Source organism: Loxodonta africana, chromosome X, assembly GCF_030014295.1.
Source record: "Loxodonta africana isolate mLoxAfr1 chromosome X, mLoxAfr1.hap2, whole genome shotgun sequence".
Lineage (NCBI taxonomy): Eukaryota > Metazoa > Chordata > Mammalia > Proboscidea > Elephantidae > Loxodonta > Loxodonta africana.
The window spans coordinates 99,296,540-99,540,332 of record NC_087369.1 but is presented as its reverse complement, the minus strand read 5'-3'; the positions used below and the strand labels follow the sequence as shown (position 1 = coordinate 99,540,332).

Genomic DNA, 243,793 nt, shown 5'->3' with positions numbered 1-243,793 from the left:
GAGTGGATTTTGACTCACAGCGACCCTACAGGACAGAGTGGAACTGCCCAATAGAGTTTCCAAGGCTGCAGTCTTTGTGGAAACAGACTGCCACATCTTTCTCCTGCAGAGCAGCTAGCGGATGGAACCTCAGACTTTCCGGTTTGCAGCTAAGTCCTTTAACCACTGTGCCACCAGGGCTCCTGGTGAAACTAAGGCGAAGGGTTTATGGGGGGGGGGTGTGGTGGGGAGGCTTATTGGGGAACGAGCCCTTGGTGCTGCAGTGGTTAAGCGCTTCGCTGGGCTACTAACGGAAAGATTAGCAGCTGTCGGACACACTAGCTGGGCGCGGGAGAAAGATATGGCAATGTGCTTCGGTAAAGACTGCAGCCTTGGAAACACTATGGGACAGTTCTACTCTGTCCTATAGTGTCACAATGCGTGGGAATAGACTTCACAACGATTTTTTTTTAAATAGGTTTCAATGGGGAGACATAAGAGACCAAAAAGATTGGCAATAGGAGACTCATCCCAGCTAACAACATCGGTGTGAAAAATTATGCCACGAGAGCCAAAACGAAAGCACAGACACACTGGGGAAACAGTTTTCCAGGCTGGAATGATAACCTCTCTTGTTCACAGAACAATTCCCTCGCAACTTCATTCTGCCTTTTGGGTCTCCTAACAATTCTTTCTTTATCTTAGTTAAGGAGTACCCAGGTCTTCTCACATTCATCCTAGCCATCGGAATACAAATCTGCATCTCTTTCCTACCCCAAGCCTCCAGCCTAAATGCACTGCTTCATAAAGCCTGGAAAGTAAATCGAGCTTGCAACATTCGCGTAAAAATCGCAAATATAACGCTGTAGCCGTCTACCTGGGCCTTCACTCAAGAACTACAATACCCAGAATGCACAGTTTTCCCTTCCGCCTTCCACCGTGGGAACGCTTAACTTGATTTCATTTCCACAAGCAGTAGTCACATGACACGTTTCCTGTAAAGATGGCGAATAATCTCCCTTCGGAATTTGATGTGATCGTAATAGGGACGGGTATGTGTGGCCCTAGTACTCCACGGACTAAATGTGGGATGCCTGTCTCATTCCTGCCTTCTTTGTCAGTGACGAGAGTTAGCGAGAAACGCGGGGGGTCGAGTTTGGGAGGGCGGACGGGAAGGAAGTGAGGTATTCTGGAGTCAGCGCGGGACTTGGCAAGCTCCAGGGAGGGGCTTGGACCCGCGGTGCTTAGCGACATCTGAGTAGGGGTATATCTGGTCGATGCCGATTGTTGAGGTTGGTTGCTGCGGCTGATTCCTGTAATTTCCTTAAAGGGAGGTGGGTTTGCAGTGTCATGAGGACGGAGGGTCGGGATTTTATCCATGCATACGCCTTTGACATGACATTATGATTCACTCCTTGTTGAGTTCAACGTGATATTCCTCATTCCTTTTGTTTCGTCGTTTCATAGGACTTTTTTCGTATCTTTATATGATTATAGGGTGTCGTGCAGTTAAAAATTGCTCGGTTACAGCTTAATCCTCAGTTTTGCAAGAAAGATGCTCAGTTGTTGCCCAAGTACGTATTAATTTATTAGGGCAGGGAAACGGATTTTTTTTTCTCTATTGTGTTGAGCAGCCTAGGAAATTGTATTTTGTTGAGGCAGCCATTATTCCTGCTTTACGGTACTGAAAGAAACCATTCTGCTTTCTATCATCCACCTATCCACGCACAACCAGATATGCTGAGAACAAGCTTTTGTGAATTCCAGTTCAGGTCTGTGACCTTATTGTCCCCTTGCTAATCATTCATTTGTTCTCCATGTTTTGGGTGGAGCCAGAAACCCCCCTGCAATTTCTAGTTGGCAAATTCAACATACAACATGTGGCAGCGGACGTGTGGAATCAATTGACATTTTGTTTTTCTTAACTGGTTAGAGGGTGGGTTTTAGATGGGATGAAAGAGGTTGTTGGGTGGGGTTTACTCCCGTCTGCGGAATGTAGTAGGCTCTGGGGTATTGGGCCCATTGTGTTGATGAATTCCGTTCGTTGTCTTTTCAAACTGTAGGAGCAGCCATGTTTTTAGGGTGGGAGTAAAAATTACAGCTACTTTTTTTTGTGTGAATGATTATTATTTGCTAGTCGATGTGCCAGCTAAGCACTTGACAAACCTTATGTAATTCTGACAGCAACCCTGTTAGAGTAGGTATTCTCTACATTTTACAGAAGAGGAAAAGGAGGATTAGAAAGGCTATAATTTGCTCATGATCACGCAGCTGGTAAATTTCCAAAGGCCCATGTCATAGCAGAAGGAGAATCAGTGGTTCTGATCCTCAGAGTTAACCCAGATTAGTAGAGGTCATTGGAAAAACTTGGTTCTAGAATTTGCTTGGCTTTTACCTTGCTGTGTGACTTTGAGGGAGGTTCAAGCACTTTAATCTCTCTGAGCCTGATTTTTCATATTTGTGAGTGTAGGGAGGGTAAACTAGTAGCTTTTAATGTGTTGTCTAACCAGAAAGCCTTTTATACTCGTTGTACCTAGGTAATTGTTCTCAGAACAACAGGGACATGTTATTCCCAACTTGAAAACAACTGCAGGTGCAGATAACCCAGCTGTGAGCAGACGTTGGATGAAAGCTGGAAGGAGCCAATTGAATATTCATTTATTCCCTCCATTCTCTTCTAAAACTGAGAAAAAAATCCGTTTTAGAATAGCTGTTATTACCACACTTGCCTTTCTTTTTGGTTGTCTAGGAATCCATCCATTTTGGTCTTTTCTTTCTTTCCTGTCTTTTTAGTGACCTTTTGCTTTCTTCATGTATAATGTCCTCCCACAAGTAGTCTGGTCTTCGGCCATTAGCATCCAATGTATCAAATCTAATCTTGAGATGATCTCTAAATTCAGGTGGGATATACTCAAGGTTGTATTTTGGCTCTCATAGACTTGCTCTAATTTTCTTCAGCTTCAACTTGAACTCGCATATGAGCAGTTGATGGCCTGTTCTGCAGTCCACCCCTGGCCTTGTTCTGACTGATGATATTGAGCTTCTCCATAGTCTCTTTCCACAGATGTAGTTGATTTGATTCCTGTGTATTCCATCTGGCAAGGTCCATGTGTATAGCTGGCCTTTCTGTTGCTGAAAAATGTATTTTCAATGAAGAAGTCATTCATCTTGCAAAATTCACTACACTAAATAATCCCAGGCTGTTATGGATTGAATTGTCCCCCCCACCCCCCAAAAAATATGTGTTGTACATCATAACCTCTATGCCTGCGGTTAATCTGGTTAGAATTTTGCAAGACTAACCATAGGCATAGAGGTAATGATGCACAACATATATTTTTTGGGGACACTATTCAATCCATAACAGCCTGGGATTATTTAGGCTAGTGACAACCACTCATTTCTCAGGATATTCAAACCATGTTTATTGAGAACCTAGTCCCTGCCCTTGTGAAGGTTACTGTATTGTCAATATTCAGGAATTGTTTGGACTTCCTGACAGTCACACCCCCAAAGCTGTTCTTAAGCCTATGTGAGCTTTTCATCACGTCCTTCTTGCTTTCTGCAGGCCATTTAGAGATCTAGTCTGCATCGTTTTCCTTTTTAAAGCACATCAGTCACTTTATCTTCTGGAGTTCTTCCCCTAAAATGGGCTGTGGAGTAAGCTAGCTTAATTTTTTTCTTGCAGAGGGTGAACACATAGATCCTAGTTGATTTAAGAGTTTTACTACTAAGGATTATAAGGTTGCTATGAGCTAGAATCGACTCAATGGCATACAGCAACAACAACAATACTAAAGATATGGGTAAAGAGATGAGATAAAAAATAACAAACATGGGGAAGCTTACAAGGGTTACTGCCCCTAAATCTTGACTGCCTTGCTAGATGGTGCTCAGTATAGTATAATAATAGATGTGGCAACATGGTTTAATGGTAATTGCTTGACCTTCCCCCTGTGTAACCTCGGGAAAATTGCATAACCTCTTGGGATTTCAGCTCATACATAAAGTGGGAGATTTGAATTAGGGGATTTCTAAGGTAGGGTTCTACCAGCTCGAAAATTTACCATTGTGTGTGCATAATTATGACGCTGTGTCATCAAGAAAAGGCTGATTTTATTAAAATTGTGCTTCAGATGAAAGTTTTCAGAGTAAATTAATTTCTCATTAAACAATTAATACCCATTGTTTTGTGACATTGATTGCCAACCACACGACATGTCAACACTCTCCCTTCTGGACCTTGGGTTCCCCTTTACCAGCTTTCCTGTCCCCTCCTGTCTTCTAGTCCTTTGCCCTAGGTTGGTGTGCCCATTTAGTCTCATTTTGTTTTATGGGCCTGTCTAATCTTTGACTGAAGCGTGAACCTCAGGAGTAACTTTAGTACTGAGTTATAAGGGGGTCTGGGGGCCATACTCTCGGGGTTTCTCCTCTCAGTCAGACCAGTAAGTCTGGTCTTTTTTGTGTGAGTTAGAATTTCATTCTACATTTATCTCTTGCCCTGTCCAGGACCCTCTGTTGTGATCACTGTCAGGGCAGTTGGTGGTGGTAGCCAGGCACCATCTAGTTGTGGAAAAGGCTGGATTCTGTTCTGTATAGTCTTTTTAAGAAGTCAGTGTTGAATATATTTGAAAAAATTTCTATCAAAATGGATGCTTAAAAAAACTTTTTTTTTTTTTTTTTGAAAATGATAAGCTTCATTTATCAGGAAGAGTCACATAGGTCATATAGCTCCATTCCTTGATGTTGGTGGAGAATTGAAACATTAAGGTAGTTAACCTTGGCCAGCAGCTCATTGACTATAGTGTTTATTGTGATGGTGGTGGAGTAACCTCACTTCTATAAACCTTGGTAGATAGAAATGCTGTAGGAGGGATCATGGAAACTGATATTTACTAAATACTCATTTGTGTCAGACCCTATGCCAAGTGATTTCTCCTGTATTCATCTTATTTAATCCCCTTTCAGGATGCTTGTATGTGGTTCAGACAAGATGTATTTCCTCTGCCTGTATTTCCAAATATCCATGCCCCTACGGTCTAGAAGGAGCCCTGGTGGTGCAGTGGTTAAGAGCTCAGCTGCTAACCAAAAGTTCGGCAGTTCAAATCTACCAGCCGCCTACTTGGAAACCCTATGAGGCAGCTCTGCTCTCCTGTAGGGTCGCTGAGTCAGAATCATCTCGACAGCAATGGGTTTGTTTGTTTGTTTTTGGTTATTGCCTGATTTACTTCCCAGAGAAGGCTCATGATTTCCATGAAAGGGGTGTCAATTTTATCTTCTTCCTCTTCTCATTGGCTACTTGATAGGAAAGACGTTTGTGTGTCTATTACCAGTAATCCTATCAGGTTTCTCATCTGGTGGTTTATAGGTTTTCTTCTTTATCTTTTTTACTCCCGAGCTTGCATTATTGATCATTTGTTTTGCCTGCAGGTTTTGAACAGATTTACTGTTTGTCTTATTTGGGGGCATAGTTGAAATTCTTCCTTGTCAGTGTAGGAAATGGTGAAGGAGCTAAAGAAAGCATGTGTATTTTGCTGTTCTGAAAAAATCTTTGCAATTCTTCAGGCATTTATTGATGGAAAAGTATGTCTTTTCTACTCTCAGTACCTAGAAAAGCAAAGATAGTTATGTAGCTCTGGAGAAGACTCTCAGAGATGCTTATCCTTCCCTGTAAGTCATAATAAGTTTGCGTCATTCCCTCAGAGAGAGTCACATCTGTTCCCAGAATTCCCTCTGCAGCATCATTTTGATCTCCCACATCTTGTGTCATTTTCTCATATTCTCTAGAGTTCTCATGATGTTTCAAATAACTCAGGCTATAAAAAAAAAAAAATCAGGCTATAGCAGTTAAAATCCAGTACGGCTGCTAACCATCACTTTCTCATGTTTAACCTAAAATCCCAATGCTCGGAAAAACAATTATAATTCCATATAATTGACCTGCTGCTTTTGCTAAATCATTTGCTCTTCAATTTCAGTGCAAAGTCTTTTAACTGAAAAGTTAGGTTGTGCCTGCCATGCATATAAATGGATTTAAAAGTAAAATAGACTAGTAATCATTTAGTGCTCAGTTTGGAATATATAGAACAGAGAGATTAGAAACATTCTGAGGGATTATTTAGCTATGATCAACAAAACAGGGATACTTTGAAAGGCTGGTTTATTGGGTTTTTTTTTTTGCTTTTCTAATTTCATTAAAGGGCAGTATGAAAGAATGATAATTTATCACAGATACTGATTTCTTTAAGCGTGGTTATGAGAACTATCATGTTATGTTATCATATTGAGGCTTTTTTTTTTTTTTAAAGAACCAGTTCGCAAATGGACTGGAGAATAGAACAGAGGCAGCTTGGCCAGTGTGGTGTTTAGCATAAGGGTTTCATCTCAGATTTTACAAAGAGCTTAAGTTGGTAATATATTACTTGACTGACTTGCATTTTATCACATTTATAAAAGTACAAACATCTCACTAACACTTTTGTGCATGTAGCACTCTTTGTGTGTATAGAAATATGTATACTTTATTTATAAAAATAATCTTATTATAGGTGTTATTTTCAAACCTGCTGTTTTTTTCACTTCACAGTATGTCATGAGCATCATTCCATGTCAATGAAATATTATTCCTCACTGTCTTTCTTTTGAGCTTTTTGAGATAATTGTCAATTCACATGCAATTTAAGAAATACTACAGGAAGATGCAGCATACCCTCCACCCAGTTTCCTCCAGTGATAAAATCTTGCATAATTGTAGCACAATATCACAATCAGGAAACTGACCTTATCTACCAGTCTTATTCAGATTTCACCAGTTTTATATGCACTTGCATGTGTATGTTTTATGTGTGTGTATTATTTAGTTCTGTGCAATATTGTCACATGTTCAGCTGCCCCAGTCAAGATATAAAACAATTCCATTATAAGAATTTCTACCTTCTTGTGGACATGGACCCTTATTTCCTTCCCTCTCCCTAAACCTTGGTTAACCACTAATCTGTACTCCATCTCTATCATTTTTCATTTTAAGAGTGTTATATAAAATGTCATTTATTTAAACAGTCAACTTTTTGGGGACACTTTAGGTTGTTTTCAGTTTTTCACTTTTATAAACTTAATGCCGTGAATAATAGTTCATACCTAAATCTTTTGTACACGATTAATTATTTCCTTGGAATAAATACTAGAACTGTAATTGTTGGCTCACGATTTTGGGCGTGGTTCAGTAATGTTTCTGGTTTGTATTGATGAATTGCCCTATAGAAAGTTCACCAATCTATAATCTTACCAGCAGAGTATCCGAACGCTTATTTTACTGTGTTCTTCCAACATTGGCTATGAATGTCTTATAGTTACTGTCAACTTGATAGGCAGATAATGCTATTCCCTTGTTTGAAGTATTTTCAGATCATAAGTGAGGCTGAATATTTAATACATACATATATCTGTATATATATACAGATATATATATGCCACTTAATTTTTCTTGGTAAATTGATTTTATGTATTTTTCTATTGGATCATTTTTATTTTTTTCCTACCAATGTATAATCTTTATATACTAAAGACATTAATTTTTTTATTATGTGTATTATAACTATTTTTCTAAGTTTGCCTTCTATTTTTTTTATGGTGGTTTTTGTTGTGTGAAAATTTATAAATTTTATATTGTCAGATCTATCAAACTTTTTTTTCTTTTATGTTTGCTGCCTTTGTAGATAAGCATAGAAAGTACTCCCCCTCTAAGATTAAGTACATATTAACTCTTATTTGCTTTTAGAACTTTCCATATTTCATACTTTACATTTAATTTTTAATTCATCTGAGATTTATTTTGTTGTAGAGTATTAGATTATTTTATTTTCCTGAATCATTAGACAGTTATTCCAGTACCATTGACCTAATAAGCTGTTCTTACTTCACTGAGTTGAAATGCCTCTTTTATGTTTTTACTATAAGATCTCTTTTTGGATTTTTCTCTTCTGTCATTAATCTGAGTGTCTCTTTCATTGTATTGAAGTGGTAACTATAAAGTAGAAATAGGCTGGATCATCATATCTGTAGAGAAATGGTAATTTTTCTTTTTTAAAACTAGAAATCACAAAAACAAAAGGTAGTATTTGAATCGGTGTAAAATTATAGCATTTACTCTGAAAAATAGCAAACTAAGAGAAAAAGGGACATAGAGGGGAAATATTTGAAACTCATAACAAAGGACTAATTGCATAAAAATTGTTCCCTTCAAATTTATATGAAAAGCATCTAGGCCTCTAGAGATAAATGGATCAAGAATGTAAATAGGCACTTCATAAAAGAAAATACAAATATTCAGCAAACTGTTGGGAAAATATTTTTTCTCATTACTCGTCAAATGCAAAATAACCTCATACTTAAAAACATTAAATTAAGAGTAATAACCAATTGCTGATGAAGTTGTATTTAGTTGGTGTGTTGATGATACTATGAAATGGTATAATACTTTGGTAAAGTAGTATTACAGTTTGTACTAAGAGTTGTAAATATGTTCATTCTCTTAGACACAGTGACTTCAGATCTGGGTACCTATTGTAAGGAAATCATTCAAGTAAGGTAAAAACCTACAAGGATGATGACATCCATTTTAAAGCTATTCATAGTAAAATTAGAAAATGTAAATGTTGTATATTAAAGAGACTAGATATCTTAAAGGAGCCAGGCTGACCGGAGGAATAGGCAATCTTACAGTGTGGCCCAGGATCTGGCCCACAGCTTTCTTTTTGTTATAGAATATCATACATATAGATGAAATCTATGTATTTCAAAGAACAATAATAAAATGAATGCCCATATTTGTATGACTGAGCTTAAGAAAATTAACATTACCAGTGTTTTAGAAACTCTTTGTGTGCCCATCATCATTGTATTCCCTCTTCCTTTCCCATAGGTGTAACCATTATGGTGAATTATATTAATTGTGCCCTTGGTATTTTTTTAAATTGGTTTTACCAGTTGTGTATATATTCCTAAATAATGTATTGTTGGTTTTACTTGCTTTTGACCCTTGTCTGACTTTTGGAATTCTACTCTATGTATTCTTTCTGAAACTTGATCAATGTTATGGTTGTGAGATTTACCCACATAGATGCATATAGCTCTAGTCCCCTCCGCGCACTTCTCTCATATAGTATTCTAGGTTTGCAAATCTTCAGTTTCACTAGGTTATGCCCATTTTCCAAAGGGTTCTATTTATTCACCTCTTGGCTCCTGGCTTTCCAACTACCCACCCTGCTCAGTGAAATTTATGATATAAATACACACATTCACATCAAAATAAGATCATACTGTACATACTGTTTTGCAACTTTTTTGTCAGTAACCCTCACCTTTCCGTCTATTCCAGTAAGTTTTTATCTCATATACATGGACCATATTTAAATTTCCCCAGTCCCCCTCCCTCCAAATTGTTTTTATAGTTGATATACAAACTTGCATCCAATTCAGTATCATGCATTGCTTCTGATTGTTATGTCCTGTAAGTCTCTTTTATGTTAGCATAGTTTGTTGTTGTTGTTGCTGATTTTAAATGATAATGATATGTTGAAGAGACTGGGCCAGTGAGCCTGCAGAATGTTTTGCCTTTTGAATTTGGCTGCTTTTGTGGTGGTGGTATATTGTTCCTATTTCCTGTGGTTTTCCTGTAAACTGAAAGTTGTATCTAAATGCTTTGATGGATTCAAGTTTAACGTTTTTGGCTAGAATACATCTTAGGTATGTATTCTCATGTTGGACCATACTAGAAGACATATAATATCTGGTTGATCCACCATGAGTGTGCTGAGATCGATCCTGGATTGGGATGATGACAGTCTGATGCCTCCATTCTATGGGTGTTTTTTTCCCCTGGTGTTTAGAGAATAATGTGTATGCTGTTAATTTGGCACTATATAAATGTTGAGTTTGATGCTAACTATTAATGTAATTGTCTTAACGTCAGTTGGTAATCCTTGGAGAAATATTTTCACTAAAAACCCATTGCTGTCGAATAAAGTCCAACTTACAGCGACCCTATAGGAAAGAGCAGAACTGCCCTGTAGAGTTTCCAAGGAGCACCTGGTGGATTTGAGCTGCCGACCTTTTGATTAGCAGCCATAGCACTCAACCACTACGCCGCCAGGGTTTCCAGTATTTTCACTAGGGATTGCAGATTGTTTTTTTTTAAATTCTTTGACTCCTATATTTAGTAGTTCCCACTGAACGCCAGTTTCTTAATTTATAAAGGGTAGCATACCTTTCTAGCATTATTGGTGTCTACCAGTTAGAGTACCCACTTCTTAGAATCCAGACATTTGGGAAACAAAATTAATTGTACAGCTGCTTGGTGGGGATGGAAAAGAGATTTAGATATCCTGAAGCAATATAGTACTTTAGAGCACAGACTGTAGAACCAGTCTGTCTGGTCTCTAATCTTAACTTTGCCATTTACTGGGTATGTGATTTGGGGCAAATTCCTTACCCCTCTGTGTTTCAGTTTCCTCATGCCTTACAGCCATATTTATATATGTGGACAAAGACTGGAAAGCAATGGAAAAATGAAAAATTGTTTTGTTAGGGGTTGGATATGGGCGATTCACAGTTTTCCTTAGGATTACATCATGTTTATAATGTAAGAGAGAAAATGAAAAAGAAAAAATATCTGTCATGTTAAGTTTTAGGTATTTTTAATATGCATTTTAAAGTACAAACACACCAAAAAGTGACTTGTGAGCTTTTTACATTTTGATTTATCCTTCTTGAAAGTGTTTAAGAAATCCTTAATGCAATGAAACTGTAGTTTTCATTACACAGATTTTTTTTCCTTAAGCTGTTTTATTTTAATAAACCAAATATAAATAACTGTTCAAGTTTTTAATTTGCAGGATGAAATAATTATCCTTAGTGTTTTCTCAATGATATTTAGCTAACCTTCTCTTAAATACATAATGAGACTAATTTTAAAGCTTCATTTATAGTGTTTATACTTTAAGGAATGTTAAGTATAAGTTAAAAAAAACATATTCCTAGGTCCTTTGAAATTTAGTTTATAAGGTTCATGGTTTTTTTTTTTTTTTTTCTACTTTTTAAAAAATGGATTTCATGCGAGGGGGATCATTTTATATTTGGGGGAAAAGTTACTTTTTGTGTAATTTTTATAGCATTCTTGGAATGAGCACCCAGTCTCTTTTTATCATGTATTATTGCCTTTTTAGTGTTATAAGTGGAAACCCTAGTGGCGTAGCGGTTAAGTGCTACGGCTGCTAACCAAAAGGTCGACAGTTCAAATCCACCAGGCACTCCTTGGAAACTCTATGGGGCAGTTCTACTCTGTCCTACGGGGTCGCTATGAGTCGGAGTCGACTTGATGGCAACGGGTTCGGTTTTTTTTTTTTAGTGTTATAAGTATTAATAATACATAGAACTACATGTTTTTTCCTGTGGCACATAAGTAAAATATGCTCTGAACAAAGAAACTATATTTTCCTCTTTACAAGATAAATATTGTTACTGTGTTAAATTTGAAGAGAGCTGGGCTAAGGTATCATTTACTATGAAAAGATTTTGGTCATTTAAATTGATAAAACAAATACTAGTGTTAAGAAAATCAGGTAAAAATTAATTGTGGCGGAAACTACTTATTTCATCTCCTGGCATGGGATAGGTCTCTGGCCAGCATTTATTTCACTTAATAAAACATTCATTAAGAGAATTTTGAGTTGATCTGGTTTTCTCGATTTAGGTAAAAAACAGGATGCTAATTTCCTGTTTCCCAAAGGATTCTTTTATTTGGTAGGTCCAATCTTTCATTTGCTCTTTGAAATTTGGTATTATATTTTATTTAATATTTTAAACTTTTTGTAATTGAAAAATCAAACCTCTTCTTTGCTTTTGCTCTATTTTCCCTGTTCTGTTCAATTTGTACTAGGTTCCTAACAGTTACTTCCCAATGCAGGGATTTGCCTAAAGGGACACTTTGGGTTGTTAGTTTTCTGAATTCTTAGGGCCCATGCCCATGACCACTCTAGTACTTCTAGGGGTCCCTTTGCACTTATTCTTAAGTTGGAGCCTGCAAAGCCCCCTCCCAGTTTCTGCTACTGTTCATGTTCTCAGAATGCCCTGCCAAGCTTTTCAGTGAATGCCTGATAGCAATTTTGGGGTTCTCTGGCTTTCAGGACTGCCACTTCACATTGCCTTCCATTCATTTCCTCTTGTACATTTTTGATACCAGCATTATGGCCGTTGGTGGTTTATACCAGCTATTTTGGGGTTCATGGTAACACCTTGTCACCTAACTTTTTTATTGTAGGTGTTGTCCCTGAGTGTGTTGTTTTAGGGTTCTGGTTTTACTCTCTGTTTTTTATGCGGGTATTGAGGAAGATTCAAAAACTTTGTTGTTGCTGCCATCTTCCTAGAATCTTATTTTTATTTTTAACTTAAGTCATTTTCCCAAGAATAGAGGCCTGGTTGTTGCTTTAGTATTAACATTCTGAAATAAACCCTATGGGTCACTTAGTTCAAACCCTTCATTTTATCTGTAAGGATGCTGAATTCTGGAGAGGTTAAGTGACTTTCCCTGCAAGAATAGAGGCCTGGTTGTTGCTTTAGTATTAACATTCTGAAATAAACCCTATGGGTCACTTAGTTCAAACCCTTCATTTTATCTGTAAGGATGCTGAATTCTGGAGAGGTTAAGTGACTTTCCCTGGGTCACAGCTATTAGCGATAAACCTGAAAATAAGAAGACATGGTTCCTGACTCTTGGTTCAGTATTTTCGAATACTGACACAATGTTCTTGTTATTAAAAAACTGAAACTCGTTGTTGTCGAGTTGATTCCGACTCATAGCAACCCTATAGGACAGAGCAGAACTGCTTTATAGGGTTTCAAGGAGCACTTGGTGGATTTGAACCACTGACCTTTTGGTTAGCAGCCATAGCTCTTAACCACTATGCCACCAGGGTTTCTGTTGTTAACTAGCCACTCCTAAAAGCTCACACTATATTGAATTAAAAAAAAAAGAAATAAAAGCAATTTCGTAAGTTAAAATTTTAATGGACAGTACATTTTTTCGAAAGTTCCACAAATTACATAGATGCTCATAATATTTTCTCCCGTAAGGAAGAAATCCAGAGATTTTAAATTGCTGCAATTACTAATATGTTCTTTATTTTGTGGGAGCCAAAGCGAATTAAAAACAATATTTTTATCTGTAAGGCTTGGTAGTTCTTTTGGCTACTTTACTGGCAGTTTTTTTTTCTTTTTAAGGTAACCACGTAAAAGTAAATTGAAGATACAAATTGTCAATTTAAAATTTAAGATAGGAATCAACGAAACTACTTGAACTTGGGTTCCAATTCAGTTTCTGCCTAATATTGTGGTGGCATTTCATTTTAGTGGCTGCACTGTGAATTATATCGTCTTTCCTTTGCATTACCTTTGTATCCTCAGTCTAGGCAGTTCTGTACCTAATGTTCATGCCTGTACTTAGGGTTGTTTAAGTAGGAAAATAAAGGATGTGACTCTCTAAAAGCTTGTTGTAATCACAAGTTTTTCCTTGACAGTAATTCTATTTATTTTTCCTAAATAAGGAGTTATTCTTTATAAAAGCAGTCACAGTAAATTTTCTAGTTCTATGTAATTTTCTTTCCATTATGGTCTTCACTAGTTATAAATAACACATGAAATGACTTTCAAGGTAGAAAGCAGGAATCCATTTTGAAACGTTCCATAAAATAAGGAGTGATTTATGGTTTCGTATGATTTGGGCTGAAAGCACTCGGACTTTGCCAGGTCATCAAAGTCCTGTCAGAGGAATCTATTATTTATTGTTCGATATGCTGGGAGTGGTGTAAGTACTTTATTTTATATTTATCTTATGTAAGTATAAAAAAATATGTACAGTGTTAGGAAGAGTCAATTCCAGATAGTAATACAGTTTTAAGAATATATCATGGAGAACTAACCTAAAATATTATAGTTGCAAGTGATGAGGTTGAACATTGAGAATTTGGTTTTAAAAAGGATTTTGAAAAGTGAATGAATGATAGTTTCATTCCTATAAAATATTCTTAGATAAGATTCCTAAAAATATGAATTTTATACCTTTTTGGTCCTGATTTTAGCCTAGCTCCTGCATTTGTTAATGAAACATCTCTTTCTTAGCTAGGCAGGTTTTGGAAAGTTACAGAAAACTAGGACTTTGCATGTTTGGTATATGATCATATAATATTCCACAAGCTTCTGATATATTTTTCTAGCTGAAAACTTTATAACAAAACCTCAACTGAGAAGGACGTGATGTAACAAACTGCAGTTTCACCTATTATGAACTATTCCAAAATAGTAACTTTAATACCTAATATTTACCTGTGTTTAATAAAAATGACTTGCCAGTAAACATTGTTAATCTTGTATCAAAATTATACATTTTCCTATAATACATTGGCAGAGTAAGTTCTCTAATGAATTTAATAATATGAAATGTTTAAATAATATTAGATGTTTGGTGAACTTCTGTAATGTGCATATAGAAAAGGATATTGGACTTAAAAAAGACTACTTTAAATTGTTAGATCTTCGAGGATAACATAAGTAAATTATAAACAAGTAAGAGGCATAGTTTTTCTCCAAATACCTTAACGAAGTGGTAGGAGAAGGAAAGAGAATCAATATTTATTGGATGTTGGTGACATGTTAGGTAGGAGACAGTATAAGGTGTTTTATGTAGTTTTGTATCTATTCCTCACTACACCCCTATGGAATGTATTATTAACCCCGTTTTACAGGTGAAAACATTGCACTTGTATATTTGCAACCACACATTTTAAAAAGTGTTGCCAGAGTAAGGCTGTGCGATTTAATCCTGATCTAGGAATCTGTTTCTGACTCATGTCTGGCTTTTCCTTGGGGGAGAGACTGTATAATTCATTGTAAACCTGTAATATGCTTCATATAAATGTCTCAAAAGGATGTTGAGTAAATTTGAGTAATTCAGGCATAATTTTCTGGTGCCAATGTTATAAAAGGTTTAAATTTTGAAACTCATCAAGTGTTTTAAGTGATGTTAAGATCGAGTGTATGAATAATTAATTTAAACAGAATAAGCAGTCATTTTACTTATTTTGCTAAATTATCATTATGACCAAAAAATTCAGGTATGTTAACTTATCTTAAACAAGAATTAACAAAATCTTAAAAATCCAGTTTTATATAAGTTCATCCCCTATGCTGTGACTAGAATTATTTTTCTGAAACACTCATCTAAGCATGCTTTTTTGTTTGCTAAAAGTTTTTTTAGACTCACTGTTGCCTACACATTTAAGTTCAGATTCCATAATTTGGTCCCAGTTACTCTTTTTTAAACACGTTTAGGTTCTCCTTTCCTTCACCTAGAAACCCTGGTGGAGCAGTGGTTAAGTGCTATGTCTGCTAACCAAAAGGTTGGCAGTTCAGATCCACCAGGCGCTCCTTGGAAACTCTATGGGGCATTTCTGCTCTGTCCTATAGGGTCACTATGAGTCGGAATCAACTCAACAGCAAAGGGTTTTTTGGGTTCTTTCAGCTTTTGCTCCTTCCCACTTTTTTCTTTCCCTCCTCCTACACTCTTCAACTGGGTTGTTAAAGATCTTAAAAGACCCAGATAATGTCCCCACCTCTTTGGAGCCTTCTACTATTCCCTGTACAGAGGGAATTTTTTTTCCTTTTTTACCAGTTTTAAGTATATTTATTATTTAAATCTCTTTAGATCTTGATCTTTAGACTCTGAGCTCTTTCAGACTAGGGATTGCCTTAATTTTCTCTTTTTCCCTACCACCTAGGATCAAAAATAAATAAATAAATAAGCAAACAGAACAAAACCCTTTGCCATCTAGTCAATTCAGACTCATGGCAACCCCATGTGTGTAAGAGTAGAACTGCTCCATAGAGTTTTCTTGGCTGTAATCTTAACGGAAGCAGATTGCCAGCCTTTTTTTCCGTGGTGCTACTGGGTGGGTTTGAACTTCCAACCTTTAGGTTGGTAAATGAGCACAAACCACTTGTGCTACCCAAGGAGCACCTAGCACAGTCTACTCTGTCCCTCCCTCCCTCTCCCTTTTCTCTTTCTCCTTTTTGTTCAGCATTTATAGAGAATCCTGTGTTTAAGGAACTACCAACTCATTTTTAAATGACTGGGAGCAAATGTGAAACCTCACTAGCTGTGTTTCTAGTCTATTATTATAATCATTCTAAGCATGAAGATTATAAGCCCTTGCCATTTAACATAGAAACAGCCTATCAATTTCACAATCTTATGGCGATGTCTGAATGGAAATATTAAGAAAAAACACAAATGATAGTCATTTTGGTTTTATGTATTTGAATTCAAATCATGTTCAGTATTGAAATCCTTTCTTGGCTTCGCTTTATCAGTAGAGACTTAAGTTCAACAACAGTATTGATCACAGCTGTAGAAATAACCACATGCATTATGTGCTTACCCAAAATAACAGCCAATCTGGGTCATATAAAGGAGGGCAATTTTATTAATTATTGTTCCCCTTTTTTAATCTTGTAAAGATTGATATATTTTGGGACTGGTATTTAGAGGAAAAGGTGGTGCTTTCAAAATATCTTTATGAAGAATAATAAGAGTAGATAGTGTTGGGCAAATACCCTTTGCTAAGAACTGAACTAAGAAGCATTTTATATACTTGTCTTGTTTAATCCTCAAAATAATCCTTATGAAGTAGATGATGACATACCCATTGATAGGTGAGTAAACAAAGGCTCAGAGAAGTCAAGCGACTTGTCTGCGGTCTCAGGGCTTGTTAAGCAGCAAAACTAAGATCCAGGCTTAGATCTGTCTGATTGAGACCATGCCCATTTCGTGTTGCTCTTAAATCCATTGCCATCGAGTCGATTTCCACTCGTAGCGACCCCATAGGGTTTCCAAGGCTATAAATCTCTATGGAAGCTGACTGCCACATCTCTACTGCCTTCAAATCTTCAGTCTTAAACTTGGGTCCACGTTGGAGATACTGGATGTCCATGGTAATTCAAATTGGAGATGCCAAATTACTTGATCTTTGGCAAGTTATTTAACCTTTATGAATCTATTTCCTCACATGGATAATACTGCCTGCCTTTTAGGATTATTGTGAGAAATAAGTAAGATGACATATGTGAAAATATGTTGTGAACAATAAAGCTTGATACTAATGTTTGGTGGCATTATTAATGCTGTCATTAATACACATAGCACATTGATCTTTAATGTGCTAATTTGGCATTCTGAGTATTTCTTTGCTCTTGTTCTTTTTATGTAAGCTGCTTGTCAGCTTTTAAAGTACCATAGTGACTGTATTTGATTAATAAGAAAAGCTATTTCTCATTTAAAAAAAAAAACACCCAACCTGTTGCCATCGAGTCGATTTCCACTCATAGCGACCCTGTAGAATGGAGTAGAACTGCCCCATAGGGTTTCGAAGGGACTGCTGGTGGATTGGAACTGCCAACCTATTGGTTAGCAGCCAAGCTCTTAACCACGGTAGTCTAAGATAAAAGACGTTAGAGTAATGCAGTTTTAACTTTTTGAAGAACAAAATGTATTTAACTTTAAAAATTTTTCTTTTTCTTATTTCTCTCTACTCCAAAGGTTCTCATCCCACGCTCCCCCTGAATTACATCTGAATTTAAGGTTGAAATTTTATGATGGCTTATCTTCAGTAGGAAACCCTGGTGACGTAGTGGTTAGGTGTCATGGCTGCTAACCAAAAGGTCAGCAGTTCAGATCCACCAGGCGCTCCTCGGAAACTCTGTGGGGCACTTCTACTCTGATCTGTAGGGCCGCTATGAGTCGGAATCGACTCGATGGCAATGGGTATGGGTATCTTCAATAGTTTATTTTTAATGGTTATATTAAGAATAATTGGTTGGAACTTTTTTTTTTTTTTTTTTGAAACAAACATTATATGCCCACAAAGTTTTTACCACTGGGAAACTGGATCCTCAGTGAAGATGGATGGAGCTTGTGTTTAATGTAGTTTTAAACTAGAGATTGACCGTGTCAATTGCTTGCATATAAAAATTTTTTTTTTGCATATGCATACTTAAAAAAGAGAAAGATGATAACTTATCCTTTTCTTGAAATCCTTGATTCTTAGTGTGTAGTTTAAATCTTGCCAAAAGAATAGAGCTGTTTCTTCCCTACTAGGTAAAAATTCAAGAGGATCAGGATGTTTTGTAGTAGTAAAAGAGTAGTAACACTACTGAATTGCACTAAACTTTCAAAACATGTCTTATTCGTCTTGCTAATATAAAAGATTTATGGTAATAGCCCTATCGGGTCGCTATGAGTCAGAATTGACTTGATGGCAATGGTTTTTCTTTTATTGAAATGTTAGAGTTTATGATGAAATGTTATGTATGTAGCGAAACAGCTGGGTTTTTTAAAATTATAAAAGCATTATCTTTGGTAATTTTTTATTTCTGTTGGTACTGGTAGTAGTATATATACATTTCCCTTTTTGTTAACAAACTTTATGGTATAAATTACTTTGATTTGAAAAAAAGGAATGTTTTCTAACTGTTTTATTAACCAAAAGGCAAAATAATAAATTTTATAAATGGCCCAATTTCTTTTGAAACTAACATATTGCCTAAACTGAAAAATGTGTACTAATTCCCCTTGGAGACATTGTTGCTTTAGAGTTAGATCTGATTTTAACTTTCCAACTCTTTTTTTTTTCTTTTTAATAATTAGGCAACAAGTTAGCACATTTTTTTTTATTTCTAAAATATGCATTGTTGTTGGGTATCATCCAGTCGCTTTCCACTCATAGTGACCCCATGTGACAGAAGAGAATAGCCCCATAGGGTTTTCTTGGCTGTAATCTTTGCAGAAGTAGATCGCCAGGCCTTTCTACCACAGAGCTGCTGGGTGTGTTCCTAGTGCTAAACGGTTTGGGCCCCCAGGGCTCCTTAAAAGATGCATACTGATGCTTACATCTCATTGAAATTGGGAGGATCAGATGAGCTAGTACATGAACGTGGTTCCTAAATAACAAAGTACTATATAAACAATATTTTGACAGCTGCTCCATTAGGGCAATTTGCAGATACAAAGAATTTAAGTGTTTCTTTTCTTTTTTTTAATATCTGTTCCTCCTAAAGAGGTTTTCGGTATCGCTTCTGTATATTTGAGAAACATCTAACAGTATAATGATACAGACTTTTTTATTTTGAATGCAAGGATGAGCCTTTTTGGTTAAACTGTTCTACACAGTAATGGCATAAATTGAGCGTTTGTATAATAAATATATTTCTACATTCTAAATGATATAGGTGTGTGTTTTCATAGGTTTGCCTGAATCCGTCATTGCAGCTGCATGTTCAAGAAGTGGCCAGAGGGTTCTGCATGTTGATTCGTAAGTTTATCCATGGTAGCATTTAATACTTCCTGAATATCAGTCTACAAAAGTAAAATTGAAATACACACACATATATATGTGTCTTGTATATTTTTTTTATACATACTTTATGTAAAATTTTAAGTTAGATAAAGGGTTGAAATTCTTGAATCTGTACCAGAAATACGTGAAATATATAGCATACAAGTTTTTGTTCTTTTTAACAGAAAATTTAATTGTGGTAAAATATATATAACATAAAATTTGCCATTTTAACCATTTATAAGTGTATAACTCAGTGGCATTTATTATATTCATTGTTGTGCAACCATCATCATCTATTTATAAAACTTTTTCATCACCCCAAACAGAATCTGTGTACCCATTAAGGAATACCTGCTCCTTCTTTTCTCTCCTCAGCCCCTGGTAACCTCTAATCTACGTTCTGTCTCTATGAATCTGCCTATTCTAGATATTTTATATAAGTGGAATCATACCATATTTGTCCTTTTGTGTCTGACTTATTTCCCTTAGCATGTTTTCAAGGTTCATCTGTGTTGTAATATGTATTAGAATTTCATTCCTTTTTATGACTGAATAATATTTCATTGTAGGTATGTACCACATTTTATTTATCCATTCATCGGTTGATAGACACTTGGGTTGTTTCCACTTTTTGGCTATTGCGAATAATGCTGCAGTGAACATGGCGCATAGGTAACTGTTGAGTCCCTACTTTCAGTTATTTTGGGTATATACCTAGGAGTAGAATTGCTGGGTCCTATGAGTCGGAATTGACTCAATGGCAACAGGTTTGGTTTTTTAATGGTAGTTTTAGGAGCCCTGGTGGCTCAACGGTTAAGTGCTTGGCTGTTAACTGAAAGGTCAGCAGTTCAAGCCTACCAGCTGCTCTGCAGGAAAAAGATGTGACAGTCTGCCCCCGTAAACATTACAGCCTTGGAAACCCTGTGGGACAGTTTTACTCTGTTCTATAGGGCCACTGTGAATCGGAATTGACTCGATGGCAATGTTTTTTTTTTTTAATGGTAGTTTTATGTTGAATTTTTTGAGGAACTGCCAAACTGTTTTCCATAGTAGCTATATCTTCTTACATTCCTACTAGCAATGGGCAATGATTCCAGTTCCCCCATGTCTTCACCACTACTTTTTCTTTTCTTTTTTATAATAGCCATCCTAGTGGGAGTGAAGTGATATTGTGGTTTTGATTTGCATTTCCCTAATGGCTAATGATGTTGAGTATCTTTTCATGTGCTTATTGGCCATTTGTTTATCTTCTTTGGAGAAATGTTTATTCAAGTCCATTGCCCATTTTTTAATGAGATTGTCATTTTGTTGTTGATTTGTAGGAATTCTTTATATATTCTGGATATAAACCTTGTCGGATATGATTTCCAAGTATTTTCTTCTAGTCTGTATAGTCTACAAGTTTTGATATTGGATATTATATTCTATGAAACAGTGATCTGCTTTCTTTGAGAATAAACCAAATGCATCATAATTTTTCACATGTGTGATTTTTAAAAAAATATAGCTTTATTACATTCTTCCAGTTGTGTAACCATTCTTACCATCATTTTCTGAGTTGTTCCTCCCCCATTAACATAAATTCACTGCCCCCTAAGGTTCCTATCTAATCTTCCGAGCTGCTGTTGTCAGTTTGATCCCATATAGATAGTTCTTAAAGGAATATAATACTCAAGGCAGATGTTTTTAATTAGTTACGCTAAAGTATTTTTAGGTTTTAAGAAGATTTCAGGGGATATTTTTGTTTTAAGGTTTAAAGATAATCTCAGGGCAGTATTTTCTGGAGTTCTTCCAACCTTCATGGCTCCAGGAAGTCTGGAGTCCATGAGAATTTGAAATTCTGTTCTGTAGTTTCCCCATTTTGATCAGAATTCTTTTATGGAATCTTTGATCAAAACGTTCAGTAATGGTAGCTGGGCACTATCCAGTTGTTCTGGGCTCATGGCAAAGGACGTAGTTGTTCCTGGAGGCAATTAGCCACATATTTCATATCCTCCTTGTATTCCTGGATCTCCTGTGTCCTGTCTTGTTCCTGGTGAATAGAGACCAATTGTTGGACCTGGGATGACTGCTTGCAAGCTTTTAAGACCCCAGGTACTAGTATAGAACTAGGAGGTAGAACAGAGGCAACAACTATGTTATTAGGCCAGTTTAACTGGGATGTCCCGTGAAACTATGACCCTAAACCTACAAGCTAAACCAAATTCTGTGAGGTTTTTGGTTGTACATAATCAGAATCAGCAGCTATTCTTTCTTTTTGTTTTTGTTGTAAATATATCTATCACACAACTTTTGTTAATTCAAATTTTTGTTGTTGTTGTTGGTAGGTGCCAGCGGGTCGGTTCTGACTCATAGCGACCCCATGCACGACAGAACAAAACACTGCCCGGTCCTGCGCCATCCTTAAAATCGTTGCTATGCTTGAGCCCATTGTTGTAGCCACTGTGTCAATCCACCTCGTTGAGGGTCTTCCTCTTTTCCGCTGACCCTGTACTTTGCCAAGCATGATGTCCTTCTCCAGAGGCAGATCCCTCCTGACAACATGTCCAAAGTGTATAAGCACAGTCTTGCCATCGTTGCTTCTAAGGAGCATTCTGGTTGTAGTTCTTCCAAGACAGATTTATTTGTTCTTTTGGCAGTCCATGGTATATTCAATATTCATTATTCAAATTTTTACAGATATTCAATTTGTTGCCAGCAATTATAATAATTGGCTACACAACCCTACCCTTAATCAACCTGATATTTCCATCACTGTTTATCCCCCACCTTCTACCCCTGGTAACCATGGATAAACTTTGTTGTCTGTACATTTGTCTTTTTTTATCTTTTTATATAAGTGAAGTCATATAAAATATTTGTCTTTTTGTAATTGATATTTTCACTTAGCGTGTCTTCCAGCTCCATCCATATCGTAGCATGTATCAAGACTTCATTTCTCCTCCTGCTGAGTAGTATGCCATTGTATGTGTATGCCATATTTTGTTTATCCATTTATCTGTTGATGAGCACTTAGGTTGTTTCTACCTTTTGGCTATTGTGAATAGTGCTATAGTGAACATTGGTGTACAAGTGTCTGTCTGAGTCTCTGCTTTCAAGTCTTTCGCGTGTATACTTAGGAGTGGAATTCTTTCAAGTCTTTTGGGTATATACCTAGGAGTGGAATTGCTGGGTCATGTGGTAGTTCTATTTTTAGTTTTTTGAGGAACTACTATACTATACTGTTTTCATAACAACTGTACCATTTTGCATTCCCACGAACAATGAGTAAGGGTTCAAATTTCCCTACGATCTTGCCAACATTTATTATTTTCTTTTTTTTTAAATCTTAGCCGTCCTAGCGAGAATGAAGTGTTATCTCATTGTAGTTGTGATTTGCATCTCTCTGATAGCTAATGATGTTGAGCATCTTTTCATGTGTTTGGTGCCCATTTCGATGTCTTCTTTGGTAAAATGTCTATTCCAGTCCTTTGCCCATTTTATGATTTATTTGTCTTTTTGTTGTTGAAGTTTTATATATATTTCAGTTATTAGGTTCTTGTTGGATATATGGTTTCTGAAGACATTCTCTGAGTTGGTAGCTTGTCTTTTCACTTTTTTGGTAAAGTCTTTGGATGAACAAAAGTTTTTAATTTTTATGAGGTACCATTTATTTAGCCTCCTGTTTTTTGTGCTTTTGCTATTGTATTAGGTAATCAATTTTTAGAAGCTAGGTAGTGAAAAAGTCTACCTTGAGCATTATGCTCTTTTAAGAATTATCTGTATGGGATCAAATTGACAACAGCAACTCGAAAGATTACATAGGAACCTTAGGGGGCAGGAGTTTATGTTAATGAGGGAGGAACAACTCAGAAAAGGAGGGTGAGAATGGTTGCACAACTCAAGGAATATAATTGTTGTCACTAAACTGTACATACAGAAACTGTTGAATTGGTGTTTGCTGTGTATGTTCTCAAAAACAAAAAAAGAAAATTTAGAAAAAAATAAAAGTATAGGCCTGACAGTGTTGTCTCTGCTTTTTCTTCTAAAAAATTTATGGTTTTAGCTTGCACGTTTAGGTCCTTATTCCATACTGACTTTGTTCTTGTGTGTGGTGTGAAGCATGGATCCTGTTTCATTTTTCTGCATGTTAAAGTGCGATTTTCCCAGCACTATATTTATTGAAGAGACTCTTCTTTTCGCATTGGATGGACTTAGCATCCTTGTTAAAAATCAGTTGACCATAGATGTGTGGGTTTATTTCTGGACTCTCAATTCTATTCTGTTGGTCTATGTGTCTATTGTTATACCAGTACCAACCAATTTTGATTACTATATCTGTATAGTGTGTTTTAAGATCAGAACTTGTATATCTTTCTACTTTGTTCTTCTTTCAGCCTTGCTTTAGTTATTCGTGGCCTCTTGCCATACCATATAAAGCTGAGGATTGTTTTTTCTATTTCTGTAAAGAAAGCTATTGGAATTTAGATTGAGATCGCACTCAATCTTTGGATCTCTTTGGGTAGTATTGACATCTTGATAATATTAACTCTTTCAGTCCATGAACATGGAACATCTGTCCATTTATTTAAGTCTTCTTTAATCTCTTTCAGCAGTGTTTTATAGTTTTTATTGTATAAGTCCTTCATGTCCCTGGTTAGACTTATTCCATTATTGCTGTTAAGTGCTGTTGAGTCGGTTCCAACTCATAGCGACCCTATGTACAAAAGAACAAAATGCTGTCTAGTCCTGTGCCATCCTCAAAATTTTTGTTACGCTTGAATGCATTGTTGCAGCCACTGTGTCAATTCATCTCATTGAGGGTCTTCATCTTTTTTGCTGACCCTCTACTTTACAAAGCATGATGTCTTTCTTCTGGGATTGGCCCCTCCTGATAATATGTCCAAAGTATGTGAGATGAAGTCTCCATCTTGGCTTCTAATGAGCATTCTGGCTGTACTTCTTCCAAGACAGATTCGTTCGTTCTTCTGACAGTCCATAGTATATGCAATATTCTTTGCCAACACTGTAATTCAGAGGTATCAGTTCTTCTTTGGTCTTCCTTATTCATTGTCCAGCTTTCATATGGGGATTCTTTGGAATTTTCTATATCTAGAATCATGCCATCCATGAATAGAAATACTTTAACTTCTTTTCCAATCTGGATACCTTTCATTTCTTTCTCTTATCTTATTGCTAGGACTTCTAATACAATATTGAATAGAAGTAGTGAGCGAGGGCACCCTTGTTCCCTATATCAAGATGTCCTAGTCATCTAGTGCTGCTATAACAGAAACACCACAAGTGGATGGCTTTAACAAAGAGAAGTTTATTCTCTCACAGTTCAATAGGCTAGAAGTCCAAATTCAGGGCATCTCTAGGGGAAGGCTTTCTCTTTCTGTCGGCTCTGAAGGAAGGTCCTTGTCATCAGTCTTCCCTTGGTCTGGGAGCATCTCAGCACAGGAACCTCAGGTCTAAAATATGCATTCTGCTCCGGCACTGTTTCCTTGGTGGTATGAAGTCCCCATGTCTCTCTGTTCGCTTCTCTCTTTTATATCTCAAGAGAGATTGGCTTAAGACACTATCTAATCTTGTGGATCTCATCAATATAACTGCCTCTAATCCATCTCATTACATCACAGTGATAGGATTTACAACACATAGAGAAATCACATCAGATGCCAAAATGGTAGACAATTATACAATACTGGGAATCATGACCTGGCCAAGTTGACAGATATTTTGTGGGGGCACAATTCAATCCATGACACAAGGGGAAAACTCTAAGTCTTTCTCCGCTAAGTATAATGTTGGCTGTTGGCTTTTCATATATGCCCTGAGTTATATTGAGGAATTTCCCTTCTAGTCCAATGTTCTTTAGGGTTTTTATCAAGAAAGGGTGTTGGGTTTTATCAAATGCTTTTTCTGCATCCATAGAGATGATAATGTGGTTCTTTTTTTTTGTTGTTGTTCTTTTGATGTGGTATATTATGTTGATTGATTTTCTAGTATTGGACCATTCCTGTATTCTTGGAATAATTCACACTTGGTCATTGCGTATAACTCTTTTAATATGCTGTTGGGTTCTGTTCACTAGTATTTTGTGGAGGATTTTTGCATCTAGATTCATAAAAGATATTGGCCTGTATTTTTCTTTTTTTGTGTCTTTTTCTGGTTTTGGTACCATGGTTTTGTTTGCCTCATAGAATGAATCAGGGAGCAGTCCTTTGATCTTTATTGAGTATCTCCTTTGTGCAAGGAAGATGTTAAGGATAAAACAATGAATAATAAAATACTGCCTCACCGTCTAGTAGAGGAAACAAATAACTAAGGAGACAGTTATAATGTGCTATGTTATTTGATGGAGGTATATATAATGTGCTATGGGGGACACTTAACTTTGGGAGAGGTCTTCCCATAGGAGGTGGCACCTTAGCTCAGTGTTAGAGGACATGTAGGAGTTCGTTGGATGGGGTAGAATAGTAGAAGTTGGAGCTGGGAAGGGTATTTTAGACAGATGGAGCAAGATGTGCAAAGATTTAGGAAATAAAATATGACATGTTTGGGAAACTGCAAGCAGTTTAGTAACACTGGCACAGAGTATATGTGATTATTTGGTTAAGGGACATTGAGGGGAGTGGGGTAGTAAGATGAGGTTACAGGGTTAGTTTGGGCTCAGATCAAGGAATCATTTTATCCTATATGTATTAGGGAGCTATTGTCTTAAGTAAGGGAATGAAATGATAAGATGTGTGTTTTTGGATGACCTTAGCTGCATTGTGGAGAATTGGTTGAAGAAGGATAAGCAGATCAGCTAGGTGGCTGTTGCAGTGATCTGGTTGGGAGATAATGACCTGAACTAAGGTGGTGGCAGTCAGGGTGAATAAATGATAGAAGGATGTGTGGTTATATCAAGCGTTTTTGGTGATGAATCAGATATAGTAGGTGAGGGAATGTAAGAAGTTACAGATGACACCCAGGATTGTGGCTTGAGCAGTTTGATGGATGGTGGTGGTACCATTCCATTTACTGGGATGGGGAATCCAGGAGGATGTACAGGCTTAGCAGTAGAGCTGGGGGAAGGGAAGATAATGTGTTCAGAATTAGAGGTGGTGAGTTTGAGGTGCCTGTGGGACATCTGGGTGAAGAGCTCCATTGGATATGTGTATCAGGAGCCGGAGTGGGAGATCCAGAACTGGAGATAAGGACACTATCTGTGAATAGATGGTAGTTGAAGCCAAAGAACTAAATAAAATCCCCCTGAAAGAGGGTATAGTGAAGCACAAAATAGATAAGGATAAAAATCTGGGCAAGGGCATCTTTTAAGGCATAGGAAGATGAAAAGTTGCAATCAAAGGAGGTTGAGAAGAAACAGTCAGAGATTCAGGAGAAAAGCAGAATAGTGTGGAATTTCATAAATCTAGTGAATTCACTGCTTGAAAGCCTTAACGTCTCTCTACATCTCAGAGGAGAAAGTCTGAAGGAAAGGATGTTTTTCTGCTATGAGTCAAATTTAAATATTTTCTCATTTAATATTCATGCTAGCATTTAAGACTCTGCAAGTTCAATCCACTTCCCCAGCGCTATCTTTTGTTTCTGCTTTACATGTACACTGGCACTGTATATCTGTGCTCTGTGCACAAGTTTTCTCATGCTTTTGCTCTGCTGAGAAAGCGTGTGTGGGCTTATTTGAAGCCTGGGTTCACTCCTGGCTTCTCCACTTACTAGATGTGTAACCTTTAGCAAGTTACTTAATCTTTCTGTGCCTCCTTTTCTTTATAATAAAAAAAAAGACACGGGGAGGGGGCCAAGATGGCGGACTAGGTAGACGCTATCTCGGATCCCTCTTGCAACAAAGACTCGGAAAAACAAGTGAATCGATCACATACATAACAATCTACGAACCCTGAACAACAAACACAGATTTAGAGACGGAGAACGAACAAATACGGGGAAGCAGCGAATGTTTTCAGAGCCTGGAGCCAGCGTACCAGTCAGGTAACCTTCGGCGCCCGATTTAGGGCAGAGCCCAGGGGAGCAGACGGCACAAACAAGGGGCCCAGCCCTAGCCCCCAAACTCACTCCGGGAGGGGGCTCAGCCAGTTCGTGAGGGCGGCGTGGCGACGCAGCCGGTGGGAGAAGTCCCCGGGAGGCAGCGACTGGTCTTGGAGCAGGGAGAGCAGCGTCCCAGCCGGGACACGCGGTCACAGCACAAGCACGGGGAACTGCTCCACTCACCTGAACTAACCCCGGGAGGGGGCCCAGTCGGTTCTCGGTGGCGGCACGGTGACGCGGCTGGCGGGACGAGAAGTCCCCGGGAGGCAGCGACTGATTTTGGAGTCGAGAGTGCACCATCCCAGCACGGGAACCTTGACGTTGGGCGTGGGGCTGGCAGCGGAGGATCTGACCGTGACTTCAGCGGGCCAGACCCCCTGGGGGCAATCTCCACACAGCCAGCACACATAGGCGACGCACCCCGCAGGAATCTCAGATATAATAGTCATTCCAAGCAAGACAAGCAACTCTGGCTATATTCTGAGGTGCTACTCTCCTATCTCTCTGATCCCTCCCCCACCCTCCCCAGGCGGCTTCATTAACATCCGAATTGCCTGAGCCAGAGGGAGAACTCTGATAGGGATCTGACTGCATTTTTCTTTTTAGCGGATTTTCTGGAAAAACTAGTTTCCCAGTGATGGCTCAGAGACAGCAGTCCATATCAAACCACATAAAGAAGCAGACCATGACGGCTTCTCCAACCCCCCAAACAAAAGAGTCAAAATCTTTCCCAAATGAAGATACAATCCTGGAATTATCAGATACAGAATATAAAAAACTAATTTACAGAATGCTTCAAGACATCACAAACGAAATAAGGCAAACTGCAGAAAAAGCCAAGGAACACACTGATAAAACTGTTGAAGAACTCAAAAATATTATTCAAGAACATAGTGGAAAAATTAATAGTTGCAAGAATCCATAGAGAGACAGCATGTAGAAATCCAAAAGATTAACAATAAAATTACAGAATTAGACAACGCAGCAGGAAGTCAGAGGAACAGACTCGAGCAATTAGAATGCAGACTGGGAAATCTGGAGGACTAGGGAATTAACACCAACATTGCTGGAAAAAAATCAGATAAAAGAATTAAAAAAAATGAAGAAACCCTAAGAATCAGGTGGGACTCTATCAAAGAAGAATAACTTGCGTGTGATTGGAGTCCCAGAACAGGGAGAGAGAACAGAAAGCACAGAGAGAGTAGTGGAAGATCTGTTGGTAGAAAACTTCCCTGACATCATGAAAGACGAAGGGATATCTATCCAAGATGCTCATCGAACCCCATTTAAGATTGATCCAAAAAGAAAAACACCAAGATATATTATCATCAAATTTGCCAAAACCAAAGATAAAGAGAAAATTTTAAAAGCAGCTAGGGAGAAAAGAAAGGTCTCCTACAATCGAGAATCAATAACTTCAGACGACTCAGTAGAAACCATGCAGGCAAGAAGGCAATGGGATGACATATACAGAGCACTGAAGGAGAAAAACTGCCAGCCAAGGATCATATATCCAGCAAAACTCTCTCTGAAATATGAAGGTGAAATTAAGATATTTACAGATAAACACAAGTTCAGAGAATTTGCAAAAACCAAACCAAAGCTACAAGAAATACTTAAGGATATTGTCTGGTCAGAAAACCAATAATATCAGATACCAGCACAACACAAGGTCACAAAACAGAACGTCCTGATATCAACTCAAAGAGGGAAATCACAAAAACAAACAAATTAAGATTAATTAAAAAAAATACACATAACAGGGAATCATGGCAGTCAATAGGTAAAAGATCACAATAATCAAAAAGAGGGACTAAATACAGGAGGCATTGAACTGCCATATGGAGAGGGATACAAGGTGATATAGAACAATACAAGTTAGGTTTTTACTTAGCAAAATAGGGGTAAATAATAAGGTAACCACAAAAAGGTATAACAACTCCATAACTCAAGATAAAAGCCAAGAAAAACGTAACGACCCAACTAACATAAAGTCAAACACTGTGAAAAAGAGGATCTCACAATTGACTAAGAAAAACGTCTCAGCACAAAAAAGTATGTGGAAAAATGAAATTGTCAACAACACACATAAAAAGGCATCAAAATGACAGCACTAAAGACTTATTTATCTATAATTACGCTGAATGTAAATGGACTAAATGCACCCATAAAGAGACAGAGAGTCACGGACTGGATAAAGAAACACGATCCATCTATATGCTGCCTACAAGAGACACACCTTAGACTTAGAGACACAAACAAACTAAAACTCAAAGGATGGAAAAAATATATCAAGCAAACAATAAGCAAAAAAGAAGAGGAGTAGCAATATTAATTTCTGACAAAATAGACTTTAGACTTAAATCCACCACAAAGGATAAAGAAGGACACTCTATAATGATAAAAGGGACAATTGATCAGGAAGACATAACCATATTAAATATTTATGCACCCAATGACAGGGCTGCAAGATACATAAATCAAATTTTAAGAGAATTGAAAAGTGAGATAGACACCTCCACAATTATAGTAGGAGACTTCAACACACCACTTTCGGAGAAGGACAGGACATCCAGTAAGAAGCTCAATAGAGACACGGAAGACCTACTTACAACAATCAACCAACTTGACCTCATTGACTTATACAGAACTCTCCACCCAACTGCTGCAAAGTATACTTTTTTTCCTAGCACACATGGAACATTCTCTAGAATAGACCACATATTAGGCCATAAAACAAACCTTTGCAGAGTCCAAAACATTGAAATATTACAAAGCATCTTCTCAGACCACAAGGCAATAAAACTAGAAATCAATAACAGAAAAACTAGGGAAAAGAAAGCAAATACTTGGAAAATGAACAATACCCTCCTGAAAAAAGACTGGGTTATAGAAGACATCAAGGAGGGAATAAGGAAATTCATAGAATGCAACGAGAATGAAAATACTTCCTATCAAAACCTCTGGGACACAGCAAAAGCAGTGCTCAGAGGCCAATTTATATCGATAAATGCACACATACAAAAAGAAGAAAGAGCCAAAATCAGAGAACTGTCCCTACAACTTGAACAAATAGAAAGTGAGCAACAAAAGAATCCATCAGGCACCAGAAGAAAACAAATAATAAAAATTAGAGCTGAACTAAATGAATTAACAAAACAACTGAAAGAATTAACAAAGCCAAAAGCTGGTTCTTTGAAAAAATTAACAAAATTGATAAACCATTGGCTAGACTGACTAAAGAAAAACAGGAAAGGAAACAAATAACCCGAATAAGAAATGAGAAGGACCACATCACAACAGAACCAAATGAAATTAAAAGAATCATTTCTGATTACTACGTAAAATTGTACTCTAACAAATTTGAAAACCTAGAAGAAATGGATGACTTCCTAGAAAAACACTACCTACCTAAACTAACACATTCAGAAGTAGAACAACTAAATAGACCCATAACAAAAAAAGAGATTGAAACGGTAATCAAAAAACTCCCAACAAAAAAAAGTCCTGGCCCAGACGGCTTCACCGCAGAGTTCTGCCAAACTTTCAGAGAAGAGTTAACACCACTACTACTGAAGGTATTTCAAAGCATAGAAAGTGACGGAACACTATCCAACTCATTCTATGAAGCCACCATCTCCCTGATACCAAAACCAGGTAAAGACATTACAAAAAAAGAAAATTATAGACCTATATCCCTCATGAACATAGATGCGAAAATCCTCAACAAAATTCTAGCCAATAGAATCCAACAGCACATCAAAAAAATAATTCACCCTGATCAAGTGGGATTTATACCAGGTATGCAAGGCTGGTTTAATATCAGAAAAACTCTTAATGTAATCCATCACATAAATAAAACAAAAGACAAAAACCACATGATCTTATCAATTGACGCAGAAGAGGCATTTGACAAAGTCCAACACCCATTTATGATAAAAACTGTTACCAAAATAGGAATAGAAGGAAAATTCCTCAACATAATAAAGGGCATCTATGCAAAGCCAACAGCCAATATCACTCTAAATGGAGAGAACCTGAAAGCACTTCCCTTGAGAATAGGAACCAGACAAGGATGCCCTTTATCACTGCTCTTATTCAACATCGTACTTGAAGTCCTAGCCAGGGCAATTAGGCTAGACAAAGAAATAAAGGGTATACGGATTGGCAAGGAGGAAGTAAAGTTATCACTATTTGCAGATGACATGATCTTATACACAGATAACCCTAAGGAATCCTCCAGAAAACTACTGAAACTAATAGAAGAGTTTGGCAGAGTCTCAGGTTATAAAATAAAGATACAAAAATCACTTGGATTCCTCTACATCAAGAAAAAGAACACCGAAGAGGAAATAGCCAAATCAATACCATTCACAGTAGCCCCCAAGAAGATAAAATACTTAGGAATAAATCTTACCAAGGATGTAAATGACCTGTACAAAGAAAACTACAAAGCTCTACTACAAGAAATTCAAAAGGACATACTTAAGTGGAAAAACATACCTTGCTCATGGATAGGAAGACTTAACATAGTAAAAATGTCTATTCTACCAAAAGCCATCTATACATATAACACACTTCCGATCCAAATTCCAATGTCATATTTTAAGGGGATAGAGAAACAAATCACCAATTTCATATGGAAGGGAAAGAAGCCCCGGATAAGCAAAGCATTACTGAAAAAGAAGAAGATAGTGGGAGGCCTCATTCTACCTGATTTCAGAACCTATTATACAGCTACAGTAGTCAAAACAGCCTGGTACTGGTACAACAACAGGCACATGGACCAATGGAACAGAATTGAGAACCCAGATATAAATCCATCCATGTATGAGCAGCTGATATTTGACAAAGGACCAGTGTCAGTTAATTGGGGAAAAGACAGTCTTTTTAACAAATGGTGCTGGCATGACTGGATATCCATTTGCAAAAGAATGAAACAGGACCCATACCTCACACCATGCACAAAAACTAACTCCAAGTGGATCAAAGACCTAAACATAAAGACTAAAACGATAAAGATCATGGAAGAGAAAATAGGGACAACCCTAGGAGCGCTAATACAAGGCGTAAACAGAATACAAAACATTACCAAAAATGATGAAGAGAAACCCGATAACTGGGAGCTCCTAAAAATCAAACACCTATGCTCATCTAAAGACTTCACCAAAAGAGTAAAAAGACCACCTACAGACTGGGAAAGAATATTCAGCTATGACATCTCAGACCAGCGCCTGATCTCTAAAATCTACATGATTATGTGAAAACTCAACCACAAAAAGACAAACGACCCAATCAAGAAGTGGGCAAAGGATATGAACACACATTTCACTAAAGAAGATATTCAGGCAGCCAAAAGATACATGAGAAAATGCTCTTGATCATTAGGCATTAGAGAAATGCAAATTAAAACTACGATGAGATTCCATCTCACACCAACAAGGCTGGCATTAATCCAAAAAACACAAAATAATAAATGTTGGAGAGGCTGCGGAGAGATTGGAACTCTTATACACTGCTGGTGGGAATGTCAAATGGTACAACCACTTTGGAAATCCATCTGGCGTTATCTTAAACAGTTAGAAATAGAACTACCATACAACCCAGAAATCGCACTCCTTGGAATATACCCTAGAGATACAAGAGCCTTCACACAAACAGATATATGCACACCCATGTTTATTGCAGCTCTGTTTAGAATAGCAAAAAGCTGGAAGCAACCAAGGTGTCCATCAACGGATGAATGGGTAAATAAATTGTGGTATATTCACACAATGGAATACTACACATCGATAAAGAACAGTGATGAATCTGTGAAACATTTCATAACATGGAGGAACCTGGAAGGCATTATGCTGAGCGAAATGAGTCAGAGGCAAAAGGACAAATATTGTATAAGACCACTATTATAAGATCTTGAGAAATAGTAAAAACTGAGAAGAACACGTACTTTTGTGGTTACGAAGGGGGGAGGGAGGGAGGGAGGGAGAGGGTTTTTTATTGATTAATCAGTAGATAAGAACTGCTTTAGGTGAAGGGAAAGACAACACTCAATACGTGGAAGGTCAGCTCAATTGGACTGGACCAAAAGCAAAGAAGTTTCTGGGATAAAATGAATGCTTCAAAGGTCAGCGGAGCAAGGGCAGGGGTCTGGGGACCATGGTTTGAGGGGACTTCTAAGTCAATTGGCAAAATAATTCTCTTATGAGAACATTCTGCATCCCACTTTGAAATGTGGCATCTGGGGTCTTAAATGCTAACAAGCAGCCATCTAAGATGCATCAATTGGTTTCAGCCCACCTGGAGCAAAGGAAAATGAAGAACACCAAGGTCACACGGCAACTAAGAGCCCAAGAGACAGAAAGGGCCACATGAACCAGAGACCTGCATCATCCTGAGACCAGAAGAACTAGTTGGTGCCCGGCCACAATCCATGACTGCCCTGACAGGGAGCACAACAGAGAACTCCTGAGGGAGCAGGAGATCAGTCGGATGCAGACCCCACATTCTCATAAAAAGACCATACTTAATGGTCTGACTGAGACTAGAGGAATCCTGGCGGCCATGGTCCCCAGACCTTCTGCCAGCACAGGACAGGAACCACCCCCGAAGACAACTCATCAGATATGAAAGGGACTGGTCAGTGGGTGGGAGAGAGATGCTGATGAAGAGTGAGCTAATTATATCAGGTGGACAGTTGAGAGTGTGTTGGCATCTCTTGTCTCGAGGGGGGATGGGAGGATAGAGAGGGAAGCTGGCAAAATTGTCACGAAAGGAGAGACTGAAAGGGCTGACTTAATAGGGGGAGAGCAAGTGGGAGTATGGAGTAAGATGTATGTAAACTTATATGTGACAGACTGGATTTGTAAACGTTCACTTGAAGCTTAATAAAAGTTAATAAAAAAAAAGGAAAAAAAAAGACACGGTAATAGTATTTACAGGATTAATGATTGGATTAAATGCAGTTCGCGTAGTGGGTTTATAACAGTGCCTGGAACATAGTAAGCATTCAGTAAATGTTAGCTTCTACTACTCTTACTACTACTACTATTTGATAGGAAGAGTGGAAAGCCAGAGAAAGGAGTGACTAATTATGCCTGGGAGATTTGTGGAAAGCTTTATGTGGGTGACATTTGAGCTGAGTTTCGAAAGATGGGTAGGGGTTTAATGAGGAGTTGGAGCTTTCCAGAAGTAGGAAACAGATTGAAAATGCATGGCATGACGGGCAATGGTGAGAAAATTAGTATGAGTGGAGGGTAAGTTAAGTGAATTGGATTAATGAGAGTTGAAACTAGACTGGGGCCATGTTGTGAAGGCCTTGTATGTTAAAGTAAAGCAAAAAACCAAACTCGTTATCATCAAATTGATTCCCACTCATAGTGACCCTATAGGTTTTTCTAGGAGCGTCTGGTAGGTTTGAACTGCCAACTTTTTGTTTAAGAGCCACATGCTTAACCGCTGCACCAAGGTAGGAAGCATTAATTTATCCTTAACTTCACGTCTTTTCCTCAATCCCGTATTCAATCCGTCGTCATATCCTGTCATCTCTACCTCCATCTTTTCTTCATCTCCACTCTTCCAGTTTGTTTCACCATCATTTACCACTGGACTACTCCAAATAACCTCTTAATTATTTGTTCTGCTTCCAGTACTGCCCCCAGTATTTGTTCTCTTTCTCCTTTCTTACCAGGTCATGTTTGACTCTCCTGCTTGTTCATTATGCTCTGCTTTATAGCTGTATGCACTTTTTCATTCTTAATATTATTCATGCCTTTTTCTTTTCTTCCCCTTGATCTTTCTTGCAAGATATTCATCTATTTTAATAGTTTTTTTTAAAGAGCCAGCTTTTGTTTTGTTGACTCCTTCTGTAATATTTTTGTTTTTTTATCTAATTAATATCTACATTTATCTTATATCCTGCCTTCTATTTTCCTTTGGCTTGGAATCGCTCTCGTTCTTTTTCCAACTTTGTGAATTTAATTCCTTGCTCTTTATTTTTTAAGCTATCCTTTTTTCCTTAATATAATCATTAATTACTATGTAGTTACCTCTCAGGAACACTTTAGTTACCTTCTATGAGTCCTAAGTAGTTTCTAATATCTATTATGATTTCTTCTTTGATCCATTGGTTATTAATGAAATATGTTTTTGAAAAATTTCTAAATATATGTATTTTTTCAATGTCTTTATTTGGTTTATAATCCCAAACACTCATGACCAAGAGATGCAAATGATACAAAGTAGAGAAAGTAAAAAAATTCAAGTGTGCTGCTCCCTTCCTGTCCCCACCCCACCCCCTCTATTCCCAGTCTCACATCCCAGGAACAGCTACTGTTAAGTTTTGTATGTCCCATAGCGTATTGTTCAGAGAAAGAAGTAAATTATGGAAATATATATAAATATATATAATGTATAAGTTAAGATTCTGTATAGACCCCGAGACTGTGGCCCTAAGACACCCTTCTGACCTGGAAGTGAAGCCATTTCTGGAGACCACCTTTCAGCCAAACCACAGACAGGCCCGTAAGATAAACAGTAACACCCGAGAGGAATGTGCTCCTTAGAACAATCAATTATATGTGATCAAAAGGACAGCATTTGCCCAAAAGCAAAGATCAGAAGGCAGGAAGGGGTAGAAAATCCAGACGAATGGAAACAGGGAACCCAGGGCAGAAATGAGGAGCATACTGACACACTGAGGGGAATGCAACCAAGGTCATGGTATACTTTATGTGCAAGCTATTGATTGGGCAGCTAATTTGCTCTGTTAACTTTTACGTAAAGCACAATAAAAAATTAAAAAAAGATTCTGTATAGTAAAAGGTGCAAGATGCTGAGCAGTTCCAACATCACAAGGATCCCTCGTGTTGAGTTTTTGTAACTATACCTACCTCTCTCTTGCCTCTCCCTCCATCTGTCTCAAACTGCTGGCAACCACTAAATCTGTTCTCCATTTCTAGAATTTTATCATTCAAAATGCTGTATAAATGGAATCATATAGTATGTAACCTTTGGGGATTGGCTTTTTTCCCTCAGCATAATTTCCTGGAGATTCATCTAAGTTGTTGCATGCATCAATAGCTCATTTGTTTTTATTGCTGAGTAGTATTTTATGGTATCGATGTACCACGGCTAATTTAGCCATTCACCTGTTGAAGGGCATCTGGACTGATTTCAGTTTTTAGTATTAAAAAAAAATTGCTTCATAGCAATTTCATACACATTCATGTACATGTTTTGTGTGTGTGTGTGTGTACGTAAGTTTTTACTTCTCTGGGATAAATGCCCAGGAGTGCAATTGCTGGATCAGATGGTAATTGCATATTTAGTTCCTTAAGCAGCTGCCAAACTAATTTCCAGAGTAGCTGTACCATTTTACGTTTCCACCAACATTGTATGAGTGATTCAGTTTCTTTGCATCTTTGTCAGCGTTTTGGTGTTGTCATTGTTTTTTTTCCAGTCATTTTTATAGGTGTATAGTGATATCTCATTGTTGCTTTAATTCACATTTCCTTATTGGCTAATGATGTGGTACATTTCTCATGTGCTTATTTATTATCTCTGTATCCTCTTTGATTAAACATCTTCATGTTGTATCTTTTGCCCATTTTCCAATTGGATTTTTCTTTACCTGTCAAAGTTCGAGAGTTCTTTATAAGTCCTAGCCAAATATATTTTTTAACTTGTTTTTTGGGGGTGGGTATTATTTTCTAATTTACATTATTGTCAGAGAATGGGCTCTATGATATCAATTATTTGGTATTTTTGAGAATTGCTTTATGATTTGTAGCCATATGGCTCCATGTGGCTTGAAAACAATGTGTTTTCTCTGATTTTTAGATTATTATCGTTCAGTGCCATTGAGTTGTCCATCCTGACTCATATCAGCCCCATGTGACAGAGTAGAACTGCCCCATAGGGTTTTCTTGGCTGTCATCTTAACGGAAGCAGTTCACCAGGTCTTTCTTGCGTGGAGCCGCTGGGTAGCTTCCAACTGCCAACCTTTCATTTAGCAACTGAGTGCTTAACTCTTGTACCACCAGGGCTCCTTTAATCCTGATGTAGTTACCCTTTTGTCCCTGATAATGTATTTTGCCTTTACATGTATTTTGTATGAAATTAACATAGTGACATTCAGTTTCTTTGGTTATATTTTCCTGATGTATTTTTTCTGCAATTTCATTTTCAACCTTTATGCGTCTTTGTTATAGGTGTACCTCTGTAAAAACAGCATGGGGGAGGCATTTTCTGACCTCCTCCAACTTCATAAGAGGGAAGAAGAATCAAGATCAACAGCCCAAGGCTGATTCCTATGAGGTGGAGGTCGGACATGCCACCTCTCTCTGTCGCCTTTACCAGTTCTAATGCTAAGTGTACATCCCACATCACCCTCTACTTCTCTGCTGGGTTTGATAATTCATTGCAATGGCAACACAGAAACTGACAGACTGTACTCATGACTATGGGGTTTATTAGGGAACTAACAGGTTACAATTCAGGTTCAGGAACACTGAGGATACAGTTCTTCCATCAGGATAGCCTCTTCTCAGCCATGCCGCAGGCAGGCGTGCCCCTGGCCCTTGGCCTCTACCCTGCTTGGGCCAGTGTTACAAAGGTCTTTTAGCTCTGCCAATAAGTACCCAGAGACACCCCACTCTGCCAGTAAGCGTCAGCCCAAAGGCTGTCAGCTTTAGGTCCATGGGTCGGCAAACCTAGCCCCACCAAGTGCTTGGAGGCACTTGACTCCACCAGCAAGCCTCCTGGCTGAAGGCACTGACCTTTCTTGTTCTGTGGGCTGGGGAGCCCACCACGTCTGCTGGTCTCTCCTGCTGCCATTTCTCTGATGCAGCTTTTTGCTATCTTCTGTGTTACAGCTCTGTCTCTCTTGGTCTCCTGGTACCAGGAGCTTCTCAGTGCAGGGATCTCAAATCCAAAGGACGTGCTAAGATTTTGGCTCTTCTTCGTTAGTGGTGGTGAAATCCTCTCTTTCTCTCCTCTGGGATGGCTCATTTTAAACCTAGTGGGATGGCAAAATTGACCAATCCCTCATTAGGGTTCCATAGACCTTATTTGCATGGTCCCACCCCCACATAGGTTCCATGAACTTTATTTGCATTATTAACAAGCTATCCACTCTGCTTGGTGGGTCACAATTACTTTATTGTCCCACCCAATCACTTGGGTGGGAGTTACAAGATCACGGCGAGAAAGGCCATATAAAAGCTATCTATCGTACTGCACTCTTGCAAACAGCGTATAACCAAATTTTATTTTTATTTTTAATTGTGCTGTAAGTGAAGGTTTACAAATCAAGTCAGTCTCTTGTACAAAAATTTATATACATCTTGCTATATACTCCTAGTTGCTCTCCCCACAATGAGACAACAGTCTCTTACTCTCCACCCTCTATTTTTGTGTCCTTTCAGCCAGCGTCAGACCCCCTCTGCCCTCTCATCTCCCCTCCAGACAGGAGCTGCCCACATAGTCTCATATGTCTACTTAATCCAAGAAGCTCACTCTTCACCAGTATCATTTTCTATCTCATAGTCCAGTCCAATCCCTGTCTGAAGAGTTCACTTTAGGAATGGTTCCTGTCTTGGGCTAACAGAAGGTCTGGGGACCAGGCCCTCCGGGGTCCTTCTAGTCTCAGTCAGACCATTAAGCCTGGTCTTTTTATGAGAATTCGAGGTCTGCATCCCACTGCTCTCCTGCTCCCTCAGGGGTTCTCTATTATGTTCCCTGTCAGGGCAGTCATCGGTTATAGCCAGGCACCATCTAGTTCTTCTGGTCTCAGGCTGATCAAATTTTATTTTCTTAATGCGATCTGGCAACCTGTCTTTTCACTGAATTTAGTCCATTTACATTTATTGTTATACCAATATATTGAAACCATCTTATTTTATGCTTTTCTTCTCTCCTTTCTGCCTTTTTTTTTTTTTTTAATAGATATAGCCAAGTTTATACTCTTTTCCCTCCCTACAGCTGGTTTGGAGTTATATGAAATTTTAAGAGTACCTTAAATTTTTCACATGTATAAGAAAAAAAAAATTTTTTTCTTATATTAAATTAAACACTCAATTTAAAGTGTTTATTTTTCTCAATACAAGGACCACCCCCTCTTGTGTTTATCGTTATTTAACACTTTGATGACACTTTTATTTTATGCTCTTTATATGGAAATCCTGGTGGCATAGTGGTTAAGTGCTATGGCTGCTAACCAAAGGGCTAGCAGTTCGAATCCGCCAGGCTCTCCTTGGAAACTCTGTGGGGGCAGTTCTACTCTGTCCTATAGGGTCGCTATGAGTCGGAATCGACTCGAGGGCACTGGGTTTGGGTGGTTTATTAGTTATTGTGTTTGTTGTTATTATTTTGCTTTTTAGCAGTCAATGCTAATCTAGATTTGCTTACATGTTTATCAGTTTCTTGGCTTATTTTTTATTCTGGGGTCAATATCCTCCTTCCTGAAGTGCTTACAACCTCAGTTTGTTATTTGTAAACTGTTCATGTCCTTATTTCACCCTCAATGTGAAATGATAGTTTAACTCTTTCTATAATTCTACATTGATAGTGGTTCCCTCTCACACTTTGTCCGCTGACTTTCTTTGTTGATGTTGAGATATGTCATTAGTCTAATATCATTTTTATGTGGATGACTCTCTTTTCTTTCTGATTGCTTTCACATTTTTCCGTTCTGCCATTGTTTGCATTTACATACCATTTAAGTGATGATGGAAACCCTCCTGGTTTAGTGGTTAAGAGCTAAGGCTGTTAACCAAAAGGTCAGCAATTTGAATCTGCCAGGAGCTCCTTGGAAAGCCTATGGGGCAGTTCTACCCTGTCCTGTAGGGTTGCTGTGAGTCGGAATTGACTTGACGGCAGTGGGTTTGTTTTTTTTTTTTTTTCATGTGATGATGGTTGATGTTTCTGAAGTGGTCCCATATAAAATACTAAATATGACCTCTGTTGATTTGTAAACAATATTCTAGCCATCACTATCCACAGTAGCTAATCTTGTTCAAAATAGTGACTTCCTTGCTGTGTTGTCATAAATTCCTCTAGACAGATTTAAACTAAAGTTAGCTTCTGCCAAGTTGTAATTGAAGGAGCTCTATTTTTGTGTGCCAGCTATATGTCTCAACAAATATAAAGTCTGTGTTTTTTTTTAGGGAGTACAGTTACTGTAGATATTAATGAGCTGTTGACATGTGAAATTTCAGGAAGAGATGTGATTTAGAAAAGTAATTTGTAATTCAAAATGTAGAGATTGACATTTCGCTTAGTATGCTAAAGAGAGATGCAACAGGACCATCAGTTTATACTTGAACAAAATCTGGTTCTATCAATAATTGTTCATCTGCTGAGCCTGCATCTTCTTTTCCTAATCATATATATCATTATTTGGTTTTATTTTGTTTCCTATCAGTCTTCACTTTCTACTATAACTGCTTCAGATAAAGAGAGAAAATAAACTAAATCAATTGAAAACAATGATGTTATTTTACTGAATTCATTAATTTTTCTTAGATTCTTTGTTAAAAAGAGAGTATTCAATGTTTGGGATCTTTAAATCTCATTATATTATGTATTTAGTGGATTCGTGATGTGGGTGCAAATGAGTGTCATAAATACAGCTGTGATTTTTTAAAACCTTGTATAATAGCAATATTATTATTATGAAAAGTTGAAAACATTGTTCTACTTTAAAAGTTTGATCAGAAAAACATTTTTATCTAAGTAATATTATCTTGTGGGATTAAGACCTAATGTCACTATTACTTGTCTGTCAGTTTCTGGGGTAGGTATCTCTTTACACTGACAAAGGAATTTTCTTCCTTTGTAGTTAGGAATTGTTTAGGAATTGGGATTATAAGAAATAACCATTTCTCTTTGTTTCTGGAGTAGTTTTTTGTTTGTTTGAAAGAAATCTTTTTTTTCCTAATCATAAGGATATACATATGTTTGTCATAAAATTTGGAAACCCTGGTGGCATAATGGTTAAGTACTACAGCTGCTAACCAAGAGGTCAGCAGTTCGAATCCACCAGGTGTGCCTTGGAAACTCTATGGGGCAGTTCTACTCTGTCCTATAGGGTTTGGTTTGGCTTTGTCATAAAATTCGAGCAGTATATTTTTTTATATGTGTATATACACATACAAACATATATATGTATGAAAAATACAAATTGTTATTCCTCCCACATACTACTCCAGAGACCACTAATATTTTGGCATATTCCTTTCGAAGGACTTAAGTGATAAAGTTTCATGATAGAAGAATGAAGGTGTTAGCGAAGGGATAAAATGAATTGAACTGATGAGGTGAAAATATGCCATAATAAGCCCTGGTGATCGGCAGTTTGAATCCACCAGCCACCCTTTGGAAACCCAATGGAGCAGTTCTACTCTGTCCTGTAGGGTTGCTATGAGTCAGAATCGACTCATTGGCAATGGGTTATCACCTCTATGGCTTTGCTCATTCTTTCCACAGTTAAGAATACTTTTTAGTAATAATAAATTTTTATATTGTGGCACTAATAGGGAAAGGACAATAACATAAAAAAAACTTTTTTTTTTTAACAAATAAAAAGCTGACAAAAATACGAAATTATGTGAGATCATATAGGAATGTATTGAGGAGTCCGTAGGTTGCACAAATGGTTAAGCCCTCGACTACTCGCCAAAAAGTTGTCAGTTTGAACCCATCCAAAGGTGCCTTGGAAGACAGGCCTGGTTTGGAAGGTCACACCTTGAAAACTCAACAGAGCAGTCCTGCTCTGCACGCATAGGGTCACCATGAGTCGGGATCAACCGGGCGGCAACTAATAACAACAACAACAGGAATGTATCAGGAAAATCTAGCCCAATATATTTCTTGAGGTATAGAGCTATGGCTGACAATCATTTCAAAGTGTAGCTTGCCTCCCCACTGTACCTGAAGACAATATAATATTAGGATTTCTGGTAATTTCTTCACATTTTAGGGAGAGTTAGAAATTCTTCCTCCAGGGCTCTCTGTGGTAGGGCTGGTGGTAGTGGTCGTGGGCTTTCTGTGTTGTTTCTTTACCATAGACTTGACATGGTAGTGTATCCCCTTTTCCTCTATGTCTTTGTTCATTATTATGTTGTGCCACTGAGGTGGGAGACCCTGAAATTTCTAAAATTGTCACTTCTTTAGAAATATACACATTATAATCAGAAACCTGTTGTAAAACTAAATGAGATTATGTGCTTTGCTAGTCCCTGAATATAGAGAGGTGAACAGAACAGTCTATTATTCCTGCCCTTGTGATGTATCTTGGCCCATAGAAGGAGAGATACACATTAAACATGAACAAATTTTGTATTATAAATTGTGCTATGAAGGACAAAAAGGGGGAGTGCTACAAGAGCATAATAGGGACATCCTTTAGATTTAGCAGTAGGAGGCAGGGGTGGTGGGAGTGGCTACTGTATAGTTCCTTATTGACTTCATACTGTGGGTTTGGGATTTCTATGAGGATCCTTGAGAGCTAGCATCATTTTCTTCCTTAATTGTTTTATAGACAGAATTACTTGATCTCTTACTGAAGACAAATTTTCTTGGCTTAATGAGCACTACCTCATTGATTCATCTCAGAAATTTCTTCTGTAGTTGTCTGTCAAATCAATTTTATGGCCTTTTTCTGCTCTGAAAATTAACCATACGTGTGTAGTGTTGGAAACGCTGGTGGCGTAGTGGTTAAGTGCTATGGCCGCTAACCAAAAGGTTGGCAGTTTGAATCTACCAGGTGCTCCTTGGAAACTCAATGGGGGCAGTTCTACTCTGTCCTGTAGGGTCACTATGAACCAGAATCGACTCAGCCGCAATGGGTTTGGTTGTGTTCTTATGTAGTGTTAGGTGAAAATTTAGGTCTGATGCCCTGCTACGGTAATGAAAGGACAAAAATGTTCAATGTAAATGTTCAATGATTGTTAGCTTTAAAAAAAAAAAAAGAAATGAGTATCGATTGAACCATTTCTCCTACCATTACATTTCCTTTCAGAGGCTTTTAGTTTGTAGAAAGTGAGGTCTGCTTGTTTATGTCTTCTTTAAGGCAAAAATAAAATAACATAACCCTTTCTGTTCTATGAAAATACTCACATGTATCTGTGAATAGTTATAAGGTAGCTCAAAGATAAGTATTTGAAAACTTTTAGATCAAGATTACAGTAGAGGGATACAAAAAAAAAATAGGATATAGGGACAGGGAAATAAAAGAAAATGTGACCTCACTTAGAAGAAAAATTTTTCTTATCCTTTATTATTTAGATAAAGAAAGAAAACAGTGTTCTCTTATGAGAGAGAAAAATGTATAGAACTATCAAGGAATTGAGTGTCACCCTAGTTTTCTTCTCTTCTTTTCCCGTGTTGAAAACAGGTTTAATAGTGTCAGCGGCACTAATTTATGAGTGAAAATAGTTTTCATTTGCCTAACCTAATTTAGTACTCAAGACACTGTATGCTATTAGAGACAATGTGATGTAATAATAATAGCTGCTGTTTACTGAGTATTTTTTTTTTTAACATTGGCCAGGAATCGAACAAGCCCCAGGGGCTGACTCAGTGGCAAGTAACAACAACTGAATATTTTTTGACACAGTGATATGTAGTACACAAATATTAATTCTTACTAAAAATTAATTAATTCTTACTACATTCCTCTAAAGGAGATATTATTTCCTTCCTTTTACAGATGAGGAAACAAACTCAGAGAAAGAAAGAACTTGTCCAATGTCACATGTCTGTTGAGAGGAACAATCAGGATTTAAACTCATATCCATTGGACTGCAAAGCCTATGCTCTTATCCCTAAAATAAGCTGTAGGATTGGAAAGCAAACAGGCAAGCCAGCAAAGGAAAAAACACTGGGCTTTGGTGGCCAAGGGACCTGGTTCAAGTCATGACTCTGTGACTAGTTGATGTGACTTGTGTCTTTTTGATCAACTGTAAAATGGGTGTAGTTTACAAACTACTTTGAGGAGTCACTGTGAGGGTCCAGTTGAGATACACATAAAAAGATGATGTGTAGCCAGCAAGGTCTGACAATAAAATGTAGCAGGTGTGTCAAAGGTTTTTTATTTGGAATCATCAGGAGTATATTTGGCCTCTGTTTTGGAGGGCAAAGCAGAAAAAAAATGCTTCGAAGCGGTTTTTGAATTTTTATGGTTTTGAAACAGAAACATTCTATCTTCAGGTCACTGAAATTCATGTGACAGGCGCTTCATTTGCAAATAACAGTTTTTGCATACGGATTTTTTTTTCCCCATAGAGATCAAACAGAGGCTAGATTGACTGAGACAGCACTTTGGAGAAATCATGAAACATCAGCAGCTTCTCTCTAGATAATACTAACTGACTTGTTTTTTCTTCAGTGGCTTTGAATTAGGGTAGCTTTCACAGGAACTATCCATTTAACTAGAACACTACATGCAAAGATTCACTGAATCTACATATGCATTTTTCTCTCCCTCGGCCTTCCTCCATCCCATTCCACTTGAGCAATTTTTCTTCATAGATTTTCCTGCCTTTTTAGTCTGTTGGTTGGTTTGTTTTTACTTTGAAATGGCAACTGTGGTGACCAGCTTCTTAGGTCTTTGAAGAATATCAATCAACTTCACAGCTGGAAGAAGAATGATTTAGGTCATAAAGCTTAAACTGTTCCTTGTCACTCTATAAATTCCCCTTTTTTCCATTAAGGAAAAAGGAGTTTCATTTGCCTTTCCATAAAAAACAAAGGGTTAAATTTAAGTGGTTTGAGTACTCTGAAGTAGAATATAAAAAACCAAAACAAACCCAATGCCAGTAGGACACAGTGGAACTGCCCCACAGGGCTTCCAAGGCTGTAAATCTTACAGAAGCAGACTGCCACATCTTTCTCCCATGGAGCAGCTGGTAGGCTTGAACGGGCAACCTTCTGGTTAGCAACCAAGTGCTTAACCACTGCACCACCAAGGCCCCAAAGTAGAAAGTAGGGAAAATAAACAGGAGAGAGAATCAGCAGTCCTTAACTCTTTGGTCTTTCAGTTATGTTCTTCTCTCAGCTCTGTCTCCATTCTCATCTCTGTCTCTCTTCCTTCTCAGGGTTGAGAACCTAGCAATGCCTTGTTGGCATTGGACTGTGGTAATTGCCAGCGAAAGGGCATTGGGGACTGCTGTTCTCCTAGTTCTGTACTTTGCGAGGAGAGGATGATGATATAACTTACTATGTGCTAGGCATTGCTTTAAGTGCTTTCTTTCATCCCTGTTTTTTTACAGATAAACTGAGGCTTTAAAGAGTAAACCTCTGAACTTGGAGGTCATGCAGATAGTAAGAGGCAAAGCTGGGATTGGAACCCAGATCTGTCTGATTCTAAAACCTCCATTAATAGCAATTCGTTACTTCCCTTGTTGTTGCTAGGTGCTGTCGAGTCGGTTCCGACTCATAATGACCCTGGGTACAACTGAACAAAACACTGCCCGGTCCTGCGCCATCCTCACAATCATCGTTACACTTGAGTCCATTGTTTCGGCCACTGCGTCAGTCCATCTCATAGAGGGTCTTCCTCTTTTCCGCTGACCCTGTACTTTGCCAAGCATGATGTCCTTTTCTGGGAACTGATCCCTCCTGACAACATGTCCAAAGTGTGTGACATGTAGGCTCGTATCCTTGCTTCTAAGGAGCATTCTGGCTGTACTTTTTCCAAGACAGATTTGTTCTTTCTTTTGGCAGTCCATGGTATATTCAATATTCTTCGCCAACGCCACAATTCCAAGGCATCAATTCTTCTTCACCCTTCCTTACTCATCATCCAGCTTTTGCATGCCTATAAGGTGATTGAAGACACCATGGCTTGGGTCAGGTGCACCTTAGTCTTGAAGGTGACGTCTTTGCTTTTCAACACTTTAAAGAGGTCTTTTGCAGCAGATTTGCCCAGTGCAATGAGTCTTTTGATTTCTCGACGGCTGCTTCCATGGGTGTTCATTGTGGATCCAAGTAAAACGAAATCCTTGACAACGTCAATCTTTTCTCTGTTTATCGTGATGTTGCTTATTGGTCCAGTTGTGAGGATTTTTTTTTTTTTATGTTTACCTGCGTTTTATTGACTATGCAAAGGCATTCGACTGTGTGGGTTGTAACAAATTATGGATAATGTTGCAAACAATGGGAATTCCAGAGCACTTAATTGTACTCATGAGAATCCTGTACATAGACCGAGAGGCAGTCATTTGAACAGAACAAGGGGATACTGCGTGGTTTAAAGTCAGGAAAGGTGTGCGTCAGCGTTGTATCCTTTCACCATACAATCCATATGTTGTGGTGGTTAGGTGCCATTGAATCAGTTCTGACTCATAGCGACCTTATATACAGTAGATCGAAACAGTGCCCGGTCTTGCACCTTCCTCACAATTGTTGCTATGTTTGAGCCCACTGTTGCAGCCACTGTGTCAGTCCATCTCTTGAGTGTCTTCCTCTTTTTTTCTAACCCTGTATCTGTCTTACAAAGTGTAACGTACTGGTTCAGTCTGCCTTGTTTATTGTCCAGTTTTGCATACAATGAGGCAATTAAAATTATCATGGCTTGGCTCAGGTGCACCTTAGTCCTCAAAGTGACATCTTTGCTTTTTAACCCTTTAAAGAGGTCTTTTGCAGAGGGTTTGTCCAATGCAGTAAGTCATATGATTTCTTTTTTATTGTACTTTATTATTATTATTATTTAAATTTTTTATTTTGCTTTAAGTGAAAGTTTACAAATCAAGTCAGTCTCTCATACAAAACCTTATGTACACCTTGCTATATTCTCCTAGTTGCTCTCCCCATAATAAGACAGCATATTCTTTCCCTCCACCCTGTGTTTCCATGTCAATTCAGTCAGCTTCTGTCCCCCTCGGCCTTCACATCTCCACTCCAGGCAGGAGCTGCCCAGATAGTCTCATGTGTCTACTTGACCTAAGAAGCACATTCCTCACCAGTATCATTTTATGTCTTATAGTCCAGTCTGATCATTGTCTGAAGAGTTGGCTTTGGGAATGGTTTTAGTTTTAGGCTAACAGGTCTGGAGACCATGACCTCCGTGGTCCCTCCGGTCTCAGTCAGACCATTAAGTCTGATCTTTTTACTAGAATTTCAGGTCTGCATCCTGCTGCTTTCTTGCTCCTTCGGTGATTCTCTGTTTTGCTCCCTGTCACGGCAGTCATCGATTGTAGCTGGGCACCATCTAGTTCTTCTGGTCTCAGGCTGATGTAGTCTTTGATTTATGTGGCCCATTCTGACTCTTGGGTTCATACTTACCTTCTGTCTTTGGTGTTCTTCATTCTCCTTTGCTCTGGGTGGGTTGAGACCAATAGTTGCATCTTAGATGGCCGCTTGCTAGTGCTTAAAACTCCAGACTCCACTCTCCAAAATGGGATGTAGAATGTTTTCTTAATAGTCTTTATTATACCAGTTGACCTAGATATCCCCTGAAACCATGGTCCCCAAACCTCCGCCCCTCCTACTCTGGCCTTCGAAGCATTCGGTTTATCCACGAAACGTCTTTGCTTTTGGTATAGTCCAGTTGTGCTGACCTCTCCTGTACTGTGTGTTGTCTATCCCTTCACCTAAATTAGTTCTTGTCTACTATCTAATCAGCGAATCCCACTCTCCCTCCCTCTCTTCCTCCCTCCTCTCATAACCATCAAAGAATATTTTCTGCTCTGATTAGACTATTTCTTGAGTTCTTATGATAGTGGTCTCATACAATATTTGTCCTTTTGCAACTAATTTCATTCAGCATAATGCCTTCCAGGTTCCTCCATGTTATGAAATGTTTTACAGATTCACCATTGTTCTTTATCGAGGCATAGTATTCCATTGTGTGAATGTACCATAATTTATTTACCCATTCATCTGTTGATGGGCACCTTGGTTGCTTCGGTCTTTTTGCTATTGTAAACAGTGCCAATTTGGTTGCCCTTTATTTCTTTATGTAGCGTTATAGCTCTGGCTTGGACCTCTAGCACAATGTTGAATTAAAAAAAAATGTTGAATAAGAGTGGTGATAAAGGGCATCCTTGTCTGGTTCCTGTTCTCAGTGGGAATGGTTTCAATCTCTCTCCCTTTAGGATGATGTTGGCTCTTGGCTTTGTGTAAATGCCCTTTATATTGTTTAAGAATTTTCCTTCTATTCCTATTTTGCTGAGAGTTTTTATCATGAATGGGTGTTGGGCTTTGTTAAATGCCGTTTCTGCATCAATTGATAAGATCATATGGTTCTTGTCTTTTATTTATGTGATGGATTATATTGATTGTTTTTCTAATGTTGAACCATCCCTTCATACCTGGTATGAATCCCACATGGTTGTGGTGAACTACTTTTTTTTGATATTTTGTTGAATTCTCTTGGCTAGAATTTTGTTGAGGATTTTTTGCATCTAAGTTCATGAGGGATATAGGTCTGTAATTTTCTTTCTTTTTGTGGAGTCTTTACCTGGTTTTGGTATCAGGGTTATGCTGGCCTCATAGAATGAGTTTGGGAGTATTCCATCCTATTCTATGCTCTGAAATACCTTTAGCAGTAGTGGTGTTAACTCTTCTCTGAGAGTTTGGTAGAACTCTGCAGTAAAGCCATCTGGGCCAGGGCTTTTTTTTGTTGGGAGTTTTTTGATTACGGTTCCAATCTCTTTTTTTGTTATGGGTCTATTTAGTTGTTCTACTTCTGATTGTGTTAGTTTAGGTAGGTAGTGTGTTTCTAGGAATTCATCCATTTCTTCTAGGTTTGCAAATTTGTTAGAGTACAATTTTTCATAATAATCTGATATGATTCTTTTAATTTCAGTTGGGTCTGTTGTGATGTGGCCCTTCTCGTTTCTTATTCGGATTGTTTCCTTTCCTGTATTTCTTTAGTCAGTCTGGCCAATGGTTTATCAATTTTGTTAATTGTTTCAAAGAACCAGCTTTTTTGGCTTTGTTAATTCTTTCAATTGTTTTTCTGTCTCTAATTCATTTAGTTCAGCTCTAATTTTTATTATTTGTTTTCTTCTGGTGCCTGATGGATTCTTTTGTTGCTCACTTTCTATTTGTTGAAGTTGTAGGGACAGTTCTCTGATTTTGGCTCTTTCTTCTTTTTGTATGTGTGCATTTATCGATATAAATTTATCTCTGAGCACTGCTTTTGCTGTGTCCCAGAGGTTTTGATAGGAAGTGCTTTCATCCTCATTGCGTTCTATGAATTTCCTTATTCCCTCCTTAATGTCTTCTATAACCCAGTCTTTTTTCAGGAGGGTATTGTTCATTTTCCAAGTATTTGATTTCTTTTCCCTAATTTTTCTGTTAGTGATTTCTAGTTTTATTGCCTTATGGTCTGAGAAGATGCTTTGTAATATTTCGATGTTTTAGATTCTGCAAAGGTTTATTTTATGACCTAATATGTGGTCTATTCTAGAGAATGTTCCATGTGTGCTAGAAAAAAAAGTATACTTTGCAGCAGTTGGGTGGAGAGTTCTGTATAAGTCAATGAGGTCAAGTTGGTTGATTGTGGTAATTAGGTCTTCCGTGTCTCTATTGAGCTTCTCACTAGATGTCCCGTCCTCCGAAAGTGGTGTGTTGAAGTCTCCTAGTATAATTGTGGAGGTGTCTATCTCACTTTTCAGTTCTGTTAAAGTTTGTTTTATGTATCTTGCAGCCCTGTCATTGGGTGCATAAATATTTAATATGGTTATATCTTCCTGGTCAATTGTCCCTTTAATCATTATGTAGTGTCCTTTATCCTTTGTGGTGGATTTAACTTTAAAGTCTGTTTTGTTAGAAATTAATATTGCCACTCCTGCTCTTTTTTGCTTATCGTTTGCTTGATATATTTTTTTCCATCCTTTGAGTTTTAGTTTGTTTGTGTCTCTAAGTCTAAGGTGTTTCTCTTGTAGGCAGCATATAGACCGATCGTGTTTCTTTATTCAGTCTGAGACTCTCTGTCTCTTTACTGGTGCGTTTAGTCCATTTACATTTAGCATAATTATAGATAAGTATGTGTTTAGTGCTGTCATTTTGAAGCCTTTTTACGTGTGTTGTTGACAATTTCATTTTTCCACTTAGTTTTTTGTGCTGAGACGTTTTTCTTTGTAAATTGTGTGTTCCTCATTTTCATAGTATTTGACTTTGTTTGCTGAGTCGTTACGTTTTTCTTGGTTTTTGTTTTGAGTTTGGAGTTGTTATACCTCTTTGTGGTTACCTTAATATTTACCCCTATTTTTCTAAGTAAAAACCTAACTTGTATTGTTCTATATCGCCTTGTATCCCTCTCCATATGGCAGTTCTATGCCACCTGTATTTAGTCCCTCTTTTTGATTATTGTCATCTTTCACATATTGACTCCAATGATTCCCTGTTTTGAGCGTTTTTTTTTTTAATTAATCTTAATTTATTTTCGTGATTTCCCTATTTGAGTTGATACCAGGATGCTCTGTTCTGTGACCTTGTGTTGTGCTGGTATCTGATATTATTGGTTTTCTGACCAATTTCCTTTAGTATTTCTTGTAGCTTTGGTTTGGTTTTTGCAAATTCTCTAAGCTTGTGTTTATCTGTAAATGTTTTAATTTCGCCTTCATATTTGAGAGAGAGTTTTGCTGGATATATGATCCTTGGCTGGCAGTTTTTCTCCTTCAGTGCTCTGTATATGTCATCCCATTGCCTTCTTGCCTGCATGGTTTCTGCTGAGTAGTCTGAACTTACTGATTCTCCATTGTAGGAGCCCTTTCTTTTCTCCCTGGCTGCTTTTAAAATTTTCTCTTTATCTTTGGTTTTGGCAAGTTTGATGATAATATGTCTTGGTGATTTTCTTTTTGGATCAATCTTAAATGGGGTTCGATGAGCATCTTGGATAGATATCCCTTCGTCTTTCATGATGTCAGGGAAGTTTTCTACCAACAGATCTTCCATTACTCTCTCTGTGTTTTCTGTTCTCTCTCCCTGTTCTGGGACTCCAATCACACGCAAGTTATTCTTCTTGATAGAGTCCCACCTGATTCTTAGGGTTTCTTCATTTTTTTGAATTATTTTATCTGATTTTTTTTCAGCTATATTGGTGTTAATTCCCTGGTCCTCCAAATTTCCCAGTCTGCATTCTAATTGCTCGAGTCTGCTCCTCTGACTTCCTATTGCGTTGTCTAATTCTGTAATTTTGTTGTTAATCTTTTGGATTTCTGAATGCTCTCTATGGATTCTTGCAACTTATTAATTTTTCCACTATGTTCTTGAATAATCTTTTTGAGTTCTTCAACTGCTTTATCAGTGTGTTCCTTGGCTTTTTCTGTAGATTGCCTTATTTCATTTCTGAGGTCATCCCTGATGTCTTGAAGCATTCTGTAAATTAGTTTTTTATATTCTGTATCTGGCAATTCCAGGATTGTATCTTCATTTGGTAAAGATTTTGATTCTTTAGTTTGGGGAGTCGTAGATGCAGTCATGGTCTGCTTCTTTATGTGGTTTGATATCGACTGCTGTCTCCAAGCCATCACTAAGATATTGTAGTGATTTATTCTATATTTGCTCACTGAGTCTCATCTCGTTTTGTTTTCTTTCAATATACATAGATGGGCTACTAGATTGAGCTGTCTTGATTGTTGTAGCCCTTGACTCACTTATGTCCTATTACCAGCTGGTTTGGGGTGTTACCAGGTATATAAGCCTGAGTCCATTCACTATTCTTGAGTAGAATCTGATTTTGGGTCCACCTAGAGAAGTAGTGGTGATAGTTGTGTGCACCAAACCTTAGGCCCCCAATGCAAGTACCTCTACAGATTGGTAGGTGTCACCCTCCTTAGACCCCTAAGGCAGGAGGCTAGGTGGTCTGGGGGAGCTTCAGCCCTCAGTTCCCTGTTGTGGGTCAGTGAGGGCTCCGTTGAATATGCAGAGGTATCAGACCTGGGAAACTTGTCTTTCCAGTAAATCCACTAAAACAATTGCAGTCAGATCCCTATCAGAAAAGCCTTTGCATTATAATAGCCACCTCGTTCCCTGTAGGGATGAAAGCCCAAGACTGTGGATCACATATGCTTGGCTGTGTTTTTCTGTGTTTTTAGTCCAATTAGGGAAGGATTTTTGGTCCCTGGGTTTTTTGTAGTTGCTTCTCTCAGGCCGGAAGAATGGGTTAGGAAAAGACCAAAAAAAAAGGAAAAGAAAAACCGCAGAGCAGTTCTCCCTCTGGCTCAGGAAATTCCAATGTTAATGAAGCTGCCTGGGAAGGGGAGGGGAGGGTTCAGATAAACAGGAGAGAGTAGCACCCCAGAATATAGACAAGTTACTTATCTTGCTTGGGATGACTGTTTTATCTGAGATTCCCAAGGGGCGCGTCGCCTGTGTGCGCTGGCTGGGTGGAGATTGTCCCTGATGATCAGGCCCGCTTCCTGTGCTTGCGCTGTCTCAGAAGCTGCGGTTAGTTCCTCTGCTCCCAGTCCAAAGCCCAGCGCCAAGGTTCCCCGGCAGGGATGCTGCCCTCCCAGCTCCAAAACCAGTCGCTGCCTCCCGGTGACTTCTCCTCCTGTCAGCCGCGTCGCTGTGCTGCCTGCGTGCACTGGCTGGGCTTCCCCCGAGGTCAGTTCAGGGAAGTAGCGCTGTTCCCCGTTTTTGTGCTGTCTGAGGATGCCCTGCTCAGCTCCCCGGCGCCCAGTCCAAAGCCTAGCGCCAAGGTTTCCTGACTCGGACGCTGGCTCCAGGCTCCGAAAACAGTCGCTGCTTCCCCATGGTTGTTCGTTCTCAGTCTCTGTCACTCAGGTCAACTCTTTAAATCTGTGTTTGTTGGTCAGGGTTCATAGATTGTCGTGTATGTGATCGATTCACTTGTTTTTCCGAGTCTTTGTTGCAAGAGGGATCCGAGGTAGCGTCTACCTCGTCAGCCATCTTGGCCCCACCTCCTTGTTCAGAATAGACATTTTTACAATGTTAAGTCTTCCTATCCGTGAGCGAGGTATGTTTTCCCACTTATGTAGGCCTCTTTTGGTTTCTTGCAGTAGTGTCCTGTACTTTTCTTTGTATAGGTCTTTTACATCTCTGGCAAGATTTATTCCTAAGTATTTTATCTTTCCTGGGGCTACTGTAAATGATATTGATTTGATGATTTGCTCCTCGATGTTCTTTTTGTTGGTGTAGAGGAATCCAACTGATTTTTGTATGTTTATCTTGTATCCTGATACTCTGCTGAACTCTTCTACTTCAGTAGTTTTCTTGAGGATTCTATAGGGTTTTCTGTGTATAAGATCATGTTATCTCCAAATAGAGATCCTTTTACTTCTTCCTTACCAATCTGGATGCCCTCTATTTCTTCATGTAGCCTAATTGCTCTGGCTAGGGCCTCCAGCACAGTGTTGAATAAGGGCGGTGATAAAGGACATCCTTGTCTGGTTTCCAATCTTAAGCGGAATGCTTTCAGACTCCCTCCATTTTGGATGATGTTGGCTATTGGCTTTTTATAAGTGCCCTTTATTATGTTGAGGAATTTTACTTCTATTCCTATTTTGCTGAGGGTTTTTATTATGAATGGGTGTTGAACTTTGTCACATGCCTTTTCTGCATCAATTGATAAAATCATGTGGTTCTTGTCTTTTGTTTTATTTATATGATGGATTCCAATAATTGTTTTTCTAATATTGAACCATCCCTGCATACCTGGTATGAATCCCACTTGGTCATGGTGCATTATTTTTTTTGATATGTTGTTGAATTTGATTAGCTGGGATTTTGTTGAGGATTTTTGTATCTGTGTTCCTGAGGGATATAGGTCTGTAATTTTCTTTTTTTGTGGTGTCTTTACCTGGTTTTGGTATCAGGGATATGGTGGCTTCATAGAATGAGTTTGGTAGTATTCCGTCCTTTTGTATGCTCTGAAATTTAGTGGTGTTAACTCTTCTCTGAAAGATTGGTAGAACTCTGCAGTGAAGCTTCTGGGCCAGGGCTTTTTTTTGTTGGGAGTTTTTTGATTGCCTTTTCAATCTCCTCTTTCATTAAGGATCTATTTTGTTGTTCTACCACTGTTTGTGGTAGTTGAGGTGTAGGTAGTGTGTTTCTAGGAATTCATCCATTTCTTCTAGGTTTTCAGATTTGTTAGAGTACAGTTTTTCGTAGTAATCTGATATGATTGTTTTAATTTCAGTTGGGTCTGTTGTCATATCACCCATCTCATTTCTTATTGGGGTTATTTGCTTCCTCTCCTCTTTTTCTTTTGTCAGTTTGGCCAATGGTTTATCAAGTTTGTTGATTTTTTTCAAAGAACCAGCTTTTGGTCTTGTTAATTCTTTTAATTGTTTTTCTGTTTTCTTTAGTTTTGCTCTAATTTTTATTATTTGTTTTCTTCTGGTGCCTGTGGGTTTCTTTTGTTGTTCTCTTTCTATTTCTTCAAGTTGTAGGGATAATTCTTTGATTTTGGCCCTTTCTTCTTTTTGGATGTGTGCATTCATTTATATAAATTGACCTCTGAGTACTACTTTCGCTGTGTCCCAAAGGTTCTGATAGGAAGTGTTGTTATTCTCAATGGATTTTATGAATTTCTTTATTCCATCCTTAATGTCTTCTATAATCCAGTCTTTTTTGACCAGGGTATTGTTTAGTTTCCAAGTGTTTGATTTCTTTTCCCTGTTTTTTCTGTTATTGATTTCCACTTTTATGGCCTTATGGTCAGAGTAGATGCTTTGTAATATTTCAATGTTTTGGATTCTGCTAAGGCTTGCTTTATGACCTAATATGTGGTGTATTCTAGAGAATGTTCCATGTACACTAGAAAATAAGGTGTACTTGTTTGCTGTTGGGTGGAGTGTTCTGTATATGTCTGTGAAGTCAGTTTGGTTTATTGTGGCACTTAGATCTTTTGTGTGTCTTTATTGAGCGTCTTTCTGGATGTCCTGTCGTTCACCAAAAGTGGTGTGCTGATGTCTCCTACTATTATTGTGGAGCTGTCTATCTCACTTTTCAATGCTGATAGTTTTTTTTTATATGTATCTTCCAGCCCTGTAACTGGTTGCATAAATTTTTAATATGGTTATATCTTCTTGTTATATTGTCCCTTTAATCATTATATAGTGTCCTTCCTTATCCTTTGTGGTGGATTGAACTTCAAAGTCTATTTTGTCAGAAATTAATATTGCCACTCCTGCCCTTTTTTGATGTTGTTTGCTTGATACATATTTTTTCCATCCTTTGAGTTTTAGTTTGTTTGTGTCTCTAAGTCTAAGGTGTATCTCTTGTAGGCAGCATATAGACGGATCTTGTTTTTTAATCCATTCTGCCACTCTCTTTCTCTTTATTGATGCATTTAGTCCATTTACATTCAGGGTAGTTATGGATAGGTATGAATTCAGTGGTATCATTTTGATGTCTTTTTTGTGTATTGTTGACAGTTTCTTTTTCCCACTTAATTTTATGTGCTGAGCAGATTACATATTGTCCCTTCCTCATATTTGTTGTTATTTTGTTTCTGCTGAGTCTGTATTTTTCCCATGTATTTTATTTTGATGAGTAGGATAGTTTGTCTCCTTTGTGATTACCCTATTATTTACCCCATTTTTCGAAATTTAAACCTAACTTTAATTTCTTTGTATCGCCTTATCTTCCTCTCCATATGGAAGATCTCTGATTATATTTCTTATTCCCTCTTTATTGTTTTAATGTTGTCTTCTGTTACTTAACAACATCGCTGTTGCCCTGTTTTCAGCTTTTTTTTTAATCTTGATTTATTTTTTTGATTTCCCTTTCTGGGTTGACTTCTTATTGCTCCGCCCAGTGTTCTAGTCTTGGGTTGATACCTGGTATTGTTGATATTGTAACGAAAGAACTCCCTTTTGTATTTCTTGTAGTTTTGGTTGGGTGTTTACGAATTCCCTAAACTTCAGGTTATCTGGAAATATCCTCATTTCACCTTCATATTTGAGAGATGTGCTGGATATATGGTTCTTGGTTGGCAATTTTTTTTCCTTCAATTTTTTAAGTAAGTCATCCCATTGCCTTCTTGCCTGCATGGTTTCTGCCGAGTAGTTCAAGCTTATTCTTATTGGCTTTCCTTTGTAGGTGACTTCGTTTATCCCTAGCTGCTCTTTAAATTCTCTTTATCTTTGGTTTTTGGCAAGTTTGATTGTAATACGTCTTGGTCACTTTCTTTTAACATCTACCTTATGTGGAGTCCGATGAGCATCTTGGATGGATATCTTCTCATTTTTCATGATATCAGGGAAGTTTTCTGCCAACAAATCTTCCACAATTCTCTTTGTATTTTCTGTTATCCTTCCCCGTTCTGTTATTTCCATCACTTGTAGGTTGTTTCTCTTGATAGAGTGGCACATGATTCTTAAGGTTTCTTCGTTTTTTTTTTTAATTCTCGTTTCTGATTTTTCTTCAGATATATTAGTGCCAAATGCTTTATCTTCAAGTTCAGAAATTCTGTCTTCCACTTGCTCAGATCTGCTTCTCTGACTTTCTGGTGAGTTGTCTACTTCTGTAATCTTATTGTTAATCTTCTGAATTTCTGATTGGTGTGTATCTATGGATTTTTCCAGCTTATTAAATTTTTCATTATGTTCCTGAATAATCTTTTTAATTTCTTTAATTGCTTTATCTGTGTGTTCCTTGGCTTGTTTTGCATATAGCCTCATTTCCTTCCTGATGTCTTGAAGTGTTCTGTTTATTAATGTTTTGTATTCTGCCTCTGGTAATTATTGGAAGGCACTTTCATCTAGAAGATCCCTGGATTCCCTGAGAGCTTGTTGAGGCAATCATGGTCTGTTTCTTTATGTGACTTTAGACTGTCGTCTCTGAGCCATCTATAAGTTGTTTTATTAGTTTATGTTTGCTTACTGCGTCGTAGGTTCTTGCTTTGTTTTGTTTTGATGTGCCCAAATGGGTTGCTTGAGTGAGCTAACTTGATTATTTTCGCTTTTGGAGATCTCTCGTTCTGTCCCCAGATGGCTAGAGTTTTTATCAGGTATATGAGTCTAGGAGTCCATTCACTTTTCTTGTGTGAATTCAGCTCAGGCGTCTAGGTAGCTGATCATCAAGTGCGTGGTACAGGCTCTGTCCTACAGTCTTCAAGGGGCAGGGGTGATTGGTGTAGGCATCGGTGTCTGGTTGCAGCAGTGATCACACCCTGAATTAGGCAGGGGCTGAGAATCATCCCCCTCGTTTCTCTGAGGAAAGTGTGTCCCTGTTTCCTACAGTGTACAGGTGGGTGGGTTCTGTAGACGGACCATGGGCACCCCGTGTTTTTGGTTGTAAGGACTGGGAGATAGCAGTTATCCTTGGACTCCTTTCGTGGGTGGCCAGGTGACCTGAGTGGAGCTACCAGTCTTTAGGCCCCTGGTATGGGTAGGTGAGGACCCTGTTTAATAGGCAATGCAATGTCAAACATCAAACACCCACCTCTTTGCCGCACAGGTGAAATGATTGGAGTCTGCCAACAAGGGCATATCCTCCTGAAATAGGCCTGCACAGGTCCATGCAGAGGAAACGGTACTCAAAAGTGCACGGACCGTTTATGCCCAGACAGGAGTTGCTTCTGTCCTGAACTCCCCTGGTTAGTGGAGCTGACAAATTATCTTTTCCCTTAATTGCAAATTTATTCGTTCTCCAGGGTCAGAAGGATGGGTCTAGGCGCTCAACAGGGCCTGAGGCCCAGGGCAGTCAGCCGCTGAAACCGGCTTAGGAGTGGGGGCGGAGCGCGGTAAAATATATGCAAGTACTTAGCTTTTGCCGAGAGCGCCGTTTTTCTCTGGTTCCGGAGATGTGAGTAGGCTGTGTGGTTAACTGGTTATCCCTGAGGAAACTGCGCCCTATCACTAGTACCACCCTGCCGCCGCCGCTCTGGGATTGGTGCCTGAGGGCTCCTTGTTATTCAGTTCCGGTACCTCCTCTCCGCTTCTGAACTGTCTCTTCTGCCTGCCCCTCAGTTTGTTTTCTAAGTTTGCCTTTGATGTTCTGGGCTCCTAGTTTGTCATAAATATACTTGTTTCACTGGGTCTTTGTTGTAAAGAGGGCCCGCTGGAAGTGTCCATCTATTCCGCTATATTGGCTCTGCCTCCCTTGTTTTACTTTAGATGAAGGTTTACAGAATAAACTAGTTTCTCATTAAACAGTTAGTACACACATTGTTTTATGACATTGATGAACAACCCCACAACGTGTCAACACTCTCCCTTTCCAACCTTAGGTTCCCTGTTACCAGCTTTCCTGTCCCCTCCTGCCTTTTAGTCCTTGCCCCAGGGCTGGTGTGGTCCTTATAGCCTTGTTTTGTTTTATGGGCCTGTCCAATCCTTGGCTGAAGTGTGGACCTGAGGAGTGACTTCATTACTCACTTGGCCAAGTGCCTTTTCTGTATCAATTGATAAGATCATGTGGTTCTTGTCTTTTGTTTTATTTTTGTGATGTATTACATTGATTGTTTTTCTAACAGTTGAACCATCCCTGCATACCTGATATGAATCCCACTTGGTTATGAATTATTTTTTTGATATGTTGTTGAATTCTATCAACTAGAATTTTGTTGAGGATTTTTACGTTTGTGTTCATGAGGGATATTGGTTTGTAATTTATGTGGTGTCTTTATCTGGTTTTGGTATTAGGGTTATTCTGGCTTCATAGAATGAGTTTGGGAGTATTCCACTCTTTCCTATGCTCTGAAATACCTTTAGTAGTAATGGTGTTAACTCTTTTCTGAATGTGTGGTAGAATTCTCCAGTGAAGCCATCAGGGCAAGGTTTGTTGTTGTTGGAAGTTCTTTTTATTACCTTTTCAATCTCTTTTCCTGTTATGGGTCTGTTCAGATTTTCAAAAAAAAAATTTTGTTAGTTTAGGTAGGTATTGTGTTTCTAGAAATTTGTCCATTTCCTCTAGGTTTTCAAATTTGTTGAAATACAGTTTTTCATAGTGCTCTGTTATGATCCTTTTTATTTCAGTTGGGTCTGTTGTAACATCCCACATTTCATTTCTTATTTATTTATTTTGCATCCTGTCCTGTTTTTCTTTTGTCAGTTTGGCCAGTCATTTGTTGATCCTTTCATAGAACCAACTTTTGGGGTTTTTGAATCTTTCTATTGTTTTTATATTCTTTATTTCATTTATTTCTTCTTTGATCTTTATTATTTCCTTTCTTCTGGTGGCTGTGGGTCTCTTGCTGTTCTCTTTTTATTTGTTCAAGTTGTGTAGTGAATGTTTTGATTTTGTCCCTTTCCTGTTTTTTGATGTATGCATGTATTGGCATACATTGATCTCTGAGAGCTGGCTTTTTTTCCCCCAAAGGTTTTGGTGTGATGTGTTTTCATTCTTGTTTGATTCCAGTCATTTTTTGATTCCATCTTTGATTTCTTTTCTTACCCAGTGGTTTTGAAGCAGGGTGTTATTCAGTTTCCATGTAATTGATTTTTTTTCCTTGCTCTTCCTATTGTTAATTTCTACTTTGATGGCATTGTGATCAGAGAGATTACTTTGTATTATCTCAGTGTTTTGGATTTTGTTGAGAGTTGCTTTGTAGCCGAAGATGTTGTCTGTTTTGTAGAACAGTCTGTGTGCATAGGAAAAAAATGTGTACTTTGCAACTGTTGGGTGGAGTGTTCTGCATATGTCTATGAGGTGAAGTTGGCTGATGATGCCCTTTAGATCGTTTGTATCTTTGTCGAGTTTCTTTCGAGATGTTCTGTCCTTTAGTGTGAATGGTGTGTTGTCATCTCCTACTAGTATTGTGGAACTGTCAATTTCTCTTCAGTGCTGTTAGAGTTTGTTTTATGTATTTTGGAACTCTTTTATTGGGTACATAGATATTTATTATGTTTATGTCTTCATGATGGATCATCCCTTTAATCTTCATATAATGCCCTTTGTCTTTTATGGTGGATTTATTTTATCTGAGATTAGTATTGCCACTTTCGCTCTTTTTTGTAGCTGTTTGCTTGATACTTTTTTTTGTCCTTTGATTTTTAATAAATTTACATCTTTGTTTCTATCTGTTTTATTTTTCTACCCATTCTGTTGCTTTCTGTGTCTTTATGACTGCATTTAGTCCATTTACATTCAGTGTAATTATTGATACGTGTTCGTTTATAACTGTCATTTTGTAGGGCTTTTTTTTGTGGTGCTGACTTTTTCTTTGTTCCTCTTACTCTCCTGTGCTGTATTCTTTTTGTTTGTGGATTTTTTTTCATTTCTTTTGTTTTTGTAGATTTTGTTTACTGAGACTTTACGTTTTTTTTTTTTTGATGAGTAAGTTTGTTAACTTTCTTTGTGGTTACCTTGAAATTTACCCGTAACTTCCTAGGGTTGAACCAGTCTATTATTACTTGGTATCACCTTGCTTTCCTCTCCATTAGAAGGTTCTATACCTGCACTGTTTATTCCCTCTTTTATTGTTCTGATGTTGTTGCCATTTACAGATTAACCTCCCTGGTTCCCTGTTGCAATTCTTTTGATTTTGGATAGTCCTTGAGAGTTCATTTCCTAGGTTGGTATCTGGCTGATACAATGTTGCATCCTATATTCAGGGCGTGTTCTGATGTTTTTGTTCTCAAACCAAAGGACTCTCTTTAACACTTCTTGTTAAGTTTGGTTTCATTTTTATATATTCCCTTAATTTCTGTTTATCTGGAAATATCCTAATTTCACCATCATATTGGAGCAAGAGTTTTACATGATATATTATTCTTGATTGGCAATTTTTTTCCTTTAAGGTTTTATATATGTCATACCATTGCCTTCTTGCCTGCATGGTTTCTGTCGAGTAATACAAATGTAGTCTTATTGTTTCTCCTCTGTATGTGACTTCATTTTTCTCGAGCTGCTTTCAGGATTCTTTATTTGTCTTTGGTTTTAGCGAGTGTGATTATGATATACCTTGGTGATTTTCTTTTGGGATCTGTCATATACGGAGTTTCTTGAGCTTCTTGGATGGTCAGCTTCTCATCTTGCATGATATTAGGGAAGTTTTCCATCAGCAATTCTTAAGTGACCCTCTTTGTGTTTTTCATTTTCTCCCTCTTCTGGAACCCCGATCCCTCGCTCATTTTTGCTTTTCATTTTATCCCACATTATTCTCAGGATTTCTTTATTTTTCCTTGCCCTTTTTTCTGATTTTTCCTCAAGCAAAGTTGTATGCAAGTATTTGTCTTCAACTGAGCTGATCCTGTCTTCCATTGTTTGTAACCTGTTCCTTAGAACTTGTCTGACTGTCCATTTCTGAAATCTTGTGGTTTATTTTTTGGATTTCTAATTGCTGTTTTTGTATAATTTCTAGCTGTGAATTTATTTTGACATTTTGTTCTGTATTATTTTCCTGAATTCTTCCATTGTTTTGTCTGTCTTTTCTATGATTTTCTCAACTTTTACTCATATTTTGTCTGATTTTTGCTTCAACTCTTGGATAGCTCTGAATGTTAAAGATCTGACTTCCCTCTCAGGCAATTCCAGTGCCTTCTTTTCTACTGGAAGGTTATCTGCTGTTTTATTTTGAACGCTTCTGGAACCATCCTGTTCATATATATATATATATATTTTGTGTTGTCTTCAGGACATTCAGTAGTGATTTTCTTTATTTGTTGATTGTAGATTTGTTTGTTTAATCCTGCTTTTTTGTTTTATTTGGTTATGTCTGAGCAGGCAGGCTGTGTGCTCTTTGTTTTTTTCTTGTTGGTGGCCAGTGTTTCTCACCATCTTGTCCAATGGACAGGGCCAGTTGCTGAGCTGTAGTGCAGCAGGGCAGATCCAGTAGAAGCGGAGGCCTGGGATGGGTCGTTTGTGGTATGTACTGGGGCCAACAGGGTGGGACCCGTGCTTGGTGCAGGGCAGGTTCTTGAAGACCATACATGTGCTGCTCGGGGATGTTATGTTCAGTGCACGGTCCAGATAGGCAGGAGGGAGGGGGGAAGTTGTGGTGTATGGAGGTGTGTGTGGGATAAAAGTGAAAGAGGAGAAACAGGAGCCCAAAAAAGTGCTGAGGGAGCTTGCTGTTGGAGTGATGCAGACCCAGGGATGCTGTGTGCTGGTGGCTTTCTAGCGCTGTGTGGTGAGGTACAGCCTGTCAAGAAGGGACAGATATGGCACATGCTGCTAGATGGGCAGTAGAAAGGAAAGGAAGGAAGGGAGAGATAGATAAAAAACTGGATTAAAAAAGGAGAAGAAAGGCACATGTGGCTAGTTGATTGGGAGAAAGGAATGGAAGCAATGTGGAGAGAGATAATAAACCAAGAAAAAAAGATGCAGGTGGTTTGGAAGAAGGACAGGAAGGGAGGTAGAGAGAGACAAGAAACCAAGAGAAAAAAAAAAGAGAAGAAAAATGCCCCAAGGGAGCCTGCCAGAAGTGTGTCCCCAGCTAACAGCACTGCACAGCCCGTCAGGAAGGAGCAGAGATGGCACTCGGCACCAGGTGTTCATGAGAAGAATAAGGAAGGAATGTAGAGATAGACAAGAAACTGTGGGAAAAAAGAAAGATGGTAAGGAAAAAAATGCCCTAAGGGAAGCGGGTCCCCAGCCTACTGACACTGCATAGCCTGTCAAGAAGGAGTGGAGATGACACATGGCACCAGCTATTCAGGAGAAGGGTAAGGAAAGAGGGTAGAGGGAGACAAGGAATTGAGGGAAGAAGAAAAAAAATCCCCAAGGGATTCCACTGGCTTGGCTGTGTGGACCAGGGAAGTGGGTCCCAAGTCACTAGACTGCATAGCCCATCTAGAAGGGGCGTAGATGGCACCCAGTGCCAGGTATTCAGGAGACAGGAAAAGAAGGAAAGTAGACAGAGATGGGAAACCAAAAAATGAAGAAAAACAAAGAAAAAAGAAAAATAAAAAAAAAAGAGATGCCCCCAGGGATCCCACCAGTGTGTCATCACAGACTGGGGAAGTGGCTCCCCAGCAGTGTGGCACTGCACAGCCCATCTAGAAGGAGCAGAGATGGCACATGTTGCCAGGTGTTCAGGAGAAAAGAAGGGAAGGATGGTAGAGATAGTAGAAATTGAGCAAAGAAGAAAAATCCTCCAGGGATCCGACCAATGTGGCGGTGCCAACCAGGGATGCGGCTCCCCAGTCAAGCGGCACTTTGTAGCCTGTCAAGAAGTAGCAGAGATGGCACAGGGAGCCAGGTGTTCAAGAGAAAGGAAGGGAAGAAGGTGAGAGAGAGAGAGAGAGAGAGAAGAAACCAAAAAGAAGCCAAAAAAAAAAAAAAGGAACAGCAGCAACAAAAAGTGGCACCAGTGGAGCTGGCTGGTATGGGCGTGGCGAATCCAAGCTGCATGGCTGGTGCTTCCTTGGCTGCGACCCCAGCTTGCTGGGAAGGAGTGGAGGCTGAACAGGGGAGAGAAGGGTGTGGGGTGGGAAAGCATGTATCGCTGGCTACTGGGTGCTGTGTGTCCTGCTGGGAGCTCTGTGAAGCTGCCTCCCTGTCCTCCCTGTCCGTTGATCGCAGTGGCTGAGGAGTCCAAGATGGTGAACTCATACCATGTTTGCTGGTAGGGCCTTATTCCATTTGGTGCTTGGTTGAGTCCTTTATCTCTTCATATGATGCTTAGGGTTCTAGAATTAACTTGTCTATGTTTTACTTAGTTTTTTGGGTCTTTGCTATGGAGGGATGGCGTGATGCTTCTTTCTATAGTGTGATGTTGGCTCTGCCCCATCTAATTTATCAATATTTTTTATTGCTGTGTGTGTCCTAAGAACCCTTTGCTTTCCCCAATGTTAGATTTCTGATACAGATTTATTACTTATAAATTGGTGTATCTACTTATAAAAGTTTACTTAGATCTTGATACTTTTCACCCGTTTGTCAGTTCTACTCACTTATGACATGACGGTGGAGTAAAATAAATCTAAATGTCTCAACAGAAAATAAATATATACAGAGACAGTGGTTTCAGACTTTCAAGCACCCAAGATATTTTCTAGTTTCAAAGAGTGTTATATTTAGAGAATGGGAAGGAGTAGCAGAAATGTATTATTCTCAGTCAAAGGAGAAGAGCGTGTAAGATGCTATGGACAAACCGTAGTTTTAACGTCTCTTTTCTCTGTCTTCTTCATGTCTGTCGTTGCCCATCTTTTCCTTCCACAGTTCTCTCTGATCCTAGAGATCACAGCTTTCCATGCCTGAGTCCAACATGTTAGTAAGGGGTGTCTATCTAGAATTGCTAGTATAGCTGAAATTCTATCTAAATTTAAAAACCCATTGTAGCTTCTCACAGTGCATGAATATACTGTCCCTGAAAGAGCACTCAGGTTATAAGTAAAATAGTGTTCTATATTGATAAATCTGCTTTTACAGGTGTTTGATTTAACTATTTTCCCTGTAGAGAAAAGCAGTGATTATTGGTAAAGTACTTGAACCTAAAATCTTACTATGCCTCGGGCCTACATCAACAGTTGATTTATGTGAGATATATTAGAGTTTTGAGAGGCTGTCCAGTAGCATTTTGGGTGGGTAATTATGGATATCATATTAAAGGTTTTATTTTTTATTTCATTTTAAAAAGAGTTTTTATACTCGTCCAAATTTCATTAGAGGAAGATATAGAGAAGCAAAATAAAACCAAAACCAAAGCAAGAATTTCTCCTCATCCCAGAGTGGATGTTGTAGGTGGGATTGGGTGTACTTTGGGGTCCATCTTGCAGAGTCAATAAATGCGAATAATTTTGCAAAATTGGATGCCTATTATGCAGTACATGATTGAGAGAGTTCTGGCTGCCAAAGATCTCCTGCTTAATCAGATATCCAAATTCTACAAGGTTTATCTGATTCTAGTTAGGAAACCTCTGAGTTTTCTAAAACAGAGTGATCTTTTCAGGACTGTGGAATGAACAACAGCTCACCCAGTAATCAGTAGCATTTTGTTCCTGTTGTCACAAAAATCTTAATGTGAACAACTCTGTCCCAAAATCTACATTTATTTTTGGTCCTGAAGCCTAAGAATGGCACAGGACATTCCACTAAATCTAGAGTAGCCAATTATGTATGTGTACATATATTTTTTTTTCATGGGGGATGGGTTTTCTGCTGGTGGTGGTAGATTTTTTAACTGCTTATAGAAAAGTTAGCTGTTTTCAGTGGTTTTCTCTGAGACCTATCAACGGATTCATCTAAGTCATTTTCGTTAACCCAAGAGTCAGATACATTCATGTTATAACTCAATGCTCATATCAGGGTGTTCACAATCACATGATCAGTGGAGAAAGCTCTGTGGAGGCCAAAGTGATTTTTAAACTCCGCATATAAAGTGACTCCTTATAAAAAGTGACTTGGGATCTGAGAGGCCCTTTTTGATTTCAGTCTACTACTTTCCCCAACCTCTACATCCTATTATGTGTGCTTTTGGACTCTGAAGCAACAAGTTTAGAAAAAGAAATGAGTTTGATCATGGATGGTTTGTTGATGAGGATTGGTGACTTTGTTTTATACCCTTTTCTTTTTTATTGTTGCAGACGAAGCTACTATGGAGGAAACTGGGCCAGTTTTAGCTTTTCAGGGCTGTTGTCCTGGCTAAAGGAACACCAGGTAAAGTTTTTCTCTGATCTTTTAATTTGCTAGGTTGTATTTTGTATCACATAATAACTCTGTATTGAAGAAAGTGCTGTATTATACAGTTGCATATAGTTAAATACCTAGTTACTCTGTATGCCCAAATATAAGACAAAAATTCTTCATTAAAATAGTTTCTCAGAAAAGATATTCCAGTCTGTATAAAGTCTCACACATATTACTAATTGCTCTTTCTGTTAGTATACTTTGAACAAAAAACAACGATTTGGGGAAGACACATTAATTTGAAGTGATCTCAGTCAGTGGTGGTCTTGCATGTTTATAGAGGTCACTTGATAAAATCAGTACAAAGAAAAAGCAAGGAAAGAAATTTAATATAAATTTTGTAATTTTTTGAGAATAGAATCTCCCTATTGCAGCTGTTGGAGAGCATTGTAAAGAAGCTTTTTAGAGATCACTTGGAACATAATGTGTGAAGTGGTCTGTGTTACGAGTTTGCCAGTTTTTATGAGACACATTAAAAAAAGTCCTAATTTTACAGAAATGGTATTCGTGGCTTGAACTGAAATTCCTACTAAGAGCATATTACATGGAATCAGAAAATGCTGTATCTCAAACAGTTTAGACACGTGGGAAAGGAAGTAATATACTCTAGAAAATTATAGTCTTTTAACTAAGAATAATAATAAACAAAAAAAAAACCCAAACCACTTGCCGTCGAGTCAATGCCAACTCATGGCAACCCCATGTGTGCCAGGGTAGAACTGTGCTCCAAAGCGTTTTCAGTGGCTGATTTTTCAGAAGTGGATCGCCAGACCTTTCTTCCACTGTCTCTTTGGGTGGAGTCAAACCTCTGATCTTTTGGTTAGCAGCGAAGAGCTTAAGAATAATAATATCTAAGAGTTATTAAGCACTTCTACGTGCCAAGCACCATACCGGGCGTTGCAGTTGTACTAATTAATTTAATGGTATACGTGACTCAGAAAGCATCTCTATTGATGACAAAGACATTGATGTTGAAGAGGTATTGAAGATTCAGTTTAAGTATTACAGGTGCATGAAATGAGAGCATGGAGAAATAAGCAATATTTCTAAAGTGGCATTTCATATAATAATTCAAACTATATATAAGAAAATAAATGTTATAGACATTTGACTGTTTTATCTGTATCTCTAAAATATTAATATATTTAAGTTGATTGGAAATCCTTTTTTGAATCTTATCCTCGGGAAGTATGTGTTAGGGTCAGCTTATATTTGAGCATATTTGTACTTTCCTGAGAAAATTTAGTCTGCGTTCTCAGAAGAAAAAAATATCCCAGTTATCTGAATAGAAAACTTTTGGTGAATGAAGATTTTTTTTTTATATGTTGTTAATGGGTTACATGTTTTTAAACTAAAGTTTTAGTACTTCCTTCATTCTCTTTTTCATTTTAATACTCTTTTTACTCCAGGATTTTGACTCTGTCATATCCTTTTCCTCTTCACTTTCTCTCCGTGATACACAGTTATTTTTCTTAGCCTAGTCATTCCATGTCTACACATTCAAAGTTTCTGTACGCCATCTCCCCTTATAGTTTTCTTGAAATGTTTAATAGTATATAATACTATACTTGCTAATAAGAGCTGTCTGCCACTACTTTTCTCCAGCTTAAAATGTTAAATTCAAGACAGTAGAGACTTAAAAAAAAATTGTTGCCTTACTTTATGAAATCTGTATGTTTAGAAATTTTCCAAGATGAACTTACTTAATACAAATGATATTGCAGTTGTATTTCACGAGTAATTCCTTGAGTATATTTAATACATTTAATATATCTTGACATCTTCAAAATCTTCTATGTTCAAATACTGCCATAAAACCAAAAAAGCCAAACCCGTTGCTGTTGAGTCGATTCCAACTCCTAGCAACCCTATAGGACAGAGCAGAACTGCCCCGTAGGGTTTCTAAGGAGCGGCTGATGGATTCGAACTGCCAGCATTTTGGTTAGTAGCCATAGCTCTTAACCACTGCGCCACCAGGGCTGTAGCATATAATTTTCTCCATAAAATGTAGTTAGGAATGACTCAAAAATTTATTGGGCCACTTTCAGCCCTTAGTGAGAATTTTTTCATTCTCTGTGATTAAGGAAAAAAAAAAATTAACGTCGAGAACACAGTCAAAATCACAAATGATAAACTACTATGCTAAGTGGTTAAAAAAAAAAGTGGTTGTATACTTTTATATATTATTGCTTTTATTGTCTTTCAGAATATAAAACATTCAGGGACTGATGATTATAAAGCCCTTAGTTTTATTGTGCTGAGCACTTTTCACAGTACTTTTTACATATAATCATAATTTAATATGACCAGTGACCAACATTCAGAAATCTGACAGTAAGTAGAATGAAAAAAGTCACTTTGACCTTGCTGTTTTGACAACAAAATATAAAATAAAAAAATTATTACAACAGATACCTTTGATTCTCAGCAGATACAGGTTGTCGGTTGTGCACATTGTTTTAAGAAAAAAGTTTCTTAAGCCATATCAAAACAGCCATGGCCATGTAACTGTATCAAAATGTCCTATATCCTGATAGAAATCTGCAAACCAGAGCTAGTTTTTGATAGGATAGATTTATACACATTGTTTTTCTCTCCTTCCTTTGAAGCTGGCATTCTATGCTGGAGTTGCTTCAATGACTATGAAGTGATATCCTTCATTGAATGTTGATGGAGTTAAAAAGAAAAAAACTTGAATTTTGGCAGTATAAAATTTTTCTCTGAAAAGTACAGTTTCAAATCACTCTATTTAAGAAATTAAAACGTCTCATCTGTGTTTCGTTTAGGAAAGCAGCGACGCTGTGAATGAAAGCCCGACATGGCAAGAGCAGATTCTTGAAAATGAAGAAGCCATTGCTCTTAGCAAGAAGGACAGAACCATTCAACATGTGGAAGTGTTTTGTTATGCCAGGTATGAAAAGTATTTATTTAGGATAAACTAAGTTAATGGCTTCTTAGTCGTACTTTTTTAGAAGAAGCCAATTATAAGGATTTATATGACATTGGTTGCTATGAGTCATATTAGCATGCTGGTTTTACCTTTTTTTAAATGAAACTTTCAGTTTTCTCTGTTTAGGTAATACTATCATTATTACAACATCTTACATTCAATCCTTGCAATTTACTAAGTTCTTTGAAATACATTGTCTCATTTGATTTTTACAACAATCTTACACTATGGCAGGGCAGATAGTATTACTTTTTTACAGATAGGGCAATGGAGCTCAGACAGATTAAGTAATTTGCTGCAGGTCACGTGGCTTGATAAGTGGCAGGGCCATACCTAAACTATAGGGTGATGAAACCCAAGATTAAAACCTAGGACTTTTTACTCCTAGTCCAGTGTTCTTTCAGCTATACATCCTTCATAGGTAATACGCAATATAGCAATATGAAAGATTATAATTTTTAATGTAAAACATGAAGAAATTTTTTAAAATTAATTTATTTATTGTGCTTTAAGTGAAAGTTTACGAATCAAGTCAGTCTCTCATATATTAAGTTGTACACACCTTGCTATGTACTCCTAGCTGCTCTCCTCCTAATGAGACAGCACATTCCTCCTCTCCCCCCGTCCTCCCTGTGTCCATTCAGCCAGCTCCTGTCCCCCTCTGCCTTCTCATCTCCCCTCCAGGCAGGAGTTGCCCACATAGTCTCATGTGTCTACCTGAGCCAAGAAGCTCACTCCTCACGAGTATCATTATCTACCTTATAGTCCAGTCAAATCCCTATCTGAAGAGTTGTCTTTAGGAATGGTTTCAATCTTGGGCTAACAAAGGGTTTGGGGACCATGACCTCAAGGGTCCCTCCACTCGCAGTCAGACCATTAAGCCTGGTCTTTTTATAAGAATTTGAGATCTGCATCTCAATGTTCTCCTACTCCATCAGGGATTCTCTGTTGTGTCTGTCTCTTGGCCTCATCTTTACCATATGTCTTTGGTGTTCCCACTTTCTCCTTTGCTCCAGGTGGGTTGAGACCCATTGATGCATTTTAGATGGCCACTTGCTAGCATTTAAGACCCCAGACGCCACTCACCAAAGTGGGATGCAGAAGGTTTTCTCAGTACGTTTTGTTATGCCAATTGACCTAGATGTCTTTCAACAAAATTTTGCAATTTTCAGCATACAGCTCCTATACAGGTTTTGTTACTTGTATATTTAAGTATTTCATTTTGAGGGGAAGTAATTGTAGATGGTATTGTGTTTTTTCCTTTCGGTTTTCATACCTTCATTGTTAGTACATAGAAATACAATTGACTTTCGCTTGTTGATCTTGTATCCTGAAATCTTACTAAACTCACTAGTTCCTGGAGCTTGTTGAGGTTTTTTGGGTAGATTACTTAGGATTTTCTACATATATTATCATGTTATCTCCAAAAAGGAATTGTTTTTTTTCTTCCCATTGCTGTATTATTATTTTTTTACGCTCTACTCTGTTGAGTCATGTGTTTTCTGTTCACAGCCACACACCGCAAATTAATTGAATTTTCTAGTTATCATTAGGCTCACTTAATATGCATTTTTTTCAAAAAGGAGGTTATCTTTTTCCTGAGGATTTTCAAAATTAGACACTAAGCTGGGTGTAAGAACAGTTTGGGGGTGGTGTCTGACCTCCTCTAATATCACAAGGGGAAAGGAGAACCAAGTTTAACAGCCCAAGGCTGACTCCTTTGAGGCGGAGGTCAGACCTGGCTCCTTTCTCGGCCATCTTTACCGACTGTGACACTAACCGTCCCTCCCACAGCAGTCTCTACATCTCTGCTGGATTTGATAATTCATTGCAATGGCCACACAGAACTTACAGACCATACTTACAATTATGGGGTTTATCAGGGAAATAAAACTTGCGATTCCAGCTCAAGAACACTCAGGATACAGTTCTTTTATTAGGATAACCTCTCCCCAGCTGTGCTCACAGGCATACCACTCCCTGTCCCTCAGTCTCTGCCCGAAGGCGCTCAGCTTTCTTCCTCCGTGGGCCGGGAAGCCCACTGCACTGTCTCCTGCTGTCGGGTCTCTGCTGTGGGGTCTCTCCTGCTAGGCTATTCCTCCTTGGTGGTGGTGGGCTCACCTTGTCTGCTCAGGAATTGGCTCTCTTTTAAGGCAAAACTGACCAGTCCCCTTGGTGGGCCACAATTACGCTATCACACAGTCCTGCCCAATCACCTGGGTGGGAGTTTCAAGACCATGACTAGAAAGGCCATACGAAAGTAATCAATCAGTAATCACTTGCACCGCACTTGGCAATCGTTTAGGGTCTTTCACTTGCTACATACCTTGCTCTTGCATACCACTCTGTCAGCATGTGCAGTTCAAATCCACAATCTGGCCAAATGACAAATTACCAAAATTCTTCCACCTTAATGGTCATTCATGCCAAGAGTCCATTATATTTAGTTGCAGCAAGCAAATAGGTAGAAGTCAAACTTAAATCCTTGTTGCATTACATATGTGAAATATTGTTTTTTTTTTTAATTTCTAAATATTGTCTGAAGACAACTTTATAATGATATGAATCTGGAATACTATGACTTGTCTTCCCATTTTAGATCAGATGAGTTAGCTTATTTTATAGAGTTGGTGTTCATGAAGCCAAAATCTATTATTTGATTCTTATATATTTGATAATGAAGAATAAAATATGTATCTCTTGACCCTAAGCAAAATTCGAGCCATAGTCAGTAGCCTCCTGAGTGTTTATGTTTGATTGAAAGGAGGACTGGGCACGAATACACGTGGATAAGTGCACATCCATCACTACTGCCTGAAAATACCTTAAAGAACATGGTCAGTCAGTAACAGCATACTCCACTGTAAAGGTATAGGGTAGCACATTTAAAAAATTGCTATTTTTTTTCAAAACTACTCTGAAATGTTCAAGTTAAAGGTTTTGTGTGATCATTTGGGCATTAAATCGAATACTTTTGGTTATTGCAAAATTAGACTAAATACTAAATTACAGTGATTCATGTATTGTCATATGTTAAAGTACAAGTATCACAGACTCTAATGAACTATCCAGATTATTTTGTTATATCAGAGCTTTTTTTTACCATAGTGCTGCGTGAAATAAGTGGGCCAATTTCTAGGTTGGACCTAGAAATATTTTTGTCATACAAAATGATATTTATGACTTTACAATTTATTGATTTGCAGAAGGGAAGTGAAAAAGGACTAGCATTTTTTGGATATTGTCATTCTGCCCTGGTGACACAGTGGTTAAGAGCTTGATTGCCAACCAAAAGGTCACAGTTCAAATCCACCAGTCACTCCTTGGAAACCCTACGGGGCAGTTCAACTCTGTGAGTCGAAATTGACTAGACAACAATGGGTTTGTTTTTGTTTATTTTTCTGCCAAGTGCTGTAACCATATGCTTTACATATTTCATTTAATCTTTTTTTTATAGCTATGTGTTGAGCCCTGGAGGTACAATCGTTAAGAGCTTGGCTGCTAACCAAAAGATTGGCAGTTCGAATCCTCCAGCCACTCCTTGGAAACCCTATGGGACACTTCTCCTGTGTCCTATATGGTCACTATGAGTTGAAATTGACTCGATGACAGTGGGTTTGGTTTTGGTTTTATAGCTGTGTGTTTAGGCTATAGGTGTATTTCAGGGAGAGCCTGAGTAAATAGCTGAGTCAGAAATTGAACCCACATCTATCTAACTCAAAAGCGTATATTGTTTCCGTTTCAGCAAGCAGATCAACATGGATAGTGCTTATCATGTGAGCCATTCCACCAAGTGAATAAATTATTTCCTTTGTGAAGACTAGCACTAAAGAAGTGCATTCACTTCTTTAATTTACTATATTACTATTTAGTATAGTAAACTAGTCCTCTCTGTAACGGGGAATTAAAGTGCCTAACTCCCACTGTTAGGAAAACAAGAGATTAGTCCAGTATCCTTTAGTTATTGTGAATGTACATTATAAGCCACAGAATGTTTCTGTAGCTTTGTTGTTGTTAGGTGCCGTCGAGTTCGTTCTGACTCGTAGCAACGCTGTGTACAATGGAACAAAACCCTGCCTGGTCCTGCGCCATTCTCATAATCCTTGCTGTTTGAGAACAGTGTTACAGCCACTGTGTCAATCCTTTTCGTTGAGTTTTCCTTTTTTTCTGACCGCCCATGTATTATAGCTTATATGGGGAATAAAAGTAGCTACTATTTACAGTTTTAAATTATAAACCAACTATGAAGAGGCAAAATGCATTAATCCACACTCAAATCAGACAAACCCAAGTAATTCTTAGGTAAAATATTATTGCCTGTTGATTGAATAATGTAATGTAGATTCTTCACTGAGAAGAAATTTTATCTTTCTAAAATACTGACAATAATTTGTGCAATTTCTGTTCTTTTTATTTTTTATTATATTGAACATTATTTCCCCTTTTCTGGTATGCTTCTTAGATTTGCAAGTGAACCAGTTCTCTCTAGTGGCTTGATATCTAAATAAAGATATTATTGTAGTAGGAATCTAAAAATTCTTCTTATTTTTGATTTTAAAATTTTAAATTAAAAATTCTACAAGTCAGGCTCTGACAGGCATCACAGTAGAGGGTTCTGGACTGAGAGGGAGAAAAATGTAGAACAAAATTCAAATTCACAAAAAAGACCAGACTTACTGGTTTGACAGAGACTGAAAGAACTCCCGAAACTGTGGCCCCGGACACCCTGCTAACTCAGAACTGAAGCCACCCCCAAAGTCTGCCTTTCAGCCAAAGACTAGATAGCGCTTTAAAACGAGCAATAACACATGTGAGGAACATGCTTCTTGGTTCAGTCAAGCATACCAGACCAAACGGGTGACACCTGCCCAAAAGCAAAGATAGGAAGACAGGAAGGGACAGGAAACCTGGACAAATTGACATGGGGAACCTGGGGTATAAAGGGAAAGGAGGAGAGTGCTGACACATTGCAGGGATTACAGCCAATATTGCAAAACAATTTGTCTATGACTTTTTGAATGAGAAACTAATTTGCCCTGTTAAAAAGACACACACACAGCTTCAAAGCAAATCCCCTACTCCTCCACTCCTTCTAATCAGAATTCTAGATCTAAAAAAAAAAAAAAAGTCCCTTCCATTTGGCAACTCCTCAAATGAGGAAAAACATATGTATAAACAGATTTGGAAATAACATGCAGCGATGATGGAGTTCTGATAAAAGACAAATTTATGTGAAAACAGAAAAAAAATTAAAGTCTTAGGAATAAATCTAGCAAAATTATGATTAGAAATTTATGTTGAAAATTTTAGACCATTAATGAGAGAAATCAAAGACCAAATAAGTGGAAAGACATAGTATTTAAAAAATTATGTAAGTTACATGAACTTTTTTTTTTTTTTAAGCTAAAACATGCCTTGGTCAAGTTGTTCTGACTTTGTTAGTATTGTTCACTGCCCTACCCTTCAGTGAAGTTACCATTTACTATCTAGATAGTGTTTCCCTCTCTACCGCTCCCCTCCCTTGTAACCATCAAAGATTGTTTCTGTGTGTAAACCTTTTCATGGGTTCGTATAACAGTGGTCTCATATAGTATTTGTCTTTTTGTGATTGGCTTATTTCACTCAGCACAGTATTCTCCAGATTCATTCATGTTTTGAGAGGTTTTGCAGATTCATCATTGTTGTTTATCATTGCATAGTACTCCATTGTGTGTATGTACCATAGTTTGTTTATCCATTCATCTGTTGATGGGCGTTTAAGTTGTTTCCATCTTTTTGTTACTGTGAATATGATGTGCTACAGTGAACATGGGTGTGTATATATCTATTCCTGTGACAGCTCTTACTTCTCTAGGATATATTCCTAGGAGTGGGATTGCTGGATCCTGTGGTATTTCTATGTCTGGCTTTTTAAGGAGGCGCCATATTGTTTTGCATTCCCACCAGCAGTATAATTCACCAAAGTAGAACATAGAATATTTTCTTCATAAACTATATTATACCAACAGAGCTAGATGTTCCCCAAGACCATGGTCCCCACAGCCCTCAGCCGAGTAATTCGGTCTCTTAGGCAGTTTGGATGTGTCTATGGAGTGTCCATGATCTTGCCTTGGACAAATTGTGCTGACTTCCCCAGTATTGTATACTGTCTTATCCTTCACCAAAGTTACCACTTATGTATTGTCTGTTGAGTGTTCCTCCCCACCCCTCGTAAACATCAAAGATAGTTTCTTTTTGTGTGTAAGCCTTTCATGAGTTTTTATAGTAGTGGTCTCATACAATATTTGTCCTTTTGTGATTGACTTATTTCACTCAGCATAGTGCCCTCCAGATTCATCCATGTTATGAGATGCTTCGCATATTTATCATTGTTCTTTATTGTTGCATAATACTCTGTTGTGTGTATGTACTATAGTTTGTTTATCCAGTCATCTGTTGATGGGCATCTAGGTTGTTTCCATCTTGTTGCTATCGTGAACAGTGCTGCAGCGAATATGGGTATGCATACATCTATTCATGTGACGGCTCTTATTTCTCTAGGATGTATTCCTAGGAGTGGGATTGCTGGATTATATGGTATTTCTGTCTAGCTTTCTAAGGAAGCAGCATATTGTTTCCCAAAGTGGTTATACCATTTTGCATTCCCACCAGCAGTGCATAAGAGTTCCAGTCTCCCTGAAGCTGCTCCAACATTTGTTATTTTCTGTTTTTTTTTTGATTCGTGCCAGTAATGTCGGAGTGAGACAGTATCTCATTGTGGTTTTGATTGGTATTTCTCTAATGGCTAGTGATCACGAGCGTTTCTTCAAGTGTCCGTTAGCCTCTTGAATGCCTTCTTTGGTGAAGTGTCTGTTCAATTCTTTGCCCATTTTTTAATTGGATTATTTGCCTTTTCGTTATAGAGGTGTTGGATTTTTCTGTAGATTTTAGAGATTAGACCTTTGCCGGATTTGTCATAGCCCAAAATTTTTCCCCAGTTTGCAGGTTCTCTATTTACTCTTTTGGTGAAGCGTTTTGATGAGCATGAGTGTTTAAGTTTTAAAAGATCCCAGTTACCTAGCTTATCTTCCGGAGTTTTTGTGTTGTTATTTATGGTTTGTATCCTGTTAATGCCACGTGTTAGGGCCTCTAGCATCGATCCTATTTTTTCTTCTATGATCTTTATGGTTTTATATTCAGAGCTTTCATCCATTTTGAATTAGTTTTTGTGTATGGTGTGAGGTATGGGTCCTGTTTCATTTTTTGCAGATGGACATCCAGTTTTGCCAGCACACTTTGTTAAAAAGACTGTCTTTTCCCCATTTGATGGATTTTAGGCCCTTGTCAGAGATCAGGTGAGCGTAGGTGGATGGATTTACATCTGAGTTGTCAATTCTGTTCCATTGGTCAACGGATCTTTTGGTGTACCAGTACCAGGCTGTTTTGACTACCGTACCTGTATAGTAGATTCTGAGATCAGGTAGTGCGAGTCCTCCTACTTTATTCCTCTTCAATAATGCTTTACTTATGCAGGACCTCTTCCTTTCCATATAAAGTTAATGATTAGTTTTTTTTTTTTTGTCTCTTTAAAGAATGCTATTGGTACTTGGATTGATATTGCATTGTATTTGTAGACTGCTTTGGGTAGAATTGACATTTTCACAATGTTGAGTCTACCTGTTCGTGAACAGGGTATGTTTTTCCATTTATGTAGATCTCTTTTGGTTTCTTGCAGTAGTGTTTTTGTAGATTTTTATTTGTGTAGGTCTTTTACATCCCTAGTTAGATTTATTCCTACGTATTTTATTTTTTTAGGGGATATTATAAATGGTATTGTTTTCCTGATTTTCTTTTTGTGGTTTTCTTTATTGGTGTATAGGAATCCAACTGATTTTTCTATGTTTATCTTGTATCCTGCCACTCTACTGACTCTCTTAGTTTTGGGTTTTATATGTTAGCATCATATCATCTGCAAATAGGGTCAGTTGTACTACATCATTACCAATTTGGATGTCCTTTGTTTCTTTTTCTTGCCTTATTGCTCTAGGTAGGACTTCCAGCACAATGTTAAATAAGAGTGGTAAGAAAGGACAGCCTTGTCTTATTCCTGTTCTCAAGGGGAATGTTTTTAGCTTCTCTCCATTAAGAATAATGTTGAGGAATTTTCCTTCTATACCTGTTTTATTGAGAGTTTTTATCAGGAATGGGTGTTGGACTTTATCGAATGCTTTTTCTGTGTCTATTGAGGCAATCATGTGATTCTTTTATTTATGTGCCGGATTACCTTGATTGGTTTTCTAATGTTGAACCATCCTTGCATACCTGGTATGAATCCCACTTGGTTGTGGTGTATTATTTTTTTGATATGATGGTGAATTCTATTGTCTAGAATTTTGTTGAGAATTTTTGCATTTGCGTTCATGGGACGTATTGGTTTGTAATTTCCTTTTTTTGTGGTGTCTTTACCTGGTTTTGGTATCAGGGTTATGCTGGCTTCATAGAATCAATTTGGAAGTATCCCTTCTTTTTCTATGTTCTAAAATAATCTGAGTGGTTCCATTGTGAGCTCTTGTCTGAGTATTTGGTAGAATTCTGTGAAGTCATCTGGGCCAGGGCCTTTTTTTGTTGTTGTTGTTGGGAGTTTTCAATGTCTTCTCTTGTTATGGGTCTGTTCAGGTTTTCAACATCATTTTGTGTTAGTTTGGGTAGGTTTTGTGTTTATAGAAATTTGTCCATTTCCTTTTTTATAGGTTTTCAAATTTGTTGGAGTATAGATTTTCATAGTTCGCTGCTATGATCCTTTCATTTCAGTTAGGTCTGTTGTAATGTCTCCCATTTCATTTCCTATTTGGGTTATTTGTGTTGTCTCGCGTTTTTCTTTTGTCAGTATTGTCAGTGGTTTATTGATCCTTTCATAGAACCAACTTTTGGTTTTGCTAATTCTTTCTGTTGTTTTTCTGTTCTCTCTTTCATTTATTTACGTTCTGATCTTTATTATTTCCTTTCTTCTGGTGGCTGTGGGCTTCTTTTTCTGTTCTCTTTCTATTTGTTCAAGTTGTGTAGCTAATGTTTTGATTTTGTCCCTTTCTTCTTTTTTGATTTCTGCATCTATTGCTATAATTTGTCCTCTGAGCACTGCCTTAGCTGTGTTCCAAAGGTTTTAGTATGATGTGTTTTTATTCTCATTTGATTCTAGGAATTTTGTTCTTCCATCTTTGACTTTTTTGTATTATGCAGTGGTTTTTAAGCAAGCTGTTGTTCAGTTTCTATGTTTTTTATTTTTTTCTTCGCTCTTCCTGTTATTAATTTCTACTTTTATGGCTTTGTAATCAGAGAAGATGCTTTGTATAATCTCAGTGTTGTGGATTTTGTTGAGGGTTGCTTTGTGACCTAAGATGTGATCTGTTCCGGATAATGTTCCATGTGCGTTGGAAAACAGTGTATACTTTGCTGCCGTTCAGTGGAGTGTTCTGTATATGTTTGCAAGGTCAAGTTGGTTGATCGTGGCCTTAAGAGCTTCTGAATGTTTGCTGAGTTTGTTCCTAGATGTTGTATATGCTTTGCTGAGAGTGATGTGTTGAAGTCTCCTATTTTATTGTGAAACTTTCAATTTCTATGTTCAGTGCTGTTACAGTTTGTTTTACATATTTTGGAGCCCTGTTGTTGGGTGCAAAGGTATTTAATATGGCTATGTCATCATGGTGGTCAGTACTTTTAATAATTATATAATGTCCTTGTCTTTTATTATGGATTTTGCCATCTTTGCTCTTTTTTGATATGCTGTTTGCTTAATACATTTTTTGCGTCCTTCAATTTTTAATATATTTATGTCTTTGTGTCTAAGGTGTGTCTCTGTAGCATATTGATGGGCCCTGCTTTTTTATCCACTGTGTTACTCTATGTCTCTTTATGGGTGCATTTAAGCCATTTATATTCAGTGTGATTATCAATAGATTGAGTTTATTGCTGTCATTATGTAGTTTTTTATTTATTTTTTTATGCTGCTGACATTTTGTTCCTCTTAGTCTCCTGTGCTGAGTTCCTTCTGTTTGTGAAATTTCTTTTTGTTTCTTTTGTTATTGTAGATTTTGTGTTTAATGAGACTTTGTTTTGCTTTATTTTGATGAGTAGGTTTTATTACCTTTCTTTGTGGTTACTTTGAAATTTACCCTTATCTTCCTAAGTTTGAATCAGTCTTTTATTACTTGATATCACCGTGAAGTACTTTCCATTTTAAAGTTCTGTATCTACACTGCGTATTCCCCCTTTTATTGTTCTTACATAGTCATTTACAGATTGATGTCTTCAGTTCCCTGTTTTGAATCTTATAGCTTTGTGTTATTCTTGAGACTTCATTACCTAGGTCAGTATTTCGATAATACTGACCTGTATCCTCTATTCAGGTTGTCTGATGTTGTTGTTTCTCTAATTGAAGGAGTCCCTTTAATGGTTCTTATATGTTTGTTTGGTTTCTACAAATTCCTTTAATTTCCTGTTGAAAATTCTGTGCAGGTGTCTTTCTGCATGCAGGTTTGTTGACTTTATTTCAAGATTGCAACACTGAGTTACGCCATTTGGTCAGGAATCTCCACACTGCATCTCTATTCCTTCCCCTCCTTTTTTTTTTTTTTTCAGTTTCTTCTTCTCAGTTACTTTCCATCCAATACTTTGTCCTTTCTTTTAACGTTCAGGGTTCTATGATTGGTTTTTCTGATCTTTGTTGCAGATGCCTTAGTGTGTCTGAATAGTCCACTCTCCTGGCTCTGCCTCAAGTCGCGTGAACTTTTTGTGCATATATTGAATAATAGCAATAAGGAGAAAGGAGTAAAAAATAAAGGAATTGAAAAATCACCTATATTCTTTAAATTTAGAGGCAGCCATGGTTTAAATAGTAGATACCTAGATATAGATGGGTGGGTGATAGATAAGTAGTTATGAAGTAGTAAGTCAATCAAAGATTAGTTAATTGGACAGTTTCATTATATCAGAACTCTGGGTCAGATCCTCTGGACTTCTCTTAGCTTTCTACGCAGGGTTACAAGATGGATGCTATAGTTCTAAACACGTTCTCACACAGCAAAAGATCTCTAAACAGGAAATAAAGTTAGGAGACTTTTTCCCTAACACGAGTATACTTTTTTCTATTTTACTGAAAATCTTTATCAATAGTCCCCAGCAGTCTGTTCCTCCTTGGCTATAACTGGGTAACATGGACACCCCTAATTGAGTCACTTAGGAGAGGGGAGTGAAATTACCAAAATTGATTTTGATCAGTTATGATCCATACCATAACACTGAGCAACTTCTGCCTGATACTGGAACAAAATATGGGTTCTTGTAGCAAGGAGGAAGAGGGTAGTGGTTGTTGAGTAAGCAACCAACACTACCTGTTGAACACTGCCTTAGGGAATTTTGTTCTTGGAGAAATGTGATGGAGGTTGATATTTCAGCTGCATTCTCTAGTATGTGTTAGCATTTAAGTTGGTACCAAACAGGGGACTATATCTACCAATATATTATAACAATTCAAAATTGATTACAGTGCTTTTTTTTTATATTACTACTTTCTGAAACCACAATTTTTGGTTAGTCTAATTTTTGTAACTCTTATGAGAACCATTAAACATTTATTTGCAGGAATAAACAGCTGTGTACCAGTATAACATATACTGTGCACATCAGGAATGAATAGCCTTAGAACAAAGTACATGCATCAGAGTAAAAGAATACTTTTTTTGCAACAAGCAATATTAGGAAAATGGTGCAAATGGCTGAAAAATATGAAAACCTGTGCTGAATAAATTAACCAGCTGGTTGGCAATTTTTCATTTGACTCATCTGAAAGGGTGACTGTTATAGGGTTTTAATAAAACACATTCATTTTGAAGTGTTCCTTTGTTACTACAACTGATTGATAAGTAATACTAGATAATGTCATAATTTATAGCCCATAGTTCCAAGGATTGCCTTGTCAATTCGGAATCAACTCGACGGCAGTGGGTTTTAGTTCCAAGGATATATACAGATCTTGACAATTTGTGCAAAAAATGCATTTGCGCAAAGCGGTATTCAATAGTTGTGGTTAGGTAAAATTATTTTAAAAATATGGTACTATATTGTAAATGGCCTTTGATGTTCAAATTAGCAATATAAATGATATTAGATTTAATTTTTGAAATCCATTTTGATAAATTTTTTTAAATTTTGATTTTGGTGACAACATACACAGCAGAACATGTACTCATTCAACAATTTCCACATGTACAATTCAGTAACATTGGCTATGTTCTTCACGTTGTGTCACCCTTCTTGGTATCTCTATGCATGTTGTGTCAACACCATTGACATAGACTCAGTACCCCCTAAACTTCTCATCTGTACTTTAGAGTTACTGTTGTTAATTTGATCTGATACAGATAATTCTTTAAAAGAGCACAGTCCTCATAGCGAACATTCTTTACTAATTTAACTAAACTGTTGTTTAGTTTAAAGATGCCTTCAGGGGATAACTTCGGTTCATGGTTTGAAGATTTCCTGAGAGCGATGAATTTGTGGGTTCCTCCAATCTCGATAGATCCAGTGAGTCTGGATTCCGAAATAATTTGAAATTCTGTTCCACATTTTTCCATTTTTGATCAGCATTCATCTATTAATTCCTTGATAAAAACATTCAGTAATGGTAGCCAGGCACTATCGTGTTCTCCTGGTCTCATGGCAAAGGAGGCAACAGTTCATAGAGGTGGTTAGATCTGTAGTCTACTTCCTTCTCTGATGCCTGGTTCTCCCTCTTCCTCTGTCTCTCCATGTGAATAGAGACCCATTATTATATCTCGGGTGGCCGCTCACAAGCTTTTAAGACCATAGGTACTACTCATCAAACCAGGGAGTGGAACATAAATTCTCAAAACCGTATTAGGCCAGTTGATCAGACAGTCCCACGAAGTCATGATCCTGAAATTCAAACCAACAGAACTAATTCCATGAGGCGTTTGGATGTACCTAAGTAGTGTCAGCAGTGTTAGCCTCTTTGTTGTTGTTGTTGTTGTTGCTGTTAAGTTTTATATAACACCTTATTTGCCATTTGGCCCTTTTTGTGGTGTACAGCTTCGTGATACCAATTATACTCGTCAAGTTGTGCAATTATTACCCTTAATGGATGCCAATTTTCTCATCACCATAAACATGAACCCGCTGCTTTCTAGAGAATGATTCCCTCTCTCCCCGCACCCCAAACCAAAAAACCAAACCCATTACCATTGAGTCAATTTCATCTCATAGTGATTCTATAGGACAGCGTAGAACTGCCCCATAGGGTTTCCGAGGAGCAGCTGGTGGTTTCGAACCACTGACCTTTAGGTTAGCAGCCAAGCTCTTAACCACTGTACCACCAGGGCCTCTGCCCACCCTAGGTAATACTAATATATATATTGGTCTCTATACATGTGATACAGTATTTGCCCTTTTGTGATTGACTTATTTCACTAAGCATAATGTCTTCGAGGTCCATACATGTCGTAGCATGTATTAGGACTTCATTTCTCTTGTGGCTGAGTAGTACTCCATTGTATGTATGTACTACATTTTGTTTATCCATTCATCTGCTGATGGGCACTTAGGTTCTTTCCACCTTTTTTGTTATTGGGAATAGTGCTGCAGTGAACATAGGTGTGCATATGTCTGTTTGGGTTGCTACTTTTAGGTCCCTAGGGTATATACCTAGGAGTGGAATTGCTGGGTCAGCTCTGTTGGCGCAGTGGTTAATAGCTCGGCTGCTTACCAAAAGGTGGGCAGTTTAAATCCACCAGCCACTCCTTGGAAACCTTATGGGGCAGTTCTTTTCTGTCCTATGGGGTCACTATGAGTTGGAACTGACTCGATGGCACCTAACAACAACATGGTAGTTCTAACTTTAATTTTTTAAGTTTGTACATGCATGTTTAATGTCTCTAGTTATCTGGTTTCCCAAGTACACAGCCTGGAGTTCTCGTTGATAGTTTGTTGTTGTTAGCTGTCATCAAATTGGTCCCCAACTCATGGCAACCCCATGCACAATGGAAGCAAAACAACGGTCCCATGGCATCCCTGTGATCAGTTATGGATCAGACCATTGTGATCTATATATAGGATGTTCACTGGCTGATTTTTGGAAGTAGATCAGAATTTTAATTTTTTGAGCAATTGTAGTACTGTTTTCCACAATGGTTGTACCATTTCAACATTCCCATCTCCAATGAATAAGGGTTCTGATCTCCCACATCCTCAGCCACATTTGTTATTTTCTGTTTTTTTTTTTCACTGCAGTTCTAGCCGGGGTGAGGTGATATCTCAGAGTCAGCAGTTTGAAAACACCAGCTGCTCCTTGGAAACCCTATGGGGCAGTTCTACCCTGCCCCATAGGGTCACTGTCAGAATCGACAAAACAACAATGGATTTTATTGGCTATATGGTTCCTGGAGATTTTTCCGCAGTCTGTAGGTTGCCTGTTTAATCTTTTGATAAAGTTCTTTGATGAACATAAGTATTTAATTTTTATGAGGTCTCAATTATATATTTTGTCTTCTGCTGCTCATGCATTTTTTGTTGTATTTGGTAGTCTAACATGACAAAAAAAAAAAAAGGCCAATAACTTCACCTCCATATTTTTTTCCCAAGAACTTTATGGTTTTAGGATTAATGTTTTGGTTCTTGATCCATTTTGAATTAGTTCTTTTGTGTGTGATGTGAGATATGGATCTTGCTTCAGTCTTCTACGTGTGGAAATTCAGTTTTCTCAGAACCATTTATTGAAGACTGTTCCTTCCCTGTTGAATAAACTTAGCACCCTTCTCAAATCATTGAACATAGATGTATGGATTTATTATTGGGCTCTCAGTTCTTTTCCACTAGCCTATGTGCTATCATTAAACTAGTACCAGGCTGTTTTGATCATTGTAGCTGTATAGTATGGGGTGTGAGGCTTTGTACTTTGTTCTTTTTCTTAAAAATTGCTTTGGCTTTTCAGGGCCTCTTGCCATTCCATATGAAGTTCAGGATTTCCATAAAAAATGCCGTTGGGACTTTGATCACGATTGTGTTGAATCTATAGATTACTTTGGGTAGTATTGGCATTTTCGCAACATTAACTCTTCCAATACATGAGCACAGAATGTCTTTCCATTTATTTAGCTCTTTTTTAATCTCTTGCAGCAGCGTTTTATAATTTTCATTGTATAAGTCCTTTACATTTCTGGTTAGGTTTATTTCTAAGTATTTTACACTTTTAGGTGTTATTATAAATGGAATTGCTTTCTTGATTTTATTTTCAGATTTCTCTTAGTTGGTATGTAGAAACCCGACCGGTTTTGTGTGTTGATCTTGTACCCTGCAACTTTTTTACTGAATTCTTGTACTAGTTCTAGAAGCTTTCTTGTGTGTTCTTTGGGTTTTTCTATATATAAGATCATGTCATCTGCTCATATAGTTTTTCTTTTTTTCCAATTTGGAAACCTTTTATTTCTCTTGCATACCTTATTGCTCTGATGAGGACTTCCAGGATGATATTGAATAAAAGTAGTGATAGCAGGCATCTTTCTCTCATTCTCATTTTGAAGGGGAAGGCTCTTAGTCTTTCTCCATTGAGTGTAATGTTGGCTGTTGGTATTTCATAAAAAAAAAAAAAGCCCTTAATCATGTTGAAGAACATCCCTTCTATTCCTTTCTTGTTGAGACTTCTTTTTATCAGGAAAGGGTGTTGGATTTTTATCAAATGCCTTCTCTGCATCTGTTGAGATGATCATGTGGGTTATTTTGTTGTTGTTGTTGTATTAATGTGTTATATTACATTGATATATTTTCTAAGGTTGAACCATCCTTGCATTCCTGGAATAAATCCCACTTGGTCCTGGTGTGTAATTCTTTTAGTATATTATTGAATTCTGTTTGCTAGTATTTTGTTGAGAATTTTTACACCTGTACACATGAAGGCTATAGGTCTGTAGTTTTCTTTTCTTGTGGTGTTTTGTCTGGCGTTGGTGCTAGGATAATGTAACTTCATAGAATGAGTTAGAGAGTATTCCTTCCTTGTCTGTATTTTGGAAGAGTTTGCGCAAGATTGGTGTCAATTCTCTGAACATTTGGTAAAATTTCCCAGTGAATCTGTCTTATCCAAGGATTTTTTTGTTGGGGATTTTGTATTACTGATTAAATCACTTCTCTTATTATGAGCCTGTTAAGATTTTCTACCTCTTTTGTGTTAGTTTATGAAGGTTATGTGTTTCTAGGACTTTGTGCATTTTGTCTTTGTTTTTCAAATTTTTGTAGTATAAACATTCGTAGTATTTTGTTATGGTCCTTTTTATTTCTATTGGATCTGTTGTAATGTCCCCAATTCATGGGTGCAATCCTGGAAGCACTTACTCATCTATGCCAAGAAACATGGAAGACAGCTCTCTGACAACTGTCTGGAAGAGGTCCATATTCGTGTTCATTCCAAGGAAAGGTGATTCAACAGAATGTGGGAATTATCTGACAGTATCATTAATATCATGTGCAAGCAAAATTTGGCTGAAGAAAATTCAATAATGGCTGCAGTTGTACATCAACAGGGAACTATAGAATTCAAGCCAGATTCAGAACAGGATGTGGAATGAGGGATATCATTGCTGATTTCCAACAGATCTTAGCTGAAACAGAGAATATCAGAAAAAAGATATTTTTCTTTATTAATTACACAGAGGCATTTGACTACATGGATCATAACAAATTGTGAATAACATTGCAAAGAATGAGCTGTCTGGAACACTTTAATTGTGTTCATGTGCAACGTGTATGTAGATCAAGAGGCAGCCTTGAACAGAACAAGGAGATACTCCACGATTTACACTCAGAAAAGGTGTGTGATAGGGTTGTATCTGTTCACCATATATATTCTATCTGTGTGCTGACCAAATAATATGAAATCTAGGGTAAAGAAGGATGCAGCATCAGGACTGGAGAAAGACTCATTAGCAACTTGCAGTATACAGATGACACAACCTTGCTTGCCGAGAGTGAAGAGGACTTGAAGCACTTATTGATAAGCTCAAGACCACAGCCTGCAGTATGGATTACACCTCAACGTAAAACAAAAATCCTCAAAAGTAGACCAATAAGCGACATCATGATAAACAGAAAAAATACTGAAGTTGTCAAGGATTGTATTTTACTTGGATCAACAATCAATGTCCATGAAAACAGAAGTCAAGGAATCAAATGATGTATTGCATTAGGAAAATCTGTAAAAGATCCCTTTAAAATTTTAAAAAGCAAAGATGTCGCTTCAATGTGCCTGACGCAAGCCATGACATTTAAAAAAAAAAAAAAGACAAAAATCAGATTTAATTTGAAGAAAAAAACATCTGAAATTATCTGCAAAAAGAGTTTTGTATTTTCATGATTACATCTGTTGGAAGGGTTGGAGAAAAATAAAAGTCCCGTTTAGCTTAAGAACTTGTGAGTTATCTGCAAATCAACTCATTTTAGGAGCGGAAGAATCCGTCCGTGGTCATTTCTGATTATCAAAATTTGCACAGGTTTCTCTTTCGAATGTATTTTGCATTAAAGAGGCAATTGTAAAAAGTCTCCTTTATTCCACACAGGATAAATCTTTTGTTTCAGCCAACTCTCAGTGGAGAGGCAACTAGTATAACACCATTTCCCTGAACAATTTCTTCTACATCTCCCAGTATCATATTTATTACAGGATCATGAGCATGTCATCTTCCTTAAGGTTCTCGGTCATTTCACATTTTCACGTAAATACACTCAGCCAGGTTGAGCCTGATGAAATCCAGGGGCTCCCCTATTGTGTTGGTAGTTTGTTGCTGGTCCACATCGTCTGCCATGTTTCAAACCCTCAAGCCATGGTATTTTCAGTTGCCTTACGTGCATGGAAAAGATGGGCAATGAAAAAGGAAGACCGAAGAATTGAAGCATTTGAATTCTGGTTTTGGAGAATAATATTGAATATGCCATGGACTGCCAGAAGAATGAACAAATCTATGTTGGAGGAAGTATAGCCAGAATGTTCCTTAGAAGAGAGGATGGCAAGACTTCGTCTCATTTACTGTGGACCTGTTATCAGGAGGGATCAGTTCCTGGAGGGTATGAACTGCTGACCTTTTGGTTAGCAGTCTGAGCTCTTAATCACTGCGCCACCAGGGCTCCACTGACAGCACTTAATAACACATTTTTTTCTTTGTTAGTCTAGCTAATGGTTTGTCAATTTTATTGACCTTTTCAAAGAACTATCTTTTGGTTTTATTGATTTTTCCCTATGGTTTTTGTATTCTCTATTTCTTCTTTGATCATTCTTATTTTCTTTGTTCTTGTAGGTCTGTACTTAGTTTATTTTTCTTTTTGTAGTTCCTCAAGTTGTAGAGTATGACTATTGATTTGAGATCTTTCTTCTTTTTTGATATACATGTTTATTGCTATGAATTTCCCTGTGATGATTGCCTTCACTGTATCCCATTATTTTGGGTGCCTTGTGTTTTCATTTTTGTTTAACTCCTAGAATATTTTTAATTCACTCTTGATTTCTTCCCTGATCCATTGGTTGTTTAATAGTGTGTTATTTAGCATCCACATATTTATATGTTTGCTATTTTTCTTTGTATTATTATTTTTTCATACTATTCCTTTGTATTTGGAGAAGATAATTTTTATCTTTTCAATCTTGTTGAGACTTGTTTCGTTCCTAGCATACGGTCTATCCTGAATAATGTTCTATGTGCACTAGAGAAAAATGTCTATGGTTTTGATTTGGATAGAGATTTCTGTATATGTCTATGAGATCTAATTTTTTTTTTTAATGGTATTGTTCAAGCCTTTTATTTCCTTACTGATTTTCTTTCTGGAAGTTCTGTTCATTATTGACAATGGTGTGTTGAAGTCTTCTACTATTGTAGAGTTTTTTATTGCTCCTTTCATTTGTTGGAAACCCTGGTGGCATAGTGGTTAAGTGCTATGGCTGCTAACCAAAGAGTTGGCAGTTTGAATCTGCCAGGCGCTCCTTGGAAACTCTATGGAGCAGTTCTACTCTGTCCTATAGGGTTGCTATGAGCCGGACTCGACTCGACGGCACTGGGTTTGGTTTTGGTTTCATTTGTCAGTATTTGCTTTATATATTTTGGTGCATTCCCCACGTGTTTGTCAGCTTGTCGTACTGTGGGGGCTTGCATGTTGCTCTGATGCTGGAAGCTATGCCACCAGTATTCAGATACTGGCAGGGTCACCCGTGGAGGACAGGTTTCAGTTGAGCTTCCAGAATAAGACGGACTAGGAAGAAGGACCCGGCAGTTTACTTCTGAAAAGCATTAGCCAGTGAATACCTTACGAATAGCAGTGGAGCATTGTCTGATATAGTACTGGAAGATGAGCCCCCCAGGTTGGAAGGCACTCAAAAGATCACTGGGGAAGAGCTGCCTCCTCAAAGTAGAGTCGACCTAATGCCGTGGATGGAGTAAAGCTTTCGGGACCTTCATTTGCTGATGTGGCCCAACTCAAAATGAGAAGAAACAGCTGCAAACATCCATTACTAATGGGACCTTGAAATGTACTAAGTATGAATCTAGGAAAATTAGAAATCGTCAAAAATGAAATGGAACACATGAACTGAAATGGACTAGTATTGGCCATTTTGAATCAGGCAATCATATAGTCTACTATGCTGGGAATGACAGCTTGAAGAGGAATGGTGTTGCATTCAGCGTCAAAAAGAACATTTCAAGATCTATCCTGAAGTACAGTGCTGTCAGTGATAGGATAAAATCCATACGCCTACAAGGAAGACCAGTTAATACGACTATTATTCAAATACACGCACCAACCACTAGGGCCAAAGATGAAGAAATAGAAGATTTGTATGAGCTGCTGTAGTCTGAAATTGATTGAACGTGCAATCGAGATGCATTGATAATTACTGGTGATTTTAATGTGAAAGTTGGAGACAAAGAAGGACCAGTAGTTGGAAAATATGGCCTTGGTGATAGAAACAATGCTGGAGATCAAATGATAGAACTTTGCAAGACCAGCGACTTCTTCATTGCAAATACCTTCTTTCACCAACATAAACGCTGACTATACACATGGACCTCGCCACATGGAACACATGGAAATCAAGTTGGCTACATCTGTGGAAAGAGACAATGGAAAAGCTCAATATCATCAGTCAGAACAAGGCCGGGGGCCGACTGTGGAACAGACCATCAATTGCTCATATGTGAGTTCAAGCTGAAACTGAAGAAAATCAGAGCAAGTCTACGAGAGCCAAAATATGACCTTGAGTATATCCCACCTGAATTTAGAGACTATCTGAAGAACAGATATGATGCATTGAACACTGATGACCGAAGACCAGACGAGTTGTGGAATGACATCAAGGACATCATGCATGAAGAAAGTAAGAGGTCATTGAAAAGACAGGAAAGAAAGAAAAGACCAAGATGGATGTTGAAGGAGACTCTGAAACTTGCTCTCAAATGTTGAGCAGCTAAAGCGAAAGGAAGAATTGATGAAGTAAAAGAACTGAAGATTTCAACGGGCGTCTCGAGAAGGCAAAGTAAAGTATTATAATGACATGTACAAAGAACTGGAAATGGAAAACCAAAAGGGAAGAACACGCTCAGTGTTTCTCAAGCTGGAAGAACTGAAGAAAAAAATTTAAGCCTTGAGTTGCAATACTGAAGGATTCTATGGGGAAAATATTAAACAACGCAGGAAGCATCAAAAGAAGATGGAAGGAATACACAGAGTCTTTATACCAAAAATAATTAGTTGATGTTCAACAATTTCAAGAGGTAGCGTATGATCCGGATCCAATGGTACTGAAGGAAGAAGTCCAAGCTGCTCTGAAGGCATTGGCAAAAAACAAGGCTCCAGGAATTGACGGAATATGAATTAAGATGTTTCAACAAACAGGTGCAGCGCTGGAGGTGCTCACTCGTCTATGCCAAGAAATATGGAAGACAGCTTCCTGGCCAACTGACTGGAAGAGATCCGTATTTATGCCTGTTCCCAAGAAAGACAATCCAACCAAATGTGGAAATTATAGAACAATATCATTAATATCACACGCAAGCAAAATTTTGCTGAAGATCATTCAAAAACTGCTGCAGCACTATATCGACAGGGAACTGCCGGAAATTCAGGCTGGTCTCAGAAGAGGACATGGAACCAGGGATGTCATTGATGGATCGTGGCTGAAAGCAGAGAATCCAGAAGGATGTTTACCTGTGTTTTATTGACTATGCAAAGGCATTCGACTGTGTGGATCATAACAAATTATGGATAACATTGCAAAGAATGGCAATTCCCGAACACTTAATTGTGCTCATAAGGAACCTTTACATAGATGGAGAGGCAGTTGTTCGCACAGAACAAGGGGATACTGATTGGTTTAAAGTCAGGAAAGGTGTGCGCCAGGGTTGTATTCTTTCACCATACCTATTCAGTCTGTATGCTGAGCAAATAATCCGAGAAGCTGGACTATATGAAGAATGGGGCATCAGGATTGGAGGAAGAGTCATTAACAACCTGCATTATGCAGATGACACAACCTTGCTTCTGAAAGTGAAGAGGACTTGAAGCACTTACTAATGAAGATCCAAGACCACAGCCTTCAGTATGGATTGCACCTCAACATAAAGAAAACAAAAATCCTCACAACTGGACCAATGAGTAACATCGTGATAAATGGAGAAAAGATTGAAGTTGTCAAGGATTTCATTTTACTTGGATCCACAATCAACAACCATGGAAACAGCAGTCAGGAAATCAAAAGACCCATTGCATTGGGTAAATCTGCCACAAAGGACCTCTCTCAAGCGTTGAAGAGCAAAGATGTCACCTTGAAGACTAAGGTGTGCCTGACCCAAGCCATGGTATTTTCAATCGCATCATATGCTTGGGAAAGCTGGACAATGAATAAGGAAGACAGAAGAAGAATTGATGCCTTTGAATTGTGGTGTCAGTGAAGAATATTGAATATACCATGGACTGCCTGAAAAACGAAGAAATCTGTCTTGGAAGAAGTACAACCAGAATGCTCCTTAGAAGCAAGGATGGCGAGACTGCATCTTACATACTTTAGACATGTTGTCAGGAGGGATCAGTCTCTTGTGAAGGACATCATGCTTGGGAAAGTGCAGAGTCAGCGGAAAAGAGGAACACCCTCAACGAGGTGGATTGATACATTGGCTGCATAGTGGGCTCGAACATAACAACGATTGTGAGGATGGTGCAGGATTGGGCAGTGTTTCGTTCTGTTGTGCATAGGGTCACTATGAGTCAGAACCGACCTGACGGCACCTAACAGCAATGTAAAAACAACATTTTGGTGCATTGATGTTGGGTGCATATATATATTTTTCATTGTTATATTTTCTTGAAGGATTGTCCCTTTTATCAATACAAATGTCCTTCTTCATCTCTTATAATGGATTTTGACTTAAATTCTATTTTGTCTGATAACAGTATAGCCACCCCTGCTCCTTTTTGGTTATTACTTGAATGGAATATTCTTTTCCACCCTTTAATTTTCAGTTTGTTTGTGCCCCTGGGCCTAATGTGTTTCTCGTAGATAGCATATGGATGGACTATAGTTTCTTGATTCATTTTGATACTCTCCCTCTTTTGCAGGAGAGTTTAATCCATTGACATTTAAGGTAATACTGATAAGAAAGGAGTTACTTCTGTCATTTTATTACTTGTTTTTTTGTGTCTTATAATTCCTTTGTTTTACCTTTCTTAGAATTTTGTTATTATTTGTGATAATTTACTTTCTTGTGCTGAGTCTATTTGGTTTCTTCTTTCTTACCTTTTGTGTATATTTTTAAAATTATTTTCTTAAGAGTTACCATAAAAATTCCATTTCAGACCTTATGTTTACAATTACCTGTTTTTCCTTGATACCAACAATTAGCATATAAACAGCAAGTAACATACAATATTAGCGTCCTTAAATTCTTATCCTAATTCTCTCCTCTGACCTCCCTTTTCTGTTATTGTATCACTTTTCAATCATGTGTTCTGTGTCTGTTTGGATAGTTTCGTACTTATTTATATTATTATACATGTAATGATATGAAGTTTGTAGCACATAACAACTGAGTTTACCTACTAAAAATTCCCTGGAATAGGTCTTTTTGTTTGCCCGTACTATTACCTTTATCTGCAATCATGCCTTTATTTATTTATTTTTAGTTTTCTTCCCTGTGTACTTGATCACGTTTGTCTAATGGTCTTTCCTTTCCATTTGAAGGACACCCTTTAGCAGATTTTGCAAGGCAAATATGGTAGTAACAAACTCCCACAACTTTTGTTTATCTGGGAGTGTCTTTGAGTTTGCCTTTGTTTTTGAAGGATAATTTTGCTGAATAAAGAATTCTTGACAGTTTTTCTATTTCACTGCTTTGTATGTATCTTTCCATTGTCTCTGGACCTCCAGTTTTTTTTTTAAAGAGTTATTTATAAATAAACGTTAGCAAGTGTATTACGGGGACATGAAGTAATAGAGTGCTGAGTATGATTCGGTTAAAGGTGACTTTTTGGATGTGAAATTTAAACTTTTTCTTAGATAGATTGTTAAAGAATGCAGTTATATTTGGGAATGGGAAACAGTAATACATGGACAGGGAAGACTAGCCCAGAAGAAACATATGGGCCAAGGCATGGAATTTAGAGTTGATAAATTGGGAGTTAGAGTTGACATGTTGGAAAGTAGAAAAAGATGAGATCAGAATATAGTAGATGAGGAAAGCGATTTGATTTAGAGACAGGAAGAGGAAGATTTTATGGGGTAGAGTTTAGATTTAATATGAGGAGCTACTGTGAGTTCTTGAGCAATCAATTAGCAGATCCTTACTTCCCAGGACTATCATGGATAAGGCCTTGGATTAGGTGATAAGTAGTCAAGCTCCTCAATGTAAGTAGTGGGTCACGTCTAGGATAAAATATCATGGAGAGATACATGATGCAGGCCGACTGAATGGGAGCCTCTTGTATCAGTCAGCATTATAATGGACTGAGAATGTTAACTCTAGTGGTAACTTGGGAACTGGGGCTTCCGGTAGAGTAGTACACACCAATACTGAAACAAAATATGGCAGGGGAAAATAGAGGAAGAACCTGTTAGACACTACATTGTGATAAGCCAACAAGTTTTTTTTCTGCTTTACTGAAGATAGCTCTGTGAAACCATCAAGTCAAGAATTTCTCTAAAATAATAAACTACATTGTTGAGTATTTATTATGTACCAGGCACTATGCCAAGTTCTTTAATCTTCAGAAAAACTTTGTGAGGTAGGTTATATTATCTAGACATAGAGTAAGGATTTGAGCCCAGATCTACTGATTTCTGCAGACTGTGCTCTTAAGCACTGTTGATTGTTTCCAAAATATAATTACCCTGTCTGCCGTAAATTCTCAAAAATATACATGTGACATTGACTCTTAAACCTTGAAATCTTTATTTGTATGTTTCAAATCTTAATTGTTTTTCATATTCTCTTGAAACATTAACAGATGAATGTTTAATGTCTGGGTCGCATAAGGCAAAACACACACTGAGCTTGATGAGAAAAATAGGATAAAGAAATAAAAATTGCCATGCAAAGTTAAAGCAACATATACGTGTACGAGAGTACAATTATCAAAAGTTTTGTGTTGGTTATTATTATAATTTCTCATTAGTCAGGATTTACATGAAGATGTTGAAGAAGCTGGTGCACTGCAGAAAAATCGCGCTCCTCTGACAGCTGTGAACCCCACAGAAGCTGCAGATTCTGTTTTCCTGCCTAAAGAAGATGAGTCATTAAGCACTGTGAGCTGTGAAATACCTGCAGAACAGCCCCCAAGCAGTAATCCAGAGAGTGCCCCAGAAGTAAATGACGTTGAAGCAGTAGAGGAGAAAGAAAATGATGGTAATGATAAAACTTGTGTACAGGCAACTTCAGAAAAGGAAACAGGTGAAAATGTGCCTACAGCAGAGAACACTGCAGAGCAACCAAAGAAAAATAGGATTACTTACTCGCAAATTGTTAAAGAAGGCAGGAGATTTAATATTGATTTGGTGTCAAAGGTAAGTACCAATTTTACCAATCTTATCATGGAACAACACTAGCTTTTAATTGATTGAAAATAGCATCTGGGCCCGTAAACCCAATTTTCGTTAGTTTATTTTCTGAAATGTAGAGCATTTGCTTTATAAAGAGATAGTAGCCAGAAGTTTATAATTAAAATATTCCTTGAGTGTACGTTAAAAGCACATCAATACTATATCCAAACATTCTTTTCTGTTTGAGCCCATAGTCCACCCTAATATTTTCCTAACTTATGGGCACTTTGGATTCTACCAAAAGAGAAATTCTGATGAACCTGTTTACAAATTCATGTTATTCACAGCCAATCTATTAAATGAACTTTTTAAAAAGTCTTTATATGTATCAACTGGTTTTGCATATGTATGATGATGAGTGCGAGTGGAGCCCTAGTGGTGCAGTGGTTAGGGCCTGTGGCTGCTAACCAAAAGGTCAGCAGTTCAGATCCACCAGCCGCTCCTTGGAAACCCTATGGGCAGTTCTGCTCTGTCTTATAGGGTCGCTATGAGTCGGAATCAACTGCACGGCAATGGGTTTTACGATGGTGAGTATTGTCTTAGTTATCTAGTGCTGCTGTCACAGAAATATCACAAGTGGGTAGCTTTAATTAGAGATATTTTATTTTCTCACAGTTCAGGAGGCTGGAAATCTGAATTCAGGCCTCTGGGTCTAGGGGAAGGCTTTCTCTGTTGGCTCTGGGGGGAGGTCCTTGTCTCTTCAGCTTGTTGCCTGGCTCCTTGGTGATCTTCATGTAGCACGGCATCTTTCCTTTCCCATCTCTGCTTTCTCGCTTGCTTGTTTAATCTCTTTTATACCTCAAAAGAGATTGACTCAAAATACACCCTACAGTAATCGTGCCTCATTACTATAACAAAGACAGCTCATTCCCAAATGGGGATTGTAACTGCAGGCATAAAAAATCCATCAGTGTTGAGTCAATTCCAACTCACAGCGGCAGAGTGGAACTGCCTCATAGGACTGTCCCTATAGGACAGAATAGAACTGCCCCATAGGGCTTCCAGGGAGCGCCTGGTGGATGCAAACTGCCAACGTTTTGGCTAGCAGTCGTAGCTCTTATTCACTATGCCACCAGAGTTTCCAACCACAGGCATAGAGGTTAAGATTTACAACACATATTTGGGGTGGGGGGACACGATTCAATCCATAACAAGTATTCTAAATAAACCAATGTGTTTTTTAAAATCATGTGTTAAGCTTTGAGGGCTGTGGAGATTAATAGTGATAGGGACAGGGAGTCTGGGAAGAGTGCTAGTGTCTTAGGTGATGTTTGCATCCTTAACTTTAGTGTTAGGTCATTGTGATTTCAGAGATCCATGGGTTTGGGTCTTAGGAGGGTAAAACGTTGCAATGGGTTTATGGGAAGCAAGGCTTTTAGTACACAAAAGAATAGAAAACTAGTAAGATAAAGATCAATGACCATAAAAGGCTAAGATAAAGGATATGTAAAAGTAGAGAAAAACAGAAACCAAATCCTGTAAGTTGGAGGGCTGTGAGAAACTGAAAAGAAGTAGAAATGGGTAGGGAATGACATCCACTTTTTCTTAAAACACCGTTTTTCAATTTGTGTGTTCTCTTAATTAAAGTTCCAAGCGGTGGGGTAAAAGGAGGGAATGATTCATTCCCCTCACACATACCTGATACAGTCCTCTGTCCTTATGCTGTGTTCCCTTTGTACTTGATGGCTGACAGTATGAATATCTTTCTACTATCCATTGCTTTTTTCTGTTTCATACTTCTCTGCATCTGATTCTGTCTTGGTCTGAACTGGCTGTTGTCTTGGTCTACTTCATATTTCTGCACCATCTACCCCACCTTCTCCATCTACTTTGACCCTGGCATACTTTGAAATATGACTTTCTTTCCACATTACATTGACTCCTCGTCGCTGATTGGAAGTTTAATCATAGCTCACTAGTCTTTTGTTCTTGTGAGCAGTGCTCGATGAAATAAGTTAGAAAACAAAAACAAAAAACCGAAGTAGTCAAGTAATAAATGGGTTTTGTTCTGAAAATTTTATTTTGGATTAGTTGCATGGAATTTGGAATGCCTTATCTGAAGAAACAGTGATGTAAATGGTCATTAGAATCAAGGCTAGCTCATAAAAGTCTGTATAACACTTACGGTAGCTAAGATACAGAATATATCTTATAAAGGAAAATGCGAGAAGATGGTGCTGTTTCAGTTTTAGAAATTACTGTAGAAAATTATTCAGTTGCATAAGAACGTGAATGCTGGTGGTAGAGGAAAAGTTTAATTAGAAGCTGAGACACTGGAAGAGGTTCTGAAGAAGATTTATGAGTATTTCCATGGGGTTGGGTGGTCAATAATACTGATTCTCTTAGAATAAGTTAAAAATAAGTGTCCAGGGGAGTCTAGGCAGTTGTACTTTGTCCTGTAAATTTTCCGTGAATACATATATTTAAAAAAATAACCAATAATCATTTACTGTACTCATTCTATAAAGGCACGAGAATCTAAAGAACTTACAGGCATAGGAGTACAAGATGTTTATTACCATTTTTAATGCTAGTCATTATTGAACATTTATTGTCCATTGAGTGGAAAGCAGTATATCCCTTGGTATTGGGCCAATCTCTCACTCCTTCTTGGAAATTTCATCTTTTCTCTTACTTGCAGTTTTATACCTAAGTTTAGGATGATTGCCAAACTTCTGTCTCAAGCACTAAGTCTTTTCTAAAGTCCAGTTTGATACCTGCAAACTGCTTGACATTTCCAAGTGTGTTTCATCTCAAGTCATCACTGAATAACTAACAAGTACAGTAGTACTTTACAATTTACAAAACACATCCAAGTATATAGCCTTTTAAAAAGTAATCTTACAACTTACGGTAGGTTAGTTGAATAAAATATTTTATAGTATAAGACTCCTACTCTAATACAGAAGATGATTAATTATGTAGTTCTTACAGACAACAAGTCTTACAGAACATTTCTAAGAAAGTTCATACCCTTAGTATAGGAATCAACATGCCAAGTGAAGTAATTTGTTGGTTATTAAATCTAGTTTCCATTATTTTAATCAAATTGAAGTATTTTTTAGCCTCTTAAAAAAAAGTTTTTTTTTTTTCCTGTGAAATTGTTGTAGTGGATCACTTAGAGAGTGGTAAAAAAAAGAGGCTTAGGTTTAAATATGCCAAGCATTTGTTATTTTTAGGCTTCAGAAACAAAATTCTAGCATAGTTTTAATTGAAATTTGTTTTCATTCCTCTGTGATATCTCTAATGTATTATTTTTTAAGCAGGCAATTTGAATCTTAAGCTTTATTAGATCATATTAAATGAAAATACACTTGAGAATTTGATGTATTAATATTTATAAAATTTCTGTGTCTACCGAGGGACCCTTGAATTTCAAGTATTAGTCTTTTCAAGCAAATAAGGTATTTGAAGTAACTTAAAAATTATAGTTAGGTTTTTTTAATTAAGACTCTCGACAATACATTCTTATAAACATGGGCTACATGGGTTGTGCAGTGTGTTAAGCAGAAGATAATTAAGTAACATGCCTTATTTAGTCAGAGTAATTGGATTAGTTTAAAAAATGTGATGTCAATTTTGTTTGTTCTGCACAATGCTGAACTAATGTAATAGTTTATAAAAATTCACTTAACTGATACTGATTTACAGCAAGTCCTTACTGACCTCTTAGATGCTCAGACTAATGGTTTAGATTGATTTTTGAGCTTCCCTTTTTCTTTGCAGTAAAGCTAATTACATTCTTGTCTTTTCCTCCCTTATTGTATATGTAACATTTACATTTTTAACATTTATCGAGTTATAGACACGTAAAAGTATCTGGGTATATGAGCTACCCAAATCCTGTTACAGTGTCCACATGGTTAAGTTAAAAAGTGCTAGGTAACACTATGGAAATTATTGTTTTTGTCTCTCTGATATTGGTTAGGAGAGATGTTGAAAGATTAAATCAACTCCTCACATACATGTTGGCAATAATCATCACCCTCACTATTTGAGAGAGACATATCTCATATAAATCTAGACTGCAAGATTACAGAAAGACTTTAAAATCTGATTGTTTCAGTGGAAATGTATCACAAACCTTTTTCTTTCTTTTTGAAGGAGTGGAATCTAGGAGAACAGTTTTTTTCTTAATAACCATCTGGCCTTATCCGGTCTACAGTCCCTTATCTAAAACCCTTGGGGCCTAGAGTGTTTTGTAATTCAGATTATGTGTATCATGTAACATTTTCAGCAGGGTTTGAGGAAGCACTCTACAGCCAAACACATTAATATTTCCATGGTGAAATATGTGAATATTCATATTAAATGGAATAAACAAAGACAGAAGAGCTTTACATCATTTTGGGTCAGGTTTTGCTGCCAAGCAGGTTATGAAAAAAGCTTTTGGATTCCAGAGCCTTCTGGATTTTGAATTTCAGATAATCAATTGTGAACCCGTAATCAGTATTTGTTACGTATTATAATATTTGTAGCTATAACGCTTTTTAAAAATAATTAAAAATATGACGATTATATAACTATTTAGCATTTATCACTTTTTTCCTCTATTTTGTGTTTTATTTCATTCTCTAAAATATTTTGTTTGTACAGCTGCTGTATTCTCGAGGATTGCTAATTGAACTTCTAATCAAATCAAATGTTAGTCGGTATGCAGAGTTCAAAAATGTTACCAGGATTCTTGCATTTCGAGATGGAAGAGTGGAACAGGTATTGTAACTGGGTATGAGCGTAAGCTATTTTGGTTCATTTTGGAAGGATAAGTAAATAAGATTGTTTTCCTGGTAAAGCACTAAATTCCAATCCTGGATGGTAATTTACAAATAGAAATGGTAAGGCGTTGCTCAGACAGAAAGGATCCATCAGTTAAAATTTGTAGTGTTAATTTTCTCATGAGTTATGCAGCAGCTTAATGTTAGTGTTGAGAAAGCAATAGTTTCAGGCAGTATTGCTAGACTTGAGCTGTCATTCGTTCCCAGTTTGGGGGAGGGTGGGTGCATGCCATGGGCCTTTTAATGATAAGAGGAGCAACTTGGCAGAATTAAGTAAGAGAGTGCACAATTTAATTAGCTCTGAAGTCAACAGAGATGCCATTAGAACTGATTGAAGGTAACATGAAACAGCCTGACTAGAATAGAGATAATAGTCCTATTATACTTTAAGGAAAAAAATGTTATTTAGAATACTTGTATTACTAGGAAGCAGTTTCTTAACTTAAAATGATAATATTTTTCAGGTTCCTTGTTCCAGAGCAGATGTCTTTAATAGCAAGCAACTTACCATGGTAGAAAAGCGAATGCTAATGAAATTTCTTACATTTTGTATGGATTATGAGGAACACCCTGATGAATATAAAGGTATTGCTATTTCATTAACTTCTGTTCACCAATTATTTGAGCTTTCTTATTATTTTAATACACCCACTCTTCACTTATCAACATGGTTAAGTTCCAAAGAACAGGTCATTATGTGAAAATTGGCATTACGCGCAGCTGGATGATGACCACATCACAGAGTATGACTACATGACGTAACTGCCAAATTACATAATTACATAACTGCCAAACCACTAAGAATCATGGCCCAGCCAAGTTGACACATAACCTTAACCATCACAGCCAGCATTACTCTCGCCTCGTACCTCGACATTGGTTACTGCCAGATGTATAGTAGATTCTTTCCTATTATAAGTGCGAATTGTCAGGTAACAAGATAGTTGATAAGTGAGGAGTAGATGTATGATTACTCTGATTTAGTGAGCCACTTATTACTCTTTAAAATACATTCTAACTCTGTGCTCTCCAGTATCTTAGCGATTAGCCACATGTAGCTATTACAATTTAAATATAATAAATAAGAAATTCACCTCCTCAGCCACACTAGTATATTTAAAGTGTTCAATATCTATACATGGCTAGTGACTACTACATAACTACATTGGACAGTGCAGATGTAGAACATTTTCATCATCACAGAAATGCTGTGTTGTTGTTGTTCTGTATTGTAGAGGCAGTTCCAACTCATAGCGACCCCATGCACAACTGAATGACACACTGCCTGGTTCTGCACCATCCTCAAAATTGTTGCTATGCTTGAGCCCATTGTTGCAGCCACTGTCAATCTATCTCGTTGAGGGTCTTCCTCTTTTTCGCTGACCCTCTACTTTACCAAGTATTATGTTCTTGTCCAAGGACTGATCCCTCCTGACAGCATGTCCAAAATATGTGAGATGCAGTCTTGCCATCCTTGTTTCCAAGGAGCATTCTGCTTGTACTTCTTCCAAGACAGGTTTGTTTGTTCTTTTGGCAGTCCATGGTATATTCAACATTCTTCTCCAATGCCACAATTCAAAGGCATCAATTCTTTGGTCTTCCTTATTCACTGTCCAGCTTTCACATGCATATAGAGTGATTGAAAACACCATGGCTTGGGTCAGGCGCACCTTAGTCCTCAAGGTGACATCTTTGCTTTTTAACACTTTAAAGAGATCTCTTGCAGCCAATTTGCCCAAGGCAATGCATCCCTTGATTTCTTGACTGCTGCTTCCATGGGTGTTGATTGTGGATCCAAGTAAAATGAAATCCTTGACAACTTCAATCTTTTCTCCATGATGTTGCTTATTAGTCCTATTGTGAGGATTTACGTTTTTTTTATGTTGAGGTGTAATCCATACTGAAGGCTGTGGTCTTTGATCTTCATTAGTAAGTGCTTCAAGTCCTCTTTACTTTCAGCAAGCAAGGTTGTGTCATCTGCATAATGCAGGTTGTTAATGAGTCTTCCTCCAATCCTGATGCCCCGTTCTTCTTCATATAGTCCAGCTTCTTGGATTCTTTGCTCAACATACAGATTGAATAGGTATGGTGAAAGGATACAACCCTGACGTATACCTTTCCTGACTTTAAATCACACAGTATCCCCTTGTTCTGTCCGAACAACTGCCTATTGATCTATGTAAGGGTTCCTCATGGGCACAATTAAGTGTTCTGAAATTCCCATTCTTTGCAATGTTATCCATAATTTGTTATGATCCACACAGTTGAATGCCTTTGCATACTCAGTAAAACACAGAAAAACATCTTTCTGGTATTTTCTGCTTTCAGCCAGGACCCATCTGACATCAGCAGTGATATCCTTGGTTTTACATCCTCTTCTAAATCCGGCCTGAATTTCTGGCAGTTCCCTGTTGATATACTGCTGCAGCTGCTTTTGAATAATCTTCAGCAAAATTTTGCTTGCATGTGATAATAATATTGTTCAATTTTTCCGCATTCAGTTGGATCACCTTTCTTGGGAATAGGCATAAACATCGATCTTTTCCTGTCAGCTGGCCAGGTAGCTGTCTTCCAAATTTCTTGGCATAGATGAGTGAGCACTTCCAGTGCGTCATCCATTTGTTGAAACATCTCAGTGGGTATTCCATCAGTTTCCGGAGCCTTGTTTTTTGCCGGTGCCTTCAGTGCATCTTGGACTTCTTCCTTCAGTACCATTGGTTCCTGAATCATGTGTTACGTCCTGAAATGGCTGAATGTCAGCCAGTTCTTTTTGGTACAGTGACTCTGTGTATTCCTTCCATCTTCTTTTGATGCTTCCTGTGTCGTTTAATATTTTCCTTTTAGAATCCTTCAGTATTGCAACTCGAGGCTTGACTTTTTCCTTCAGATCTTTCAGCTGAGAAATGCTGAGCATGCTGTTTCCTTTTGGTTTTCTGTCTTCGCCTCTTTGCACATGTCATCCTAATACTTTACTTTGTCTCCTTGAGCTGCCCTTTGAAATCTTCTGTTCAGCTCTTTTACTTCGTCAAATGCTGTGCTAGATGTTAATTTTTATTCTTGCCAGTTAAATACTACTGTGAACTGCTTCTTCATAGGCAATACTCCCCTTTTCATCATTCCATTAGTTTTTCTTCCCCATAATTAAAAAAAAAATCCATGTTTCTTCATCTTTCCATGGTTACTTTGGCTTGGAATCTTGAACTATTCATTTTGCTAATAAATAAAAGAGGCTAGATGGTATACTGGAAAAAAAATCACTGGGTTAGAAGAGGGATTGTGTCTAGTCTTAACTTTGATTCATCTCACTGTGCAATATGGGGCCAATTACTTCACAGTTTTTTGAAAATTGAATATACTACTTTAGTATCAGAGTTATACACTTTAAGTGTATTGGGCTTGAAAAGTTATACAAAATCAGTATATACTATTGACAATTTATAAAGTTATAATGAGAATTGCAGCAGTATTTTTAACTAGATGGAATAATAACAATCCATTTCTTGCACTTAAAGTTACCATCGAGTTGATTCCAACTCATGGTGACTCGATATGTGCAGAGTAGAATTGCTGCATAAGGTTTTCAAGGCTATGGCCTTTCAGAAGCAGATTGCCAGCTTGTCTTTTCAGGTGCCTCTGGGTGGGTTCCAGTCTCTAGCCTTTTGGCTAATAGGTTTAGCGCTTAACTGCTTGTGCCCCCAAGGAGTCTCCTTCAAGTCCACTGAAACCAAACCAAACCCATTGCCATAGTCGATTCCCACTCATAGCAACCCTATAGGACAGAGTAGAACTGCCCCATAGAGTTTCCAAGGAGTGCTTGGTGGATTCGAACTGCTGACCTCTTGGTTAGCAGCCATAGCACTTAACCACTACACCACCAGGGTTTCCTCAAGTCCACTAAATAGTGTCAAATTATTCTCCAAGTAGCTGTATAAACTTAAATTCTCTCAGTAATTTTTATAATTATTATTCATTTATATACAGTATTTTCATAAAGCTTTTGTCTTTTGTCATGGAATTTTATTTACTGTTACTAATAGTCCAATTATGTTTTTTTTCCTCTTCTAAATTTAAAGGAATAATTTCTAGGGGGTCGCTAATGTTAAGACTGATTCTACTAGCTACAAAGAAATTAGTTTCATTACTTTTTACTCATAGCCATTATTCTTAGTTTTAGTAATATATATATTTAAATATCAAGTCTTACTCGACCATTATTTTCACCACGAAATTCCTCTTTTGTCATAATTATTTAATACTCAAATGCAATTATTGATATTGTTATACAGTTTTGATGATAAAGTGAGATTATTGCCAATCATGGAAACCCAGTGTGTTATTTAATGCTTTTCTATTTTTTTTAGTAAAATAGTTAACAAAGATCCATCATTTAAAGCTTAAAATCATTGAAGTAGGATAAGTGAGATTGTTTATAGTTTTTGTTCGATATCACAATCAAGTCTCTTGCCAAAAGTAATATTATGACTCATATCCTTTGTGAAGGTGATTTAAACAGACTTTATCTCATTTTTGTGGTGTAGTTTTAAATAAAAGTTTAATTCTGGTTTTGATTGATACATTTTCATTCTTTTCATAGCTTATGAGGAGATGACATTTTCTGAATATTTAAAAACTCAAAAATTAACCCCCAACCTCCAGTATTTTGTCCTGCATTCAATTGCAATGACATCAGAGGCAACCAGCACTACCATAGATGGTCTCAAAGCTACCAAAAACTTCCTTCGTTGTCTTGGGCGATATGGCAACACTCCATTTTTGTTTCCTTTATATGGCCAAGGAGAACTTCCCCAGTGTTTCTGCAGGTAAGTTTGGCATTGGTTCTCTTGTCTCTTCTAAAGGTAATACTTGAATAAGAGGTGAAAATTAGAAAGTAACAAATGAGACCTAGTCAAGATTTAGTATATGAAACATATGCTTGTTCTACTTTTTTATAATCTATCTTTTTATCTGTCTGCCTGCCTGCCTGACTTCTTACCTAAATGATACATTCAGTTTTGTCTGTCTTTGAGCTTTGTAAAAATAGAGTAACACTGTAAATTCCTTTTTCATTCAGTATTGCATTTCAAAGAGCCATGTTTGTTTATAATTGTAGCTTATTTATTTTCATTGATAGATAGTATTTCATTACAGATATACCAGTTTATTTTCCCATTTTTCTGTTGATGGTCACTTAGAATGTTTTCAGCTTTTTGCTCTTGTGAGCATCCTTGTGCATGTTTCAAAATATACATATTCAAGAGTTTCTCTAGGATATATATTTTTAGGAGTGGAATTTCAGAGTGATGGAGGATATGGATGTTCAGCAACTTTGTAAGATAGTACCCAGTTGTTTCTCCAGAGGTTTATATCAGTTTACATCCCACAGCAGTATAAGCTTTGTTAAAAAAATTATATAGCTATAGGGTCCCCATAGCTCTACATCTGTGCCAGCATTTGGTATTCTTTCATCAGTCTTACTCACATAAAATATTATCTCATTATATTTTTATTTCCCTGGTTATTTTTGAGATTGAACGTCTTCGCGTATGTTTAGTAGTCATTCATGTTTTCTCTTCTAGAAAACATCTGTTCATGTCATTTGCACATTTGTCTATTGGGTTGTTATCTTTTTCTTACTGATTGGTAGAGTTTTTTTAATATATATTCTGAATACTTACCTTTTCTCAGTTTTATGTGTTACGTATATCTTTTCCTGTTTTGTGGCTTATCTCTTTACTTGTCTCATGGTATTTATGATACATGGAGGTTATTAAGATTACCAGAAAAAGAACAAACCCGTTGTCATCAAGTCTATTCAGACTCATAGTGATCCTATGGGACAGAGTAGAACTGCCCCATAGGGTTTCCATAGGGTCACTATGAGTTGGGATCGACTCAGTGGAAACAAGTTTGGTTTGGTTTCCAGGGAGCAACTGATGGATTCAAACTGCTGACCTTTTAGTTAGCAGCCTGACCTCTTAACCACTGCACCACCACAGTGAAATTGAGCAATCTTTTATTTTTGTAATTAGCATTTTTTTTTTTTTTGTAGAATAGTAGTTACATGGACTATAGAGCCGGACTAACTGGATTAAAATCCTGGTTTTAACATTTACTAGCCATTTAACCTTGGGCAAATTATACAACTTTTCTATTATGTTTTCAAAGAATGAACTTTTGAGGGTTTTGATACTCTTTATTATATTTTTGTGTCTTAGTTCATTAATTTTTGGTGTTTATCATCTCCTTTATTTTGCTTCTTGCTGTCTTATCCAGCTCATCCCCTACCCCTCACCCTCACCAATTCTTAGGCTGAAACTCAATGAGTTTCCTATTCATCGTTTCTTGTTTTCTGATTTAAGCATTTAAGTTTAAAAAGTTCTAACTGTTGCTCTGCATCGTACACATTTTATTATGTAGTATTTTCATTATCTTTTCACTCTTAAGTATTTTAATTTCCATTATGATTTCTTCATCGACCCATGAGTTATTATGAAGTATTTTTAAATAGCTAATTTGGTTGATTCTTCTGCTAACATCTAGTTAAATTGCATTGTGGTTAAAAAAAAGTTTTATGGTACTGATTCTTTGAACTTTGTTGACATATGCTTTACGGCCTAGTATGTCATCAATTTTTGTAAATTTTCCATGTGTGCTCAATAAGAATCTGTTTATCTGGCTGTTGGGTACAGGGTTCTCTAATTGTTGAAGTCCAGTAAATCCAAGTTCAAATTATAATTTTCAAACTTTTGTTGAGTTTTATTTCTTTGATCTATCAATAGTAGAGAAGCATGTTTTGAAAACTCCCATTATGATGTTGGATTTGTCAGTTTCTCCCTATAATTCTATCAGTTTTTACTTTGTATTTTTTGAGGCAATTTATTAAGATCACAGAAATTTAGAATTTTTTAATCTTTCTGACAAGTTTAATATTTTACCGTTATCTGCTGACCTTCTCCATCCCTAATAATCCTTTTTTTCTTAAATCTACTTTGTCTGATATTCATATATATGCTGTACCTTTTTAACATTTGCTTGTTATATACTTTTCCATCCTTTTAATTTTCAACTTTTCTGAGTCTATATTTAGTGTTCTTCTTTCTCAAATATATTATTTTAAAAGTTCCTGGAATATAGACCTGTCTGTTGGCAGAAACTGCATTGTAGTTTGTGCATATATGAAAATAGCTTTTTTGCCCTTTTTTTTTTTCCCCTCCAGTTTTCAGGGCAGCAGCTTGCCCTGTGACCTTAATTCTCTGATGGATCTAAGAAGAGTTGTTTTCAGCATGTTCACTTTTTTCTTGTTGTGAGTAGGGGATTCCACCTTTGTTTCTTGAGTGAAGGTTTGGTAGGTACATAATTCTAGGCTGACAATTCCTTTCTCTCAGTACTTTAAAATTTTATTCTACTGTCTTCTGGCATTTACTGTTGCTGTTGAAAAGTTTGATTTCAGCCACATCGTCAGCTCTTTTTAAGTGATTTTCCCCTCCCCTCATACTGCTTTTTAGTTTGTCGTTAGTGTTCTGCATTTTTACTACAGTGAATCCAGGTGTTGTTTTCTTTGTATTTATCTAATATTTAAAATTCGTAATGGTCTAAATCTGCCATGTGTTGTTTCTGCTGATTCATGCTCATGGGTTATTTCTTTGTGTAATCCTTTGAAAGCTTACATTGATTTTAATCTATGAAAATCTTGGGACACAAATTAGGGGTGCTTTTCGTCAGGAATTTTTGGTTTGCTTCAGCTAGATACTACAGATATGAGACCATTTTAGCTCCCTTCAAGGAATCCTTACTTAATAATGGGGTCCTAAAAAAGACACAGCTCCCACATTGTGATACTGGCACAAGGCTTAGTCTCCTTATTGCAGTATTCACAGCTTGGTTTCTTTATTGCAGTGTTTACTGCTTGAAGCTTTAATTTCATCTCACAGTTTGTTGTGTGTGTGTGTGTGTGTGTGTGTGTGTTGGAGCATTGTTTCCCCTTGGACATTTCTCTTCCTTCAGTCAATAAGAATTATGTTTAATGCAAGATCTAGTTTTTTAGTAGTAGCAGGAGGTACCTTCACAGAATCTAGTCCAATATACCATTGGAAATAGTTATTCTCAAATTTATATTTCTTAAATATGTGATTTTATGAGTGGAGGTGATACTGTTTTAAATTTGTTTCTGAAAGTAACTTATCTCTGAGTATGATAGATCTTCAAATTTCCAGACAGGCTCTTCTACTCCAATTACTGGTCAAAGTAGGGATGAACAGAGAGTGTCTGGTCCTCCAGGACCAGAGATCATCCTATCAATGTGAAACTAAGAGGGAGGTTCTGTGATTTCATTACTCACTCTTTCCCTCTTCCTGTGGCATCCTGATTCAAAAGAAGCCACAGTATTTTCTCTCATGTTGTTACTTGCTAAAAAAAAAAAAAAAAAATACAAGCCCATTGCCATCGAATCGATTCCAACTCATAATGACCCTGTAGGGCAGAGTACAACTGCCCCATAGGGTTTCCAAGGAGTGCCCGGTGCATTTGAACTGCTGACGTTTTGGTTAGCAGCCAAACTCTTAATCACTACACCACCAGGGTCTCCTGTTACTTGCTACTCACTCTTATAGAGCTTTAGGATAAGGAATAGGGAAAGAATGAACCAATCACTAGGAACTGAGTAGAACCTCACTTATTAGTCTTCCTCATTAGCACTTTATGAAAATGGACTATTTAATATTTAACATCATCCCTATTTTCACAATAAGTTCCTATCCTTGTATTTCCTTTCCTGTTCATTCATTTTGTAATTATGTGTATATATATATATATATATATATATATATATATATATTTTGTTTATTTGTTGTTTTTAAGGGAAGGACATTTAAATGTTTCATGTATTTATTTAATTATTGTCAAGTATGGATATAAAATTTCAGAATGAAAATCTATTGAATCCTAGACAAAACATTTTTCCCCAGAGATGGTTGTAACTTCCTTAAGGTAGAGAGTTTATCAGGTCATCCACATCTTTTTATCCTCTGCAGAGCCTATCACAATATTGTGCATATGGTTCAAATTTAAGTTTTGTTACAAAAATTATATTTTACTGTCTCCAATTTGAAGTGTACTTTCAAGGAACGATGTAATTAAATGTGTATATAGTAAAAACAGCAACAACACAAACTTTTTCTGTTGTGGTTGAAGTAGTATATTAAACTTTTAGGTGGTTTTTCATGAATTAAGATAATGCTGAGTTCTTTCTACATCTTGTGTATGTGAGTCTATGTGAGAATTATAATAAAAATGCATTTACTTAGCCTGGGGGTATTAACTTTTAATTTCATATCTGATTCCCTGCATAATGTTTTATAATTTCACATAAATATTGTTCTGTTTATATCCTAAAGTAGTAACGCTACTACCATCTATCAAAAAATAGCCTGCACTTTTTATCACCAGGTTATCAGAATAAGGTGTCACCTGTTATGTGATTTCTAACCACCATTCTATATTCTGTTTTAATATAGGCCTCTTAAGCATTTCTAACAGCCAGTTACAGTGTGTTCTCATCAAGGCTACTGTTATAAATGGCATGCATGCATATTTATGTGAAAGATTCAAAGACATTTGTAAGTCATCTCCTTGCATTCTAAATGAATTCTTCATAAACAGTATAACATTTTAACTGCAAGAGATAACTTTCATGAATAATCGCCCCTTGAGGCTTTTATCAATTTAAATAGGTAGATTTTTTTTTTTTAGCAAAAAAAATGAAGCTTATTTATTGTACTACCTAGTACCTATTAATATGTCAGGATACATAAATTGGACCATATTGGAAGTAAAGTCATTGAAACCTAATATATTTTTCTAGTCTAGAAGCCAAAGAATTTTCCCCACTGTATATTAGTTGGTTAATATTTTTTTTGGCAACGCTGGGCAGAATCTATATACAGTATATAGATTTTAAAATTCTTACAACATATCTTCCAAACAGAAGTCCTTTTAAGCCCTAATTGACCAATTTATTTCTGTTATCTGTAATGTTGGTCACATAGGCCTTTAGAACTACTTTCTAGTTCAGAATAGGTTTTATATACTGTATCATGTTTTCATAACCTATGAAATGGAGCAGTACCAGTAGGAGGAAGCAAACTTTACATTTTTCTGTCAGTAGACCTAGACCGCCCAGAGTTTGTTACTTGGTTTTTGTAAAAAGAGGGCATTTAACCGATAGGTTACTAGGCAGTTCAGGCTTTCATTCTTTGGTGGCCTAGACCTATTCTTTCTCTCTCTTTTTTTTTTTTTCATTTAATGTAGTAGGATTTTTTTTTCATTTGATGTCGATAAAGGGTGAATATGTTTTACTTTTAGCATGTAGATATGACTCATATAAATTACCACCATCAAATTCTTTATACCAGGTGTTCATACGTAAATGAAATTTTCCTGAGTATTGTAGTGGAAAATTGAATGGTTATGAGATCTACCTCAGGAAGCTGATCTCTAACTTACAGCTTTTGAAAAGAAAGAATGAGGGAAGACAAAAGTCTAAAGTATGTAAATGGATATATGCATCGTTAAGTAGTTTGCCCAAGATTATAGAAGCAGCATGGAGGGACTAGAATGGGAATCTCCTATGGATGTACTTATTCAGTAATAACAGAAAGAACGATGTCCAATATGGGCCGCATAGATGCTACTATGATTTTTGTCGTAACCACAGAATTTGGTTTTTAATATGGTCTTTAAAGCATTTTGCACTGTTTTGTCTTTTTCCTCTCCTTTATAAAACCTGCTTCTTTAGTCCAAAGTTCAGGATCAGAAGGTCAATAGATTTTACTAAATGTTTTACAGTTCTATTTGGATATCTCAGACTACTTATTTTGCTCCATAATAACCAACTTTTTGTCTTCAGGGAATTTTGAGAAACCTACGAAGCCTTTGTTAGCTTGGATCAACCTATTGGAAAACCAGAAGTCATAAAATTGACCAAAGATTATACCATTTGAAAAATTTAAGAGTTTATATATTCATTTGCATGTGAAGTCAGGAAGAACAAACTTGAGATGGCTTATTAGTACCTGTCTCCAGTGCTCTTGTCCCTACACCCCAATGAGTGGGAGTGACGTTATGGATACCCTTAATCTCTTTTCTTGTAAAATCTCTCTACTATTCTTGTAGTAATATACCACAAAAAATTAGTGTTATTGTTTTGACTGATTGTCTAATTTTAAAAATGAGGACAGTAAGGTAAAAAGAGGCTGGAGCTAGAAACCAGGTTCGTGATATGCATTCTTTATGCTTCACATATCATACAATTTTCAAATAATTTTCTCTGAAAAAATTAAGGGAAAAAAGGGAAAGGAAATCATTAATAAAGGGAGATAATTGGTTATGAAATTAGTTAATATTACATTTTTCTGGATTTTGTTACATTTGTCAGCTTTTAAAAACTTATAATTTGCTGTGATTTAGTTTTTCACTTTAAATATTCACTTTCCAAAAAAAAAAAAAAACAGGGCTAAGGAGAGAATAAAGGCTGTTTTTATAGTGTTCTAGAAACGTATTCTGATTCTGTGCCCAATAGAGAATACCTGTTCAGATGAGTAAAGAAATATTTTAAACTTGCCACATTTTGCCTAATAGATAAGGGTAAAAAGAACAGACCATGAGCAAATTGATCCTCCCCCTCACTACAGCTTATATGTGTGTGTTTGATAAGCACTAATGCTCATGAGTCCAGTAGTGGTTAGGTTTTAGACCTTTTGAAGACTAGTTAGGATCGATCTGTTTCATGTCCCCAACCCCACTGGTTTCGTCCCAAACACAGTGTCATAGATAGAACCACAAGATACACCTAAACGTAGGTGCAGAAGCTGTTCGTATTTCTAATCAGTAGATTTGACCTCTGCAGATGTGTGTGTGTGTGTATGGTATGTATGTGTGAAGCTAGATTACTGAATCAAGCCTAAATATTTGAAATTACATTTTTAAAAATTGCCAAAGTGAATTAAAAAAAAGCATATTAATTGAACATCGAGTGCATAAATCATAGAACTAAGAAATACTTTCATAGTAGATCACTACACACTATTGTTTTGAAACAGCAGCTGAGGAGAGCTGCATTGAGATACGTGGAAGGTTCTTAGTCTGAGATCCATAGGTCCTTGGAAATTATATACAAAATGTTACATGTGTATCTATGAAAAGAGTCCATAGTTTTATCAGATTTCCATAAGCATCCCTGACCCAAAAAAACAAAACAAAAAAAAGAAGTTGAGAACCCTCGCTGTAAATTTTCCTTTTAAAAAAATCTATTTTTTTTACTAAGATAACCATCCATTAAGATCATGTAAAAAGAAGTCCTAAAGAGTGAATAGCAAGGGTGCTTGCTTCTGGTATCTAAAAACTGGGGAAGACAGGGAAAATCTGGAAAATGTTGCTGTTGGGCCTGTAATTTACAGGCATCTCTTCAGATAAGATACAAGCAGATATCTTTGCCACAATGCTGTGGGGGAGAAGCAGTTAGTATAGCAAGTAAAAGTACATTTTGGAGTGAGACCTCTGTGGTCAAATCCTGGTTCTGTCATTTACTAATTGTTTATCCTTGGGCAATTAGTTTAAACTCTGTGTGCTCTAGTTTCCTCATTTTTAATGGGGATAGTAATAGTACCTACTTCATAGGTTGTGGAAACCCTGGTGGCGTAGTGATTAAGAGCTATGGCTGCTAACCAGAAAGTTGGCGGTTTGAATCCACCAGCCGCTCCTTGGAAACCGTAAGGTCGCTAGGAGGCAGAATGACTCGATAGAAATGGGTTTGGTTTTTGGTTTCATAGGTTGTGAGGATTAAAACGAGTCAGTATATGGAAAGTGTTTAAAATGGTGCCTGCCTTAGTAAGTACTACATCCATGTTAGCTGTTACTACTATTATTGTTGTTGTTACTGTCATTATTATGATTATTATTGTTACTGCTGTTGTTACAGAATGCCACCAAGGCTAGCATAATGCAGAGTGAGGGACTGAGCCAGATTTAGGGTTCTAAACCAGGAATCAGCAAACTCTTTCTATAAAGGATCAGATAGTAAATAGTTTAGACTTTACAGGTTATGTGGTCTCTGTCAAAACCATTCAACCCTGCAGTTGTAGCTCAAAAGCAGCCGTAAATGATATGTAAAAGAATGGATATGGCTGTGTTCAACAAAAGTTTATTTACAAAAACAAGTGGCAAGTTTCCTGACCCTGTTCAATCAGTTGAATGGTCTTTTACCCATAATAAAATCAAAAGATTTATTTTCCCAGAGTTGCCACAAAATATAATAATAATTTTTTTAAAACCGTGATTTTAGGAGATTATATATGAATGCCTCAATACAATGCCTGGTATAAGTCATTCACTAAGTATTTGATGGATAAATGAATGAATAGCAAGTTGACTATGTATTACAGCAAAAATTGTGTGTTAAACTGTAGAGCAGTGTTTCTCAAGCTTTCATGTTCATCAGAATCCCTTGGAAGGCTTGTTGACATACAGATTGTGGGGTACCACCGCGAGAGTTTTAGATTATAGATCTAAGGTGGGCCACAAGAATTTCCATTTCCACTTCTAACCAGTTCCCAGCTGTTGCTGATGCTGCTGGTGTAGGGAACACTGCTGCAGAGGAAGCAACCAGGGAATTGTGTTAGTGGGTTCACTTTTCATCAACAAGAAAAAAAGAATTAAGTTAAAGTGACAGTTTGTGAAGAGGCATCCATGTTATTTGTTGTATTTTTTTTGTCATATTTCCAATTTTAAAGCATCCACTCTGCCTAATTCTCTTGCGTTTGGCCTTCCTCGATTATGGTATAAGCAAACTTAAAGTTATCATTTGAAAAATACCTGTCTCAGCTTAAAATGAACAGCATTGGAAGGAGTTCTCTAAATTCAGTGGTTCTTAACCTGGCATCCAGTGCCTGGAATCCGTTACCTTAGTTTCAGGAATTTAGGGGGTGAATACCCTGAAATTCCATGCCAAATTGTGTGTGTATAATGTGCATAGCTACACTTTTCTGGGAAGGGGGTTTATAGTTTCTATCAGTGTCTCAAAAAAGTCTGTGAATTCCCCTTGCCTCTTAAAAAAGGCTAGGAACCATTGAGTTGTTCTGTCTCAATTGAGAACTGTCTTTATTAAATTGAAGAGCAGTACAGAGTAGATTAGCCAAAAGTTTGTGCCCACTATTTGAATAGAATTTTTATAAGCTGTAGAATTCTGGAGGGTAAAATAAGCACAGCACATACCTAATTTTATGACTCATTTGTAAATGATTTTAAAAACTGTTTTCCCTCTAATTAATATTTATATTGGCATAAAGATGATACATAAAGCATAGAGGGTAAGCATGATTATGTTTGTATGATCATTTGTTTGTTTTTCCCTTGAGGAGGGAATCTTGCATGGCATAAATAGCAGGGTGGTGAGATAATCCATCATTTTGAAACCTGTTTCCTGGTGATGGATGGATAGATTGGTAAAGTAACTCAATAATCTTCATTTTTTTCCAGGTTATTCACAGATCAGTGAGCATTGTCGTTAATAAAGCAATGGAATGCTTTTGTGTCCTTGCCTGCATTATTCCTCAGGCTTTGACAGGGAGAAGAAAAAAAAAACTTTTAATTTGGGGATAACCTTTTATTAAAACTTACATTATATCGAAGTGTATGGTACTGGAGCAATTATTATCACTTTTGGGAATACAGGCAGTTCCCAGGTTACGAATGAGATCAGTTCCTGAGTGTGTCTTTAAGACTTTATAGGTAAGTTGGAACAGGTGCACATAGTTCTTATTAAGTTTTACTTTAGTGCAAGGAAACGCTGGAAGCCTTTTCGGTGATTTAAAAGGTGCATGTGCAGCAAGTGAAGGTGATTGTAATGAAGAATTTGTTGCCAGTAGGGGTTGGTTCAGTCGTTTCAAAAAGAGGGCATATTTCTATAACATTAAAGGACAAGTACTTGTCCGGTAAGTCGGACATTCATAACCTGGGGACTTACTGTGTATTAGAATTACATTGGCTTCACAAATGACACAGTTTGAATTACTATTTTAGTAATAGCTCCCTTCAGTGCTAACTAATTCAGATAACTAGATTAGCCTCATACATAAGTATGAAAACTCAACCCATCTAGTTTTCTCCTCATATTAGATACGTATACTATTCCAGGTCTTAAAATAATTTTAATAATTTGTATTAACATGACAGGTATCTTCTTCAAGTGCAAGGCTGATATTTGAATTAAGGCCAGTGTTTGGAGCCTAAAAAATTAATTTTATTAAAATGAAATGTGACACTGTATTATTATTGCACAGACACAAAGTTTCTAAGGATCAAATCTTGACCCATCTCTTTGGGACCAAAATACCATTGTGTAGGTGTAATAGGAATAATATGTGCCGTGTGTTTATTTTCAAGGTATATTGAAGATTGTCATTTCTTTCTTCTAAAAAAAGTAAAAATCTGTGAGGAAGAACTGGGTTTTCACGTGTTCTCTATTTCCCTGTTTTTGTTCCAAATTAATCTAAGTAATATGATTGTGTACAGTTGTAATGAGGCTGTTCATGTCTACTTCTTCATCAGCTTACCTTCTGCTTTGGTAGAGAATGCTCAAAGACTTATAAAATCCCTCGTCACGTTTCATGAAAATTACAAGGTTTTCCAAGTGTTACAAAAACAGCAGTCTAAGAATTAGGTTCTGATTCCATCTTTGTTACCTAATTACTTGCATGAACTTGAACATGTCATTTAATTTCTCAGAGCCTCAGTTTTCTTATTTGTAATTGAAATAAGGAAAGGGTAATAATTTAATCCTTCCTACCTCCCCAGGCTGCTGTTGAGGCTCAAGTGTGATGATGTACAAGAAAGTGCTTTGAAAATTGTCCGGCATCAATTGTAGAGTGTTTTTATATAGAAGTTGCGTGACTTTACAGCCTTAGTATTTAGAATGAATGTGTTTATAATCACTGAAACATTAATTTATATACTATGGAATATTCAGTTTATATAAACTAGATTGGGTATTTAGAATGTAGTTGTGTAATTAAATTACCTAATAATTTATGTCTGATGACAGATGTATTTGTTGTATCAAATTCGGCCATCTCTATCCTACAGTGCTTACTTAGTATGTAGCCTTCTATTAATACCATACTTTTTTTTTTATTATTGAATTTGGTATATTTTGGTCATACACAATTAACTATTTACAACTTCGGCTGGCACACAACATCAAAACTAGTTGCCTGGAGTCAACTCATGGCAACCCCTTGTGTTTCAGAGTAGAACTGTACTCCATAAGGTTTTCAGTGGCTGTTATCTTTTGGACATAGATTACCGGCTACCTCTGGGTGGATTCGAACCATCAACCTTTCAGTTAGTAACTGAATGTATAACCATTTGCGCCACCAGGGACTCCTTTGTATTGTACATTAAAAAAAAAATCAAACTCGTTGCCGTCGAGTCGATTCTGACTCATAGCTACCCTACAGGACAGAGTAGAACTGCCCCATAGCATTACCAAGGCTGTAAATCTTTATAGAAGCAGACTGCCGCATCTTTCTCCCATGGAGCATGCTGGTGGGTTCAAGCTGCTGACCTTTAGGTTAGCAGCCAAGTACTTAACCATTGCACCACCAGGCTCCTTGGCTGGCACATTAAAAAAAAAAAAAACTATTGCCCTCAAGTCAATTCTGACACATAGCAACCTTATAGGATAATAAATAGTAAATTCGAACTGCCAGCTTTTTGGTTAGCAGCAGAGTTCTTAACCACTGCGCCACCAGGGTACATTAAAAAAATTGCCATCGAGTCGATTCCGACTCATAGTGACCCTATAGGACAGAGTAGAACTGCTCCATAGGTTTTCCAAGGAGCGACTGGTTGGATTGAAACTGCCTACCTTTTGGTTAGCAGCCTGAGCTCTTAAACACTATGCCACCAGGGTTTCCCCCGGGTACATAGTAGGTACTTAATAATTAAAATTTTTAAATTGAATTAGAGATTAACATGGAAAGAAATACTGTAAGGAGAAACTTTATTTTTCTTTCATGCACTAGAGAAATAATTTGTAAAAGAGAATTCTCTTGGAGCTAGAATAATTAATGTTGTTTTTAGCTATTCCTACTCCTTATTTCTCTCTCCCTTCATGTCTCATCTCCTCCTCCTCCCCAAATTAAGCAATGGATTTTCACTTGCCTATTGTAATGAAATAGAATATAAGTTTTGTAAATAGAAAAAATTCATATAGTAAAACTTCACTGATTTTAATCTCACCAATTTGGAATTCATACCAATTTCAGTGTTTTTACTTTATATTCTGTATGTAAACAGAATTTGCTAACCAAACGAATTGTATAAACAGGAAGGTGTATTTAGCCTTTTTTTTTACCAAAATAATTTCAACCATTTAAAAAAATTTTATTTTGTTGTTGAGAATATACACAGCAAAACATACACCAATTCAATAGTTTCTACATGTACAATTCAGTCACATTGATTACATTCTTTGAGTTGTGCAGCCATTCTCACCGTCCTTTTCTGAGTTGTTCCTCCCCCCATTAATATAAACTCACTGCCCTGTGAGTTTCCGGTCCAATCTTTCAAGTTGCAGTTGTCAGTTTAATCCCATACAGATAGCTCTTGAAAGAGCACAGTACTCAAGGCAGACATTCTTTACTAGTTCAGCTAAACTATTGTTTGATTTTAAGGAGACTTCAGGGGATATTTTTGGTTTAAGTTTAAAGATTATCTCAGAGGAATAGTTTTAGGGGTTTATCCAGCCTCTGTGGCTCCAGAAAGTCTGGAGCCCATGAGACTTTGAAATCCTGTTCTACATTTTCCCTTTTTGGTCAGGATTTTTCTATAGAATCTTTGATCAAAATGATCAGTAATTATAGCCCAGCACCATCCAGTTCTTGTGGTCTCATGGCAAAGGAGGCAATTGCTCATGCTGGCAATTAGCCACATGTTCTCTATCCTCCTGTTCCTGACTCTCCTTCCTCTGTTGCTCCAAGCAAATAGAGACCAGTTGTACCTTGGATGGTGCTTGTAAGCTTTTAAGACCCCAGGCACTACACAGTGAACTAGGAGATGGAACAGAAGCACTAAACACCCAATTATTTTTTTAATGATTGTAGAAATTTAACATATTATGTGGCAACAATTTAAAGTCATAAACCTGCACTGTTTTATAATATGCAATAATCAGACTGGTTTTATTATTAGTTGCCATCGAGTCGACTCGAGCTCAAGGTTACCTTATGTATAACCAAACAAAACAGTGCCTGGTCCTGTACCATCTTCATGATCATTGGTATGTTTGAGTCCATATTTGTAGCTATTATGTCAGTCCATTTCTTTGAGTGTTTTCCTTGTTTTTACTGACCCTCTACCAAACACGATGTCCTTTTCTAGCATTTGTCTTTCCTAATGATGTGTCCAGAGGAAGCAAGATGAAGTCTCAACATCCTCACTTCTAAGGAACATTCTGGTTGAATTTCTTCTGAGACTGATTTGTTCTTTTTTCTGGTGGTCCATAGTATATTCAGTATTTTTCACCAATATCATAAATGGAATACATCAGTTCTTCTGTTTTCCTTTTTTTATTATCCAGCTTTCATATGCGTGTGAGGTGATTGAAGAAAACTATGGCTTGGGTCAGGCACACCTTAGTCATCTCAAAGTGACATCTTTGCTTTTTAAAACTTTAAAGGGGTCGTTTGCAGCACATTTGCCCAATACAATGTATCATTTGATTTCTTGATTTGCTGCTTCCATTGGCATTGATTATTGATCCAAGTAGAATGAAGTTGTTGAGAACTTCAGTTTTTTCCATTTATAATGATGTTTATTGGTTCAGTTGTGACGATTTTTGTTTTCTTCACAGTCAGGTGTAACCCACATTGAAGGCCGTATGTTTCGCCTTCGCAGTAAGCACTTCAAGTTGTCTTAATTTTCAGCAAGCAAGGTTATGTCATCTGCATATCATCGCAAGTTGTTAATCTTTCTCCAATCCTGATGCTGTGTTCTTCTTCATAAAGCCTGGTTTCTTGGATTATTTGTTCAACATACAGATTGAATAAATAAGGTGAAAAGATACCATCCTGCTGCACATCTTTTCCAGTTTTTAGCCACACAGTTACCTCTTATTCTGTTTGAATGACTGCTTCTTGATCCATGTATAGGTTCTGCATGAGCACAATTAAGTTTTTTAGAATTCCCAAATTCTTCTTAATGTTATTCATAATTTGTTATGGCCCACGCAGTTGAATGCCTTTATGTAGTGGTTAAAACACAGGTAAACATCTTTCTGGTATTCTCTGCTTTCAGCCAAGATCTATCTGACATCAAGAATGATATCCTTTATTCCATGTCCTCTTCTGAATCCAGCTTGAACTTCCGGCAGTTCCCTGTCTTTATACAGCTGCAGTTGTTTTTGAATTACCTTCAACAAAATTTTGCAAGCATATGATATTAATGGTGTTGCTCGATAATTTTTGTAGTCCGTTTGATTGCCCTTCTTTGGAATAGTCATGGATGTGAATCTCCTCCAGTTGGCTGGCCAGATTGCTGTCATCCAAATTTCTTGATATAGATGACTAAGCACTTCCAGCGCTGCATCCATTTGTTGAAACATCTCAACTGGTACTCTGTCAATTCTTGGAGCCTTATTTTTCACTAATGCCTTCAGTGGAGCTTGGACTTCGTTCAGTACCATCACTTCCTGATCATATGCTACCTCTTGAAATGGTTGAACGTCTACTAATTCTTTTTGGTATAATGACTCTGTGTATTCCTTCTATCTTCTTTTGATGCTTTCTGCTTTGTTCAATGTTTTGCCCATATAATTCTTCAGTAATGCAACTTGAGGCTTTATTTTTTTTTTAGACTGGTAGCCTTCATTTATTTCAAACAAATTAGGTTTTTCCATAAAAATGCACATGTATTTATAAATTGCAATCTCTTTCAAACTTTTTGCTTTCCCATCTGAAGTTTTTAAAAAGTCAAATTTGATCCTCCCCATGGCTATTTTTCCTAAGTAAATCTCTTTTACATGCTATTAGAATACAAATATACTCTTTCTTGAGCCCACAGCCTTTATTGCTTATGGAAGCTCATTCGTTATGGAGATTTGTAATCATAGACCCGTATTCATAGACCTCTAATCTTTAGGTGCTTTTGAAGAGGGAATCAACTAAATCTCTTTTGAATAATAAAATGTATTTAATGAATGATTAACTTCAATTTTAATTTTGTGTTTTAACTTACACTTTATGAGAGGTAGCATAGTGTAGTGGTTTAAAGCACATACATGGTGCAAGACTTCCTGAGTTTGAATCCTGACTCTGCCACTTACCTATTGGTTTACCTCTCTATTTTTCAGTTTCCTCATTTGTAAAAAGGGAATAATAACAGTACATATGTCATAAGGTAGTTATAAGGTATAAGGAAATTAATATTTGCAAATATTAGTATTTGAAAAGTTGTTAGAGTAGTACCTAGAACACAGTAAGCACTATATGAATCATTGTTACATAAAATGAAATAATTTCCAAACTGGGTTAAGTTGTGAATATATGAATTTAAGTTCTTAGGCATGATAGGGTGGTCTCAAACGCCTAGTGGGTTTAATTGCCATCCTGTAGTTGTTCCGTAACAGAGGGCAGATGTACTTAGATCAGAGCTGCTACTGTCTCAAATCTAGTACAGTACCTACCTCCGTTCCTGGAGTTAGCTTTCTTGCTTGTCTTTTGTCATGAGGTCAGACCTCATTCTCCTCTCTTGCATGTGATAGCGTGTTATGATGTACATCTTCCGTAAGCAGACACAGTTGTAAATAAGCATTAGTTTTCTCTGGGCTTCCAAAGTAGAGATAAAAACATTGCTGAGTGTCTATTTAGGACATAAATGTTTTAATGCTTGAAATGGCCTCTTTAAGACCAGGAAATTAAGATAGTGTCTGTGTGGTACAGGTAAGTTTGAATCCGAAGCATGTGGTCATCTGTTTTTACATTTTAACTTAAATATTCTTAAATATTAATGAGATTGTACACCTTATCTCTGATGTGGTTTCTATTTTATAGATAATTTAAAAAATTTTTTTTAATTTATGAAAACTTATATAATAATAGAAATATTGCTTTAATTCTGACTGTTTACTAGGGTAGCAGATAGTTTTCTTTCAACATGTGAACTTTGGATCTGGTGTTTTTAAGGCTTCAGTGAACACTGATGCTTACTGATATTCGCAGTCAATTGGATATACTGAATGTTTCGTCTATTCAATGTAGCTATTTTTTATGGAGATGATCTTGGACGCAGAATTTTACTAATAAAATTGGCCCGGCCATTGCATTCAGGAAGGTTTGAGGAATACCATTATACATGATCTGTAGTTAGTGGGATTAAGAAATATTAATGTCAACTTTGCAGATTAAATTTGAGCTTCTATTCATTGTGTTCCCCCTAAAAGATATCAAAAGGAACAATGAGTAAAGCCTCTCCCTAAGTGGGAATGTTTCCTCTTTGTGATATTAAGCTAAGTTTGAATACTTACATGAGTTTAATTCCTTAATGCCAGTTTAGAGCATATAGTTTATACGTTGAAATGGCACGAAAAATATACCTTGCTTGTCTCTCAGAAATAACAGCAAGCTAGCAAAAAGGAGAATTCCTAACACAGCACAGCTTAAGAGCATAGTAGTAAGTAGTGACTCATGGATCTTTGAGTAATTTAGGGACATCTGGAAAAGGTACTTGGTCAACTTTGAGATACTCTATGTTACAGGAAATCCTCTTGTTTTGTTTTAGGCTATCAGTAGTTCTCAACCCCTTTCTATTTCAACAAACACGATAGATGCATTTGCATGTATGACCCATTCTCAGTGATATACCCAGAGTTTTTACAGGCCTACCATAGAAGAGAGGCCGTAGGCTCTGTATAGTTCCCGCTGTAACACCGTCCTTTTTTTTTTTTTTTCTCTCTCACCAGCTTGAGGCTCACTGTCTCTCAGAGCCAGGGACAGATTAACTAGTAAGCAAGGTATGCACGGGCTTACACTAAGCAAGATACAAATGGGCTTGCTTGTATTTACTTACTAATCTGTAGTGCACAGTTTCACATGGGTTTCGCCACATCTTTGTGAAAAATAGGTGAAATTGTGCACTACAGATTAGTAAGTAAGCACAGGTAAGCCCATGTGTACCTTGCTTATTGGGTACTCTGTCCCTGCTCAGAACACTAAGGTTGAGAGCTACTATATTATTAAACTAAGCATGAAATTCATAATAGATTTCTAATTTATCTCAGAGTAATGGCTTTTATTGATCTTGTTAGAGGGAAGTTGGCTTAACCAATATGTATGTTATTCTTGTGTTTTAAGGAAAAAAGAAAACATAATTTTAGATGTCTTGTTAGTAAAAAAAAAAAAGAATATCTGAGATACATGAACTATAGGCCTCTGTGGTTCTGGACATTTATGTATTTTTAGTTCCATAATGCAAATTGAAGAGGTATGTTTTTGGCAGTTTTTTTATGCTATTTTGTTTACTCTTATGCTGTTTTCTTTCCTGACTTGCTACTGCTCAGTTCCTGGCTATACCTCACAAGTTGACCTTTTTTTCCCCCTGAAAGAAAATAATTTTGCTTTTTATGCTTATAAAAATAATACATAATTATTATAAGGAATGTGGAAAGTATAGAAGGTATGAAGAACATAAAAATACACACATTGATAAGTCTTTTTATCAGAATTACTTTGATTCACTTTGGTTTTAAAGTGGTTTCCATAAGGTTCATCATCTTTACTTTGATCATCCTGTTATTTATGGTATCCCAGCCTTAATTTATATAGTCTAATCCATTAAAACTGAAACAGTTCCTCCAGATCAGTCAATATGGTGTCATTTTTTAAACAAGTTTGTTGTTGTTTAAGTTGGAAAGTTTTAAAGCTTTTATCTCCTACTAGTGTCACAAGTGTATTTTGCCTTTTTAAATATTTACATAGCTTATTGACAAAGGAAGAACTGTGATCCTTCTATAACTAACTTGATATAAACTTGAATTTCCCATGAGAGGAAGAGTTACAAGAGATAATAAACTTGAGTCCATATAATGGGGAAATTAAATTATGGAAAAGGATTATGCGCTGTCTCTTTTTTTAAGTGTTATCACAATGATCCAATGAGGACCGGGAAGAAGAGATTTCAAAATCATCAAAGTCGAAGCACTTTTTTCTTATACTTGAGGAAGAGAAAACAGTTTGATGTTTTCAGCTAGTCCCTAGTTTACGATGTATTTGAGTTATGATGAACTGCACTTACGACATCCATTATTATTTTTTACATCTTGTCGTTAGTAGTGTGTACTACATAAAATGTTGCAGTACGTAATTTGCTGATGTTATCATTCTCAGATGGTTACTCGCAGATGTTCAGTTTTATGATTTACTGTTCAAAACACTGTGTATAGCAGGCCATGCCTTGGTTTACAATCAAGTCAGTGTTGGTATTGGGAGTTGTAGTGGATAGAAAGTTGGACAATGTTGAACTCTAACGACATTTGACAGTCGAACTGCACGCACACCTGACAGCCATTATGACTCTGACTTCATTGTTGTGACACCGATGCCAAATTTGTTTGTAGACCAGGCCTATAGCGTGATCTTATCCAGTATTTCCTACCATAAGAAGCTTCAGTTGTTAATTTGAATTGAGGTATTCAACTTACATCAGAACTGACTTAGGACAGAGTCATCGGAACAGAACGCCATCCTCGGTCAGGGACTACCTGTATATGTTTATGTGCTCCTTTTTGTAAGAGTAAAGAATACTAATTATTATGAATATTAGATTAGAAAATAGAAGTTTCAATGAAATCGACTTTTTTTGCAGTAGAGGTTCAGAAATGCAAAATGGATCTTAGACTTTGGAGATTTAGAGGCTCACTATAGCTGTCCTTGTACTGTCTCTGATCTTACTTTCTTCTACCCACTGAATAGATCCCCTTTGAAATTAATCTTTTCCCTGACTAAAGATTGTGCCCCTGAGTGTAAATATGTATTCGTGATCACAAGAGGGCATTAGTAAGAGTGGGGATGATTCAGTGTATCTGTTACAACCAAGACATTTATAAGTTTCTAGCATTCTTTGGTAGTCATATGCTTTTTATCTATACCAATCCTGCATTGTACGCCTATATGTTTATACACATACATAGGCAGTCACTCAAATCATGTTAGGTATGGGTAACAACTACTGACTTTCTTACCAAAGGCCTAAAGCTATTATTTTATTACACAAAAAGTTAGCAGAGCAATGCTTTTTTTTTTTTAACATATATCACAATATATACTTACTGTATAAGTAAGTATATTGAATGCTTTATAGTAGCTCTTCTGTAGGCGATATTGAGGAGTGTTGGGCAGAGAGACAGTAGGCAAATAGGACAATTTAAGAGAGTGGTATGTGCTGTGAAAGAAATCAAATAGCATGATTTGACAGGGAGTGACTGTTAGCAGGAGTAGTAGGGATGGGAGTGCGCCTTCAGGTGGAGTGATGGTCAGGGAAAGCCATTTAGGAGGGTGACATTTGATTGTCACGACATCAGAATATGATGATAAGGTGTAAACTTGAAGATTTGAAGAAAGAACTTTTTAGGCAGAGGAAACTAAGTATCAAAGCTCTCAGGTGAGATATTTTGAGATACAGAAAGGTTAGTGTGACTGGGACAGAGTGAATTAATCAGAATTGGGGTTTGTGACAAATACCTTAATGGAGGACATTGGTGAGCATACAAATCACTGTTACCTGCATATCTGCTGCACCACTGCGCCTCGATCATTTCTTATATTCAAACTATGTCTTGTGAAATATGATATGCTGAGTTTGAGGATTACTTTTTACTTCTGTGTGAAAATATTTATCATATTTAATTTGCTTTATTGGTTTGATGTTAGTTCTGTGATTCAACAGCTTTGATGATAGGACTTCAGTAAATTCTGAAGGTCTGCAGAGCCTTAAAAAATAATAAAGCATTAAATCCAGGACACAGAATGTTCTGTGTGTAAAAATAGCTTAAATGAGAATAATATATTAATGTGAGCCCTTGCATTTTTCCTCTGATCTCCCTCCAAAACTTTCAGGGCCTTGTGCCCAGTATTTATCTTAAGAGGCAGAGAAGGTCTCCTGCTACCTTTAGGAAAAAAACTTTGGTCAAGGCAAAAACGTGCTGTTCATTTGTCATATACAGAATCCCACACACATAATTTTAGAAACGAAAACATTGCCTTACGTTTTACATTTATGAATTTGGAGAGTATTTTCAAAGATTCTTTTCTTTATATTTACAATTTCTGAATCATTAATACAGTTCACAGTTTTTTATTGGTTATAATTTAAAAATTAGTATGAATGAATATGTTTAAAATGTTTCTCCATTTTGAAAATAAAGGTATTAGGTGAAGAGACGGCACTGGGTGGACTGGGGAGGTAAAGAAACACTTTCTGTTTTGTTGGACTTGTATTGGGTACATTAAATTTATATAGCATATTTCTCTTGTAGCAACAGATGTATAACCCTGAAGCCTATTTTCTTTCTTGTTACATTAGTTTTTAATTAAAGAAAACAACTAGTTGAAGGCAGTTACTTTCTGTGAAATGTAATGAAGATTTATTTTGGAAGTAACCTTCACTTTATTAGTTGAAACAGTAACCAGCAGAATTAATAGAATAATCAAATTATATACAAACTCATAAATCATTATGAATAGTGCTGTCAAATGTTCAGCTATTAATGGGTGCTATTGTTTTTGCAGTTGTATTAAAAAGAATTACAACTGCTGATTCCCACCTTGATAGGTACTGAAATCGCTTTTTTAAAGGTTATGTAGGATAGGGGCTACCAGCCAAAAATTTTCACAACTGTTAATTTGTCCATAATAGGATTTGATGTCACTAGGGCAAAGTTGAAATTGAGTACAGTGTCAGTGTGCTGTCTTTCAGTAAAACTTGACTCATTGTTGAAAGCAGTACTCAGTTAATTAGAGTTTTATCAGTTTAAATGTCTGTTGTTTGGGCTAATAGCATCAAAGTTAGGTTATACTCCAAACATACACATTTATTCTGAATAATATATTGTATGGATATTATATTGCTTTTGTGAATTTTGTTTCAGCTTGTCATAAACAGGTAATTGAAGTGGCACTTTTAATTTGAAACTTAACAGAAAAAAATATATCTCATTAGATGCAGTATTTCATATTTCTCAGGAACCATTTAAATGGATCCCCATGTTCTTTTTAACTTTAATAACAATGGGACAAATAGAAAATTCCTTGCTGAAGAGCTTTGTAGTTTTTACAGTTGCATATGCAGGCCAGGCCTTGTTAAGACGAACAGAGATCTCTGGACATATTTCAAAATGGTTACTTTCTCCTCCCCCTGTTGGAAGCTCTAGGGGATTTTCTCAGATCTGCTCCCTGACAACCTAGTGGAACTTATGGAGGTTAAAACCCACAGACGTGTGTGGACCCTCCTGAAGAGTGACCCCGCCCCCAGAGTTTTTAACTTTCAGGCTAGTCCACGATGAACTGCCAGCAAATAGTGAATTATAGTTCAAGTGTTCTTACAGGTTCTCGCTCTTGCTGTGGGCTTCTGCTCCCAGTAAGCTGTGATTCTCTCTACGTGCCCATCTGTCTCCCAGTTCTCGGGGCAGCAGTTTACCCCATGACCTCAATTATCTGGATCTAAGAGGAGTTAAAAAAAATTTTTTTTTTTAAGAGGAGTTACTGATTTTTATTTGTTCAGCCTTTTTCTTGTTGTGAGGGTGGGAGCAATGACTCCTGAGCTCATTAAATGTCAGACCAGTAACTGAAGTCCCTGTTTCATATACTTGGAATGATGTTTTTTTACTCTAATCTTGACAAAAGAAAGATAGTGCTTATTCAGAAGTGAGGAAAATTGTCTTACTCTCAGTCATTAATCTGACCCAGATATTAATTTCATGTAAATGACTATTTTAAACTTTATATTTCCATTCTGTTAATGTCATCACTTTTCAAAACTTCTGAAGAGTATGAAGGTTATCTGTGTTAAATGGTAAATAATTGAAATGTAAAATATGTTAGCATTCTAAGTAAGAGGGATCCAAAGTAAGGTTTAAACCTTCATCTATCACTTGCTCTCACCTCATAGGCAGATTTTTTTAATCTAAAAAGAAGCCAAGAAGCCTAAATTCATCGAATATCAGACTATCCCATGATACCTCTATAACTTAGTACAGTTGGGCTAATTTTCAGAAAGAAAAGTTGTGGCCACGTCAGGGCATCAAATACCTTTCTCTGCTTCCACAGCTATTAAAATGAATGGGCACCCTCAGCATTTTACCAACTCCGTTAACATTTGCATTTTGCTGTTTTTGACTCATTTTCTTTTTGAAGATCCATATTTTAATTTTTTAATGCATAGCAGCCTGAATAATGGTCATTTGACCTAGAGCATTCATGGCAAGGTAAATAGAATTTCAACATAAAACTTAGTGAAGAACTGAGGGATAGGGATTACAGTCACAGATGTCTACAACGGGCAGTCAGGTCATGTAAAGGAGTGAAGTGGGCTAGAAAAATACAACAGGGAATGGTAGAGACCACAGTAAACCGTAGAGCAATATGATCCATTTAACTGGAGCAGCTGTTACACGACAATGGGGCTCGGATTTGCAGGCCCAGCATTGTCAGATTTTTCTGGTTTTCAAAGAAACCAGAAATCCACATTGCTTTTGTGAAGGTAACTTTTTTTTTTTTTTAAAGAAAACTGTGAGGTAAACAAGCAAACAGACCATTTCTACAGGCTGAATTTATCCCATGGACTGCCAGTTGGCAACCTCTTACTCTAAATAACAGCAATTTTTATTTGTACACTTAAGAGGATAATATCTTTCACCCAATTAATTTTTTAAGCTTGCCAAATTAATTTTTTAAGCTTGTTATAAGCATTGTAAAATACTTCTTGCATTGAACTCATAGTAACTACAGTAGGTAGGAAATTTATACCTACTCAAATGTCTATACTTGGATTTTGACTTACTGTACAACCTCAAATGTCTAGACTTGGATTTTGACTCACTGGCGGGTACATGCTACAGCTGCTAACCAAAAGATCAGCAGTTTGAATCCACTAGCCTCTCCTTGGAAACCGTATGGGGCAGTTCTACTCTGTTTTTCTGATTTTGTTTTTTTTCTTTTAGTATATGTTGAGCACTCCTTAAGGACACCACAAGCGTTTTAGTGATACTTCTCTTCTCACAGGTTGACAGCTGTTAGGAATTGAATTGAATTTTGTCCTTCCAAAAGATTAACCAAAGACTAAACCTGTTGCAGTTGAGTCGATTCCAACTCATAGTAGCAACCCTATAGGACAGAGTAGAATGGCCCCATAGGGTTTCCAAGGAGCAGCTGGTAGATTCGAACTGCTGACCTTTTGGTTAGCAGCTGAGCTCTTAACCACTCTGCCACCAGGGCCCCTCCAGAAGATTAATTGAGTCCTAACCCCTGTACATGTGAATGTGACCTCGTTTGGGAAAATAGGGTCTTTGAAACTCTTATCAGTGAAGTTAACAAGGTCATACTGGAGTAAGATGGGTTTGGATCCTATATGGCTGGTGCTGTGTAAGAGAGGAGAACAGACACAGAGACAAGGGGAAGACAGCATGTGAAGGTATATCTACAAACAGCAAAGGAATGCCAAGGATTGCCAGTAGCCGCTAGAAGCTAGGAGAGAGACAGGGGACAGTTTCTCCCTCAGAGCCTTCAGAATGGATTGACAAAGCCGATAATATCCTAATTTGGGCTGCTAGCTTCCAGAACTGTGACACAATAAATATATGTTCTTTAAATATACCCACTTTGTGATATTTTGTTATGATAGCCCTGGGAAACTAAGACAGTAGCCTAGAAACTCTAGAGTTAGCCTTTAATTCTGTCCTGATGGCTGTGTCTGTTTCGTTTCTTCTCAATCTCTTGGCGTCATCCTTTCCTCAGTTTTCACTACTCTCCCTCGGTCCAGGATATACCACTTTCTTTATTCATACTATAATTTCCTAGTTGTCCTCCTGTACCCAGTGTCAGACTCCTTCATTGAGCCATATCTCACTTCTAATCTCATTTTATTGTCTATCACATCAAATCCAAATACCTCTACCTACCTTTTAACCCCCTTCCAAAATTAGTTTATCCTTCAACTCCTTCCTGTTAATTTCCGGTTTGTATATCCATTCAGTCATTCAGGTATCCGTGTACATCCTTACCTTTCTGCCTCTTTTCTTATTTTCCCACCTCCTAGAATCCGTCCCCACTCCCCTGTTATTCTAACCTGTTCCTCTTCAAGGCTTGACTTAGGCCCATTCATCAGATCTTCCATTGCTTCAGGCTACTAGAAGCTCTGTGCTTTTAGGCAAGTAGTTTAAATTCTCTGATTTTCTGTAACATGAGGGAATTGGTCTAGCTGTTATAAAGGTTTCCTCTAGTTGTGATCTCCTTCAACGCATGCTGTCCACTCTCTTCTCTGAGTTCCCTTATTATACTGCTAGTCTCTACCACATAGTTTAGTCTTTAGTTTTTCTCTATGCTTATGTCATTTCTCACATAGGCTTAACAGAGGGCTAAATCCATGACTTTTCCTTTCGCATCTACTGTGAAGCTAGTGCAGTACTGGACCATCGTAGGTGGTTAGTTGGTTGGTTTGAGTAATTTTAGTTTTATACATAATTGTACCCCCAATTCCTGGCTAGTACCATTTCTCTCTCCTAAAGTGTTATGTTTTCACCTTTGAACTGAGAAGGCTTGTGAGTCTTTCCTAGGATTTGCCTAACACAGCTGAGTATCTTCTGTTTTATTTCACTATATGTCACCATACTGAGTATTTTAAAGCTTATTACTAAGTTGTTGTTGTTAGGTGCCGTCGTGTCGGTTCTGACTCATAGCGACCTTATGTATGACAGAACGAAACACTGCTGGGTCATGTTGCCATCCTCACAATCCTTGCTGTTACTATAGTATTACTATGTTGTGTTGTTGTTAGGTGCTATCGAGTTGGTTGCCACTCACAGCAACCCTATAGGATAAAGTAGAATTGCCCCATAGGGTTTCCAAGGGGCAGCTGGTGAATTTGAACTGCCAACCTTTTGGTTAGCAGCCAGGGCTCTTAACCACTACACCAAGAGCATTACTATAACCATTCTAAAATGTTTCTTCATTACATGGAATTTATAGTTAGCATCTGCACTAGTTTTTTGTTTTTTTTTTTTTATCTACAGTAGGTAGTTAACCTACTGTAGTTGAGAAGTGCTAACAAAGGAAAAAAGTGAAAGTAGAATCACAGAGGCCTGGATTACTTCTTTTTTTTTTTCAGCAGCTCTTTTTATTTTAATTGTGCTTTAGGTGAAAGTTTACAGCTCAAGTTAATTTCTCATGCAAAAATTTATACACATATTGTTATGTGACACTAGTTGCAATCCCTAAAATGCAAAAGCACACACCCCTTTTCCAGCCCAGGTTTCTGTATACATTCAACCAGTTCTTGTCCCTTCCTGCCTTCTTGCCCTCCTTCTGGACAGGAGCAACCCATTTGGTCTCATGTATCTGACTGAACCAAGAAATACACTCCTCACGAGTATCATTCTATGTTTCATAGTCCAGTCTAATCTCTGTCTGAAAAAGGGGCTTCGGGAATGGTTTTAGTTCTGGGTTAACAGAGCGTCCGGGGGCCATGGCTTCAGGGACTCCTCCAGTCTCAGACCATTAAGTCTGATCTTTTTACATGAATTTGAGTTCTGCTCCACACTTTTCTCCTGCTCTGTTATGGGCTCTCTGTTGTGTTCCCTGTTAGGGTGCTCAGTGGTGGTAGCCAGGCACTATCAAGTTCTTCTGGCCTCAGGCTGATGGAGTCTCTGGTTTATGTGGCCCTCTTATCTCTTGGGAAACCTGGTGGTGTAGTGGTTAAGAGCTATGGCTGCTAGCCAAGAGGTTGGCAGTTCGACTCCACAAGCCTCCTTGGAAGCCCTATGGGGCAGTTCTACTTTGTTCTATAGGGTCGCTATGAGTCGGAATCAACTCAATGGCAACGGGTTTGGGTTTGTTTTTTTTTTTCGTTTGTCTCTTGGGCTAATATTTTCCTGTGTCTTCGGTGTTCTTCATTCTCCTTTGCTCCAAGTGGGTTGGAACCAAGTGATGCATCTTAGATGGCCACTCACAAGCTTTTAAGACCCCAGATTCCGCTCACCAAAGTGGGATGCAGAACATTTTCTTAATCAACTTCGTTATACCTATTGACCTTGATGTCCCCTGAAGCCATGGTCCAGGCCTGGGTTACTTTTGTGTGTGAACTGTCTTGGGTTTGCAATGTTGACAGTCAGTCTTGAACAGAGGATCAGTTTGGAAACAGGCAGCTAAAGGAAATCAGTTGATTTGGAGAAAGGTAAAAGTGTAGAGGGTGTGTAGTTTGAAGAAGCAATCCAGGGACCACAGAACAGTACGTCTAGTTATTATTACCTTGGCATGATAGTCAATTTTGTAATAAATAGCTAACGGGTGAAATTACTGAACACATATCCCACAAGAGGAAACAGCATGTTTTTTTTTAGGTGATTATACCTCAGCCATCTAACAGAGTTCTTTGAGAGGGATAAACAAGGTGTGAACAAGGGGGAGCCATTGAATATTTAGATTTTGAAAAAGCCTTTGATAAGATTTTATACCAAAGGCCACTTTAAAAAAATAAATGTTCTCTCTCCATGGAGGTGGGAATAATGTTTAGTCATGCATGGAGATCCAGTTTAAACACAGGAAGGAAGGAAGGAAGGAAGGAAGGGAGGGAGTGGTTTAAATGAACTCTTATATGGGGAAGATTTTTAGAGTCGGTTCTTCCAAGAATCAATGTTTAGTTTTTTATTTTTGTTTTTAACATTTTTACAAATGATTTTAGAGAGTGAGCATAATAACCCTGCCTCGTTCCCTAGTTTATAGTTGACACTGGAAGCTTGTATGTAGTAAAATGCTAAGCTGAAGAGCATTGGCTGGAGGACTCTTTTGCAGGAGCCAATGTTAGAAAGCAGGAAAATGGCATGAGTGGCTATGTCTTTTAAGAATATGGCCTCAGCACATAGTTTTTATCCCAGGAAAGGGATCTAGGAGTTGTCCTGTAGGATTCACTGAACACATTGGCTTTATGTATTCTTCTTTCTGTATTTATAAAGGCTTATGTAATATTGGAAGTACTCAGAAAGGGCATTAGAAATAAAAGGCAGTGTATATTCTTGTCTAGATTCAGTTAATCTCTCTTGAGCTATATCATCTGTGGAATTTGAGTTTTCAAGACTAGGCAGTAAAATAGATCAGGGATTTAAATAAGGAACTGACTTGATGGCAGCTGGTTATTCATACCAGAAATTGATATATCATGTACGGAATGTCAAACCAAAGAGAGGCTAAGCGAGGAGATGTAATCTAAAGAAATAATGGCATGGGGAATCTGAGGATCACTGTAGACTTGTTTACTACATCCTAAAAGTTTAAACTAGGGCCAGACTTTCAAATTTGAGAGACCGATTTTTAAGTGAGTCCCTGGGTGGTGGAAACAGTTAATGTGCTCTGCCGTTAACCTAAAGGTTCGAGGTTTAAGTTCACCCAAAGGTGCCTCGGAAGAAAGGCCTAGTGATCTACTTCCGAAAAATCAGCCATTGAAAATTCTATGGAGCACGCTTCTGTTTGCACACACATGGGGTCTCCATGAGTCGGAATAACCTTGATGGCAACTGGTGTTTCTTTACGGTATATTTCTAAGTGAAATTGCTTAAGGAGATATGAGGCAGATAATAAACATGGTGCTGTTAGCCTGAGTGTCCAGACTGAAAAATTCAGGTTCACTACGGGCTTATTTTAAATTATAATATATTGAAAGGGTAGTTATTAGGAACACCATTGCTTTCCCATCAAAAGTCCATCGATGTCATTTTGAGAGGCTATATTGAGGAATTGTTGAGCTGCCACAGTGGCTGCTATGGCCCTTGTACAATCCAGAGAGCAATACTAGACAGGTGTTGTAGATATGGAACCTAAGTTGCAACCCAAGCTTATAAATTGGCCGCCTGTATTTTGGGTGGCTTTTTTTTTCAGGATTGAATAATGATTTATATTCTGTGATTTATGCTAATTTATTATGGACCCTGGTACAGTTAGTTATTAATTCAGATCTGTTTCTGTCAACCAGTACATAGTTTCATTGTGACTTTTCCTATAGAAGGGTACATTTTAGGACATCTGGAAAAGCTGGAAAAAACAGAAGAATGTATCATCTATAGAATGTCACCAAGGACAGAGGAAGCTAGATAACCCATTGCCAAAACCCGTTGCTGTCAAGTTGATTTTGACTCATAGCAACACTGTAGGACAGAGTAGAACTGCTCCATAGGGTTTCCAGGGAACAGCTAATGGATTTGAACTGCTGACCTTTTGGTTAGCAGACGAGCTCTTAACCATATACATGACTAAAATCTATAAAATGCAGTCAGCGAGTTTTCTGAAGGCTTTGTATTGTTTTTTGACAGCATTATCTAAGTTATACATGCTGATTATGCCTTCAGGATTGAAAGCAATGCCTAACGGGTAATCCTTCAGCCCAGGATCTCTTCCTTTAGTGTGAAATTTGCATCAAAAGATCCATTGGACTCAGATATTTGTACCAGATAATTTCTTGATTTATCAACAATGCTGTGTCCTTCCTGGTCCATGGTAAATCTTTGAAGGCACAGAACTAATCCAGTCTTTGTGCCTGCCTAGCTAGAGATTGTTCGTGGTGGTGGTTGCTATGGAGTCACGTTCTAGACATTAGTGCCCAGAATATTAAGTAGTACTAATCTTGATGAATGACCAGGAAATTGCATTTGTTGAGGTTGGTAACAATTCGCTAACCCTAATAATTACACCCCAGCTAGCGTAAGAGTTCCTCCAGAGTGGCCCTTCAAAGTACAGGAAGACTGTATCAGACTTGAGAAGTTGCATTTGGTTGTTCCACACTTGAGAGGAAAGACTCCTCTCTTGAATAGGTGCATAACATTCAACTGATCTTCAGGAGGGCATCTTCTGGCTGCATCTAGTCCATCAGCAATTCCTGAAAGCTTTTTTTTTTTTTTTAACCATTTCTACATGTACATTTCAGTGGCATTGATTATATTCTTCAAGTTGTACAACTATTCTCACCCTCCTTTTCTGAGTTGTTCCTCTTCTATTAACATAGACTTAACTGCCCCCTAAGGTTTCTGTCTAATCTTTTGAGTTGTTGTTGTCACTTTGATTCCATATAGATAATTCTTAAAAGAGCATAATGCCCAAGGCAGATTTTTTTTTTTACTAGTTAAGCTGAACTAGTTAAGAGGACTCCAGGGGATATTTTTGGTTTACGTTTTAAAGATTACCTCAGGGCAATAGTTTCGTGGGTTCATCTAATCCCCATAGTTCCAACAAGTCTAAAGTTAATGACAATTTCAAATTTTGTTCTGTGTTTCCACCCTTTTGATCAGGATTCTTCTGTGGAATCTTTGATCAAAATATTCAGTAATGGTAGCTGGGCACCATTCATTTCTTCTGGTCTCATGGAAAAGGAAGCAGTTGTTCATGGAGGCAGTTAGCCACACATTCCATATCTTCCTCTTATTCCTGACTCTCCTTCCTTCTCTGTTGGCTCCAGGCAAATAGAGACCAATTGTTGTACCTTGTATGGCCACTCGCAAGCTTTTAAGACCCCAGGCACTACACAGTGAAGTAGGAGGTAGAACTGAAGCACTAAATGTGTTACTAGGCCAGTTAACTGGAATGTCCCTTGAAACTATGACCCTAAACTTCCAAACCAAGCAACAAAATCCCATGAAGTTTTCGTTTGTACCCAGGCAGCCTCAGCAGCTACTCTTTATCTATCACACAACTTTTGTCAGTTCAACTTTTTATTGGTGTACAACTTATTGACAGAAATTATAATAATTGGCTGTGCAACCCTACCCTTAATCAATGTGATTTTTCCATTGCCACTAACCCCCCTTTTTCTCTTCCCTTCTGCCTCTGGTAACCACTAATAGACTTTGGTCTCTATACATTTGCCTTTTCTTACCTTTTTATATAAGCGAGGTCGTACAATATTTGTTGTTTTGTGACTGGCTGATTTTGCTCAGCATAATGTCTTCAAGCTCCATCCATACTGTAGCATGTATCAAGGCTTCATTTCTTCTGGCTGAATAGTATTCCGTTGTATGTGTGTACTACATTTTGTTTATCCATTCATTTGTCGATGGACATTTAGGTTGTTTCCACTTCTTGGCTATTGTGAATAATGCTGCAATGAATGCTAGTGTACAAGTTTCTGTTTGAGTCTCTGCTTTCAAAATTCTTTTGCATATATACCTAAGAGTAGAATTGCTGGGTCATATGGTAATTCTATTTTTAGTTTCTTGAGGAACTGCCACACTGTCTCCCACAATGGCTGTATCATTTTGTATTCCTACTAGCAACGGCTAAGGGTTCTAATTTCCTTACACCCTTGACATTTGTTTTTTTTTTTTTAATCTTAGCTCTAATAACCCAAAAAACAACAACAACAACAACCAAATCCATTGCCATCAAGCCAATTCCGACTCATAGTAACCCTACAGGACAGAGTAAAACTGCCCCATGTGGTTTCCAAGAAGCATCTGGTGGATTCGAACTGCTGACCTCTTGGTTAGCAGCTGTAGCTCTTAACCACTACCCCACCAGGGTTTCCCATTAGCCCTCCTAGTGGGAGTGAAATGGTATCTCATTGTGGTTTTGATTTGCATGTCTCTGATGGCTAATGACAATGAACATTTTTTTCATGTGTTTGTGGCCATTTGAATGTCCTCTTTGGTGAAATGTCTATTGAAGTCCTTTGTCCATTTTATGATTGGGTTATTGGTCTTTTTGTTGTTAAGTTGTCAAAATTATATATATATATATATATGTATATTGGTTATTAGATTCTTATTGGATATATGGTTTCCAAAGATATTCTCTCAGTCGTAGTCCTGGAAGCTTTATGTCTTGAACATGTCCCCAATCTCTGCACTTCTTTGTGTTCATTGCCACCTACCCTGCTCACGTTGCCATCATCTTTCACTTGGTCTTTGTCCCTGCAACAATTCTCCACACAACAGCCAAGGTCATATTTTTGAAAATATAAATCTAATCATGTTGCTGCCCTGCCCAAAAACCTCCTGGTGGATTCCCATTGTACTTAGAATAAAATTCAAGATCCTCACCCTGGCCTTCAAAGCCCTGCGTGACTTGACCGCTGATGATCTCTCTGACCTCATTTCATGCTGTTTCTACCTATTCAGTGTGTTCTAGCCCCACTGGCCCTCTCTCCCTTCCTTAAATATACTGAGCTAGTTTGTACTTCAAGTTTTGAAATTTGCTGTTCCTTCTGCTGAGAATATTCTACGTTTAGATCTTCAGATGGTTGATTTCTTCTGGTCAGCTCAGGTCTTAGCACAAATATAAGTTCCTCAGAGAGATTCTGCCTGATTACCCTGTCTAACATTCCAGTCTCCATATCACTCCTAAATTTTCCCATTCTCTTGTTGTTATTAGATGCTGTCAGGTCAGCCCCCAGCTCATGACAACCCCACACACAACGGGTTCAGACCACTGTGATCCATAGGGTTTTCATCGACTGATTTTCAGAAGTAGATTGCCAGACACTTTTTCCTAGTCCATCTTAGTCTGGAAGCTCTGCTGAAACTTGTTCAGTATCATAGCAACATGCAAATTTCCACTGACAGTCAAGTGGTAGCTGTGCTTGGCCATGAATTGAACCCTGATCTTCTGCATGGAAGGTGAGAATTCTACTACTGAACCACCACTGCCTTCTGTCACTGTCCACTATTATCTTATTTGTTGTTTATTGCAGCCCCCCCCAATAAATTATATGATAAGAAGGACAAAATTTGTCTTGTTTCATTTTTTGTCCCCAGTGCCCAAAACTATATCCAGTATAACCAAAACTAAAATGACACCCGTTGCTGTTGAGTTAATTCCAACTTATAGTGACCCTATGGAACAGAGTAGAACTCCCCCATAGGGTTTCCAAGGAGCAGCTGGTGGATTCAAACTGCCGACCTTTTGGTTAGCAGCCGTAGCTCTTAACCACTGTGCCACCAGGGCTCCATGTCTGGTATAAGGTAGGCCTATAATATCATAAGTATTTGAGAATGACAGAGTAAATCTCAGTGCTTGTCCTTGTCAGCATTGAGTTCTCTTAGAAATGTCACAGGTTCCTCTATGGAAGGTAGTTGAATTGACCAGGTACCCAAGTTGCTTAAATTGTACTAGAAGAAACTATGATCCTTGAACACCTGAAGGCATATTCTCATACCCTCTCCCCATTTCCATTAAGAGCAATGTAGCCTTATAAACCTCACATGGGTGGTACAATGTAGCATCATTTTTTCCTGTGATACAGAAGCTGATAGCTAACAAAGGCATACAATAAGTACTTTACGTGTATTAACTAACTTAATCCATGCAACAAATGAAATAGATACTATTATTCACATTTTATAGTCTTGAGAACTGAAGCACAGTCACACAGCTAGTGAGTCGGGAGACTGGGATAGGAACCTAGGCAGTCTGACTCCAGAATTAGACTGTCCACAATTCATTTCACAACTACCTTCAAGGGTTGATGTCTGTGCTGTTTGCACATCATGACTGAGATTATGCACGTGACTTCTAGTGACCTGGTAGTTTTTGTTTTGCTGATCCTGCTTACCAAAGATGTTCTGTTAGATTCTATCACCATGACCAACATCACATAGGGCTTAACCACAATGACCATACTGTATCGCTGTGGACAAGGTCATCTTGTATTGGTGCACTCAATTGTGGTTTTCTTTGGTGGTTTAGTGAATAGAGTAAAACCTCACAGAAAATGAATCCCAAGGGCTTCTAGCAAGGGATGAGCCCTGGCTTGGGATTTTAATGAACCTAACTGTTCGCTGAGGCTACAGGAGTTATCACATATTGTTCAGCTCCTGCTCTTGAGAAAACATTTCATTCTGGGCCAATAGGAAGTCTGCCGAGTTGTATGACAATAGCTGAAGTCTTAGAGGACATCTTGGGGGGAGATGATGCTGTGACTCATAGATTGCCCAATTTTGTATTCCTAGGAGACAGACCAACTACAGGAAAAATGCAGCATTCACTTTTTTTTTTTTTTTTATAATAACTTTTATTGAGCTTCAAGTGAACGTTTACAAATCCAATCAGTCTGTCACATATAAGTTTACATACATCTCACTCCCTACTCCCACTTACTCTCCCCGTCTTGAGTCAGCCCTTTCAGTCTCTCCTTTCTTGACAATTTTGCCGGCTTCCCTCTCTCTCTATCCTCCCATCCCCCCTCCAGGCAAGAGTTGCCAACACAGTCTCAAGTGTCCACCTGATATAATTAGCTCATTCTTCATCAGCATCTCTCTCCCACCCGCTGACCAGTCCCTTTCATTTCTGATGAGTTGTCTTCGGGGATGGTTCCTGTCCTGTGCCAACTGAAGGTCTGGGGAGCATGGCCGCCGGGATTCCTCCAGTCTCAGTCAGACCATTAAGTTTGGTCTTGTTATGAGAATTTGGGGTCTGCATCCCACTGATCTCCTGCTCCCTCAGGGGTCCTCTGCTGAGCTCCCTGTCAGGGCAGTCATCGATTGTGGCCGGGCACCAACTAGTTCTTCTGGTCTCAGGATGATGTAGGTCTCTGGTTCATGTGGCCCTTTCTGTCTCTTGGGCTCTTAGTTGTCATGTGGGCTTGGTGTTCTTCATTTTCCTTTGCTCCAGGTGGGTTGAGACCAATTGCTGCATCTTAGATGGCTGCTTGTTAGCATTTAAGACCCCAGACGCCACATTTCAAAGTGGGATGCAGAATGATTTCATAATAGAATTATTTTGCCAATTGACTTAGAAGTCCCCGCAAACCATGTTCCCCAGACCCCCGCGCTTGCTCCGCTGACCTTTGAAGCATTCATTTTATCCCGGAAACTTCTTTGCTTTTGGTCCAGTCCAATTGAGCTGACCTTCCATGTATTGAGTGTTGTCTTTCCCTTCACCTAAAGCAGTTCTTATCTACTGATTAATCAATAAAAAACCCTCTCCCACCCTCCCTCCCTCCCCCCCTCGTAACCACAAAAGTATGTGTTCTTCTCAGGTTTACTATTTCTCAAGATCTTATAATAGTGGTCTTATACAATATTTGTCCTTTTGCCTCTGACTAATTTCGCTCAGCATAATGCCTTCCAGGTTCCTCCATGTTATGAAATGTTTCAGAGATTCGTCACTGTTCTTTATCGATGCGTAGTATTCCATTGTGTGAATATACCACAATTTATTTACCCATTCATCCGTTGATGGACACCTTGGTTGCTTCCAACTTTTTGCTATTGTAAACAGAGCTGCAATAAACATGGGTGTGCATATATCTGTTTGTATGAAGGCTCTTGTATCTCTAGGGTATATTCCTAGGAGTGGGATTTCTGGGTTGTATGGTAGTTCTATTTCTAACTGTTTAAGATAACGCCAGATAGATTTCCAAAGTGGTTGTACCATTTTACATTCCCACCAGCAGTGTATGAGAGTTCCAATCTCTCCGCAGCCTCTCCAACATTTATTATTTTGTGTTTTTTGGATTAATGCCAGCCTTGCTGGTGTGAGATGGAATCTCATCGTAGTTTTAATTTGCATTTCTCTAATGGCTAATGATCGAGAGCATTTTCTCATGTATCTGTTGGCTGCCTGAATATCTTCTTTAGAGAAATGTGTGTTCATATCCTTTCCCACTTCTTGATTGGGTTGTTTGTCTTTTTGTGGTTGAGTTTTGACAGAATCATGTAGATTTTAGAGATCAGGCGCTGGTCGGAGATGTCATAGCTGAAAATTCTTTCCCAATCTGTAGGTGGTCTTTTTACTCTTTTGGTGAAGTCTTTAGATGAGCATAGGTGTTTGATTTTTAGGAGCTCCCAGTTATCGGGTTTCTCTTCATCATTTTTGGTAATGTTTTGTATTCTGTTTATACCTTGTATTAGGGCTCCTAGGGTTGTCCCTATTTTTTCTTCCATGATCTTTATCGTTTTAGTCTTTATGTTTAGGTCTTTGATCCACTTGGAGTTAGTTTTTGTGCATGGTGTGAGGTATGGGTCCTGTTTCATTTTTTTGCAAATGGATATCCAGTTATGCCAGCACCATTTGTTAAAAAGGCTATCTTTTCCCCAGTTAATTGACACTGGTCCTTTGTCAAATATCAGCTGCTCATACATGGATGGATCTATGTCTGGGTTCTCAATTCTGTTCCATTGGTCTATGTGTCTGTTGTTGTACCAATACCAGGCTGTTTTGACTACTGTGGCTGTATAATAGTTTCTGAAGTCAGGTAAGGTGAGGCCTCCCACTTTCTTCTTCTTTTTCAGTAGTGCTTTGCTTATCCGGGGCTTCTTTCCGTTCCATATGAAATTGGTGATTTGTTTCTCTATCCCCTTAAAATATGACATTGGAATTTGGATCGGAAGTGCGTTAAATGTATAGATTGCTTTTGGTAGAATACACATTTTTACTATGTTAAGTCTTCCTATCCATGAGCAAGGTATGTTTTTCCACTTAAGTATGTCCTTTTGAATTTCTTGTAGTAGAGCTTTGTAGTTTTCTTTGTATAGGTCTTTTACATCCTTGGTAAGATTTATTCCTAAGTATCTTATCTTCTTGGGGGCTATTGTGAATGGTATTGATTTGGTTATTTCCTCTTCGGTGTTCTTTTTGTTGATGTAGAGGAATCCAAGTGATTTTTGTATGTTTATTTTATAACCTGAGACTCTGCCAAACTCTTCTATTAGTTTCAGTAGTTTTCTGGAGGATTCCTTAGGGTTTTCTGTGTATATAATCATGTCATCTGCAAATAGTGATAACTTTACTTCTTCCTTGCCAATCCGGATACCTTTTATTTCTTTGTCTAGCCTGATTGCCCTGGCTAAGACTTCCAACACGATGTTGAATAAGAGCGGTGATAAAGGGCATCCTTGTCTGGTTCCCGTTCTCAAGGGAAATGCTTTCAGGTTCTCTCCATTTAGAGTGACATTGGCTGTTGGCTTTGCATAGATGCCCTTTATTATGTTGAGGAATTTTCCTTCAATTCCTATTTTGGTAAGAGTTTTTGTCATGAATGGGTGTTGGACTTTGTCAAATGCCTTTTCTGCATCAATTGATAAGATCATGTGGTTTTTGTCTTTTGTTTTATTTATGTGATGGATTACATTAATGGTTTTTCTGATATTAAACCAGCCTTGCATACCTGGTATAAATCCCACTTGATCAGGGTGAATTATTTTTTTGATGTGTTGTTGGATTCTATTGGCTAGAATTTTGTTGAGGATTTTTGCATCAATGTTCATGAGGGATATAGGTCTATAATTTTCTTTTTTTGTAATGTCTTTACCTGGTTTTGGTATCAGGGAGATGGTGGCTTCATAGAATGAGTTGGGTAGTATTCCGTCATTTTCTATGCTTTGGAATACCTTTAGTAGTAGTGGTGTTAACTCTTCTCTGAAAATTTGGTAGAACTCTGCAGTGAAGCCGTCCGGGCCAGGACTTTTTTTTGTTGGGAGTTTTTTGATTACCGTTTCAATCTCTTTTTTTGTTATGGGTCTATTTAGTTGTTCTACTTCTGAATGTGTTAGTTTAGGTAGGTAGTGTTTTTCCAGGAATTCATCCATTTCTTCTAGGTTTTCAAATTTGTTAGAGTACAATTTTTCATAATAATCTGAAATGATTCTTTTAATTTCATTTGGTTCTGTTGTGATGTGGTCCTTCTCATTTCTTATTCGGGTTATTTGTTTCCTTTCCCGTATTTCTTTAGTCAGTCTAGCCAATGGTTTATCAATTTTGTTAATTTTTTCAAAGAACCAGCTTTTGGCTTTGTTAATTCTTTCAATTGTTTTTCTGTTCTCTAATTCATTTAGTTCAGCTCTAATTTTTATTATTTGTTTTCTTCTGGTGCCTGATGGATTCTTTTGTTGCTCACTTTCTATTTGTTCAAGTTGTAGGGACAGTTCTCTGATTTTGGCTCTTTCTTCTTTTTGTATGTGTGCATTTATTGATATAAATTGGCCTCTGAGCACTGCTTTTGCTGTGTCCCAGAGGTTTTGATAGGAAGTATTTTCATTCTCGTTGCTTTCTAAGAATTTCCTTATTCCCTCCTTGATGTCTTCTATAACCCAGTCTTTTTTCAGGAGGGTATTGTTCATTTTCCAAGTATTTGATTTCTTTTCCCTCGTTTTTCTGTTATTGATCTCTAGTTTTATTGCCTTGTGATCTGAGAAGATGCTTTGTAATATTTCGATGTTTTGGACTCTGCAAAGGTTTGTTTTATGACCTAATATGAGGTCTATCCTAGAGAATGTTCCATGTGCGCTGGAAAAAAAAGTATATTTTGCAGCAGTTGGGTGGAGAGTTCTGTATAAGTCAATGAGGTCAAGTTGGTTGATTGTTGTAATTAGATCTTCCGTGTCTCTGTTGAGCTTCTTACTGGATGTCCTGTCCTTCTCCGAAAGTGGTGTGTTGAAGTCTCCTACTATAATTGTGGAGGTATCTATCTCGCTTTTCAGTTCTGTTAAAATTTGATTTATGTATCTTGCAGCCCTGTCATTGGGTGCGTAAATATTTAATATGGTTATGTCTTCCTGATCAATTGTCCCTTTTATCATTATATAGTGTCCTTCTTTATCCTTTGTGGTGGATTTAAGTCTAAAGTCTATTTTGTCAGAAATTAATATTGCTACTCCTCTTCTTTTTTGCTTATTGTTTGCTTGATATACTTTTTTCCATCCTTTGAGTTTTAGTTTGTTTGAGTCTCTAAGTCTAAGGTGTGTCTCTTGTAGGCAGCATATAGATGGATCGTGTTTCTTTATCCAGTCTGTGACTCTCTGTCTCTTTATTGGTGCATTTAGTCCATTTACATTCAGGGTAATTATAGATAAATAAGTTTTTAGTGCTGTCATTTTGATGTCTTTTTATGTGTGTTGTTGACAATTTCATTTTTCCACATACTTTTTTGTGCTGAGGCGTTTTTCTTAGTAAATTGTGAGATCCTCATTTTCATAGTGTTTGACTTTATGTTAGTTGAGTCGTTACGTTTTTCTTGGTTTTTGTCTTGAGTTATAGAGTTGTTATACCTTTTTGTGGTTACCTCATTATATACCCCTATTTTTCTAAGTAAAAACCTAACTTGTATTGTTGTATATCGCCTTGTATCACTCTCCATATGGCAGTTCAATGCCTCCTGTATTTAGTCCCTCTTTTTGATTATTGTGATCTTTTACCTATTGACTTCCATGATTCCCTGTTATGTGTATTTTTTTTTTTTAATTAACCTTAATTTGTTTGTTTTTGTGATTTCCCTATTTGAGTTGATATCAGGACGTTCTGTTTTGTGACCTTGTGTTGTGCTGATATCTGATATTATTGGTTCTCTGACCAAACAATATCCTTTAGTATTTCTTGTAGCTTTGGTTTGGTTTTTGCAAATTCTCTAAACTTGTGTTTGTCTGTAAATATCTTAATTTCGCCTTCATATTTCAGAGAGAGTTTTGCTGGATATATGATCCTTGGCTGGCAGTTTTTCTCCTTCAGTGTTCTGTATATGTGGTCCCATTCCCTTCTTGCCTGCATGGTTTCTGCTGAGTAGTCAGAACATATTCTTATTGATTCTCCCTTGAAGGAAACCTTTCTTTTCTCCCTGGCTGCTTTTAAAATTTTCTGTTTATCTTTGGTTTTGGTGAGTTTGATGATAATATGTCTTGGTGTTTTTCTTTTTGGATCAATCTTAAATGGGGTTCGATGAGCATCTTGGATAGATATCCTTTCGTCTTTCATGATGTCAGGGAAGTTTTCTGTCAGAAGTTCTTCAACTATTTTCTCTGTGTTTTCTGTCCCCCCTCCCTGTTCTGGGACTCCAATCACCCGCAGGTTATCCTTCTTGATAGAGTCCCACATAATTCTTAGGGTTTCTTCATTTTTTTTAATTCTTTTATCTGATTTTTTTTCAGCTATGTTGGTGTTGATTCCCTGGTCCTCCAGATGTCCCAGTCTGCATTCTAATTGCTCGAGTCTGCTCCTCTGACTTCCTATTACATTGTCTAATTCTGTTATTTTATTGTTAATCTTTTGGATTTCTACATGTTGTCTCTCTATGGATTCTTGCAACTTATTAATTTTTCCAGTATGTTCTTGAATAATCTTTTTGAGTTCTTCAACAGTTTTATCAGTGTGTTCCTTGGCTTTTTCTGCAGATATCCTAATTTCATTAAGCATTCTGTAAATTAGTTTTTTATATTCTGTATCTGATAATTCCAAAATTGTATCTTCATTTGGGAAAGATTTTGATTCTTTTGTTTGGGGGGTTGGAGAAGCTGTCCCGGTCTGCTTCTTTAAGTGGTTTGATATGGATTGTTGTCTCCGAGCCATCACTGGGAAACTAGTTTTTCCAGAAAATCCGCTAAAAAAAAACTGCAGTCAGATCCCTATCAGAGTTCTCCCTTTGGCTCAGGCTATTCAGATGTTAATGAAGCCGCCTGGGAAGGGTGGGGGAGGGAAAAGAGATATAGGAGAGTAGCACCTCAGAATATAGCCAGAGTTGCTTCTCTTGCTTGGAATGACTGTTATATCTGAGACTCCCGCGGGCGCGTCGCCTATGTGTGCTGGCTGTGTGGAGATTGCCCCCAGGGGGTCTGACCCGCTGGAGTCACGGTCAGATCCTCCGCTTCCAGCCCCACGCCCAGCGTCAAGGCTCCCCTACTGGGACGGTGCACTCTCAACTCCAAAATCAGTCGCTGCCTCCCGGGGACTTCTCGTCTCTCCAGCCGCGTGGCCGTGCCGCCCCCGTGAACTAGGTGGGCCCCCTCCCGGGGTTAGTTCAGATGGGTGGAGTAGCTCCCTGTGCTTGTGCCGCGACCGAGTGTCCTGGCTGGAACGCTGTTCTCCCCACTCCAATACCAGTCGCTGCCTCCCGGGGACTTCTCCTACCGGCTGCGTCCCACGCCGCCCGTGGAACCGGCTGGTCCCCCTCCCGGGGTTAGTTCAGGGGGGTGGAGCAGGTCTCTGTGCTTGTGCCGTACCTGACTGGTACGCTGGCTCCAGGCTCTGGAAACAATCGCTGCTTCCCCGTATTAGTTCGTTCTCCGTCTCTAAATCTGTGTTTGTTGTTCAGGGTTCGTAGATTGTTATGTATGTGATCGATTCATTTGTTTTTCCGTGTCTTTGTTGTAAGAGGGATCCGAGGTAACGTCTGCCTAGTCCGCCATCTTGGCTCCACCCCAGCATTCACTTTTGACCCCACCATACAACTACTCCCTGTTAGAGAAAAGATACCAGGAAAGATAAAAAGGAATAGTAGCATGAATAAGAAGGAGCCCTGGTGGTACAGCGGTTAAGTGCTTAGCTGCTAACTGAAAAGTGAGCAGTTCAGACCCACCCAGCCGCCCCACAGGTGGAAGACCTGGCAATCTGCTCCTGTAAAGGTCACAGCCTAGAAAACTATATGGGGCAGTTCTACTCAGTCCTATAGGATCGCTGTGAGTTGGAATCAGCTCAACAGCACACAACATCAGTGACAGCTTAAAATTTAAACTGACAAAGCAAAAGTTCCATTCAACAGTATAAATCATTTTTAAAATGCTTACTGCAAATTCTTCATATTTTCTGGGTACTCTAAAGACTGAGCTTATGTCCTATCTAAAATGAAGTCCCACACAATCCATTTAACACGTACAGAGAGAGCATAAACATATATGGCGGGAACATGGGACTGTGTAAAGATTGAGAGGTTAAGAGTAAGGGCTTCAAAAAAGTCCTGTTGCCTTAGATTTATATTGAGATTTTGCTACTTGATAAATGTGTTGTCTTGAACAGTTAACTAAATCTTATGAGCCTCAGTTTCTTGAGGATAAAACATGGGGACAATATATCATAGGGGTAGTATATGCATTAAATGATAGAATGAATGTAAATTGCTTAGCACAGTACCAGGCACATTGGAAGGTATCAGTAAGTAGTATAGTCGCTCTTTATCAGTATTATTATACTATTACTGTTCCTGCTGCTGCCTTTATTTATGTTATTTTCTACCATTTGAGCTTTTTCTTAGACTGTAGTAACTCCTAGGGTTTCATTGTTGTAATCTTTGCAACTTGACAGGAATTAGAAACTCTACAAGTCACTTTGACTGACTGACTGACTGACTGACTGACTGACTGACTGACTGACTGACTGACTGACGGAATATAACTTTCCTTCATAATGCCAAAAAAATGCTAGTGACAATGAGGCAGTTCAGTACAATGGTTCATAGAGAAGCCTCCGAATTTTTATTGCAGCAAAACAAATTTCCTAGCTCTGATACCTTGAGCAAGTCACTTAACCTCTCTGCCTCAGAGTCCAAATCTTCAAAATGAGGACAACAGTTGTCCCTACCTCATACGGTTGTTGTAGGATGTGATGTGTTAATACATGTAACCCACCTGGCGTGTAGTAGGCAATCAGTGCTAGCTGTGTTGTTGTTATTGGTTGTGTTCCCCAAAGACTTGTGTATAGCCAACAATTATTTTCCCACTTCTTATGTAAATGACTGCCATTTGATTTTTTAATATAGCTCCCAAGAATTTCTTGTTAGTGTGCTTCTTACTTACTTATGACAGTTTTCTTCAGCTGCTCATTACCACTAAGTAGCTCTCCCAACCAATAATTAAAAAGAAAAAAAAGACTATAGGTGTGAGAATGACTGGTAAGAATAGCACATGGAGGAGTCTTTATCAGTACCCTCATTTTGCTCCACCTTACAGACTACCATTTTTTGTCACTTGGGCATAAGGTACATGAGAAAACTATAGACGTGAGAGTTAGAACAGATGTCACCATTGTGAGCAACACATATCTCCTTTATAACAAGCAAGACTGATACGGGGGGAAAAAAACCAAATGTGAAGCAGTATGAAAAACATATATGCACATACAACTATGCACTTTTGTGGTTGCATAAATTAATAGTAGATATCAAGTCATCTTTCCAAGATCACAAACCGCTTCCTTTGTCCTCATTTAAAATTGGGAGGAAATTTAGTTGGAATACTATGACAGTCTTTCTTTTTTGAACCTCTTCTCTATACTGTCATAAAAACCAGTTATTAACATTCTTTACATTCTTCTGTTTCTTCCATGTAGTATATGTCCACTGTTAAAAAATTATATTGTTGAAAGCAAGGCAGTCTTTTTAATGACTTACTAAAATAGTTACAGATGCTTCTGTTGCATTTGATATTTAAATGTATTTTTCAGAAGCCCCATTTAGGCTAAAAAAATTCATAAAAATTAATTTTCAAGCAAAGGCATACAAGATAAAATCGTATTCTAAAGTAGCAGTGTGTTAATAAAAGGAGATAATATATAATGAAAGAAGGCCTTTATAGAAAATTGCATTTAATTTTAAAGTGGATTTCTCATGATTTTGATTAGCGCTGTAATAAAAATAGTCTGTGGTATAATGCTTTATAATTTTTTAACCTTACACGACTTCCGAATTGTTCTAAACTTGATTCCTTTGTTTTTCGTGAAATATGTAAAAAACATTTTAAAAATTGTTTACCCCTAAAAGGAACTTGATACCACAAGATCAAACTTTCTATAATGCTGTGTGTATGTGAGAGAGAGAGAAGACATGTACCCATTCAAAGTATGTCAAATCTTAACATTTTGCTATATTTGCTTTAAATATATTTTTAAAAGAAACTGAGCAATTGAAGTCTTCTGCTTTCTACTAGCCCCTTTTCCTCCCTTCTCACAGGTAACTTATCATGAATTTGGTGTTTATAATTCCCTTAAATGTTTGTGTGTGTACTTTTACTAGATATAGATGGATGGATAGATGTAGATATCCTTAAATAATATATAGTATTATTTAACATATGAAGTTCTGAAACTTTTTATACATGATATCACTCTGGAAGTATTTATCCACACCTTGCTATTATCACTCAATTTTTATGTTTTTAGACTTTTACCAATGTTGATAGATGGGGCTGTTGTTCATTAATTTAGTTTATAGTATTTCAGAAGACCATTTAACATGACTGATATTCAAATTTATGCACCAACTGCTAAGGCTGATGAAATTAAAGATTTTTACCAACATCTGTAGTCTGAAATTGATCAAACATGCAGTCAAGGTACATGAATAATTACTGGTGACTGGAGCGTGAAAGTTGGAAGTGAAGAAGGATCTAGAGTTGGAAAATATGGCGTTGGTGAAAAAACCAATGCCAGAGATTTCGTGATAAGATTTTGGAAGACCAATGACTTCTTCATTGCAAATAACTTTTTTCAACAACATAAACAGCAACTGTACACATAGACCTCACCAGATGGAACACACAGAAATCAAATTGACTACATCTGTAGAAAGAGACAATGGAAAAGCTCAGTATCATCGGTGAGAACAAGGCCAGGGGCCAACTGCAGAACAGACCATCAATTGCACATATGCAAGTTCAAGTTGAAGCTGAAGGAAATTAGAACCAGTCCATGAGAGCTAAAGTATGACCTTGGGTATATCCCACCTGAATTTAGAGACTATCTCAAGAATAGATTTGATGCGTTGAATACTAATGACCAAAGACCAGACGAGTTGTGGAATGACATTAAGGACATCATACATGAAGAAAGCAAAAGGTCATTAAAAAGACAGGAAATAAAGAAAAGGCCAAAATGGATGTCAGAAGAGTCTCTGAAACTTGTTCTCGAATGTCGAGTAGCTAAAGCAAAGAGAGGAAATGATGAAGTAAAAGAGCTGAACAGAAGATTTAAAAGCATGGCTCAAGAAGACAATGTGAAGTATTATAATGACATGTGCAAAGACCAGGAGTTAGAAAAAGGAAAGGACATGCTCGGCATTTCTCAAGCTGAAAGAACTAAAGAAAAAATTCAAGGTTTAAGTTGCAATATTGAAGGATTCTATGGGCAAAATACTGAACAGCACAGGAAACATCAAAAGAAGATGGAAGAAATATACGGAGTCACTGTACCAAAAAGAATTGGTTGACATTCATTCATTTCAAGAGGTACCCTATGAAAAAGAACCGATGGTACTGAAGGAAGAAGTCCAAGCTGCACTGAAGACCTTGGCAAAAAACAAGTCTCCAGGAATTGACAGAATACCAATTGAGATGTTTCAGCAAATGGATGTAGCACTGGAAGTGCTCACTCATTTGTGCCAAGAAATTTGGAAGACACTACCTGGCTAACCAACTGGAAGAGATCCATACTTGTGCTCATTCCAAAGAAAGGTGATCCAACTGAATGAGGAAATTATTGAACAATATCATTAATATCATATGCAAGTAAAATTTACTGAAGATCATTAAAAAGCATCTACAGCGAGGTGGGGCCAAGATGGCGGACTAGGTGGACGCTACCGCGGATCACTCTTGCAACAAAGACTCGGAAAAACAAGTGAATCGATCACATCTATAACAAACTACGAATTCTGAACAACAAACACAGACTTAGAGACGGAGAACGAACAAATACGGGCAGACAGCGATCGTTTTTCGTTTTCAGAATTAAGAGCCAGCGTACCAGGCGGCTCCATTAACATCCGAATACCCTGAGCCAAAGGAGAATTCAGATAGGGATCTGACTGCATTTTTTTTTAGCTGATTACCTGGAAAATCTAGCTTCCCAGTGATGGCTCGGAGACAGCAGTCCATATCAAACCACATAAAGAAACAGACCATGACAGCTTCTCCAACCCCCCAAACAAAAGAATCAAAATCTTTCCCAAATGAAGATACAATTCTGGAATTATCAGATACAGAATATAAAAAACTAATTTACAGAATGCTTAAAGATCTCACAAATGAAATTAGGATAACTGCAGAAAAAGCCAAGGAACACACTGATAAAACTGTTGAAGAACTCAAAAAGGTTATTCAAGAACATAGTGGAACAATTAATAAGTTGCAAGAATCCATAAAGAGACAGCATGTAGAAATCCAAAAGATTAACAATAAAATTACAGAATTAGACAACGCAATAGAAAGTCAGAGGAGCCGACTCGAGCAATTAGAATGTAGACTGGGACTTCTGGAGGACCAGGGAATCAACTCCAACATAGCTGAAAAAAAATCAGATAAAAGAATTAAAAAAAATGAAGAAACCCTAAGAATCATGTGGGACTCTATCAAGAAGGATAACTTGCGGGTGATTGGAGTCCCAGAACAGGGAGGGGTGACAGAAAACACAGAGAAAATAGTTGAAGAACTCCTGACAGAAAACTTCCCTGACATCATGAAAGACGAAAGGATATCTATCCAAGATGCTCATCGAACCCCATTTAAGATTGATCCAAAAAGAAAAACACCAAGACATATTATCATCAAACTTGCCAAAACCAAAGACAAACAGAAAATCTTAAAAGCAGCCAGGGAGAAAAGAAAGGTTTCCTTCAAGGGAGAATCAATAAGAATAAGTTCAGACTACTCAGCAGAAACCATGCAAGCAAGAAGGGAATGGGACGACATATACAGAGCACTGACGGAGAAAAACTGCCAACCAAGGATCATATATCCAGCAAAACTCTCTCTGAAATATGAAGGAGAAATTAAGATATTTACAGATAAACACAAGTTTAGAGAATTTGCAAAAACTAAACCAAGACTGCAAGAAATGCTTAAGGAGATTGTTTGGCCTGATGACCAATAATATCAGGTACCAGCACAATACAAGGTCACAAAACAGAATGTCCTGATATCAACGCAACTCAAATAGGGAAAGCACAAAAACAAACAAAGGAAGATTAATTCTAAAAAATAAATAAACAAAATAAACCACATAACAGGAAATCATGGAAATCAATAGATAAACGATCACAATAATCAAAAAGAGGGACTAAATATAGGAGGCATTGAACTGCCAGATGGAGAGTGATACAAGGCGATATAGAACTATACAAGTTAGGTTTTTACTTAGAAAAATAGGGGTAAATAATAAGGTAACCACAAAAAGGAATATCAATTCCATAACTCAAGAAAAACGTAACGACTCAACAAACATAGAGTTAAAAATTACGAAAATGAGGATCTCACAATCTACTAAGAAAAACGTCTCAGCACAAAAAAGTATGTGGAAAAATGAAAAGGCCAACAACACACATGAAAAGGCATCAAAATGACAGCACTAAAAACTTATTTATCTATAATTACGCTGAATGTAAATGGACTAAATGCACCAATAAAGAGACAGACAGTCACGGACCGGATAAAGAAACACGATCCATCTGTATGCTGCCTACAAGAGACACACCTTAGACTTAGAGACACAAACAAACTAAAACTCAAAGGATGGAAAAAAATATATCAAGCAAACAATAAGCAAAAAAGAAGAGGAGTAGCAATATTAATTTCTGACAAAATAGACTTTAGACTTAAATCCGCCACAAAGGATAAAGAAGGACACTATATAATGATAAAAGGGACAATTGATCAGGAAGATATAACCATATTAAATATTTACGCACCCAATGACAGGGCTGCAAGATACATAAATCAAATTTTAACAGAACTGAAAAGTGAGATAGACACCGCCACATTTATAGTAGGGGACTTCAACACACCACTTTCGGAGAAGGACAGGACATCCAGTAAGAAGCTCAATAGAGACACGGAAGACCTACTTACAACAATCAACTAACTTGACCTCATAGACTTATACAGAACTCTCCACCCAACTGCTGCAAAATATACTTTTTTTTCTAGTGCACATGGAACATTCTCTAGAATAGACCACATATTAGGTCACAAAACAAATCTTGGTAGAATCCAAAACATCGAAATATTACAAAGCATCTTCTCAGACCACAAGGCAATGAAGCTAGAAATCAATAACAGAAAGACTAGGGAAAAGAAATCAAATACTTGGAAAATGAACAATACCCTCCTGAAAAAAGACTGGGTTATAGAAGACATCAAGGAGGGAATAAGGAAATTCTTAGAAAGCAACGAGAATGAAAATACTTCCTATCAAAACCTCTGGGACACAGCAAAAGCAGTGCTCAGAGGCCAATTTATATCGATAAATGCACACATACAAAAAAGAAGAAAGAGCCAAAATCAGAGAACTGTCCCTACAACTTGAACAAATAGAAAGTGAGCAACAAAAGAATCCATCAGGCACTAGAAGAAAACAAATAATAAAAATTAGAGCTGAACTAAATGAATTAGAGAACAGAAAAACAATTGAAAAAATTAACAAAGCCAAAAAGTGGTTTTTTGAAAAAATTAACAAAATTGATAAACCATTGGCCAGACTGACTAAAGAGAAACAGGAAAGGAAACAAATAACCCGAATAAGAAACGAGAAGTACCACATCACAACAGAGCGAAAGGAAATTAAAAGAATCATTTCAGATTACTACGTAAAACGGTACTCTAACAAATTTGAAGACCTAGAAGAAATGGATAAATTCTTGGAAAAATACTACCTACCTAAACTAACACTTTTTCTTTTTTTTTAAACTAACACATTCAGAAGTAGAACAACTAAATAGACCCATAACAAAAAAAGAGATTGAAACGGTAATCAGAAAACTTCCAACAAGAAAAAGTCCTGGCCCAGACGGCTTCACTGTAGAGTTCTACCAAACCTTCAGAGAAGACTTAACACCACTACTACTGAAGGTATTTCGAAGCATAGAACAAGACGGAATACTACCCAGCTTATTCTATGAAGCTACCATCTCCCTGATACCAAAACCAGGTAAAGACATTACAAAAAAAGGAAATTTTAGACCTATATCCCTCATGAACATAGATGCAAAAATCCTCAACAAAATTCTAGCCAATAGAATCGAACAACACATCAAAAAAATAATTCACCCTGATCAAGTGGGATTTATACCAGGTATGCAAGGCTGGCTTAATATCAGAAAAACCATTAATGTAATCCATCACATAAATAAAACAAAAGATAAAAACCACATGATCTTATCAATTGATGCAGAAAAGGCATTTGACAAAGTTCAGCACTCATTTATGATAAAAACTCTTACCAAGATAGGAATTGAAGGAAAATTCCTCAACATAATAAAGGGCATCTATGCAAAGCCAACAGCCAATATCACTCTAAATGGAGAGAACCTGAAAGCGTTTCCCTTGAGAACGGGAACCAGACAAGGATGCCCTTTATCACCACTCTTATTCAACATCGTACTTGAAGTCCTAGCCAGGGCAATTAGGCTAGACAAAGAAATAAAGGGTATCCAGATTGGCAAGGAGGAAGTAAAGCTATCACTATTTGCAGATGACATGATCGGATACATGGAAAACCCTAAGGAATCCTCCAGAAAACTACTGAAACTAGTAGAAGAGTTTGGAAGAGTCTCAGGTTATAAAATAAACATACAAAAATCACTTGGATTCCTCTACATCAACAAAAAGAACACCGAAGAGGAAATAACCAAATCAATACCATTCACAGCAGCCCCCAAGAAGATAAAATACTTAGGAATAAATCTTACCAAGGATGTAAAAGACCTATACAAAGAAAACTATAAAACTCTGCTACAAGAAATTCAAAAGGACATACTTAAGTGGAAGAACATACCCTGCTCATGGATAGGAAGACTTAACATAGTAAAAATGTCTATTCTACCAAAAGCCATCTATACATATAACGCACTTCCAATCCAAATACCAATGTCATATTTTAAGGGGATAGAGAAAGAAATCACTAATTTCATATGGAAGGGAAAGAACCCCCGGATAAGCAAAGCATTACTGAAAAAGAAGAAGAAAGTGGGAGGCCTCACTCTACCTGATTTCAGAACCTATTATACAGCTACAGTAGTCAAAACAGCCTGGTACTGGTACAACAACAGGCACATAGACCAATGGAACAGAATTGAGAACCCAGATATAAATCCATCCATGTATGAGCAGCTGATATTTGACAAAGGACCAGTGTCAGTCAATTGGGGAAATGATAGTCTTTTTAACAAATGGTGCTGTAACTCGATATCCATTTGCAAAAGAATGAAACAGGACCCATACCTCACACCATGCACAAAAACTAACTCCAAGTGGATCAAAGACCTAAACATAAAGACTAAAACAATAAAGATCATGGAAGAAAAAATAGGAACAACCCTAGGAGCCCTAATACAGGGCATAAACGGAATACAAAACATTACCAGAAATGAGGAAGAGAAACCCGATAACTGGGAGCTCCTAAAAATCAAACACCTATGCTCATCTAAAGACTTCACCAGAAGAGTAAAAAGACCACCTACAGACTGGGAAAGAATATTTAGCTATGACATCTCCGACCAGTGCCTGATCTCTAAAATCTATATGATTCTGTCAAAACTCAACCACAAAAAGACAAGCAACCCAATCAAGAAGTGGGCAAAGGATATGAACACACATTTCACTAAAGAGGATATTCAGGCAGCCAACAGATACATGAGAAAATGCTCCCGATCATTAGCCATTAGAGAAATGCAAATTAAAACTACGATGAGATTCCATCTCACACCAACTAGACTGGCATTAATCCAAAAAACACAAAATAATAAATGTTGGAGAGGCTGCGGAGAGATTGGAACTCTCATACACTGCTGGTGGGAATGTCAAATGGTACAACCACTTTGGAAATCCATCTGGCGTTATCTTAAACAGTTAGAAATAGAACTACCATACAACCCAGAAATCGCACTCCTCGGAATATACCCTAGAGATACAAGAGCCTTCACACAAACAGACATATGCACACCCATGTTTATTGCAGCTCTGTTTACAATAGCAAAAAGCTGGAAGCAACCAAGATGTCCGTCAACGGATGAATGGGTAAATAAATTGTGGTATATTCACACAATGGAATACTACGCATCGATAAAGAACAGTGACGAATCTCTGAAACATTTCATAACATGGAGGAATCTGGAAGACATTATGCTGAGCGAAATGAGTCAGAGGCAAAAGGACAAATATTGTATAAGACCACTATTATAAGATCTTGAGAAATAGAAAAAAACGGAGAAGAACACATACTTTTGTGGTTACAAAGGGGGGAAGGAGGGAGGGAGAGGGTTTTTTATTGATCAATCAGTAGATAAGAACTGCTTTGGGTGAAGGGAAAGACAACACACAATAGAAGGTAGGTCAGCCTAATTGGACTGGACTAAAAGCAAAGAGGTTTCCGGGATAAAATGAAAGCTTCAAAGGTCAGTGGAGCAGGGGCTGGGGTCTGGGGAACATGGTTTGAGGAGACTTCTCAGTCAACGGGCAAAGTAATTCTATTATGAAAACATTCTGCATCCCACTTTGAATTGTGGTGCCTGGGGTCCTAAATGCCAACAAGCGGCCATCTAAGATACATCAATTGGTCTCAACCCACCTGGAGCAAAGGCAAAGGAAGAACACCAAGGCCACACAACAACTAAGAACCCAAGAGACAGAAAGGGCCACATGAACCAGAGACCTACATTATCCTGAGACCAGAAGAACTAGTTGGTGCCCGGCCACAATCGATGTCTGCCCTGTCAGGGAGCACAACAGACAACTCCTGAGGGAGCAGAAGGCCAATGGGATACAGACCCCAAATTCTCATAAAAAGACCATACCTAATGATATGAATGCGACTAGAGGAATCCCAGAGACAGTGCTCCCCAGAACTTCTGATGGCAGAGGACAGGAACCATCCCCGAAGACAACTCATCAGGCATGAAAAGGACTGGTCAGCGGGGGGGGAGAGAGATGCTGATGAAGAGTGAGCCAGTTAAATTAGGTGGACACTGGAGAGTGTGTTGGCAACTCTTGACTGGAGGGGGGATGGGAAGATAGAGAGAGAGGGAAGATGGCAAAATTGGCACGAAACGAGAGACTGAAAGGGCTGACTCAATAGGGGGAGAGCAAGTGGGAGAAGGGAGTATGATGTATGTAAACCTACATGTGACAGACTGATTGGAATGGTAAATGTTCACTTGAAGCTTAATAAAAATTAATTAAAAAAAAAAAAGCATCTACAGCAGTTCTTTGACAGGAAACTGCCTGAAATTCAAGCCAGATTTAGAAGAGGACGTGAAACAAGCGATATCATTGCTGATGTCTGATGGATCCTGGCTGGAAGCAGAGAATACCAGAAAGATGTTTATCTGTGTTATATTGGCTATGAAAAGGCATTTGACTGTGTGAAGCATAACAAATTATGGAAAACATTGCAAAAAGAATGGGAATTCCAGAACACTTAATTGTGCTTGTGAGGAACCTGTACATAGATCAAGAGGCAGTTGTTCGGACAGAACAAGGGAATACTGTGTGGTCTAAAGTCAGGAAGGGTGTGCATCAGTATTGTATCATTGCACCATACTCATTCAATCTGTATGCTGAGCAAATAATCCGAGAAGCTGGACTGTATGAAGAACAAGGCATCAGAATTGGAGGAAGACTCACTAGCAACTGGCTATATGCTGATAACACAACCTTGCTTGCTGATAGTGAAGAGGACTTGAAACACTGATGAAGATCAAAGACCACAGCCTTCAGTATGGATTACATTTCAACGTAAAACAAAAATCCTCACAAATGGACCAATAAACGGCATCATGATAAACGGAGTAAAGTTTGAAGTTGTCAAGAATTTGATTTTACTTGGAATCACAATCAACACCCATGGAAGTGGCTTTCAAGAAATCAAAAGATGCATTGTATTGGGCAAATCTGCTGCAAAAGACCTCTTTAAAGTGTTAAAAAGCAAAGATTGTGCTTTAAGGACTAGGGTGCACCTGACTGGAGCCATGGTGTTTTCACTCACCTCATATGCATGTGAAAGCTGGACAATGAATGAGGAAGACGGAAGAAAAATTGATGGCTTTGAATTATGGTGTTTACGAAGAATATTGAATATACCATGGACTGCCAGAAGAACAAATAAATCTGTCTTGGAATAAGTACAACCAGAATGTTCCTTAGAAGAGAGGATTGGTGAGACTTCGTCTCCCATACTTTGGACATGTTATCGGGAGGAATCAGTCCCTGGAGGACGACATCATGCTTGGTAAGTAGAGGGTCAGCGAAAAAGAGAAGGACCCTCGGTGAGATGAATTGACACGGTGGCTGCTTCAGTGGGCTCAAGCATAGCAATGATCATGACGATGTCACAGGACTGGGCAGTGTTTCGTTCTGTTGTGCGTGGGGTTTATGTGAGTCAGAACCGACTCGACGGCACCTAACAACAAGAATTTAGTATTTCTTTGTATGAATGTAACATTTTCTTTATCCGTTCTCTTGATGGACGTTGGATTGTGAATGTTTATAAAATAGTACTTATTTTATTTATCTAATTAACAAACATTTATGTAATACATACTACGTGCCAGGTACTGTTCTATCTTCTTTACAGATATTAACTCGTATAATCCCTAAAAGAATCCTATATGAGATAAATTGGCATATTCTCTTTTATAAATGAGGAGAGTAAGGTACCAAATCCAAAATAGCCACATCATTGCTGTTGAGTCAATTCCGACGCATAGCAACCTTACAGGACAGAGTAGAACTGCCCCGTAGGATTTCCACAAGAGGGGCTGGTGCCAAGAGGGCTCCATATTCTCATTCTATAAATGAGAAAACTAAGGTATAAAGAGGCTAAATATCTTATTCAAGATCACACAACCAATAGGTGGCAGAACTGGGATATGAAATCAGGATGCTGCCTAAAAACAATGCAGCAACATGTGTGAGAGTTTCTCTGACATCTGTACCGAACAGTGGAATTGCTGCACTGTAGAAAATCCTATGAAGCAGTTCTGCTCTGCACACATGAGGTCGCCATGAGCTGAAATCGACTCGACAGCAACTAACAACAGGTGTGTACATCTTCGACTTTACTGTTCTTGTTAGCTGCCATCGAGTTGACCACTGATGCATGGCAACCCTGTGCACATGGGAATGAATGGCTGTCTGATCCTGTGCCATACCCATGTTGAGTTGCAGGTCAGACCACTGTGATCCATAGGGTTTTCGCTGGCTGATTTTTCAGAAGTAGATCTCTAGGCAGTTCTTCCTAGCCTGTCTTATTCAGGAAGCTTCACTGAAACCTGTTCAGCATCATGTCATTAGTTGCTGTCAAGTCAGTTCCGAGTCATAGCAACCCCTGTGTGCAGAGCAGAATGGCTCCATAGGGTTTTCAAGGCTATGACCTTTCACAAGCAGATAACCAAGCCCATCTTCAGAGGTGCCTCTGAGTGTGTTCGAATCTTTTGACTAGTAGTCAAGTGCTTTACCATCTGCGCCACCAGGGGCTCAGGACAGATGGGTGTGCATTGTTCGGGAGTTGAACCCAGGTCTCCCACATGGAAGACAAAAATTCTGTCACTGAGCCACCACTGCCTCTTCCTCCAAACTGATGTTTTCCATCCCTACTCAAAGACAGCGAGTTGGTTTGTTTTACCCAACTATCAGCAGTAAATAGCTATTCACTTTGTGGAACACATTCCCTTAATGTGGAATGCTAATCTAATGCTTTTATTTGTATTTCCTTGATTAATAGTGAATTGAATATCTTTCCAAGTGTTTATTAGCCATTTGGGTTTCCTCTTTTTTTGCCTGTATATATACTTTTTGCCCATTTTCTGTTGGACATTCTGCCTTTTTTTAATAAAAATTTTGTAAGATATTTGCATGTATCTTTCCCATTCCATGGCTTGTTTTTTCCCTATCTTTTGTTGTCCAGCTATTTGTAATCTTAAAATGCTACTTTTTTCAATCTTTTACTTGATAACGTTTGCTTTTTCCACCCTATTTAAGAAATCTTTCCCTACCCTGAGCTCATAAATATAGCCTCCTCTATTTTCTTCTAAAAAATTTGCCTTGTGTCTACCTGAAGTTGATTTTGAATATGGTGTAAAGCAGGGATGTAATTATTTTCCCCATATGGTTAACCTGTTGTCCGCAAACCATGTTTTGAATGGTTCATTCTTATCCCGCTTGTTTGTAATGCCCCGTCTATCATCATCATTTCCATATATGGATGAGTTCTTTGTATTAATTTCTTATTGCTGCCTTAGCAAATTACCACATAGTGGTTTAAAACGGTACACATTTATTATTTTACAGTCGCAGGTCAGTAACCCTGGTGGCGTAGTGGTTAAGTGCTATGGCTGCTAACCAAGAGGTCGGAAATTCAAATCCACCAGGCGCTCCTTGGAAACTCTATGGGGCCGTTCCACTCTGTCCTATATGGTCGCTATGAGTCAGAATCAACTCGATGGCAATGGGTAGAGGTCAGAAATCTGAAATGTGTGGGCAGAGCTGCCTTCCTTTTGGAGAGAATCTGTTCCTTGGCTTTTCCAGCTTCTAGAGGCTGCTTGTATTCCCTTGGTCTGTGGCCCTCTTCCAGCAATGGCATCACTCCGACATCTGCTTCTGTCTTCCATCTCCTTCTCTGACTTTGATCCTCCTGCCTCCTTTTTATACAGACCCTTGTGATTACATTGGAACCACCTGGATAATGCAGGCTAAACGACCCATCTCAAGATCCCAGACTTGGTCACATCTGCAGAGCCCTTTTTGCCGTGTGAAGTAACGTGTTCACAGATACTGCAGATTAGGATGTGGAAATCTTTGGTGGGGGGCAGTATTCAGACTACCACATCTTCTTTCTGGGTTTTTCATTATCCTTTTCTTATTTTTTTTTAAAAATGCTTCAAAGGTCAGTGGAGCAAGGGCGGGGGTTTGGGGACCATGGTTTAAGGGGACTTCTAAGTCAATTGGCAAAATAATTCTATTATGAAAACATTCTGCATCCCACTTTGAAATGTGGCGTCTGGGGTCTTAAATGCTAACAAGCGGCCATCTAAGATGCATCAATTGGTCTCAACCCACCTGGATCAAAGGAGAACGAAGAACACCAAGGTCCCACGATAACTATGAGCCCCAGAGACAGAAAGGGCCACATGAACCAGAGACCTACATCATCCTGAGACCAAGAAGAACTAGTTGGTGCCCGGCCACAACTGATGACTGCCCTGACAGGGAGCACAGCAGAGAACCCCTGAGGGAGCAGGAGATCAGTGGGATGCAGACCCCAAATTCTCACAAAAAGACCATACTTAATGGTCTGACTGAGACTAGAAGAATCCTGGCGGTCATGGTCCCCAAACCTTCTATTGGCCCAGGACAGGAACCATTCCCGATGACAACTCATCAGACATGGAAGGGACTGGACAGTGGGTAGGAGAGAGATGCTGATGAAGAGTGAGCTATTTGTATCAGGTTGACACTTGAGACTGTGTTGGCATCTCCTGTCTGGAGGGGGGAAGGGAGGATAGAGAGAGTTGGAAGCTGGCAAAATTGTCATGAAAGGAGAGACTGGAAGGGCTGACTCATTAGGGGGAAAGCAAGTGGGAGTACGGAGTAAGGTGTATATAAACTTATATGTGACAGTTTGACTTGATTTGTAAAGGTTCACTTGAAGCTCAATAAATGTTAATAAAAAAAATAATAGTAGGAGACTTCACCATACCACTTTCTGTGAAACATAGAACATCAAGAAAGAAGCTCAATAACGACATGGAAGATTTAAATGCCACAATCAACCAACTTGACCTCAGAGACATATACAGAACACTACACCCAACAGCTGCAAAGTATACTTCCTTAAAAAGAAAGAAATAGGACTACCATATGATCCAGCAATGCCACTCCTTAGAATATATCCTAGAGAAAAAAGAGCCCTCACACTAAGATGTATGAGCCCTCACACTAAGATGTATGCACACCCATGTTCATTGCAGTACGGGTTGCAATAGCAAAAAGATGGAAGCAACCAAGGAGCCCATCAACAGATGAATGGATAAACAAATTATGGTATATTCACACAATGGAATACTATGCAATGATAAAGAACAACGATGAATCTGTGAAACATCGAGGAATCTGGAGGGCATTATGCTGAGTGAAATTAGTCAGTCGCAGAAGAACAGATATTGTATGAGACCACTATTAAAAGAACTCAAGAAAAAGTTTAAATACAGAAGAAAACATTCTTTGATGGTTACTAGGGTGTGGAGGGAGGGAGAAGGGTGTATTCACTAATTAGATAGTAGACAAGAATTATTTTAGGTGAAGGGAAGGACAACACACAGTACAGGGGATATCAGCACAACTGGACTAAACCAAAAGGTAAGAAGTTTCCTGAATACAATCAAACACTTCGAGGGACAGAGTAGCAGGGGCGGGGGTATGGGAACCATGGTTTCAGGGGACATCTAGGTCAATTGGCATAACAAAGTGTATTAAGAAAACATTCTGCATCCCACTTTGGTAAATGGCATCTGGGGTCTTAAAAGGTAGCAAGCGGCCATCTAAGATGCATCAGTTGGTCTCAGCCTGCCTGGAGCAAAGAAGAATGAAGAACACCAAAGACTCATGGAAAATATAAGCCCAAGAGACAGAACAGGCCACATAAACCAGACTCCATCAGCCTCAGAGCAGAAGAACTAAATGGTGCCCAGCTACCACCAATGACTGCCCTAACAGGGAACACAACAGGGAATATCTGACGGAGCAGGAGAAAAGTGGGATGCAGACCTCAAATTCTAGTAAAAAGACCAGAGTTAATGGTCTGACCGAGACTGGAGGGACCACAGAGGTCATGGTCCCCGGACTCTCTGTTAGCCCAAAACTAAAACCATTCCCAAAGCCAATCCTCAAAGATTAGACTGGACTATGAGACATAAAATGATACTGGTGAGGAGTGAGTTTCTCAGCTCAAGTAGACACATGAGACTGTGTGGGCAGCTCCTGTACAGAGGCAAGATGAGAAGGCTCTGAGGGGGCAGGAGCTGGTTGAACGAACACAGAGATACAGAGTGGAGAGGAGTATGCTGTCACATTGTAGGGAGAGCAACTAGGGTCACATAACAATGTATGTGTAAGTTTTTGTGTGAGAAACTGACTTGAATTGTAAACTTTCATTTAAAGCACAATAAAAAAAAAGTCTGCCTTGAAAAAAAATATTTCATTGTGTTTTTGGTGGAAATTTACACAGCAGATTAGGTTTGCAGTTACCAATTACTACACAAATTGTTCAGTGACATTGGTTATGCTTTTCACAATGTTGTCAACATTGTCATTATTTCCATTCTGGATGTTTCATTTCCAGTAATCTGGTTTCCCTTTCCCCTTACCCTTACATCTTCGCTGTAGAATACTTGTTGACTTTAATACAAACTTTTATATTAATATTTCTCATTTATTTCATGCTAGATGTTTTGTTTCCAGTAATCTGGTTTTCCTGTCCCCTGATGATTTCATCTTTGTTTAGGAGTAATTGTTGACCATTTGGCCTCATATAGATGATTTTTTAAAGGTGTGCAGTACTGACAGATAATATTCTTTATTATATGAGCGAATCTGTTATTTAGCTAAAAGGTGTCCTTGGAATAGTTCTGGTTCAAGGTTTAAAGATTATCTCAGGACAATAGTCCCAGGGAGTCATCTAGTCTCAATTGGTCCTGTAAGTCAGGACTCTTTAAGAATTTGAGTTCTGTTCAACATTTTTCCCCCTTTGATCAGGAACCATCTATTGTGGCCCTGATCAATTGTTAGTGGTAGTTGGGTACCATCTAGTTCTTCTGGTCTCAGAGTAGGTGAGGCCATAGGTCATGTAGACTATTAGTCCTGTATCTTATGTTTTAGATTCATCCCTTTTAAATGTACTCTTGTTGATAGTTGTGTTAGCTGAATAAAGTTTTCGGGAGTCTAATCCTGCTGTCTGTTGTGTCGCTAACTCTCACGCAGGGAACTGTATCTGTGGCAATCTCACGTGGCCTGAGTTGAGGTCATACCCCCTCAGAGAGCTTTAGCAATTGCTTTCACCAAGTCCCCTGGGGTACCATTGAACTAGAGTCACTTTTCATGGTATTTTATTGGTTAGGAATGTCTTGGATCATGTAGTAGCATAATTTCAAACCCCCAACCTTTATATGATCAGACCACTAGTTACAAATACTGAGGTGTAATCTTTCTCCACCTAGGGCTTAAGATAAAAAGAAACATCTTTGTTTTCTCTCTCTTTTTAGTGAGTTTTTTGTCCCTAGAGAACCCTTTCACTGAGTGTGTAACCCTTTAAGGATCCAGATGTTATGAGAGAATGTCTCATTTTCTACAACAAAAAAAGAAAAATTTTTTTTCTTTCTTTTTGCCTTGTTTGCCCTCTCCTGTCCCCATATTGGCATTAAAACTCAAGCCCTTAGATCACAGAGATTGACAAACTCCTTAGAGCTTCTGCAGCATTAATTCATGTGTTACTGCTCTGGCTTTCAGTTGCCAGTTTATTGTTAGCTCCTAGGGTTTGGTTTTTTTTAGAGGTACTTAGTTTTATGATAAGCAAAATCTCTAGGGGTGGAGTCTCCCAAAGTCTTCCCTGCTTGATTCCTCCTCAACTCTTCTCTATGGTGACTTCTTTTGGGTGTCTCATACATCACTTCTGGAAGCTCTTTGTAGTCTCATGTACTGTAGGTATTCAGTAGCTAATTTGGAGGGGATACCTAACCCTTGATTAGGAATACTTTTGGCTTGGCCACTATTCTAGGCTTCAACATTGTATATGATTGACAGGTGCAGCTCTGCAGGGTCAAAATATAACTAATCTTAACCTCTGAGGGATTCTTAATACCATGATAGAGAAAACAGTAAATTACTATCAGAATCCTTTTTCTGTAAGACCAATTATTATATGTAAGTTACTTAACAGAAATAATATTACCTTAATTTTCAACATACCAATTTAACCTAATATTTATTTTCTTATTCTCTTTCTAGGATGTGTGCCGTGTTTGGTGGAATATATTGTCTTCACCATTCAGTACAGTGCCTTGTAGTGGACAAAGACTCTGGAAAGTAAGCACGATATAAGTAACCTTCCTATAGTTACACCCCAAACACAGGTGAAAAATGTTAAAGTCGATTTAAAAAAAAATACGATTCTTCAAAGATGCACCTTGGTATTAATAACATATCAACCTTGATTAAAAGTAATTTGTGTTTAGGTCCTCCAGAACAAGGAAAGTGAGTTCAGAATATAGAAACTAAATTAATTGCCCTGCAATATGACTATAGCTCCTGATCATCCAAGCTCGGAAGACAAATCATTTCAACTGCCGGGGGTTGGTGATGAGTGATGTTGGTTTTCCTTGTGGCCTTACTTCCTCTAATTGATTTTCATCAGATGACAACAAAGCCCTCTGTTATTGCATTTTTAAAAATGAAGCTCACCTAAAGACTCATCAGATTAATCTCTGCTGATAATGCGTGTCACTCCAAGAGAAAAGACTTTAACGAGATTTTAGGTAGATTGTTGTCATAAACTATGCTGCCCTCTTAACTGAGGATAAATTCTTTTACAATGGTATCAGGCCTGTAGGCTGATTTAGGATTGAAATAAGAATATACTTTAAAAAAAAAAAAACTGAACACCATCTATTGATCTGTGTATTTTTATCTTTCTAGTATATTTTTCTAGGATTTCTTACTTCGTTATTAAGATATGCTCTTGTCTGAAATATACTAAATAAAATATTATTCCACAATTTCTAGGTTTTACCTTGAGGCTTAAAGGGGTCAAGTTTCAGGAGCTATTTAAATTTCTGTGTTTTTCTTTTTTCTTACATGTTCTTAAGCATTTATTGACCTATATCTCTTAGATGACTGTTTTCAGGAATATATGAAGAAACAGTATTGTTCAGGTCATAAAACACTTTTACTATCCTGAACCAGAAGCTTAAACAATATAAATTGTAAGCTGTTTCTTTCATTATGCAATAATTTTGTATAGTTTAGTGGCATAAAATGTCTATTACTCTCTTATATACTAGTTTATAGCATAATAACTAGTATTTTGAAAGAAAAACAACTCAAGAAGCATGTAATATTCCATGAACAGTGAATTTGCTTCAGAAAAGTAATTCTGTAGTATAAGATAAAATTGACATACAGTTTAAAAGCTTATAAAGTACTTTTGGCACTTTAACAGAACGATACTACATAAATGCAAAATAATAATCTACAGTGAAAAATCTGTCCCTAAAGCCCCAGGATATTCATGTCTTGGCTCATGAAAACTCTGTAGAGGTTCATGAAGGAATAGTTGTCTTTATGACTCCCAGAGTCGTTTTTCTTCATGCATTCATTTTGAAGCAAGAGTATGTTCCCATGACTGAAAGCCAGATAATGAATTGCTTGTTTGGTGCTTATTCACTTAGATCCTTTTACCCTTTTGGGTCCCATTCCAGTCTCACATGTTACTCTCAGTGACATAAGGAATTTGCATGGTTCATGTCTTTTTTTTTTTTTAAACACAAATAAACCAGCACAGTAATACCATTTATTGAAGTAAAGGCTACATTTACCTTACCTTTGACTTAGTTTTTAATTACATTCTCTGAACAGAGGAACTCTTCTTCATCATCTGCCGCAGGTTCCAGTTGCATCAATAGCTGAGGCATAAGGGTCTGAGAGTCAGAATACTTCTAGACTGGTAGTTTTCAAACTTTAATGTGCCTGAGAATCACCAGGTAAACCTACCCAAAAAAATGCAGATTTCTGGGCCTGCCTCTTAGAGTCAGATTGGGTCATATGCTTAAAGTAGGGACAATGGTTTTTCTTTTTTTTAAATTATGATTTAGGTGAAAATTTACAGAGCAAATTAGTTTCTCATTCAAAAATTGATACACAAATTGTTTCATGGCATTGGCTGCAATCTCTCGTTGTGTCAGCACTCTACCCCTTTCCCTTTCCACCCCCGGTTCATCTAGTCCATCCAGTTTTCCTGTCCCCACCTGCCTTCTCGTCTTTGTTCCTAGGCACATGTCGCCCATTTGATCTTGTGGACTTGATTGATCTAAGGAGCACTTTCCTCACGTGTGTTATCATTTGTCTTATAGGCCTGCCTTAATCTGGCTGAAAGGTGAACTTTGGGAGTGGCTTCAAGTTTCAGTTAGAAAAGTGTCCAGGGGCCATAGTCTTGGGGGTTCCTCTAGTCTCTGTCAGACAAGTAAGCCTGGTATTTTTCATGAATTTGATCATTTGTTCTACATTTTTCTCCCACTCTGTCTGCGACCCTCTGTTGTCATCCCAGTCAGAGCAGTAGGTAGTGGTAGCTGGGCAACATCTAGTTCTCCTGGTTTCGGAGTCCCGTGGGCTGTGGTCCACGTGGTCCATTAGTCCTTTGGACTAATTGCTCCCTTGAGTCTTTAGTTTTTTTTCCCTGTCCTTTGCTCTAGACTGGAAGGGACCAGTTGTATCTTAGATGTCCACGCACAAGCTTTTAAGACCCCAGAAGTTACCAACCCACCTACTGCCGTCGAGTCGAAGTTACCAAAGTAGAATGTAAAGCATTCTCTTAAGAACTGTGTTGTGCCAATTGATGTAGATGTTTCCCAAGTCTCTGGACCTTTGCCTTTAAGCCTGGGAACTTCATCCCCTGAGGGTGTTTAGTTCTGTCTAAGAGGTTTCCCTGACTGTGCCACTTGTGTGTGCTATTGTCTGTATTAATAAATGAACATCTATCGCCGTGCACCTCTGAACCTGTATCTGCTGCTCGGTGTGTTCCCTTACCCCCTCCGTCACTTCTTGACATATCTATCTGTTGAGTAAGGCGTCCAGACCCAAGGTTGGCCGCTTCGCCAAGAGACTGAAGAAAGACTCTGGAACCAGCGATTGTGACATACGATTTATTGGGAAGCTTACTTACAGGACAACTTCAGCCCAGGGCAACAGCTGGACCAGTTTAGCACTCTGCAACCACCTAGCAGGGGCCACAAACTTATATACCGTTCCAGCTGGGACCAAGGCTCATTGTTTTCTCCCATATTCTTGGGCAACCAGCGTTCCCAGGGACTTCACGTCCAGTCCCAGATGTTTTTCTTCTTGTTGCGAAGATGTTCCTTGGCCTTGGCCACCAGCCCAGTCACAGCACTCCCGGCCTTGTAACTCAGCCCAAGTCCATCCCGGGTTCATCCCTAACATGTTTTGGGGAAGAGCAAAACTGACGCCATTAGGAAGGGATGCGTATAGTTGAATAGCATTACCCTATACTACCTCTGTATCAATTCGTAGATTATTGTTTGTTGATTCTATTGTTGCAGGATTGTCTGTGCTATAGTAGTTGCCATAGCTGTCGTGTTGTGCTGACTTCTCCCGTATAGTCTATTGCCTTTCCCTTCACCAATATTAACTCGTGTGTACTATCACTTTGGTAATTTTACCTCCCTCCCTCCCTTTCCCATCCCTGGTAATCATCAAAGAGTCTTTTTTTTTCTTTGTGTAAACCTTTTGTTGTTACTTTATAAAAGTGGTCTCATACAGTCTTTATCTCTTTGTGACTGACTTATTTTACTCAGCATAATGCCCTCCAGATTCATCCATTGTGTGTATGTACCACAGTTTGTTAATCCATTCATCTGTTGATGGGCACTTAGGTTGCTTCCACCTTTTTGTTATTGTGAATAATACTGCAATGAGCATGGATATGCATGTGTCTATTCGTGTCACAGCTCTTATGCCTTTAGGGTATATATCTAGGAGCGGGATTGCTGAATCATATGGTATTTCTATTTCCAGCTTTTTGAGGAAGTACCATACTGTTTTCCATAGCGGCCATACCATTTTACATTCCCACCAGCAGTGTATAAGAGTTCCAATCTCCCCACACCCTTCCCAGCATTTGTTATTTTCTGTTTTTTGTTTTTTCATTAGTGCCAGTAATGTCAGGGTTAGAGTGTATCTTGTAGTTTTGATTTGCATCTCTCTAATTGATAATTTATCGTGAGCATTTCTTCATGTTTGTTAGCAGCCTGAATGTCTTCTTTGGTGAAGTGTCTGTTCATTTCCTTTGCTCATTTTTTAATTGGATTTTTTGCCCCCCCCTTTTTTTGAGATGTTGAAGTTTTCTATAAATTTTAAAAATGAGACCGTTGTCAGATATATCGCAGCCAAAAATTTTTTCCCAATCTGTACCTTCTCTTTTTACTCTTTTTGAGAAATCTTTTGTTGAGCATAAGTGTTTAATTTTTAGGAGGTCCCATTTATCTAGTTCATTTTCTTCTGAGTGTGCATTTTTAGTTATGCTTGGTAATCTATACCATGTATTAGGACCCCTAGTGTTGTCCTTTGGAAAGCCTGGTGGTGTAGTGGTTAAGTGCTACGGCTGCTAACCAAAGAGTCGGTCTCTTTCTCTTCCATATAAAGTTAGTGATTAGTTTTTCCATCTCATTGAAGAATGCCGCTCGGATTTGGATTGAGATTGCATTATATCTGTATATTGCTTTGGGTAGTATTGACATTTACAATGTTAAGTCTCCCTGTCCGAGAGCATGGTATGTTTTTCCATTCATATAGGTCTCTTTTGTTTTCTTGCAATAGTGTTTTCTAGTTTTCCTTGTATAATTCTTTTACCTCCATAGTTAGATTTATTCCTAAGTATTTTATCTTTTGGGGGGCTGTTGTAAATAGTATTATTTTCCTGATTTTGTTTTCTCAGTTCTCTTTGTTGATGTAGAAGAATCCAACTGATTTTTATATGTTAATCTTGTATCCTGCCGCTTTGCTCAGTGCTTCTATTGGTTCCAATAGCTTTCTTGTAGAGTCCTTAGACTTTTCTATGTATAGAATCATGTCATCTGCAAAGAGGGATAGTTTTACTTCCTTACCAGCGTCAATGCCCTTTGTTTCCTTTTTTGTCTTATTACTCTCACTAGGACTTCCAGTACAATGTTGAATAAGAGTGGTGATAAAGGGCATCCTTGTCTGGTTACCGTTCTCGGGTAGAATGCTTTCAGATTCTCTCCTTTGTGGGTAATGTTGGCTGTTAATTTCGTGTAAATCCCCTTTATTATGTTGAGAAGTTTCCCTTCTCTTCCTATTTTGCTAAGAATTTTCATCAGAAATGGGTGTTGAACTTTATCAAATGCCTTTTCTGCATCAATTGGTATGATCATGTGATTCTTTCCTTTGTTTTCTTTATTTGGTGCATTATGTTCATTCATTTTCTAATGTTGAGCCAACCTTGCATGCCTGGTGTGAATCCCACTTGGTCATGATGTGTTATTTTTTTGATATGCTGTTGTATTCTGTTGGCTAGGATTTTGTTGAGAATTTTTGCATCTGTATTCATGAGGGATGTTGATCTGTAGTTTTATTTTTTAGTGATGTCTTTGTGGCTTTGGTATCAGGGTTATGCTGGCATCATAGAATGAATTTGGGAGTATTCCTTCCTTTTCTGTGTTCTGGAATAGTTTCAGTAGAATTGGTGTCAACTCTTCTCTGAATGGTAAAATTCTCCAGTGAAGCCATCTGGACGAGGGCTTTTTTTTTTGTTGGGAGTTCTGTGTGTGTGTGTGTGTGTGTGTGTGTGTGTGTGTAACCCCTTCAATTTCTTCTTTTGTTAGGGGTCTGTTCAAATCTTCTACCTCAGTTTGTGTTAGTTTAGGTAGGTAGTGTGTTTCTAGAAATTTGTCCATTTTCTCTAGGTTTTTAAATTTGATGGAGTACAATTTTTCATAGTATTCTGTTATCCTTTTTATTTCAGTTGGTTCTGTTGTAATGTCACCCATCTCATTTCTTATTTGGATTATTTACATCTTCTGTTTTTCTTTTGTCAATTTGGCCAGTGGTTTTTCAATTTTATGAATCATTTCAAAAAACCAGCTTTTAGTCTTGTTGATTCTATTGTTTTTCTGTTCTCTGTTTCATTGGTTTCTGCTCTAATTGTTATCATTTCGTTTCTTCTGGCGACTGTGGGTTTCTTTTGCTGCCCTCTTTCCAGTTGTTCAAGTTGTAGGATTAATGTTTTGATTTTTGTCCTTTTTCAATGTGTGTGTTTATTGCTATAAATTGCCCTCTGAGTGTTGCTTTTGCTGTGTCCAGAGGTTTTGGTATTGTGTTTTTGTTCTCATTTGATTCTAGGAATTTTTAAATTCCATGTTTGATTTCTTCTGTTGCCCAGTAGTTTTTAAGCAGGATGTCATTTAAAAAAAATTTTTTTTTCCATTTATTAGATTTTTTTTTTCCTTGCTTTCCTGTTATTGATTTCTATTTTTATAGCTTTATGGTCAGAGAAGATGCTTTATCTTATTTCTGTTTTTGAATTTGTGAAGGCTTGCATTGTGGCCTAAAATGTGGTATTTTCTGGAGAATGGTCCATGAGCATTGGAGAAGAATGTGTGCTTTGCTGCTGTCGGGTGATGTGCTCTGTATATGTGTATTTTTGGTTGATTGTGCTGTTTAGATCTTCTGTGTCTTTGTTAAGTTTCTTTTTCGTTGTTCTGTCCTTCACTGAGAGTGGTGTGTTAGTCTTCTTGTATTATTGCAGAAGTGTCTACTTCTCTTTTCAGTGCAGTTAGAGTTTGTTTTATGTATTTTGGAGCTCTGTCATTGGATGTGTATATATTTATTGTAGTTATGTCCTCTTGGTGGATTGCCCCTTTCGTTTATTGTGGTTATGTCCTCTTGGTGCATTGCCCCTTTAATCATTATATAACGTCGTCCTTGTCTTATATAATGGATTTTGCTTTAAAATCTATTTTATCAGAGATTAATCTTGCCACTCCTACTCTTTTTTGGTCATTATTTGTTTGATACATCTTTTTTTTTCCATCCTTTGAGTTTTAGTTTATTTAGATCTTTGTGTCTAAGGTGTGTCTCTTGTAGATAGCATATTGATGGGTGATGTTTTGTAATCCATTCTGCCACTCTCCGTCTCTTTACTGGTGTATTTAGCCCATTTACATTCATTGTGATTGCCCATATATATGAGTTTATTACTGTCATTTTCTTATGTTTTCATTGTTGTTGACTGTTTTTTCGTTCCACTTAATTTTCCATACCTTTTTTTTTTTTTTTTTACATGTGGCTTGTCTCTTCATTTCCTTCCTCTTTTTTGGTTTTTGATGCCCCTTCGTTGGTGATCTTTCATTTTTCCTGAGCTGCTTTCAGGATTCTTTCTTTGTCTTTGGTTTTGGAAAGTTTGATTATGATGTCTCAATGTTCTTCTACTGGGTTCTTTCCTGGATGGGGTTCGTTGTGCTTCTTGTATAGTTATCTTCTTGTCTTTTATGACATTAGGGAAGTTTTCTGTAAATACATCTTCAACAATTCTCCCCGTGCTTTTTATTGACTTCTCCCCTTCTGGAATTCAATCATGCGTAAATTATTCCTCTTAATAGTGTCCCACATAACTCTTAGGCTTTCTTCATTTTTTTTTTAATTGTTCCTCAAACAGATAGCTTCCAGGGTTTAGTCTCCTATTCCACTGATCCTGTCTTCCACCGTTCCAGTTCTACTCTTAATGATGTTCCATTGAGGTGTCAATTTTATTTTTAAGCTTCTAGATTTTTAGTTACTGCTTCTGTACTGTTTCCAGTTGTCTTTTTTTGTCATTTCATTCTTATATTGTTTTCCTTAATTCTTCTAGTGTTTTGTCTCTGCATTCTTTGGTTTTGTCTCTGTTCTCCATAGTTTTCTCTGTGTTTTCCTTGATTTCTTTGAGGAGCCTATACGTAATCCTTTTGAATTTCCTTATTGGGACGCTCCATTACCTTTTTTTTCTCAGGGAGGGTTTCTGGTTCTTTATTTTTGTCACTTGCTGTGGCTCTCTTGCCCTGCTTCTTTAGGTGGTTTCCTATTGTCCGTTGTCTCCGGGACATCAAGGGGTTATTGTATTTATTTTTCATCTATATAATTGTTTGCTGGGTCTTGTGTTTTTGTTGTTATTTTCTTTTGTTTTGGCAATTCCTGACTAGTGTGTCTGGAGTGTGCTCTGGTCGCTGGACTGGCCATCTCTGAGCCCTCCCTACTTTTCTTTGGGCAAATGAAGTGTCAGGTAGGTGTAGGAGCTCGGGTCTGTGTTTACTCATCTTGCAGGGCAGTTTAGGGTGGGTTGGTTTGGCTTTGGCCTCTGTCTTCAGTTTGGTCACTCAGGACTGGGACTGATGTTCTCTCTGTAGGTGGAACTGCAGATGTACTGGGTGTGATGGACGAGTGGGGATGTGCTCTTTTCCTTTTGCTGGTCGTGGGGGAGGAATGTGTGGGTGGTGGGGGGGTGGCTGGGGGACGTTCACACATTCCCTCTACCTCCACCTCCTCCTGGGCAAGGGAAAGGAGGAAAGTGCTTCAAGGGAGTTGCACACATAGTTGTAGCTCCTCTGCCCCTTGCTGGGCAGGATAGGGGATGGATTTGATTCTGGCAGATGCACGCATAGTGGTGTCACCTTGCATTAGTTTATGGGAGGAAGGAAGGGGCTGCAGGGTAATGTGCGCATAGTCGAGTCTTCTCTGCCCCTCACTGGGTGAGTTAAGGGGTGGAGTCACTCCTGGCAAATGCATGCACAGTGGTAATGCCTCATGTCAGGTAGGGGAGGGAGGAAGGGACTGTGGGGTGATTTGCACACAGTCACAGCTCTTCTGCCTCTCATTGGGTGGGTTAAGGGATGGAGCTTTGTCTGGTGGGTACACACACAGAGGTGCTCCTTATGTCAAGCAATATCTACAATATTCTCAATGTATTGAAGTGCATTTTAAGGCACTGCTGGGGGTTGCACACACAGTCATATTTCCTCTGCCCTTCACTGGGTGGGCTAAGGGAGAAAGTTGCACCTGGTGAATGCACGCACAGGGGTGTCTCCTTGTGTCAGTTGTTGGGGGGAATGGGGCTGTGGTGGGATGCACACACAGTCACAGGCCCTCTGCTCCTCACTGGGCAGGTTAAGGGAGAGAAACAGAAATGCCACCTCGTGCCAGATGGAGAGAGGGAGGAGGGAGTGATGGGCAAGTTCTCTCACGGTCCTGCTGCTGCTGCCCTCCACCAGGCCCTTGGAGGGGAGAGTAGGTATCAGGCAGGCACATGCATGGGAGTGCACCTAGTCTTAATTGTCAGGTGGGCTAGGGGAGTAGTGGATAGGGTTGGATGGGGTGGGGAGAAGTACATAGGCTCATGTTATGATCCCCCAGTCAGGCAAAGCGGTACGGATATGGGACCTTCTGCCATCTCTGATCAGTAGGATGAGGTATATTCCTCTGGCTAGGATAGCAGATGCCAGGGTACCTTATGTCCACTGCAGCCAGCAAGCGGAACCCGTCCTCTCGAGTGTGAGGGGGTGGCGGCACCTGGGTACCTGTTGAATGGGAGAGCGCCCACCGACACTCCGCGGATCTACCACCTCTTATATGCCACTCACCCTTGAGGTCAAGGGCCACTACTCTTGATTATCTCCAGTTCCAAGTCTGGCACCCTCCCTGTCTCTGCTTCTTTCCATGTGTGTCTGTAGAGGTTGTCTATCCCTTTTGGAAAAGTCATGAAGTTGCCTCGCTGTTTTCTTCACAGGTGGTTGTTGCTGGCTTTGTCCTAAGTTAGCCACAGTGGGCTGGAATGGCTGGCTGAGCTCTGCCTTTCCATGTTACTCCTTTTTCGCTGCTTTCCATATTCCTTCCAATCAGTATTTGGTTCGGTCCTTAGACTTCCTTTTTTGATGTTCAGGGTTCCTGGATGGTTATCTGCTTCTGTTTTGCTTGGTTTTCTGGGTCTTTGGTGCAGGGGGATGTTACGGTATATGTGACTAAGCTGCCATCTTGGGTCTACCTCGGATTTTTCATTTTTAAGAAGCATCTCATGTGAATTTAATGTAGGTATCCCTTAGATGCCACTGAGAAACACTGATCTATAAGAAAAAGTTGACGTTCGGTGGTAGAATTCTCACCTTCTGTGCGAGAGACCCGAGTTCAATTTCGAGCCAGTGTCCTCCAGTGCAGCCACCAATTGTCTGTCCATGGAGGCTTGGATGTTGTTATGCTGTTGAACAGGCTTCAGCAGAGCTTCCAGACTAAGAGAAACTAGGAAGAAAGGCCTGGCAATCTACTTCCAAAAAGTGAAGGAAAAAAAAACCCTATGGATCACAACAGTTCAATCCCATTGTGTATGAGGTCACTATGAGTTGGGGCCAACTAGGCGGTAGCTAACAACAGTTGTGTTCCATGATTGACTGGGGTCTCTAGGTCTTAATTCATTCCAAGGCCTTATCAAGATGAACCTGCCATACCTACTAGTGATCAAATATGAATTTAAATACCAGGCAAACTGCTGCTAATTTCGTATTTCTTTTATATCTCCATAGAAAGACCTCAAACATAAAAATTACCTAAAAACTCCTAAGGTAGGAATAAAGATCGGGTAGCCCTGGAATGAAATTAGAAGACCTACAATTCTATTACTGTCACCGAATGGCAGTGAGAAAGTCTCTTTTCTCTGGGTCAGTTGCTTTATCTGTAAGATAAGGTAGATGGACTGTACAGTGATCTCCAAGTCCCCTTCCAGGCCTGACATGCTTTGACTGAGTTACTTTAAAGTTCTTAACTTTTTTAATTAACATTTAGAAATAGACAATTATCTTAGTATTTTATATGCCCAAGTGTAAGCCAATTTCGCATATTGAATAATCTCCAATATTCCCAGTGAGAAGTTAAAAAAATTTTTTTAAACAACTGGTATACATATACTTGCATGGATATAAATGGAATAGCAAAAGGTATTCTTGTACTATTTATTATTGTATTACTAGAACCCAAGTTTTCCATTTAACATCATCTTTTTTTTTCTTATTCATCTTGGCCACTTTGCATTCTGTGTATGATTTTCTCACTGGAAAATTTATTACATTCCATAACTATTTGTGTACCATTAGGACATTCTAAAAAAAGTTTGTCCTGTATTCATAATATTCATGATATCTACAATATTCTCAATGTATTGAATTGCATTTTTAAGTGATCTTTAAAAGTTTTATTTAAGAGACAGCCAGTACTTGGTATTTGTACATTCATACCTCCAGTAATAATTACTAAATTCATATTAATATTTTACTTCTTTTTCTGTAAATCTATTCTGTAAAGTATTCCCTGTAAACATCCAAAGCTAGCATTGATTGAATTTGGCTCAGGCTAATGTATCTTTCCCAAACGCTACTTTCTTGTTCAAAATCAAATAATTGAGAGATACCAGTAATAGGAGATATTTTGTAAGGACTTGAATATAAAGTAAGGGATAATTATTTTGAGGAAAAAAACTTGGCTTTATGTTTAAGCATGTCTAGCACGCATTTCTTTTTAAGTGTTCCAGTGATTCAGACAATTATTTATACTAAATGTAATTAGAGTATTGAACAAGGAATTTGCAGATATTTACATTTGTCCTTTATGGTCTCAGACTACCTTTCTTTCCCTATCTTTTTCTTTGGAACACTTGACACCCCCTCTCCTACTTGATCTGGTTAAGAGCTATTCGTGCTTAGATCTAAGGTTATTTCCTCATCACACAGACTAGATCAAAACCCTTAGCCTCCCCTCCTCTCACAATCAACCCCTTTTATGATTATTTGATTGTAAGTTCCCTGTAAGAAAAGGCAGAATCCCACCACCATATCTCAGAACCAAGGCAGGTTTCTAGCACCCAGTGTGTTAAATAAGTGAATGAAGATTAAAGACTGATGATGGCCTTTTTGTGCATTTCTTTTCACCTTCAATTGAGGAAAACCGATAGAAGCAAAAATGATCATCACATCGAGTTTAACGTGGTGATTACACCTGAAAGTGTTATACAAACTTTTAAGAGAAGAAATAGGACATTTAGGAGGCACCTGAAATAATGGTATATGGAATATGTAACCAGCTGCATACCTATTTTCAGCCAGATCTTATTTTTTATTTTTGTTTAATTTGCTTTTCCTTAGATCCAGGTTGCCTGCGTGCTCTTCACTGTATTATCCATTGCTTCTGCTTTCTTAATGGTATCGGTGGATTTTTTCTATCCTCTCTCACTAATTTCTAATATCCCCCCCTCTTGATTCTTTTTGGAAACAGAATACTCTTGTTGAACAGTTTTCTTTTCCTTTGCAGCAGTACTGACCATGTAAAACTTAAATTTAACCATGTAGCAGTACATTATTTGATATTTGGATAGAGTAGGTTTGACCTTGGACCAGATGACATCTGTAACCTATAGTCTGGATCTAATTCAGCTAGTATTCCACATATGCTTTAGCAGTTTCACTAGATTTCCTTCTGTGAATATTTCTTAGAGATGCCTTTGTCTGATGTCAAGAGTAACTATGCCTTTCCCAAATATTTAACACTTAACACTTAGTAATGAATAGTATGTTAGACCAGTCGTGAGGTGATTTACTCTTAATAGCATTTGTTGTTGTGGGAAAACTGCTGAATCTGTGATTTGGCATGTCCCATTTGCAAAACGGCAGTGATTATATTCCAGATATTTAACCTCTGCCAACTCTCATGCTAGTTGCTGTGGGGTTAAAGAGATGAATAAAACATAGACCCTACCCTTGTGCACAAAGAGACTTTGGTAAAGAATGTCGTTGTATTTGTTGTTGTTCTTGCCTCCCTACTCATGGCAACCTCATGTGTTACAGAGTAGAGCTGCTCCGTAGGGCTTCCTTGGCTATGATCTTTACAGAAGTAGATCTCTAGTCTTATCTTCCACAGAGCTGCTGGGTGGGTTCAAACCACTAACTGACCTTTGGGTTAGCAGCCAGTCGTAAATCTTGTGTCACAGGCCTGCATGTGTATCCTGACTTCACATACTAGCTATGTGAACTTGAGCAAGTTGCTTAACCTGTCTGTGCCTTAGTTTATCTGTAAAGTGGAGCAATTGTTAATACCCACTTCCTAGGATTATTATGAGTATTAAATGAAGATATAAAGCTCGTGGAACAGTTTGTTATACATAACAAGAGCTCAATAAATATTAACTAGTATCAATTATTAATGTAATTGGATAACTTGGAATTCAGTAGAGGAGACATATTGTGAAGATCCTTTGATGCTACGCTAAGGAGTTAGGTCTATAACCAGTGGTAGCTTTAAATGGGTAAATAACAAGATTGGATTTGCTATTTTTAAATTAGTAACTCTGGCAGTGATTTGGAAGAAGCACTGTGATGGGAGAAGATTCTTTACCTCCTAAACTAGAGATTCTGTATCTTTTTTTTTCTTTGTCTACACTGCCCGCATGCACAGAATACTTCCATCATCCATCCTTTCAGCCGTTCATCCAATAAGTATTAGTTGCTTTCTGTGTACCAGACACTGGGGTTACAGCAGAGAGCAAGACAATCTTGATCTTCTCATGGAGCTTATAGTCTACTGGGGGACAGTAAAAAACAAATAAATTAATAAGATAATTACACATTGTGGTCTCCTCAGTATGCAGATCTGGCTCTGTCACCACCTGTCTAAAAGACTTCAGGGGCTTTACGTCACCTCAGAATAAAGTCTAAGAACATTTTACATTTTACATGGCATGTGAGACTCTGTAATCGGGCTTCTGTCTGCCTTTCTAGCCTCATCTGTCTTCCCTCCCTGATTTCCATTTATGGTCAGCTAATACTAAACTATGAGTCGGAATCCACTCGACGGCAACAGGCTAATCTACTTGAAGGTATCTGTACCCGCTCTTCTCTTACTTGCCTCTGTACCCCTCCCTGCAGATGCTGCCCCTCTACCTGAAATGTTCTTCCCCTTATTTCCTGTTTAGCTTCTATTTATCTTTTAAAAGCAGCTAATATATCATTTCCTCCAGGGAGTATTCCCTTACAGTCCATCCCTCCACCCCAGGCTGAGTTAGGTACCTCCCCTTAGTACTCTCATAATGCCCTCTTCTTATCTCCTGTCACTGGACTTGGCATTGTATTATAATTTCTTGTGCCCGAATCTTTGTTACATTGGGAGCTCCTTAAGGACGAGATATGTTTATGCTCACTTCCTAGAACAGTGCTTGGTACAGGTTTGGTGCCATACATTTATGTCTAACAAATAAGCTACCGACTTGCTAGCAATCCATGACTCATAATTAACAGTCTGAGCAGTGTCAGTAGAGATGGAAAAAAGAAGCTAGTTTCAAGAAATATTTATGAGGTAGAATCAAAATTTAGTAGCAGATTAGATGTAAGGAAGAGAGATTCTGAGGTAGGGAAACTGTGACTTCAGGTCTTGCCATTACTTGAGATAAGGATTGCAGGGGGAAGTAGGTGAGGAACCATGATGAGCTCAGTTTGGGGCATGCTTTGTTTAAAGGGCTTGGAGTCTATCCAAAAGGAAATAAATAGATGATAGACAGTTAAAAATATGGATATAGAGCTTGGGAGAGATCAGAGCAGAAAACCATAGATTTGGAGTTATCTACCTGTAAGTGGTGTTTGAAATCATTGGAGTGGATTTTCACCCAAGAAAAATGATTGACAAGAAGCTTTTGGGGATGGTTTCAGGAGGAGGTGGCATTTGAGCTGATGGGTTTGAGCATGTGTAGAAGGGCATAATGAGTAGGGAGAATTATTTTGTTTCCTTCAGTGATTATGAATCTTCTAATTTCCTTAATTAATATATTTTCCTTTGACTTATCCCACATGTGGTTTCTGCTTTCCTTACCACACAACTATTTGAGATATTAATTCTGAAGGTCATAGAGATTGGATTCGTGTTTTAATTTTATTCTTTTCTGCACCAATTTCAAGATACTGAGTTTTCATCCTGCTGAGTGTTTTCTGCCTTACTGTCATTTTACTATTTATGCTCTCATATCATTGAAACAAAAACTGAGTAACTCTTGTGATTTGTTGATTTAAAAGCTCAGCTCTAAAAGTGTTCTGCCTGGCTTCAGTGATTCTTGTGATCAGTTTGGTCATTGTGTCCTTGTAACTGGGAACTCCTATCATGTTCCTCTTCAATTTACTATTTATGAGGCTCAGCAAGGCCCTCAACTGAATCCTAAATGTTGTTAATCTTTAATGGCATCCTCAGGTTTAGGTGGAAGGGTGGGTGATTGCGGGGGGGTTGTTTTAATGCATCTGGCAGCACTGTTTCATTTTGCTGTTTCCCATTACTTGAATGTCATGTAATTTTTATATTAATCTTTATAAGACAAAGTCTAAGTCTAGGTTCCAAATCAGTATTCCTCTCTTCATTGTTCTCCCAGTTAGACCTAATGTATGATAGTAAGTTACGTATCTGAGGGGAAAACAAATCTTATCACTTGCTTAAACATGTCTTCATTTGAACAGCCTAGAGCATTAGTATTTGATGGTGAAACTATCAGGTGAGTTGTGTTCCTATCATCTACCAGATTGAAACAGGGCATATGTGACCATCACCTCGGTTTCCACAGAAATAGTTTTTTTCTTTCCATACCAATAGCTCTAGACTTTTCTCTGTGTAGCCCAACAGAAAACAAGAGTAGCAGAGTCATGCTATGACAGTGATTCTTTCTTGGGATTTGGGAGCTTATCAGAATCTCCAGGGGTACTTAAAATTTGAAAGAGTCCCCCAGGTGTGATTCTGATTTGCTTCCTTCTCCCCCTCCTCTGAGAATCACCATTTCACCTAGAAACTTCAGCATGAAGAGGCATATTTACTAGTAGCTTGTCCTTGGATAGTGGAGCTCTCTAATCCCCAGCCCCCCATACTTCTCTTTTGAAAAATCCTCAGTAGTTCTTTTTAATACTGTAACTTCTAAAACCAATGTCTACCAACAACCATAACCTACCACCAAAGCAGCTCTGTTAGTATTTGGAACCCTACAAAGCAAGGAAGTATTTACAAGTGTGGGGGCCAGGTTTAGTTGTATGGTTTATTTAAATGGGAGCCGTTTCCAAAGACTTACGCTACAGCCCAAAATTGTACTAACACTGCTTTCCCCCCGGTTTTATTACATTTTCTGATGAAAATTTCCAAAGCTACACCAAAGTTGAAAGAACTTGAGCATATTGTTGTTGTTGTTAGATGCCATCAAGTCAGTTCCAACTCATAGTGACCCCATGTACAACAGAATGGAACACTGCCCAATCTTCACAGTCGTTGCTACATTTGAGCCCATTGTTGCAGCCACTGCGTCAGTCCATCTCATTGAGGGTTTTTCTCTTTTTCGTTGACCTTCTGCTTTACAAGCATGATGTTCTTCTCCAGGGCCTGGTCCCTCCTGATGACATGTCTAAAGTACATGAGACAAAGCCTCGCTGTCCTTTTAAGGAGCATTCTGGCTGTACTTCTTCCAACACAGTGTACCTACCACCTAAACCTACCGTTAGGACATTACATTAGAACCATTGGAACTAAATACTTCAGCATGCAAATCATTAACTAGAGTTTGGTATTTGTTTATAGGTTTTTGATTTGGATGTAAAATTTACATGCATACATAAAATTTACATCTTAGGTGCATATTAGCTGGCTTTTGGCAAATGATAAACCTGTGTAGCCCAAATCCCTATCAAGATAATAGAACATTTAACACCTTCCCCCCTTTTTTTTCCTGCCCAGCTTATTCCCCGTTGACTTTCTATAGTGTCTGAGCTAAAGGTAAGAAAAAGGCTTGCCAGTGCTTGCAGAACAAATAGGGATCAGTGTTTAATGACAGATCAATGCATTTCTTTTCTTCGTAGTCTAAAGAACCTGGTGTTTCAAATTGTATATGAACGTTTTAAAACCAAAAACAGTGAACAGATGACCTTTTCAGTTCTTAAATAGTTATTTTGGAAAATACTGTATATAAGGAAAAATACCTTCTATCTATTTAGTTAGGGAAGTATTTTATAGGCAAGGGCTCTAGTTTAATGAAATGTGAGAAGGTAAAGATAGAAATGGGGGAAGTGAGGGAGAAATGGCAATGAAATGGGAAAAATCACATAAATAGTAATATAATGTAACTAACCCAAGGTGGTTAATTGGTTAAAATATATAAAGTATATAATATCACTAGACATCATAGTCTATCCTTACGACAGTAACATGCCATTTATTCAAGAATATCGTACTCTGCCTTTAAAAAATACAAATTAAATTTCACTCACTATTGGTAATTTATTTTAAATGCCTTTATGCCTGGTAAATATTGCTTGTGTGGCTTTTTTTTTGAGTGATTTAGCATATTTTAATTTATACCAGTATATTTCAAATAAGGTATAAGTTTGAAATTATTTGCTTGCATTTTATGAGAAGCAGCATGTAAGTGCATTTCTAATAAAATAATTCTGATCCCAAAAGGAGAAACTATGATAAAAGTAAATTTATATTTCCATAATAAAAAGATATAGCAAACATACAGTCATTTGCATAGTGTTCCTGAAATATTGTATAGTGGCTTTGTCAGTGCTGGTAAGTCCATTTCAAGGATGTTGCCCTTAGTCCATTAGTTTGGATAATGAGCCCTATAAAGTACATTTATAACTTCTGGCACTGCAAGGAGATGGATTCTAATTTTCATCCTTTTATCTAGACACATTGAAAGAAGGTCAATGGAGGGTTCTATATGATTCATTGTCCCAACACATATCAGATGACAGAGACCTGATAATGTCCATGCATAAGTGTTTCCTTATTTGGAAACAGCACTTGAAAGAAATCTTTCTATGATCATCCTTTGAAGTAAAGTGGAAACAAATATTAAAAGAAGCTCTATCCTTTTTTTTCCTGGTTAAAACATTATCAAACGTGTGACCAGATAGCTATTCTTGAACAAAAGAGAAAGTAACACTTAACAGAAAAATAAAAAGCCTTTAGAGGCTTTTACTGACTATGAATTATGTAACAAGATTCTTGATCAAGTTTTCTCTCCTCCTTTTCTTAAAGCTGTTAAAGGGAGGAAAAGCCTGTTTTCTAAGCAAAGGAAAAGTGTCTGTGTTTCTAAACATTAGAAAAGCTTGTATTTATATTATAATATTTGTCTTAACTTTACCATTAGGAGTCCTGGTGGCACAGTGGTTAAGCTCTCGGCTACCAACCCGAAAAGTTGGTAGTTTGAACCCACCAGCCACTACATGGGAGAAAGATATGGCGGTCTGCTTCCACAAAGATTATAGCTTTGGAAACCCTATGGGGCAGTTCTACTGTGACCTGTAGGGCCACTAAGCTTCAGGAGTCAGAACTTTACCGTTACTTGTTAATAGTATTCAAAATAAATATTTAAGTAGTATTTCATGGTTGTTTTATATTTCAAAAGACTGATGGCAACAGAAGGATCCCTGGTTGTATAGTGGTTAAAGCTCTTGGCTGCTAACCAAAAGGTCAGTGGTTTGAACCCACCAGCAGCTCCACAGGAAAAAGATGTGACACTCTGCTCTTGTAGATTACAGCCTTGGAAACCCTATGGGGCAGTTCTACCCTGTCCTATGTGGTTACTACTAGTCAAAGTCTAGTCAATGGCAATGACTTTGATGGCCACAAGAATATATGTTCTGTAATTTTGTGTCAGTTTTATGTTCAAAATTCTTAAAATTGTAGGCAGTTTTTTAATCTTGTCTTCACAAGACATTAGTTTTAGATTCAGTCTTGGTAGCTGATTATGTTCATTTTCTTAGTTATTTAGTCATTAACATGACCTTTTTGCTGTGCTTATTTATTTTTATAGATGTAAAGCAATCATAGATCAGTTTGGCCAGAGAATAATCTCTAAGCATTTCATTGTGGAGGACAGTTATTTTTCTGAGAAAACATGCTCAAATGTTCAATACAGGTAAGGCACTTCTGCACCCACTATCCAAGGGAAGGTGAAACTTGGGAAAACTTAGCTGTGTGATTATATTTACATTTCTATATGATGCAAGACTCTGTTCTTCATGTGAGATGCAAATGTATACCAAACTGAAGTTATATTCCGTCTTTTAACACTGTTCTCTTACAGGATCTGACTTTGGGAGAGCCTAGCATAATTTCAACTCCTTTCCTTCAGTTGGGGTTTGTCTGTAGGTCACATATCCTTTCATGAGCTAAAAAAAGATTAAAGCAGAACTTGACTTGCTTTTAAGGAGGTGACACTTTTTTCCTCACTTAAATCTTTTAAATGTGCCTTCTGGTGGTTATGTAACTGTAAATGAAACTTACCCCTAGGCTCCAAACCACTGATTTATTTACTGTTTTGTACATTTCAGGCAGATCTCCAGGGCAGTCCTGATTACAGATAGATCTGTACTAAAAGCAGATTCAGATCAACAGGTAATTTCGGTTCTGTACTTTTTAATAATATGTTGCTAAATTAATCTACATGATAAGATTTATGAATCCGTAATTAGTGAAATAAAATGTATGAAGCCACAGGTATGAGTAGTTTTTAATGCATTTAAAAAAATACATAATGGCAATAATGTAATAGCTGTGGTTTCTTAAGGCTATTCATCTAGCAGAACAAGTACTTGTAGTCTCCTAGATTTGTTCTGGGAAAATTGGACTAAATCTTTGATTTCAACAGCTGGTTTTATGAAATGGAAAATATATCATTAGGATTTAAGAAAAAAAGAATCCGAAGATAAAACCAAAACCAAACCAAACCCTTTGCTGTCGAGTTGATTCCGATTCATAGCAACCCTATAGGACAGAGTCCAACTGCCCCATTGGGTTTCCAAGGAGCAGCTGGTGAATTCAAACTGCCAATCTTTTGATGAACAGATGAGCTCTTAACCACTGCACCACCTTATAGGAAAAGGCTTTATGGTAACCAGCCCTACAATAATGGTGGTAAACCCATCATTAGCATTAAGCCTGGTGTGAGTAAGCTTTAAAACCCTCAGAATATTGTTAATAATTCCCAGTTCTGATATTTCCACACCACCGTTGTTTGTTTCAGTGTTTTCTTTTTCCACCTCCCCCCATTCCCATAGGAATTTCTTTATGCCTGTGGTTTTCCTTCAGTCGGGACACGTATATCCCAGGGGTATGTCCCTTTTCATTGTGAAATGAGTATTTTACAATGACTGAAAAAATCCCTTACTCAGTACATGTGACCATCAGACCTATGCTATATACTGTACTGCTAAAAATAACACTCCTCAAATTAGATGCATCCTGTTATATAAAATGGATATACTTGTTATACATGTGAGTATAAATGCTTTCATTTCCTTATTCAACAAATAATGAGTGCCTTTTACATGCTAGCCAGTGTCATGGCTGTTGAGGAGATAGTTGTAGCCATGATAGCATCTTGGCCCTCAAGTAGCTTATAGTCTGGATGATACAGACAAGTAAATAACAACTACAATTCAATATGACAAGTGTGAGCATGGGTATAGTATAAGGAATGGTACAGTAGCTATCATAGCACTTATTACACTGTTCTGTAATTGCTGATTGACTCAGCTGTATCCTTAAGTAAATCACGAGCTTTGTGAGTGGGACGAAAAATGATAGGGAGGCAGAAAAGTGAAGAGAACAAATAGAGACGACTCTTCGTAGAAGTTGTGAAGAGTAAGAGAGAGGAATTAGTCCCTAAAGAGGGATGTCAGAGTAAAGAGAATTTTACTTTTTCTTTTTTTCTTTTTCTTTTCTAAGATTAGCATATATTTCAGTGCTGGTGGGATGGAGGAAGACCCAGGTAAAGTCTAGGGAAGATTGGAATCAGAGAATGAGCAAAAGTGTTATCCTTAGATAGAATGTGAGATACCCTGAAACAAGAGTAGATTTGGGAGTTTCTGTCTAATGGGTTCCATTTGCTCATTAAATTATGAGGTAAAGTCATTTCCTGAGAATGGAGGTGCAAGAGTGGGGACGGGTCATAGTTCAAGGAAAGGTTTAAAATAATCACCATGGGGATTGGAGAGTGACCTGTCTAGTGGTCGGATTTCTGGGCAGTGTTGAGGGCCGGGTGAGCTTGGCAGAGGTTATAAATTGACAGTAGCATTAATCTGCTCCTCCCCCTATAGCTTTCACATTCTCTTCCTTCATCCAGCCAGGTCATTGACCTGTGAAAAAGACCTATAATTCCTTGTCCCCTCTGTTTCCTCTCAGTCTGTCAGCTTTCTCCTGCCCTCTTATTCTTCCATGTCCTAAACTCAATGGTGGATCTTCTGAACTGTCCTCCCTCTAACACTGTCAGTTCTCATAGAATCTTGTTCTTCCACTTCACTCACAGAAGAAAGTCCCATTCCTGTAGCAGACTATAATCTGCACCGGGGTAACTGAGGGCTTCAACCAGACAGATGACACTGCCACAAAGTAGCGAATGTCAAGCTCACTCAGCTGGGTCCTCATCACCCTCCACCAATCAGCTCTTCTACTGGTCCTCAGGCAGCTCCCTCTCCCTTTCTCCTCAGTGCCTAGTCCAAGTCGTCATTATTTTATCCAGACCCTCTTCTCATTCCCTGCTCCCTCTCAGTTCCTGCTTCACTGAGAAAAGTGAGGCCATCTACCATGCACAATAGCCGTTGACTTCCTGCCCTGTCACCCACAACTTATGCACACCAGCACAGACACTAATGTGGGGACTCTCCCTCTTGTCCAAAGCTAACTCCTTTCACATGTGTCCTTGACTGCCCCCCTTTATTCCTCCCTTTCTCCCTTTCTCCTGCCTTTCCCCACAACTGGCGCCTTGCTTGTAGCCTATATACATGCACTACTATTTTTTTATTCAAATAATAATAATAAAGAACCCTCCCTTGACTCTGCCCTCACCTCTAGCTAGTATCCACCTTCTTGCTTCCTCTTATCAAAACTTTTCAAGACAGTGTCTATACTTGCTGCCTCCAGCTCCTTCCCATTTATTTCTAGACCACACCAACCTGGCTTCTACCTTCACACTTTTACTACTGTTTCTCTTTGACTTCTATAATTTTGTAATAGTCAGGACCAGGGGACATTTTTTGGCCTTTGTCTGTTAGGATCTTACTGCCGCATTTGATGGTGCTGTTTATTCCCTTCCTCTTGAAACTCCCATGGTTTCCATGACACTGTGCTCTCCTGGCTCTCCTCATGACTCTTTGGCTGTTCCCTCCTTGCCTTCTTTACAGGCTCTTGTTTCTCTGCCCTCTCTTTAAATGTCAGAGTTCCTCAGGATTCTCACTTTTTTAATGCTCGCTGGATGCCTCCGTCTACTTTCATGGTTTCAACTCCACATAAATATTGGTGACAGCCACTTCTATATCTCCCATGAGTATCTGCCTCACATGCCAAACTTTCTGCTGGACATCTATCCCAATTGCTGATAGCTGAAATCACAGTCTTCCTTCCCAAATCTCCTCTGCATCCAGTGCTTTCTACCTCCATGCCACCATCCTTCCAACTACCATAGCTTATTCCTCCCATCTCTGACAGCTCATCAGCATCTAGGTCCTGTCAGGTTACTTCCTAGAAATTGCTTCAGTCTGCCTTTCCTTGTCGTTCTTATTCTCACTGCTCCAGTTAAGGGACTCAACATTTCTGCCTTCTAAGTGGTCTTCCTGCCTCTCATCTTGTCTCCTTCAAATCCATCTGCCATACAGCCATCAGAGTAATCAGTCTAAAATGTACTTCTGGCTTGCCTTTCTTTATTTCCTATATGGAGTTCTCTTCTTTACCCTCTCTTTTTAGACTTTTGAAGCACAAGTAGAATGATTAGGATTAGAGAAAGGAAAGAATATGTAAGTGATACTAGGAAGTTGAGAGAATTCTCTTTTAATGACTTTTATAATATCTGTGAGGTTTGAGACAGTTTCCTTCTCAGAGATCAGGAGGAGGAAGGTTGATGTGGTAGGGGGTTATTAATGGTATCTCAATAAGGAAATGATAATTGTAGGAATCAAAAGAAGTACTTACATGTTGGTGTAGCTCTTAAGATACCTCTTCAGTTATGGTCATGTTTTTAGTTGTAATCATTTGATAATTATTGTACAGCATTATGTCTTAGTGGCTTCTCTGTCTTTGATGCCAAAGTACATCATTTTCTATCATGAACAGCAGCAAAGGAAATTAAGAGCAATCTGAAGAACACAGTTTTTGAGATGTCTTGAGCCGAAAAGTACACATGCAAGTAATGTGATAGTAGGATGTTCATGGTTATCAAAATTATTTCTATTTTTAGAATTTATCGGCATCTCCTTTGTAGGCTATCAATGTGACATTTCCAGACAAAGTCTAAGCATGACATGGGGAAAAGTGAAAATCGGGGCCTTACCTTTTAGAGAGTAGTTCCCATATGAGAGAATATAGTTTCCTCAGATTGAAGATTAGATTGAGTATTAGTATTGAAATGTTAGATTCTACAGAGACTCATTGAGCTAATGGGCCTCTACAGTCTTATATATAAAGCCACATAACATATCAGCAGTGCTTAGGAGAACATATCAATAAACATTATTTAATAATGATTTCACATTTCAGTTTTAATTCAGAATTTCTAGTTTTATTAATGGAGTCCTTAATTTGAAGCCATTCATTTTGCAACGTTTCAGTATACAATTCTGTCTTAGTTACCTAGTGCTGCTGTAACAGAAATACTATAAGTGGACAGCTTTAAAAAACAAGGAATTTATTTTCTCACAGTTATGGAAGCTGAAAGTCCAAATCGATGTCTCAGTCATGTCAGCACCCACAACCGCCCATCCCATATTTTCATCTCTGTGTCTAATCTTCTCTTTTTATAACTCAGAAGTGTTATAGATTTGGGACCCAACCTACTTGGGCATGGTCTAATTATACCATAACAAAGATAACTCTAAATGGGGATCACATCCACAGGCACAGGGGTTAGGATTACTACACACATTTTGGGGTGACACAATTCAATCTATAACAATTTATTTTGACTGCTTGTTTTGATATCTTTGGGGTTGGTGACGTGTGATTTTTAGTGCTCTCTGTAACTGCTGTTTTTAGCCATTATGAGAAATCAAAATTGAATTAGTATGGTCTGATTTCAAACACTGAAGTCCATGTATTTCATAAGTAATGTCATTATCGCATCCTTTGAAAATAGCAAGTGAAAAAGTTAATAAATATTAAAAGATTTTTGAACTATTATTATGTATATGGATTATGTGAATATGATACATAGATATAAAAATAATGCAGACATTAAGACACATATGTGCATGTTACATGTTTCAAATTCTATTCCAAAATTAAATCCTTACAAACCAAATTTTTTCATACATCAATGGACATTTGAAAAAAAAAAACACTGAGTTTGACAGCAGCACTCTAACGATAGAAGATTGAAAATGAGACCTAACAGCTATGTCTGATATTTTGTTTCTGCTTTTTAGATTTCCATTTTGACAGTACCAGCATCAAAACCAGGAACTTTTGCTGTTCGGGTCATCGAGTTATGTTCTTCAACTATGACATGCATGAAAGGCACCTGTAAGCACAGTAGAGTCTGGTTATTAGTTTTACGTGTTTGTTTAGGGGGTAAAGGGGGCAGCTGTTATTATAGTTGCCATGGCTGTATTAATAGAGATTTCCCCATTTTTTTTATTATTGACATTATTTGTTCACATAGTTATATGTTCATACAGTAAGTCATTTCATATATTTCCCATGCCTCTAAACATTTCTGTGGTTAAGTCTTTGTTTGTTTGAAAATATACAGAGAAAAGGAAACACCATTTCAACAAATTCCACGTGTACAATCTAGTGACATTGTTGACAGTCTTCAAGTTGTGTAACCATTCTCCCTGTCCTTCTGTGGTTAAATCTTCACAGGCTCAATTTTTAAAGTTCTCCAATGATGAAATTTCTATGACTTTCCAATTCTTTCTGTGATCTTTCTTAAGTTTATTGGAAACCTCTTCCCACAATTTTAAAAATAAATTTCCGTAAGTGAAATTACTAGGTCAAAGTGTTAGATTTTTTGAACTTTTTACTTTGAAATAATTACAGATTTATAGGAAGTTGCTAAGGTAGTACAGAGAGGTCCAGTGTACCCTTCACCCATTTTCTCCCAATGGTTACATCTTAACAAAGTATAGTACAATATCAAAACCAAGAATTTGACACTGGTAGAATATGTGCGTATCAAAACAACCAAACCCGTTGCCGTCAAGTGGATTCTGACTCATAGCGACCTTATAGGACAGAGTAGGGTTTCCAGGGAGCACCTGGTGAATTCGAACTGCCTACCTTTTGGTTAGCAGCAGTAGCTCTTAACCACTATACCACCAGGGTTTCCTGTGTGTGTATAGTTCTGTGCAGTTTTATCACATGTGATTTGTGTGACCACCACCATAGTAAAGATACTGACCAGTTTGATTACAAGAATCCCTCATGCAACCCTGTTATACCTACTGACACCTTGCTGCCTCCCCATCCTAATCCCAATCCCTGGCAATCACTAATCTGTTTCCTATCTCTATAATTTTCTCATTTTGAGAATGTTATATAAACGGAATAATACAGTACGTAATCTTTCATTGGGATTCATCCAAGTTGCACGTGTCAGTAGTTCGTACCTGTTTGTTGCCGAATCATTATTCTATGGTATGGATGTTCCAGTTTTTTAAAACCATTCACTCATTGAAGGACACTTGAATTGTTTCGACTCTTGTGAGTAAAGCTGCTATGAACATTCATGTGCAGGTTTTTATGTAGACATAAATTCAAATTCCCTGGGATAAATGCCCAGGAGTACAGTTGCTGAGTCATTTGGTAGTTGCATGTTTAGTTTTATAAGCAACTGCCAAACTGTTGTCCAGAGTAGCTGTATCACTTTACATTTCCACCAACGGTGTATGAGTGATCCCGTTTCTCTGCAGCCTGACCAGCATTTAGTGTTGTCACATTTTTTTTTCAGCTGTTCTGAGAGATACCTCATTATGGTTTTAGTTTGCATGTCCCTAATGGCTAATGAGGAGCCCTTGGGTGGTACAAATGGTTAACATGCGTGGCTGCTAATTGAAAGTACATCCAGAGGCTCCCCAAAAGAAAGACCTGGTGATCTACTTCCAAAAATTCAGCCATCGAAAACCTATGGAGCACAGTTAAACTCTGACACACATGGGAGTTACCGTGAGTCAGAATCGACTCACAGCAACTGGTAATGGCTGAGAAAGTTGACCCTCTTTTCATTGGCCATCTGTATATTCTTTTCAGTATATTTTCTGTTCGTGTCTTTTATGCATTCTCTAATTAGAGTGTTCATTTTACTGTTGGTTTGAGAGTTCTTTATATAGTCTAGAAAATCGTTGTTGGTTATGTAGTTTTCGAATAGTTTCTCACAGTCTACAGCTTGTCTCATTTTCTTAACAGTTTCTTTGAAGGGCAGAGCTTTTTATTTTGATGAATTCCAATTTATCAATTTCTCTGTCTTTTATGGATCATTCTTTTGTCCAAGATCTCTTCATCAAGGCCTAGATTCTGAAGAGCGTCTCCTAAGTTTTCTTCTAAATGTGTTATAATTTTATGTTTAAAATTATGATTTATTTTGAATTAATTTTTATATAAGGTGTGAGTTTTAGGTTTCAGTTCAGTTTTTGCCTATGAATATCCAGTTGCTCCAGCACAATTTCTTGAAAAGTCTGTCCCTCTCCATTGAATTCCTTTTGCATCTTTGGTAAAAATCAGTTGACTACACTTGTGTGGGGCTGTGTGTCTATCCCTTTGCCAGTGCCACACAGTCTTGATTCCTATAACTATATAACAAGTCTTGAAATCAGATAGATTCCTCACATTTAATTCTTCTTTTTAAAAATTGTTTTAGTTGTCCTTATGTCTTTGTGTTTCCATATAAATTTTAGAATAATGTTGTCTATATCTACAAAAATCTTGCTGATATTTTGATAGGAATTATGTTAAACCTCTGTCATTTGGGGGAGAATTGACATCTTTACTATGTTTAATCTTCCAACCTATGAGCATGCTATGTCTCTCCACTTATTTAGATCTTTTTTTATTTCCTTCATCAGTGTTTTGTAGTTTTCTACAGACAAGCCCTGTATGTGTTTTGTTAAATTTACACCTAGGTATTTCAATTTTTTTGAGTGGTTGTAAATGGTATTATATTTTAATTTTCATTTCCATGTGTTTATTGCTACTATATAGAAATACAATTGATATTTATATATTAATCCTGTATTCTATTACCTTGTGAAACTCACTTATCAATTTTAGGAGCTTTATTCAGCCTTCCTTGTGATTTTATATAGAAGCAATCATTTCATCTGCAGATAGGGACAGTTTTATTTCTTCCTTTCTGACCTGTTTGCCTTTTTTTTTTTCTTTCCTGCATTATTACTTGGGCTAGAACTCCCAGAACTATGTTGAATAAGAACGGAGAGAATAGACCTCCTTACCTTCTTCCCAATCTAGAAAGCATTCATTTTTTAATTATTAGGTATGGTATTAGGGCTAAGTTTTCTGTACTAGTTCTTTATCAAGTTGAGGAAGGTTCCTCTATTCCTAATTTTCTGAGAGTTGTTACCGTGAATGGGTGTTGGATTTTGTCAAATGCTTTTTCTGCATCAGTTGACATAATCATGTGATTTTTCACCTTTAGCCTGCAAATACGGTATATATTGATTTTGGGCATTGATTGAGCCTTGCATCCCTGGAGTAAACTTCAACTTGGTCATGGTCTATAATTGTTTTTATAAATTGCTGAATTCCATTTGCTAAGACTTTCTTAAGGATTTTTTGTGTTTATAGGCTTGAGTTATATTGGTCTGAATTTTTTTTTTTCCTTTGTCTGGTTTTGGCATCAGGGTAACTTGGCTTCATAAAATGAGTTAGGAAGTATTCTCTCCTCTTCTATTTTCTGGAAGAGATTGTGTAGAGGTGTTAATTCTTTAAACTTTTGGTGGAATTCTCCAGTGAAAACATCTGGGCCTGGAGGTTTGTTTTTCAGGAGTTTTTAAAATTACAAATGTATTTCCTTAATGGTTATAACCAAAACCAAAGCAAACCCATTGCTGTTGAGTCAATTCCATTGGACTATTCAAATCATCTGATCCATGTTAAGTGAGTTGTGGTTGCTTGTGCTTTGCAAGGAGTTGGCCCATTTAATCTAAGTTGTCAAATTTATGTCTAGATTTGTTTGTAATATTCCCTTATTCTTCTTTTGATATGAGCAGGTCTATAGTGATAAAAAAAAAAAAAATGATAGTCCTGTTTTATTCCTCATTTTGGTGATCTGTGTCTTCTCTCTTTTTTTCAGTCTTGCTAGTAGTTTGTCAATTATATTCATCTTTTCAAAGAAGCAGCTTTTTGTTTTCATTGATTTTTCTCTTTTTCTGTTTTTAATATCATTGATTTCTGCTCTCTATTCCTTCTTCTTGCTTTGGGTCAATTTTGCTCTTCTTAAATGTCTTGAGGTGAGAGCTTAGATTATTGATTTGAGGCTTTTGCTCTTTTCTGATGTAAGCATTTAATGCTATAAATTTCTTCTCAGCACTGACTTAGCTGTGTCCCACAAGTATTGATTGCTGTATTTTTTATGCCCTGTTGTCGCAGTGGTTAAACACTTGGCTGCTCACTAAAAAGGTCAGCGGTTTGAACCCAACAGCTACTCTGCAGGAGAAAGATGTGGCTGTCTGCTTCCACAAAGATTTACAGCCTTGGAAACCCTGTGAGGCAGTTCTACTCTGTCCTATAGAGTTGCTATGAGTCAGAATCCACTCAACGGCAGTGGGCTGTTTGGTTTGTTTGTTGGTTTCATTTTCATTCAGGTCTTTTTTTTTTTTTTCCTTGAGCCTTCCTCTTTCATCCATGGGTTATTTAGAAGTGTGTTGTTCACTTTTCATGTATTTGAAGATTTTCCTGTTTTCTTTCTGTTAGATTCCATTGTGATCAGAGAACACCGTGTGATTTCATTGCTTTTAAATTTATTGAGGTTTGTTTTCTGGCCCAGAATACAGCCTGTCTTGGTATATGTTCCATGGGCACTTGAAATGAATATGTATTCGGCTGCTGTTGGGTAGAGCATTCATTAAATAGTGATTACATTCTGTTGTTTAATGGTATTGTTGACTTCTTCTGTATCCTTGCTGGTTTTCTGTTTAGTTATTGTATTAGTTGTTGAGAAAGTTGTGTTGAAGTCATCAACTATGCTTGTGAATTTGTTTCTCCTTTCAGTTCTGTTTTTTGCTTCATGTATTTTGCAGCTCTTGTTTGGTATGTACCCATTTAAAATTGCTATGTCTTCTTGGTGGATTGATACTTTTATCATTATGTATTGCCTTTCTTTGTCCCTGATAATTTTCTTTGCTGTAAAATCTGCTTTATCTGATATTAATATAGCCACTCCTGCTTTCTTTTGTTTTGAGTCTACGTGGTATGTTTTTTTTTTTTTCTCCAATCCTTTTCCTTTCAGTCTACCTATATATGACTGTATTTGAAATGAGCTTCTTTTAGATAGCATGTAGTTGGGCCATGTTTTATAGTCTACTCTGCCAACCTCTGACTTTTAATTGATATATTTAGACCATTTACGTTTATTGTAATTATTAATATGTTAGGTTTTAAGCCTGCTGTTTTATTGTTTTCTGCTTTTTCTTCATCCTCTTTTTTTTTTTTTTAACTTCGTGTAGGTCATTTGAACATTTTTAAAAACTCTACTTCGGTTTGTCTGTGGTGCTTTGAGTGTATGTCTTTGTGTATCTTTTTTTTTGTGCCTGTTCTAGGTATTACATTATATATTCATAACTTACCACAGTCTACTAATGTTGATATTTTATCCATTCAAGGGAAGTATAGGAACCTTTCTTCCCTTTACATCATTTTCCCCTCCCTCATTTATAATACAATTGTCTTAAATATTTCCTCTACATACACTGAGAGCCATAATCATAAAACATAAATGAGGAAATTCAAGAGGAGAGGGAAAGTCTATTGTACATAGCCATATCTTTACTCTTTCCATTGTTATTCCTTCCTAGTGCTCTAAGGTTTCTTCTTTAGCCATTTGTTTATAGTAAGTCTACTGGTGACAGATTCTCTTAGTTTTTCTTCATCTGAGAATGTTTTGATTTCACCATCATTCCTGAAGGATATTTTTGCTGGACATACAATTCTGGGTTGATAATTATGTTTTTCAGCATTTAAAAAATGTTATGCCACTTCATCGTAGCTCCATGTTTTCTGATGAGAAATTCACTGTTATTCAAATTGTTTTTTATAATGGTTGTTTTTTCTCTCTGCCTTTAAGATTTTGTCTTTGTTTTATGTTTTAAGAAGTTTGACTATGATATGTCTTGGCATGGAGTTATTTGGGTTTATTGTATTTGGGACTTGGCCAGCTTCTTGAATCTGTAGATTTATGTCTACTGACAAATTTAGGAAGTTGTCAGCCCTTTTTTCTTAAAATATTTTTTTGCCTCACCCACTTTTCCCTCTTCTTTCAGGACTCCAATAACTTGAATGTTAGACCTTTTGTTATAGCCCCACATGTCCCTGATGTGCTGTTTAGTTTATATACCCACTGCCGACAAATCGATTAACACAGTTTATATACAGTCTAGTTATCTGTCTTGTTCATAATGTGTAATTTCTATTATTCCATCTTCAGGTTTACTGATTCTTCTCTCTTCTCAATTCTGCTGTTGAACACATCCATTGAGTTTTTTTTTCAGTTATTTTTCAGTTCAAAAATTTCCATTTGGTTGTTTTTATCTTCTGCTTGTTTGCTGAGGCTTTCTGTTTCTTTACTGAGATTTTCTGTTGTTTTTGTTTTGTTTTTTTCATTTGTTTCAAGGGTGTTTTTAATTGCTTATTGAAACATTTTTATGATGACTGCTTTAAAATCCTTGTCAGGTAACTCCAACATCTGTGTAATCTTGGTGTTGTCATCTGTTTATTGTCTTTTCTCATTCAAGTTCAGATTTCCTGGTTCTTGGCATGAATGATTATTGACTGAAACCTGGAGTTTTTTTTTATTATTATGGTAATCTAGATCTTATTCTGTTTTTAGCAGGCCTCCTCTGACAGTGCTCTGGTGGGGAAGAGGAGGTGCTGCCTTATTATGCCAAATAGTAGTGAAAGTCCCAGTTTTCCGTTTGGCCTCTGTTGACACCCAGAGGTTGGAGAGGCTCCTCATTTCTGCTGAGCAGTGGTGGAGATTCAGCCTCACAATTAATCTCCCTGGCTGAGTAGAGCAGGAGTGTTTCATTACTGCTCTCCAGGTGGCCTTCACTGGCGTGATAGGGTCTGTGACCTCATTCCTGCATGGAGTGGGGAAAGATCTGATTCTCCAGTAGGACTCCTGTAATATCACCACAGTGTGGAGAGGGAGGGGTGAGTCATTACTGCCAGTTGGGTAGTTAGAAGTCCAGGATCCCCACACGGTCTCCACTAATACTGTGGAATATGGGATCTTTTACCTCCTGGAAGGGTGAATCTCCACCCCCCCCACCCCGCCCACCTTGGCCTTCTCTGATACCACCCTGATGTGGAGTTTGGGTGCCTTATTATAGCCTAGTTAGGGTAGAAGTCTGAGCTCTCCACTCAGCCTTTGCTTGTGTTGGTATTTGGCTGGAATACTTCAGTTATTGTCTAAATATTCTCTGTCTTATTAGGCTATTCCTTTTCTGGTCCTTTGGCTAGAGAGAGCAGGCTTTTGGTGTTTTTTTGTTTGTTTGTTTGTTTTATTTTTGTCTGTGCCTGTTGGTGTTTCTGGGATGCCAGCTTCTCTAGCACCCAGTGTGAGATGTATGAGACAGAAAGGAAACCCAGGAAACTCACCACCGTGTAGTTCCTTAGGTCCCAAAGTCATAGTTGGTCTGCCTTCTTCTTTCTACCTTTCAGGGTCATTTGTAGCTGTATTTAGCAGGGAGAATAGGAAAAAGTACCTCTATTCCATCTTTCTGGAAGTGGAAGTCTCAAACTGTATAGATTTTTAAGACTTTTGATATATAATGTGAAATTAACCCCCCAAAGGAAAAACAAAAAAAAACTTATGTCAACTTACATGTCCAGTGGCAGTTTATAAGAAACATGTCTGTTTCTCCAAACCTTCAACAGTCCTGGGTATTATTTTGTCAAAAATTCTTTGCCAGTTTGAAAATTGAAAAATATTTTATATGAATTTGCATTTACTAACTAGTGAAGTTGAACATTCGTGTTTACTGGATGTTTGTACTTCTTTTTTTTATTATTTTTTATTGTGCTTTAGGTGAAAGTTTACAGAGAAAATTAGTTTCCCATTCAGTAGGTTGTACATAAAGTGTTCCATGACATTGGTTGCATTCCCCACAATGTATCAGCATTCTCTCCATTTCTGCCCTGGGTTCCCCATTCCCTTTCATCTGAATTTTCTGCCCCTTCCTGCCTTCTCCTCTTTGCTTTTAGGGAAATTTGCTCTTTTAATTTCATATAATTGATTGTTCTAAGAAGCATGTTCCTCTCGGGTGTTATTGTTTATATTAGGGGGCCTGTCTATTGTTTGGTTGAAAGTTGGTCTCTGGGAATGGCTTTGGTTTCAGGTCAGAAGGGTGTCTTAGGGCCATAGTCTTGGATATTTATACTTCTTATGTAAATTCCTTTTTCGTTTACCTATTGTATAGCTTATATTTTCTTATTGATTTATATAAGCAATATAAATATTAAAGGATATATACTTTTGGTCTTATATGTTACAAATATGTTCCTTAGTTCATTAAAGAATTTTTAAAGCATAGGCTATGTAGAGGGCATTGCCCTAGATACTGGGGGTAGGTCACACAGAGATAAAAGAAACAATTCTTGATCTCAAATTTCAGTGTACTGGGAAAGAGAAAAACAGCAACATAAATTAACGGTTGTTGTTGTTAGGTGCCATTGAGTCAGTTTTCGACTTGTATTGATCCAGTGTGACAGAGTAGAACTGCCTCATAGGATTTTCTCGGCTGTAATCTTTATAGGAGCAGATCACCAGGTCTTTCCTTCTGCAGAGCCACTGGCTGGTCAAACCACCAACTTTTTAGTTAGCAGCCAAGTGCTTAACCATCATGCCATCAGGGCTTCTTATAAACTAATTAATTAATTAAAAAACAGAAACTCACCCAGATATTTTCTTCTGGTCAGCTAATCCAGAACAGCTTTACTCCGGGTTGAGAAGGACAAAGCATACATACGTCTTGTGTTCTATGGTCATATGTTACATAAGTGGTACTGTGATCTTCACATTTTCTTTTATAACCAATATCTGAAACTTACTCTTGAGCGTCGAGCAGCTAAAGCAAAAGGAAGAAATGATGAAGTAAAAGAACTGAACAGAAGATTTCAAAGGGCCTCTCAAGAAGACAACGTAAAGTATTATAATGACATGTGCAAAGAGCTGGAGATGGAAAACCAAAAGGGAAGAACATGCTCGGCGTTTCTCAACCTGAAAGAACTGCAGAAAAAATTCAAGCCTTGAGTTGCAATAGTGAAGGATTCCATGGGAAAAATATTAAATGACACAGGAAGCATCAAAAGAAGATGGAAGGAATACACAGAGTCATTATACCAAAAACAATTAGTCGATATTCAGCCATTTCAAGAGGTGGCATATGATCAGGAACCGATGGTACTGAAGGAAGAAGTCCAAGCTGCTCTGAAGGCATTGGCAAAAAACAAGCCCCCAGGAATTGACGGAATATCAGTTGAGATGTTTCAACAAACAGATGCAGCGCTGGAGGTGCTCACTCGTCTATGCCAAGAAATATGGAACACAGCTTCCTGGCCAACTGACTGGAAGAGATCCGTATTTATGCCTGTTCCCAAGAAAGACAGTCCAACCAAATGTGGAAATCTGCTGCAAAGGACCTCTTCAAAGTGTTGAAGAGCAAAGATGTCACCCTGAAGACTAAGATGCGCCTGACCCAAGCCATGGTATTTTCAGTCACATGCATGTGAAAGCTGGACAATGAATAAGGAAGACCGAAGAAGAGTTGACGCCTTTGAATTGTGGTATTGGTGAAGAATATTGGATATACCATGGACTGCCAAAAGAATGAACAAATCTGTCTTGGAAAAAGTGTGGCAAGGATGCTCCTTAGAGGCAAGGATGGCGATACTGCGTCTTACATACTTTGGACATATTGTCAGGAGGGATCAGTCCCTGGAGAAGGACATCGTGCTAGGCAGAGTACAGGGTCAGCGGAAAAGAGGAAGCCCCTCAACAAGATGGATTCACACAGTGGCTGCAACAATGAGCTCAAGCATAACAACGATTGTAAGGATGGCGCAAGACCAGGCAGTGTTTCGTTCTGTTGTGCATAGGGTTGCTATGAGTCAGAACCGACTCAACGGCATCTAACAGCAACAACAACCAATATCATAATTATTTTAAATATCTCCTGGAAGTTTGACATTATTTAATTTCCAATATATTTTCTCAGGGAAACACTGAAACACATTTGACATCTATGTATTTGTCGTTGTAGGTTTCTCGTATATTATAGATATATTTGTTCACAAAATCACTAAAGAACTCAGAGAACTTCCATCATATTGTTAAAGTCTTCAGAATACAGTGTTGTAGAAGAATTTTGCAAATACAGGAGCTCCTCATTTTTGGATGAAGTGCATTCCCTTGGCAGCATTTGCTGAAACAGTTTGTGATAAACTTTTACGTGAGCACCCCTGCATTACACACAGGGACTATCAGTTGAGTGGTTGAGGGTTATGTGAAATCCTGTGTAAGTCTTCATTTGGCCCACCTAGAACAAAACAGCGGTAAAGGAGGAAAGGTCACTTGCCCGAGGGCCTGAGGTCATAAGGCACTGTTTATTTTGAAATGTAAAGGATAATAGCTATCAATGAGAATTTATCAGGGGCCAGGTACTAGGCTAAGCACTTAGCATTTCATCTTAAAATAACTCTATGAAGTAGGTACTGTTGTCTCCATTTTATCAATTAAGAAGCTAGAGTTTAGGGGGAGTTAGGGTCACTATGAGTCAGAATTGACTCAACAGGCATCAGGTTAAGATCACACACCTTAGCAAGTGGCAAAGCAAGATTTCAAACATAATTCTTTCTGGTTCAGGACCTACGCAGCATACCACTGTGCCAGTGCTGAAAATTTTTTTTTAAAATGTTGTTTCAAATACTTTTCTTTCTCCAGTTATCTATCATAACCATATTGCAAACCTTAAAATTATAGGTTTTTTCCTGTCATACAACTAAGAAAATAATGTCAACATTCTGTGATTACAGTCATTCAGCAAATATTCATTGAGCTCCTACTAAATGCTCTGCGCCAGAGTATATAAATTAATAAGGGCTTACTGTAAAGATTAAGTGAGATATGTTTATAAAGCCTTTAGCACAGCGCCTGGCAAAGAGTAATCATATAACAAACTAGCAGCTAATAATAATATAAGGAATACCTTTGCTAATATAAGGAGTGTACTACATATAATAAAATACTATTCTTTTTGCAATTACCATGTTTCCTGTCACCTTTGTACCTTTGCACATAATTGTCCCTTGTTCTAGAGTGCCTTGCCAACTAGTTAAATGCTTCTTCATCTTTCAAATCTTAGCTCAAATATTACCTCCTTTCTGGAGCCTTTCCCTGACTCCCTCATTTAGTTAGGCTTTTGCTCTTCTCCTAAGATAAAATCCTGTACTTTCCTCTGGATTAGCATTCATCCTCTTTAATAACATTGATAGGAGACATTTTTAAGTACTATTCTAAGTATTTTATATGGATTAACTCAATTTATTACTCAACAATTTTATGAGATAGGTCCCACTGTTATTTCTGTTATTCAGATGAGGAAACTGTGACACAGAAAAGTTAAACAGCTTACCCAAGTTCACAGAACTAGTAAGTGGTAGATGTAGGATTTGAACCTAGCCAGTCTGGCTCTTTTAACCCATGCTTTTTATACTACTACTCAGAGCAATTAAAGCAAAATTGACTTTGCGTTTCTGGTCCAATATGAGGAACAGGACATGGCTTATTATTTATATCCCTGCTACTTAAATAGTTACATTATGCTCATCATTTTGTTGAGTAAATTAAAGAAACTACATGTAAAATCTTGTGTCTAAAGTGACATTTTTTAACTTATAAAAACAAAGTTGCTTGGAAACATTAACCCACCAGCAGATGAAAAACAAAGAATTTTAAAACATTCTGTATATCATGAAATGAAAAGGAAAAATTTTTCATAAGTTTTTTTTAAGTTCATATACCTCGTATTAGAATTAATTTCTAGTTTGACTTTATAGTAAATTTAATGAGAATACTGGTATCCAACCCACTGCCGTCGAGTCGATTCCGACTCATAGCAACCCGGTAGGACAGAGTAGAACTGCCCCATAGAGTTTCCAAGGAGCGCCTGGAGATTTGAACTGCCGACCTTTTGGTTAGCAGTCATAGCTCTTAACCATTATACCACCAGGGTTTCCAAATACTGTGAGTGGAAAGAATATTGGCACACGAGTCTGCAGAATTACCTCAAACTAGTTTTTTTAGTTATTTGACCTGGGACAAATTCATCAGTCTTTTGGCTCTTGGTTTCTTCATTGCAAATTGGGAGATTAGACTGAAATGATTTTGAAAAATACCATCCAGATATAACAGCCTCAATGATCCAGATTTTACATGTGTGTAGAAAAAGTTACTAGCCATACTTACGTGTTGATAATATATGTGAGCATTATTTGAAGCATGATCCTTTTCCTTCTAAAGTCCTTTCCAACTCCAGCTTTCTCACTTCATTCTTCCATAATAAGTTATCTCCCTGATATTTACTGCAGCTTAGTCAATTTATAAATAACAAAGCCAGGAGTATGGACAAATGGATTAGGTTTATTTTTTATGTCCCAATAGCGAGGCTTACACTAGGAAGATTGACTGAAAGACATAAGTTTTAAAGTATTATTTATACCTTGTCTTGTTCTGGAGAAAAAGAAAAGTTCATGTTCAGTTTCAAATCTTTGCTTTATTTTTTTCCCCATAGTAACATGGTATTATTTTAAAAGTGCTAGTTACTGGCTATAATAGAGTTAATGCTTAATGTCATATGGAATAAGAAATACACTGAGATAGAAACTGACATTTTTTTTATCGGTTACTTAATGTCTTAGGGTTCTCTAGAAAGACAGAGCCAGTGAGGGATAGAGAGAAAAAAAGAGAAAGATTTACTTCAAGGAATTGGCTCACATGATTGTGGAGGGCTGGCAAGTTCCAAATCCATAGGTCTGTATGCCTGCATCCCGAAATCAGTAGGTCAGGTGATGGGAAGAGTGAAGAGTAAGAGTGTTCTGACAAAATGTCTGTTTATAGCCAGGAGACAGAACATACCCAAGGGAAACTCCCTTTTTGCTGTTAAGGCCTTCAATTGATTGATTGAGGCCTGCCCATACTATGGAAAGTAATCTGCTTTACTTAAGGCCAACTATTTTCATCACTTTATAACAGCTACTAGACTAGTGTCTGACCAAACAACTGGACTCCATAGCCTAGCCAAGTCGACAGATAAAATTAACCATCACTCCTAATTAAAATTCAGCTTCCTGTTGTTTGTTTGTTTTCCTTTCTCCTTTTCTTATCCTTTGGGCCTGTCTACAGACTTTCAGGAACATTTTGTAACTTGTACATTAAAAGTCTTTAATGGTGCATTTTTCCTGCTATTTCCCTAATTAAGAGTAATTGATGTCACAACTAGTTGCAAGTTGTTCTGTTCTTGGTAATTAGTTTGCCTGTCTTCTAAAACAGAATTAGTTTTGTAATATCAGAGAAAGCTTCCCTTTTCTTTCAGTTTTTTTTTTTCCTATTTCAAGTCAGAAAAAAAGAATATATCTTGTGATTATTTTATGTATCTGAACCTGTTCCCAACTCATTTGTTTTCCTCTTTTAAAGATCCTTGGTTATAGGCAAATTACTTAGTTTAGAATGTTACCCAATCATTCTCTTCCCGAACTACTTCTGGTTATTCCATTTCTCTTTAAAGGACTTAGTCTTTCTCCCTGAACCTTTTTAATAAAGCATGTCCTGAACACAATGGAACAGAATTTTTTTTTTAAGTTTCCTAATTGTTTCTACACAGAATAATGAAACAATTTCATTTGATTATAATCAAAAATAATTTTATTATTTCCCTAGTCAAGCACCAAAAACTAAAAATGTTGAATATGATAATTTATGGTATAAGAACCCACTTTGGGTGGAAGGAGATAAGAAATTTGATGTTACTCATACTTGTAAAAAAATACGTCTTCAGAAGAATTTATTTTAATTAGGATTCATTGAGGGAAGAGGTTTTTTTAACATTCTGTCTGAATCTTCTTATTTTTTAGTATATCTAGATAAGCTGTGTTGTAGATTTCTGATACTTATCAAATTTTGATATTGAACTGGTAATGATCATCCCTTTGCTCAAGGTTTTGTGGAAATAAAAAAATAAAATAATATGTAGTATTTAAGAAGAATAAGTTCTAATTGTATAGATTTCATAATTAAAAAAAAAAAGTCATTAACTCCAAATGGGTTTTATTGTGACTTATTTTTCCCTTCAAACAATTACTTAAGATAAATAGACAAATACATCTAAACTTTGATCCCGTTGTATAAGTGACAGGCATATAATCAGTATTGCCAGCTAAGTGGAACCAAACGCCTTCACTTTCCCTAATAATTGAAAATCTAATGATGAAATCACGAACTAAACTCATTGTTCTTCCTGCTGGAGGAATCACTTGAAGTCAAAGGTTGGCAGCCACTGTAACTATTACAATTATACCTGAGTAAATCAAATATAATCAGAATATATACCGATGAGATTACCCATTCTTCAAAGATAGTAAAATGAAATTTATAGAAAGTAAATGGTGTGAACTTTGGTGAGTTATAGTTCAGTTGTTTAACAAAAAACACGTATTTCAAAGATAAATTACTCATGAGAAAATTAGCTTATTTGTAAGATAAACTTTTTACAAAGTTAATGACTTTTAGAGAAAAGCTGTGGTTCTTTAAAAAAAATTTTAATGGTTCTTCAGTAAATATTTAAGTCTTTTTTTTAACTTTTAATAACTGTGTTTTGTCAGTGTCTAAATCTAGTATAATCCATTCTTTACTAGCCATATCAATGTCAATGTGTGTGTTAAGTTAAAGACTTACTTTTAAAAAGTCGATTGATTTCAAAGTTTTTTTTGTCATTTAAATCAATCTGGGAAGATGGGAGAAATAACACATGACTATGTTGGGTCTCCACTTCCCTGTCAGTTTGTCGTACTGTGGTGGCTTGTGTGTTGCTGTGCCACTGTGTAAAAATAACGTGGTGGAAGCATCTGACCCCCTCTAACTTCACAAAGGGGAAGGTAACTCAAGATCAGCAGCCCAGGGCTGATTCATATGGGGATGGAGTCAGATATACCTCCTCTCTCTGCCATCTTTATCAATTCTGACACCAACTGTCCCTCCCACAGCACTCTCTACTTCTCTGCTGAGATTGATAATGGATTTCAGTGCCCACACAGGACTCACAGACCATACTCACAGCTTGAGGCTCTATGAGGGAAGTAACAGATTACAATTCAGGTTCAGGAACACTCAGGATACAGTTCTTCCACCAGGACAGCCTCCTCTCAGCTGTACCTGCAGGCAGGCCTCTCTCTGGCCCCTCAGCCTCTGTCCTACTCTGGCAACTCTTTTAGCTCTGCCAGTAAGTGCCCAGAGGCACCCCACTCCGCCAGTAAACTTTGGCCCAAAGACATTTAGCTCTAGGTCCTTGGATCAGAAACCCTAGCTCCACCAAATGCCCAGAGGGACCCTATGCCCCCGGCAAGTCTTCTGCCCAAAGGTACTCAGCTTTCTCGCTCTGTGTGCCCGGAAGCCCATTGCAATGTCTCCTGCTGCCATTTCTGTCTCACCACTTTTTGCTGTCTTCAGCATTACAGCTCTCTCTTTCTTGGTCTCCTGGCTCCAGGAACTCTCACTGCAGGTGTTCCGGGTCCAAAGGATACACTCCGCTACTGGCTCTTCTTCCTTGGTGGTAGGGAGAGCCTCCCCTCCCACCTCTGGGGTGGCTCATTTTAAGCCCAGTGGATGACAAAGCTGATCAATCCCTTTGTTAGGGTTCCATAGACCTTATTTGCATGGTCTCACCCCCACACAGGTGCCATGAAATTTATTTGCATTACTAGCAAGCTATTCAGTCCCCTTGGTGGGCCACAATTACCTTACTTGTATAGTCCCACTCAGTCACTTGGGTGGGAGTTACAAGACCTAGGCAAGAAAGGCTATATAAAAGCAATCCATCGTTTTGTTTTACTGACTGTACAAAGTCATTTGACTGCGTGGATCATAAGAAATTATGGATAACATCATAAAGAATGGGAATTCCAGAACACTTAATTGTGCTCATGGGGAACCTGTACATAGGTCAAGAGGCAGTGGTTCGAACAGAACAAGAGGATACCATGTGGCTTAAAATCAGAAATGGTGTACATCAGGATTGTATCCTTTTACCACCTATTCAATCTGTATGCTGAGGAAATGTCTTAGAAGCTAAGACACACAGAGCGAGCACACAGCGAGCGGGCACACAGAGCGAGAAAGCTAAGAATGTGGCATCAGGATTGGAGGAAAACTCATAATCAACCTGCAATATGCAGACAACATAACCTTGCTTGCTGGAAGTGAAGAGGCCTTGAAGCACTTACTGGTGAAGATCAAAGACTCCAGCCTTCAGTATGGATTACACCTCAACATAAAACAAAAATCCTCACTACTGAACCAATGAGCAACATCATGATAAATGGAGAAAATATTGAAGTTATCAAGGATTTCATTTTACTTGAATCCACAATGAACGTCCCTGGAAGCAGCAGCCAAGAAATCAGATAATGTATTGCACTGGGCAAATCTTCTGCAAAAGACCTCTATAAAGTGTTAAAAAGCAAAGATATCACTTTAAATTCTATCTTAGTCATCTAGTGCTGCTAGAACAGAAATACCACAAGTGGATGGCCTTAACAAAGAGAAATTTATTTTCTTACATTTTAGTAGACTAGAAGTCCAAATTCAGGGCACCAGCTCTAGGGGAAGGCTTTCTCTCTCTGTTGACTCTGGAGGAAGGTCTTTGTCATCAATCTTCCCCTGGTTGAGGAGGTTGTCAGGCACAGGGACCCCAGTCCAAAGGACATGCTCTGCTCCCAGTACTGCTTTATTGGTGGTATGAGGTCCCCAAGTCTCTGCTTGCTTCCCTTTCTTTTACCTTCTTTGTTTTTTTAAGGTAAAAGGTGGTGCGGGCCATACCCCAGGGAGACTTCCTTTACTTTGGATCAGGGATGTGACCTTAGTAAGGGCGTTACAAACCCACCCTAATCCTCTTTAACATAAAATTACAATCACAAAATAGAGAACAGCCGCACAATATGGGGAATCATGGCCTAACCAAGTTGACACATATTTGGGGGGACACAGTTCAATCCATGACAAAGACTCAGGGTGTGCCTGACCCAAGTCATGGTATTTGCAGTTGCTTCATATGCATCCAAAAGCTGGACAATGAATAAGCAAGACCGAAGAAGAATTGATGCCTTTGAGTTATGGTGTTGGCGAAGAATATTGAATATACCATAGCCTGCCAGAAAGAACAAACAAATCTGTCTTGGAAGAAGTATAGCCAGAGTGCTCCTTAGAAGCAAGAGTGGTAAGACTTAGTTTCACGTAGTTTGGACATGTTATCAGGAGGGACCAGTGTCTGGAGAAGGACATCATGCTTGGTAAAGTAGAGGGTCAGCGAAAAAGAGGAAGACCCTCAACAAGATGGATTCACACAGTGGTTGCAACAGTGGGCTCAAATATAGCCAAGATTATGAGCATGGCGCAGAACCGAGTACTGTTTTGTTCTGTTGTAAATTGAGTTGCTATGAGTTGGAACTGACTCGGGAGCACCTAACAGCAACAATATGTTGGGATTTTTAATTTGTCACAGGTACTCTGCTCTTTAAGGAGACCTGTTGGTGCAACAGTTAAGCGCTTGGCTGCTAACCAAAATGATGGCAGATCCAACCCGCTCAGCAACTCTGTAATAGAAAAATCCTGGCGATCTGCTTCCTTCGAGCTTACAGCCAAGAGAACCATATGGAACAGTTTTACTCTGTTTTATGTGGTCCCTGTGAGTCAGAATTGACTCACTGACACCTAAGAACAGCAACACTCTGCTGTTTGCTAATGAAGTTGTGATGTTGCTTTTTCTGAGCACATACTAAGTACTCATTTGTAGAATAATTTTAATACACATTTTATCTTCACGTCTGTCCAGTACCTACTGTTCACATTTGTGTATTCTTAAATCAGTGCAAGTTTTTACTCTCTTCCTGTTATTTAAGAGTAAAAAATGGACTAGAGAACATAATAGAAATTTATTTCATTTTATAGTGTAGTTCAGGGTAAACCACTACTATGGTATTTTATATTAAATATTATTCAATTTCTGTTTCTCATTCAGGGGCATTTAATACATACATTTATTTTATAGTTTTTATTAAGGAGGATCTTACATTCATGTTTTATACATCATGTAGTGAGAATATATACTTCTCTCAATATCTTAAAAATTTCCACAATTAAAATTTTTTTATGAATCACACCTTTCAGACTTTTTATCCTTCATTCTATGTTATGAAAATGAGCACTGCAGTCTTAACGGTGTTACCAGGAATGTGTTTGAGACATTAAAATGACTTACAGTTCACTTTGACTTTTTAGCCTCTATAACAACTTTTTATGGATGTCGTATTGCCTTAAATTTAGAACTTGTGAAACCGTAAGTATGCAAATAAAGTTTACCTTCATATGGTGTGGGAGTGGCATATATGAAAGGTACTCACAAGGCAAATAAATAGTTCAGTTAACAAGGAAAGTAGTGCATCCCAACAACATACTTCATTGTCATAGCCCTATTGTGTAGTGATTGAGAACATAGGCTAATTTTAACTCGAAGGTCTTTTACTTACTAGCTGGCTGACCAGTTAAGGCAAGTTACTTAATCTCTGTGCGTATCAGCCTTTTTTTTTTCTATAAAATAGGCTTAATAATAGTACCTACCTCGGGATCGTGTCCGGATTGAATTAGTTAATTCATGTGGATACTACATGGCACTTAAAAGTGCTCAATAAATATTAATTTTTTATTTTTTAATTAATTACCAGAGGTAGAGAGAACTCTACATGAGGACTTGTACTTAGACCAGGAAGCAGTCATTTGAACAGAACAAGGGGATACTGTGTGGTTTAAAGTCAAGAAAGGTGTGCGTCAGTCAGGCTTGTATCCTTTCACCATACCTATTTAATCTATACGCTGAGCAAATAATCTGAGAAGCTGGACTATCTGAAGAAGAATGGGGCATCAGGATTGGAGGAAGACTCATTAACAACCTGTGACATGCAGATGACACAACCTTGCTTGCTGAAAGTGAGGAGGACTTGAAGCACTTACTGATGAAGATCAAAGACTCAGCCTTCAGTATGAATTACACCTCAACATAAAGAAAAAAAAATTCTCACAACTGGACCAATACACAGCCTCATCATAAACAGAGAAAAGATTGAAGTTGTCAAGGATTTCATTTTACTTGGATCCACAATCAACACCCATGGAAGGAGTAGTCAGAAAATCAAAATATACATTGCATTGGGCAAACCTGCTGCAAATCTCTTTGAAGTGTTAAAAAACAAAGATGTCACTTTAAGGACTAAGGTGCACCTGACCCAAGCCATGGTGTTTTCAATCCCCTTGTATGCATGTGAAAGGAAGACTGAGGAAGAATTGGTGCCTTTGAATTATGGTGTTGGCGAATAATATTGGGCATACAATGGACTGCTAGAAGAACAAACAAATCTGTCTTGGAAGAAGTACAGCCAGAATGTTCCCTAAAAGCGAGTATGGTGAGATTTTGTCTCACATACTTGGACATGTTATCAGGAGCGATTGGTCCCTAGACAAGGATATCATGCTTGGTAAAGTAGAGGGCCAGCAAAAAAGAGGAAGACCCTCAACCTGTGGCTGCAACAGTGAGCTCAAGCATAACAATGATTGTGAGGATGGTACAGGACTGGGTAGTGTTCCATTCTGTTGGACATAGGGTCGCTATGAGTTGGAACCATCTCGATGGCAATTAACAACAACAGAGAGAACTCTAGCAGCTATAGGGAGGGGGTGTCCCATGAGAACATGGATGGATACCCTTGGGACATACATGTCTTGGTAGCTATGCGGGTAATCTTCCCTCACTTAACTCAGAATAATTTCCTCCCCCCAAAACCGAATTCTGACCTGTGTAACAAGCCTCTAAGAGAGGTAAGAGAGATACCTCCTAGGAAAATCAGAAAAAAACTTTTGTTTAAAAATGAAAATGTTTAGGGTGATTTGTTGAATGACTTTTCATGAAAGTGGAAATGAGGTTAGATATGAAAAGTTCAAAAGCCATTTAGAAGCACCCATTTGTACGTAACACTGTTAAATAATACAGCATTTAGCATCTCCAAGTTTGATATATTCTCCCCAAACACATTTTTCAAATAGCTGAAATGTATCCTTTTATGACTGAAATTTTATTTTAACCATTTTTAACAACTATCTTTGTAGCATGCATTATGTATTTCCCTGCCGTTCTACACTGAATCTACTAAACATATTTTAACCTTTTTTTATGTATAATTCGGGAATATTATGACCATTATTTATTATGGTTATGGTTCTTGGTAGTCCAGTGATCCCTTTGGGATATGTTGAAGTATTTAGATCTATTTGCCCTATGCGGCAGCACTGGTGGCGTGGTGGTTAAGAGCTTGGCTGCTAATCAAAAGGTTGGTGGTTCGAATCCACCAGCCTCTCCTTGGAGACCTTTTGGGGCAGTTCTTTTCTGTCCTGTAGGATCACTATGAGTCAGAATCAACTCAACAGCAGTGGGTTTGGGTTTTGGTTTTGGCTCCTATGCTTAATGACCCTATACTCTTGTTTTTTTTGTTGTTTTTTTTTTATCATTTCTTGTGTCTACATTTTATATGTCTTCTTCCTCTCCCTCTGTCCGGCTGTTTTTATGCAGCTATCAGAATGTTCTTTCTGGCAGCACTTTTTACTGATCTTCTTCCCCCCTTATTTGCTGCTTCTATTCTGCAGAAGAAACCCTGATGGCATAGTCTACAGCTGCTAAACAAAAGGTCAGCAATTCGAATCCATCGGGCAGTCCTTGGAAACTCTGTGGGGCAGTTCTACTCTGTCCTGTAGGGTCGCTATGAGTCAGAATCGACTCAGCGGCACAGGGTTTGGTTTGATTCTGGTTTTATTCTGCAGAGGGCCAGAAAACAAGAAAACTAAGCTTCTTAATTGCATGTAATAGTAACATAACTAAAATAATTAATGTAACGTAATGAACTCTGAGCAAGTGATATATTGGTCTGTGGACATTGTAACATCTACCTTGGGTGCTAAAAGGCCTTTTTTTGATGGGGGGGGAAGGGTGGCACACTTCCTGGTTCTTAGTTGTGTGTGTAAAAGACTCCTGAATAAGTGAGATGTTACTGTAATTGAAATATAAACAGGCCAATATTGCTTAAGCTGGCATTTTGATATATTGATAGCAAATCATTGTTATCTAGTAATACAGGGCTTTTCTAAGTAACCCTGGGTTAGCCTGCTTATTTTATGTTTTTAAAAGTAGTAATATTACATTTTTTTTTATTTTATAAATCAACTTAAGATTTCCTTCACTCAACTACTTTGGTTCAAGTTATTGAGAGTGTTAAATATTTAAATTTTATTTTTTATATTTTTCAAAGCTATGTCAGTCATATTTTTTACAACCATAGTTCATATTTTAGAACATACTTTACATATATTTATTTATTTTGTCTTTTGTTGTTAGTGCTTTTGTTACTGTATTAGATAATATTTCTTTAAAGGCTTGACTCGAGAATGTGGCCCCTTTTAGATCCTTAATCCATTTTGAATTTGTTTTTTTTATATGGTATAAGGCATGAATCCTGTTTCATTTTTCTGCATGTGGAAATCCAATTTTCCCAACACTGTTTATTGAAGAGACTCTTCTTTCCCCATCGAATGTACTTTAAAAAAAAATACTTAAAACACTTGTCAAAAACCCATTGACCATAGATATATGGGTTTATTTCAGGACTCTCAATTCTATTCGTCTATTACACAGTACCAGGCTGTTTTGATTACTGTAGCTGTATAATATGTTTTAAAATCAGGATGTGTGAGTCCTCCTACTTTGTTCTTCTCCTTCAACATTGCTTTAGCTGTTTGGGGACTCTTGCCATCCTATATAAAGTTGAGAATTTGTTTTTCCATTTCTGTAAAGGAGGCTATTGGAATCTTGATTGGGGTTGTGTTGAATCTGTAGATCACTTTGGGTAGTATTGACATTGTAACAATATTGTCTTTCCATGAACATGAAACATCTTTCCATTTATTTAATTTTTTAATCTCTTTCAGCAGTGTTTAATATTTTCATTGTGTAAGTCCTTCACATTCCTGGTTAAATGTATCTGTAGTGATTTTATTCTCTTAGATGCTATTGTAAATGCAATCATCTCCCTAATTTCCATTTCAGATTCTCATTGCTGGTGTATAGAAACTCAACTGATTTTTGTTTGTTGACCTTATATTCTGCAACTTTGCTAAATTCCTCTGTTAGCTCTAGAAGCTTTCTTGTGGATTCTTTGGGATTTTCTATAGATAGGATCATGTCATTGTGAATAGAGAAAATTTTACTACTTTTCCAGTCTGGATACTTTTATTTCTTTCTGTTGTCTTATTGCTCTGGGTAGGACTTCTAATACAATATTGAATAGGAGTGGTGAGAATGGGTACCCTTGTCTTGTTCCCCATTTTAAGGGGGAAGCTCTCAGTCTTTCTCTCTTAAGTATAATATTGGCTGTTGATTTTTCATATGTGCCATTAATCATATTGAAGAACTTCCCTTCTATTCCAGTCTTCTTGAGGGTTTTCATCAAGGAAATCTTTGTTCTAATGTTGAACCATCCCTCCATTCCTGAAATAAATCTCATTTGGTCATGGTATATGCCTCTTTTAATGCACTGCTAGATTTTGTTCACTAATGCTTTGTTTAGGATTTTCGCACCTATATTTATAAGGGATATTAGCCTGTAGTTTTCTTGTGGTATAAATTTCTGGTTTTGGTATCAGGGTTGTGTTTGCTTGATAGAATGCATTAAGTATTCCTTCTCTATCTTTAGAAGAGTTTAAACAAGGTTAGTGTAAGTTTTTCTCTAAATGTTTAGTAACATTCCCCAGTGAAGCTTTCTTGTCTATGGCTTTTTTTTTTTTTTTTCGTTGGAAGGTTTTTGATTACTTATTCAGTCTCTTCACTTACGGGTCTCCTGAGATTTTCTGTTTCCTCTTGAGTCAGTTTGGGTAAGTTGTGTGCTTCTAAGACTTTGTTATTTCATGTAGGTTATCCATTCATTGCCATACAGTTGTTCACAATATTTGTCATAATTCTCTTTATTTCTAGAAGATCAGTTGTAATTGTCTTCTCTTTTATTTCTTATTCTGGTTATTTCTCTCTCTCTTGTTTTTGTTTTTTTTATACCTCTAACTATAAGTTTGTCAATTTTACTGATCTTTTCAAAGAACCAACTTCTGGTTTTGTTGATTCTCTCTTTTCAATTTCAGTTATTTCTGCTCTGATCTTTTTTATTTCCTCTCTTCTGGTGGGTTTAAGCTTAGTTTGCTCTTCTTGTTCTAGTTCCTCAAGTTGTAGAGTTAGGCTATTAATTTGAGATCTTTCTTCTTTTTTTTATATAGGCATTTATTACTATAAGTTTCCTTCTGAGTACTGCCTTTGTTACAGCCCGTAGGTTTTGGTATATTATACTTTCATTTTCATTTGACTCTGAGAAGGTTATGATTTCTTCCTTCACCCACTGGTAGTTCAATAGTATGTTCTTTAACTTCCATATGTTTGTGTATTTTAAAATTATTTTTATTAGTAGTATTGTCATGAAGCACAGATTTGATTTTCAGTTAAACTTATTTTACCTTATGGTTTTAAGTTGACATTGTAGATGTTTTCTTAAATTCTATTGAAAAAGTGCAAGCTTACTCTGGAGTTTTTCCTGGTTGTATTCAAAGAATCAAATTGTGCACTGTATGTCAGCAAACTCAGTTGATCACTTAGTACCTTTAAAAAAAGTGTTTCTGACCTTTTCTATCTTATTGACACAGTCATATATTCTAACATGTGCTACATCACAAAAATTGCATTTTCCCTTTATGCCTTTGTGAAAGACAAGTTATGAGCCACATTTCCTTCCTTCCTTCCTTCCTTCCTTCCTTCCTTCCTTCCTTCCTTCCTTCCTTCCTTCCTCCCTCCCTCCCTCCCTCCCTCCCTCCCTCCCTCCCTCCCTCTCTTCCTCCTTTCCCTCTCTCCCTCCCTCCCTTCCTTCCTTCCTTCCTCTCTCCATTCCTCCTTTCCCTCCCTTCCCTCCCTTCCTTTCTTCTATCTAAACCAAAAAACCTGTTGCCATCAAGTCTGTTCCAACTCACAGCAACCCTATAGGACAGAGTAGAACTGCCCCATATGGTTTCCAAGGAGTACCTGGTGTATTTGAACTGCCGACCTTTTGGTTAGCAGCTATAGCTCTTAACCGCTATGCTACCAGGGTTTCTAATATATAAGTACAATGAAAAATATATCAATATGTTAAATATATTGAGTATATAAATGATACATTTCTAGTTAAATTACACAACAAAATTCACTTGCTGACTAGGCCATACATAAAGATTCTTTAAATGCATTTGGCACCATTTTTTTTTATGTAGTGTGAATGACTGCCGCATGACAATTTCAGAAGCCTAAGGAATAGACTTCCTACTTTTTTCAGCAAGCATTTACTTAGGTTTTATATTCACATTTGTATTGTGGTCAGTTTTTGGTTTAAAATCTGCCAATATTGAAAGAGTCATGGTTGATGAGTAGAGTGTTAGACTCATAAAACTTTAGAACTAAAGAGATCTTACAGATGAACTAATTCTACCCCTTCCGTTTATTCATGAGGTCACGAAGGCCAGAGAGATAAAATGACTTGGTCAAGTAGAAACAGAAAGCAGAAGTAATACCAGAGCCCATATAACCGTCCTATACTATGTCACTCGGATACTGTATATTACGTATGAAGTTACCTTTAAATATGCTGATTATTACAGTTGTGCACATTCTGAGCAGAAATCCTATTTCTCATGTGTTTTAAAAAACAACAACATTTGGGGACAATAACAACAACCAAAAAACAGGGGAGGGGCTATGATGATACGAATTAGACATAACCAATAACCTCATGGGATTAGTTCTCTTAGTTTGGGTTAGGGCCATGGTCTCATGGGACAATCCAGTCACTTGACATAATATAGTTTTTTTTTTTAATATTATGTTCTACCTCCAGTATGGTGAGTAGTGTCGAGGGTATTAGAAGCTTATGAGCAGCCATCTAAGATACAGCTCTTGGCCTTTGTCTGGAACAAATGAAAAAGAAGGAAGGTCAAGAATCAGAAAAGAACTGGACTACAGGACTATCTTCATGAACCATTGCTTCCTTCACATTGAGACCAGAAAAACTAAATGGTGCTCAGTTACTACTATTGAATGTTCTGATCAGGAACATAATAGGGGAATCCTGGTAGAAAGGGAGAAAAATGTGTGAAACAGAACTTCAAATTCTTAAAGAATCCAGACTTATTGGACCTATTAAATCTGGAGGAGTACCTGAGACTATGGCCCTGAGTTGCTTTTCAAACCTTGAATCGAAACTATCCCCTGAAGTCACCTTTAAACTAAATAACAGCCCAAAGAGTAAAGATTGTCACCCTTGAGTATTGCATTACTTAAAAAAAAATTATGTAAGACCAAAAGGGTAAACAGCTATTTTAATGCATAGAAGAGAAGATTGAAGGAGGAGGGGTATTGGGAGATTGAGTAAATGGAAATGAAACAACTACAGCAGAAATAACGAGAATGTTGACACAATATGAAGAATGTAACCGGTGTCACTGATCATTATGTCTAGAAACTGTGTAATGGGAGCGGGTTTTGCTGTGTATATTTTCATGAAAAATAAAAACAATGACAGCTTGTAATAGGACAGTAATTTATCACATGAGTGATCAATGTTCCAAAATCAATGTCTTAGTCATCTAGTGCTGCTGTAATAGAAATACCACAAGTGGATGCCTTTAACTAAAAAGAAATTTATTCTCTCACAGTCTAGGAGGCTAGAAGTCCAAATGCAGGGCGCCAGCTCCAGGGGAAAGCTTTCTTTCTCTGTCAGCTCTGCAGGAAGGTCCTTGTCATCAGTCTTTCCATGATCTAGGAGCTTCTCAGGTGCAGAGACCCTGGGTCCAAAGGATGCTCTATTCTTCTGGCCCTTGTTTCTTGGTGATATGAGATCCCCTTGTCTCTTTGCTTGCTTCTCTCTTATATATCTCAAAAGAGATTGACTCAAGACTCAACCTATAAATCTTGTAGATTGAGTCCTGCCTCATTAATGTAACTGCCTCTAATCCTGCCTCATTAACATCATAGAGGTAGGATTTACAACACATAGGAAAATCACATCAGATGACAAAATGGTGGACAATCATAGAGCACTGGGAATCATGGCCTAGCCAAGTTGATACACATTTTTGGGAGACACAATTCAGTCCATAACAATCAGTTTTAGAGAATGCAAAGTGTGTTACTTCTAGTTTCATGTTATTTCTGAATTCTAGATCTTCTATACTCTTCTTTCAGTGGTACTAATTATGACCAGCACTCCATTCATCAAAGTTTTTTCATTATTATCCCTATATTCCGTGGATTAGAACTTATTTTGCACTACGGTTTCTTTAATGCCAATACAAATCTAAGTATAATGCCAACAGAAGAATTGTAATAGAGAATACATTTTATCATCCTTGAATCTGTTAAGCCTTTTGTAATAGTTACTAAATGAAGTCAAAGGCACATCGTTTATAAAAGGTAGAGTCAGGGTTTAAAAAAAAAATTTGTTTCAGTTATAGTCTTACATGATGTGAAAGGGAAATGTTTCCACCACTATTACATCTTCCAGAATCTTAGTTATCAATTGGTACTAATTAAATGGAATTTTAGGGAAGCATTTACCCTACCTGATCTAATTTGTAGTTGTTTTTAGTATTAATTGAGCACAGTTAATTCTGTAGAGAAGAATGAGAGTGACAGGGTGCAAAGAGATGTTTTACATAGTAGAATTTCAGTGGAAATGTGGCATGTTCTATAGATTGGGCTTTGAGGTAGATTACCTTAAAGTACTGTTCTTCAGTCTTTTTGCTCATTCATTTCAAAAGCTGGATTTTGAAAATATTGTACCCCCTTGAACACTTGTAAGTTGACATATACAATTTTTCATCATAAGATTCAAACAATTGTAAATAATTTAATTTCCAACATATTGCAAATAATGGTATGTCATCACTCTACCCAATAGAATCTAAATACCAGGGATATTTGATACCCACCATCCCTCATTTGGAGCCCTGGTGGGACGGTGGTTAAGAGCTCTGGCTGCTAACCAAGGGTTGGCAGTTTGAATCCACCAGCTGCTCCTTGGAAACCCTATGGGGCAGTTTTACTCTGTTCTGTTGGGTCACTATGAGTCGGAATTGACTCGACGGCAACGGGTACAGGTATCACTCATTTAAAAAAATAAATTGAAGTAGAGTTTCTTTTTAATTTCCTGGGACAATAAACTTCTAAGTATTAAAATATATACTTCTGGTTTGAGTATTTATTATAATTATTCAGAATTAATCGAGACATCATAAATATATTACAAGTTTTGATAAGTAATTATTAAACACAAAAAATGAAATTTATTGGAATGCATCACTTAATAAAGTGGAAGGAACTGGAGTTGAGTGTCTGGAAAATGACTCCCTTATAGTTACTGTGTTTTGTGAAAAGTCCTTGTGTACCCTTGTGCATGTCCCAGTTTGAAGACCCCTGCCCCAAGTGCTGGGGTGTACCTTCTAGAGGAGATTATTACAATTGTACAATATCATTTAGTGATTAAGAGTAGGCACTCTGAAAGGAGACTGCCCGGGTCTGATTTCCGCTTAAGTCCCAGCTCTGGATGATTTGGAGACATCTCTTTAACCTCACTGTTTCTCTGTTTGGTTGTCCGTAAAATGAGGATAGTAGTAGTATGTATCTACTTCAGTTGGCTGTTGCACAGGTGAAATGAAATAATACTTGTAACATGCTTAGAATAATGTCTGATACATGCATGTTAGCCCTACAGTAAGTTCTAGATATTCTTTTAAAGTTTTATGGGCATTTTATAGATATATCTAAATGTGTCTGTGAGCATTTCTCAGGCAGATGTAAATAATTTGAGGGTTCTCTATTAGTACTTCCCCTTACCTCCATCCTGATATTCATGTAGGAAACTGGTTAAATTTCCCCATGCATATTTATGCATACATATGTTTTTGTGTGCATGTATGTATACTCAAGCATGTGAGTAGCTGATGTTTGCCTGTGATGGGGAAGCAAATTATCATTAGCAACAAATATTTACTGAGCCCCTACTACAACTAAAAGTTGTATTTGACAGGCAAAAAAGAGAAAAATCCACTCTAAAGTTTGCCTCTGCCAAGTGCTTACAGGAGATATGAAGATTAATCCACCAATTTTGGAAATCTAAAAAAGTAACATAATCAACAATCTCTCTGATTTGCAGAGAAACAAAATGAATTCAGGGTAACCTAAATCAAGGAGGTTACCTAAGTAATAGGAAAAGTAGGAAGTGTAGGGAACAATAGTTGTTGGTACCTTAAATTTGTAGCTCAAGCAATTTTAATTATGTAGCATCTAAGCAGAATCAAGGCTTTTGTTGCTGTTAGTTGCTGTTGAGTCAGTTCTGACTCATGGTGACCCATATGTGCAGAGGAGAATTTTCTCCATAGGATTTTCAAGGCCGTGATCTTTCAGAAGCAGATTGCAAGTCCTGTCTCTGGGTGGGTTTGAACTGCCAATCTTTCAGCTCTAGTCAGGCGCTTAATAGAATTCAGGTTATGAATGTTTTTAATTTGTCTTCTATGATGAGTTGTAAAACTCATTAAGTACAAGATGGTACTCTTACTTCACTATAGAAATTTTTGCTAGCATTCTCTGAACTGAATTCTGTTGCTAAAAGAGGATGAACTTGCTCCAGTGTTCTTTTATATATCTTGTTTAAAATAATCAGCATTTTAGCCATTAAGATATTTTTCAAAAATATGTTTATGTTCATCTGTTTTTCCCCCCCTAGTAAGTAAGTGTTAATTATATAGGAAATAACTGGAAAATTAAGAACTTTGGCAAGGCTGGAATGAGAATAGGACAATTCATCTTGAATATTTATATCAAGATTTCCAATCTTTGTAATTGGATACCCGGTTTAACTTGGTGATTCTCTAGGAAGTTTAAGCCCCTTCACCACCAAGTTATATGGCATTTGAAAATTTTAAGTAGGAATAATTTTGTTGTGTAGTTTATTATACCTTTTGAAATAATTACTACTGTGTATCCTACAATGCCCCAGAACCAATGGGAATCATAGTTAAATTAATGAAAAAACAATGCTTAAATAAGGCAAATCTTTTATTAGGTCATAATTAAGGTAGGAGCCTTCTTAGAACATCGCTTTCTTTGGTGACCCAGGGGTGGAGGAGATTACATAATATGATTTCTGCTCACGCAGTTATTAAGGAGTCCTTCAATTTATGTTTAAATATAATTTAGAGAAGTTGAATGAATTTTGGTAACAAGAATCTTATTCTGACCTTGGCTTTCATGATATAATTTGAACTATCTTCCCATGGTTTAAAAAAAAAAATTCCATTCTTCTGTGTAGTAGGGGAAGGAATTTCTCAGTACTTACTGTTCTCTAATTTGAGATTATTTTATCCCATTCCAAACCCTTTCTAGGACAATAAACATTCTCCTATTTAGGGATCCTGTCCTTTCTTTTAGTACGTAGAACTTTTCTTCCTTCCTTTACCCTTTCATATGGATCTTTAGGAGTTCAAACAACAGAATTAGGCTACAATGTCTTACTTCTGTGAAGTACCCTTTTTACACATGATATTCTCTAACCTAAACAATCTCCAAGATCCAGGTCCCATGAATTTGTAAATACAAATGAGAGTGAAGTCACATTCATTTGAACTAATTGAAAAAAAAAAAAGTGATTTGGAATTTCTGCAAAATATATAGACTATTTTAATCTGTGTCATTTTGAGGGGCTTTCAAGTATATGTATGATTCAAACAAAGCCAACAGTGTTCCCCCAAAATGTTTTTAGAAAACCCTATAGTGAATAGACTATTTGTTAACTTGTCCATAATGTGTGTATAAATGGATTCTTCTGTCTGAAGTATGTGAAAAGTGTTCTCTCAGATAAATAAATATTCCACCTTCAGTCTTGTTTAAACAGCGTTTTTGTTTTTTTTTTTAATAGTGCTATCGAGTCATTTCCGACTCATAGCGACCCTATGCAACGCCCCATAGGGTTTCGCAATCCTTTATTCACCTCTTTAGGAATGTCATGAGAATAACTTAAAATTTTTCTACTCTGTAAGTTTTAGAAAGTTAACATCAACTGCAACTTTTTTCTGGGGTTTTAGTTAACACATATAGCCTAATGTTATGGTTTTTACATGCCTTTTTATCACTAGATTATAAACTCCTCGAAGACAGGAACCATGACTTACTCAGCTCTCTGTTACCCAGGGCAACCACCTTAGTACCCTAAATATTAGTAAACAATTAAATAGGTAATAAATAGGAACTCAAAATATTATTTTTTAACAGATTTGGTTCATTTGACTTGTACATCTTCTAAAACAGCAAGAGAAGATTTAGAACCAGTTGTACAGGAATTGTTTACTCCATATACCGAAACGGAGATAGGTAAGGAATAAAATGGTGATTCGTGATGGGAAAGGTAATGTAACCTTTATACTCCTCTTAGATATTTCATGAAGGTTTCTGCAACCTGAACTGAAATGTGATGTATTCAACAACAATACTCACATGTTTTACCAGGATGATTGAGTACAGTCTCCTCCCCAAACGTGGGAAAAAACTCACTCTATAATGTTAAAGGAAAAATATATGCATGTGTATGTTGCATATGTTGTTGTTGTTAGGTTCCATCAAGTGGTTCAGACTCAGCGACCCCATGTACAACAGAACCAAACCCTGCCAGGTCCTGTGTTATCCTCACAATCATTGCTATACTTGAACCCATTTTTGCATATGTATACATATTAAATATATATTCATATTTAGTCTAACTGAAAAAATATACACTTATATGCGTATATATTCACACTCATAGAAACAAACTGTCAGGAAGTCTCTCAATTAATTTTGACAGAATTTTGAGTGATTTTTAGCTTTTCCTTATATTTTTCTGTATTTTCCGGGTGTTGTACACTGATCATATGTTGCTTTATCAGAAAAAGTTATCTTTCCTTAAATGTAGATTTCACTAAGAGATTGAAATATTAATTACAGATGCGGATTCCTTCCTAACAAATAGTTGTCTTTTAATGTATAACATGCTAGTGATGTGATACTTCACTCCCAAAACTACCCATGCCACTCTGCTACTTATTCACATTGGAAAAAATGCTTTTCAACCATAAATTTTTTAAGTTTTCTGTCCACATAATAGGGTACCTCTTATAGCAAATTTAGTGTATTTTATATGTAAATGATAAAAAAAAAATTAGCTTAGTGAATCTTCATTTATATGAAGCAAGGGTGATTTTCATTGTAGGATTTGCTTGTCTACTTGAATCTTGGTCAGTTTCTTCATTAATTCAGATATCCTTACTGGTTCACACAACCATTTATTTACATTTGTTGCCTTTTAGTCCATCTCCTATGTGCATTGTTTGCTGTCTTAATGCAGAGATGGTGCGTAGAGTGGCATCTGAATTTACATAAGGAAACAAGCTGCTCCATTCTTAGGAGCTAATATCAATATAATTAATTAATTAATTTGTAAGCCTCCTGAATAAAATCCTCCAATCTGAAGATATGCTTTACCTTAATTTGAAATTATTTTGTTTCATATTACATTTTCTTCATTTTAACGGTCTCATATAAATGTTAAAAACCTTGTCCTCAAAGTTATGGTACATGATAATATTCTTAAGCCTAATAAGGAGTCATAGATTTATCCTTTGGCTTTAATTACATCTATACCTTTCTTATAAAAACTCTGGAGTTTCTTCTTTATTCCTGAAATTTTTCATGTTTTTTCTGCTGCAATGTCGTTGTGTAGTGGTCCAAAATAATGTACTAAATTTGTTTTTTCTAACCTTTTCATTTTATAAATGCATTCAATTTTCTTTTAAAAAATCAAGCTGGAAGAAATTACGTGTTCCTTACTTAGCATCCTCTAGCTGTTTTAGATTTTTAAACAGTAATCTTAATGGTTAAAGTGATCCCATTTTGAAATGATGTATTGTTTGGAACCCGAGTGAAATTCTTTAGTAAGAACTATGTGTTCAGAGGGGTCCTCAGGTGCACCGAGGCACTGAGAAGCTACTTTTCACTGACACACAGGCCTTTTTATCATCAGGATGAGGTAGTGGTCATATTTTAATTAAAATGTCAGAACAAATACTGTTGGAGTTATTGAAAATGAATCACCAGATAAAGTGAGCACTGGGCCATGGCAGGTCAAAGAGGCAAAGTCACCTGGAGAAGAGAACTCAATTCATTTTCCTGCCTAAATGAGGAAGAAGGAACTTTATGAGCAATGTGAACTTTTAGTACATTAAAGCACATTCTTTTCTGTAGCAAAGACCCATATTTCCACAAATTGATGGTTTTTATTATTGTGTTATAATTATTTGACAATGATATGAAAGCCTCTGCTTTCAAGCATTGTGACTATTTTGTTTTAAAACTTGTGCCCAAGGAGTACATTATTTGGACTTTTCTTTTTCTTTGCTTTCTGCGTTCTCTGGCGCTGTGCTTCATAGGCCTTTGTGAAAGTCAGCCTAGCCACCTTGAAAGGAAGTTTATTTATTGTAAAAGATAAAATCCTCTTCTCAAGTACAGTACTTCTTTGCCACTGATACAAGAAATTCCTGTAGAGTTCTGAAGGTATTCCATTCCCTCTTTCTTACTTTCTCACTTTCAAGATGTCAGCCAGAGCTCTCAAGGTGTACTCTGGCTCATGGAGCAGTTGTACTAATACCTCCAAGAGCCCTACCTTCCAGGCTCCTTTAAGAACATTAAAGATCTCTAAACCCTTCCCTACTTCAGAGTTCAAAGAAATATCACATGTTTTATGCTTAATGAGCCTAATTCGGCAGGTGAGAAAGTGAGGTGATTGCTCACCATTTATATGTGCATTAATTCTTCGAGACTCCGGAATACTCTTCAGAGCACTGAGAGAGATTTGTGAAATGAGCAGTGTGCTCCAGTCTCACTGATAGGACTATCCTAAGTGGTTTCTTATTTTACTCAGGAAAATGAGATTTTCAATACGGATTGAATGAAGAATTTCATAAGTATTATGTCTTGAAATGTCAGAAATGTGATATTATTATCATACCATATTCTCTCTCTCTTTTTTTTTTTTACCTCCATTGTGTATGGCATGTGGAGTTATATCTCATTGCATCTCATTCACTTCCTATCTCAAAGAGTAGCACTGCCTAGAAGCAGAACTCCCATCATAGGTATAGTTTGAAGTCAGTGGCTTGTAAGGGTGTTGACTAATTGTTGGGCTGAGAAGGCAAATGTCTGATCCTTTTTTTTTTAACGTGTTGTATCCAGACTCAGCCATCACTATGACAGTTTCCTGCCATCTTGATCTCATACTACTCACCAGTGTTCCTAAAAATAGTTTCCTCTCTCCCTGAACTTGGCATGCAACTATAATCCATTTCTTGATTTTATTTGGTATGCTGTTGTTGATTTTTTTCTGCCCGTCTTATTCTGTACTTGCCCCAGTTTAATTTGCCCGAGATCTTATCCTAAATTACCTATTACTTGTTTAGTCCTTCACACTACCTTTACACTTCACACTGAGTGAAAGGAACTATTGCAGAAAACCAATTCTACCTCTGACAACTTGTGATGTACTCCTAGCTAAAACTCAGTAACTTTGATTTTAATAATTTTTTTTAACGATTGTGCACTTCACAACTGCATATTTCTTTCCAACTATTTCTCTGCCTTCCAGCTGACCACAAGGAAAGATGAAGTAATTATATGTCTCTTTGAAGGTATTAAGGTCAAAGCCTAGTAGCTCCCTGTATTCAGAGCATTTATCTTCAGTCTGTGACAATTTTCCGTCTTCTTCATGGTTTCTTTCCAAAGCCTCCATCTGTATGAAATTTCTTGTAATCTGTTGGATTATTCATTTTTTCCCAACTTTTACTGAGTGAAAACCCTCCTCAGAGCTGGAATTTCCATGAAATACAGGATAAGCTCTCCTAGTATATGCTTAGAAATGAACTGGGCAATATTAAAGGCCTTCCAGGCCTTCACTCATTTCTCTTTAGTGCTCCAGGAGTCTGGTCTCACAAATCATAGGTGATAACGTTTAAGTATCCTCCTGAAAGATCTAGTGAAACCAAACTCATCATTAAATTTACCAAGAGCCAAATGGTTTTAGATGTAAAATATGAGTCTCTTATGTTCCTTTATTTTGTAAATACATAGGTTTGGCCACCTATTGTGAGCCTGCATGGAGATGACGATACCGTAGACTCATAGATCATAACATTAGAAAGGCGACCCTAAGAGATCACTTTTTCCATTCAGTTTCTTCATCCTATCTCACTAATAATCATGAATTTTCTGGATAAACTAGAAAAAATAACATATTTGGTAAATGTAACAGGAAAAATTTTGGAGGTATTAACTGTGGCTGACTATTCCTGTAGTGGAAATATTTTAAGTTAAATATAAGAAAATCCTATTTATCCTGAATTGGGGAATGGAGCATTCTGGTTAACTGAATACTGCAAATAGCTGAGAATTTCTCTACATGGATTACCGATTTAACAATAACAGTTAATTAACTAGGTAATTATGTTCTTAGCATTTTCTTTATGATTCATAAGGTGCTTCATGGTCTTTGATAACCTTCATAAACATCCATTATTATAATTTTATAGAATTATGGAAAAATTCAAGATTGAATTTTCTTTTCATTCAGATTCAGGCTAAAGAAGACTATAGTCAATAAATATATTAACAGCAACATTTTCTGTTTTCAGTCAAAGAAAATTTAGTAACATTTCTAAAGAAGAGAGACAGAGAAATAATTATCAGTATAGCAAGAAATAGGCCCTAGGCATTGAGGTTATAAAGAATATACCTTTTTTAAGCACATCACACTTTGTACCTAAACACAGGATTAAAATCAATTCAGCTATTATTTATTGAGTATCTGTTGCATACTAACCCACTACCCGCTGCCATCAAGTCATAGCTACCCTATAGAACAGAGTAGAGCTGCCCCATTGAGTTCCCAAGGCTGTAAATCTTTGCAGAAGCAGACTGCCACATCTTATCTCCCATGGAGCAGCTAGTGGGTCTGAACTGCCAACCCTTTGGTTAGCAACCAAATGCTTTAACCACTGCACACCAGTGCTCTTTTGTTGTGTACTAAGGAATGTAAAGAAAAGCAGGAGAGTAAGAACTAAGTCTACTTTATCTGCATATCTCCAACATGTAGCTCAGTACCTAACACACATAATAGATGCTCATTTTTAAATGAGAGAATGTGTGCTCAAAATGACTTTGAGTCGTGTGACCTCATTTTTTGCCATTTGTTTGTTGGCTGCCATTTATTTTATGGTTCAGTAGGCTAAAACATTAGAATGTCATTTAGGATATCAAAGTTTTAATCTTGTATATACTGTTTTCTGACTAATGACTTCAAATAAATATAATTCACATACCATACAATTCACCCATTTAAAGTGTACAATCCAGTGGCTTTTGGTATATTCACAGAGTTGTTCAGCCATCACTGCAATCAGTTTTATAGTTCATCACCCCAAAATGAAACCCTGTGCTCTTTAGCAGTACCACCTCTATTCCCCCAAGATACCTCCCCCCCAGTTCTGCTTCCTATCTCTATAGATATATCTATTTTGGACATTTTGTGATCTTGTACATACTATTGACTTACTATATAATTTACCAAGTTGGTTTGTCTATTTGAAACATAAGAAAATCAATTTATGTTATCTTTTCACTTCATAGGGATAATATAGGAATGAATGTGAGATTATAAGTACTTTGATACTGAAGAGAAAAAAGAATAGAAATCCAAGGGAACAAATTTGGAGTTAGGCTTACTAATAATCAAATACTTTAAAAAATCCAATTTGTCTAAGGTTGAAAAGTCGCCGTGACTTAAATAGCAAATGCGTATATTAGAGTGTGTGGATGCAGATTTACTAATTGTTTATGTACAAAGGTGTGATTTACTCCAATTTATAGTCGTGGCTTTGTTAGTAACTGGCTACATACTGTAGCAGTGGACAAGCGTATTGTGCTTTATTTAGGATGTGAATCAAATTTATGTCTTACATTTAGAAAATGACGAAGGTAAAAAGCCAAGACTGCTGTGGGCCCTTTACTTCAATATGAGAGATTCTTCAGACATCAGCAGGAACTCTTACAATGATTTATCATCCAACATTTACATCTGCTCTGGCCCAGACTGTGGTTTAGGAAATGATAACGCAGTCAAACAGGTAAGGCAATTGGTATTTCTCAGTTTTGTAATAAGTGGGTGTGGTAGGAAAAGGGAATTGTTTTTCCTCTGAGAGGTGGGAAAAGAGACTAGAAAGACATCTCTCTCATTTAATACTGTCTTTGCAATTTGTCTTTAAACTTTTTTTCTATGAATTGTTAAGCAACTTTAAATACAGCATGAGATATTTTCACTTCCTTGAATAGAATGATGAATACAAGAGATGATTTATGAGTTCCATTGTAAGAATGAGAATGGAAAGTATTGGAAATACATATTCATAAGAAGTACTTTATGATGCCAGGATTCTAAAGAAACATTACTTCTGACTTAAACTGTGGGCCTATCAGTGTATTATTTTAAAATACACTTTTTTTCCCCTGATAACCTGAATAATTTCAAGAACGATATAACTAGTCAGGCATATAAAATATAATTTTATAATGTTCTTAATGTATTTTTTTAATCTTATAAAAGAACATATAATTTATAATTTTTCACAATTGAAGATGATTTGGTTAATGCTTTGACACAAACCACTGTCCCAAGAACTGCTATTATAGCTGCTGAGGAGCGTGGTAAATAGAGGCAGAATTTTGTGGCAACACTCCCGGGAAGGGCCGTAAAGAGGTACAGGGCAGACTGACACAGCTGCCAAAAGTGAATTATGATTCCATTAATTTGAAGATTCACATGCATATACAAATACACATGTCTGCACTTGACAGGAAGGAAAATGCAGAGAGTATCATTTTTTGAGGCACAAATCTGGACTTTCACAGGTAGAGTTGGCACATCTGTCTATTAAATCAGTAATTTGACATTGTGGCAAGACCACAGATGGAAGTTTTGTTCCTCCTGGTGGTGGGGATCTCATAGTAGCAAATGACCTCTTTGAGTCTTTAATCTAATATTTAGTCATAGCAGCAAGACTATAACTATGGCCCTGACCCATACATCTACAGTTTTTTTTTTCCAAAAGTCTTTGCATTTCATCTTTAGAGTCTAATGGTGATCCTGGATATTCATATTCAGCCAGTGATACCAAACAAAAGCAGGAAGTCATTTCTTTCATCCATCATTGGTTTTCTGTTACTTTAATAGAAAGTTCAAGATAGTTCAAGATCTGCCTTTATGGTTTAAAATGACCAATTTTTACTTTGATGTTTTAATTTCTTTCCATACAGAAATTGCCAACCATTGTTTAACCAGGTAACTTAGGTAATTTTTTTTTCCTGAACGAACTTTAATTTTTTAAAACCAAAGTGGAAAGCCTTTTAAATAAGACCTTATAATACAAATGCTAAATCAAAAAAACCAAATGCACTGCCGTCAAGTCAATTCTAACTCATAGTGACCCTATAGGATAGAGTAGAACTGCCCCATAGGGCTTCCAAAGCTATAAATCCTTATTTAAGCAGACTGTCCACATCTTTCTCCCATGGAACAGCTGGTGAGTTTGAACTGCCAACCTTTTGTTTAGCAGTGGAGCTCTTAACCACTGCACCACCAGAGCTCCTTCAGGTATAAAATGAGTTCAGTTGGCTGCTGTGAGCTGGGCTGACAGCCTAGTGATCACTTAGAGCATTGTTTTTGTATACAAATTAGCAACACACAAGACTTTTGGAGCACAATCCATTTGTAAGTTGACAGCTACCTTTACAGATTATATCAACTTCAAGTTGCTCACTTATTACAGTACCATTCACTTTGTTATTCAGGGAGGACAATTTTCGGTGTCATGTTTTCTTTAGCTGTCATTCATTGTGTATTTTCTATGTGCCAGACACTGTTCTTAGCACCTAATATACATTATCTTATGCAGTTCTCATAACAACCCTCTGAGGTGGGTGTTCATATCATCTTCATTTTATAGATGAGGAAACGAAGTCTAAAAGAGTTAAATAACTTGTCTAAGATCACATAACTAATAGGTTTTTGAGCCGCAATCCAGCCTCAAGTCTGTTGGACCCCAGTGCTCTTATACTCATCCAGTGTGCTACGTTACTGTCACCTTGTTAATAAGGATACATCCAAAATAATCAAAGTACTTGAATAGCAAGATGTTTATTTTTGTTTTGTGTGGATATATGTTAAATAAACAGGAATATTTATAATAACTCATCTTGTCCTCCATGTACTTCCCAGTATAAAAAAACTAAGTCACTATATAATTAGTACTTTTTCATTTTTTTTTTTAACCATGTGAAACTCTTTTACCCTTTGTGATGCCTTTTGGTTTAAAAGGGAGAGGAATATTATAAGTTGACAATCAGCTACTCTAGACTATCATTTGCAATTTCTTTATTAAAACTTCATAACTTTCTAAAGTATAAAAATATCAATTGTCAACAGAGGTGCTTTGAAAACGCACAGAAGTTACTTATAATTTCTAAATGATGGGCAAAGTAAACTACTTCCTAAAATTATTACTTATAGTAAATGCCAAAAGAAATTATTATTGACTTTTTTTGCATATTTTCAGTGAAATTGAGTTTTCTCAAAAACAAATAGACCTAAAACTACACTATCGTTTAAATCCTCTGATGCTGTCAAAATCAAGCTGACAGTGTTCAAGTAATTTAACAGCCTTATGTCAACTGTCAGAACAAAGAATTGGTTGGCAGGGAAATGAACCAGACCAAGGAGCACTAGGCATACCTTCCAGAGCATAGCATCTGACCCTGAAAGGTTCTAGCAGTTAGAAGGAGAAGAGACTTGGGAATAGCTGGAGTCTGTAAGCAGGAAATTGGCATCAACAAGGGCCAGTCGCAGATGGGCTAAAGGTGGGGATCCCACAGGTAGTTAGAGCACAAGTAAGGGTAGCGTGGCTGTCTACAACTGGTGGCAGTCTTAGTGGTTTGTTGATGACAGGGAGATACAGAAATAGAGTGGGATCCAGCCACGGGGACTGCTGGGGTTCAGGGGAAAATCTTTCCTAGGGGGAAATGGCAAGAGGGAGACAAGATGTTAGACGTAGAGGAACTGGAGTAGAAGAAAAAGTAATAGTAATAATAATACTAATTATATTTATATCCAGTACAGTTATTTTTTTAATAATATTTTGCATTTTTGGTGAAAGTTTACACAGCAAATTAGATTCTCATGTGATGATTTCTACACCAAATATTCATCTCAGTACAGTTTTAAAAGATCAGAAAAAGAAAGTATTGAGAGTCTACCTCATACCAGGCAGTAAGGATCCAGAGTTGACTAAAACACAGTCTTTGTCAGCCCTGGAGGAATCACTGCTAGCAAAGGAGAAAAGCATGTCAACAAATGACAATGCAGTGTGCTACATACAATAACAGAATAATATCTAATGTTCAGAGGTAACACAGAGGAGTGGTGAGTGCTATCTGGGAGCAGAGAAGGATACAGAAGATGAGGAGCAATTCTCCATTCAGATGGAAGACAGTAGAGAAACAATTCAGACGTAAAGAATATCATCTGCACCAGCCCAGGATGTAAGCATCTTGGCGTGTTTAAGAAAGTACACATAACAGGTCTTAATGAAGCAAGAAGTCTCAGAGGTGGAGGTGGGATGAAGTGGTAGGTGATAAGTCCAGAGAAGGTAGGCATAAAGGGTTTTATCTGCCATAGTAGGGATCTTGGAGGGAGTCGCGGTGGCACAGTGGTTAAGCGTTCAGCTGCTAACTGAAAGATTGGCAGTTTGAACCTGTGGCAGTCTGCTTCTGTAAAGAGTTACAGCCTTGAAAACCCTACGGGGTAGTTCTACTCTGTCCTATAGGGTCTCTACGAGTCAGAATCAACTCGACGGCAATGGGTTTGGCTTGGTTTGGGGTTAGGAATGTTAGAATTTATCCTGTTGGCAATAAGGAGTTGTCTTAGTTATTTAGTGCTGCTATAACAGAAATAGCACAAGTGAATGGCTTTAACAAACAGAAGTTTATTCTCTCACAGTTTAGGAAGCTAGAAGTCTGAGTTCAGGGTACCAGCTCCAGGGGAAGGCTTTCTCTCTCTCTTGGCTCTGGGGGAAGGTCCTTGTCATAAATCTTCCCCTGGTCTAGGAGCTTCTCAGTGCAGGGACCTTGGGTCCAGAGGACATGCTCTGCTGCTGCCACTACTTTCTTGATAGTATGAGGTCCTTCTGTCTCTCTGCTCCCTTCTCTCTCTATATCTCAAAAGGGATTGACTCAAGACACAACCTAATCTTGTAGATTGAGCCTTGCCTCATTAGCATAACTGCCTCTAATCCTGCTTCATTAGCATCATAGAGGTAGGATATACAAAAACCAAAACCAAACCAAACCCAGTGCCGTTGTCCTTGAGTCAACACATAGGAAAATCACATCAGATAACAAAATGGTGGACAGTCACAATACTGGGAATCATGGCCTAGCCAAGTTGACACACATTTGGGGGAGATACAATTCAATCTATAACAGGAATCATTGAAACATTTTAAGCCAGAAAGTGGCATAACAGAATTTCTTTTTCCATAGATCCTTTTGAGGCCAGCATGGAGATTGATTATAGGAGGAAACCCTAGAGCAAGGATACCAGTGCAGTTCTGATACTTTTGCAGTTGTCTAGGGGAAAGGTGGTGCATGCCTGGACAATGTCAGTGGGAAAGGAGCATATGGAGTCAATAAATAGAAGATAAAATTGACAAGATTTGGTGACTGATTCCATGCAGAGAGTAAAGGAAAGGAGTACTTCCATAGACAGACAAGCTGGAGATAAGAGACAAAAAAAAAAAAAACTACTAGTAGAACTGAAACTTGAGAGAGGAGCTTTGTCTGATGTAGGTCATTCCTGCTTCTGTAGTAGGGGCTGAGTGTCTCCTGCTAAGGGTTGGGCTGAACGCCAGGGATGGAGAGAGCCAAGCAGGCATCTCTAATACTTAATTTCACAATACCCATAGTAAATATGTTTAAAAATATACTTTTGAAATATACTCCAGAAGGAAAGGGACGTAGTTTTTCTTGCCCTGTTCCTTCTTTCATCTCCACATCAGAGCTCAAAATTTTCTGTTTCCTATCCCTCCACCCAACCACCCCCAAAGAATATCAATTTTAATCACCTGGTGTAGGAGTCTGCCAAATATGGAGGGCCAGATGGTAAATATTTTAGGTTTTGCATCCCAAACTGTTTCTGTCACAACTATTCAACTCTACGGTTGTAGCGCAAAAGTCGCCAGAGACAATAGGTAAAAAAATTGAATGTGCCTGTGTTCCAATAAAACTTAATTTACAAAAACAGGCAACAGGCCACATTTGGCTTGTGGGCCATAGTTTGTCAACTCCTGGCCTAATGAATGGCCTTGTGTGTAGATGGGAAAAAGTTGTGATGGTACAGGAAAACATTATATTATTTAAAATAAGCATATGTCTTTAAACCCTTTAATGACTCTGTTACCAGTAGGATAAAGTTAAATCTTCATAGAATGGCACTCTTATCTAACAGTGATCTGTATTCATCCAAATAAAGTAGGAATTTGCACATAAGCCATTTATTCAATCTTAAACACTGTGCTGTATTCCTTAAAGCCTGGGTTGAGATGGAAAATAATACCAGAAAAGCAAATAGTTGAGCACATGATGAGGACTTTTCTTGATTTGAACAATGACTTGTTAAAATGACTATAAGCTAAATTAGACCAGTATGACTATCAAAAACAGGCTTTATGGGAAATTGGTTAAAGGATATTGTATTTCCATTGATATACAGAATGAATGACCTTAAATTCTTAATGATCTGATTACTTGATAAGAAATTTGATCAATTACTGACATCCTTGAATAGTGGACTGATAATGCATACATAGAATTATAGGGAAAGAAGTCATGGAACTCTGAAGGCAGATTTTTAGAAGGCCATATACTGTAACTTGGCTAAAGAAATTTTTAAGGGTAATGATTTAATTTTTTCTAAATAAGGCCAGAAATGCACACACATGTTAAGGTGATGTCCAAAAACTAATGTGTCTCCCCCCACCTCCCCGTCCAGGCTGAAGCACTTTTCCAGCAAATCTGCCCCAATGAAGACTTCTGTCCTCCTCCACCAAACCCTGAAGACATTGTCCTTGATGGAGACAGCTTGCAACCAGAGCCTTCGGAATCCAGCTCCATACTACAGACAAACTCAGAGACTCCCAAGGAAAGCCCATACCTGGGAAACCAAGAGGAGCCCTCTGAATAACGAATATACACCAAACTGGGTACCCCACTTTGGAAATTCCCCCTGACTTCAGAGACTTCTTGATGGAAGAACTGTTTGAAAAAAATGTTAGAAAAGTAACAGCCAGTTAATGTGCAGAATTACAAACAGGGAAGTCATAGGAATCCAGAGGGGGATTTTCCTTAAAGAGGACATTCCAGGAACACAAAACACGTGTAAAGCACATTGACTTGCCTGCTTTAAGTTGTCAAACCTTTGGGATTAGCATATGAAGATTATAAATGCATTGACTGCCAGGAGTACAGCTATGATTATGGAAGTGGTCCTACGCATTGTTAATAATTCTGTGGTTTTAGGACAACTTTTGCTTGCCACTTTGGATATTTGTTGAAAAGTCACATCTTCAGAATCAGCTCAGAAATTTCCTTTATTTTTTAGAATTCTATTTTCTTTTTTCTGTATTGTTTTATTATCTAGTGCGCTATAACAAATAGCACAAGTGGGTGGCTTTAAAAAAGAGAAATGTATTTTCTCACAGTTTAGAAGGCTAGAAGTCCAAAATCCAGTCACTGACTCTAGGGGGAGGCTTTCTCCCTCTGTGGGCTCTGGGGGAAGGTCCTTGTCTCTTCAGCTTCTGTTCGTTTGCTCCTTGGTGATCTTCATGTGGCATGGCATCTCTCTTCCCCCATCTCTGTTTGCTGGCTTGCTTGTTTAATCTCTTTTGTATCTCAAAAGATTTAGTACTGGCTGTGCTATTGATAATATTAGGGAAATTGTAACTCCTGAGCCTCAGTTTCTCCATATGTAAAGTGGAAATAGTAATAATACCTTTCCTAATGTTGAAAATGATTATAAAATTAAATGCAATGCCATACTTAGAATGGTTTTTCTAGAAGAAAAATTATTTAGAATCCTTCCATTGACTTGGGAATGAATGTCAAATCTCTCATGCAGCAAATAATTGTTTTCTGGTAACTCCTTGACAAGATAAATTGTTGTGTTTTTACATATGCCCAGTATTAATAAGCTTTTCAAATGAAAATTTGTTTCTTAAATTAGAATCTTACGCTCTTGCAGACCAGTAAACATAGTAACATGTGGAATCGTGGCTTTGAAATCCTACTAAGAAAAGCATGATAAATTCTTCATATTCCTTTATTGATAGGTAAACCTGAAACCACCAAGGACACCGAATAGAGTTTGACAATTCATAAACCCTAATATGCAGTGAATATGAAGGTTTTAGGGCTGTACATAGGCAGCAAACCCAGTTACAGCAACAGTGCTTTATTAAACATTTTCCAGATGCCAAGATCTGATGATCTACTTTTTGTGAGCAATAGTTTAGACTTGAAAATTTTAGTCCAAAAAACTCAAGAGTTTATTTTCATGCAGTCTGGCCTATATTGCCTGTCAAAGAGCCATGATTACAGTGGTAATCAGGTAGTTCTTACTCATAACTTCAGCGGCAGCTGGTGCCTGACCTCCAGGTTTCAGGGAGGATCTTAAAGGAAGTTAACTCTGGCAGGTCACAGATTCATGGGAAATGGGAAGAACCAAGAAATGTAGCTTTTGCCTCACCTTTCCAACCCCTGTGGTTACAGCTCAATCCAGGAGAAAGGAGAAACTTCCCGGCCAGCCCCTCAGGCTGCTCCTAACTCCTCCTCCCAGTGTAGAGCCTCTCCCCATCTCCTTTTAGTCCCCTCTTTCCCTCTTCCCCTTTTATGTCATATAAATCAGGGACAGTAGAATATCATTATTAACCTATATTGTTATATGGATTCATATCTTTATTAAGTCAAATCATGTTTCCTGAAACCCAACTACCACATGCCTAATACACCCCTAAAAGTACCAGTATTGGTCTTGCACCCTCAGTACCAGCAATATAAAGGGATCCACTATATGAGGGTATTGAGTCTGAATATAGTTGCAGTAAATTGCACAAATTAAAATATTGTTCTTTGTTATACTCTTAGAGTTAAGGCCTTTTAAATGCAGCATGCACATTTATGTAAACAACTTATCAGGGTAGGACCAGAATAACTAGGAAAATTCTGCTGATCTTACCACTGCTATCTGTAAGTAGAACAATGAGGGCGGTATTTTGTGGCTTTATGCCCTGCCCATATTGTACTCTGTTTCAGCCATTATCCGACATCAGAATCTCTTCCAGATTGTTTGTGAAATACCGTTGAAATGTTTTTTTTAAAAAAAGCTCTTGAATATGATTATAATGTTAAACTACAGTTAAAAAACCTTGTGTTAGGTAACTTAAGATCCTTCCTGTTACCTCAGAATGTAATAGAAATTATTCTAAGTAAGAGCTTTAAAAAAATTATCTTAATTACTGCACATCAATAGGTGTTTTCATAATTTTAAGTAACAAAACAAAACAACTTGGTTTTGTCGTAAAACCTTAAGCTTGAAATCTTGTGAGTAAAATTAATATCCTGTACTTGATGCAAACATTTCAGTGGCTTATTTAAAATTTTGAAAATTGCTGTTATCGTATGTTTAAAATGTTTAGTTATGCATGCTTCTTACTAACCAAAAATGAGAATGCCATTCACCTTAGTGATCACTATGAAAACTAATTACTAATCCTACATTGCTACTGTATTTTTTTTCTAGTTGATGTGCCTGCCCAGTAAAACAGATGTATACTGTAATGGTCGACTTATATATTTTTCTATAGGAAAACTAACAGAGTTTCAATTTTTTCCGATCGCCTGTAGTATTTAGTTGTCCGTAGGAAAATGGCCACATTAGTAGTTAACTTGTAGCATGGGCATAGTTTATGAGATTGGCACCCCTTTGTCTAAAGTAATGGCCATGTTAATGATTAACTTCTGTCACTGTGGTCATAGTTTCCAAGATTGGCAGCCCTTTATTTAAAGTCCAAAAGACCTTAAAAAAAAAATTAGTTGAAATTTGAATGCTAAATAGTAGTGATCCTTTAAAACAGGAATTATTCAATTTTCTTGCAAATGAGTTATTTACTGCTGTTGGTAATGAATTAATTTGTCTCTTTATCCTCAGTTTTCTCCTATGTATTTCAAAAAGCATGAATATATGATAATTCATAATTTTCACACTGTAACAGTAAGTGTTCAGAGGAAATAAAAGTTTGTTCTCAATGCCTTTCCGGCATCGTATCCTATTTTCTTTAATATTCAGTTTGTATATATGCCAAGAAATTAAAGATTGTCTTGGAACTGATTTTTTTTTTAGTCTGTTATTTAAGTACATAGTTAATTGTCCAACTGCACACTTGGTTTTGTTGCCAGATATCTGTCAACTGTGTCGGGTTTGTGGGAAGGGCAATCAAATGATACATGAGCATGATTTACTTAGTGGACTCTTCTAGATTCCAATGTTGATGTCAGTATCAAACAAAGGTGGATGGGGCCTTATTCTGTTTGAAATCAGTGCTATAGAGACTGTGAGGCATGGGATATGACTTTACAGTACATTGATTGCCTACAAACGGTTTTCACGTCTCAGTGGATGAGAATGTGAGGAATATGAAATGTTTTTCATATGGTGAATGAGAACCTGAAATGTAGATTTTCTCTTTGGTGATTGAGACCCCAACAGCTTGCTTGCAATAGACAAGAGAGTGTTGATGTTATTTTTATACAGAAATCGTTTATTAAAATACGATTTGTTCTTGAATCAAATAATTAAAGAAGAGTGAGGTTTTCTGTCAACTCCAAGTAGTTTCTAAAGCTCATCAGACAGGACGAATCCAATAGATAACAGGACTGTTTCAAAAACGTCAATTTATCTGTGAGATTATTAATAAATCAAGTTTAAGAAAGATAAGGTTAATTGAATTTTTAAACAAGTAGCCTTATTATCCTTCAAGCACCTTGGAGCTCATGCAATATTCACAATTTTTTTTTAACAAGTGCTTTGATATGTTTGAATTCTCTTTAATGATGGCTTTTTTTTTTCAAAACATCAGTTAAGTGGTTTAACACTTAGCATCCCAAGTCACATTTTGAAGGCCATTTTTCTTTCCATTAATGCACAGATTAGCTGTGGGGCTGCAGTGAGATGCCCTTCCCATACAAATTGCTACCTCTGCTCTTTCTGGTGATGATGACTCTTAGGGCCATTTGACAGGTAATCATTAGAAACCTGGATCCTAGTAGACTGTAGAGTCTTTTTGCTTATCACTGCAGAGGGATTTATGTGGGTAACTCCTATTAATGTTAATAGGACTTGCATGTGTAAAATCCTCCTTGTATCAATGAGACAGTTGACCCCTGTAACTGACCTAGACACATTAGTGAATTTTTCTATTACAGATTTTCATGTGTGGAAAAAAATAGCAAGACTACCAATTCAGTGGAAGATTTGTTTGTAGAGCTTAAGAAGATTAAGAAAAAAAAAACTAACTCGTAATTTTCTATTGCCGTTTCTAATGTATATTAGATACCATTGCTCCTTTAATATTGTCAATATATTATTTTTCTAATTTTTAAAAGAGTAAAATAATTTTGCCCAGGTTTCCATTGAAATCACGTTTTAATGTGCCAAGTACTATCCTAAAAGTTCTGGAGATGTTGAACATTTTAAAGCTATCTAATAATTTCCAGTGTCATGGCAATCAGACTATGCAGACCCCAAGCCAGGAGATATTTTGCCCATCAAGTTTGCAGAACCCAAAGAATTGATAATATCCAGAGTGGTGAAGGTATAGGGGAAAGGTACTCTCATACATTGTGGGTGAGAGTATAAATTGGTTACAGCCTTTTTAAAATGCAGATACCCTTTGACCAAGCCATTGCACTTCTAAATCTTACAGAAAGTTTTATACATGTGCACAAAAATACACAATTGTTCACTATAGTAGTGCTTTTTTTTTTTAAATATTGGAAGTAGCCTAAATGTTTATTAAAAGGAGACTAGCTTGAATTTTTAAAACATGCATTCTACGAAATAAGAGTATTATGCATCTGCTAAAAAGAATTCAGTGGACCTATGTAGTGAATTCTGGAGAATATGGGGCTGGCCAAGAAAAGATATGACCATGACCATAAGGTAGCATTGCACTTCAAGCTATTTAGCAGGTCTGAGACACTGACAGCCACATGCAGAGGGAGGCCCCCCACAGCAGGAGGTCTCCCAGAGGCAAGTGGCAAAGGGAGCCACCGGAAGGGGAAGAGGGCGTGAAAAACTGGGTAAGAGGACAAGTAAGGGTGACTTACTTACACCTTACATGGTGTCCTCTGCAGCAAGGTGGAGTCTGGGTCAGGGAGCTCCAAAGGACACCCACAACAGAATTGTGTCTTACATAGACCTAGCAGATGTTGTGTGCAATTTCACGGGGTTTGTAAAGCAGACAGCCTCTAAGCGACTAAAAACCAGCTTATTTGGGCTAATTTTAAAACAATTGGATGTGTACAAATTTGAGTGGTTTTTGGGCTAGTGGACCTCAGCTTCCTACGAAGAAGCAAACAACTTGAGGCCAATACAGATAGGTCACTTTTTATTCATTTATATAACAATTTATGTGTAATTTATCTCCAAGATATATTTAAAAAGCAAGATACAATAATGAGAATGGTTGCACAGCTAGAAAAATGTGATCAGTGTCACTGAATTCTACATGTAGAAATTGTTAAATTGGAGTATGGTTTGCTATGTATATTTTCACCAAAAAAAATAACAAGAATTCCAGAATGACTCACCACAATTAAGCTAACAAGTTACAGAGCGATAAGTATATTAACTTATTTATGTTAAAAAGCAAAACAAAATCCTATGTGTATTGCAAATATATACACATCACAGGAAAATATCGGGAAGTGTTCATACTCAATTGGTAAAAGTGGTTACCTTGGGAAGAGGAAGTGGGATTGGTGGAGGGAGGGTAAAAGAAGACTTCAGTTTATAATTCTACATAATTTTTTTGTTTTAGAATTTGTCATAACCAGCACATATTCATATATCATTGTATAAAAATAAAGGTTATGTGGGACCTCTGAAGGAGCCCTGGTGGCACAGTAGCTGCTAACCAAAAGGCTGGTGGTTCAAACCCACCAGCCACTACACGGGAGAAAGATGTGGTAGTCTGCTTCTGTAAAGGTTGTTATGTGCCGTCAAATCAGTTCTGACTCATAGCGACCCTACGTACAACAGAATGAAACACCACCTGGTCCTGGGTCACCCCCACAATCATTATGCTTGAGCCCGTTGTTGAAGCCACTGTGTCAGTTCATCACATTGAAGGTCTTCCTCTTTTTCTCTGACCCTCTACTTTACCAAGCATGATGTCCTTCTCCAGGGACTGGTCCTTCCTGATAACGTGTCCAAAGTACATGAGATGAAATATCACCATCCTCACTTCTAAGGAGCATCCTGGCTGTACTTCTTCCAAGACAGATTTGTTCTTTCTTCTGGCAGTCTATTGAAAATTCAGTCTTCTTCACCAACACCATAATTCAAATGAGTGAGTTCTTCAGTCTTCCTTATTCGTTGTTCAGCTTTTGCATACATATGAGGCAATTGAAATATTGCCTCGGTTGCAATATTGAAGGATTCTACGGAGAAAATATTGAATGGTGAAGGAAGCATCAAAAGGAGATGAAAGGAAAGCACAGTCACTGTACCAAAAAGAATTGGCCAATGTTCAACCATTTCAGGAGGTAGCTATATGATCAAGAACTGATGGTATTGAAGGAATAAGTCCAAGCTTCACTGATGGCATTGGTGAAAAACAAGGCTCCAGGAATTGACTGAATACCTATTGAGATGTTTCAACGAATGGATGCAGCCCTGGAGGTGCTCAACTCCTCTATGTCAAGAAATTTGGAAGACAGCTTCCTGGCCAACCAACTGGAAGAGATCCAGATGTGTGCCTATTCCAAAGGAAGCTGGTCCAATAGAATGCAGAAATTATTGAACAGTATCATTAATATCACACACAAGTAAAATTTTGCTGAAGATTGTTTGAAAGCAACTGCAGCAATATATTGACAGAGAATTGGCAGAACTTCAAGCCAAATTCAGAAGAGGATGTGGAATGAGGGGATATCATTGCTGATGCCAGATGGATCTTAGCTGAAAGCTGAGAATACCAGAAAGATGTTTACCTGTGTTTTTTTTTTTTTTTGACTATCTAAAAGCATTGGACTATGTGGATCATAACAAATTATGGATAACATTGCAAAGAATGGGAATTGCAGAACGCTTAATTGAGCTCATGTTAAACATGTACGTAGACCAAGGGCAGTCATTCGAACAGAACAAGGGGATACTGCATGGTTTAAAATCAAAAGTATGTGTCAGGATTGTATCCTTTCACCATATTTATTCCATCTGTATGCTGAGTGTCATGCATGGATTGAATTGTGTCCCCCCAAAATATGTGTCAATTTGGTTAGGCTGTGATTCCCAGTATCCTGTGGTTCTCTATTTTGTGATTGTAGTTTTCCTGTGTGTTGTAAATCCTAATCTCTGCCTGTGGTTAATGAGGCAAGATTAGATTATGTTAAAGAAGATTAAGGTGGGATTGTAACACCCTTGCTGAAGTCACATCCCTGATCCAATGTAAAGGGAGTTTCCCTGGGGTGTATCCTGCACTACCTTTTATCTTACAATATATGAAAGGGAAGTGAGCAGAGAGTTGGGGACATTATACTACCAAGAAAGCAACCCTGGGAGCACAGCGCATCCTTTGGACCCGGGGTTTCTGCACAGAGAAGCTCCTAGACCTGGGAAGACTGATGACAAGGACCTTCCCCTAGAGTCATCAGAGAGAGAAAGCTTTCCCCTGCAGCTGACACCCTGATTTTGGACTTCTAGCCTACCAGACTGTGAGAAAATAAATTTCTCTTTGTTAAAGCCATCCACTTGTGGTATTTGTTATAGCAGCACTAAATGACTAAGACATTGAGCAAATGATCTGAGAAACTGGACTGTATGAAGAACTTGGCTGTAAAGATTACAGCCTTGGAAACCCTTTTGGGGCAGTTCTACTCTATCCTATAGGGTCACTATTAGTTGGAATTGACTGGACAGCAGTGGGTTTGGTTTAGTTTTTCTGTGGTACCTTCAAAAATAGTCACTTCAAACTTTGGACTACCTTAATGTTTTTAAAAAGTGCAGTTAAGAATATTACAATACTCAGTAGATGACTAGTTAGATATACTATGATACACCTGTTACAGTGGAGTACTATGCAGCTATGAAATGCATTGAGGAAACTACTTCTGTATTGCAATTTACAAGAATATTATTGACACAAGCACTCTATACACAATATTGTGTGTATAATATCTACATTTTTCATAAGAAGTTGGGCAGGTTCAAATACATATATTTAAATGATTATGTATTGAAGGAGGGGAGAGGCAAGAGACAGGGATGGATGGTACACCTCTTTGTACCATGTTTTATAGTTTTGACTTTCAAACCGTGGTAAATATTTTACATAGCTGAACAAAATTAAAGAGATTAAAAAAGCAAACTCCCTAAAAGGTGAGAAGAAACTGAAACCATTGAACATAGCCACATGTCTTAATTTGCTAGCCCTACTATAACAGATACCACAAGTGGATGGCTTTAACAAAGAGATATTTTTTCTCACACAGTTTAGGAGGCTAGAAGTCCGAATTCGGGGCACCAGCTCCAGGGGAAGGCTTTCTCTCTCCGTTGGCTCTGGGGGAAGATCTTTGTCATCAATCTTCCCCTGGTCTAGGTGCTTCTCAGCACTGGGACTCCAGGTCCAAAAGTCTCACTCCCTTCCCGGAGCTTCTTTCTTGGTGGCGTGAGGTCCCTCTCCTCTCTGTTCGATTATCTCTTTTATATCTGAAAAGTGATTGACTCAAGATACAACCTAATCCTGTAGATTGTGTCCTGCCTCATTAATGTAACTTCCTCTAACCCTGGCTCATTAACATCATAGAGATTAGGATTTACAATGCATGGAATAATCACATCAGATCACAAAATGGTGGATAACCACACAATACTGGAAATCATAGCCTAGCCAAGTTGACACATATTTTGGGGGGACACAATCCAATCCATACAACCATATATTGAGTTGTTGGCATAACTACATGGAGAATAATTATTTTAAGTTTCTTTAAAGCACAGCATTTAAGTACATATCAGTATATATCCTAAGGGGTGGAGCAGAGAACACAAAGAAACCTTAACTTTATTCAGTAGGCTGGTGTTAGTGGTAATATTTCTATTGTGATAGATGATTGATGGATGGCTGGATGGATGATAGAGCTAAAATATCACATAATTATGTTGATGTGATTCATAAACAAGATATTCAGAACAAAAGAAAGAATATAAAATCAAAGATAAGCATAAACCTTGTAATCTTTAATTTGAATTACAAATATCAATATAAAAGCAATATTCATTTTTTCTAACTCTAAAAAATGCATATTTCCGAGCTAGGAAGCTGGCAAAAACTACTAATGTCATGTTAAAAGGACATAAAAACCAACTCTTGAAGGGCTTCCATTGGCCATAGATGAGAAGAGATAACTGCAATTGATAAAACGCATAAAATGTGTCAAAATCCCTGAGTTCATAATAATACTCCAAAAAGGCAAACAAACAAACCTCATTGACCAGCCTTGAAGGTTGCCATTGCTGTTGTTAGGTGCTGTCAAGTCGGTTCGAACTCATAGTGACCCCTATGTACAACAGAATGAATCACTACCGGTTCCTGCACCATCCTCACAATTGTTAACTATGATTGAGCACCTTGTTGCAACCACTGTGTCAGTCCATCTCGTCGAGGGTCTCCCTCTTTTTCGCTGACCCTCTATCTTACCAAGCATGATGTCCTTCTCCAGGGACTGGTCCCTCCTGATAACATGCTGAAAGTATGAGAGACGAAAGCTGATGGTCCTCGCTTCCAAGGAGCACTCTGGCTGTACTTCGTCCAAGATAGATTTGTTCATTTTTCTGGCAGTCCATGGTCTATTCAGTATTCGTCACCAATGCCATAATTCAAAGGCATCAATTCTTCTTCAGTCTTCCTTATTTATTGTCCAGCTTTTGCGTGCATATGAAGCGATTGAAAATACCATGACTCAAGTCAGGCACAAAGTGACATCTTTGCTTTGAACACTTTAAAGAGGTCTTTTGCAGCAGACTTGCCTAATGCAATACGTCGTTTGATCCTTGACTGCTGCTCCCATGAGAGTTGATTGTGGATTCAAGTAAAATGAAATCCTTGACAACTTCAATCTTTTCTCCGTTTATCATGATGTTGATTATTGGTCCAGTTGTGAAGATTTTTGTTTTCTTTATGTTGAGGTGTAATCCATACTGAAGGTTGTGGTCTTTGATCTTCATCGGTAAGTGCTTCAAGTGCTCTTTGCTTTCAACAAGCAAGGCTGTGTCATCTGCATATCACAGGTTGTTAGTGAGCCTTCCACCAATCCTGATGCCACATTCTTCTTCATACAGTTCAACTTCCTGGATTATTTGCTCAGCACACAAATTGAATAAGTATGGTGAAAGGATACTGATTTTAAACAATGCACTATCTCCTTGTTCTGTTCAAACGACTGCCTCTTGGTCTATGTGCAGGTTCCACACAAGCACAACTAAGTGTTCTAGAATTCCCATTCTTCCCAATGTTATCCATAATTTGTTATGATCCACAGAGTCGAATGCCTGCCTAGTTAATAAAACACAGGTAAACATCTTTCTGGTACTCTCTGCTTTCAGCCAAGATCCATCAGACATCAGCAATGATATCCCTGGTTCCATGTCCTCTTCTGAACCTGGTCCGAACTTCTGGCAGCTCCTTGTCGATGTACTGCTGCAACCACTTTTGAATTATCTTCAACAAAATTTTACTTGTGTGTGATATTAATGATATTGTTTGATAATTTCTGCATTCTGTTGAGTCATCTTTCTTTGGAATGGGCACAAATATGGATCTCTTGCAGTCACTTGGCCAGGTAGCTGTCTTCCAAATTTCTTGGCATAGACAAGTGAGCACCTCCAGCACTGCACCCCTTTGTTGAAACATCTCAACTGGTGTTCCATCAATTCCTGGAGCCTTGTTTTTAGCCAATGTCTTAAGGCAGCTTGGACTTATTCCTTTGATACCATCAGTTCTTGATCATATGCTACCTCCTGAAATGGTTGAATGTTGACCAATTCTTTTTGGTACAGTGACTCTGTGTATTCCTTTCATCTTCTTTTGATGCTTCCTGGGTAATTCAGCATTTTGCCCTTAGAATCCTTCAATATTGCAATACAAGGCTTGAATTTTTTCTTCAGTTCTTTCAGCTTGAGAAATGCAGAACGTGTTCTTCCCTTTTGGTTTTCCACCTCCAGGTCTTTGCACATGTCATTATAATACTTTGTCTTCTCAGGCCGCCCTTTGAAATCTTCTGTTCAGCTCTTTTATTTCATCATTTCTTCCGTTCACTTTAGCTAGCCTACTTTCAAGAGCAAGTTTCAGAGTCTCTTCTGACATCCATTTTGGTCTTTTCTTTCTTTCCTGTCTTTTAAATGACTTTTTGCTTTCTTCATGTGTTATTTCCTTGGTGTCATTCTACAACTCATCTGGTCTTTGGCCATTAATGTACAGTGTGTCAAATGTATTCTTGCGACGGTCTCTAAATTCAGGTGGGATACACTCAAAGTGGTATTTTAGGTCTTGCAGAGTTGCTTTAATTTTCTTCAGCTTCAACTTGAACTTGCATATGAGCAATTGATGATCTGTTCCAAAGTTGGCCCCTGGCCTCATTCTGACTGAAGATATTGAGCTTCTCTGTGGTCTCTCTCCACAGATGTAGTGGATTTGATTACTGTGTGTTCTATCTGGCAAGGTCCACCAGTATAAAAAAAAAATCGCTGTTTATGTTGTTGATAAAAATTACTTGCAATGAAGAAGTTGTTGGTCTTGCAAAATTCTATCATGCAATCTCCAGAGTTGTTTTTATCATCAAGGCCATATTTTCCAACTACTGCTCAAGGTTGTGTTTTATTTCTCACGGACTTGTTTTAATTCTCTTCAGCTTCAGTTCGAACTTGCATATGAGCAATTGATGGTCTGTTTTGCAGTCAGCCTCTTGCCTGTTCTGACTGATGATACTGAGTTTTTCTATCGTCTCTTTCCACAAATGTAGTCGAATTGATTTACACATCCAGTGAAGTCCACGTGTGTAGTTGCCATTTATGCCTTGAAAAAAGGTATTTGCAATGAATAAGTAGTTGGCCGTACAAAATTCTATCATTTGATCTCTGGCAAGGTTTCCATCACCAAGGCCGTATTTTCCAACTGCAGATCCTTCTTCTTTGTTTTCAACTTTTACATTCCAATCGCCAGTAGTTATCAGTGCATCTTGGTGCTAGGGCACCAACCCTTTATTCTAGAAACTAATAAAGACAACTAAAAAATTACCCTGTTTTTTCTGCAAAGAGATTATTTTAGGATGTCCAAGTAGTTGTTGATGGAAAGTTCTTTATAGAAGAATCACAATTAATAAATGCATGAGGAATGACAGAGAAATCTCTATTTTGTAAACCCAATATAATAATTGATCTAGGCAATGGTTATCAATGGCTACTAAAACCGTGAGGTGGAAGGTTGATGCAGACATCATCTGAACTTACCAATCAATCTTAAAATCACTAAAAGTAGAAAATCAGACATCATATGTCTCCTGATGTGTGGTAATAAGACGTAAACAGCATTGTCTGGGAAGTACTTGCCAAAAATAAATAAATTGAACCTGAATTTAATCAAGCCTCTAGGTCTAGCTACCAGTTTTTATGTACTAGAAGGATAGAAAAACAAGTTAAATGACATCACAAAGATACAATGTATAAAATTCTACAGGAAAAATGACCTAATTTCATCAATTGTGTGGGGAATGGAGAGAGCACCGTTATAGATTAAAGGAGACTTTAGAGACATACCAACCAAGTGCAACATGCTGACCTTGTTTGGATCTTGTTTTGAACTGTGTAAGGGCACCTGGCATGACTAGGTGACTGACACAGATCTGAATCAAAATCCCTTTTGCCCTAAATCTCCACTTCAGCTTTCAAAATATGTGTACCCCCCCTTGAATGAGCAAATATGTGGTTATGCTTACTTCTGATTCATAAAAATATTCTGTTCTCAGAAAGAATACTTGTAACTGATGTATGATAAAGTTATAGTTTATGGTTAAACAAATGATAGGAATGTTCCAGAAAAAAAAAATGACCAAAAAATCCCCCTAAAAGATGTCTAGGTTCACACTTTGAAAGGCTTAGATGGCTCATCTGAATTCAGTACACACTGAAATGTTTTTGTGATCTAGTAAGATTATATTCTTTATCATCATAATTAACTATATCTGCCTGCCCTTCAAGTAGCAGAATTTTATGTAAAAACAAACAAGCAAACAAATAAAAGCCTTGATTATGTAACTTCTTTTCTTAAAAATCTTTGCCTATAAATGAAATCTGACTTTTTAGCACAGCATATGAGACCACTCTGCCAAAAAAAAAAAAATTCCTCTTTGGCTTCATCTACTATCATTCCATCTCCCTCCCCACCGCACACTCTGTTCTTCAGCCACAATGAACTTCTTATTATCTTCAAACTCATTGATACTTTGCATATACCATTTCTTTTCCCTGAATGCCCTAATCTCCCTCTGCTACCACTGTACCCTTCCCCCTGACAAACTTCTATGCAGCCTTTCAAAACCCAGCTTTAACGTTACCTCAACTGCTAACACTTGTCAAAGAAGAAAATCTCATGCTCTGATAAGAGTAAGAACAAAAAGTAATTGAGGAATAGCAACTCAAATTGGGCAGCACTTAGTGAAAATACAAAAGTGCTCTACTGTTCTGAAAAATGGCAGTTTTTATACACAGGGTTCAGCGTGACCAATACCAGAGACATTTCAAAACAATTCTTTCTTCATCTGGTTAATCTGTTTTGTGACAAATATTTCTTGATAACCGTTTGGATAAGAAGTTTTCAAAGAACTTTTTCGTTACATGCTTCCTGGGATGTTCTTTGTATGTATTATCCCAGAAGAATCAATTCTCCTTTGTCCCCTCCCTTGTTTTCCCAAGAGAGCCTACTCTTAACGCCTCTGTTTGAATTTTTGGTGTCACACACTTTAGCAACTCCACTTGGTAAAGTTACTAGATTCCGGTGTTCTCCACAGTACTGTTCATGAAGCCCTTACTTTATTGGATTCTAAG

The 243,793-nt window shown here is 37.6% G+C and overlaps 1 protein-coding gene across 3 annotated transcripts; it reads left to right on the top strand.

Annotated features, from left to right (window-relative positions):
- The first annotated feature begins 945 nt into the window (after nucleotides 1-945).
- On the top strand, nucleotides 946-233,311 carry CHM (CHM Rab escort protein). 3 transcript variants are annotated; one of them, XM_010592695.3, is made up of 15 exons: nucleotides 946-1,031; nucleotides 19,328-19,394; nucleotides 65,846-65,918; nucleotides 68,735-68,859; nucleotides 93,586-93,973; nucleotides 98,606-98,722; nucleotides 99,249-99,369; nucleotides 103,379-103,604; nucleotides 162,758-162,835; nucleotides 181,398-181,502; nucleotides 181,918-181,981; nucleotides 187,000-187,096; nucleotides 217,504-217,602; nucleotides 223,276-223,436; nucleotides 229,409-233,308. In XM_010592695.3, exons 1-15 carry the CDS (start codon nucleotides 983-985, stop codon nucleotides 229,598-229,600), a joined length of 1,962 nt encoding a protein of 653 aa, XP_010590997.1. In that variant the 5' UTR covers nucleotides 946-982; the 3' UTR covers nucleotides 229,601-233,308. The 3 variants fall into 3 exon arrangements, with proteins under 3 accessions (XP_010590997.1, XP_064134686.1, XP_010590998.1); XM_064278616.1 differs by lacking the exon at nucleotides 181,398-181,502 and having other exon boundaries at nucleotides 229,409-233,311; XM_010592696.3 differs by lacking the exons at nucleotides 217,504-217,602; nucleotides 229,409-233,308 and having other exon boundaries at nucleotides 223,276-223,388.
- Nucleotides 233,312-243,793: the final 10,482 nt, after the last annotated feature.

Bases quoted from the DNA above. Each gene is read 5' to 3' on its own strand.
- CHM (XM_010592695.3), top strand. From the start codon at position 983: ATGGCGAATAATCTCCCTTCGGAATTTGATGTGATCGTAATAGGGACG. The intron at 68,860-93,585 runs GTATGAAAAGTA...ATTTCTCATTAG, and splicing joins GAAGTGTTTTGTTATGCCAG to TCAGGATTTACATGAAGATG. The intron at 181,503-181,917 runs GTAAGGCACTTC...TGTACATTTCAG, and splicing joins TGCTCAAATGTTCAATACAG to GCAGATCTCCAGGGCAGTCC.